The 288,358-nt window shown below is 40.9% G+C and overlaps 2 protein-coding genes across 4 annotated transcripts; one reads left to right on the top strand and one right to left on the bottom strand.

Moving 5' to 3' along the window:
* Window positions 1-65,036: 65,036 nt before the first annotated feature.
* LHFPL6 (LHFPL tetraspan subfamily member 6) lies at window positions 65,037-203,048 on the bottom strand. Of its 2 annotated transcripts, none has more exons than XM_005516328.3 (4): window positions 202,797-203,038; window positions 199,821-200,378; window positions 78,420-78,518; window positions 65,037-66,117 (listed from the first exon to the last, which is right to left on the bottom strand). In XM_005516328.3, the coding sequence occupies exons 2-4, from the start codon at window positions 200,203-200,205 to the stop codon at window positions 65,999-66,001; spliced, it is 603 nt and encodes a 200-aa protein (XP_005516385.1). In that variant the 5' UTR covers window positions 200,206-200,378; window positions 202,797-203,038; the 3' UTR covers window positions 65,037-65,998. The 2 variants fall into 2 exon arrangements, with proteins under 2 accessions (XP_005516385.1, XP_087907658.1); XM_088051532.1 differs by lacking the exons at window positions 65,037-66,117; window positions 78,420-78,518 and adding exons at window positions 125,628-125,709; window positions 126,032-126,196 and having other exon boundaries at window positions 202,797-203,048.
* A 30,828-nt stretch (window positions 203,049-233,876) lies between these two features.
* Window positions 233,877-288,130, top strand: COG6 (component of oligomeric golgi complex 6). 2 transcript variants are annotated; one of them, XM_005516329.3, is made up of 19 exons: window positions 233,877-234,041; window positions 234,599-234,742; window positions 235,078-235,149; window positions 239,137-239,195; window positions 249,154-249,265; window positions 251,234-251,316; window positions 251,555-251,625; window positions 252,805-252,898; window positions 257,540-257,668; window positions 257,782-257,873; window positions 262,124-262,188; window positions 265,078-265,169; window positions 266,874-266,991; window positions 275,787-275,918; window positions 276,462-276,629; window positions 278,595-278,702; window positions 280,128-280,181; window positions 282,155-282,234; window positions 285,761-288,130. In XM_005516329.3, the coding sequence occupies exons 1-19, from the start codon at window positions 233,913-233,915 to the stop codon at window positions 285,906-285,908; spliced, it is 1,950 nt and encodes a 649-aa protein (XP_005516386.2). In that variant the 5' UTR covers window positions 233,877-233,912; the 3' UTR covers window positions 285,909-288,130. The 2 variants fall into 2 exon arrangements, with proteins under 2 accessions (XP_005516386.2, XP_014107685.1); XM_014252210.2 differs by lacking the exon at window positions 233,877-234,041 and adding an exon at window positions 234,131-234,262.
* Window positions 288,131-288,358: the final 228 nt, after the last annotated feature.

The following is a 288,358-nucleotide window of genomic DNA, read 5'->3' as shown; positions in this document are numbered from 1 at the left end:
CACAAGTCATGAAATTTCTGTTGGCAGGTAGTGAAAGCTGCCACAAATAATACAAGGGAAGCTAAGCGTAAATCTCCACTGTGAATCCACAATTATTTCAGGAGAACAAAGTAAACAATGCAGCTGACAAGACTCATATCTATCAGCTCTTCTTTAATATCATTATTTTGTATAATATGTGGTTGCAACTCAGAAACCTGCTTGGTCCAGGCATATCATCTGTTTGCAGGTATCAAATCAAAGCAGGCATAAATGCTTTTAAATTTATAGAATCTAAAGGATGCAGAGCAGAGTAATTCTATGCAGCATTGACTGGCAGAAGTTTGGAATTCCTCTTTGCAGGTTCCTTACCCCAGAACTTCTCGAAAATGTGACAGAGCTTAGTAAAGCAAAGACTGAACTGCAGATTTAATTGCCTGGCTCTGGTGCAGAGAGACATAATTGCAAAAGACTGTAAGAATGTATTAAAGATTCCATCTCCCGGCTAAAGATGAACCAAGTTGCATTTTCATCATCAGCAATAATCAAAGTGTAGTTCAGTTTACTAAAAGCCTGCCCTGACTTGGCTGGGATATTATTTGCCTTCCTGAACAAATAACTGCCTGCAGAAACTACCCGAATACAACCAAGGGTTTGCGAATCTTAATTTGCTCCTCTTAAAAATCAGACTAAACTGTCACTTACAGCCCTAGATTATTGTGTTTTAAATTGCATAGCACTAAAATTTAGCCCTAGCTGGAAAGCTTTCAGATAGTGTTACCTGCTCCTCTGTTTGCCATGCTGGCACTAAGGCCAGCTGCAGGCAGGAAAGGGCAGTAATCTGCAGTTTGTACCTACTTGAGGTGCCTTCTCATGTCATTCATGTTTCAGAGCAGCACAGTGGCCACCACACAGTGCTTCATTTGGGGATTGTATCCTTTTCAGTGCTTACACTGTGGCAGTGCTGTTGTGTTTTATTTAGTGTGATCATCCCATATAATCTGCCTTGGCCACTTTCACTGCTAAACAGGAAATCCTCTGACCAAACCTGGTGTGTCAGAACCCCTTTTTGTCTACAGGTTGTCCCAACATGCCACTCCATGTCATTTGAGCTGTGCTCACACATGGTACTGTGATTTTCTATGATATTTGGTATTAGTCTGTCTGCCTATAGATATGCATAATTTATTATCATTTTCTCTTCACCCTGGGTAATTCTCAGCTTTATGTTTTCTACTCAAAACATGTTTGTTGTATTCAATTTTATATTGCTCCAAGGTGAAGCTCCACTTACTTCTAATCATTACTGACTTCTTTAAGTGAAAATGTGGCAGGCTAGCTCATTTATTTCACTTTTCGAGGTCTGTCTCTTATGTTCTCAGTTGTGTCATTAAGACATTCTGCCATGTAGAAGCTCTTGAGTTATGACTCTATTTTCAGTAGTGGCATCTACTCCATATCTTTGCTTTGTACTTATAAGAAATTTAAGGCCACGTGTCATGAAGATTCAGGCAGCAAGGACCAAATGTGTGAGCTTTGGGGTTTAATGCATGAGCTCTTATTACTTGCAAAATTCAAGTAGGTTGGTCAAAATTGTGCCAAATTTATCTTTCTTTGGCCAAAGAAATACCAGATGTATGTATGAATCAAGGAGAAAAGATGTAATGAAACCCTCTGAAAATCCAGGGAGGATCTACTGGCTTATTGTCAACAAATCATTTTGAAAGAGCTATATGTAATTTCAGCTATTAGAAGTCAGGATTTACCTTGTGGAGTCTGATGTGCAACACATTTTCTGAAAGGGGCATGCTGGACTGTCTCTGTACTAGAGGTCCACACTGATTATCTCATGTCCACCAGTAAAAAGCTAGTCCTGAAATGCCAAATGTTACCTTCAGTATAGATTCTCTTTCAAGCAATGGTGACAGTGGTGTCATTTCTATCCTGCTCCCCAGGAGCTGTTGAAATGCTGTCCAGTGATGCCATAAGCACCTTCTGCTGCCAGTCATTGCCAACTCATTATTGCCAAGATGGATGTGTTGCTGCAGATGGTGAAGGAGCTTTGTCCACAAACACAGATGACTGTTTGCATGCTCACTTTTTGAAGAAAAGTGATCAGAGACACTATGGTTTACCATTCTATTCAGCATAAGAGGTAGCTTGTTTGCTTGTCCTGTGGACTTCAATGCCACCTCTGGCACAGCCAAATCCTTGTAAAACCTGTGACTGGAAATACACAGAATTGTCTGCTGACATTGTCTGTATATTATTTGCATGATGCATGGCAGGACCATGGTCACCATTTTGGTAGCAGGATGATGAGGAATCCTAACAAAATAAAAGCTGTGTGCATTTGCAGGACTTTTGTGCATGGCTGTACTTGTGCTTAGCTCCTAACCACAGCCTGTTATGATGCCAGTAGGCATTTGTTGCCTAAACCACTGGTTCTCAAGCAGCTCAATTACAATCTTCTTTAACCCAGACCACCCGTGAAACCAGAGGGAGTTCATAAATTTGAAACATTTTTGTGGAACATCAGTTTCACAGACCAGCTGATAACCCCTCAGCAGAGACCACAGGTTTGGAGTCTCTTGCCAAAGCTTTACTGAGAATGAGCTCTGTACTGACATGCCAGAATAGGAGGAAGAGAGAAAGAAGAAGTGGGACAGGGCCCAGCCCACACCTCTGAAATATTGATGATACACACACATATACTTATTTTACTTAACCACCACAGACTCACAGATATCTGTAGGACTGTGCCTGCAAGTGGGCTTTCTTTGACACTTTGAAACAATTCGGACAGGGCTCTCTGTTACACACTAAAGATTGACCTCTATTTAAAAAAAGGCTAAAGCTGTGTGGTTATGCAGCCTCTACCAGGGTACAGATAATGATGAGAATAATAGCAGGCTTTCAAAGGTGAGGAATTGCCACAACTGAGGTTGGGAGTTTAATGGGGAGATGTAGCTAATTTAATAGCACTCAGGCACTGGGCATTAAAAGCCCAGTTCCCTTGGGTTGCTTTATACTAGACTGCAGGGGTAAAGGGAGCAGAAAGCCACTGAATCATCTTCTCTTTGGAGCAGCAAATTCACCCAATATAGGAGACAGAGGTTGTCATGCGACAAGGTTGTCTAATCTCATGAGCAAGGCTGAAGGAATTAGAAATCTGCCAGCTATGTCAGTGTATCCCAAAGATCCTTCCTCCAATTTATGACAGCCCTGAAGATGTCTGAGTGTAGGCCAAGGTTCTCCTATTACTAGTCAGCCAGGGACTTTGAAGGTCACAAGCCCATTGTAGTGCTTCCACTTGTCATTCCATTTTTTTATGCCTTTAATTTGACTATAGCAGAAGGTTTCGACTCAGGTATATTTTGCTTTTCTAGCCTAGGGAGTACAGATACATTAAGATTGGACAATATCTGATCAAACTTCTGAGGCAATGAGAACTGCATGTAAAATTTTAAGACTGCACACAACTCTGTCTTGTGCTTTCCTGTGGCTATATTACATACATTTATTGAAATTCAATTTGTAGTTAGGGAACAAGAGGATTTTTTAAGGCAGTTTATTGCTGCAGGTAATAGAAAAGACATAAATCTGCTAATGTTAAAGGTTCTGGACAGTGATACTCTAAGCTGTTGTTACTGGGGGAGTTTTACTAACCATGGGAAATCTCAGACAAATGCCATAAAACGTTTTCTTTAACACATCCTCTGAGACATGTTAAAAAAAAAAAAAAGAAAAAAGAAAAAAAATAAGCTAAATTGCTATACTTTTTTTATTTAATTTTATCTTTTGCAAGTCTTGGGAAAGTCACAAAAGCATGTATCAGCATACTTCAATTCAAATAACGGAGGTTGTGGAGACATTTTCTAGAATTTTTACTGATAGTGGAAAGCTCCTTTGCAGATATTTTCCAGTAAATAGCCCAGAGCAATAAAAGATAGAATTTCCCTTCTGTGAAAGATTGGTCTCTGAACACAGGATATCAGAGCTGTCCCTGTATGCAGCTGCAGTGCTTCCTAGTTAGCAAAGTATTGCTTCCAAATTAGGCAGCAGTGGTTTTCCTTTACCCACAGGGGGATAGCAAAGGTTCAGCGCTGGTAAATGGTGAAGAGACCTCCCACTTCTTTTGTCTCAGTGCATGAGAAGATGCTCCCTGACATGCACTAGGCACAGTAGTGCCTTGCTGGTAGAGGTGACCTGCTGTCTAAGGCTGAAGAAAGAAGAGTCCTCAGCCTTTCATGGCTCTTGGAGTGAGAAGCAGGCATGGATTTCTATAAACAAGTACAGCATGACTCCATCCTCAGGGAGAAATGAATAGCAGCTTCATACTTGATAGATGACCCTTCTAAGATCAATACAACAAAAATGGACATGAAAGGAGGGTCTCACTTTGAGAACTTTTGGATTGAAAAAAACCCTGGTGTAGAGGGGGAAACTGAGACCCTCTTCCTCACACTATGCAATCTATATAGGGGAATTAGAGTAAAAGTCTCAGTGTTGGGGCCACTGAACCACCTACCACAGATCAACTGGGAGCTTGGCATAACCATGCTGACAGACTTGAAAGCCATTCTCTCTATGACAACTGTGCTTCTAATGTAAGTGACAGGCATGAGTGAGCAGGGAGGCAGGAGGCTGTGGCTAATGGAGGGCAATCCCAAACTTCTTGGGGCTTTACATGTGCTGCTCCTGTGCCTACAAGCTGCTGCATTTCCCGGTTCATTAGATGTTTTGGAAAAATACCCATGTGTAGGAGAAATAATGCTGCTTTTCTGCTTAATCCATTCTCCTGCCTTTCTCCAGTGTGTGATTGCTTCAGAGTTGACCTGATTCCTGGCAGTGACTTGTGTGCTATGTGGTGGGGCTCCACCACACTGCTTGTGTCAACGGGGAGCCAACCACCCTCAGCTGCCTTTCCAGTCCCACTGTACTCACTGATCATGGAGAAGGTGACTTCTGGGGGACACACCAGAGCATGTGGCTTGTAATGAAATATGCAGTATGTCCCTCCAGCTGTGCTGCTCATGTTCTCACCATGGTCCCTTTCCTTATTCCTCCTCTCCACTTTCTCTGTCTGCTTGCTGCATCCTGTCCCTAGTTAACTTGTCAGTTCTTTAAGATGAGGATAATCTTTCCTAAATATTGTACTTACTCAGCATGACAGAAGCTTGAGAACCTCTGGGCTCTCCTGTAATGAATGTAATATATAATAATAACAAGATGTCATTGAAAAATGAGCCTGGCACTGTGCAGAATAATTGAGAGTAATGTTAGTTTTTAACAGGAACACTTTTTTTGCTCGGTGATATATACATTTTGTCAGAAACAAGAATTATCAAAATTTTCAGATTTCCCCCTTCATTTATGTCGCCACTTGTTTTCTCCTCCATTTTATAATCTGTTAGATTTTTTCCTGCTTTCTACTCTAATACATGAAAGGGGTAAAACTCTTAACTCCAAGATAGAATTGAGGGCCTAGGCTGCATTAAAAATAATGTAAATACTGAGATTCTTTATTTCTAAATATTTCTTTTGATATCATTTTTCAACAAAAGTGTTATAAGTGAAATATTTGCACCAGTTATAACAAAATTTATTGTGACTAAATATATCTCTCTTTCCCCTTTTTAGTCCCTCCCTAGTAGCCATCCATTTTCTCCCTTTCTCTTTTTCTACTTCTCTGCATCTTCTTACCTCTCTTGCTTTGACCTGTACATGCAAACACTCACTGACAGATATTTTGACTGGTGCTTTGTCTCTGCACAGCAGAGAGACTAAAGCTGAGCCTGGATTTTACATCTCTGTGTATTCTCCAAGCTCCTGTCTAGCCTTTGAGATGCTCACAGCTACACAAAGGAAAATGGGAATATAAACATTCTTTTTTCATTTCTTTGGTATCTCCTCCAACAGCAACAACAACAACAACAACAACAATCTTTTCTCTTTTTCTGCTTTTCCAGCAGTACTGAAGAAGCCATTGTCTTCACCTTTAAACTGGCAAGTTCCAGAGGGAAAGAAAGACAGGGAAAATCCCTACATACAAAAATAGTACTATAAATTATTTTAGTTATTACAGTTTGTGATACTGAGCCAATACCTAAGAGGCCCTCTTGAGAGCTAGGGGCCCCTTTGTGTTCTGGGATGATACACAAAAGGACTCAGCTCCAAAGAGCTGCTTTATTTTTCTTTTAAGGAATTTCTGGCACTGATTGGATGTTGATGAAAAGTGCTGGCTTGGCAACAATAGAGAGGGAAGCCTTCTGTTCATCTGCAGACAGTGCAAATTTCCCCTTTCCTCTGTCCTGCTGGCCATCAGTGGGACCCTGAGAGCCAGTCACAGTTTTCCACATTTCTGGGTGAAGCCCAGTGTGCTGGTTCTGGCTGATTTGTGGATCATGGCACGAAGTTTTCTCCTCTTGGGGGGAATTAAGGTCACTTGAGCTCATGTCCCAGCCAGAGCTCAAAGCAGACGTGGTGCTGTCAGTAACACAGAGAACAGACATGTGTGGATACATCCTTGTGTGTATGCACAAGGTGTGTTTCCTGACCCCACTGCTCTGCAGGCTGTTTTCCCATGAACTCATCTTCCTCATCCTCAGACTTCACCCTCTTCATATGTAGACATGTGTCTACAAGCTTGCTGCCTTTTCAAAATGTTTTTAAAGGACTTGAAATGCTGTGTATCCTCTGCAGTGTGTTGGTTTTGTGTGTGTAACCACAGTGAGCTCAGTGCACCAAGCCAGTTTACACTGATTGAGAATTAGCTCTTGAATTCCTTTTAAAGGGGATATAGCTTTCAGCCTTGAGATACCAGAAGCCACCTGCAGGTGCAGAGGATGCAAAGGGAGGGAGGCAGGAAAAGTCACTGAGGAATGGGAGAGGAGACTTCTTCTCTATTGCTTTTAGACACCTTGACAGGAAAGCTGAAGCATTTCCTCCTTCCTTTTCACACACCTGTCTCAGGATTCACACTGGTAGCTGGCTTAATGCATTTGGCTCTGACAGAGTGTGGGACATAGAATGGCAATAGTTGTGTCTGGCAGAGGGACTGTACCTTAACTTCAACATCTTACCCTTAAAACTAGGACAAAACTTGCATTTACAAGAAACAAAGAAATATCTAGCAGAATTAAACATAAAATTGTATGAGTAACTTTACTTATTTCAATAGCCATTCTTATTCTTAATCTTCCAGTGCCCAAGATTTCTTTTGTTTGCATTCCTCTGCTTTGAGTAACCCAAACTATTTAGCTTCTGGTTATACTAAGTGGTTTTTAAATGGAAAATAGGAGCTCAAATTTAGCAGCCATTCATTAATTTCAAAGAAATGCAATGTGGTTTTTAATATATGCTGTACTTTTTATAACTGGTTCACTTAAAGGAATTGAAAGTGTTAAATAAATTAGACGGTCCAGTGAATCTTTTCCAGCCCAGTGTGTTGCTGGGATTTGGACCTGGTCCATTGCATTTCTTTGAAGCTCTTACTGCTTCTATATTTTGTTTTCTAATAGCCTAGTTAAGACAAAGAACATTTCCTTCAGAGCTTCTAGTCAGCTCTGCATTTTACTTGGCTTCTATTTGATTTTTGGACTGTTTCTAATTGATTTCCATTAATAAGGTAAAAACTCTGGCTGGCGCTGTTTTTTTTCCCCTGGTGCAAAAAGAAACAAGTAATATGAAACATAAAGTTTATTTGGATTCTATCCAAACAGTTAACTCCTTTTAGTTTATCCCCCGCAGAAGTTCCTTTGGGGATGCACTATCATTTCAGCAGTAGTTTCTCCTCTGCTTCTGTATTTCTTCAATTAAAACTCATTTCACAGAGTGAACTTTGTTGCCTATTCCTGTTAGAGCTCCACACTCCAGGGATATAACACTCCAGGGTTATACTGTGATCAGAAATTTTGCTGCTTTTTGCATTCTGAGCACATTTTCTTCTTCCTGTAAATCATGCATATTTGTATTTATTTGTAACTTAGTCCATGCTAATTTCCAGATATTTACATAGCCACACAATCTTAATTTTATTCTTGTTACCATATCATCCTTTTTTCTTGACTGATGAGAGGGAGAAAATTAGAAAGCAGACATGATCAAAACTGAAAAACTCAATTAGAGCAAATGATGAAACATGATGTAATAAAGAAGTGATTGCAAATAACGTGTTCTGTTACTTACTATATATATATTTAAGTTGCTTTGCACTTTCATGCATTAAAGGCATGAAAGTAAAATATCTTGGTAAATATTTCTGACCTAGCACCTGGAGTCAGCACCTGCAATAGAGAGATTTGCTCTAGTATTATTCCTGCTTTTCTCAAGGCCCACTGGAGAAGAACCAGGTTTATAGGGAGAAATATATTTAGATAGAATCAATTTTCCTTTCCATGCATGAAATTCTATCTCTGGCTCTGGTAGTATTAGGTTATACCAGTCTCCTGGATTATTCACGTCTTAACCTCTGAATTATGTGAGGCAGGCTGAGCGTACAGAAGAAAATGGTATTTCCATCAGCAAACAAAATATTTTCTCATCTGAGTGTGGGCATTTGAATGCATTCTCACCGCAGGGGTGTACCATATATTTTTTTGTTTTGCAGACTGTCCAGTCCAATTCCCCTGCAGTGCTAATGCAGTCAGACTCCATGTCAGAGCTGTGGGGAGTGGCAGCACTCAGCAGGCAGCCAGGGACAGCAGGGCTCTGCTGCCCCATCACTGGGAGGTGAATATGTCTCTGCCTGCAGACGCGTGGGCAAATCCTTCCCACAGCACAGCGCAGTGTCAAACCCCAGTCTCAGGGGTCTCTTCTCCTTGAGAAGCCCCAGGTCAGAAGCAGTGACCACCTCTGCTTCAGGCAAACACCGTCGCTCCCTTTCCCGACCTTGCCTGTGCTTGTGGAGGAAGGTCATTTGGCAGCAGGACAGTGCTGTCAGAAGCTCACTTGTGAGTGCCCTCTGTGCCTTTCCTGGGAGCGGCAGGAGCTGGGAGAGGAACAGATTTCACCTGCACAGGCACAGTGTGTCCAGCCTGGCAGGTTGACCTACTTCAACAACAATAGACACTTGTACTCACTAGGATTGGGTGCTACAATTATCTGCTAGCCTAGCAGGAAATTTGGCTTACTAGTGCAGGGAGATGTTGAGTTGAGAAATAATGAGAGCTTCGGGCAACATCTTTCCTGGTTATGTCCTTGAGGACCCTCCTGGGTGTCACAAGACATGTGACAAGTGAACTGTCACTTGCACTGACACTCAGCATTTGGTGAAGGATGCCAGGAGCCGTGCCAGCCCTGGTGAGGCTGTAACATGCCTTCTCTCAACATGACTTGGGGCAAAGGCTTTCCCTCTCTCCAGCTTCACCTGCTGCTAGCCTCCTGACCACCAAAAACCCTCCTGCACAGCCCTTGTGCTCCCTGATGAAGTCCCTCATTTGGCAAATACTAACACTGTGTGTCATAGTAGGTCCTCACTTCTTCTCTGGTTTATTTATAATTTTTTTTGTAATGCTACTGGTAATTTCATGTTTACAGTGTTTTTATGGCCTTCATGATGTATCATTTCACTGATACCTCACAAGAAGCCTGTGTGTTCTTTTCTCCCATGTGATTAATTATTTTAATAGAGGCAAGAGAAAGAAGACGGGGAATTTGTGGATAGTGGTTTTCCTTGCTTGGTGTAGGGAAGCATTTCATTGTGGGTCATTAAGATTCACTGTAGCATAGCTCAGTAATAATGTGGAAAAAGGAGTCATGTGCTTGTGGGTTGTGTGAACTGAAATTACAAGCCATGTCCAAACCTCTGAGTCACCTCTGCTGCTTCTCAACACAGTTGAGTCCAGGCAGGAAGTACTGAATGTAAATACAGTACTTAAAACCATCTATCCCAGACTTCGCACTGGGAATACTTGAAAACTATCCATAAGCAATTTTAAAAGGGTGTATTTAATGAATGGGCTGAGAAAGGTACCGATTACCCTCCCCAGCTAACACTTCTTGACTCTGGATGCCTGCTTCATATAGCATGGCTAGGAAGTAAGTAGTGGATCCCAGAATTCATCTTCACAATGCTTCCTAAAAGAAACTGAAATCTTACAGAACCAAAAATTGGCATTTCTCTGGCAAGCAAATGAAGATTTACTTTAAAATAAATAAAAAAACCCCAAATGAAACAGCTGTCAGATTTGATGTACAATGTTTTCAGGGAATTTATTGCTGTCACTTCTATTCATGATACACAAAGTTTGTATACTTGATATATGGTCAAACTACAGAGCTTTCCACCAGGTTGGACTCCAGCAAACACTTTGCTGGACACTTTTCTGACCACTTGCATCCTGCCAATAGCCAGTCTTGTGTGTTCCATGCCTGGACTTACGGTCTCAAAACCGTCCCACGGTTACTCTTGTACAGAGCAGGTCTGACTGTTGTTGTAAGCAAATGTATTCTTTCAGTTCTTCTAGTGGACAAGTGTGAGCACCTGATAAATCTGAGTGGGGAAGGAAATTTCTTTGCATGCTGGAGTGCACTGGAAGAGTTTACAAACTTCAGGGATGCAGTTTGAAACAACAACAAGGTTACAAGTCAACTGAGAAACTGTGTGGAAAAAGAATATGCTGGGATAGTGACCTGCAAAGTCAATGCTTTTTATGCATTCAGACCACCCATGAAGCATCAGGCACAGATCAGGATTAGGAGTAAAATGGCAGAGGGGTCTTAGACTGTGATAGGAAGGGAGGTTCAACATGTTATCAAAAAACCTGGCTCAAGGGTAGTTGCCAGACACCCAGAGAGATACTGGCTCCTATTTTCAGCCCAGGTTTTATACAGCACTGGAATCCAGAGAAGATATAATTTTAGATCAGTGGAGGCAAGGCTGAATGCACAAACAAAAACCTCCTCCTACCAAACAATATCTCTGTTGAGTATTGTTGTGCTGGGTATGAAATTTAGCTGCTATATCCATACCAGATCTGTTAAATATCTAGAAATTATTCATCTGTGATAACTAATGAGGGAAATAAGATAATTAATTTCAGTGTTTCTTGCAACAGGGAAGCTGTCTGGCAAAATATGCCAGACAAAACATCCATACAAAACTGTGTCATTAACTTACATGTTTAGTTCATTCACATTCCTAACCATGAATAAAAAGGAGAAATTAAATGACAATCTTTAATTGTCTGTATAATTCTTCTTAATGAGTACATTCTGGAGTACCATAACGGTGGTGTAGGTTTATGAAACAGAGATCTGTCTTCCCTTAATAAGAAATAAGGAAGTGATACTGCAATACTGGTTAATTATTGGATACTCTTTCACTGTGAATTAAAGGTCTGTGCACATGCAAGCTTGGAGAAGCAAAAAGATGTAACACTTAAAAGTACATATGTTATCAGAAAACTGAGAGGGTTAGGGGAAAAGGCCAGGAACTGACAGGAAAATAAATGAGATGAAACATAATAGAGATAACTGTGGTAACTGTAGATCCATTAAAGAATGTATCATACAAGAGTCACAAAGGTAATGGGACTGCGCACCTGCTTAAAAATAAACTTGCAGAAGTGGTTTGCTGGCTCGACAGAGTGCTTAGGTGTGGCAGAGCCAAATTCATGGTCACTGGAGGTGGGAGAACTTCAGTCAGTGCCACCCTTCAACTCTGTATATCAACAGGTGAGAATAAGTGTACTTGGAACCTGAAAGTTAAAATGTTATATCAATGAGACTTTTTTCCTCCAGTTTGTACAGCTGTAGGCCACCACCTTGCCAAATCTCTTCAGCCACTGCCTAATTCAGGCATGAGAGAGTATCCAATTCAGGTCTGACTGTCAGCATCTGCATGTTCTCACCTGTGCATGTCTACACAAAGAGCCCAGCCATGGGTTCTCATGCTGCTTCTTGGCTGAGAAGGATTTCTTCCTGTGTATCTGCAAACTTGAACTTTCTGCTCCTTCAGGCTCTGCACTGCAGTGTCTCAGAGACAGGCTGGGCAGCTGCTGAGGCCATTGATCATTGGATCCATCTCTAGGTTTCAGTTACCAACTGTTCTCACCCTTTTGTCTCTTATAGTAGACTTGGACACAAGCTCTTCAGGATTAGAGCTCCTTGAGATGCAGGAAAAGCAATGGATTGAGTGCTTTGTTAATCTTGAGCCTAGCTGAACTGGTGTGAAGTGAATCAGTGAAGAGTCGCAGTTTGCACCCAGGTTTGTTTGAGGTGATGTTTTAAATTTAAGCATACTTCTTGCCTACACATATAACCTGGGGCATTGGTTCAGTGGTGTGCCCACACCAGCTTTTGTGTAGCTCATAATGGCAAACCCAATGCCTTAATTGTGAAGGGGCTTCAGGACAGCCGTAACACTCATGAGATCTAGGGTGGCACGTCTCCAGTGGGATCTGTGCTGCCCAGTTTGTGTGTCAGTGTCGTCAGTGCTTACTGACTTACAGCTGCAGTGGCACAGACGCATCCCCCTCAGTTCTGATTTACTACCCCTTAGGGAGAGTGAGGGCAATCTCCCTAAATCAGTGGGCAGACTTGTGGGCCAGAGTGACTACGCAGACCATTAGAGAGGATGGGGGATAAGGAGGAGGTATCCTTGGGAAGACCATCCTGAAGGTCAGCACGCTGTTTAAAGATGTTAGTGCAGCTCTGTGATGACACTAAAGCTTACAGCTGATTTCAGGCTGTGGCACTGAGCCTGGATAAAGAGATTTTTTTTAACTCAGTCTCTTCTTCCAAGCAATGCAGTGTCCTACTCTTGCTCAAGGCTTTGCTTGTCAAGCTACACTTGAAGAGATCAAAGCCACTGTTGGTAGGTATAATTTGTATAACTCAAAAATCTGCATCATTTGTATAAAAAAGTTTTGAGATGCTACTACAAAAAAAATTTAAAAAAAGGGGCTTTCTTTATTGTATTAGGCTGCTGGCTCAGAATTGCTTCCAGAAGGGCATGATGTTCTTCTGCTTGATTTGGTGAAGCAGCAATATATTTTGTTGAGGTCTGAGCTGACTCCCTGCAGCTTTGGGCCATTACTGAATTAGAGCCAATAAAGAGCATGCCCTCTTTTCTTTGCCTGCAAGTCAAATCCTAGTGGGGCTCAGTAGGACATTCTAAGTAATCCCTGATTAAATTAGATTTCTCTGAGCATAACGTCCAGAATATGGTGGATGACACAAACCCACCCTCTGAGCAGTCAAATTCTACTTCCCAGCAAAATCATAGGCAGGAAAAAATGTATTGTCATAGAGACTCAAGGAGTAAAAGGCACTGACTGTTATCAATTTTCACTTGCAAATGCTTCACCCACGCTAGTAACTAGAGGAATGGCTACCAGGAGGCAAGGAGTGCAATCTAACCAGCATGTGATAAAGGCACCCCAACAAGTCCTGCTTCATCACCAGCCTCCTTGTGCGTCCTGTACCACAGCAGAACCCAGCATGCTTGCTGAAGCTTGCTAATGCTCAAAGGAAGAAGATGATATTGTTTATGTTCCACATTCTTCTATTGCTCAATATCCAAATATTTCACAATGTAGATCCAGTTTCAAAAGTTCATTTAAGAGAGAATTCTTGTTCCAAGCCCAGTTTCCTGTTGCAGCCTGAATCCCAGAGCAGGTCATGTGCAGCAGTTGGCTCATGAGTTTCTGGAGATGCTGCACCACTGATTTTATAAACAATGTATAGTGGGGAATGGATGAATATGTTTCTTATTTAAATAAATTTAATCTGGCAAATGTAAGTCACTCCAACAAAAATGCCCGTTGCTCATGGTTTCCAGAGCATGCTGTGCAGCTTTCCCAGGGGGAAGCCAGGGACAAATCTGTCTCTGCACAAACAAAACTCCCTTGCACGTCTGTTGGAGCAATGCCAAACAGAGAGAAGTGTTTGATCCTGGAGTCTGATTCCCCACAGACCAGAGAGCGAACTCTGACCTGAATAATGGAAACAGCCTTCGCTCTCAGCAGCCAGGCTGCACGCAAGGAGGCTCTGGCGTGGTAAAGATATAAAATTCCAGCACTGACAGAAGCTGCTGCCCAGCTTGTCTGGTATGCAAGAGGGGGGTGAGTGCTGCCACACTCACAACAATTGAGGGGAAGTTGAGGCCCAGCTTCTTGTGGGAAAACCAAATGAATTCCTGTCAGGGACACTCCCTGGCAGCAGCAGGAGGCACCTAAGGAGTCCCAGTCAGAGCGTGGGTTTACTTGTGTACACACATCCCTGAACATGCTTTGCTGGATCTGAGCATCTGCTCAGGGCTGTGCTCAAATGTGTCTCTGTTTAGCAGGGACAGACAGTCCCAAGGATTCCACGGGGTAAATCCTCTCATTGGCCCAAGTGACAAGTAGATCAGTTCAAAGGGCTGTATTGAAGCCCCTTTTGCTGCACAGCAGTCAAAAAAGGACTACCTGACACTACCATTTCCCCAGGACCTGATGGTGGCTGTGGACATACCCAAGAGCAGCATGAGCCATTTGATGGTCACATTGTGGAAGAGCATGGTCATTCTTGGCTTTTGCAAGGCTCTTCTGTGTGCTGAAAGTGGAGCAGAGTGTAATTTTCTTTTTTTTTTTGGCCAGTATCAGGTTAAAATTAAAGTGTATTTATTGTCCTGTACCGTAATCTTCATGCTCCAGTTCTGCTCCTGCCCAGGCTTCCTTTTGCCTACTCTGCTTTTCCCCAGGAGATGAGCAACTTGATCCCTATCAATGGACCTCATTGCCTGCAGGTCTGAACATTTCCTTAAAGATCCTCTAATTCCAACCCTGCTGCCATGGGTGAGGACACCTTCCACTAGACCAGGTTGCTCAGAGCCCCATCCAACCTGGCCTTGAACACTTCCAGGAACAGGATATCTACAAATCCCCTGGACAACTGGTGCCAGTACCCTGCCACCCTTACACTATATAATTTATTTCCTAATATCAAATCTAAACCTGTTTCAACCCACTCCCCCTTCTCCTGTCCCTGCATGTTCTTGTCAAACACCCCTCTCCAGCCTTGTTGTAGACCTGCTTCAGGTACTGGAAGGTCATAATTAGGTCACACCAAAGAAGCCACCTCTTTTCCAGGCTGAACAAACACAATTCTCTCAGCCTTTCCTTGTAGGAGAGGTGTTCCATCCCTCTAAGCAACCTGACTGCCCTCCTTTGGGCTCGCTGCTACAGGTCTTACCTGTGTATCTTACCTGTGCTGGGGACCCCAGAGCTGGATGCAGAAATCCTGATGAAGACAACGAGGAGAGGTACGCTTCTTACCAGATTGTTTATTATGGTCTTTGGAGATTTTCAGTGTGGGAAGGAGCTTGTGATGTTTCCAAGTCTGAATTTTACAGGAATTTTGAAGAGTGGCTAGTATAAAAAAAAGTTTATCTGAAACTTGGGTGTGAGTGTGCTGTTGGTGCTTGAGCATGGCTTAACCCTGCCCAGGTTTTCTGGGGAGCCTGGATGAATGTGTCACTCCAGTGACCCCATGATAGTTTCTCCTGGAACAAATGGGTCTAAGGGAGGTCAAAATCAGGGTGACATCCTACAGCAGCCCTGTGTTCTTCAAAGTCCCTTCTGTTGCCAGTAGTGCCAGTGCCGCCTCTCTCCTCTGACTTTCCCATAACTGCTTGCACAATCATGACCTTTCCGTTTTCTCTGTGACCTTGTGATCAGTTTTAGTGGGCAGAAACCTGGAGCCAATACTGGGCAGAGTAGCAGGCCATTTCTTTTGATGGCCCAGTGCTCTGAAAGCAGCTAGGATTTTCCATGGGATGGCACAGCAGTCTCAGTAGCTCCTACAGCTTTCTTCAAAATTTTCTATTTTTAAACACCTGATACAGCCTTTTGTGTGCGTACCACCTCTGTGGGGTTGTGTGTGTGGAGGAGAGGGGTCATAGCTGTGTGTTTTGTACATGCACATCCACACTCACACATACCCCAACCTTAATTATGCCTCAGGTCACATCTGTTCACCCCTGTGAGCCCAGCTTATCTCCTACTCCCATGAACGTGAATCCAAAGCAATTCCACTCATATACTATGACTTCAAATAAGCTGGAGAGCACTGAACTGGGCAAAACCAGACCAACTGGGTGTTTATTTTTTGAAGATTGAAATAGAAGAATTCTTTAATCTTTTAACAACCAGCTTTTGGCCTTTGAACACTGCAGGCTGTGCAAATGTGCCACCTCCTTTGGGAAATCTAGCTTGCAACAATTTTGCACCATTTCACAATACTATTTGTTCAGGCATTGAATTATATAGACTTAAGGAATGAAAAAAATAGAAGAATACCCCAGTTAGCATGGCCTGTTGCCTTTTCAGAGAAAGGTTTTGCTTACAGACAATGGTGGCTTGCAGCCAGTGTTAACATGGCCTTTTGACTCGCAGGCCTATGGAAAGCTTCCTCTGTCTTTCCCAGGAGGTGTCACTATGAACTATCACTACACTGCCATACAGTTCACAGGCATACAAGGCCTGTATGGATGGAACTGACTGCCAGGGACTGGGCATGTAAGTTTTCTTCAGCTTTCTTTCCAAAAGGGGGCATGACCAAGGGTCAAGAAGTCCTAAATATATATGTTGCACCTTGGCTTACATGGATTTTGCAGTTCAGATGGGTTTCTCATATCCACAAGTCTCTCATTGCTGAAGAAGATCTCTGATTATTTAAGAGAAAAGGAGAGGGCTGCTCAGTATCTGAGACAGCATACAAAATCCCCACAAACAGTAATGCAAGTGCAATTCATACTCCAGCTGCTTTACTGGAATCTCCAGCTCTCCTTCCCAGTCCTCCTATTACTTGGTGTTAGACTTCACTTCTCTGCTTCCCCACTGCCTTAATTTCTCCTGAAACCTGGAACACTACAAGCAGTTTCTCACCACATGCCAGTGAAGAGCAAAACAGGCCCATGACAGTGGTTGAGATCCCAAAAAGCCCAAGTGGTCGCTATCAATGACACCTTTGTGCCCGCATCTTCAACACTTATGAGGAGCAGCAGTCAACAAAAGGCACCTTCCTCCAGGGAGAGATCCATGTATCCTTTCCAGCACTGAACAAGGCACCTACTACCCTGCTCACAAAAGAACAAGGATTTGCCTCTTGACTTCGTTTTTCTTCCTGTAAGCCTGCTGCGGGAAAGTTCTGTTTTATTTGAATGCAGCATTGTTTATTTATAATTTTGTCCTAGTTGTGTGACAGATTCAGCATGTGTCACCCAGCAGGGGAAGAGTAGTAGGCTGGAGAGTTAACAAATGCACTGCAGTGAAGCCAGATGGCCTGTTTTCATAAGGAGCCTTTGAAAGATGCTCTGCTGCATAGATTTCTTTTTTCTTTCCTTCCTTTGGCTCCCAAAATTCACTAAAGCAGTGTTACTGCATATTAACTCACCCACCAAAGCTTCACGGGTCTGAGCTCCACCCTGTATCTCATCTAACACTGCCTGTGAGCAGAAAAACACACTGTGTTTCTGTGGTGTACTGAATCAGCCCATCACCTTTCTCCAGAAGCAAAGTCAATAAATGAGAGGCTCCTGAGCACCCTCTCCAGTGTACCATGGGTACTGAGGTGTAGGTGAGGCGCTTGCGTCCATCAGTGGCCCAGGGATGCCTTCAGCCTGGCTGGGGCACAACTCTCCCCACAGTCAGTGGTTGCAGAGTGTAGCCCCAGCTGCCTGGAGTGTCCTGCCTGATTCCCCCTGGGAGCTCCCATGCCTCTCAAAACATCCATGCACATCAAGGGGACTCACTTACTGCTTAGCTCCTGGGAAGCAGCCGACTTGAAAGCAATCTCAGAGCATGTACTAGTGAAGAAGATATTTGCTGGAAGAGTATGTAGTTGTGCTTACATTTTCCCCAAAGGACTGTGCCCCCGAGGAGACAGAATTTTTCCTTTATTTTTTCAGGATATCATTACAGAATGTTTCATCTTCTTCCTTATTTTTTGTTTATTTCTCCCTCCAGTTCCCCACTGGGATGTTTTCCAGTTTCAAAGAGCTTGCATGCACTTTCCTTTGGAAGCCATTAATACCAATTTCAAGCTTTAGCCTTGACTTGAAAGAGATGAGACAGTCTCACTTTTCAGCTCATGAAAAATGGGGCAAGATATGAGCTGATTAGGTATTTGCAGCATCAGTACTGATAATAAAAAAAAAAAGAAAATGGGAAAGCTAACTGCTGTTATACATGATTTCACAGCATTTGTTACAATTAGCAGAGAAAATCCTGACATTTGAACAGGAATTACTTTAAGGATGGCATGTTTTTCCCTCTGCTCAGCTTTGAATTGCCTGTCTGAATACAAAGGGTTAAATAAAGGGAGGTTATAAGTGCCTTTTAAAAGAATTAAACTTTTAAAAAGCTAAGGACAAGTGATTTATTATATAGATAAGGCAGCATTAATCACATGGGTTTACAGAAGATTTCGTTCTCTTTTTCCCGTCTTTGCTCCAGGGGAGAAGCTATCCACCCACCCAGCTATCCTCAGTCAGCCTAGAAGGTGTTATTTCTCCCAAGGCTGGAGGAAAAGCTAAAACTGAAATTACCATGGGAAGGGAGAGTTTTGAGGTGGATATAGAGGGGTTGCCCAGGCTAGATGTTGAAGAGCCTGAAACACAGGACAGCCAGGGGCTGCAGGAATGGCTTCAGCACGTTGCAGAGATACCAGAGCTAACTTTAAAGGACTCAGTGGACACTTAAAACAGGCAGCCTAGAGATGGAAATAGCTATCTGTACCAAAGATTGCCAGTGTGGTGTCAGCCCAGGGCCTTGTACGGCATCACACTCTGCAGAGCACAGACACTACACACTCTATGAGCCACTTCCACTTGTCAGAGGTGAGCTGGGAGAGGCCCAGAGCCCCACGTGTGTGAGAAAACTCTGCAATGTTTTAGATTTCACTTTAAATGCTTTGAGGAAAAAACAAGTGATGTGTTGTTTTGAAGACACAGGCTCTTCATTTCTACAAGTTGCTGTCACACATTCTTGAAGGAAAGGTCTTTGAAGACAAGGACTATGTAAATTAGTGATTAATTTTATCCTTTTTTGACAATGGAACAAACAAACAAACCAGCATCCATCCATCCATCTATACATCCATCTATACATACACACATACATACATACAAACATATACATATACATATACATATACATATACATATACATATACATATACACATACACATATATATATATATATATATATATATATATATATATATATATATTTCCTGAATCTGAAATGCTGGGCTAAACCAACTTGAGGAGATGCATTTGAAAACTGAAACTGCTTATTTGGAATTGGCTTTTGTTTATTGTCAGCTTTTCAAATAATGAAAAAAGAAAGGACTACGTTCAAAAGGAATGTCTGTCATGTGCAAAACAAGTGAGAAGGTCAGAGCAGCTGTCAGTAGTGATGAAGGACAAAAGGCCAGAACTGATCCTTATCATGAAAGACTTGTGGCACAGTTGCACACTGTCCACACTGTTTAGGTCTAGCTCTTTCCATAGCAGATTCCTGTTGGAGAGAGACTATCAGAGAACCCAAAGAAATGCAGTGAGCAAGATAACTGTTTAGCATTGTGGATGATCAAGGCTCAGGCTCTTTTATTATTTCTTATTTCATTTGGCAGTATTAGATTGTTACCTGCTTTCATTTGAAGCTTTATATTTTATATACTTACCTGGGCTGTATTTAAATTATTTTTCTAATTGTTTGATTGGATATATCCTAGTAATTCAGAAAATCCCCAAATCTTTATTGTGGGGTGAACCATTCATTCACACATTTTCAGTCTATCCTGTTGAAGCTGCTCCTTTTTGCATTGCAGATGTGATTGGAGTAACCAGTTTTGCTGCTCCCAAAGACAGCCTGATATCTATAATTATATTATTTAATTAAAGATGGGGAGGGGAGGGGAGGGGAGGGGAGGGGGGGGGGGGGGAGGGGAGGGGGGGGGGAGGGGGGGGGAGGGGGGGGAAGGGGAGGGAAGGGAAGGTGCGGGAAGGTGCGGGAAGGGAAGGTGCGGGAAGGGAAGGGAAGGTGCGGGAAGGGAAGGGAAGGTGCGGGAAGGAAGGGAAGGGAAGGTGCGGGAAGGTGCGGGAAGGGAAGGTGCGGGAAGGTGCGGGAAGGTGCGGGAAGGGAAGGGAAGGGAAGGAAGGGAAGGGAAGGGAAGGAAGGGAAGGGAAGGGAAGGGAAGGGAAGGGAAGGGAAGGGAAGGGAAGGGAAGGGAAGGGAAGGGAAGGGAAGGGAAGGGAAGGTGCGGGAAGGGAAGGGAAAAAAACGAAAAAAGGAGATAGGAAAGTACACTGTGAACCAATGCAGGTGAAGATGTGTCAGTATGGCTACAAATTCATGAGGATGGAAGTTATCTGATTTTTTCTTCATCTGGGGGTGATACCATCCATCAGCACCTGTTTCCTGGAGGTTTTTCTAGCTGATAGTTAAGTACTCTTTACTGACACTAGCGATGGTGATTCTGCAAGCTGTTCCTGTTCTTCAGTCTTCTCTTCTTCAAATTTAACAATCTGTTTTACCTCAGCAGTCTTTCCTTGTAGATCTTCTTTGCTTGTAGATCTTCTTTTCATTCAGCCTCAAACTTTCCCATTACTCTTCCCCTGACAGCCTTCTTTCAGATCTCCACCTTCACAGTGCATAGCGCCCAGCATTTGGACTGCACAGCTTGGCAGGGATAATGAGGGTGGAAGAAATTCTGGCAGTATCCTGGAGATTGCATGCCTGTTTCCCCATCTTTGTGTGGTATTTTCTTCCTGTGTATGACACTGGAGCCTGTGTTCAAAGCCTTCCATAAACTTTTAAAGATGGCACCCATCTCATAACTTCAAACAGCAAATGCTTAAGCTTTGAAAAGCTACTGTGCTTAGGTGGGCTTTGAAGCAGATGTCTCCCTTAAAGTGCACATGTTTATGCTGATCTGAATCATGTAATTGTCAAAAGTTTTGGAAATGTCTCGAGGATATTTTCCAAACTAGGGCCCACTTAGGAGGAAATAAAAGGAGATAGTCCCTACATTTTCCAACAGTCTTTCCTCTATTTCTGTCTCTGGCTGGGTAGTAGGAGTGCCAGGAAATGTGTGGAAACAACAGAAATAAACCCAAAGGACATTTGGGGTTTTATCACAGGTATTTGAGTTTGGATACACACGCAAACACATATGAACTTCCCATGGTGTCAGAGCTAGATGATTAATTTCTAGTTTGTCTTAAAACAGGCAGTGCTAAATTACAATGAAAAGAGAATAAAAAAGATAATTAATTCTTCTTCCATTCCTTTCTATACATATTTATATTTCTGTGTCTGTGCAGGCACATACATGCACACATGTTAATGGAAAGGATCTGGGATATTCTGCCGTGTGCATTAGTCCATGTAGCAGCAACAGCAGGTATTTGATTTAGTGCACAGATTTAGAGAAACTTTTTTTCATCTTCACTGTAGGCAATCACTCAAAAATGAATGTATGGCAGGTGTACTGATACCATAGATCACAAGGGTGTTGTAAGAGTTGCTGCAGCATATCAGGATGGTGTTTCGGGCATGAAATAACCTTATCCTAATTAATTTGTGTGCTTCCAAGCATAAATGAGTAGAGGAGCTCTGAGAAACTGTTTCTAAGATCCAAGGTTCTTCCTGGGAAATACAAAATAAATATTGTTTAGATTGATGACCAGGTTTACAGTTAAATGATTTCTGTGGGTCATGCCACAACATCACAAACATAAAATTACCTGCAGAAAGATAGGAAGACAGGAGCCTTTGGACAGAAAAAGAAAAGAAAAAGAAAGTGCTTATGATAATTTCTGTTCTGTATTAACTATGTTACACCAATGGTCCTTTAGGACAGAGGAGTTAAACAGTGGCAGTCTTTCCTTCTGTTTGGTTCCTCCTTGTTTCTCATGTTTTTTAACTCCTGCTAATGAATTGTGAAACAAATAGTCAAGTGGTTTCCTTCCTTCTCATATCTCATATCTCATATCTCATTGTTCAGAGGAGACAGTCTGCTCAGGATTTGGCCATTTCTAGTACTAGATTGCAGTGAAAATAATATCAGAGAAGAAACATAAGTTTCACTGCTAAGTTAAGAAACGTTTTTGTTTTCAAAGTAGGTATGTTGGGCTGTTCCAGATGCTTAAACATATCTATAACTGGTGTTAAAATGTCCATCAGAGAAGATGCCTTTTGCTCTGTCTTGAAAAACTCCTGGGAAATGAAAGGTGGAGACTGACCAGGACAACTCATCTCCCTGATGTGATTGGAGTAACCAGTTTTGCTGCTCCCAAAGAAAGCCTGATATCTGTAATTAAGCCTGGTTCTCCTATTTTTGCATGAGCGTATTAGGCTGTATTCTTTTTTTTTTAAAGACTGCTTTCTTAGAATAATTAGGAAAGAGGCACTTGGAGAGGAGATCACTGCTTCACTCTTTTGTCTTGTATAATCACTCCTGGATCAAGCCTAAGGGGAACGACTAATTAATATTGGACTCTACTGGTCTTTGGTAAAGTTTCACATGACAGTGGAACACACAGCTGCCCTTTACAACTCTGCAGGACACCAGAGGTTGTCACCAACAAATAGTCTTGATCATACTTGGTCAAAGGAAAACACCAAATTGCTTCTCACTGCAGGGGGATAATTACCAGTGTGGGAATTTCCAGCCTGGAAAGTCCTTAGTCCTGATATGCCTATCTTTGCTTTATTTCTCACTTCCTGCCCCTTGGGCCTGGGAAGTATATTATATGTAGCAAAACTTGGATTCCAAGCCTAAATGCCATTGGATACCATAGGGATATTTTGTACCAGCATAGGGCTGTTTCATTTCATTTAGTCCCTGCAGGTAGCACAGAATTATCATGTAGAACCAGCCTGCATCTCAAACTGGACTAGGGACAGGATTCCATGTCTGTACATGATGTTTCAGCAGATGGTGCAAGAAATCTTCAGTGCAGACAACTGGAGAATAATGGACCAGACAGTTTGATCTCAACCTTCTGTAGCTGGCTTGTGTGCTGATACAGAGATTTTAACTGGTGAAGCTGCAGTTCAACCTGAACTCAATGGTGTTATTTAAAGAGGAGATTCAGACATAAAGGAACAGTTTCCTCCTGTCACATCTTTTTCCTGTTCTTATATTTAAGACATTCTGTTTCCACTTACCATAAAATCCAGATTAAATATTGAGCTAGTATATATACTTTGTTTACTAGAATTTGGTGACAATACTTGTTTTCAGAAACTTGTTTTTGAGAAATGTCTTTTCGGATGATATTTTTTCTAAACACAGAACTTTGTGTGTATAGTTTGAAATTGAGTAGGAATAGGCAGAAATTCTTCAGTAAAATAGTCCCTCCTCAGAAATAGCCTTTCCTTTCTGATGTTCATTTCATCCTCTCCACCTGGAGCAGTTCCACTTCCTGCAAACAAAGAAATAAATAATATTTCCTGAGTTAGAAAGCAGCTGTCTCCAGAACCTAGAAGTTGGGGTACACATATGGGTTGAGGGAAATGTCCCTATGGCAATGAATATTTTGTTGGTTATGCAAAGTGAAATAAGTCCAAAACACATCAGGAGTCCCTCTGCAGGCCAGGGGAAAATCAGAACAGGAAAGTATTAATGAGGCACAAAATCTGTTTTTTACATTGCAATATGGCTGTTCTGTAATGGCTTTTGAAGCTCACAGATGCTCATAGTAACAGTGTCTTTCTGCACTTGGAATCTCAAAAGATTTTATTTTAGATACAATGATTGCTTTAGAAGTGTGAGTTATGCACATGCAAAAAGGATATACTTCACAGCACATCATTTTTTGGATGTTTCCAATCTCCATCTCCTTACATTGTGAGCTGAAAAAAAAGATAAACACGACCACTTAAGCAGTTTGAAATAATGCAACTTACTTCCAACCTGTCCATTCTATCACAGTCTTCATATTTATCATCTCCATTTGAATGCAATCATTAGATGGTATCCAAAAAACATCAGCCTGCTCCTGAGATTGCAAGACTCCAACTTCTGCCAAAAGATTGCAAGAATCCACAGCCCACTGCTGTCCTCAGAGTTGGAGGACAAAGTTAAAGGTGAATCTTTCTGCTTTGCGAAAGTATAGGTGCGAATTCAAAGGTACTCAGTGGCAGAGGTTTTACTCTCAATGGAAAGAAATGGCATATTATGCTTCCAAGGAAAATTTTTCCTTCTCAGACTTCCTACCTACTAAAAGGCTTTCTGCTCAAAATTAAGTGTTTGGGGGTTTTCATGGAGCACCGTGGCAGTCTGGAGTCACAGTATCTTTGGCTGCCAGGTTCAATTTAGGCACATGGTGTTCCTACAAGGTTTTTCAAGCTGTAATGCAGCATGAGGCTGGATTCCTTTCCACTTTTACCTGATTATCCTTAGCAGAGGCTGTACAGTGAGCTGCCCTGCATGTCTGAGAAACCAGTCCTGTCTTGTAGTAAGCTCAAAAAACCAAAACACTTGCATCTTCTGTTGGCACCCAAAAAAAGTTTTCACCCATAAAGCTTGGCAAATGGTACAGCCTTGGTTGCTGTAAAGCCAAGACACCTAGGACATAAACCCCATAACACTGAGTGCCTAGATAAGCAATTTCTTGCTTTATCAAAAAGAGACAGGTTTCCTCAGAGGGCAGTTCTGAAGAGACTGGCATTCCACACCATCATCCAAAGAATTGTAGCCCAGCCTTCTAGTTAGGTACTTAAAGTTAGGTGGAGTGGAAATATTTTCCTCATTGGAAATTAGGCACCGCTCTGTGTAAGTAACTGAAGTTCTTTCATAACATACAAATATATAAACACTGCACAGGCAAACTTATGCTTGAAAAGCATCTTCAGGTTCCTGGGGTGCCCAGCTCTCTGAAAATGCCTGTTTCTCTACCTGAACACTCAGGTGACTACACAGCTCAGATCCACGACTTTTCCATTGTTAAACTGAAATTAGCTGAATCTCTCTAAAAGACAGCCCTGTGACACACTCCAAATTAAGTTGGCAGCCAGTTGATATTCAGGGTAAGATCATGCATGATTCAAATAATCAGAGTTGGGTTTTCTGTATGGGAATTTCTATCTCCTTACAAATCACCACTGAAGCTTGTGTATCATTGTGTGTTTATCAAGGATATTGTCATGCCTTGGATTTGAAATGATGCAAACATTAGTAGGAAAGGAACACCTTGTCTTTGGAAGAGAAATTGTAGAATTTTAGGGTCAGTGTTCTTTATTATTTTTATCAATGATCTGGACACTGGAGTTGAACATGAGCATTGAAACATGAAGTTTGCTGAGGAAGAGCTCTGGATTTCCTTGATGATAGAGATCTGGAAAGACTAGAGAGTGCTGAACAATCACCAACTGTATGAAACTGAACAAGAGAAAATGCTGGATTCTCCACCTGGTATGGAGTCACCAAGCTCATATATACAAATTATGGAGCAAGAGGCTGGACAGCAGCCCTACGGAAAGAGATCTGTGGGTTTGGGCTGATGAGGTATGTTTAGGTGGTAGGACAGGGAGGGAAAAAAAAAGGGCTCAGGCAAAGTCTTGGGCTGCTTGGGTTTTCTTGCAAAGGTGGAATTAATCATATTTCTGTAAACAAGATGCAAGCTGTATCTCCAAAGGACTGTCACCTGGAGAGCAGAGATTTCAAAAAACAAGCAGGCTCAGAGAGGGCAAACAACATGAATCTCCATAACTAAGGGAACACAAAATTACTGCAATCCTTCAATCCTTCTGGAGTGGCTAGTAAGCACATAGAAAAAAAATTTACCTCTGTATAGAAGCCTTAAGCTATGACTTCATATTTATCCCTATGTTCCTTCTAACCCCAAAGTTCTCCACATCAATATGCTTAAACAAACCTTACACTCTACATTCAAGAGCTGTGATAGGGCACGAGTTCCCCTCACCCATGTTATGAAGAACTGCTTGGCGAGTAATCTCTAAGTATCGCTAAATTCCTGATAAGCTGCCATACTTAGCCCAAGGACAAGAAACTGTCCAGAGATTTGCATATCAAATTTTTACTGATGGTTTTTACAATAGGACTCAGAGCTGGGCAATTGAAGCATACATGTATAAAGCTTACAGCTGTGTTCAGTGATAAGATAAGAGGTTCTTTTGTAGAGACCACAGCAAAAGCTTTGTCAGTGACTGAAATGACACTTCTATCTCATCGTGAAAGATGCCTCTTCCAGCAGATGTGTAGCTGGCATGACGTTATCATTTGAATTGTTTTTTGGGTTTTTTCCATGAATATGAGGGAAGAATCATGTGAGTTATGAAGTAGTCTGTCCTTTTTTATTATTATTATTTGTAGCATTAAAGAAAATTAACAGCAGCAGAAGGATTTTATAACCATCTATAAACTTGGTTATCTACATACCAATATTATTCAATGAATATATAAAACAAATCACTCCAAGGCTAGAAATGGAATATTTAACATTATGCTGCCACAGGGAGATGGTCCGGTTATGGCTGAGTAGAAGCTCAGCCTCTTTTTTATGATTATTTTTATTCTTGCAATTTTCTGAATTAGAATTTTCCCTTTCTTTCTCTGAACCCAGAGGGTTTTAATTTGGGTGTTAATATGTTAAAAGACTGAGCCCGTTTCTCATTTGCTTGATAAAAAAGAGAAGGACTGAGAAGTTGCCCATATTTGTAAATTCATCTATTAGGGAATGATTTTGTGGGTTTTGTAAACCATATATGTTTGTCCTCCCCTAGCTTTGATTAGGCATCTAGCTTAAGCCCATCATGTAGCTCTATCACTAATAACTGAGAGAAATCCTAAGAGGACAACTCCTTTCACCCATGCTGACACCTACATAGTTTGAATTAAATTACTTCCACCCAGAATTTGAAGAATGGCTTTTGTTTAAATTTATAGGGGAAAAGTCCAGGTCTTCTGCCTACTGAAGAGAAGGCAAACAGGGATGCAATCACAGTTATATGGATTCTTAGGCGATGTAGCCTTTGATTATGTTTGCTTCAGTCTGTCAGGCAAGCATCTAATGGCTGGAGGGTGGACATGAAGTACAGGTTGTAATTGTGAGTAATTAAGGAATGGAATGACATATCAAGGGTGGTGATCAGTTCTTTACTGCTGGCATTTTTAAACTGACTCCTAGCTGTTTTTTGGTTTTTTTTTGGTGGTTTTCCCCTTCCCTTCCCTTCCCTTCCCTTCCCTTCCCTTCCCTTCCCTTCCCTTCCCTTCGCTTCCCTTCCCTTCCCTTCCCTTCCCTTCCCTTCCCTTCCCTTCCCTTCCCTTCCCTTCCCTTCCCTTCCCTTCCCTTCCCTTCCCTTCCCTTCCCTTCCCTTCCCTTCCCTTCCCTTCCCGCACCTTCCCGCACCTTCCCGCACCTTCCCGCACCTTCCCTTCCCGCACCTTCCCGCACCTTCCCGCACCTTCCCTTCCCGCACCTTCCCTTCCCGCACCTTCCCTTCCCTTCCCGCACCTTCCCTTCCCTTCCCGCACCTTCCCTTCCCTTCCCGCACCTTCCCTTCCCTTCCCTTCCCTTCCCTTCCCTTCCCTTCCCTTCCCTTCCCTTCCCTACCCCCCCCCTTCCCTCCCCTCCCCTCCCTCCCTTCCCTTCCCTTCCCTTCCTTCCCTTCCTTCCCTTCCCTTCCCTTCCCTTCCCTTCCCTTCCCTTCCCTTCCCTTCCCGCACCTTCCCTTCCCGCACCTTCCCTTCCCGCACCTTCCCTTCCCGCACCTTCCCTTCCCTTCCCGCACCTTCCCTTCCCTTCCCTTCCCTTCCCTTCCCTTCCCTTCCCTTCCCTTCCCTTCCCTTCCCTTCCCTTCCCTTCCCTTCCCTTCCCTTCCCTTCCCTTCCCTTCCCTTCCCTTCCCTTCCCTTCCCTTCCCTTCCCTTCCCTTCCCTTCCCTTCCCTTCCCTTCCCTTCCCTTCCCGCACCTTCCCGCACCTTCCCTTCCCTTCCCGCACCTTCCCTTCCCTTCCCGCACCTTCCCTTCCCGCACCTTCCCTTCCCTTCCCTTCCCTTCCCTTCCCTTCCCTTCCCGCACCTTCCCTTCTCTTCCCCTTCCCTTCCCTTCCTTCCCTTCCCTTCCCTTCCCTTCCCTTCCCTTCCCTTCCCTTCCCTTCCCTTCCCTTCCCTTCCCTTCCCTTCCCTTCCCTTCCCTTCCCTTCCCTTCCCTTCCCGCACCTTCCCGCACCTTCCCGCACCTTCCCGCACCTTCCCGCACCTTCCCTTCCCTTCCCGCACCTTCCCTTCCCTTCCCGCACCTTCCCTTCCCGCACCTTCCCTTCCCTTCCCTTCCCTTCCCTTCCCTTCCCTTCCCTTCCCTTCCCTTCCCTTCCCTTCCCTTCCCTTCCCTTCCCTTCCCTTCCCTTCCCTTCCCTTCCCTTCCCTTCCCTTCCCTTCCCTTCCCTTCCCTTCCTTTCCCTTCCCTTCCCTTCCCGCACCTTCCCGCACCTTCCCTTCCCTTCCCGCACCTTCCCTTCCCTTCCCGCACCTTCCCTTCCCGCACCTTCCCTTCCCGCACCTTCCCTTCCCTTCCCTTCCCTTCCCTTCCCTTCCCTTCCCTTCCCTTCCCTTCCCTTCCCTTCCCTTCCCTTCCCTTCCCCTCCCCTCCTCCCCCTTCCCTTCCCTTCCCTTCCCTTCCTTCCCTTCCCTTCCCTTCCTTCCCTTCCCTTCCCTTCCCTTCCCTTCCCTTCCCTTCCCTTCCCTTCCCGCACCTTCCCGCACCTTCCCGCACCTTCCCTTCCCTTCCCGCACCTTCCCGCACCTTCCCTTCCCTTCCCGCACCTTCCCGCACCTTCCCTTCCCTTCCCGCACCTTCCCGCACCTTCCCTTCCCCCCTTTTTCCCTTTTTCCCTTTTCCATAACAAGAATTAAGTCCAGGAAGCCCTTTGGTCTGTTTTTATACCTTTTGTTCTAGGTTGTATCAACCCACCATACATCCCACCTTTGAATTAACAGTCACATTTCTCTCACTCTGCTTTAGCAATTTAGCTTTAGCAGAGTCAGCCAATCTATGGTCAATGGAGTAAAAATAGGTACTTCCATACATTGCTTTCTAAGACCATGTTTCCTTCATCTTACTATAAAATTCCCCGTATGATCAAAGTGACAAAACTTGCCTGTGATTCTGCAAGGCAACCCATGACAAACTCAACCAAATGCTATTACTGCAATTTAGAGGAAATTTCTGCTGAAATCCACATGAGAAATTATTAAGGAAGCTCAGTGTGCAAAACGTAGTAGATTCCTGATACACAAATCATAGATTAGGATTTTTCTTACCCATGTTAATTCATGCTCACTGCAATAAAAAGAATACTTGAAGCCTTTTTTTCATGTATAAAGACAGAGGTGGTAAGAACTGTGTAAATCTTATTTTCTTTTAAATGAGTTGAAGTTCTTATTCATCTACAGATTATTAAATACACTTTACCTGAGTAAAAATTTAATAGTGCAGGGTATGGAGGTAACTACTGTATAATATGAATAGCAAGTAACAGCGTGCCTCATTTTCGCACTTCTTCATTCAGTGACAAGATAATTTACCAGTTGTGCTCCTCTGCTGTGGTACTCATGCTGTAATTAATCTATGCATTAGAGTACAGAGAAGACCTCTTGCCCTTTAATTTTAAAATCTCAGACTTCTCTTCAGGTAGGTAATACCTTCACTGGGCCAGCTACTGAATTTTCACTCATAGGCATACAGGAAGAAAAAAAATTCCATCTTTTCAGCCCATCCAGCAGCATGGCTCTGGAGGGCAAAGATTTGACCTTCTTTACCCTGAGGGTAGGGAGAACCATTCTCAAAGAGAGGATGTGAATATTACTGAGCCCTAGAGGTCACACTCCAGCTAATGGCTGTTTTTTGTAAAGCCATCTGCAGGAAATTTCAAAACTTCTCCCATTACCTGTGTGAGTGCTGCCTTATGTATGCAGTCCAATGCAGCATATCAGTGTGATTTCATGTTTTATCTTTATCTGTTCTGACTTCATGGTCTAAGTCCCACGGCCCTTGCTTCAGCAAAACTCCCAAAAAATGGCTGCATAAATTTTGTTAGGACAAGGACAATGATGTTGGCAAGCAATGGCACTGCACACCAGACACAGGTAGTTCTTCAAAAAAATTTGGATTTCCTTTTCCATCACTTCTGACACATTCTCCCCTTTTAAATCAGGTCAAAAAGCTGAAAGAGAAGAACAAACTCTGAAAACAGATGTGAAAACTCTCTAAAGGATTTTTTTTTTTTTGATATATGGAAACAAAATGTTCTGCTGTTTCCAAATTGAAAGGTTTTATTTAAAATTAAGGTGACATTGAAGTGCATCTACCCAAGGAGCCATGGCACATATTACAATTGCAATTGCAATTGCAATGCATGAGATGCTCATTCTGCCCTTGGATGAGGCTACTTGGCAGATGATGAGAGCCCTATGTACTCAGATGAGACACAGAGCTCAGTCAAAAAGAAGATTTACACTGTGTTTTAACCTCTAACTGCTCATATCAAAACATTTCAGGGGATGAGAGTGCTTTATTTTTGAGTATAATCAATTTTTACTAAATCAAATATATCTGGGCTGTATTTTTCAGAATAAAAATAGAAAGGCAGAAGGGTGTTGCAAGGAAAGTAAGACTTCTTCAGGAAATTACTTATTTTGCTGAAACAACATTATTTCTAGAAAAAGAGGAAAATTCACAGTATTCAGAATGACATCGAATTTTTTCATGCTCCCTTTCCATAAAGAAATGAGATACTAATTCATTCCCAAGAGAACCAGAGGGATTTGTTGTTTTGTTTTTAAAGGAGGATGTATATTCAGTGCCATTGGAATTAAAAGAACATATTCAGACCTGAATAAAAATGCATTCCAAAAGATGTCAAGAGGAAAGTTTCTACAGAGCCAACCTCTTCAAGAGCTTGTTACAGCCAGTGATCACAAGCAAGAGCTTTAATAAGAGGTGAATTTACACACAAATATTTAGAAAGCAAATAAGTTAGTAAGTGGAGGGAAAGAGAACTTCACAGCATTCAGTGCAATATTTCGGTGTAATACTATGAGCACAGCATTAGAAAAAACCATGCATCTGTTTTATGGTTGGTTTATATTCTTCTCTTGTGTGTGCATTTTATGCACATAAAAATTAACAACCTTTGACTATCCATTTGTATTTATAACATCTGCAGTACCAATGGGTGCAGTTCTAGTTTTTCTGTCCCAGGCTTGCTAAGCATCCTAATTTGGAAAGAAAATGCCAGATAACTCTCCAGGGGAACATTCACTATGTCAATGTCTCTTGATTCCTAGACATCCTAATCCTAATGTCACCAGTGGGAAGTCTGTAATGAAGGAAATCCCCATGGCAGTGAAGTGGGGTAAAGCGAAAAATGACAGTCTTTGCTTTTTCTGTTTGAACCAGCTGAGGTATAACTAAGTGCAGTCTGAGGGTGGAGTGGCCTTTCTGCTTTGGGGTCAAGAATGTATTTGGACAATGTAAATGAAAAATATCCCTGAACAAGATGGGTTCAGAAAATTATGTTCACATTACAACTGCCCCCACAATGGTCACAATCAGAGCTTCCTGGATTACCCCTGTTCTTGTGAGTACCTGAACAATAAGGACTCTCTACTCCAGTGTATTCTCTGAGGACGCGAGTTCACCACTGCCTTACAGAAAGAAAACAAAAACCAACACAAATCATAAACAAACGAACATACCAAAAAAAAAAAAAAATAACACAAAAAAACCCCAACCAAACCAAACCAAAATAAAACAAAACAAAACAACCAAAACAAAACCCCAACCAAACCAAAAATCACAAAACACATCAAAACCCCAGGGCCTCCAGAGAGCCACTGGCACAAATCCCTGGATTCAGATAGTGGGACTATTATTGTTATAATTTTAAAAGATATATATATATATATATATATAAATATATATATAATTTTCTCCTCTGCTACAAATTGCTGCAGTGAAAATGTTCCAGCTGGTGTGCAGCTGGTTCAATTCAACTGTTTCCATTTGCAGATAAATTCTCTAGCTGTGAGGAAGTTGCCAGTTGTTTTGCTGATAAATTCAAGATTTCTTTTGAGCCTGCTGTGCTGTGCAGGAGCAGGGGAGTATCTCCAGAGGGAGAATGAAGTTTCTGATGAGCTGCATGCAGTAATATTCAAACTGCATCTGCCTGGGATTGCCACCAGGTACTTTTAAAGTTAGCCCTTCCTCAATGAGAGCAGACAGGAATGAGTTAGTAGATTATGATGAAAATCAGTTTTCAGGGAAGTATTGGCATGGGAAAGGCCATGTCACAAAGTTCAGGTGAACCTTGAGTCAGTTAAACTGGGAAATGCTCTTCCCAGTCTGTGAGTATATCTCAAAAGTGTGTTGTATCATGAGACCATTTGATTAGAGTGTCTTTGAGACTGCAGTCGAGGCTGGCTATGTCCAAAGCCTGTGCTTGTACCCAGGCACTGGGGAGAACACTGGAGCTGCCTGAAAGTCTCTGAGCACTCCATAGGAAAAGCCAGCCCAGGGACAGACCTTATGAATGAGGAAGAAATAGCCAAGGCCTCCGTGTAACAGAGAAATATGGATTTGGGCAGAATTTCCTCATTTTAGTCCTTGTCAGTCAGCCATGAAAACCCTGCAGGTCTGCTTAGTTGCTATTGAAATTTTCCTACACAATACCAATGGATCCTTTGCAGAATTCACATTAGAGAAACAAGAGCTATATTTTGGCCTGCAAATACGCTCTGCCAAGCAGGGGTGTCCAGTTGTTTGTTTCAGCAAGATGATTAACACCAGGCTCAAAAAAAGCCATAAGCTTCCTATATTTATTTTGTTCATGTTCACTGTGCTGTGGGATGAGTTTACCTTGGCTAACACATACTCAGGAAATTAAATAAAAACAGCATGGAGAGGGATATCTCCAAAGTGGGCAGAGAAACACAGGTTGTTCTTAGCAATCAATGCTGGTTGTGTGAACAGTGGAAAGGGACTAGGGCTTGGTGCTACCATCTTAATTCTTGTCTTGGTCTGATGTACAATTAGTAAGTTACAGAAAGGAAAATGTTAAAGTAAAAAAAGTAAATTAGAAGCTTTTGTCTCAGGAAGAATGGAAATGACCTTTTCTGCAGAGGTTAAATCTCCCCTATTAATAAAAAGCAAGGAGAAATGGCTGCCAAAGAGACAGAGCTGACAGGTTGTGTAAATGGCCAGTAGCTGAAGTCAGAGCCCACATAACATTTCCAAGTGTGCTGTGACTAAAAGCTGCAGTCTACAAGCCATTTGTTCTCCTCCACAGTTCCTCATACCAAATTAATATCCTTTTTTAATTTTCCATCTTGCCATGCTAATTTTACGTTGGAGCAGGTCCTCCTATTCATAGAGCTCAGGTTGTTGCAGGAGTGGAGGAGGGCTGCAGGTCTGGGAAGAGCAGCAAGGGGCTGCGGAGAGCAAAATGTTGCTTTTTTTGGGAAATGCATCTATGGAGGGTGCTGCTCAATAACCAGAAAAAAATTCCACACTCATTTTTGTGTTGAAGAAATTGAGTTCAGACCATACTTGGTATGTGCCCACAGAATTCTGGGACACCCCTTAAAAAAGCTTTTCCAGTTCTACAGAAGTTCTGCACGGAATTACACAGCATAACAGCTTTTGCCCTTACTGCATTTCTGAAATTGGCTGTTACAGAAGTGCAAGGTTGCACTAACCAGCAGAAAAGTTTGGTTTCATGCATGCAGCTTTTTCACTCTTTTTTTCATCTGTTGTCTCCAAGGTATTTTCACTAGATTCCAAAATGCTGTATTCTGGTCACTAATCCACCCAGACAGCCAAAGTCTGCTTCCAGCCTCAAATCTGAAATGCCTGAGCTCTTTCTTTCTAGTCCTTTGGTATCAACTTTAGCTTACTGACAGCAAATTTGAAAAGATTGGAAGAAGCTGTTCTCTTTCTATCTGACATGTTACAATCATCTGCCCCCATGCTAAGCCAGGTTTTGGGGGCTGTAGTCAGCAAAACACAAAAGTACCTGCAGGGCAATATAGCACTGCTAAAACTTTCTTCTTGACTTTAATGTGTTTTGGAAATTACTTGCCACTTACATAAAACATAATATGAAAACCTGATAGCTCTGTTTTGCCATTTAGGATCTCAATATTTGGACTTCCTTTGATTTAACAAATGCTTCAGTAGTCTGGGATGAATACTGAAAACAATGAATAAAACTTCCTGAAAGCAGAATCCAGCATGTTATTGAAAATAATTACCATTAAACAATCTGCAAAAAATCATTTTTTAAGAATAAGAACATCTCCTAGGCTTTCCTATATTAACATTCACACTTCTGAAAATTCATGCTGTCAGATTTTCTCACTCCACTGCAAAAAATTTTCCCAGGCTGCAGTTGGCAACTCCAGCAGTTTTCTCCATCCAGTGAAGCCAGGAAGTGGGAAAGCTGGGGAATTGTTTTTCCTTAAAGCATGTTTTTGATCATTCACATATGTGGTGTTCAAGATTTGGGCAGAAGTCTGCTTTGCTTAGCCGAATATCAGAACTGGGCCTCCTGCCACTATCACATCCTCACAAACAGGTTTGGCTCAACTTTTAGCACATCTAAAATGGAGGAAAACAAACCTACTTTTTATGTCTTGTGAATCAGTATCTGACCCTGTGTCTTGCCTGTACTACCTTAGGCTGAAATTTGTTTGAAGCATAAAGAAAAAACAATTAAAAAATTTTAACTCCTTGATGGCAATACTAATGTGGAAAATTCTTCTTCATTTGGCTGCAGGCAAGAAGTCCAGTGAATGTCTTGAAAAGCAAGATTTTGCCAGTGTTACCACATGCTTCTCACATTTTTGATGACTGTACCATTCATGTGCAGAAATAACCACAAGGAATGTGAGTACTTCAGGCAGTACAAGTTTTCAAACAGCTCTACAGTAGTTTTTGGAACAGACCCTTGCTCCTAGCTACTCCTAGATATATGCCAGCTAGCAAAAATCAGTCCACCCCTCTCCCAAGCAAGTGTTTTAATTAAACTGCACTGCAGCAGGTTCAGCTGAAGTCTTTGGGAAGAGGCAACTCTCATGCTTTAAATAACAGATGGTAAACTCAGAGGATGAAGCCTCGATGGAACTTATGCCTGGTGTAGTCTGAGCTCCTGATTTCATACAATTTGTAAGAAACTTTTGCCATGATGTTTCAAAGCTCTCCTCTCGAAGCATGTCAGAGAAGGGAGTCTCTTAAAATGCATGTGCTTCTCTATGCATGTTCTGCAGTGGGGAGGGGGGGCTTACCGTAAAGCTGGGCTTTGATATTAAAAATGGGATTTAAAACATTAGACTCAAATTGAATCTAATTCCTTTCAATACTAAATTCTAGGGAAAACCACGTTTATTTTGAGGCATGAAAAATAAGCAAACAGACCCTTTTTAAGCAGAAAAGTCTTAAAACAGGGGCTAATGTCATCCCATGTATGAGAGGGTGGGATGTAGCACCTCAGCACTTCGGGTTGCTCTTATACTTACCATCAGATCCAAAACTGTCCCCCTGCTTTGTCCACAGCAGGCCCAAGTAAATTGATTTTTCCTTAACGTGATCCAGGGTTTGCCCCTTTATTGCTTGAGTGAAACTCGTCCTTGCTGCAATCGATCCATTCTATTTATTTTCTCTCTTTGAATCCATTTGTCAATATTCTTGGACAGTTAACCTTCCAAAAATTTTGCAGCCCTTCTCAGCTCATCTATGAAATGTCACAGTCCTGTTTTATAGTCCATTATTCAGGCCACCAGTGAAACCTTTGAGAAGATCCTGAGATGCTTCATGGCAGAGCCCTGATCATTCTTCCTGACACTGAAGTATTAAAAACACTGTCCACAGCTCATCATACACTTTTGCTCCCCACCTGTAGGAGGATTTTCTAGGCCATTGTAGCTTCTCTTTTAGGGCTGAGAACAGGGATCTCTGATATTTCAGTCTCATTTTATTTTTTGCGATCTTGTGGCCATGATAAAACCCTTACCCATTGTCAGAGAAATGAGGGCAATTCTCTGTTCTCGTGTGTCACACAGTTGTGCTGCAGGGCTTCATCATCTGAACGTGAGATGTTCTGAAAAGAACTTTGGCAGTAAGTGCTCCAAATTGATATGAGTCCTAGTGAAGAGCATTGATCTATACACAGGGAAAGAAGAGGATTCAACTTCCATTTCAGATGAAAGGTGAACTATTTAATTTTATTACTATAGGAAATATCAGCAAGAAAACAAACAGTAAAGAAATTCTTAAATCAAGGCAAAATAAATTAATTAATCCCCTCCCACCCAGCCACAACTCAGTTAAATTGCTGAGTTTGAAAGAACTCTAAATGCTTTCCTTTGCCTCAAAACACTGCTTCTTCATCCATTTTATCTCTCAAAATGTTAAGATATTCCCCCTCAGTGCACTTGCTAACACCTTGCACTGGACTCCTCTGCTACCCTCTGACTCTGATTTCAAGCATAATTTCATGAATGACAAGAGATGACTTCTCTCTTGCTTCCTGTGTAGGCTGCTCTCAGCTGCCTTGTTCAGCACAGTTCTGGTCTTTATTGCACAGTGCTTTATCTTTACAGCTCTTATCAGACATTTATACTACTTTCCTCATTTGCTGGGTATTATTGGCTGAGGGTCCATTGTTCAATGTATCAAACATATACTGGAAAATTGCTTCTGGCAATGATTCTGGATAATTTTTGGTCAAACAATCAGGCTGCAGCACATGTGGTTTGTGGTTGTTGCTTTGCATGGGCTTGGGACTCAAAATGCAGAAAGACATCCATGCTTCTCAAGCCAGAATCTGGAATTAATCCTTAGCAGGCAGCCTTAGACTGATATGACTCAGAGTGGTATGGGATATCTGACATGCCCCCACAATGTCTGCTGCATAGATCAGTTTTCATACACATTATAAAACATTCTTTAAATCCGCAGAGTCTTTTAAATCAAGAATAAAACCCCTGAAATTAGACCTGTTCCTTTAGCACAGCCACCACCTGAACCAAAGATGTCATGGTCCTGCCTGTTCCTTCCTGCTCCCTTCACCTTATGAGGATGAAGGGGTTAGGCTGTACACAACATCACCCTGAAAACCATGGGAACTTTAGTAGAAACTGGACTATTTCCTCTCAAACACAAGTTTTCTCTGTGGCACTTGACCTTACCAGAGCTTTAGACTATGAGGTTGGAGGAAACCTTGCAGATGATGTAGCTAAAATTTCTGAGTAATGCACAGAGTGTTGTCATGGTTTTAAAGCAGTAACTAAAAAAACTAGAAAACTTACTTATTTCTTGCTGTGAGATGTGGATTAGAACAAGAGCAAAACAAGCTTAAAACTTAGAAGGAATAAAGAAAGTTTATTAATAAAACTGCAAGAATAAGAAAACTAAAATAAAACTTCCAGAAAACCCCTTTTTCCCCCACTACCCAACCATTCTTTTGTTTACATGACAATATAGAGACAACAAACTTTGGAACTTTGGTGTTTAAACAGTCCCCAATTCCTGCTAGAGTATTTTCATCAGTCTTTGTAGAGAAACAGAAGTTTTCTTCTGCTAATCTATGGAGTTTCTCACAAGAAAACTATTTCGGTTACAGCTTTCTATTTTTCTGATGCCAGCTGCCCAGAAATCTGCCATCAGATTTTCTCCTCCCATTTCACATCACTCTGAGGTGTGTTATGGGCCATGAGTCTAGGGATGTCATTTTAAGGATAAGTTATTCAAAGGCAAAAGTTCTTTTCACCTGTCTCTGTGAGCTTCCCTGGAAACAGAAGTTTTCTCTTTGCCTCAAGCGGCCCTAAATCTTCAATTATTACTTTGCCTCACTCTGTTCCAGCACCTCACTGTATCACAAATACTCCACCTTTTGCTCAAAATCCAAACTTTGAACACTCCATTCCTCCCCATATACTCTGTCATGAATTACAGGAGTTTTTTCAGAACATTATTGTCCATCTCCATAGCTTTAACAGAAAAATATTTCAGCTTAATTAAAGCATCTCCTTATTCTCTACCTCTTCTGAAGCTTAATTCTTTTCTTTACTGTCTCTGATAAAGTCTCTTTACATGTTGATTACTCTCTCTTTCTTTCTCTGGAAAAAAAAAAAGGATTAATCTGCAAGTCTCATCTGGGTAATGAAAAGGTTAAAATCTTGCCCAGGCTTTGTGGATGGTTCTGTGACCTCTGCTGGAGCAGCAGCTGGAGCTGTCTGTGATGGAAGATTCTTCATGGCTGCTCTGGAGAGTGTGGTCACTGTCTCAGCCCGCCGCAGGTCAAGAGCTTTTTTTCTCTTTACTCAGCAATCTCTGGTGATTTCACAATCAAAAGTCACAGCAAAACCTGCAGCCGAGCCAGGGACCGGCCTGGCCCGGCCAGAGCCCAGGACAAGCCCCGCAGGCCCCATCTCCCGGCCGGGAGCCGCTGGGCCCAGCCCAGCCCCTGCCCCACGGGGCCGCATGGCCTGGGCAGGGAACGGGAGGCCAGCTGGAGCTCTGTCACCTTTCATAGCCAGGGAACAAAGAGACAAAGGAATTCCCAGGATTAGGTCTTAGGGCTGTGTTCATAGGTTGATCTCACTTTTCAATGGTTAAAACTGCTGTCAATTCTTAGAAATGGCCAGCTGTTGGCTAGGAGACAAACTCCCATCAGCCTCCAGCAGTTTTAACTTCCTTAGGAGTTTCTCTTTGTTTTCTTAAATGTGAATCTATCACAAGTGTGCTTTGCTTCTCCTCCCATGTGAAGTCCACCACAGTCTTACTGAAACTTGCTTTCGACCAAAACACTCTTGATGAAGTCAAAGGCAGATGTGGCCCTCTTAGGTTGGCAGTTATTCGTCTTTGCTGCTGAAAATGCATGCTTTACTCCTAACTTTCATTTGATTGGCATTAACAGCCTTACATTGTTTTTTATCATATTTTTCTCTGACATGTTAAGAAAAACAATAAAAACTTGAATATTTTTTATCCTATTAGAATGTAGGTTGCTTCTTTTTTTTGCATACAATAAGCAAAAAGATTTCCTTGCATCTCTCATTATAAGGCATTTCTCTATTTCTCAAAGTTGTTGTCACTATTCTCTGCATTGTTTCCAAGTTTTCACAACTTCTTTAATGCATGAGCTACTTATACAGATACTTGTTTTTAAGAAGAGTTGTTTGCAACTCAAACTACATTTCACATTCACTGTCATCATCAGCAGCATCCTCATTGACATTATCAACTATTAAGGACCAGATCATAAATTAAAGGAGCTTGGAAACTTCATGGATGTTTATGCTTTATAGATTGCCCAGAAGCATTAGAATGGTCAAGGTTGTCCTCCTACAGGTCCCTATGGTCTTCTTGTTCCAACAGACCAGGCTCATAGGAAGAAATGAGTCACTGGTACATTTGTTGCTAGTCTCTGCCCTGTCCTTATGAGGGAAAGAGCTTTGGATCCCCTCTCCACCTGGGAAGGAGATTATCTGCCATGCCTAAAGGGTAGAGAGCCATAACTCCTAATCAGAAAGACCTGAAACCACCTAGATCAAGAAATCCCTTATTTTTTTGAAAATAACACTGTTTTTTCAGGTACTGTGCTCTACAGAAGGTGCACTGTAGCAGCATAATTTGGCTTCACACATTACATCACAAAAACAATGCATCTAAACAAAAGCAATGCATCTAAAACATTCTAATAAGTGGTGCCTCAAGCTGCTCACTGTTGCTCTTTCCCCATCTTTCCCCTTCTCCTTCCATTACTTTACCTACTCTAAAATTCTGGTTACAAAGTCTTTGGGAGAAGTGCTTTTTATGTCTTTGTAGAGGAGCTGGCACAATAGATCAGTCTGATCTAAACAAGACCTTTGAGTGATAGGCAAGGCTCATGAATAGTGATTATTGCTTCCAACCACTAGAGAACTCAGCACTTTTTCAGAGAAGTTGACCTACTTAAATTGTATATACAGGTAGTGCTGGCAGCCTCTTATTAAATTGCTCCAGCAAACAGTCAGAAAGAGAAGTGTGGAGGATACACAGCTATCCTGCAGGTCGAGATGTGCACTAGGAAATGAGAGCCTGCAATTATAGCACAGGTTTTGTATTGAGGCACTTTACTGAGAGCTTGAAATTGTCCTTATGGGAGTTGAGGGATCAAATGCAAAGTACTAACACTGTATCTTGTACCCAAGACAATTACTGGTTCTATGGACTAAAAGAGATGGAAAATTAACTATTCAGAGCAGGTCTACCTTGCCAAACATAGTTAATGTAATCCAGATTTAGCATAGACCCACACAGTGTGACAAGAATTTGGCTTTAGTTCAGTTTTTCTCTGACTCTCTGTCACTCATTCCCTGGATTTCAGGATCTCAGTTTATCTTCAAGGCCCTGAAAGGAGCTCCCAAGGTTTTTGGGAAAATTATACAGTGGTCCTGATCTGGGGTTTGAAAATGCTGATAGACAGCAAATCTACTTACAGGCTTTTAGTCTGCTTTCCCCTCCTGAATTTTAACAGAAGACATGGGGGAAGAAAGTATAAATAACAACCAATAATAACTGTGATGTTAAAGAACTCTCTTTCATAAATTAGCAAATTTTCTGAAAGGTAGAGGTAAAACACAAGCAAGAAAAAGAATAATCAAACACTATGTGCATACGTTACGTAAACTCAGTGGAAGAAGGAAAAGAGACAGATGTCACACTGAAAAATAAACCACTAGGGTGCTTATTAAAAGTGACAATACTCCTACAGGAAAATATTGCTGCCTTGCTGCAACAGACATTAGACAGTTTTCCATAAGCAAAAATAATTGTCTTGGTATTTAATGTCAACAATTTACCACCTCCTACAGAGATGTCAGCAAATACATACCCAATCCAAAACATTTTACATATGAAAACAAGAAGCCGAGTTAGGAAAATAAGTACTTGGCTGGATGAAATGCAATGGATCATGTACTGTTAGAAAAGAGCTTTTGTTGAAGCAAACTGAGTTAGGGTCTTGTGGTAACTGGGGCTACTGGTAAAAAATACACAGTACTACAAGTCAGTTTGTGCTAACAAAGAAAGCAGGCCTACAAGGAATCAGGCCAGGTATTCACAATAATATTTTTGGTTCCCTCACTTCTTTAGTGTCAAATGTTTGATTTTACAGAAGTGAAAATTTCACTGAGTTTTTGCTCATTAGCAAAAACCTGAGAGATGAAACATGGAAAAATTGTTGCATGTTTCTGGAAATCATACTTCAAAGTAAGATGCTTCTCTTGTGTATAAAAGGGCTCCTGTGTTTCCATAATGTGATAAAATGTCAGAGCTGTCTTTCTATTTACAATAATTCAGCTGTATTAAATATGTGGAGATATATTTGAGCATTTTTTTGTCTCATTTTTGTTACAGGAAAAAATGGAAAGCCATAATCAACAGCAAGAGATGGAAAAATACTAATATCAGCAAGAGTACAAGCTCAGCAGAACGGGAATTTTCTACCTTGTAATATATTAATCACAAGGTTATGTAGCCTTGGCCAGGATCCAGGGATGAAAGATGCATTACTTTTGCCAACAGGGGACTTTTTACCTCCCCCAGCCATGCATGCTACCAAAAGATGCTGAGAATGGTTCTAAGAGTAGTAAAAGCAACAGAGATATAACATATTTAGTATATAAATATGAACTTCCATAGCACATGCCAAGTCATGACAATATATATTATGGTTTACTTTCAAAAAGTGATTACAGTATTTAATTAGGTGCAGAGCATTATTTGAAAACACCAGGATTATTAAGTGTTGGGAACACAGTGATCTATTTTGCACACAGGCAAAAAAAAGATGTGAAAAATTTCCAATAACACCATAGCTTGCAGGGGAGTTTGAATTTGCTTTGGCTGCACACAGCTTAAACATGATGCTGGAAGGTCAGGCAGTGCTCTTCTAAATGAATCTATCAGAATAAATGGAATTGCTTTGGATTTGCCCTGGATTCAGTTAAAGCAGGATCTGGTCTATGAAGTTCATCACGGTCAGTTATACAAGCTAAAATGAAATTCCAGGAAGTTCTTTGCATTCTTTTCTATTTTATTATGAAATTATTTAAGAATGAAAAAAGATACTGCTAGGTTTCATTAGGGACTACAGATTTTAAGAGAAAAGTTGTTTATTTGTATGTTTTAGAATCTCATGCTCAACTCTAATCAATTGTAATTTAATTGTAATTGCTTTTTAAATTTCATTAAGCAGTGAAGTAAAAACAACTGTGGTCTAAAAGCTTTCCAGACTTCTCCTTCTGCCCAGGTCGATATCTGTTTTCCTACAGAGGCAACAAGGACAGGGGAAGAAAGTCAAACCTGTGCCTCTGCATCCGTAGAATTACTCGGAGGGAGGGAGGAAGGGAGGAAGGAAGGGAGGAAGGAAGGGAGGAAGGAAGGAAGGAAGGAAGGAGGGAAGGAAGGAAGGAAGGAAGGAAGGAAGGAAGGAAGGAAGGAAGGAAGGAAGGAAGGAAGGAAGGAAGGGAGGAAGGAAGGAAGGAAGGAAGGAAGGAAGGAAGGGAGGAAGGAAGGAAGGGAGGAAGGAAGGAAGGAAGGAAGGAAGGAAGGAAGGAAGGAAGGAAGGAAGGAAGGCAGGCTCTGGCCAGTTGTTTCAGCTGTGAATAATTATTATGCATATCTTGTTAAGTGTGCCATATATCCTAGGATCTGTCTACTGGAGCATTATAGTAATTTAGAATAAAACATTTTAAATGCATTGATCAGAGTTGGCACTAAAACTCTTTTGAAATGGATCTGGATGGCAGTGTGACATGACACCATCTGGGTTCTTCTCCTGTTTGGACATAGAGTGGGTGTATGTTTTGGCACTGACAAAATAAGAATGTTATCAGTGCAGTCCATGTTGACACTTCCCCGGTGAAGCTGATGCCAAATCTCTCTGAATAAAAACCTGGCCTCCTTGACATCAACAGGAACTTTGCCATGAACTTCAGCATGGCTCACATTTCCCTTCTGTCTTGAGGTAGAATAAGCTGTAGCCTTGTACCTGGAGTAATCTCAGAGGACAGAAGCATTGAGGAACGGACCATGATACAGGTTTTCACGTGGTCCTCTGGAACAGATAAGACAGCAAGGAGCAGTATTCTCCTAAAAACGTACAAGTGTAAAGCACTTATTGGAAAGAAGCTTATTGTACAGTCTTTCTGCCAAGCAGTTCATTGTGTGCACCATCTTGAAAACGATTGAAAATAGCCATAACTAGCTGAAATGTAAATGTTTGCAGTAAAATCCTTTATAATAGTGGAACTTGTAAGCCTGCAAAACAAAAGAAGGAAAGAACAAAATGCTCTCACTTGGCACAACTGCTGACAGAGTAATCTCAAAAAAAGGCAAAACCAACAAATACTACAGTGTGTTCTACTTCTCTAGCTACATTTTCTATTTACTTTGGCAATAGTCACTTAGCACCGATGAATTCTGACAGAGAAACAGTGATGACTAATGGAGGCAGGTGGTATGCATTTGAACTTTACAGATATCAAGCAATAATCGCTTGCATAGAGCTGTGGAAAATATGATAAAAATAGAAAATCCAAAAAGTCTGAAGGCCCTATATTAGAAGAAAAACAACAAAAGCTACCAAAAAAAAAAAGGAAAAAAAAAAGATTCATGTGCTTTCATTCTGGTGGTAATAAAGCTGCAAACGTGGACTCTGAATATGTTGACAGCTAATTAGCTTAACCATGGCAGTGCAAATCCTGTGCTGCCAAGCAGTGGATGAGAAATCTCTTGCTGCAGCATGGGAGTTGTTAAAAGTATGTATAGCTTGAGAAGGGAACACCAGATTTGTGTTCCTTAGTGGCTCCTGTTGTCATCAGGAATGTGCTTTTAGCTTACACAAAAAAACAAGGAGAAAAGGGACTTTAAAATGTCTGTAGAGGAGCATGTTCTTGCAACGTCAGACCTTAATCAGAGTATTTAATTGCAGTCTTTGCATACCACACTTCATTGTATGTATCACTTTTCATGCTGGCAGATGCACAGTGCCTTCTGTGTGAGGGTTGCAGCTGCTCAACACCAGCCCAACAATACTCTTTAAATATGTACAATTCTAATTCCAATAAAACCAGCAAACAGAAGCATGAATTAGAATATGATGCCCAAGTTAGTGTTCAAAGGAAAACTACTTTCTAATGGCAAAGCATAAACATTAATAGAGATGAATTAGGTGTAAGTGAAGGCAGAAGCCCATTTAGAGTCCGTCCATCTAGCAGCTAGGAAGAAGCAACAAATTAAAAGGAGGAGATTGAAGGCAATCAGAATGATAACTGCCTCAATTTCAACCATTGGAACAGTGATGGGTTCCCTCCCTTCCTTCCTTCCTTCCTGACAGCCATGATCAGGTACTCCAGAAGAAGGAGATAACAAAAGGAGCTGGAATAAGCCCCCAAATGGTGTCTCAGCACTGGATAAAAGAGGTATAGTTTAATGAGTAGCACAGTGCCAGACCTTCTGTTCCTCCTACCTCATGATGTAAAGACAAGGCAGTCAAGGGAAATAGTGAGAAATTCAAATGTGCTCCTTTGCACATCTTAGCAAAGACAACCCAGGGAATTTCCTCAGGCCAGGTGTCCTTGGAGTGTGTTGGAGATCCAGTGTGCTTGGAGAGCAGGAACAGCCACAGCTCTCTGAATTAACAGCACCTCAATATTTCTAGGGCGTATTGGGGATCATCCTTCAGAACTGAAGCTGCTGGTGGTTCTTGAGAGACACCTGCAATGAGACCCATGGAGGCAGCCGGTGCTTGTTTGCCTGCTTCAAGCATCTGATGCCATCTACTAAAGGCACCAAATTGTTTCCATGTCAAAGCCAGAGCTAGAGCCTGAACAAGGGAGGGCAATGGTCAGATCCACTTGGACGCCACAAGCACTTGGCACAACTGCAGGATGGCCCCAGGCATTATCTGTGCCCCACATCACTCAGGTGATGTGGAGTTCCAGAAAGGATGACAGGTCATCATTTTTCTTGGATGAGCACATGCCATGGTCTCAAAGACCCCCACACAGGGAAATGGAGCTCAGCATACAAAATCCAATCACATGCAGGGCTGTTACAATTTTAGCTGTGTTTTCAAGAAATCCAAGAACATAAAGTCTAGACTTAGGCCCACACATGAAACTGGACAGAAGCATACATAGATCCCAAGTCCAAGTACCCTAGTATGCCCATGTCCATGCAGGTACACTCTCTTTACCTCACTAAGCATCTCATCCCTGTGTCAGCCCTCCCAATGACAGTATCCCTGTGAACATGTCAATCACTGGGCTGTGCCTGGACAAAGACTGGGAGAGTGTGGGTTGGCATAAATGAAAACTATGCCAAGGAACCCAGTGGAAAAGCATACAGGCAAGCACATGTCAGCACTGGGGACACTGGCCTAGGTTTTTTCATGAGTGCAGAGCTAATCTAATAAACACAGTCAAGCTCTTTTAGAAACATGCACTCCCAAGGAGTATAGATCAGGAATAATTTAATTTCAGCCTCAGGTAAGGAGATAAATTAGGATCAAGCCCTTAAAAAGCCTATTTCTCTTCACTCACATCAAAGAAGATTATCTAAGGTGTAAGCATCTATCACTCAGACACTCACTGTTAAGTGACATTATTCCTATCATGAGGCATCTGACTCTAACTGTATGAATCAAAAGCCTGTAATTTGCAGAAGTGGCTGCAATGCTGAGGACTAAGGACTGGTGTCTCAGTTTACCTACAAGCAGTTGCAGTCAGGAATGATTATATCCTCCTGCAGCTTTCAGCTGTAATGAAGATTAGTTAGTGAATGTTCCCAACAATAGTTTTGCAGAGAAAAGAGGTTATTAATCAAATTGGATACTCCAACCAGTTCTGTCTATTGTGTTTTATCTATAGGAAAGCACATCAAGCAAGAAAAGGCAGGGGAGCTGCAGACATGCCATCAGAAACTCCCAGTAATGTTTACTCTACATGCTATGGCAACCAAGTTATTGTGGCTGTGTCTAGCCCTGGTGTGTGCCTTTGTTCCACAGGCTTACTTTGACACCAATTTTGGATTGCCAGGTTTCCTGCCTCTAAGTGAAGGCATCCACCCTTTCCAGCCTGACCTCTCCCATCCAAGTACTGGTGGGCTTTTCCTAATGAACCCATCCATCTTTGCTTGGTAACAATTCAAACATGTCAGGTCTTTGAATGGATGGAAATATCTTTAAAACATTTAGGAGTTTCAAGGCATTAGGATATATTTGCTGAGCTAATAAATACCCAGCTGATTTAACAAAAAAAACCAACCAAAACAAACCCAAACAAGCAAAAAAAACCCAAAAACCCGAACCCCCCAAAACCCAAAACAAACCACCAAAAAAACCAAAAACACAAAAACAACAAAACCAAAAACAACCCAACAACAACAACAAACCAAACAAAACCAAATAAACAAAAAACACACACAAAAAACACACACATAAAAGGAGGAGGAAAAGAAAATGTACATATGTAGTCAGTGATGCCTCCAATTTTTTTGATCTTTGGATAAAAATGGTATTTTATATATTATATATATTTTTAATTCCAATTAAGAATTATTCTAAAATATTTGTGTGAAGTGGAAAAAATAAGCAATCCTCAAAAGAAATTTATGGAATCCTTCTGTTAAGGGGGAGGCAGGAACCCATCCTTCAGTGCCTCTTGCCACATGTCAATCATAAGCATGAAAAGGGTGGTAACAGTTGGGAGGAGAGGCAGAGGCATTACATTTTTCAAGTCCTCTGAAAGGTCCAGTTGCTTAGATTTGGGAGGGAGTTCACTCATGACTATTCACAGAATGCTACCACTTGTGCTGTGAGGATTTGCCTGTTGTGTCAGAAAAGTGCATCAGTCAGACAGCAAAGGAGAAACAGGCCTGGTGTAAACTGAATAATTTTTTTTTTAGGTCTTCACTGGGGAAAGGCAGAAGAAAGACAGATGGCTGCTTCCAGGTGATACAAGAGGAATCCTTTGCACATAAAGTCATTTGTAAAAGTTTCTTCGCAGCACTGGCTAAAGTAGTTTGATAAAAGAGATTCAGTGTTTTGTTTTAAGCATGGCACAACTCTCCATGAGATTCAGGTTTTTCAATAAAAGGGGAGTCCTAACTGTAGTCACCACAAAAAAGAATACATACTTCAGCAGGTTTCTTATACTGCCAGTGAAACTTCTGTACCGAGAATTCCCTTCTAAGCAGCCTCTAATACACTGCATTACTAAAAAGAGACACTTTCCTCTGCAGGATGATGTGTTTCAACAAAATGAAAAACACAAATCTAAATACTTCATTTTATACAAGAGTAACCTGATGGCTCAGAAGGAAATGTGTTTTTTCTGTGTCTTAAAATGCTGTAGACTCTGTGAGCCTTACTAATATATTTGAAACCATAAAAAATAAAGACAAAACTATATTAAATAATTTTCAGGCTAAAAATACCTTTTTATTATCCAGTACTTGTAGAGAGGAGGAACCTTAATGGATAATTTTTTATCTACTCATTTTTATTGCTGCTGTTGTTTTTATTGCTGTTACTGCTGTATTGTTATTTCAGAGTCTATTTTAAACCACAGTCAAGGCTGAGGTTTCACTGTAATTTGTATAAGTGATACATAAAATCTACATAATAGATTACTGTCACTGCAATACATTAGAGTTTGCATGGAGGGAAAGACTCTTCACATTGAATGTTTTCTGAAAGGACTATGGATGATGGTTAGGAATAATGTGTGAGCAAGCCTCCTGCTCCCATGGCACATCTCTGTGGCTGCACAGTGGCCAGTTGGGACATCTTATCAGGTAACACTTTCTTCTGAGGTTTTTCAGTTCTCAAAAAGGCTGTGTTTATTGTGCACTTGTACTAAGGTGGGGAATGGGATCTTCTCTGCCCATCTGAACACATCCCAATATATTTACAAGCACACATAGTGATAGGTAAAAGGAGAATGGTTTTAAAATGAAAGAGGGTAGCTTTAGACTAGATCTTAGGAAGAAATTCTTCACTCTTAAAGTGGTGATACACTGGCACAGGTTGCTCAGAGAACCTGTTGATTCCCAGTCCCTGGAAGTGCTCCAAGGCCAGGCTAAACAGTGTTTTGAGCAACCTGGTCTAGTGGAAAGTGTGCCTACCCATGGCAGTGGGGTTGGAACTGGATGATGTTTAAGGTCCCTTCCAATCCAAACCATTCTATGATTCTATATTAGGGTCTGGGGATTTCAGTCAGAGCAGGGTCTTCTCAAGGGCTTAGCACCCTTTTGCATTGGCTATGAAATTCCTTTTCATTGATATATGTCTTTCAATGTCTTTCTGCTGCCACATTGAGTCAGTGTGTGCCATGTCTCCGGTTTGAAGCAATTGTGGTGTGGTAACAAAAATGCACAGGAGCAGGGGAAACGGAGAGATGTGCCTGTCCTTGCTGGGCCTATTGGGGTCAAGACACAGCTTGGACAGATATGTAGAAGACAAGGAGCTCCCAGACACTGTGGCATAGGCAGCCACTTCAGTGCTAATTATTTACCCAAGAGTGTTAAGGTAGAGAACTTCTTCCATGAATCTGTTTCTCTCTGTGGGAGCCAGGTCGTACCAAAGCAGAACTAAGCAAACCAAACTGCTTGGCTCCTTCCAGAAAACCAAATTCCCCTTGCTCAGGGATAGGTCAGGGCCATGCCAGTTACAGACCCTCAGTCGCCATGGCAAGAAAACAAGGAGGGAAAAAAGAGCCTTGATTTAAAAACATCACAGTTCTGAAGCCAATATTTCAAATAAATATTTGTAAAATATCAAATGGGAGCATATAGCAAGGCCAGTTTTATTTCATGCTCAGCCTTAGGTCATATCAAAACCATCACCCCTAGGTCTATGAGATGAGCTCAGTTGGTCAGAGCGTGGTGCTAAAAACACAAGAATTGGGTGTTCAATCCCCGTATGAGCCTTTTACTCCAGAGTTGGACTCGATGGTCCTTGTGGGTCCCTTCCAACTCAGAATATTCTGTGAATCTGTTATATAAAAGCCCAAAATCCCTATTAATCCTCACCAACACTTCTCTGACACAGGTGACTAACATTTCCTGTTCCTAGGTGGAAAAGCTATGGTATGGAGATTAGCCCCTAACCATGCAGACTGAGTGAAGTAAGATTAAAACTGCAGGCACTTTGCCAGCCTACCCATCTCTGAAGTCCAGAATCTCTGGGTTTACCTTCTGCCTCGAGTCTAAATATTTTCAGCTTTTTTAACTCCTGAAGGTGACAAATGAATCTACAGGCTGCATGATGTTTCTGAATGAGAATTTGTATCTGTTTTATTTCCAAGCTGATACAAAGCCTCCACAGCACTTTTTTCTCTTACCGGCAATAGCCAGATTTCCATCCTTGTGGTGTGCATCAAAGGCCACCAGGAAACCCTGAGACAGACTGGGAGACCCTTGGTAAGGCTGGAGATCAGCCTGCCCTGGAGATGAGCCCACCTGCAGCTGTAGAGCCTCCATGGAGATGGGACATGCCCTGCCATAGCCACACAAACCTGTCTCACTGCACTCCTAAGCATGGTGGAGAGCCCCTGGTCCTCTTCCAGCACAGGCACATGCATGGCCACTAAGGGAATTTTTACCACTTTCTTGGTTAACCAGAAACAGAAAAGAAACAAAAACTGGAGATGTGACAAGAACAGTCCATCTGAGTTTTTTAAAAAGTTGCTCTTCACGCAGCTTTAGAAAAGTCATGTTGGACACACACAAATATTTCCTGGAAAATGCAGAAGAAATATTTAGAGTACAGCTTGGTATACTGGAAAGGTTTGACAGACAACAGTATGATGTCCCTCTGGTTTTACTGTGAGTTCTTGGCAATACTGCCATTGTTTGAAATATTGCTTGTGTCCTAATAAAAAAGCTGTAAGGAATGACTGTCCTTACTCCAGCCATTGTTAAAGATGTTTATTTTTCAATCCCTTGGACACTATCCACAGAACAGACCGCAAAAGCTCACTGTTCATAGCTACATCCCCAGGCTCTTTTCAGGTGCTCAGCTTATGTCTGTGGTTCCTTCTCGTCACTCTGCCTCTTATATTGTCTTTCTACCCTGGATGTCCAGGCAGTTTCTGACAGGGAACACCATGATGTCCAGTCTGATGATGAAACTCTGTTGACCTGGGAGTGTTCACATTAAATGTGACACAGGAAATACTCATAAAAATGGCCATGAATCCATTTCTGGCAATCTGGGTAACACCACAAGCATAGTGTTCACTCTTCACGAAGGTATGTTGGCTATGATCCTTACAAGACCCAGAGGCAAAGAAAGGGTCAACAATGATGAAGTGGGGTTAATTAAACATATCAGCTAGGGACTGATTGATCAGAAAGACTTCTCTTCACTTGAGAGCTAGTCACCTGGAGCCAGAACTCTGTGGACCTGTCTCTTACTCTTCCTTTATTCTCATGTTCACATGGGACAAATAAGTCTATAATGTTGAGCAATAAAGTTTTGCTCTGCTTGGAACCTGGGTGGACCAGAGATGGGATATAGTTGCCAGTGACACCTGAACTGCAGTAAATTCTGAGCAAAAACATGATCCAAGAAAGAGTTGACAGTGAATGAAGGGAAGGGCAAAGAATCCAAATCCTTGTGTTTGCTGGCAGCTGAAAAGGCAGCAGACATCTTCATAAAACAGCTTTGCCCCTCCTGGGCTGACACGGTGCTGTCAGATTGAAAGGGCATGAACACCAACTGTGCTGCCTGACATGCTTCAGCAGGGAGAATTGCTGCAGCCTGTGTTTGGCAGCATGATCTGCTGTCAGAGAATTTCATAGCCTTGGGGTGCAATTACCAAAAGCTCTGACACCTGCCGTGTTCAATCTGTGCTTTGGTACAATCAATGGGTGGGTACCCCAGGAGCACCCAGCAAGGGACAGGAGGACGACAGCATGTGGCAACCATCCCACCCTGTACAGAGCCAGCACTGGGATGTGGACATGGGGCAGGGAACATGGAGCAGTCAGTGGAAGCAGTGGGCCAGGTGTGGCCCAGATGGCTGCTAAGCCTCACCAGCTGCATCCACAACTGGGACAGAGGGAACGAATAATGAATGTATGCAATAAGGCCAGCTTGAAGGTAAAAGAGTAATAGGAGGACAGAATGGGGTCTGGCAGTCTTCCAAGGGAAAGGGTTTTAATCTGTGGGGTTTTTTTTTTTATTTGAAGGCCTCTGATCCTCAGGGAAGAAACAGATAAGGGGTATGCAAGGTTTCTCATGTGTACTGTGCAAGTAGAGCAAGTTGTCATCCCACCTGTCCGTACTGGTCCTGGCAGGAAAAGAGTTAATTTTCTCCTTAGTAGCTGCTACAATGCTGAGTTTTGGGTTTAGCATGAGTATAATGTTGATAGATGCTGATGTTTTGCTGTTGCTGAGCAGTGCTCACCCTAAGCCAAGGACACCTCAGTGTCCCATGCTCTGCCATGGGCTGGGAGGGAGCATGGCCAGGAGAGGTGACCCAAACTGGCCAAAGGAATGTTCCATACCTTAGAATGTCGTGCCTAATATACAAACTGGGGAAGCTGGCTGGAAAGGGCTGATTGCTGCTCAGGGCCTGACTGGGCATTGGTAAGTAAAATAGGCAATTTTATTGTACATTACTTGTCTTTTGGGATTTCTTCCTTTCTCTTTCTCTTCTTTTCATCATCACCATCATCACCAACATCAATGTCATTATTATTATACTTTATTTCAATTACTAAACTATTCTTATCTCAAGCCATGAGTTTTACCTTTTTCCAGTTCTCATCCCCATCCCACCAGGGCAGGGACAGTTGAGTGAGCAAGCAGCTGGTGGCACTTGGTTAAACCACACAATGTGAGCCACTGGGCTCACAGGTTTGGTTTCTGCTGCCCACCAGCAGAGTGAACAAGCTTTGAAGTGAGAGTTGTGCTTGCCCTAAACTGGGATATCACTGAGTTGTAGCTACAACATGAGGCTTGTCAAAGGATCTCTGCTTTAAGCTGGTCAGATGCAGCTGATCCACTGAGGTCCTATCAGTGAACTTGGCCTTTTACATGTGCAAGGACTCCCAGGAAGACATGAAGACAATGCTGTAAATGAGACTTGGCTTTCTTTTACATTCTGCAAGGAGGACTCAGGATAAAGCTAATTCCACACTGTCTTGTGCTCAGGTTCTCAGTACCACTGTGCACAATTCTAGGCTCACTTAAAAGCACTCAGCAAATAACATATCAGAATATGTTATATTCTGATGTAATATCTCAGATATTTTTTAATCTGAGAGCCTGGGAAATGTATGCAAAATAAAAATAAAAAAAAAAAACACAAGCAGTTCAGTTAGCTTGTTTATGAAATCTCAGTGGAATATTTTTCTCTGTAGTCTATGAGGAGAAAAAACATGGGAACAACTGATGATATTTTTTAAATTTTAGACTTATTTTACTGAAAAAATCCTGCACAGATATAAATGCTGGTCTCTACAGTGGCCACATTAACAGATTGCTAAGTTTTATGAGGCAAATGTATCTGCACAGAGCTGCAAAGAGCAGAAGATAATGAAAACTTTGGAATCATATAGAGGTGACCAGCAGGACCATGAGTCAGTAGTCACAGTACATGGAGTCAAAGCCAGCACAATCTGGAGGAACCAAAACAAATTCTGCAGTATTTTTGGAAGGGGAAGGCTGGCAAACATAGCTTTACCTGGGCAACATGAAATGCAGCAGATGGGAAGATCCTGAGGGGAAGAGAAACTCAAAGGTGGGAAATTAAGCCTCATAGTCCTTGGCAGTCAACCAGGAAGTTGAGAAAACTCAACTGAAACTGTACAACAATGGCAGCAGCTTCCCTCCTGCCCCAAACACACGCTCTGAAAGCGTGCCCCGAGCCAAGGAAGCAAAGTGCAAAGACACAAGGGACCAGATTCAGTGGGCTGGTAGCTGCACGCTCTTCACAGAACTTGCTGGGGGCTGTGGCGCACAGCCAGCCTTCTCCTCTTTGGCACTGGAAAGCTTCTTCCCATGAGGAGTTCTGCTCAGACTCAGACTACCCACACAAGTTGCCAGCAGATAGGCAGAATGATCTTTGCACAGCTGACTGGTTGCTTGCAGGACAAAGCTGTTGGTTTAGAGGGGCCAGTTTTTTCTTACAGCTTCTGGAAAGCATGGATGTGAGTGAATGGCTATTACTACACTTGATCATTCTCTCAGCTGGCTTCCTCAGTCAGGATGGGCTGAGGTCCAAGCTAAAAAGCTAAAATCTTTGTTGAGAATGGGGAGGGTAGAGTTACAGAACTGGGGGAGCCATGAGGGCTCAGTGATGAGCAAAACATAAATGCACGCAGAAGATACCCGAGTGTGTATTGAAAACCAGGGTTCTGGGAAGGGAAGATGGGTAGAACAGTATCTGTCCTTGCTAGGTATCCAAAGCATCCAAGATAGTCAGCTTGCTCATCATGGCTTTACCAGTGAAATGGCAATGGTGGTGAAAGCAAACAATCACCAGTGTCACCTACTCCCCTGCATCACCTTGCTTCAGTTTCCTCCCCATACTGTGAGCTGAGGGCAAGGAACTCAATCAAAGTTACCATGGAGAGCAAATCAGGAAGAGGCTAGAGCAAACTGACTGAAGGAAGGAGAGTTATTAACATGCAAATCAATGGAGATAAGGCAGGGGGCAAGGGGAACCCGAGTTTAATTCATTTAACAGCATGGAGATGTGCAGACCAGAGCTGACAAGAATTTAAACAAAGATAATGCCCACATCTTATGGGTGTTTGTGTGCTTCACAATGGCAATGGAGGACAGTGAAAGAACATATATTCCTGTGGGCTGTAACATTTGCTAAAATTACTTTTCTCAACACCTTTGAGTGACCACTCTTGCACACACAGTCATTCTGCCAGTCCACCCAGAACTCCAGTACATAGCATCAGAAAAATGCCCAGCCGATTAGAAGGAAGGTTTATGGTAACCACTTCCAGTTAAGAGCACTTAAGCTGCATTTATTTGCTAAGTAATGTTGGCTCCCTGATTTTTATGTGTAAGAGCTTTTGTTTCAAAGGCAAACCATAAAAGAACATTCCCCAGCCTCTCTTCTCAGCAACCTAAGCAATGCAGCACTCTAACTCTGTCATTGGCTGAGGTGGGGATATTTTTTCTGAAACCTGCTGTTAAAATGTTGATAGCACAAGTCTGCTTTAACATCACTGATTCCAAACAAAAGGAGACACAGACATGAGAAGGTTGAGAGACTAAAAACAGGAGCATATTTTGATTTCCTGGAAAATACAAGATATGCAAGAGTTGTGTTTGCAGAGGACTGGCAGGATGAGGATTTGCCAAACCAGGAGCAGCTGTCATAGCAATGACATCCAGGCGGAGAAGTGGTGTCAAGGCAGATGTTACCTGGAAGGAAATCTCCCTGTCCTCTGAGGAACATTGTAATAGAAGGAAAACGTTGGAAGCTGTTGGTCAAAGCACATTCATAACACCTGGAACACACAGGTGAAGCCCCCCCAGAAAGCAGTGATGTTTCATAGGAAAGGCAGTTGTTTGATAGAGTCTGGCTCATAAGGTCTGGTTCTGCCTTTGGCTTGCACAGGCAGCTCTTGGCAATATTCTGTGAGTGTTTGCCTCCTTTTCCCTGCCTCTCAAATAGGGAGATCCACTAGGCATCTTCTTGAAGTTTGTTGAGACCTACCAGTGTAAAAATTCTGCATTTGTTGACACGAGCACCAGGAAAGATGCTTGAGATTTATTAATGACATTTATTCAGTGGGCCCCTCTGCTTCCCTTGTAGGGTCCTTCTGCAGGGTCCCATGGTGTAGGAATGCTAAGAGCTGCTCAGTGAAGTAGGTTGCCTTGCTGCATGTCCTCTATTCTCTGTGTGAAGGCCTAGGGATTTTCTAGAGCTCTGGCACAGTTGCTTTCAGCATGGACTGCCTGGGCTGGGTGAGACAAAAGGAAAGCCATGGTGAACCAGACCCAGCAGAGTCCCATGCTCTGGAAGGGAACAGGGCAGGAGCTGGGTGGCTCTGGTGACACGTGCTGCAGTGAAGAGCGTGACATCATGCTCACCCAGTGGGAGACAGCATCTGGTAGGCACACCTGGCTACCCTGGGACCAAAACCATCCCCAGATCAGCCTGCATCTCCAGCTCCAGCCATACAAGGTCTCACACTTGTACACATTTCCCTGACTATGCTAGTAAGGTGTGTGTAGATCCTGACACCCTGGGGCTTCTATCAGTCTGTGCTCATTTTCTGTTTTTCACACTCTTGTCCTCTTGGAGTACCAAAGCTAGTTCATCCCAATTCTCGGCATGAACATACCCAAAACCATGAGCCACTGCTCGGAGAAGTTTCAATATTGTCCATTTAATGGTTTTAATTTAGCATAGATAAGATATACTGATGTGAGAAATCTGTTGCTTCCCTATAAGTTCAGCCCTTTTGTGCTGAACTGTAGGATGCTAAGAATAAGTGGGTACTTTGTCAGCAGCAGTAACACTTCAGAAGACAGTCCAATTTGCTTCTTGCCTCCCCTAGGTTGCTCCTCCATTGCTAAAGATCCCCTGCATGTCCTTTCATCATTCAGCTATTTTTAGATGCCCTTCTCCACAGGCAGTTGATCCACAAATCATAAAAAATCTGTGGAATCTCCCAATGTTATGGAGATTTTTGGAGGTTTAGTCCTAAACTGAGATCAGACAACAGTTGAGAATTCCTTGACTTTTTTCATTAGACATGGCTCACAAGGCAGAGCCCATGCTGTGCCTGTAATCCAAAGCCTCCTTAAGAAACCTCAAGTTCTGTCAGTTCCCAGAAAAGAAACATCCTCAGGCCTTGGGAATAATAATAATTCAATGGGGCCTATCATTCAAAAGCCAGCTCTCATATTCTGTGCAAAATAGCATAGGTTTCTGCTGGATTCTAGTTTTTTATATTGGTAAAGTCAACAGCTACATCCTTGAAGCATTGCAGGGTTGTGGCCATTCTCTATTTAGCTTGTACTAATTTTTGACACAGGAGTGTACTAAGAAGCCAAGAGATAAAAGGGAACTGACATAGCTGACAATTTGGGAAAGTTGCTACTATATCCTTCAGCAATTTGAGGTGACACTGTTCCCCTACAAAACAAATGGCTTATCACAGATTCCCTTATTCAAGAGACAGTAAACAGTTGCCAAGATGCACACCTCTTAGGCATTAAAAAAGTCTTCAGGACATTTGTCAGCCTTCCTTGATTTTTGGAGGGAGGGGATTTTTTATACAATTAAGCCTGAGCAACATAGGAGTGCTGTTTTTTTTTTCCTAGAGGTAAGTAGGCAGGGAAAAAAAAATAGTGTTCATATGGAAAATGTATCCTCCTTATTGAGAGGATGGCATCTTTTTGCAGTGTCCTGAGGCTCAGCTGGTAGCCAGGGCAGTTGGGGGGAAGAGTCCAAGGTTGTCACCTTTCCAGTTCAGCTGTTGTCAGAAATACTGTCCAAAGTGTGCAGGAAAGTTATCAATCACTTTTCTTATTTGCTCATATTATACATTTGGTGGTCTACAGTCATCAGGTGTTAGGTATCCTGGCCTCTCCTTGAGCCGAGGAGGAAGAGGAGAAAATAAGATCTCCAGTTTACCACTGCTTCTGAGCTCTCTCCCCATCCACAGTTATCTGGTCATAGCTGTTAACCAGTCATAGCTGGTTAAAGTATCAGCATGAGGGAGCAATACCTGTGCTGCTTAAAACACTGGACAGCTTAAAAGCACCTGCCCCAGAAACTGGGTTGTGAATTGCTGCAAAGCTGGAGCAATGTGTTTAGGTTCTGTCAGCACCTTCCCTCTGCATTGCCATGAAAGGAAATAAATGTTCAGATTGATTGAAATGGCTCCAAGCAGCTCAGAACATTTCACAATTGTGCTGAGGCAGCTCTGAATGGTCCTGCTGTCTGAGAGTCAATGAAAGAGGAACAGCAGGCTTTACTTCTAAGTACATTTACTTCTTGACTGTTGAAATCATCTGTCTGAATGAGGTTCAGGCAGCAATGTTTCCTAATTATGTAAGCCAGTGAAGTACCCAGCACTGAGTGCTGCATTCACAGGAGTTTTACTGTGGCTCCCAAAGGAAGATGCATATGAAATAAGCTGCTGAATCTTTTGTGAAAAGCATTTGCCTTTTTTAAAAAAAAAAAAATAAGTTTTGAAATGTCCAGGTATGAAGTGACAGAATACTGGAGAATACAGTGGCTTCCACCAGGAAGATCAATATCTTGTAGGAGTAAAAAACAGAGAGGAAAAAAGAATGGAGAAGTGCAAGGCTTAATGAACATTTAATCAGACCTCAATCTTCCTAATATAGGATAAGCTGGAAACAAAACTACATCTATTACCTGGAACAGAAGTTACTGAAAAACTGAGGATCAACACACTGCTGATGTACATGTTTCGAATTTCTATAACAGTTATTTTCATTCAAATGCCTAAATTTTCATATCAGCATTTCTTAAAAACAAGTTTTCAGCTTATATTACTTGCTGACAGCTATCATTTTTCAACAGCTTCTATCTAGTCATCTGTTAGGTTTCTGATTGCTGGTTTCATAGCTGCAAGTTAAGCTTAGCTACACTGCAAGTCACAGGTCACACAAAATCAGCTCCTAGAAAGGTATGCTTCAGTGATCTTACTCCATTAGCTAAAATATCTTGAGAGTCAGGCTGGCCCAGAAAGCTGCCCTATAATTCACATTCCTTGATATTGACAGTATGAGCAGGAATAACAAACTACAGACGGAGGAGCTGAGGAACTGCTCAGCAGTACATGACAAAACCAGAGTAACTCTTCTGAGAGAGGTGAATACCACTGCTACATATTGACAGCAAATGCAGATTGATTAATATTTCATTGCAGAGCTAAACATTTAATGTTACTCCTCTTTGAAATGTCACTGCGCATCTGGGCATGGGTGCCTTTACTTTCTACGTGCTACTTCTGAAAAGTTAACTCCTTCCCTCTTACCACAATGGGTCTGTTGCCTGCAGCATGACTTCTCCTGGTACTGTTGCCCCAGGACATAAAAAAAAATAAAAAAATAGAATAGGTATTAGTGATAGAAACTGTTAGGTCAGTGTTGTTCAATGTTCTTCTAGAGAGTGGGGTGTAAGAAATACTCTGGAAATGAAACACTTAAACTTTTGGTAACGGATTATCCCAAAACAAGGTACTCTGATCAGTTAGCGAGAAACAGCTTGAAACCTTCCAAAAGTGGCAGCCATGCTCTGCAGCAGCAAGCTGTAGCAGAGGTCTGGAGAGTGTGATGTGGAGAACAGCAGCAGATAGCCTGCTCACAAGCCTGCCTTTGAGTAGAGGCACTTCCTGAGGTGGCTGTCAGGCACATGGACCTGATGAAGCCAACATGCAAGAGCAGGGTGAAGGAGTTTCTGCAAGCTCTGATTTTAGCCAGAGACAGAGGTAGGTGTAGTAAGGCACTCTAATGTCTTTTTAATTTCTGTGTACCCCATAATTAGGTATTAATCCCAGCAGTGTAGAAAACAAATGCTATGTTGACAGCTACTTGAAAACAAATATTTCACATTGCAATACTTAATATAGAAACAGAGCTCCAGGCAAGAAGCACTTCATCATTTCAAATGTACTATCCTAATTATAGCTTGTGTTTTAATTGAGATTTCTTTCCTCCATTTCCCTACCAAAAGATACCGCCACTGAGTGAAAGAAAGTCCTTTACTCTTGCTGTAAAGTGGTTACTTTGGGGTAGGACTTGGGCCCTACTGATAAATTGAGAAATATTTTTTTATAGGTGCTGGTCAAATAGAAAGCTCACTGATATGATATGGAAAATATGGAAATTTTATAATATGGAAATATGGAAAATTATGTAATATGAAAAAGAATAATCTAAATGGTTTATATGGAAAATTCCTGAGCTACTGGGAGTCACAGGCATGGAGCCTCTACTACCACCCTGTAGTGGGGTTGTCAGTAAACTCCCCAGTACAAGACCATGTTCTATTCGCTACCATTTCCATTTGGCTGTAGAAAGAGTCCCTTTGTACTCACTCAGCTTGGTAATACCAGCAAAGAACTGCAGCCTGACATCAACAGCAGATTTTACTTTGTATCTTTTGAAAAGTTCATTATGTTTGTTAATCCATTTTGCTTTTTCTTGTTCTGGAACAGGAAAGATAAGGATGCACAGCTAGCTTCCTTTGCAAAAAAAGGTGCTTTATTATCCAAATCCAGAAATTTGTTTATCTGAGAAATAAATACATTATTTTATTAAGAGCTTTTGATCTTTGAAGACATAACTCCTAAATAAATACTAATTGCCAATATTACATGTCACATAGATTTTGCTTTTGTAGAATCTTATTTTACTTAATTCTCAGATCACAAGAAACATTTAGATAAGTGTAAAATGAAGAAGATATAGGGATTTTTTGCTTATAGAATACGTGTCTGTGTATGTCTGTATGTTTTCCATAGTGAAAAAGATGGACGCTTTAACAAAACAATATAAAGACAGATAAAGAATAGCTACTGCATTTTTCCCATTGAATCCATGCCTAAGTTAAGTTAGTGGACTATTTGCCATAGGCTGCTATAATTTTTGGACCAAGACCATGAAGTTTGGTCCAAGCATATTGGAGTGAATGTAATCTTTAACAGGGTACAAAATATCCACATGAAGAGTTTGCTTTCCCTTTAGAAGCCACCATGCTTTCAAAAGCTGAAGGTTTTGAAAAGTGGCCACATCTGGCAGAGGTTTAGGGAACGAGATAAAATTATTGGGCTTAGAGGCAGAGTAATTTGTAGAAAATCACCCACTTCTGTGTAGAAATTGGCTGCCCATTACTTGATGAAATACTCAGTTCTTTGGTGATGAGCTGGAGCAGAAGTGCTTCACAGCATGACACTGTCTACAAGCCAAACAAATGTACTTTATTTCTTTATTAAATATACTTAAATATTGATTTTGCTGTCTGGTATGAGGATAACCAAAGCTATCTATATCTCCTGGAGAATGAAAAGAGGATGAAGATATTCATACATGCAGAGCAGGGCTCCAGGCAGTTGGCAAATGCACATGAAGCTCATGAAACACCTTGGCATCTGTCCTGGACCTAGGGCTGATGCAGAGGTCTCACACAAGGGCTGCTGCAGGGGCTGTGCACAGGCATTGCCCTCTGCCCCAGGTGGGACTGCCTCTGACAAGCTAGATGGGAGCACTTTTTGTGTTCTCTTGGGAACCCAGGCACTGGCCTCCACGTCTGTCCTGTGACAAAAATGTCTCTAAAGTTGCCCGAGTGTCCACACACTCACAGACTCACTCCTTGGGCTGCCAAGGATTGCTGCAGACAGGAGAATTCCATGGTGACAGCAAAATTTTCCTGCATTCCCAAGCAGCTTTCTGCCTGTTAACATAGACCTGCATTTGGTCTAGGATTCAGGTGAGATGGGGCTTTTCTGTACCATTGCCTCACCATTACCACTCCAAGCCAAACTGTTTTATTATCACTGGGGAGATGAGCAGCCTTGGTGCACATTTAGAGATGATTGTGCATCTGGTGATGGCCAATATGGCTACAGTGCCTGCTGAGGAGCTTTGAGGGTCATGAGATGTCCCTGTGCGATGGAAGATGCCTAGAGCAGAATTACTTATAGCTCATTTGCTCTTAGCCAGGAAATCAGGCAGCAATGAGCTGGGTCTTAGTGACGCAAATATATATAATGAAGCTCTACCATATGTTCCTTTCAGAATTCCTATAATTTCATTTACCTAATTTAATATGTTTGGCATTACATAGAATATATACTCAACATACTGACATTCACAGCAGATACTTCTAGCAGACTAAAAGGTCTCAAGATTGTCCACAGAAGGACGCAGAGCCTGTCTTTACTCAGCTAAAATATCCATATGAATTTCAATGAACATTCTGTTTCTTGATGAGGAACATGAAAAAAGGCCATCTATTTCTATTTTAGCCTAATAACCATCCTTCTGTCACTAAGACAAGTGAGCTTGAAACTGCTTCAAAATTTTCTTTTTTTTCCTCTGATCCATCATTATTTAAAGAATAATAATAAAAACATTTAATGCTCAAAAGCATTTATTTAAAATCCTGTCTTCTTAAAGGATTACACTTAAATGTCACTTCTAAAAAAAGATGTATCTAATTTCACCATTGTCTCTCTGAAAGGTTAAGTATGTAGAGAAAAATTAATGCTTATGTTGATGTACAGATTATCTGTCTTGTCATTCAGTTTGATATTTTTCACAGACTATTTCAATGAATGACAGATAAATTGCAGTTGCAACTGATTCTGGATTTTCCCTCAAGAAAAAGGAAATAGAGGGGTTAAACCACCTCAGGAGCTATAATTTCAAAACATTTTTAAGGGCTGGGGATTTTTGTCATAGACATATATTTGTGTTTTGGGGAGAGAGCAAACTCCATGGCACATAGTGAAAATTTGTTTAATATGTAAGTCTTGAAAAGCAATGACTTTTTGATAGAAATAGCTTAATGCTCTCTCAAACTCCAGACAGGCCTTCACATGCCTCATATTTATGCAGATATGACTGACTTAATGCTTGAATGACACCATTTGCATTTTCCCTCTCAGGAAATACTGTGCTAATGCTCAGGACTGGAGTCTTGGCAGCACATATTAAACTGCATAAGGAAAATCCCCAGCTCTCTGGGATTTGGGTGGGGGAATGTGTTCTCCCACAATCATTCCCAAAGACTACACTTATGTAAATAAAGATGCATCAAGTTCTTCCACCTCCACTTGCCCCACTTGAGCTTATATATGAAGTACCTTTCCAGTCAAATTATATATTATAATTTTATATTATATATATTAATTATATGTTCTGACTCACCATGGTGTAATGACTGGCTTTGTCTCTGAGGGAAGAGCAGTGGATGTTTGTTAGCAAGGCTTTTTACACAGGCTCCCAGTTTTTTTTGCACCAAGTTTGTGCTAATATGGTCTGGAGGAGGAGGTTAAAGCCTGATTAGATGATAAGGCTTGGTAGGCTCCGTGTTTCCTGGTTGGAACAGGATGCCTGCAGTGAATGGGATACCCACGTCTATTCTGGAACCTGTCCTGTCCAATGGCTTTACCAGTGGAGGGGTGTGGTCCCACCAAGTTTTCAGATGACACCAATCTGGGGGACTGGGTGATACACTGAGGTTTAAGGCTGCCAGCCATAGGGACTGAGACAGTCTGGAGGAATAACACAATAGGAAACTTAGGAAATTCAACCAGGACAAATTCCAAATCTTCATGCACACATGAAGGAAGAGGGCCCTGCAGTGATGTAGGCCAGGACTTACTGAGCCTGGTGAAAAGATGGCTGTGGTGGCACACAGTAACCCAAGAGAAGCCACCCAACACCCATAGGGAGGTGGCAGGAAATGGAGATCAATTCTTCTCAGTTTTTCTTGGTGGGAGGATCAGAGACAGTCATCATTAATTGAAAAAATAGATCAATTATAAAGAAAAGTAATTCCCTCTTGGGAAAGCCAGGCAGTGGCACAGGCTGCTCAGAGATGATGTGCATCTCCATCCTAGGAGGTTTTCAAAATTGGGTGAGATAAACTCGTAAGCAACCTGTTGCCTTATGACTGATCCTGCCTTGGGTAGGAAGTTGGACCACATCTTCTCAGGCTGTTTCCCAACTGAATTATCCTGTGGTCCTAAAACAGCTTCTGATAATGAAGTGTAGCCTGAGATTAGAGGACCTCTTTTTACATATATATATCTCCTGTACTAGGTGGGAGTGGCAGATGAAACTTGCAGCTCCTAGCATGTTTTTTGGAAGTTGACTAAGACCTCTGACATGTATGTTAACAGTGAGCTCCAGAACACTGGGTGGGCTGCAACACAGTATAATCACCCAAAGAATGAGATTTTGCAATAAATTTCCAAATGTATTTGTTGGGGGGAAACTGCTTAATTGGTTCTAAAATACAGCTTCATAAATTTATGAATGGGATTATGGTATACGATTGCCAGCAATGGCAGGGAAAGAATTCAGTGACCCAGGACTGTGTGCAAGCTTACCTCTTTTGTTTAGACAAATGCAAGGCCAAACTCCTCATCTTCAAGAATAAATAAATGGAAAATTAAACATGGTAAATATTGTAAATATTTCATTGACACTTCAGACTGTGAAATCGAAAACAATCTTTTGCCAGTTGGAAGTTATTAGAGTTTGTAGCTGTGAGGCTTGATAACCATGATAATAAATGGTATTTATATTCTAGTCCAAAATGGGTATCAGAACCAAAATGCACAAATATGGACAAACCTAATTAAGCTGTGATTGGTTTATTCATATCACAGCAGCTGAAGGCTATATGATAAACAGCTTCAAAGCAGGTGCAGCATATGTTATTGGCTTGATTATTAAAAATTGACGTTTTATTCAAGCCCAAATTTTAAAAAGAAGATTATATACAAATTCAGTCATGCTATAATGGTATTTCATCGCAACAAAACCCTTATTTTCTTCATGAAGTAATTGCCTAATTCCAGTTTGTCATGATAAATCAAGCCTGAAGCCAAGCACAGGAAGATCTAAAAAAAGTCAAAATGCTCTTCATGATGCACGGTCCAGGATATAACCTTGCAAGAGTCAAATATGGAATAGTAGCACACATATTTATAGCCAGGTCACAGAAACTTTTTATAGCTAACCACAGTTTCAGTGGAAGGAAAGACATGTTTCCACAGTAATGCATTGTACAAAGGCAGCATTTTTCAATTGAGATACACCTGCCAAAGATCTGACTGCACTCAGGGGACCCAGTCAAAGCTGTGTTTACACCTCCTTCAGTTTTAATAAAGCAGCAATCCACAACCATAACAGGCACATTTCATACTTACTGTGAGGATATATGGGGTGCTGCTGACTTCCTGCAGCAGGTTTGGGTACAGTCCTGAGTGCTCACAAGAAAGGAAGAGCCTTAAAACCTGGAATCTGGAGGGAAGAGTTCCTGCTTCTGCTGGTGCTACTGGAAGAGTGTGCAGGGACCCACATCCCCCGTATGGCTGGTGCACTCCTCAGCAGAAGTGCAGTCAGATGAGTTGGGGCTATTATGGGCTAATCTGGGAGTGGTAAAGTACAATTTTGATTTTGCTGCACAGCACCATAAAGCAAATAGTGCTCAGCCTATAATGAAACTCAATAAAATTCCACTGAGTGATGTCAGGATTGATCACTGTAAGTTGACATTGCTATTTACACCTTCCTCCAAAAATCTGCCCAGTGCAATGTACAAAGTACTGGCATGATGCCAGATTATTCAGCTCTAAGTGCTATTAACCACCAGAATTGCAACTGAAACATAGAAGGTAATATAAATATACACAACAGGAATATAATCCTGGGAAAACAGGATCAGAAAAACAAATTTGAAGGGGAATAACATTAGTTTAGTTATGATTAAATAGATTAGTTATGATTGAAAACCCTTTACAAGTTCCCATGAATTAAGTTCACATTGCTTTAAAAAATAAAAGATTGATTTTTAAAGTTTTTATGTACAGTGCCAGCTTCCTGTGCAGAGAATGCTGCCTGGTAGGTATTTGAGTTACTGGTATTAAGAAGTAAAGGCTTATTTCAGTTGGCTAAACTGGGATATACAGTTTTGTGTGAAATTCTGAGTCCTTAGCAGACAGGACAAAATAGGGAAGGTCTTGCTGAAATCCTTCAGGATACCTGACAGCAGCAGGCAAAAATGTGGAATATGCCAGAATGTCTCCAGTGGCAGGAGATGTCTATCCTCAGGCAGTGTAACTGAACCCTAACCATGTCTGTGTTTTATGGGGTAAAAGGATACAGCATGGTTATAAAAGTTATGAGTATTTCTTAGAATTTTTCCAGTGGGGACTTGGGATGGAATTGTTTCATCTACTAGGACAACCATGCATTGCAAGTATTGATCAAGGAAAAATTTATTTACAGAGAATTTTCAAATACAAACATAAAATAGCACAAATTATATATATATTTTACAAAAATGAATATTGAAATAATAAACATGGTACAGCACAATACAACATCAATGAGCTAAACACAACAGCAACAGAAATCTATGTCTGGAAGAAGTTTGCTGTTAGTCATACGTAACCAACAGAGCTCTACAGTACCGTGAGTGGAATTTCCAATGGACGAGAAAACGTCCATTTGCTGCATTTCATAAAAAGTACTATAGTAAGGGTACATATGCCAAGTAATTATGTTGCATTTTGTAATAATGCTGAAAACACAGAGTCTTAATAAAACTTATATAGGGCTGAATAAGCAGTGGATAAATGTTTGGGGAAGAAAAATGTGTAGAGATTATACAAAATACTGATAAAGTGGCTTATTGGTCCTTTTATTAAGTTTAATGTATACATTAAAAAGTGTTGCAACAACGAGTCTTAAACCACCAGAGAGAAGTAAAAAAAACCCCCCCACCAAAAAAAAAAAAACAAAAAACCAAAAATAAGAGAAATTTAAAAGGAAAAGAAAGAAGAATCGCACCAAAAAAAGTTTCCTCTCTACTTATTTTGTGCCATGGTCAACATCTGTGCGTGCGTGTGTGCTTTCAGGAGCGCCGCACTGAGGGGCTGCCAGGCGCTACCCCGGCACGTGGGCGCTGCCACCCCTCACCAGCCTGTCCAGTAATTGGTGCATGCAGGATTTCACCATTTGCCAAAGCAGAGTTTTCCTTATATTTTTGTGGAGCAGACCCTGAGCAGGCTCGGGTGAGAGAGCCTGTCCCTGCGTAGCCCAGCCGGGTGGCTTTGCACCGCCTTTCACCTCCCTGCCACCCTGGGGCCGCCCGCCGTCCCACTCCTGAGAGAAAGCACTTGAAAGTTCCTTGTCCATTGTTGTTGTCCAGCAGAGCTGGGCGGGCCTGGCAGGGCCGATGCCCGGGGCCGGCTCAGTAGGGGTATTGCTTCTGTTTCTTGCCCGAGAAGCAGGCCAGCCAGGTGCACACCAGCATGGCGGCCGCCGCGCCCCCGCCCGTGCAGTAGTAGGCCCAGCCGATGTGGCAGGTCCCTGCAAGGCAAACAGAGGGACACGGGTCAGCACTAGATGGCAGAAAGCACCGGCGCCACCACCCTCCCCTTCTGTCCACTTTCCTGAGATTTTGGCCTGCTTGTATGGCCACCTCAAACAGGGAACACGGGGCATAATTCAGGCTCTGCCTCTGCAGCGGTGGAGTATAACCAAGGGCACGGGGGACCTGCTCACATCCCCCTCACACAGGCATCAACCCTGACCATCCGCAAAGACGTGTGGCGTCAGGGGACCCACCTGCATGGCAGACACTGTGGGAATGGAAGCATAGAGCCCAGAAATAAAAAAATAGGCAAGTTTCCCTATCCCCAACCAGGGTCACAACTCATTACTGAAAAATTCACCCATCTTCTGTCTAATGAGTATCACAATATGGCTTTGAATCCATTTAAAGGACTCAGTGTCTTTATATAGTCAAACTCATCGCCAATAAACGGTGCTGGGGAATCCCATAGTGGACCATAAAGTGATTACTTCCCTTTCAGGTATTGTGCCTGCCATAGGGGAGGATATCAGGAAAACAGCAGCTGCAGCAGGGAAGAAGCCTCTTTAGAGATCTCCAAAAGCAAGGAGATGGCTGTTGCTGCTTCTCAGGATTTTAACCCATCTCAAAAGTAATTTTCACTTGGGCTACATCATCTTTGTCTATTTTGAGAGCTTGAGACTTGTTACCACTGAGGTTCTTCCTGTGTTGTTGACACCTCGGGTGGTATCACCCTGCTTTGGGCAGTAAGTGCATTCAGTAAGGCACAAGCGGCAATGCAACACTTCTTTCCCAACCTTCCCAAAAGCAGCAGAAACCATCGTTCCCTTCAGAGAACAGAAGGTAACAACAGAGTTTCCATCTAGAAATAGGTGTCATGTTGGTATTCTGTCCCAATGGCATCCCCCAGGGCCAGGCTTGAGGTTCAGGCAATTATCAGCTTAGCTAATCCTGCCTTAGGCACAAGAAACACAAAATGTCTGTTCATCTTAACATGTCCAAGGCCTTCACATGCCTCAAGGCAGACAGCATTGCCATATATCCTGTCTGCAGGATATTGTCTGGCAGACTTTGAAAGGAAACATTAGTGGGAGGCAACATTTAACGCTCCTGGTCACTTTGAAGATCTCAGGCTGACACCACAGCAGGAAGCATAACACTTGCTTCATTTTTTTTTCTTCCTAGCCCTCACAAAATTTTAATTAAAAAATGTCCAGTGAAACAAAGATACTGATGTAACCAAGAGAACTTGAGGACTTGCAGCCTTGGCTTGAGCTCACTACCCACTCTCCTTAATGTGCTGGAGCAGACAAAGAGATTTACTTGGTTTTGTCATCTAGTTGTGCTCTGTAGGTAACACCATTCTTGCCTTCCTTACAGGAGTCCACACAGAGTCTGACTTCCTGAAGAGAAGGCCATCAGAAACCCTGGAGAGCTGTCAAGTGCCTGGCAATGTCCCTGATACTGACACTTGCCCAATCACCCAGCTGTCCATGGAGAGACCTGTCTCTGGGCCACCTATTGCTTTGCCTGTGTACGCACCCTGTCCTTAGCTTCTGTTGAGAACTTCAAAAATAGACTTAAGCCTACACCAGATGTTTCAACTCACTGGATTGCTTTGAAAATGATCACACTTATACCAGGGTAGGTTATTTCTTGTGATGAGATGGATTCCCTCTGACAGGTCTTTTTAAATTGTGAAATATTCAAAAAACTACTAGAGAATTGTAGTTGCAACTTGACAAAGTAAATTTTTCTCATCATGATGTTTCCAGGTAGAGAAAATGTCAAAATACTACTTTAAAAGGAGTTTAAAGATTCACCTGGTGGCACTGCCCAAAGCTGTAACCTAAGCAGGAGAGAATGAAGTAAATTTGACCTTTTGCATGGTGTGATTTCAACTTTTGTACCTTGGCAGTGGGAGAGAGTATGCGTGATACATATTAAGAAGAAAGAGCTGTTAAATCAGTGTCAGAGATGTGTTCAACAGATACAATGCACACATTCACTCTTGGCTGAAGAGAACATTTATTTCTCCATACCATGCTCCATTTACCCAAAGGACCACTGCTCTACGTAATGCTCTGAGGCACGGCAGGCAGGCAGCCTCTTGATCTAACAAATGCAATGTAGCTCACAAGTGTGAGTTGGGTCAAGATGAACAAATGAAAGAATGGGAGAGCAGGCGAACGGATGAAAGAGCTGGGAGCTTGACCTTAGAGCAATAATAACACAGCAATAAACCTGGCCATTATTTCTAGCCCATGTCAAGAGCAATGGGAGGCCTTGGAAAGAATAGCTTGATCTGTACTTGGATGATGCTGAGCAGAACAGAATTTCAAGCTGTTGTGCTGAAGAAGAGCCTGTATCAAGGCAGGTGTCTGAGGGAACAGGACTTAGCTATACTTTTCATTGCAAGTATAGTTAAGGATAGACACAAGAACAGAGATAATCCATCTCAAAGGTACCAATTGCAATGAATGCCTACATTGCATAGCCAGGTGTCAAAATGAAACAATGTCAGGCCTTTTAAAACCCTATTTACACAAGGAGGAAAACATTTTGGAGTCATTGTTTCTGCTTTGGTGTTCTCATTTTACAACATGTATGGCCTATTTTAGTCTACTGCATACTAAAGAAAGATTGTTATCACTAATTTGGTAATTTAGTTGCAGTTTAAATTGTAAAATGACTTCTGCTTCACATTGATATAAAACACTGATTTTAAAAGGATCAGGAAGCTTTATAAAAGGCAGAGTTGAGAAGCTATTACTGCACTCACACCAGCAGAGGACTAGTCATGTTTCAGTAGTAAGCAAATGTTGAAGAGATTTGCAAATATTTTGGGGCTTAAATTCAACCATCAAGTTGAGAAGTTTGCATTCATAGAGCCTGTCATATAAAAGATTAGAAATCCAGTATTGCAGTTTCCTTTTTTTTTTTTTTAATGACAAAGTTCTAAAATGAAAAGCAACACTACCTAAATACTTGATAGAATTAAAGCGGTTGTTGAAACCATGTCAATTTTCACACACACACAAAAAGGCACAAAAGCTTTGTTGTTTCTCTGAAAGATGCATTGGAATACACATATATACACAGGTAAAAGAATCCCCTTCCACTGAGGGTGTGGAGATGCAAGAAAGAAAGATGGGCTAGATCCGAGTTTGAGCCAAAATAAATTCCCAGCAGCTGAAGTGCTCTTCTAGGTGATAGAGATGACATGCATTACAGCAGTTTGCTTCCCTGCAAAGAACTGCTATTGCTTTTAACAAACTAGTCTTCACCTGACAGGTGAATACAAAGGGAGAGGCTGTGACTTCAGCACTTAAGCACCTAGTTAATTCTAGGGTTTTTTGGGGGAGGGTTTGTGGGCTTGTGTTTTTCGTGGGGTTTTTTTGGTTGTGTGTGTTTGTTTGTTTGTTTGTTTTGATGGGATTTTTGTTTTCGCTTTTTTTTTTGTTTTTTTTTGTTTTTTTGTTTAAGAGAGCATAAATAATTTGAGCTCCTGGTTGTTCAGTAAAGTAGGACTGTCCAAGTTGGCTCAGATAAGCTTGTAACAAGCCATTAAGAACTTTGTTTTCACCTTTGTTTTACTGGGACTGGCTGCAAGAGTATCAGGATAAACACTGAAATAATGGAATCATGGAGCTTGAAGCTATAGGCACGGAAGGCCATTTTCCAAGCAAATAAAGGAATGGAAGACTGGAAACATTGCAACCTTTTTTAAAAGGATTGAGAAAAATCATTGTCCCTGAGGACTGAGGACAAAAATTATGGTGAGAAGGACACTATCAAAAGAAGATTTACAGAAAAGAGTCCTGTGGAACATAAAACAATATTTACTAAACCAAAAGAAATCAGTAAATGTGGAAAGGTAATTTTGCAGTGATTAATGGGCTTACTAAAAAGCACTTCCATGCCTTTTCCTGATTTCTAATGTGATCCTCAAGGCCAGGATATGCATCCCCTTGCTCCCCTCCTCCTCTTAAATATATAGGCAAATAAAGAACAAGACAAATTTGGGAGCAAGTAAAATTTGGCAACAGACAATACACAGATACTTGATCTACCATGGAGCTGTGCCAGGATCCAGTTGCCAAAACATAATTTTACCAGGATTTCTATTCATGATGTCTTATAAATAATTATCACATATAGTTATCGAGGTCTTGGAAATAACATATGGTTTCATCTAAAATAACCAATAATTGCCACTTATGAAAATATATCCTGAATATGAAAGTGTCTTGGATGCAAACCTGTTAATTGCAAGACTTAGTATCTTAAATATTTGTACCTTTTTTGCTGTTAATTTTAAGACTATCCTGGACTTGCAGTCTGGAGTATTTGGCAAACTCTAATCAATTAATCTTAAGTACAGCCTATTTTCCAAGTTGAAGGAGAAAAGGTTTCAGAATTAGCCAGACTGTAGAGAATAAATTATATACCTTCAAAAATAAAACCTACAGTTCCTACTTCCAAGAAGCTGTGCAGGAATTCTAATTAACAGGTTCACATGAGAGTACAGTACTCTAGAGAATGTGAATTCATATAATCATTCAAGGTGCTGGAAAAGTAGTCAGAAAAAAAAATTATAAAGAGTGTGATGCTAAGGGATATACTGGGATTTGGAAATAAGAAAGACATAAATGAATGTAAAAGATAATCAGCTAATTAGTAAGAAGGTAAAATTATTTTGAAACAAAGCCAAGATAAATTAAATAGCTGAAGATCTTTTTCTTGACACAGCAACAATGAAAAACTGTCATATGAAATCAGCTGCAAAAGCAGGAAAAGAAGTTGGAACTTGGAATACGTCCAGAAAGAACTAAAGTAGTTATGTGAAACAAAGAAAGAACACTATATAAGGTAAAAACTACAGCTCAGGAAACAGCCTGCTACAAAATAATGAATTCCGTGGAGCTGGTTACCTTTTCTGTTGCACAGATATTACTTTTTCAATGGATTTATCTTCTAAAAAAATACACAATTTTAAAAATTTTTAAATTCATATTTTTTTCAAGCTATTTTGATTACTTATAGTTGATCTGTAACTAAATGCATAAAATTTCATAAAGTTCTGAAGGGTAAAAAAGTGGGAAAAAAAAAGCCAACCTGAAATACTTTAGTCCTGCTGTATGCATATACTCACTCATATATATGATTAAATCCTCCTTTCTTTGGAGGATCACATAATTTTGTTTACTCAAACCTCAAATTTGCTGTAGCTGTGCATTTATCATGGAGAAATGAAGGAGAAACCAATACCCAGTGTCAATTACAACGCTAAAATTCCCAAGAGCAATTAGCTTATGTGCTGCTAATGAGGAGCTCTCTTGGCCTCCTGCGAGAAGTCAGCAGAAAGCTAACCTACTGCAAAAGTGAAATCAATTTTTCCTCTCTTCCAACATCCACAATGCCGAGATTCAGACTGGACTAGAGCCCCAGACTCCCTTCAGAGACCATGAAGAAGAAAAGTCACTTACAAAAGTGTGTTTTATTTCCTCTTAAGGTAAACATGTTAAGTACAACAGGTGAACCCTGCTCTGGTAGCTCCTATTTTTACAAGGAAAGGATTCCAAACAAGCAGTTCAGCTGCTCTTTATTAGTAATAAAGAGCACCAAATATTTGCTCCAGGTGGTCTGAGTCCCTTTCTGGATACTGCTGCTTATGTCTACTGACAGCAGAAGGTTCTTGCATGACCATGTCTAATTCTGGCAACAAAGGTATGTGCCTTATCATAAAATGATAGAATGGGCAGGGTTGGAAGGTTCCATAAAGATCATCTAGTTCCACTCCCCCTGCCTTGGGCAGGGACACTTTCCACTAGAACTTGCTCAGATCATCCAACCTGACCTTGAACAGTGCCAGGGATGGGGCACCCACAACTTCCCTGGGCAACCTGTTCCTGTGGCTCACCACCCTTACAGTAAAGAATCTCTTCCTAATATCTAAACCTACTCTTTCAGTAGCAATTCCCCCTTGTCCTGTCACTACACACTCTTGTAAGCCTCTCCTTATGTTAGGCAGAATATATGTGGGCCTTGATACAGTCACCAAAGGCTTACAAAGATTTAAGAAGGAAGCTGTTTGGGTAGCACTAAAGAGGAAATGCTTCTTGATGGAATACTTCCTCTACTAGCACTTAGTTTACTCAGTCATTGATCTAAGAACTCAGCAGCTGCAGCTCAAGTATTCTTGTAAAGGTTGTTCTCAGCCACAGTCAAAAAATGAATGTATAAAATCTCCATGCTGTATGCAGAGGATCTGCAAGCAAGAAAAATGCCTTTTTCAGATAAATTGCTCATAGAAAAACACCTTTGTATATTTTGCCTTTAATAGGATTCTAACAAATTGTCCTCTCTTCTAAATCCTTTTCTTGATTCTTTGGCACTCTATGTCAACACTCAGCCAGATGCTGAAATGATGCCACCTAAGACAAATCAAATAGTTGACAAAGCCTTTTTTACATCCACACTGCTTTCTGTGGGGTTTTTATGCTGTTTAAGTAACTGCACTGTTTTCCTGGAAAGTGCTTTAAAGATCATTTACTCTAACATTTCCACAGCAAAAGTAATTATCAAGTCAACAGTTTTCTTTAAGATATTTCAAGCCCTCTAAAAGTGGCAAAGGGGAACTTAAATAATAATGATTTTTTGAAACAAATATTCATCAAGAGAGAAGTTTCTGAGAGTTTTTGAGGCCAATCCAGCTGCTTGTTTAGTTCAGGATGGGAGCCAGGCTTTTAAGTCACTCTCTAGACAGCAACTTTGGCCAGGTGAGCCCTTTCACAGCAGTCCACAGACAGATGGGCTGCCAGAGATGGCAAGCAAAGGTGTGTGTTTGGAGTAGCTGCTTTGGTTGGTGCTGCAGCTGGGCCCCCAGGTCAAGGATGTCTCTGACCATGAAGGTAGAGATAGAACTATCGTATTTCATTAAAGAAAGAAAAAATACTTTCCAGGTAGTTAAAAAAAGTTCCATTAAAAATTGGAGTCTATCTAAAATTTTGTCTTCATTCTTTCTGGTTAATAAGTACCTAATATCACTTCATACATGTGGTGGTTGGGAAGTGGCAGCTGGTAGCTTGTGATGACATGAATCATCTATGTTTCAATAAGTGAATCTTACTCTAGATAAACATTTTTGCCCTTTGGGCTCTTAGGTATTGGTCTCATAGTGCTGTTTCACCAGATGCCAACTGAGGCTCAATTTTGTGAGTTAAATTGAGCATGTCCTGACCTCTCTGGGACCTGTTGTGGAACTTGGCTGCCTCTGCACCAATCACAACAGAAATCAGCATGTAAAACTGAGCAGTTTCCACAGGCACATCCAGGGAAATCAATGGTCTAAAATGAAGCTTCACACTGATTTTAGGAATTAAAACCAATACAGATGTGTTTACACAGGTACACTGATGTTGTCCCTTTAAAACAGGCATGCAAGTTCAGAAGATTACTTCACACATGTTAAATAGGCAAAATGTGGAAGCTTTTGCAAATGTCTAGTGCAGTCTTCACTTTAGTGCATACTCTCACCTTAATGCAGTCACTCACTTCAATGATTTTCCTGCTAAAACACTCATTTCTCACCTGTTTTTCTTGTGTGTTACATTTAGAAATGAAAACAAAATGGTATTAGTGCCTCTAGCTCAGCAAAATTGAACGTGTTCTGTATGAGACAATAATGACGGTTACTTTTGGGATATTGCCTGCTAATTCCTTTTGCTGACCCTGGGATTTTGGAGATCTGACACACTTCCACACCCTTTAGTCAGCAGCTCCATCCTGCTGTGCCACATTACTGCTGCCCTGAATGGGCCCACAGGCAAGTCCATGCCAATAATGCAACACAACAGTAACAGTTTGCATGGTGACAAGAGATTAGGATGATTTTGGTCCATCCTCAGTGAAAGTCCATCCTCAACCCCTTTGAGCATTGCTCAGTTCCTACTCTAGTCTCCACCTCAGGCACTGTTGCCAAATTAGAGTATAGACTTAGACTCAGTCAATGAGCAAGCAAGTGTGGTGGTTTAAAACGTGAACAACTCTCTTTTCTTGTCCCCATTTATTTATATTGCTCTATTTCTAGGAGTTAACACCCTAAAAACAGTGGTAGATGATTTCTCCTGTTCATAATCTAGTGTTTCATTGGGAACTCTGCTCCATTTGTGACCTGTAATCCAGATGGGATACTACAATAGGGAGGGGGGCTTCAAGATCTTCACAGAGGTCATGCTGACTGGAAGCTGGGAACTACAAGCAGAGCAACATGGCACAGACCTGTCATGGCCTTAACCTCTCAACAAGATTTGCAAGAGGTCATTTGTCAAAGGCCTAATCTATCCATCTGCTTCTTTTCATGATGGCAGAACCAGATCTCTAGAGAAGAGCAGGGAGCAAGCCCCTCTAAGGTGCGCCAGAATGGAGGTTATTCCCCATCCCCCTTTGCAAAGCAGCTCATCTATTGAATGTAATTTAATCAACAAATGGAGTTGTTCTTCGCAGGGTATCGTCATTTGAAGAATAACTCCTCTTTGTCAGAGATGAAGCTATACAATCACTTTTATGTGATTGAGAAAAATTAGCCCAATTAAATACATAAATGTTTAAGTAAATCCTTTGGACATAATTCCCCTAATAAAAACCAAATAAATATCCATTTTTAAGGAGAGCAGTAAACTGCTGGGTATTTCACAATGTCAGCTCGGGTTTTCTAGAAAAGAATATTCAAATCCACTTAAATTAAAGGCATAGTTATTTTTCCTGCAATCTTCTTAAATACTACTTGGGAATCTACACAGAAATGCGTGTATCTGTCAGGGGTAGAAGAAGAGGTCCTCTCCTCACAATTTGGGCCATCTCAGCACTCTCTGGAGTACCTGTTAGTCTAATGCCTTTTCTACTGCCTGAAGTAATGAAGAGACATTTCTTATCTAGCACACACTAAAGATTAGGGTTTTTTCTGGGTTCTTAGCATTGCTATTTATTTATTCTCTCTAGTTATGAGTTATGGGGGAGGGATTTGTCACGTTGTCCTTAAGCAAAAATTTTCATTTAATTACTAATTCTAGTATATTTCTGGTTGGCATTACGTATCACAGTGCACAATTCAGCTGCTTCTCAAGAGAGTTCTTGCAGTTCCTCATCTGTACCTGCCTCTCATTCTTCTTTATCCTCCTATAATGTAGATTGCAGATCCTGGCTCTTATTTTCTACCTTCAACCTCAACCTCAACCATTTATCCTCCACACTTTTTGTAAGTCCACAACAAGTATCAGTGCTGACCTCCCTCTTTTGCTGGCTCTCTAGTCAAACCTGGTGAGCTTTGACCCTCCTTTCCCAGCTGCACACTCACATTCCCTGTGGCCCGAGCTGCAGCACTTGCTCTGCCATCCTGGAAGTGAAGGCTGAATGCTGCCTGCTGATCAGCATTCCTGTGAACACATCTCCTCTGAGAGTAACCATGAGCTGAATTACCCTCTCTGTGTCATCCTCACTGGCACCCACAGCAGCAGAGGGTGCAGGAACAGCACTCCCATCATCACCTTTTCTCCCGTTAGAAACCAGTGCAGGGCTCACAGCAGCTCAGATTTTCTGAGAGCGGATTTTGAATGCAGCGTAGTTCTTAAGACAACTCATTTCACAGGCTCAGGAACAGAAAGCATATCATTGCAGCTTAATCAAATTAAATATTCAAATGAAAGCAATAATTACTTAAATTTGTCTTGAGACTTAGTAAGATTAAGTCTTTGAAACATCATTTTTGGCCTGTAGGCTCTAATGAGTATGCCAGTCCCTAATGATTCAGAAGAGACCTAGAGGGTTTGGGTTATCACCAACCAAGAGGTATTTATGAAAGACTAGCAGCGTGGTTATTAAATGGCCCTCGGACAGTACCTCGTCTTTACAGATGGTTTTGGTAACGCACCATCAAACAGACACTAAGTTAAAAAAAAAAAAAAATCATAGCCAAGCATTTAAGTTCGCTGTCAATGTATGTGGAAAGGATATATTTAGTGGCAGGGCTGCCTAGAAAAAAATCACTGCAGCAAATTTCAGCTCTCATTATGATCTGTTAATTACTGTGTTGACACACAATTGCAGCAGATCAGTGAGACCAGCACTGCTGTCAAGTCTAGGCATGTGTCACACATGGGCTGTGTGCTCCAGAAAACACAGCCAGAGCCTTCACAGTTAATGCAAGATTTCTTCTGGTCCTTATGCGTACCTGGAAGGAAAGCTGCCAGATGACATTTTTCACATTAGTTTCTTCACTGACTTTTAAGGCAGAGTGACTCAATTTATGCAAATATCTGACTCATGAGTCAAGACTGAGGCAGTGAAGGTGGTCTTGGAGACTCTGCTCTGACTGTGGACATGACAGTATTTAAAGGTAACAGTTTGTAACTGCCCAAGAGCTTTGACAAGCTTGCACTGTCACAACACCCACCTTCTGTGACTCTGCAAAGAAATAACCTAGAAGGTAACACTCTTCTGCACCTGGGATCAAACACGGGACACAAGCTGGAACCGCAGAAGCAGAGCTGTTCACATGCTTGGCATGGAAGAGCAGGAACCAGCATGCACCAGTGATGTGTTAGCTGTCCTTTCAAAGGGGTGCTCAGTGGGCTGGCCAGGAACTACTTGAGGCTTCCACACAGGGCTGGCCATGGGCAATGGGCAATGAACCTGAATCTTCCCTGCAACAGTTACCACAGAGTTTTGTCTGGTCTTTCTACTACGTCCTTTGACACACCTTTCCATGGAGCTGGGAATCTAAGTTCTGGAACATTTTTTTCCTGCTAGTTAACTATACATTTCTGTTCTTATTGTTCTCTCTCCTCTGTCTTTAAATCTTTCTATTCTGAGGTGAATAAAAAGTTTTCAGGAACTTTTTATACTTTGCTGAAGAGTAAATTTAGTATCAACAGCACAGAAGGATATTAGAGTTCAGAATAACAAGGTAAAGCTTGTAGAGCACATTACACATCCCCTGAGTAACACCATAGGTGGTTGCTGATAAGACATCAGTGGCACTGTAGGGATGGGTGCTGATATTGGTTATGAGAATTTCTGGTCCCCTGCCAGATCAAATGTACTCAAAACACCACAGGAATTCTGTAAGGAAGAGTGGCCTGGAGCATCTCTCCCAGAGCAGTATTTTTTTACCTTTCAACCTCAATTCTTTTGCATATCTTGACAAGAAACACCTCTGAGATTAAAAAAAAAAATCTCCTTACTCCTGAGATCTGACAGAAAGATCTGTATAAAATGAAGAGATGATGCAGAAGGTTTGTCTTTAACCTTAGGAGACCATTTTTGTCTACTATTCCTTGCACAGGGATTCAGGCCCTGCACAAGTCCTGCACGCACACGTATGGAAAGAATTTCTATGATTAACTAAGGTTTAGCCTGCAAGGGCTGGAAATGGGGAGCTCTGTATGCTTAGGAGCAGAAGCTTTCAAATCTGTGGGGGGTCAAGGTGCTCAGTCCCTCCTGCTCCTTCAGGAGGATTGCAGATCCCCCTCTTCCTCGAGCGACACAGGGTCAGAGAGTACTTGTAGAGAAGGGTATCAGCAATTGCATTGATCCTTCCAGCTAAACAAGGTCTCAGACATGCATTCAAGCATCAGATCCCGATCATCCACATTGCTTAATCCTTAGGTCACTGCTGTTTCCTGGTTTTCTAGAGCCCCTCCACAGAAATGCACAGGTGTGAGCCCAGTTTGGCTGCATCCCTGGCTCTCATTCCAGGCACAGTGCACTCAGCAGCAGTAACTCAAGTAGTTTGTTTGGGAGAAGGCAAACATAGGGTGAAAGTGTTATTTGCCAGCTTCCCAAGTATGTGAGCAACATACAAATACACTTTACGCTTGTGTTAGAAGGCCATAAACATCCCAGAACTCAAAGATAGCCAATTGCAGTCATGGAGAATTACCCTGACCTGTGCTGTGATGGGGTGCCTCTGTCCACTGTCAAGACCTCCAGGAGTGCTAGCTCCCATATTAAAAAAACTATTAAATCTGATTTATTTCTATAAATATGCATACATACATAAATGTATACATAATTTTTCTTTTATAACATCTTTCTGGAAAATAAATGGAAAAATCTTTCCAGAGATCCATCTGAAATCCCCTGCCTTGGCACCATTCTAGAATGATGCAGTATGACTAGCCTACCACACACAGGTGGGTTGCTTCCCCAAACCTGTGCTTATGTCCTAGTTGTCTTTTATGACCGACACATAGAAGAGCCTAGTGTGGCTGAGATCGATCCTCTGATGATGACTCACCCAACTCAAACTGGTTTGAAAGGTTACCACAGGTTTGTCTGACTTCTTCACTGTCCCAGCCAAGGGGGTAGAGGGCACAACCAGAGCCGATCAACAAACCTATGGAGAGAAAAAGAAATAAAGGTTTATACGAGCAGTTGCCATTAGCTTAAACACAGGCTGCCACTTGGGAATCGAAGTTCCAAACTGCAATTTAGGAATGCCAGAAAAAAAGAAGTCTCTTCTTCTCCTAAAACAGATGAAAACCATTTGGACTGCAGCCTTCTGCTACAGTTTTAGAGCGGGTCTGTGGGCTGGAGCCAGTCCAAGCAGCTCAGCATCAGAAGCCATGCTCAGCTTCTGAAGCTTTTATCTGAGAGCTTTTAGACTCCTCTTCTACTCTCCAGAATGGCTAAATATGCAGTTTGGAATACACAACATGTGGTTAAATAGAAGCATGTTAATGAAGGCATTTACAAGCTGATTGCTTCTGATTAATTAAAACAACAATCAACCAGGGTCCATCAAGGTTCCATCAGGAAAACTGACAGTTGTGCTAATCTGTTGCCATTTTGCTTTGTTTTTCACTCTTTCAAAAGCAAGGGAATAATGGTTTCATACCACTTGATCAATGCATACCACAGGTACACACTGCTCAAAGTTTTCTTAATTCATTCAGCTGCAACAACTGAGGTCTTGAGTCATTTACCTGTTGTCATACTTGGTTTAACATTCACAAGATGCTTTGCTTTCTCCAGCCCTCATGCTGCCCCAAACAGATGTGTTTTGGCAAATCCTGTCCCTTCACAAGACATCGTAGAGAATCAGCAGCGCACCAATGCACCATGACTATTTTGCAGAAGTGGCATTTTTATCATACTGCATTCTCAGCTGTCACTGCAGCAGCTGCCAAAAGGCCGATGTAGCTGGCAAAGCGTTTCACACAGATAGCCTAGAGAGAACATTTCAATGTATGTTACAACATTTAAATGTTGCCTCCTTTGTGTCAGATCTTATTTATGAGACTGGAAACAAATCACTGTGTAGATAATGGGCTAGGAGCACCTGACACTTCACAGGCTGTAAAGTCAAGTAAGCCCTCCCAAGGTTTGCAGGGGTGCCTTTTACCTGCTAGGCAGAGCACAAGGTTTCAAGCCCTACAGCTGTCACTTGCTGCCTTTGGGCATACCTCCTGACCTCACATAATCTTGCCCCTCCTCTCTTGACAATAAGGAGCAGTGCTCCCTGGAGAAGCCCTTCTGCTGCTTGCTCCCAGTGCAGAAAATCCCTGGGTGTTGTGACAGAGTCACTGTGGACATAACATCAGTCTGACAGGAGTCCTGAGAGGGATTATGGCTCAGGGCCTAGAGCTTAACATATCTTCCTACTGTCTCCATTCTCAAGATACCTAAGCTTCTCATATTGCCGATGTTCCTGTAAGATATGGAAGTCACCTTATTGTGTTCTTGATTTGCTCAAAGACACACCTGAACAAGGCACTGAAGTCCAGAAGTGGTATCTCATCTTTCTTCAAAAGATGTTTAATGCTCTCAGCATCTTGGCTGTTAGCAAAGTAGCTCAGCAGCTTGTCTGCTGCTCCTCCTCCAAGCACACCTGCACCTGTTTAAGCCCAGTATTAACTCCCTGGATCTTCCTCCAATAAGTTCAAATTTCTTCAATGTGCTCAAGCCCACTTCTTCCTTCCCTTGCTGATCAGTCATTACCTGCTCTTGTCTCCACATCTACATAACATAATGAAAAAGAAATCCCTGAGGCAGCTCTCTCTCAGATGGAGCATTCACCCAACAGCTGTGACAGGAGAAAAGCAATTAAGGATATGTGAATGCTAGGTATTTTCAGAACTTTGCCTGATCTGGGTATGGTTGCTTCTAATGTCCTCACTAATATCTTTCACAGTATCATTTCATTTTTTTTCCCCCTAGGGCTGTAGAGCTAAGGGCAGCTGGTAGGATCCATGTAAATGAGAATCACTTCTAATTAAATTCTCAGAAAGGATGTTTCTCAGACAAGGGAATCTAGGCCAAAACTTGGTCTACATTTGTTAAAGGCAGCCTAAAACCCTCCAAACAGCCCCTGCCGATTCTCTCTTGAACTGTTAAAGCAAGAAAGATGTTGTGAAGCACTGACAGCATGGGTGGTGTGCTAGGAAGGGGCAGCACCCCATAGGGCAAGTAGGAACATCACCACTGATGATGAGAATGGCTGGGGAAGGCAGGAAGAGCACCTACATGCCAGTCAGCTTCACAGACCAGTGCACTGTGGCAGACCCAGCCAGTCCTGCCGTGCTTCTGACCCCCTCCCACACCACTTGTGGTGCCTGCGATGTGCCCAGTGCCAGCCCAGGCTGCGACTGCTCAGGAGCTGCTCTGGCCAAAAGGGAACCACCCTGGCTGAGCTGTCTGCAGTCACCTTGTGTACTTGAACAGACTGTCGGGGAGACGTACAAGCGCTCAAAGGGCTCTGTTGTGAGGGGCAGGGAGATGTACGCAGGGGTAGGAGGGAAGGCAGGCTTGCACCCGCCTGCCTTGGACCAGATTAATGGCAGCCAGCCCTTCCTCACAGACAGGTCCTGGGAAAGCCTTCTGCTCAGTTCTTCCAGGAGAGGACAACAGCAGCACTGCAGCCAAGTGAATGGACTATTAGCATAACAATGCTGCTGCTCCTCCAAACCCAGAACAAGCCCTTACTCAGCCCTTTCCAATTACTCTCCTCAGGTGGCAAGAGTGTCTAGTGCCCATTGCATTCACAGACTGTTTTCAGCTCTCTTTAGGTTTTGTTGCAGCAACAGGTTGTTAGGGCTTTTTCCCACGAGTATTGCTCACAGCACTTTCCACTGCCACTCTCCAAACACAGTTCATCCTTTTCCAAATATGAGTACCTGTTTACTCTTTCTGCCTCTGATGCTACACTGGATCAGTGAACCTTGACAATTTATCTCCTCTATTCAGACTCCTTCAGCCCCCTGTTACACCTCTTTTCCCATTTCTGTACACCCATGTCTGTAAGTTCAAAGCCCGGTTTCAGTGAAAATAAATTCAGGGGTTCAGTCAAGAATTCCTCAGCAATGCAATATACTGTAACATTGAATTGCTCCAAAGGAGCTCACACATGGATGCTTGCCCTTAAAGCCATTCCAACACTGTCTAACAACCAGCCCACAGCACCCACTGCTGAGCCTCACCATTAGCTGTGCCTCCTTCTAAGAGACAAACCTAATAAGGGAAAACTATGTCAGAAAGCCTCCTTATCCCAGTGACAGCTGGCTCTCCAGCTGACTAGCGGCTTTATCAGTGCTGAGTTTCACTTATGGAGTACCAGTCACTGAGCAGTGCAGCTTCTTTTCCTCACACAGCCTGCATTGACTGGGATGAGGAGATCAAATGGGAAATTGCTGCCTATTGCTGTTGCTGCCACATGACCCCAAAGCACCAGTGGCAGCATGCTTATGTGCAAAGGACAAGGTATAAAGCCATGGGCAAGCTCACACGCTTCTCTGAGTGAACATAACACCTTTCAGGGACCAACAGTGTGCCAGGAGCATGGGTTTGTGTTCCCATCTGGCAAAATGGCTTAAATAAATATTTGTTTTGTCACAGGTACCCACTGGCCACAAGACTTAAAGCTGTTGCTCTGACATGTCCTTTGATATCACTGGTTTTCAGCTGTTTTTGACTGACCTTCAGACAGTTCCCTTTTGTGGTGCATATGCACTTTTTGTGGATTTGAGTCTCGACAAAACACCTGTCCTCCAGTACTTCTTGCAGGCAAGGTTCAGACCCAGCTCAGGGACTTGCCTTCAACAAAAGAATTCTGCAAAGATTTAGAGCCCAATTGTCAGCAAGGAAAAGTTTCACAAGCTTTGCTTTATGCCCTGAGGTATATTTATATGTATGAGCATGTGTGTGTCATGTCCCATTGCTTTCAGCAGTATTCTACATGACTTCAACATGGTCTGCATGGGCACTGAATCTGAGAACTGGCATTTTGGCTCCCTTATTTTATGCACTGAAAGTGTGGAGTGTGCCTCAAAGCCCATGGTGTTAATAGGACTTAAACAAAAGCTCCTCAGTCCCTTCCTTCCCTTCTAATCAATCCATCCCTGTTTGTAACCAACTGTGTGGATCAGATCCTGCAAAATCAAAAAGGCTGCATACTATTACCACTAATAATTCATACATGCTCACAGCCAATTTATTTAATCACAGAGGATGTAGATCCTGCTGAACAGCTGCAACCTCCAGTGAAAGATCCAAGCTGAATCCAAGGGCTACAAACCCAGTGGAAATCATTAAGCTAATTCTGCAGCTTCAGTAAAGAGCAGTTACTAGTTCAGCTTATATCTGAATCATGAAGAATTATATTCTGGACTGCTCTACAGTTATTGCATTTAGCCAGCTATGCTACCCAGGACACCACACCCATTTTTACAGCTGCTTAAAATGCTTAGGATGCCTGTAATATTTTTTAAAAAGGAAGAAAACCAAAACCAACAATGTGTAGTAATTACCATCCTCTGTCATCTTCCATTATCCACTACAGTTGTGAAAAGAAATTGAAAGGGGAAGGAAATGTGCAGATCCGTAAACGGCACCTTCACAAAAGGGCCTGCAGCCTCGAGGTGTGAGGGACCCAGTCAGTGGGATGGGGCAAGTCAGCAAGTAGAGGTGCTGGTGGCACTTGGCAGCTGTTTTAGATGACGTACCATGTACCAGCAGAAGTGTTGGCACTGTCACAGATCAGCTTTTCTGGAGAGGTTCCATATCTGGGAATGAAACAGGCTCCTTGCCCTTGTCTGTGAAACACTGCTATTGTGAATGCTGCATCTGGCTCAATATGCTAGCAAGGCATGGGGAGACACAAACAGGGCTGACTGAGCACCACCAGCTGTGACAATCCAAAACTGGAATTAAGACCTTAGCTTCAGTATTTAAGAGTACCAGACAGCCCCTAGGCTCTCATCTAAAACCAGCCTATGTGGCTAAATGTGGAGCTGCCCAGACCTACAGACTGTAAAACTGCAAATCAGGGGGTCAGACAGTGGATGCCTTAATATTAAACCACCCAGAGTAATCCTTGTCTCTCCCAGACTGCCTTCCCTCTCACTCTTGCTGAGAGTATAATGCATGATTGTACTTTAGTAACACTTAGCACTTGAAAGATGATCTTGCCTGTCTGGAGTGGTGCTTGTGATTGAAAATAATTACACATAACAGGTTCTGCATATGGTGGATGCGGCAGGGAAGGGACAGTAATTACATTAGTGGCTTGGCACATATCTAGGTCTCATCTTTGAAGTGATAAAGAAATGATTTCTGGCATGCAGCAAACAGCTTACTCCAAGAGGTAAAATATTAACCACTATTAATATCTCCAAGAATAGCCTGGATCTGAGCAAGTCTTGAACAATAAATACAGAAGGATTAACAAACCAAGAGATGTTAACCAGATTTTGCTGTGGGCAAAATGACTGCATTCATAAACAACAAGACCTATCAGCAAAAGCCAGTGCACAACAAAGGAAACTTGCAAATCCCTGTGGTGGGCTGTCCTCAGATTGCTGCTGTGGCTTCAATGGGAGCCTCCACTCAAGGACCTCATGTGCCTTAAACAACCCATGCAGATATCATATCATAAATTAATTGCAACTGTCCTGACCATTCATAGCTGTAAGTCCTGTTTTTCAGCTCTTCCTCTCACCTGTTGAGGGCACAGTGTTCCCTGATTGCTAAATGGCTCATTCTTGGTTGTTTTCTCAGTCCATTTGATGATTGCATCTCCCAAAAGCCTGTTAAATAAAGCCAAAGCTTCCATAGTCTCCTTCCTTCTCCCTTGCCTAGGCTGAATCTAAGCACATGATTCAGCTAAGTCTGATGATGAAAGCCATCAGTTTGATGAATAAAGAGAGGTGGTGATGGCAGTGAATGAGGCACTTAGCTTTGGACTCCTTCCTGCTACAAAATGCATTTTAAAATGGTAACTAAACCCATGGTGGCGTTCCTTGATTATGGGCTTGTTAAGAGCTTTTTACATGCATTCAATTTTTGTGTAGCCTCAGCTTCAGACAGTTATACCCTATGAATGCAGTGAAAGGGACTGCTGGGCACCATAAAGGCTTTCTTGCCCAGATGTTAGAGGGGTCTGCACTGCTGTAACAGGGACCCTGGGAAGCCTCTGAAGAAGGAAGGAGCCCTTCATTGGGCCTTGTCATTGTAAAAATTTGTATTTTCACTTAGAAAAATAAAAACAATGTGCCAGACTTGGTATATATACTGCAGAGAGAAAATAAAACCAGAAAATAAACCAGAACTGAAGGTTTCTTTTTGTGCAGTCACCTTTTAGTGAGAAATATCTACTTCAAATAATCTTCCTCCTTTCTCTCCCCCATTATCTACTTTTTCGCCTTTTATTTTCAGACTTGACCAAAAAAGAAAACTTGCCCATTTTGGTTTTTTTTGGTTTGTTTTCTAAGGAATTTCTAATGTATACTGTTCATCTGACAGATATCCAGGCCATATGGAGAGGCTGACAGACAATAATTTGGAAGTCATCGCTTTCAAGACCATTTTAATGATGATTTTTCCTTTCACATTTTTTCTCTATTAGCCATCCTGAATGTTCAAGGATGATAGAAAGCTTTCACATTCCCATCTGTCACTTGAAGGTACAGTAATCTCGACAAGTAAAACAAAACCACTTTTTAGATGCAGCACAGACTCTGACTCTCTGTTTCTTGTGATTTAAAAACTCACCTCACTGTAACGCTTTTAAAGCATTTACCTCCTAGAAAAATTACTCTGGAGTGTGAAAGCAAACTGGAGCTGGCACCTGAAGTTTTCTGCTGCTTTCAGACATACCTTAGCCAACAATGTGGTTAAAGAAGAATTGGTTAAAAACTGGGATGCAAAATACTTCAGCAGACACAGCTTCAGAAGTCCTTGTTCAAAGAATGCTCTGGGAGCTGATACCAAGCAGCAATGGAGTGATACAAGAGGGTCAGAACAGATTAAGACAAACTCCAGAGCCTGGGCAGAACAGCAGAACCCAACAGAAGAAAGAGGGGAGCAGGACCATGCCAGCCCCCGTGCCTGTGGGAGTCCAGCCTCCATTCAGTTAGTGAGGGACAGTGTCTTTATACTGACAGCTCCCAGCACTTCAGCCACAACACCCCTTCTTTAGGGTTACACTTCTACCTGCTTTGTGTACCACCACTTTGTTCTTTGGTCTGTCTATTGTTCTGTTTGTTAGAGAAATGTTATCACACCAGTGCCTCCCATTGCTGCTAGTATCTGTCCCTCAGGAAACCCAGACATGGAGCTGAAATGCTCCATGATTGCTGAAAAGCTTTTATTAGGGTTAAAGACAAGGTGAACAATTCGGGCAAAAGTTCTATCTTTCGTTAGTAGTCACTGAACATGGTACATTTGACTGGTTATTTATTGAGCCTGAGCTTAATAAATAGTGCCTCGTTTGAGAGAGGGTACAATCCTGTGAATTCACAACCGTGAATGAATTCAGTAAGGGACTCCCTTGTCCCAGTGTCCACACAGTGGGGACACCCAGACAGAAATAATTCTGTGCTGCACCAAATTTCCTCCCATTCCTCCTACAAGGACTGTGACATGGGAGACACAAGTTAGTTCAGGGTTTCACGCAAGATCAAGTTGTTTCTGCCACAGACTTGCTATAGGAGGACATTAGAGGGGCTCTTACATGCAAAGCAAAATGAGGCATAAGAACAACACAAACCAGAGGGAATAAAATGCTACAACCTTCAGCTTGCAGATCCTGTCTCCAATAACACAGATTAATCTTGATAGTGATAGAAATAGCCAAGGGCAAAACCCCACAACCCTTTTGCTTCTGATTCTGAGCTCCAGGTTCTAATTCACATCATCTGACTTTACTTAACCCTGCTTTTTTTGGCCGCCAAGCCCCATACCTTTAATGAGACTTTTTGTCTCATGTGGGCTTGTGTTACTCATGTGGCTTTTTTTGTGGTCTTTTTGTGTTACTTTGGGTCACTCCACACCATGGGCATGCACTGCCTGGCACCTGCTTGGCTCCCAACCTCAGCAAACAGGCACAGTGAAGAAATGCCACCTGCCTACTAGAGCTCTTGGAAAGTGGGGCCAGTGGCAGAGGAAGCCTAAGAAAGGTATTACAAATGTGTGACAGCATCCAGCCAACAAAGTTCTGTGTCAGGGGAGAGTCACAGCCCTCACTTTCACTGTGACAGAGCATGGGGCGATGGAGGGTGCAGATGGGAGTTTTCTGACAGATGAAACATCACCTTGCTTTGTTTTTCATTTGATCAAAGGTGGCTCATTACTACAGAGGTACTTCAGGCCCAGAGAGGGAAATTTCCCCACCCAGAAGATGCTTCCTTTCTAAGTGCCTCAGGTAACAAAGGGCATATCAAACCTGTGCAGATCCCTCTGCAGTGGCAACTGAATTTAGATCTTTGTCAGTACAATCAGGGGAGTCTAGAAGACATTTTTTCTCATACTAAAGAATACATAAACATAGGTGTGACTAGGACACATGTAAGTTCCCACAACTCTTAAGACAGCAGACATTCACATGGGACTGGCAGACATGACATAGAGGCAGCAGGGAAAGCCAATGCATCTGGATTAGCAGCTGGAGATGGAATAGCCAATGGCATCTCAAATGGCACTAGGCACTTGTAGGTCAATGATTTGAATTGTGCTCCACTGGCATTACAAGGCCAGAGTGGGATTTAGCCCCCCAAATATGTCACCCACTGCCAGTTTAATTGCTGTTCAGTATCTTGCTCCTTTAGCTGCCTCTCCAGAACAGTGCAAGGTTCCCCTAAGCCCTCTGTCATACCTAGCAGCCCACACAAAGATTTTGCAGACCCTAGGGTACTTCTAACAGTGCAAGGCATCTAGGTTTAGCCTAATGAGTTCCACCCTAGATATCTATTGATCTTAATGCAAGCTTAGAAACCTACCTCAAGGGAAAATAGCTGTATTGTAAATACCTTTATAAAGTCTACGAACCCGTCCCAAAGTAACTCACACTTTTCTTTATCCCTTATCCTCTATCCTTCTGCCCTTAAGATGCAAATATCTCAATTCCTGTCATCAAATCTCTTCTTTTATGGGAAATTACCTGAATTTTAAGGAAGAAGGAAAAGATTAAAGGAAAAACTGTGTTTCTCCTGAGTGTAAACCTGAATGCTTGATTTTAAAAGAAAATAATTTGTATGGAAAAAAGTTGCTGTTTCAAAATGGCCTTGGCCTGCCTCCATTGCTACCACTCAGAAGTGCTACCACTTGCTACCTTTGGCAAGTCTCTGTGTCATTTCTCCCAGAGTCTGTCACACAATAAAATGATTGACACCAATTGTTCTGAAAAGGATGTGACATGGTCCAGTTAAAGGCAGAGTGAGTCTACAGAGTGGAACTGAAACGCTTGAAGAGCTCCAGAAAACACTCTGGAGTTTAACTGTCAGCTCATTTTTGTTTGGCAAACCATGATCAATGCTTGTACATTATAAGCTTTATGGGGGGAAAAAAACCAAAAAAAAGCCTGAGAGTTATCACATGCCATCAGACTTCTTTATGTGACAACCCATCTGTGTGCTCACCCCATATTTGTGACTCAGAATCAAATGCTTGACAGTTCAAAGAGTCTAAAGCAGCATATGGCATATGGCATAATGTATTTAAATAGAAATCATTCCATTAGAAACACAAGGGTGCCTACTGTAATTAATAAAAGGTAGCTTAATAACTAACTTCCCAAAATGCATAACTCTCCATGTAGTCACAGTAGATAAGGCAAATTCCTTTTCATTAATATGAATTTCAATAGCAAATGGAGACGGGCCAAAACTAGACAGAACTTTCCAGAAGCTGCAGGCTCGAAGGATTTCCCAGTATGTGAACTGATCTCAAGAAGGACTGTAAGGAGGGAATGCAGGAAATATATCCTGCATCAGTGAAGATGCCTAAGCAGAAAAATGGATAAATGTTCAGGCATCCCCATATCTTTTCAACACAATCTGTTCAGACTAATGACTAAGTCTGCAGCACCCTGACTCTTGAGCACTACTCCAGTGATTCCGCTGCTTTTGGAAATATCCAGTCACGGATTAAACCAAATAATTGCTTTTCCATGTCTATTAGTTCTCTAACTTATTTAAAAGCAATTGTTTGTAGATGATGAATAAAGCAACAAAAGATGTCCAGCCAATTCCTCCACTTTGGTGGCATATCCCCAAAGTCACAGAGAAGCTGGAATGCATGCAAAGCCTGTATCCAGTGGGGGACTACTGCATACCAGGCTTTTACCTATTTTTATTAAAAAAAAATTTAGTTGGTTTTATTTCACTGGAGATGTCCATGGATTAATACTAGAAGATCAACCACTGCACATCTCAGTAAAACTTCAGCTATACTCAAGACTTTAAAGTAGTATTTTCAGTACCCACTCTGCAGACCCTCTGGCAAGCCACAGAGTACTTTCCAAGGAAGTTCATACATGCTACTAGGAAATCCATACCTGCAATAAAGACTGAATGGCTCCGCATTTCTACTGGAGAGTCTCTAAGGCCCCTCAAATCAAATGAGTTTGGAAATCACTTCTCTAAATAGGAAATACAGTAAGATAAATAATGCTGTAAAAGTCACCGGCAGTCATCAAGCACAGCTGAGAATCACTTTATGCTTTTCTCACTGGTGCTTCACAGGTTTAAGTCTTTTACTCTGCAAAAATGTTCACACCAGCAGCGTAGCTGATACACAGGCCCGCAGCCATCAACTCCATCTCTGTACAGTGTATCCACTGCAGATGGATAATGTTCAGACAGCAAAGTGCTGTAAAATACATGGGAGCTGGTGGAGAAGAGGCCAGTTTCATTTACTGTTTGCTGCTGTAGCTGCAGCATTTTTTAGCAGCTTTTTAAATACTCTTTGCATTTGCAAGGCTACTTGCAGAGCAAGCAGCTAAGCACATGAATTATTCTATGCATGAACAAAGGTGTATTCAGTGCTGTTTGCCTTGTGCTGAATTACAGTGGGAAATCAAAAGAAATGGAGTTAAATCTAAGCAATAATAGACTCCATGAGAAATCGATTGTTCGTATGGCTTCCTCAATTAAACTAAAACCAACTATTGCCCCATTCTCAGCTACTTTGTTTTCAGTAAGAGGGATAATAAGATTCAACACAGCTCCAATTAGAACTATGTGACACACAAAATAGTTTCCTACTGTTAGACTGTCTGTTTTGTTCTGCATGATTTTCACATGCTGAAAAGCTTGCATCATGAGACACATCCAAGAATAAAAGATATTTTTATTTTTAAAAACACATAAAAATACAGCTTTTTCTGTACTTCCTATCCAAAGGCATTCAAACTCAATAACTGACCCAATTTGCAGGGGAAAGAAGTACTCTATCGAGTCAATTTTCCTCAAATAGATCCCATTTTTCAGTTTGTCACAAAATGTGATAAATATAATTTTGGATAGGAGATGCAGTTTGTTACTATATTGCACATCTGCAGCTCAGAAAAAATTGGCACTATCACTTATCTTCTTCAGACAGAATCCATATGGACAACCTTACCAACATCTCAAACATACTTGACTCTTTCTGTTAATGAAAACCAGTGTGTGAGAGGGAAGAACTAAGTAGAAGGATGTACTTCTTTCTTCTCAGGAGCCCACCTTTGAAATTATTTTGAAATGAGTTCAGTAAAGTTTAGTTAAAAAACTAGGTCTGGAGGGGACATGAAGAAGTTACTTAAATCATCCTTCAGCCTCAAAGTCAGGATAAGCTCTACTTGTACCTTCCAAAAGAACTTTTTCTTGAATCTGTTCTTAAGAGGCCACTCACAATGGAGATCCCACCACCTTTTAAGACATTCTGCTCTTGTGGCTCTGTCTGCTACAGAAGCTTTTCACATTGTCTAACCAGTATCTTCCTGTGGAAATTTCAGTTCACCCCATAAACCATGGACTCTGCTAAACCCCTACTAGGGCTCTGAGAAACCACTTCATTTTATTCCCTCTTTGCACCACCTTTCTCTGTAACAAACTAAGCACACACAATTTATTCCTTTTTTTTCCGCACTAGAACTGGCCATTCCGTAGAGCCTCCTTCTCCTTCCCAGAGGATTTCTGTGGCTGCTGGCTTCCACAGTCTGTTGGAATTTTTCTTTCAAAAAACAAAAAGCCATGCCAGTATGGTATGACAGCACCTGAAAAATCAAACTTGTTGCTTTCAATGGAGACAACCCAAAAGGAGAGTTAAAATGAAATTAAATTAAGACCTCGAAGGTGATGATAATACTAACTAGCAAAACCCTAAAATGAATAGTGTGACTCTTGGAGCTTATCTTTGTCCCTTCTTCCTAAAAACTTTTTAGAAATAATGCTTTATGAACAGTGGAAGACTCTTCCAGAAACTCTTCACTATAAAGGCTGTCCTTGGTAAAAACCTATCGATGCTTTGATACCATCCCCAGCGTTCAATAGTTCTGCTCCAATTTACAAGATCATTGGCTTAATGGATTAATACTTAGTGAATGGAGCATGCAATTCCTAGATACAAGACATGAATTTTTATTTGGACCTAGGAGTAGTGAATGCTAAGAAGCAATATTAGCATTGGCTGGACCTCCTACAAGGATTGAGAGAGAATTTAAGAAAAAAAAAATTGAAGCAGAAAATGAACAAGCTATGAGGTGAATGTTAGACGGCCGCAAGAACCACTAATGATGGTACTTGGACCATTTGTAAAGTCTTCAAGGAGGAAAAGCCCTTTATTTTCAACTCTCCTCATACACTAACTATTGTTTGCATTCTTTCAGAACCAGCTGCCTACTGTGGCCAGCTCCTCACTTGTGCCACTGGTTCCTGCTTGAGACCCCACAATTTATATCTCAGCTATCAAATGAGCATCCTATGTTTTCTGTGATGCAAATAAAACCACCTGCAAGTGATCCCAAGCCAAAGCTGTTTGACAGAGTTATGTGCTCAGGAAGGAGCCCCAGAGTGAAGCTGGAGCACAGCTTTTGGTGTGCAGGCTGAGCCGAGCTGCTTGCAGAAGCTGCAACTCCTCTGCTGCTCCAGGTCCCAGCAGCTGCCTCCTGCTTTCCACAGTTTTCACACAATGCTGTCCATACAGAACACTGGTCTGCTAAAGCATTCCAGAACGTGAGCTCCCTTTTATGGCTTGGACAGGGACTGGTGCAACCATGGTCTCATAAGGGTTCTAGGATATCTTTTCAGACTTAAGTATTACACTTAATATACAAAAGCAAGAGTAATTTTCACTGCTGGAAATTGTTGAAATCCAAGTATATTTTATCATGAGAGAAACTCTGTCCTCCTTTGAGTTTCTATTCAAAACTAGAATACCCAGCAACTACTTTATGGGAAGGGATATTCCCTTCCTCCTGGATCTGACAAGACTTTTCCTTGTCTAACTTACATACTCCAGGGGAACCTCCATTGTAACAAAAATTGTATCCAGAAGAATTAGAAGAGCCCTATAAATAAGTCAGAAACATGGAGACCCCTTTCGTCCTGATTTTCTAAAATGCAAATATTAATTTTAAAATGATACCATCACAGCTTCCAGGACCAGCTGTGCATCTTTTTTTTTTTCTTTTTTTTTTTTTTTTCCCTCCTCTCTCTTCTACTGCCACAGAATCCTTGTTTTGAATAATCAGAACAATAATTAGATTCCAGGAAGTGAAGGGGGGAGGGCATTCTTGTCCCCCTGAGAGGAAGAGATAAAAGTTTCATTTCTGAAAGCTGATGTGCCAATGGCGGATAATGGGGAATTGGGATTCCTGCTTAACTGCATGGGAGAGTTCAGTGAAGTTTATTAATAAAACAATTTAGATAAACTCCATTTATGCATTATTTGTACTAGTATCTTGGCAACTGCTTATTTAGCATCTTGAACACATCAGGAATTTAAAAGAAAAGTACAGAAATCTTCCCTCAGACTGTAAAATCTTTGACAGAAGTGGGTCTGGGAAGTACCGAAGAGTTTTCTTTTTCTGCTTCTCCTTATTTTTCTGCTTCCAACCAAAAACAATTTTCTAATATCCTTGGCATAACTACTATAATGAAGCATAATTTATTTGATCCTTACACAGCCCCCTTAGGATTACTTCTTGCAGATAGCCAATTATAAACTCTTACATACTTTATAGCTCTCATTATGTCTGACAGAGGCACACTAATAAATAATGCAAAGCCCCTTTTGTACCCAGTCTACCTTGAGAGAATACCGGGGTCTGCTGTGGAGGGAAAAAAACCGCATCGTAATGCATTCTTATTTCCAAATGGACTGAAAAACTTTCTAGCTTCAGCTTGCTTCCTTGGGACACTTTTTTTCCCCAGACTGGACTCCTGTGGCTTGATTCATTACTAGATAAAAATCAAGTTTGAATAGAAGTGGACCATGACATAGAGAGTGTCACTGCTGTGTCACTTCCTCGTGACATCCTGTCAGCTGCAGACAAGAAAGGAGGTCTGAAAGCAGAACAGGCAGGTTGAATACAAATGAATGAATATTCAGTTGTAGGCTTTTCACAGTAACGAAGCAGAAAGGGTCAAGGCTCAAGGAGCACATTTCACCCTGTCTGTTCTGCCTTTCTGGTGCAACTTCCAGACACTGCTAGTGCTCAGGTCAAGGCTCTGGAGGAGAGCAGAACAGCTCTGACCATCCCTCAGCTGCTAGGATTTAAAGAGCAGGTTGAGCAAGTCAGCAGAGACATGGGGTTGAGTATACAGAGATAAGGCCCCGGTGGAGTGCATTATTTTTGCCTTTAATTGACATGGTACTACTTCTTAAAGGCACAAGCTGTAACTATAATGACTGAGAAATGTTACCAAGATCACTACAGAGACCTGCAGGGGTCCCAAAGGCCGCAGCCGGCATCTGAGCCCACCAGGGACTTCTGTGCAACCACTGTATTAATATTGAAGCTTTTTTTTCCCTACATAAGGAAAACAGGATAATAGTTCCAAAAGCCCCAGGGATTTCTTGCCTCTGTGTGGTACTTTGAGACCTTGAGAGAAGGTATTAGCACAAGATTTAAAAATTCAAACAGCAAGCAAATAAACAAACCCAACTTTTCTGGCACAGCTCACCACAGCCCTTGCTCCTGAAGGAGTGGGCTCAGATTATGACCTGGGCTGTAGAAGCCTGAAGGTTCAACTCTTGGCACCAAAACTAAGCAATATTCACTATACGACACATCTCCTCAGCTAGTGTCTGGATGGACACAGCGAATTACACAGTCTGAGATTCCAGCAGACTTATAGGTCTACACTATCTTCAATATCCCCATGTGGCTCCACAAAAATGTGGACTGAGTGCATAGAATAAGTCTGTGTAGCACGAATACCTTAGCTACGGCCGAGTCAGAGCCCTGATACTGAGCCCTGCTAGATTATGCAATTAAATCAGCTCCTCATTGCTGGCTGTGGGGATGGCAATGGATGAGAGAAACAGAGACATTTGCCTTTGCATGCAGCTACAAGGAAATTATCTGCCATTTTAACTACGGGGTTTGACTAATGCACACTGAAGCACTCACCTTCAATTAGCCATTTAACCCAGCAGATCCAGCTGTGATCTGAAGAGGCTGAGACACCGCTAAATGTTTCTCTCACAGGAGCCATAGGGAATGGCCAGAGGATATGATAAGCAGGTGTAATCCAACTGGCAGAAAAATCCTGTGTTTCCAGGAATGAGCAAAATCCACAGTATCTTTTCCATTTTGTGCACCCCTCCACTTACAATAATCTCAGCACCTACATATGTCATTTGGGAACAACATACCCCTGGGAAACCATGCAAAAGTGTCACTTGAAGATTCAATACTCTAACTCATGGTTTATGAATGCATCTTTTGTTTGCTTTTAAAAAATGAAATAAGCATAAATTAAGTATGAGAAACTTTTTGCAGTTTGCAGGCAGAAACAACAAAGAAACTTAAATGTGTAAATACCTGCTACTTTTAGTTAAGATTATTGTTAAGTTGTTTAGTTAAGATGACTTTACATAAAACCTGATCAAAACAAGGTTGGGGTGTCCACAGTCTGGATATTCCCACCTGAGAAAACCTGTTGGCAGTATCAGGGTAACTTCAACATCATCAACAGCTGGAACCAGAATAAAGCCATCTTCCCATCACTGAGAGATGGTTTGAACGGTTTCCTCTTTCCTGTCTGCACCCTTCTGCTCACAACACTTCCCTCATCACTTCTTCCTCACCTGCCTCAACAGGGTATTTCCACACGCATTTACGTGGCTGCTTTGTAGAAAATAAGCATTTTTTGCTTCCTGAAGACAAGGAACAACACAGAGTCAGAAATGAGAGTTTGGAAGTGATACTTAACCCTATTTAAGATAAAAAAAAAATAAAGATTGTGCCACTGCAGCAGATGATTGTGTTCCAGGTCTCTGAGTCTAACACAGAGCATATCTGCAGAAACTGGAGATGGAAACATACAATTTGCATCCAGTCCCCTGCTCCCAGGGGGTGGTTCATTCCCTGAGGTAGTCTGCTGTGCTTTGCTCCCTGAAGCACATTGCTTTAAACTCTGCTGAACACCATGGTGTGTCCAGTCCAATTCCAAAGGTCTCCAAGCAATAAAGGTTTATGGCTTTCCTGGGGCAACTATTCCACAGCCAAATGGCTTGCTCTGGTGTGATTTCAGGGATGTAGTTAAATGGAGGCTCATATCTCTGTCTCACCAGGAAAATACATCTGCACTTAAGAGCTCTCCTAGAAGAACTGTGTATTGTGTGTATATATACACTAAAGCAAGGTTGCTTCCCACCACTACATGACAATCTTCTGTCCCATCACACTGACCTTTCATTTCCATTGAGGAGAAAAAGACTCAGCTTGCCTCTCATTCCCCGCCACACAAACACCACACTGTGAGAAGAAGCAGCACAACAAACACCGACAGCATCCCCAGGCACAGCAGCCTCCTGTGGAGCACGACAGCTCACCACTGCCTTCGGGAAGTGTTCAGTGACACTTGCTGTGGCCACGTGGAGAGCTGAGCAATGGGGCTTCTCTCTCCCTGGGTTGAATTCCAGGTGCTCCAGTTCACCAGGTGCAGTGTGTCATTGCCTGTGCTAACAGGCACAGGTGGCAACACAAGGGGCACCCAACAGGACTGCTCCTCCTCCCCAGAGCAGCCTGCTCCTGTACTGGCTAATGGGCCACAAAATATCACTTTGGGATAAATTTCATGTCAGAGAGGATCTTATGCTGTGCCATTTGTGAAATAATAGTTAGGCACTCTTACACATTCCCAGATACGTGTTCTTACCCCCTTTCTCCCCTTTCCCTCATGCAATTTCAAGCTAACATCAACCAGTTCAGGGAGCCACACTGACCAAAAAAAAAAAATCACAACTTTTTACAGGGTTATTATTCTGTTGGTATTAACTCTGCAAGTTGGCATACTGATGGATAACGTAAGTGCCCTGCCAAGGGCAAAGGACCACCCCCTCTCAAGTAAATCATCTTGAGCAAATCATCAGACCCTAGTCCAGGTCAATTTGTTTGGAACCTTCCATGCAACCACACAAACCGGTTGGGAATCTGATATGGAAGGGAACAAAGAGCATCTGAACAGAGCTCTGGCATCTGACCAAGTCCTGGAGAGGTGGGCAGAGCTGAGGGGAGCTGCAGTGCTGCCCACAGCTCAGAGTGGCTGTGGGGAAAAACAGTAAATGGGGTGGAGAAAAAGCCCTGGAGACAACTGCACAGAAATGAGACAAAAGAGGGAACCGAGTGCTGCAAATGTGACATTGAGGGATATTCAAAGACATACAAAATAGGAGCAGGATGAAAGCTGAAAGCTAAAGGAGTACAAACTTTTGAGAAAATGAGAACAGCTTCTATATTCAAGGCAGTTAAAAGGCCTAGGAGGAAAAGATTGTGACAGGAGCCATAAACGTAGATTACTTGCATCAATAAGGAAGAATAAACTGTTGTGTTATATGAAGGGGCCCTTCTGTCAAAAGGCAATTGGTGTTGGAAAGGGGTTTCTTAAGAGATAATCCTGTCTCAGTTCTCTGATGTACAGCCCTGCTACCGTACTTCTCACGTTTGCTCGTTACAATGATCTGCCTAACTGCCTAATAAGCATCATTCCGTCTGTCATCGCAAAAGGAGTTCATGGCTGCAATAAAAAGCTTGGATGCAATTCAGCAATCCCAAACGCCACGGCTCTAATTTATTCATTCATTTAGTTTTCAGTGGTGCAATGACACCGGCCACAATAGTATTACATGAGGCTGGTTTAAGTATCCAGGAGAGCTCAGAGAGCGGAAAATTCAATTCCCATTGCCATGGTGAGCGATGTATGCCACTGAAGAGAGCTTAACTCCCAGGGTAAGAAGGGTGTTTTCCCTGCACTATTCCTTTTGAGCATAGCCACTGTACTCACAAAGAGCATTATCAAAACTCAGAACTCATTACACTGATTGGGGGGTGACGAATCTCATTTTTGTGGAAACTCCTTACAGAAAGCAGTAGTGAAAATATGCTGCTGAAAATCATCAAATAGATCTACTGTATAAGGCACTAAAAAAGTCTTCTGCAAATTTGGGCAAGGGCAATGTTTTCTAATTCCTTACAAACTGTCCCAAGATAGGCCTTCTGAGGACTCTCTATCATTACCTGCCACTCAACTGACACTAATTCAGTTGGTTTTGGGTATTTTCCAAAGGCAGAATGGTGTAAGAACATAAACAACTTACTTTATTGACCCTTCACATCATAAAAAGGAGTTGGGCGGACATTTTGCAACAGAAAGTCCTTGCAGTAGGTACAGCTTTTTTTTGCTCTGCAGAGCCATGGCAAAAGGTGCCTTTGACAGCCCCCTTGTAGTGCTTGTTTTGATGCAGTACCTCGAAGCAGGGGTGCACAAAACACCAGCAGTGACACACTGCATGTCCAGAGCCTGTGGTGCAGTGAAATCAGGAGCAGCTGCTTTGTACCCAGCTTTACATAACTCCTGACAGACCTATGAGCACAAGTCAAGGCAATGTTATTCATACAATTGTAAAAAATAACAGTGGTTTGCAAATGTTTACATGTTCAATTATATATAAGCCTTCCCCAGTGAGTACATCTGTCTCTTTTTGCTTTTCTCTGTCAGTCAAAATGCCTCTCAAATGCAGAAGCTGAATGCTGCAAATGAACATCAATAGAATTCTCCTTCCAGCAGGGCCCATGAAAAGTGAGGACAGAAAAATTAGTATTTGTATTCTCTTCTGAAGGGTTCCTGGGCTGGAATTGCCTCAGTTTATCAGCTTGCTAGTTTTAAGAAGCCATTTTGCTTTGGTGAATGCTATGCATGATTTTTTTCCTCCAGCATTTGAAATCAGGGGCACCCCTTTATCTGTCATCATTGCCTAGGACAGATCCTGCAGCCACACCTCTTTCCTCAACCAGATGATGCTTTTACAGGCAGACCCAGAATACTGATGCTTTTTGATGGGAGTGGAAGGAGAGAAAGGTGCCATTGTATTTTACTAAAAGACCACTTTAAGTCAGAAGATAGGAGCAAGCTGCCTGCAGGAAAAATCTGCCTCTCAGCAATGGTTGAGAAAACAAGAGGTCAGAGCAAGTCAAAATGCTTTGTATTTGTGACAGGTAAAGTGCCTGCCATGGGGTTACCACAGCTCAGTTTTCATGGCAAATCAAGTCCTTATATTTAACAGCCAATGTTACTCCTGCATTTCATAGATATTTCCATGTCTAAGGATATTGGAGAGGGGATGACTATATGTAGATCCTGTGGAAGACAAAAGGGATTTCTACATCCCCTTGTACTCACTCCGTTTTCACTCATCTTTCCCAGATGTTACAGAGAACATGGGAAACTAGATGGCTATGTCATTCCAAGGTGGAGGTGTCCAGAGGCAGGCTGACTCAGTCTGTGGATGGGGAGGTGGTATCAGCCACAGGTGCTGCTGCTCATCAGCAAGAAATTAAATGCTTAAAACATTCACTTAGCAGAGTCATGAAAAACTCTCTTTCCCCTCAGTAAAAGAAAATCATCACAAGGTTGTTTGCCTAAACCTTTCTTCTTTATTTTAATAAAATCATTTTGCCTCAGTTTCTGTGCAGGAAGATCTTAAGTGACCCATTACAGGTCAGCCAGTGCGACTGATTTAATACAGGTGGAAGAAGCTAGAGACAAAGAATAGCAAAAGTATGACATCATTATACAGTAAAATTTATTTCAGCTCCTGGGGAGAATATTGCATTCATCAGGGAGCAAAAGAAAGGTTTATGTCAGGACAGAAAGATTCAAAAAGTTTATTTGTGGGTCTCCTTCCTCACCTTACCAGAAAAAGAAGAGTTAATGCTGCTCCTTGGCATCAACTTTATAGTCAAGGAGATTATCACGATCCACTTATGGATGTGGAGCATAGCAGCACAGTCTGCAGGCTGTGCCAGGATGGGATATGCTTGGTGGGCAGCCCTGCTCTCTGCCTTGTGAAACCAAGGGTAGCCATTTGACACTCAGAGAAAAATTAGGTCAAATCACTGCATTAAAGCCAGGCCAGAAAGAACAGTGCCGATGAAGAACAATAGTTGTGTGACCAATTATAGCGAATGTTGTGATGTGTGCAAGGGCTGCGTTAGATTTTCAGCTACACTCTTGGGAGAAATGCATTATTTATTGGCATTACTTTGCCAATTATTTTAATGCAATATTTATTACTGCATTAAACAATGAGCCTTAGATCTTTGTAATGGAAGAGGAAGACGCTTGCTTGGTCTCAAAGCAGAACACCAAAGCACAGCCAGGTCCCTCTTGTCCTCCCCCAGAAGTTTATTAATGAATGAACTGCTCCTAACAACCCACTTTCTTTTTCTTCCCTGCCCTCCCCTTTTTCTGCCTTGAACTTCCAGCAGAGAATCGAGTCTTTGTTATCACTCAGGCCGTTGGTGAACTTGAGCCCCTTGCAGCAGCCTCATGCTGCCCCATGGACCATGTTCCAGTCCAGAGATGGGTGAAAACATTCTCTGTCCACCTTGCCAGCAGGATCAGGACCCAGGGCTGTCCTGTGCCTGTGTCTGGATATGTTTCAGGGTTCTTCAGCACAGAAGTGGGCTGGACATTTGCAGCCATTTGAAATGGTATCAAAGGATTTAAAGCATTACAGGGGAAGAATGGGTTTAATGGACATTCCTTCAATTCTAGGCTCTCTCCATCATATGCAGCCCACACTAAATAATACATTGGCAACAATGACATGGGAAGAAGCAGACAAAGCCTTGGTAACACCAAAGCATTTCATGAATGGATCTTAGATTTTTGGGTTTTTTTTTCCTTTTGAACTTCTTCAGGACATTAAAAATTGCATCATCCATAATTTCCTTTCCTAGATGTGAAAAATGCTGCGAGGGGTTCCTGCTACGCAACTCAATTACACTACTCATGTATCTCTGAAGCCTAATTTACAGGTACATTTTTGGATACAAGGCAGAAGGATCAAAATGCAGTTTGTTAGAGCTATAAGGGGAGAAACCATGCGGCCAGTATTTACACTGCAGTGGCTTCAAGGGTTCAAGGGCGGGAATAAACTGGACTACAAGGACATTGCAATGTGCTTTGGATTGTGCCTTAAGAGATCACAATGGTTCTTATCAATGGTTGTGGAAACCAGATGCCAGTGTCTGGTTATTGAGGTTTAATTTCCAGGAAGCGTGTAAATGCTCCATTTTATCAACATATCTCCTTTTTATAATATGAATGACAGATGGAGTAAGGGGAAATTGCATAATAAAATGAGTAAAAGCTGATATCAGTTTGAATTTGTTCAGACACTGATGATTATCTCATGCTTTGAATAACAGACATCTGCATGCCTCTCATTAAAGCAGGAGTCGTTGAGCTACCACATCCTAGCTGCAAGTTTTCCAAAGATTTTCAAATAAAATAACTGGTTTAAACACCAAAACCACCATGTTGTGGTATCTTAAAAAAATTAAACAGCCTTGACTTTTCAAGACTCACTGGCTCGTTTGCATTAACATCAAAGTTCCACAAAAGCAAAACCCCCTGTGGGATTTATAGCATGTAAACATTCAAATTAATCCAGAGCTTGGTGAGAGATCGACACAAAAGAGTAGAAAGGTGCAAAGCACAGCTTAATTAGATCATTATATTCCACAATGACCAGCACATGGATTATGGAAATCCAGCTTTATTAAAGTCCTGGATATGCTTATTTTAGTAGAGAGCTGATATTCCCATTTAATATCAAGTTCAGAGAGTAACAATAATAATTATTATAATTACATGTACTGGATCCAGTATGACCACTTTATGCAGGGAAGCACCCGTGTTTTACCTTTGCAGCACTCAGAAGCACTGAGTAAAATAATTTAGCTAAAGTAAGAGCTAGTGCTATGAGACAGGAGAGAGGGAGAAACATGCCTGAACTTCACCAGAGCAAACCAGAGCAATCCAGTCCTAAATCAGATCTGCTTGCACTGGGCCCGGGCTTAAGTCATCTTTAGTTATCACAGCTGGGGTTGCGATCAGTGGCTGAGGGACAGTGAGCTTCATCTTATTTTTTCCATTTCCTGAGGGTTACAGGCTGCTGAGACTGGTCAGTCAGGCCAGCTGACAAGCTAGGTGGGCTTGCTGGGCAATTTTAAGAAAGCTGTTCTTCAGAATGGCCTTAACCAAACAAGAAAATTCACAAAAAAACAGGTGCAGTTTGAGAAGGAGTGATAGGGGCAAGAGCCAAAAGATGCTTGTAAATAGGAATGTTTGTAAACTAGGAAATGCAGGTTTTGTGAGCTGAATAGCAACCCTGACAGAAGCATTTGGACAATACTCTCAGGCACATGCTGTGACTCTTTGGAAATGTTCCTGTGAGAGGCCATGAGCTTGACTCGATGATCCTTATGGGTCCCTTCCAGCTCAGCTTATTCCATGATTCTGTGATTCTGTGGGATATGAGAAAACTGGTGTGAGCTAGTAAAGACATGACGTGATGGAGAGGACAGTTCATGTGGGAATTTTCAGTGGGTACATGGGAACAAGAGATGAGCACAAACGAAAGTGTCTATTCAGTAGATTAATGCAGTCAAGAAACGAAAAGGAAATTATGGGACTTTTTTTTCTCTGAAGGTTAAGCAAAACACAGTTATCCCATAGGAGTGTTCACAGGATTAATCGTGCTGTTTAATAAACCTCACATCAGGATGTAGGAGCACTGCATTTTGGATGCACACCATCCCCACTTCTAAAGCTTGAAACCTTTCCACGTGGGCCATGTAGCTCCCTCTAGCACCAACTCTGCATGTCCTGGTTGAACCAGCTGTCCAGAAGCCTGCTCAACAACTCCTTACCACTCTGTTAATTCAGGAGTACTTTTAACTGATAATAGAAGACCCATTATGCCTAACTCACTGCTCCTTAATTCCATCAAAATGGAGGAAAATGTTTCTAACGCACATAAAAATTCAAGCCCTGAGCTTCTTCAAAGACCCCAACAGCTTAGTTGGTATGAATCGCTCTGTTATGAGTCATTATGAAATCTATAGGGCTGCTTTTTATCCAGGAACAATCAAAACCTTCATCGCAGGACTCCCTTTGTGCCAGATCTCCTGGTGTATTGAGCAGTTGCATATTGTCGCACACAAAAAAATTCTGAGAATGTTTTTTCTTGTAATAGAGTATTAACTGCATTTGTACAATACAGAATTATATTATTTTCAGCACGGTTTTGTTTCCAGCCACACTACCAGGCAGAAAAAAACACTTATCATTCACAAATGTCAGACGAGAAAAATAAATCTATGGCACATTAAATCATGCAACAAAAATGCTGGAAAAAAGCCCCTTACTGCTCCATTCATGCCCTGGAGCTTGCTGATCATTACATACAAAACACACGCTTATTCTCATAAAATGCATTAAGATTTTATGGCACAGTGTCTTGAAATCACTCAGAAACAGCCTAGAAATGTCATTAGTGGGTGACTGTGCTATGTGAATTATAGCTTTTGCCCAGTATATTATTTCATACCCTGAGAAATTTGATCTACTCAAATCATAATTATTTTCGTTTTCATCTGAACATTAACCCTGCTCCATCTATGGGTGAGTAACTAGCCTGGCTCAAAGTCCATTCCCCTTGGAAAGCAAAGTGTACACCAGCACATTAGGAAAACAAAGGGCCAGTCTCTGTTTCATGTTAAGCTGAAAACATCTGGAAAAATAGGTCTTGTTATATTTGGTGCACACTGCACGGCTGCTCTGAGATAGCAAGGCAAGCATCACTATTTCAGACTAAAAAAAGAGTAATAATGTGTTGTTTTCTGACTTGGCAAAGGTGATGCTAAATAAATCATGTGAATTATTCAGTGTTGAGAGACAGGTTATATTTTCTATTTCTTCTCTTTTCTCCATCTCACATGACTTTAATACAGGCAGAGGTGAGGAAAAAAAGGCCTTTCTTAATCTCTGAAGTATGGCTTCCTTCATATTGACTGTAAATTGGGTTTTTCTAGGTGAATGCTCAGAATCTGGGTCTGCTGAAGTGACTGCAAGGAATGACAACACAAGGTTAGATCGGCACCTCCATCCTCCTAAAACTTCTACAGTTGGTCAAGTCTTCCCCATTTTCTTCCTTCTTCTTCCTGCATCTTTCCAAATGGTGTGCTGAGACAAACATTCATGTTGTCAAATCTCTCTGTGTCCTTATATCACACCACAAATCCTGGGGGAGAGGATGCCCACCAATGCTATTGCACACGTGCTGCCGAATCCTGCTGAAGAGGATTCAGCAGGAACAGCCTGTTCAGCAGGAACAGCCTTCTCCTGGATATTTATGCCTCCCTGCTCAGAGCTCAGGTCTGACAAAAGTTATGATACCTGAAAGTACTCCATCAGAGTAGCCATAAACATTCCCTAATGCAACAGAGTGCCTGACTTACATGAAGCCTTTCTTCACAAGCACTTTAAACAGAGGATTACAGTCCCCTTGACACAGCATAAATCCTGGATGCCAAGCTGGATGCCATGAATCAAATTGTCACTCCAGGGGCTGCACCAGACAGAGCCTGGCTCCTGAAGGCAAGGGGAGAGAAGAGCCAGAGGAACGCCTCCTCCCTGCTTTGTTGTGCTCATTCTGCACAAGAGCTACAAGGCCATTGAGCTAATCACCACCATAAAAACATTATTTCAATGCCTCTTACACGTGACAGCATTCTTTACTACTCTGCCCTGCTAATTCGTCTCAGCTCTCTTCTTTGGTTTTCCTCACTCTGAGAGATACTCTATCAGTACTGGACATTTTGGGTAGTTAAACCTGCCAGAATGCCTGCCTTTTGTCCTGGGACATGCGTCCATCACCAGTTAAACACACCCACCTATTCCATTCATTGCTGTCTGCAGATCCATGTTTTGATGGACATCACAGGACTGTGAGGCCTTCCAGCTTTCACCTTCCCTCTGTGACTTTTGCTGTGTCCTTTTGTCCTTTTGTGTCATGCTGGGACAATGATGGATATGACCATCCTCTGGCTTAAGCCAGGGACATGTGAGGAGAGGTTTTGGATCAGGACCCCAAAGGGCATTGCAAACACTGCCAGTCTGTTCATCAGAGAGGATAATCCAAAGAACTGGAAGAGAGGAAGGGGAGATTTTTGTTGTTTCACTGGCCTTTACTGTTCACTCAAATTTTCCCAACCATCTTCACAAATGCATCCAGGCTTGCATCTAGGAAAGGGCAAAGATTCAGCTCTTGTCTCAAAGGTAAGGATATTAAAATAAATGTTTTAAATCACAAGGTTAGACCAGCTGTAAACTTGGACGAGGGATTAAAATTCAGCTAAGAAATACATGTTTTTCAGGTGCTTTCACTACATCTTTTTTGGCTTGCTGAAAACTACTTCTTTTGCAATGCTTGCAAAGTAGAGTTTTATAATTTCATATTACACAAAAATAAATCAGTGAAGTATAAGCAAATGTAATAATGGCAATAGATTATATTTTGACCTCTTGTCTTTCAAAAAGGGTGATTACAATATCATGCCTATTAATATTTCTTCCTTGAAAGAACTGAATAATGGCTCAAAATGTTAAAGAATCAGAATTACAGAATCATAGAACAGTTTGGTTGAAAGTGACCTTTAAAGGTCATCTGGTCCAAGCCTCTGCAACTAGCAGAGGCATCTTCAACTAGAATAGGTTCGTCAGGGCCCTGTTCCACTCAAAGTTAAGTGTACCATATACTTCTGGTATGAAACCAGAAAACTTGTTTAGTCAGTGTGGGTATTTGTAATGCATTAATTGTCACATTTCATAGATATGTGCCTTCCTTGAACATGGTATTACAAAGGCATAAAAAGAAGAGTGTCCTGTAATGTGAAAAAAAGGAGAGTGTAAAGAAATTGGTAAATGGCGGAAATTACACAAAGACACTGACAGAAATACGTAATGTAAACAGATGTAGTATCACAAACACAAAATAGAATTTCAGACCTAAGAGAATATGAGACATAAGAGACATAATTGATAGCTGTACAGCTGTGTAGATATAAAGATGCAGACATACAGAATTCATGTTATAGCATCCTTTCCAGCTTGAAAGCTGCAGTCAACTTAAGCTGTATTTCTTTCTTTAGAATAATGCAATTGAAACCCGCAAAAATGTGTCTCTTAGGAAAAGAAGTGCTTAAATATTATTATCTATGGTGAAAAGTAAATAAGGAAAAAGTTAAAAAAGTGGTGTGGAAGGAGAGAAAAGATGCTGAATAGCAGCCTATTTAGTTCAACAATACAGAGGATTTATATTGATCTGGAAATAAAAAATCCATCATCTAATCCTTCTATGGTGATGGTACTTGTGCTGCTATAATAACCTTGGAGCAACTGAGATGTGGAATGCAATTATAGATGGTGGAATAAAATAGATTGAATTGTATGATTTTATACTGGAATCTGTCATTTTTCAAAGAATAAACTTTTTCCCATTTCATACTAAAACATTCCTTAGACTGAAGATCAAACCGCTCTCCTGAAATGAGGGTGGGAGTTTGCACTCTGCAAGGCCATGCCTCAAGGAAATTTACAGGACATGAGAATCCCATGATCTCATAACAAAAGTTTAAACTTTCTTTCCCAGGGGTAAGTGTCCCCTCAGCCTCCTACCTGACTGATTCCTCTCTTCTTAGCATCCATTGATCTCTGTCATGTATGACATAAAAATGTCACAACCATCACCCAATGCTCACCTTTCATTTAAAACATGGTCCTTTTTTTTTTTTTTTTCCCCAAATATTAAGACAAAATTTTGTCATTCAAAGTGTGAGAATATTTTGAATTCTAAGAAATGAAAATGAGGAAGCCATGTTGCAAAACAGGATGCTTCCTCCCCTAAAATCTTCTACAGAGCAACACATAAGTAAGTCCCTACAGACTAAAGTAAATTTAAACACCTTTTGCATTTTTATCAGACATTTCTTTCTAGGTTTTCAAAAAGAAATATTGCTTAATGTGCCTAGTTTCTCCTTCTAGGCTGACACAGGGGCTAATGTGCTAAAATTCTCCTCAATAGGTAGAATTAGCTTATTTTTTAGTTTATACTGAATTAGCTACATAAAAGAAAGATCTTTTACACTCTACAATCTGCAGCCAAATGCAGTGAGACAGCTGCAGTTTTATAGAGCATCCTTCACTAAATGAAATCCTAACAAATGAAAGTTCAGCGCTTAGAAACAGTGTCTTTTCAAACTGTCATGTAAAATCTTTTGCCTTTAACTTGTGTTATATCAAAGTTTCCACTTATATCTAGAGCTACAAACTAGATTGATTGCCAGTGTTAGAAATGGACGAGTCCTTTAAAAGCTTCCCCTTTAAAATCATTTTATGCAGTCTTCAAAGCTGTAACATCAGAGATATTAACAGCCCCAGAGACTTTATTTTAAAGCCCACATAGAAAAAAGGAAATATTTTAATATTAAAAAGTCTTTTATATAACCCCCTCAGACAGGGAGAGGGGGGAGAACCTCTGCTGAACCTTTTCAAAATATGTGAGCCCGTTTTTGCAGGAGATCCTGGAGTTTCTGAGCCTGGATACCAAATTGTATTAGCTGCCCTTCTGTTGCTCCATCCACGAGAAGGGAAGCTGAGGGTGTTGGCATATGGATGGTGACAGCATCAGTACAGGAAGGTGTATCCTGGAAAGTGCAGCAATCAACATGCAAAATATAAATCGATTACACTTCTTTGTAGCTTTAATAGCTGTTGTCTGCCAGACTGAAGCTGTTCAGACTTGGTTACACATCCCTGATAGCACTTAGATGATATAGTAGGACTTACTTTCAATAGACATTACCTATCTTCTGTCAGATCTTCCTCCTGTCAAATCTTTTAACCTGTCTGTGAAGCTTCACTTCCAGTAACCACGAGAATGTGAAGGGGCACTACCCTGCTGCAGGCTAAATTCCATGGAGAAATATTTCACTATGACCAAACAGTTATGTAGTAACCAATGCAATGTCAGCAACTGAGGATGATGAAAGATTCCCAGAATGCTTCTTAGACCTCTCTGATCTATGACAACTCATTGTTGGGTGAGGTTTGCATTTTTCTGAAGCTTGTGCATCACAGACAAGGGCTTCACATCCTGAATATGAACTAAGCTTTAATTCAGCCATATTTGCTTTGAGGCATGTGAGTTGTGATGTGTTTGGGAGTTGCTTCAGCACTCAAATATTTTCAAGAAAAAGATTATAAACTAATAAAAATCAAATCAAGCACTACAAATGGACTGAGAAAAATAAAAGGAAGGTTGCAGTGATTTCAGAACCAAATCACTATTTTTCAGTACATAAACATCTCTAAGACACCATCAGCAAGCGTTCTGTCTAATACTCATAGATGTTATCGTGTACAAGCAAGTACACAGTAGGAGACACTTAGTAATATATAGGATACAGTAAGGAGATACCCTTGCCCTTAGCACTTTTTCCTCAAAAGCTAAGGTAGAGTTCACAATGATGTTAAGAAAACACTTCTCTGAAGCAGTGGATGTCAAGTCATACTCATCTCAGTCTGTGTCCTTACTTGACACAGGTCAAGTCAATTGACCTGCAGTCATTGATCTGCAGCAGAACTGAGGACAGAGCCATGCAATGACTGCTTCAACATCCACATTGAAGAGACTTGTCACAGGCTGAGTGATTACATGCAAACCAGCTCCCTGCTGGTATGTAGCCCCTCAATCAGGTGTCTCTAACACAGAGCAATGGAACAGGAAGGCACCATTTCACTTTGCTGCAATGCTCCTGTAGTTCTGTCCTGCTACTCATGGCTGAAGCCACCCATTCTGACTTAAACACAGATTTATTTCTCCCATCATTCTTTATTGTTGGTTCCCCTTGCTTGAAAAATGGCCACTTCCCCTCTTTGAAAGATGTCTGGTGTTTTCTAACATCAACTAATGGACATTCTTATCAATGGCTGTAATATATTTGGTATCTCCATAAAGCAGCACACCTTGCTGGACCACAGGAGGAAACTGCAAGCCTGTAAATATCCCTGTCTTCTTGTCATGCTGCTCTCCAAGGATGATTCTGAGAGACAAGAAACCTGACAGAGTCCAGACTGTACTGGGAGGCAGAGCAAGGAGTGAGGAAAACCCACCGTGCTATCTCAGGGCTCTCCTCACCAGAGCTGTCATACAAGCAACCCCTAATTCCAAATGCACATTCAAGAGAAAAATGTGAATGCTTAGTTATTATGTTCCTTAAGCAAGCCATGTGTCACATGGGTTTGCTTTGAACTGGAACAGAAAAATAGGGTGCTAGACACTTGGGACTTTGCCGTTCATGTAGCAATGCATCACTTGGATCTCCCCTGACCCGCTGTATTTTAATTCTGCTGCAAAATCTAAAAGAAAAGTTACATTAAATTTCTGACAACCCAACTGCATCAAAGGGGATCACAATTCTATCACCTGACCATCAGGTACTTCAATTCTATGAAGCTTTCCATTTCCCTCCCCTTTCCAAGGCTTGTTCCAGAAAATGTCACAAAAGACACACAAATGACACATGGCAAATAAATTTGTAGAAATGCTCGGCTAAAAGATCTTTTTTAGCAGGTTAACAGGTCTCTGCTGAAGAAAGAATGAAAACACTTCTACCCCACAGTGTTAAACAAACGTGCTGGGAGCAGATGCCTCAAAAACGGTAGGAGCTGTGGCCAGAGGAAGTAATATTCTTTGTCATGGACAGTCCCAAAAAAGAGGGAAAATACAGTTCACAATGATCTGACAGGAAACCTGCAGACCTTCACAGACTCTTAAAGTTTGTTCCAGATGCATACAGTACTCTAAAATTCATACTCTAAAAAGATCTTGAAATATAATAAGCTTCTATGGAAGCTTTAAACTTAGGATCTACATTTACCACACTTTAAATAGAACAGATGGGTCCACATAATTAGCAGCTTATCTGCATATATTTGTAGATAAGGAAAGAAAATGCTTAATGAGCAAGTAAGAAGTCTGTATTTTTCTAAAACTTCCAAGCCTTTGGGCCACAGCTCTATCTTTGCCCCAAATATAAGAATTTAACTGGCTTCACAAGGAGCAGTGCAGGTGGAGGATTCTTTAATCTTTTAAAAGTGAAGAAGGCTTTCACAGGCCCTGCCTCCCCATTCCCACAATTTCTGCAATTCAGAATATGAAAGGACAAGAAAGAACAACTTTAGGAAAGAATTAACCTTACCTCAAACACTGTTAGACCATCTAGTTTTAACTTTTTTAAGCCTCCACAAATTATAGAGCTTTACAGAGCTCCTGCTTTGAACCTGACATACTTAGGTTTCTGTTGTAGCCAGTAGTTTTCAGAAGAGATAAACCATTTTTGCTGGTATGCCATGATGGATGTGCCAGACACAAGAAATACCAATGACAGATCATTTTACTGCTTTGCTGAGAGATCAAAATTAGTCTTATCCAAAAAAGGGAAGAGAAGTCAAGAGATTATATGGGCTTATAAAAAAATGTATGAAGGAGAACTTAACCTTGACTCCTGAACATTCAACTTCTTGTACTTTAAACCAACCACAATTTGGGCTCTGGTATCACCAATATTCATACACTGACTGAAACAAGCCTATAGTTTGTTGACTTCCATTTATCCTGCCTTCAACTATTTAAGCAACCGAACCAAAAGTCACACACCAATGAACAAGACAGGCAAGAGGTAAGAAAATAAAGTTTTATAAAGTCTTACCCTTACTCAGATGGGAATAATATTCACCTGAATGTCACTATTGCTGAACTATGGCCCCAAGAGTACGGAGAAACAAGAAAGAATTTAGAAGAAACTAGAGGAGACAAAAGCTTGTGGGCTGTTTAGAAAATTCTATTTTTTAATAGATTTGAGGGTTTGAGAAATGAAGGAAACACTCCTGAGAGCTGGGGAAAGAGGTGGGGACAAATAAGTGGAACTGATTAATAAATGAGGCCAATCACACTTGTAAATCCTTCTAAGTTTTTTCTTCTTGTAATGGCTCTATATAGAGCAAAAAAGTGAACACTTTTCATATTTTAACTTGGAAATTGGGCCAGTCTTTTTAATTGACATTTTAGTAAAAAATAAAATTATACTCAAAAATCTGAATTTGATAGTTTCTGACAAACTTTAGAAGCAAAGTCAGATGCAAAATTCAGATTTGAATAATGCAGTTTCTGAGCAGCAGGTACAAGCAGTTACAGACATAATGTGCTGAAGATGATTAAAGTCAAAAAGATGTGTCTTCAGCTTCAGCATGGCAATTCTATCATTTTTTTTATTTGAAGAAAATTAAAGTAGGCACTGTAGGCCAGCAAGGGAAATTGGAATAGTAATGACTAAAATCTTTACTCTTTTCTTTTCTTTTCTTTTCTTTTCTTTTCTTTTCTTTTCTTTTCTTTTCTTTTCTTTTCTTTTCTTTTCTTTTTCTTTTTCTTTTTCTTTTTTCTCTTTTATTCTTTTCCCTTTCCTTTCCTTTCCTTTCCTTTCCTTTCCTTTCCTTTCCTTTCCTTTCCTTTCCTTTCCTTTCCTTTCCTTTCCTTTCCTTTCCTTTCCTTTCCTTTCCTTTCCTTTCCTTTCCTTTCCTTTCCTTTCCTTTCCTTTCCTTTCCTTTCCTTTCCTTTCCTTTCCTTTCCTTTCCTTTCCTTTCCTTTCCTTTCCTTTTCTGTTCTCCCTCTCTTTCTCCCCCACCTTCCTCCCTCATCCTCTTCTGTTATCTCCCCCTCTCAAAATCTCTTTCTAAGAAATTGCATAAAAAGAGCAACTGAACAAAAGAACTGTCATGTCAAACTATATCAATAACAAGTTCAATAGTTTTTTGTCACTTATTCAGAAGAATTTGCATCTATTAAAAATCTGTGAGTTTCAATGTATTGAAATTTTATAGGATTAAAAAAATCTGAAAATTTTGGATTGTTTTATGTCAGTATTTTTCATCCCTGATTTTGTTTGAATACATAAATGATAAATACTATCTTTTGTATACTAAATGGTTTGATTTTGCAGAAAAACTAAACATATTGACAATTACATACTTTTCCTAAGGAACAGATGAGATGAAGCTAATCCACCACAAGAACCCACTACAAAGCTTAACGCAGTATTAGCCAACACATAGCAGTGCAGAGAGAGATGCTTTTGCTTAAATACAATTAAGACACCCCTTTTGAATGAGAACCTTTTGACAAACACACACATGACGAGTGCAGACTTATTTCAGGCCTGTGTTGTGCTGCATCTTTCCCTTGGTGCAGGGCAGACTCAGCTGAGTGATGATAATGGGGGATCCCAAAGGCAGCTCCCATTCTGCACCAGTGATTACACACCTCTGTGGCCTTGCCTTTATCTCACTGTGCAGCAACAAGCTCTCATGTGAACATTCTCTCTCTGTTTGGCACTGGAAATGATGAATGGAGTTGTTTTCTTGTAAGAACACCCTGTAAGAGCTGAAATTACTAAAACGGGGTGAGCACTGCAGAGACAGGGTCTGCCTGGAGTGCTGCACCTGGGGTGGAGCGACACACCGCACACATAGCTCAGCTTCCCTGGATCTCACAGCAGACAAGATGATTTATGCTACTGCCTTTATCCTGTTGGATCCACCAAATGGCATCTGAAGTGGTTCTTTGCAAAGCCTGAGTACCTTTCTTACCAGGGTCATAACAAACCAGTACCTCCCAGCACAGCACAGGTGCCTATGCCTGTGCATCAAAGGCCGTTCTGCAAGGCAGCCTTCTGTCTTTAAAACACTGGGTTTGAATGGAGCTATAGTGGGTCAGTGCCAAAGAACAGAAAGGACAAAATCATTCACTGTTCTTCTGTACACGTGGATGCTGTTAATGTTACAAACCATATTTCAAGGTGACTTTCAGCTAGTGAAAATACCACACTTGCCACTTCACCCTCTGCTCTAAATTCCGATCAGCTTTTCTTCTCTTTTCACGAACAAAAGGAAAACACGGGTGATGAAAACTAATGTAAAAAAAAAAAAAAATAAAGAGAAAATGTCCCTTTTCAGAAAAAAAAAGCAGGGATCAAACTGCTGGGGGAAAAAAACCCATCTGCTGCTGGGTCTCATGTCTCCCCACAGGAGAAGTTAGACTCATTCCGCCAGGACTTGGTGAGACACAAAAATGGTTAGAGGAAGGCAGAGATCCATTGTGTTATTTCATTTGGCAGAAACGGTTGTGGGACCCTCCCCAGTGGCAGTAAGACACCTGGATGTAGGGAGGCCTGCAGCAGCAGAACAGCCTCAGCTGAGCCAGCCTGCAGCTGTATGAATGGGATTTTGGGGCTACAGAGGGGGTGGATTTAATGGTAATTTCTCAGGATTGGGTTACAGCCTCTGCAACTTCACTCACCCCAGGGGTTCTCAAATCCACAAACGCTGTTTCAATGTCAGGCTTGCCAGAGTAAGCAAACACACTTTACACAACCTTGTAAAGTGGGTCATTCTGCTGGCAGATATTCAAGTAGGTCTCTAGAGCAGACACCTCAAGCCCAGGCAGCTGCCATCTCAAAGCCTTGGACCTAATTTTTTTCCCCGAAGGTTGACATTCTCTTAGGCACATACACAGCACCACTCAGGAAGTAAAATAACATCATGTAAACTTCCCAGCTGATGGCTGCTTGCTTAAGCTAAGTCTTGTTGTGACTCTCTGTACTCTTGGCTTCTTGGTCTGCTGCCATGTGAAAGTGAGATGGGGGACAGTTTCAGGAGAGCTCAGTCCCAGCATTGCCAAATGCCGCAGAGGATGCTCTGATCCTCATGAGGGCTAGTGACACCTTCAGACACTGCTGAGTCTGTTAGAGAAGTGACATAATTAACCAGGCTCAAAATAATTTATAATTAGAGTTCATCCAAAATCATCCCTTTATTTTGCTGACAACTGTCTGCCTTAACAGTGACACTTCAGCATTCACACAAAATCTTCATAGATCATGAAAAATTAACTCAAGAAAAGTTTGCCATTGAAACAGGAAAGCAGTTAGAACCACCTGATACGTCAAGTACAGCAGAAATGAACTGCATCTATGAAGGAGAACTCATAAGAGACACTGTAAGAGTTTCCAGAACTTCAGTTTCTCATTCTGTTTTCCAGCCTGTCTGAGTCAAGTTCAAGAGGCACAAATGACTTATCAAAAGGGATCAGACATGAAGGAAGTAAGTAGTCTAGGACAGGCTGAGAAACAGCTTGTGGATAATCAAGAGTATTTTACTCTGGTCAGTAAAGAACTGGCTAGTGAAAAAACAAAACAAAACAAAAACAAAGCAAAACAAAACAAAAAAAGTAAAAATACTTGAAACAAAAATAATGCATAGGAAATATTTTGGAGGCTATAAAGAATATTATCCAGAATACTTCATGTAGAAACCCTCAAAAGCCAGAGATGCTGACAATGATGTTTGAACAAATACAGAGTAAGTTTTAGCATTCCCTTGCTGACTGATGTATTTTCCTTTCAGCATTCAGTTTCAACACAGACTGGAGAGTCATTAAACGTCAGGAGAGATCCTGTTTTCGAAATGAAGATGTCTGTGTGGGTGTAAGATTAAATGTTCTCCCATCTTTCAAATGACTCAATGTCTGAAAAACCCAAATGCAATATTTTGGTTGAAATGCTGTTTAATCCAAGCCTAGCCATAATTTTAAGCATTCACAAAGATCTGCAAAAGGACAAAGCCTGCTATCTGTCATTCTACTGACTTAGGAGATTTTATATCCCTTCTGTTCAGTGCTTGGCTCCCTTGGCTGTGTCGTCAAGATTAAGCAAAACAGCACAGACAGCAGGATTTTATAATATCCTTGACATGGCTGCTACCACCTCTAGTTATTGTTGGAAAGCTATTTGTCTGAAGCCTCAATCTGTTTAGCAAATGACAAAAACATGAAGCTGGGAAAAGGAGAGCAGAAGTAAAATTTCTACAAAGAGCATGAATTGTGGTTACGGGGTGCTGTTTGTGTATTGAGGATTTGAAGTACTGTGGGGGATTACATGTGGGCATGGGTCCACAAGACTCTTTATCCAGTTGTAAGGTGCCTTGTATCAAGATATGCAAGAATTGCCACAGGCACAGAGTATAAAGTAACAGGTAAAAATTCACTACATTTATTCAAATTGGACTAAAATTTTGAAAGCATTACTTTTTACCTGAAGACTTTGTTTCAAAGGACCTAAAACAACTTCAAGCTGGACCACATGTTATCTGTCACCCAACAGCCAGCACTAAGTTCCGTGTGCACCTTGGCATATTCAATAGGAATATGGCATTGCTTAGTGCCTGTCCTGGATCCCCCTGGTACAGCCAGGTGACTTTGCAGTGCAAAGATCCAGAATTAATGAACATGGAATGGTGGCTCAATTTCTGTTCTGATAACCAGCTGGTGAGGAGCAGAGCTTCTCCCCCAGAGCTCGTCTGGACACGCACACTGCATCAGGCATCACTAATGAAATGAGGGGGGCTTAACACCCTTCAGCTGAGCCTAGGCCTGGCATTAAGTGCTCAGCCTCTGAAATTCAGCCTTTCCTGAGAAGATCCCACCAGCCATGAGGCACCATAACCTCTGCCTTCTGAAATTATTGGCCATGTGTTATGACCTCTGGATTTCAGAAAAAAAACACCTGTGACTGTGATTTGTGATGAGCGTCCTTTACCAAAACCATTGCAGGCTGTGGAGATTAGAACAGTATGCCTCACAAACTCAGCAATTCACCCTCAAGGTATTTGAGAGATGGAGTGTATTCTTGAGGCTACAAGAATGATGTTAGGTTGAATCCACCAAACTCCAGCAGCTACTAATACTCAGAGCAGCAGAAAGGGACTACAGATGTGAGGCCAGAGTGGAGGAAAGCCGGTCCCAAACGCCCGATGTTCACAGCTCTGCATGAACTGCTGCAGGCACACATGGCAATGTTGCTGCCCAAAGAGGGACTGGGGGAGCTGCCACCATCCAGTTGTAAACTCACAGCCCTTCCCCAGCCAGCAGCTCCAGGGCTGAGCTGCACTCCTCTTTCCCAGCTGGGGACAGGGGTTGTGCTGCAGACCTTCCTCAGGGCTGAGCGCAGCCTGCTGTAGGAAGGCAGCGGAGAGTGGGAGCTCAGTCCCACAGACTGTGAAGCTCAAAAGTCATCAGGCAAGCACATTCTGGAAACAATTACAGTTTCCTTTCTCCAGGGAACAAGGCTCTCAAATATTGTATTACCTTTCTTCCAGCAAACCCCGTGATATTTATTTTTTGTTACACAGTGTATATATTATCTACATGAATCATTAGTGCTAAACAGTGTTACAAAATGAAAAAGTAGATGATAGTGTTGTCCAACAGCATTATGCTATAAAATGAAGGCTGTTTGTCAAGTAAGTAAAGCACCAGATTGAAAATTAAACAGTTCTGCAATGAAAGTGGAGAGAGAGAAAGAAACAATTATTGAGTAATTCTTTCTAGCAGGATTATGTGATAATTTGCCCCTGAATCAAAAATGAAAACAGCGCTGACTTCTTAAAAAATTATAATAAATCAGGTGAACTAAAAAATATGGTTTGTTGGAGGATTTTTAAGTATTTGTCAATAAAACAAAAAATCCCAAACAAATTTATTTCTGTGTCAACACTCTGAATAACAACAAAGGCCACAAAAGGCTCATTTTTTGGCAGATTCACACAAGTGTAGGGCCGACAGCCCATCAGTTCACATATTCAACCAGGGCACCTCAGCAGCAGATTTTGTTCCCTCCTGGCCCCTCCTGCTCAGCGTTGAGGTCAGCCCTTGTGAGTTCCAGGGCTTGGGCTTGCATGGAAGAAATAACTATTCAGTAAAACAAAGAGTGAGAGAGACTGGTTGGGGGGGGGTGGGGGGGGGGATGTGAGCTCCTATTTTCCCATCTAGTGCAACAACTATTTAAGCACTTCACGTTTAATAAAGGTTTCCACAAGTAGGACAGAAACGAGCCCTCCGGGGAAATGGTTTAACTTTCCCAGGGGACAGAAGCTTGCACCCCCTTGGCACTGAGGGCAACATCTGGTTTGGGCTCTCACTATCCTCCCCCTTGGTGACCCTCATCCTGAAAACGTCTTCAGCACTCTCAGGGCAAGCTCCCAAATACTTTAAGGATGACTAAAAGTCATGCTTTTCAACACAGCAACTACTCGGCAGGGGGAAGGGGTAGGAGGGACTTTGCTTGGTGCAGAGGCTTGCACGAATTGCACTGAGTGCTTTATAGGTCTAATTTTGTCATCATCTGGTTTGCTGGCTGCTGGGCTTTCATTAATCAACAAGAAACACCATGCTCGGCTAATTTGGAAAAGTCAATCTGTTATGAGCTTTCATTTGTTTAGAAACAATCCCGGCTGAAGAGAACAGCATGGATAGAGTGAGTGTAAAAAACAGGCTTTCAGCAGCAACCCCTGTTGTCAGGTGTCAGACAGCAGGGGAGTCCCCAGCTAATGCCTCTTACAAGTAAATCCTCTCCCCTCACTTCAATATCTATCTGTATCACTGTTATTGCTTTCCTGACAATTCCTCTGTCTCTCCAAAGAGATAATTGAAATGTCCTGCTGGTTCTCTGAGTTTGTCCTTTGAAGCCCATTAAATCTTACTCAGCTATGTACACCTTAGAGAAAATAAACTGCTATGCCATGATTAATCATCTCAGATCCTGGCTTATTTGGGAGGTGGGTACATTGAGAATGACTGAGGATGTTGAAGGGTATTAAAGAAAATTGAAAAAGAAGGAGAAAAATGAAAGCCCCTGTGCACTAACTAGAAGAGGGGGAATAAACAACCGAAAACCAGGATTAGAAAAAAAAGAGCCACAACCCAAACAGAACCTCTTCCTACTACTTGCACAACGATCATCCCACTGAACATCCCACTGCTCTTAGGGAGAAGGTGAAAAGGAAAACACATGGCAATGATTAGTCAGAGGAAGGAAGACACTTGGATAAACAGTGATGACTACTGTGTCAGCAAGGGAAGGCAGACTATAAGGGAAAGTAGAGCTTCTACATAAAAACGGAAAGGAGAAAATTATATGATTAAATTCTGGTACTTAAAATGAAGAGAGAATAATAGGTGTAAGGATTAGATTCCTCTCTTTTAAATAGAACCCCTGAAAATCCAAAAAGGATTTTGATCTAATTGTGCCTTACTTTTAAATATCCTGGGTCCAAGCAACTATCATCCTAATTGACTTAGAAATTCCATTTTCAAGAAAAACCCACTGTTGTAACGTGTGCTTCTGGAAAATTTATGTGCCTGAAACGGTATATACCTGCTATGCTGTTCCAGTGGCAGTGATCTAGCAGGAAAGCCACTGTGGAGTTAGACCAGATGGCAAGACAGAAATAGGAAGTCTCTGCAATTTCTTTAAATAAAGAACAACTAAGGGAAAAGCAGAGAAAGATAAGAAAAAGCCAAGTGCATAGAAAAAAAAAAAAAGAGAGCAAAGTAGCAAAGTTTGGTGGATAATGAAAGGAGATACAACTTGAAATCAATGTGAGACAATCACTCCTTATCTGCACACAATTAACAGATAACACGAACATCAAAGGCAAACTCTGCTTTTTGGAGTTTGCATATGCTTGTTAACACAGATTTCTTCATTCAGTAACTTTTCCTCAGTTTGACTCTTCAGATAACATCCTATTGCTTTTCTGCCAGTTGTTGGAAATGAAAAACCACTAAATCCCATTTTTCACTTGTAAGGTTCCTGTCTCCCTGCTTTCCTTGTTAGGCAGATATCTCACAAAACTTTCACTCTCACAAGGAGTGCTGCTGCCCCATAATTTAAAATGTTTCCTATACAACCAAGGTCTGAATACATTATCCTCATACACTTGTGGGGATAACAACCCCTGGTGTTGCCACAGAAGGAGATGCAGTCCATGTCAGACCAAAGTACCAAGGAGTTCCAAAGTCCAACACAAACCTCCTTTGTGACAAGAAGACCTTGTCTTCTTAAATCTTCTTGTTTAACCTCTTCTTTATGGAGGTTTAACCTCTTCTTTATGGAAACAGCCTCTAGTTTTCAGTTACTTTTTAAACAGTGTCCAGTGGCCCCAAGAAATCCCAACTCCAGCCAAAACTGTGCCTCCACTGCTCCCAGTACAGATTGGAGCAGGAGAATGGTTCTGAACTGCTGACCATGCCATGTCTGGCACAGGGCCAGCACCACTTGCCTTGTTCTGCTACCTTCACAAAGGGCCTGGGTCCCTTGGTCACCGAGTCACATCAGAAAATGGGATCATATTAAAAGGCTCAGGAATGGTGCCAAAATGATACTCAAACTATTCTGAATCTCTGCAATCAGCTTAAATATTAGAAAAGAGCAAGCTGCATCCTAATCTACATACCCTCTCCCACTTCATTTATTTTACATTAAGCAATACATTCCTTAACTGACTAAGGAAACCCTTTCTCTGAGCACTGTAACTAATGAATCCCTCTGCAAATGGATAGTGTTGGTCCAGAGGAACTGCAAATATAGTGCTTGTCAGTTCACTTGATAGTGCCTGATATAGATGGCAAAACCTCAACTTCTTAGTCAAAGTTGTATCAACACTTAGACAAATTAAAGTCCTCTTGGAGTTACAGGAGAAATATGTCCAAGGCCATAAGCAAGCATATGAAAATTATTTTATTGATTCTCTGAGCTGGCACTTAGTCCCAGTGCCTTTCAGAGATGCTGAGATTTCAGAGATGCCTTTCAGAGTGCTTCCATTGCATTTTACAGACACGCTTCTTGTTTGGTTTCACCTTCCCCTCAACAGCAGCTGCCTTGGCAGTAAACCGACGATGTAAAACATGAATCCTATCCTGCAGTGAACACACATCAGAAAAAAGGCATTGTCCCCACTGGCCGTCATGTCACAGCTTTCAAGAAGTCCCAGGAACAACAGCATTTTCAGGCCAAGAATTGTTAAATGATTAAAACTCAACCAGATGCACTGTGCAGCAGAAGCAGCAGCCTCTGTGGAAAATTCACGAAGGTTATCCTTTGAAAATGCTAATCAAAAGAAAAATGATTCGCTTTGGTACCAGCCACTCTTTAAAATAACAAAGAGTGTGCTCATTTGGATTGCAAGACTATTTGTGTAAAGACAGGAAGAACATGGGTTTAGCATAATGATGAAGTCATGTTGTCAGAAACCAGCCCAGACAAACGTGTCCCCAGGGGCCACCGGTTTAAGGCAACAGAAAGAATCACCATGTTGGACTGCAGGGATTATTTTTCGCTCTGCAAACAGCATGCTCCACTCTGCACCAGTGAAAACTTTTCCACCATTCAGCAACACGTGGGCTTTGGCACTGCAAACTCCATGACCTTCTCGAAAGACCAATGAATAATATGTGTTGATAGGCATTACAAGAAGCTCGTGTTCAGTGTTTCAACCAAATATGGTTGGCTTTGACATCCAGGACTCTAGCTGTGGGCACAAGCCAAAACAGAGCAGACATTATCTTTGTTTTCTAGTAGTTCATCATGCAACTCCCAGCCTCCTCCATGCTTGTCATTCTTAAAGACGCTGCGAGTGAGTAGAAGAGAAAGAAAACCCTACTCGCAGATCAGAACTTGACCAGTATTTGGAAACCACTTTTAATACAGAGCTTTTCCACAGAGAGCATACATTGTTCATTTCTTAGGATGTGCACAGGCACAATACAGCCAAAGCCTGACTACACCAACTGTCTGAGGAGACAAAGCAAGTTTAAGTGCAAAACTATTAAAATATAGTACTGTACAAAGAAGTACTGCTGGGGAGAGTGCAGTCCTCAGAAATACATCTCTGCAGAGGTGAGGCAGTGTCATGCTACAGGCTGCCCAGAGGTTGTGGGATCTCCATTCTTGAAGGTATTCAAAACATACACATGGACACAGCCTGAACAACCTGCAGGAATTGTCTGCAAGGCCTTGGACTAGAGACCTGTAAGGGCTTGGACTAGAGACCTCCAGAGGTCCCTTCCCCTCCCTGTGAGCCTGTGCCTCTCTTAAGCCAGGCAGAATTGAGCACCTCTGCAGAAATACTGTTTAACAGAAGAAATAGAGGTGTTGTTTCAAACAGGAACTTAAACGTTCTGGTTCCATATGAGCAGTGTAATGTCAGCTGCATGTTACAATTTAAGAAAGCACACTGCAAAGGGCTGGAGCAATATACCCAAAACCACTCCGTAAAAACAGTGCATAGTCCTGAATCTCAGGGCATTTCAGTTGATGACCTTGCCCTTAATCCTTTATTCCATGCTATATCAGAAGAATCAGAGATTATCAGAACATGACAGGTAAACAGGCAACAGTTCATATTTTGACCTCATTCAAAAGATTTGTTTAAGTGATTAACTTATTTGTGCGTTGTAATTTCATTCACATACAGTACAAAGGTGGATCCTTCTATAAAATGGAAGCTATTAGAGCCTGTGTTTTTTTCCAACTAAGTGACCCCATCTCCTTCTAAGATGAATCTAGGCAGAAAAAAAACAAAATAATGAAACAAAACCATAACAGTAATTCATAGTAGTTGGTTCTAGATGAGGTGCTGGATTCAGATGATGAAGTGAAGTCCTCTATCAAAGGGCCTTATTAAAGTGAGGTGTGGGAATACCCTCCCGTGATAAAAAGCACATATTAGCCAAGAAATAACTTTCAAGGATGGCTGCTGCCAATGAGCATAAATCAAAGACTGCAATTGATTAACTAATTTAAACACTAAAGACAACTTTGGTTGCTATGGCAATAAAAGAAAGGTCAAAACCCTGATGACCTTGGAGGCTCATGATCCTCTGGAGATTTCAAAACCTACTCTAGAAATATATTAAAAGGTATAATGCTAGCCAGATTTCCTTGTAATAGCTTGGCTCTTTTTTCAGCTGGAAGACAGACCTTGCAGCATGTTTCACACCAGTCTCCAGTGTGCAGCAAGCTCTGACTATCTGATATTTTTTCAGCATCAAAAATCAGCTGGGACATGTGAGAGACTCAAACATTTCCTTTGAGCTCCATTGTTGGCGTGATACTACTCACATATTTCAGTTCCCCTTCTCATTGAGCACTTTATTATCAAGTTCTTATTGCTAAGTTAGCTTCCTGGGTAGCTCCTCCTAAATTCATTGTACTTTTCATCCTACATACTACTTAGAGGTTTGATTCAGAACCTTTTGATACATAAAAAGCCACTGTAGAAAGTGGCAGAAAAGCAGCACCTGAACATCCCAGGAGAAACCAACATAGGCCACTGAGCTCAGTGATTTGCTCTACTTGCAGCACCTGAGGATGTAGCCCCTGATTCTCAGGAAACCTCCTGGCCAAATGTTACACCTGACTGCTATTTGACCTCCACTGTCTCCAGTAGGACTTCATTAGGATCCTCCTGCTTTTACCCACCCAACGCAGAGAGCAGCAAGCAGCTCAGAAACTTTGTCTGTATTGTGCCTGAACCCAGCTATCACTGAATAACAGGCATCTGTGAGAAGCAAGCAAAAATAAAATCACTCTGTGACCACAACAGCCTTATTGTGTAAAGCATTTGCCAAATTTCAATAATTATATAGATGAGCCTATTAGCCTTTTTTTGGAAAACATGCTCTTCATTTCAAGTCATACTGAACAGTCATATGTCTTGTGTTTGAGTGCAAACACTGATTTATTTTTTCAAGATGGTCTACTCCTGTGCGGAAGGGCTTCACTGTTTCCAAATAAATGCTGTTTCTATGAGAAATTTGTCAGAACATCAAGATTAGCTGTTATTCCGTACTGCATTTGTAAAGACTCAAATTACATTCCAATCCTACTTTCTAGAAAATATTGAAGCATGCTTTCCTCAGTTTTTAATTAAGATGTCTATCTGTAATTGGTATTACATTAGTGTTATATTGTATGTTAACCAAGGTAGAATCCACTTTTGTTCTGCCTAAAACCACAGCCACCAAAATTGCCAGCTGCAAACTGCCAAAAACCTTGAGACAAATGCATTCTTGATCATTTGTCTTTAGACTAGTCCCTTAAGCTTATTTATTTCTTATGGGGTTTCAAATATTTTAAAAGCTGATTAATTAATTGTAGGCGTGATCTTCTTACTTACCAGAGGCTTTTTAGAGATTTCACAAAGAGTACAGAAGAAATCATATTTGATGGGCATCACAGAGCAAAGCAGGACAGAGGGAATCAGTCAATTCATTGGCTGAAGGAAGTTACAAAGATGCATGGTTTGAGGATGACACTTGAAGCTTTGTGTTACAATGACACTCTAGACTCTGATTCACCTTCAGCACGCAGGCACAGGACACCAGAGAGCATCAGTTCAGCTACAGAAGTCAGTTTGTTGAAGGGAAAGCATCCAGTTGGCTGGCTTTGCTCTTCCTAAGCAGAAAACGCTCTGTGTCAGCTCCACAGGACATCAGGCTCATTTGAATATTAAGTATTTTAATGGCCACATATCTTTATCCTCTTTTTTCTGCCCTGAATCCATGAAAGCTTTTGTGACAGCTGCATATTTATTTATGTCAGAGCAGATTATGGCCCACTTGGGAATGCCAGTCTTGATGCACAGAGCTCACTCTGCATTGCTCCAGCAAGAGTAGAAGTACTGATCCTTCCACCATAAAACTGGAGGGTGCTGGGAAGAATTCACCCATAAAATTTATAGCTATCAACATACCTACAACCTTTGACCTTACTGCATAGTATTCATATGCTATAAACTTCATCTCCATCCACAGGAGAGCTGCTGTCATTGAGGGAATGAAGTTTTCCCTGATAACCACAGAGACATCCACTTCTTTTCCTTCTGCAGAGGAGGGTGTAAGGCACCCACCAAAGCCACTCTATCACTCCCCTCTACAAGAGGACAGGTGAGAGAAACTATAACACAGGTTTGTGGGTTGATACAGGGTTCATGAGAGATCCCTCACCCAATATCATCACAGGTAAAACAGACTCAAAATGGGGATATTAATTGAATTTATTACTAACAAAATTAGAGCAGGATAATGAGAAGAAAAATAAATCTTAAAAACACCTTTCCCCTAGTCCTCCTCCATTCCAGCTCTACCTCCTACCCCAGCAGCACAAGGAGGAGAATGGGGGTAGTCAGTTCACCACATGTTGTTGCTGCTGCAGCTCAGAGAGGAGAGCCCTGTGCATGTGCCTTCCCAGGCTCCCTTATGGGGCTGTTCCAAAAGCCTTAGGCCCTTCTCTGCTCTTCCTCGGGCCGCAGCACCAGGCTGTGCTTCAGTGTAGGAGCCTTATGAGTAACACTATCTGGCAGTGGGAAAGGTGTGGAACGGAGTGATAGAAATCATACAAGCTACCTGTGAACTGTATATCCCTAGCTTTCCCTCTTCCCTGCTTTCCCCCTGTGCCCGATTTCCTACTCTTGCCTTTGCTCCCGTGCCCTGCCAGCAGCAGCAGCAGCAGATGATGTCCCTGCCACCGCGCACTGCTGTCCCATCACAGAAGTAATGCCTGGGCTTCCCCCTCCTCTCTTCCCACCCAGCCCCAGGAATGTTAATAGGAAAAGCCGGTTGAACCAGGCAGGCATTCAGCAGATTTTAAATACTTTTTTCTCCGTGCTGCCGGCGGGCGGGACGTGGAGCTGTCGGAGCGTGGGCTGGTGACCGGGGCTCGGGGACAGCCGGGCAGCCCAAACACAGCGGGTTTATCGCCGCACCCGGGGCACTGGGGCAGCGAGCCATCCCTGCCAGCTCGCAGCTGCTCTGTGTGTGTGTCACAGGACTCCTCCAGCAGCCCACGGCTGTGTACTCTGGATCTTGTGGCCGGGGAAGTGCTGCAACAAGTTTAACCAAGTGCGGTCTTACCAAGTAAAGGGCGAGTTTGTGTGACATTTAATAGTCTGATTTTCTTCAGGCTTTTTCTTAAAATACATTTGGTCACTATAACTGTTAAGCTGCAGGTCACTGAGTTTCATGAAGAGATTTTGGTTGTCATTAAATAATTTTACTTAATTTCAGATTCCAGAGGCGTTCCCTCTGCCCAAGTTTGCGCCCAGCTCAATGAGCACATGACCAGAGGTCCGAAGCCCACCTGCAATCCCACCTGGCCCAGCATCCCGGCTGTGGTGGCCTCAGTGGGGACAGGCATTCAATGCCACTGCATCCGGGCAGGCGCTTAAAGAAATAAGGAAGTCCAGTCCAGATCCTACACAGCCTTGACTGTCTAGGACGGGTTGAGAGCCAACCCGCTCTCTCTTACCTCTCCTAAGCTTGAGCCAAACAACATACTTTCCACAGAGAGTTGGGGATCAACTGGAATCTGCTTTTTATGCTGAACTGGGATACAAGGGAAATTACAGGGGATGATGAGGCCGGGTTGCATTTTTAGCCTGGGCACCAACTAATTTTTTTCTACATGTTTTATTTTTTGCAGTGCTCTTTGCCTTTGGTTCTTTTGTATCCTGTATGGAAAAGTTAAAAACACTATTTCTTACCATGAATCACCTGATCACTTTTATTTGACAAATATGGCCTTCTCAATAAGATGCAGCAGAGAGTAATATTCAGTTGTTTGCAAGTATTTAAAAGAGCTTCCATTTTGATAAAGGAAATACCATTGTCACAAACCTGTTTTTCTCTAGGACATTGCCTCAGTCCCACTAGCAAAACTGGCTCATGCATACTATCCTTCTTTCCATAATTCCCTGACATGATACAGTAAACCTAAGCAAAGGCAACATGTTATAATCCATTGCTGGACCTTACCTCATCAGCACCAAATTGTTATAATTTATCACTCACCCCAGGCAGTCCAAGTTTATTCCATTTGATATGCAGACTGACATTCACAGCCCTGGGATATTTGATGGATTTAGTCAGAGTTTCCCATTTTCAAAGTATGTTTGAGCTATACATTCATGGTAATAATATTAAGACAAAAACCATCTTATGCAGTTTGGGCACAGGCCAGTTTATACAGCAGAATCTGATGTGTCTCAGCCTTGATTGATGCTCACCACATAAATTTCCCTAGTAATTAACCTGGACTCATAACTCCCAGCTATGCTTAGGAGACCACCCTCTTGCCCTCCCCAGCTACAGACTCATCATTTAAAGTCAAATGCCTTAGTGGCTGCTCATAGCAGGCTGGGGAGGAATGAAAGCATAAACATTTCTGAGAGTGAGAGAGAAGGTGGTGTGAAGGGAAATCACGTATCGGTCAGTCCCCAGTTGATATCTTATTTTTGTAAGAATGGCATGTCTTTGTTCATTTTGCTGATGTGAAATAGAAAAGAGGATGTGGGATGTAGAGGATGAATTGATGATGGTGAGAATGAAGGAATTCCAAATGACAAGACAAAGCAGCTCTGGAAATCTCCTCGACCAATTTGCCTGCAGCCATCTAGCAGGCTTGATTCTCCATTATGCTAGAAATTTCATCCTACTCTGACAAACAAAGTGAGCTTTGCTAACCAGTAAGATGCTGCATTTTTAGAGACATGAAAATCCAGAGATTTTTTTAGAGACAAGAAGAAAGAAAAAATCCCAAAGGTGTGTAAAACCAGGAGAAATCACCCTTCTGCTACCTATGTAGGGCACCCCTCCCTTCCTCCCTCTCCCTTTTGCTGTGTCTTCTTAAGGAGCAGACGCAAGGAGCAAAGAGAATAAAGGCTGTCACGCTTATGGTCCTCAGGATAAGGAGTGCATCAAGGGCATAATTGGAGTGTGCCGCTCTCCTGTTACTTGTTTTCCAAAGCCTGTAGAAAGATAAGCATGAATTAGAGCAGCTCTGAAGTGGCTATCTTCATATCAGGAGCTGACAGTCCTCGCAATACTCCCTGGAAAACACTGGACCCAAGAATTTACCATGGCAGCTTATGCTATCTTTACCTTTCCATGGCTTCCCCTAGCACAAACACAGACAATTAAACCCACTGCACTGAGCTCAGCAGTGTATGGCTGTGGGTTTGTGATTGGGAGGGAAAAAAAAAGAGACAATAGAGAATAAAAGGTGCTTTAAAATGCACGCCAAACATTATTTAAAAGCATAAGCACTGGATTTTGTTCCTTTGCACTCACCAGTCTCCCAGGCCACAGCCACATCAGTATGCAATCCATATGGTTAAACCAGCAAGCAGCAACATGCATGTGGAAGAAGAGGAAGATATTTGAAAAGGTTTTGAGATGATCCTCCTACAGATGGGTCTTTGAAACAGGTGCAGCAGGATAGAAGCTCTTCCTGAACTGAAAGACCAAAATTAGGGATTTATTGGGTCACATCAAAGACCCCCCCCTAGTCTCCCATCTGGCCACCTGAAGATGAACAGAGCAAGTCTACAACAGACCCTTCTCCAGATCATTCCTCCAGGCTTGCAGGCTCTGCAGCTCAAGGGCTTTCTGAGCCAGAGGCAATGCCCTTATACTCAACAGCCCTTGGGGAATTTTCCTGACAAGAATTACTCTTATAAAAGAGACAGTTCAGCATTTTAAGCAATGCTATGCACGTTCCTCACTACCTGGGTAAAGAAACACCTCCTTTTGTTTGTTTTGAACTCACTGCCTGCTAATACTTTTTGATGTCCTTCAGTTTTTCTAATGAATAGGAGAGTCTTTTATTCACTTTTCTTTTTTCACTTTTTTTTAAGTCTTTCACATAACCTTTTCAGTAACCTCTTTTCCAGGCTGAAAAGTCCTACCTACTTAGCCTTTATATAGAAGCTATTCAGTAAATTTTAGCACATATTAAAACTTTTATTAAATTCTACTCTTCTTTTCACATTCTAGTCCACGTTTTTAGGGAAGGAGGGGAAAAAGAACCAATATAAAACACAATATCCACAACCTGTGGAAACCACAGTGTAAGTGAGGGTCTGGTATGCCCTGGAGTCTTTCTCCCACACAGAATCTGTATTGAGCCCCTGCATTGTAACTATGCTTTCAGGACCTCAACAGTCAACTATTTTTAATGAAAAAACAATATACCAGTTATTGAAGAGGTTTAACCCATGCCCCTCTTAGCTCCAAAGAACTTTCTGGTGCACCTTCCCCACAGGCCTTTGGTTCTTCCAGTGGCTGTGGTATTCTCAGAAAAGCTCTGAAGGGAGCCCCAGGAAGCTTCAATACTTCTTCAGGCTCAGCACCTCCTGGGTTACCTCTGTGCTACAGTTGGTCTGTCTCTCCTCCAGACATCAGCCATACAGATCATGCCCTCTCCACACTTGTCTACCACCCATCCAGCATTACACTATATTATACCTATATTACATTTCAACATGCTTCATAACCAAGCAACATGAATGCTTCCATGAAATCTTAATTCTTTCTCTTCCCAAAAAATCCACTCGGCTACAAAGAGATTCCCATTCCTGCCCACACCTTGCCCCCCTCTCCTTTCCATGCAGGTGCAGTTGCTGAGGCAATCTTCCTTACAAATGAGTGAGTGTCTGCTGAAGGTATTCCAAAGCATTATGGAGAGCCGGGAATTAACAAAAACAGAAAGTGCAATAAAATAGTACAGACAATATATGAAAAATATTGATTGGGCAGCTGACATTAAAATATTTAAAAATTATGGTTTTTCTATGCTTGGAATTGCCCATCACCTGATTTTGGACAAAGCTTTTGTTGAATATCTTAGTTCAGCTTTCTCTTTGCTGTTTGTGATCAGCTGTGTATGCTTGTGTTTGCCTTAGGGCTGTCTTTCAACAACATGGATGAAAGTCTGTCAGGGCATAAAGTATTATCAGTTATCACTGTGGCTATATAAAGAGATTTGAGGGCCCTGGGTCTGTTAGGATTTTTACATTTAATTGTGTTCACCTTGAGAAGGAGAGTTACACAACTACTCCACTTCCATACAGATAGGATTTCTTGCAAGCAGGAACTAGCACTTTGGGGGGTTCATTTGCATAAAGCCTTATTAATAAAAGCAAAATCATTTGATCAGAATACTGACATTCTAATGAAAGAAAATTTGGATGTTGTAAGGAATGTGGATTCCACCCTGACAAATCACCTATGCTCTTTCTCGTTGATTTAGCACTGTAATAAAATACAATGGTCTGGGTTTTTTTGGTTTTTTTTTTTCCACTGGGTTGTAATAATTTACAACTGATTTTTTATTTCCTTTCACATAGTGCCCTTGAGCTGCCCTCAACCTTTTCCCCATAAGCAGTAAGAATTTGGATCCTTTGTTACACAGAAATAAATGTAATATTCATCATCTAGTGGTGTGACAATTGGTGTGAGGCCATTCAGACTCAAGGCAGCCTCTGCATTCCCTCCTCACTTTGAAGATGGGTTTCCTCTCATGTGTCATCAGGAGTTTGTGCTGTCCTTTGTGAGACTGGGAATAAAAGCATCACTGCCTCCAAGGGACTGCTCTCTGTCATAGAGAAACCAGGAGGTGCTGGGAAGTGTGGAACCCGTAGCAAGATGGGCACAAGCACCTAGAAGACACAAGTCCTCTTCTTTGCAGCAGCTGAGAGAAAGGCAACATGCTCCCCAGGGGCCTCTCCGGAGACAGGAAGCTACAAATGACCTCTGGCTGCTATGGATTCACAGCAGCATGGCTGGTAGGGGTACACGAACAAAACCACTCATGTCTTTGGAACCTGGCTTCTGCAGGAGCTCCAGCTGGAAGTCAGATGGCAAGTTCTGACCCCAAAGCCTAAAGATTGTAGGGAAGCTCTCCTCACTCCTTTTCACCTGCACCTGCCCATACCTCACTTTTAAAAAAGCCCCCATGGAATCTCCTTAGGCACTGAACAAAGCAAAGCCTACATCATGAGTCCACCAGACAAGGCAGAATAATTGATCACTTTCATTTGCATCACTCCTTTGTCCCATCTCTCCAGGCTGTCATTGCAACAAGCCTATCACCATTAAAAGCCAAAGGGTTAACAATATCACGCATTTCGATCCATATTAGACACCCATATGAAGAGACTTCACAGGAGGTGCAAGGATCAGAGGAGATTAAAAAGACTCCACACTTCCAAATACCAAATGCCTTTGATTTAGGGTTTATGGCAATGTCAGATTTTGGATTAAAGGTGCCTGAGTCCATAAACTCTGCAGAGGAAATATTCTCACTGGCAAACAAAATAGAGCCAATGAAAGAGAGCAAAGAGAGCATGCGTCTACTTCCACAGTGAAAAGATCTTGCTTCCCCCTGTATTTAGGCTTGATACACCATTTCAGTAGTAAGTAACAACCGTAAAATCTCAACTGTAAAATCTCAAAATACTCAGGACAGGAACTTGCATTCTATGTGAGTGAAAACCATATTCAGCTCTCAAACGACTGAGTATGGAATTGTTCCGTAACATTGAATTCACAATGTTGAAAACAAGTTAATCTCACAAACAAAAGACAAGGCTATGGGAGAGCAACTCATCCCTGTGCTGTTACTAATGATAAATGTATGTGCTCTCAGCCTTGGCAATACAGTGCGCTCTCCCCAGATGAGTAATATGCTCAAACAATCAGCCTTGGAGACAGGAAATGGACAATTTATTTCATCATTATTTAATGGTCAGCAAACAACACATTACAATTAAGGCACGTCCCATCTTTCATGCCATGCACAAGGATTTTAATCTCAGGGGCCTACACTGTAAAGCAAGTGGGAAATTTCTGAGGAAGTTCATTAGCAGAAATGACTTTTTACAAATAAATTAAAATGTATGTGCACTGGCTGAGAATACAGCTTGGAACACAAGGAACATCTTAGAACATCTCTTGCAAGGGATTAAGGAACTCCTCTGCTCCTTATTTTTCTCTGGTAGGTTATGAAGATGCAGAATAAAAGATGTCCCCTCCCTTTACAGATCTTGTAGACAGTCAAGAATGGGAACAGGTGAAGAAGCTTTCAAACCTACTGGACAGCAACATGAGATGTTTTACTGCTCGCTCACAGCAGCAGCAAATTGCTTCCCAGGTGCCTAAAAATAATAATTACTCTTTCTGGGGATGCTGCTGAAGGCCATGGATGCATACTCACAAGACAACAGATTATGTCATCCATACAAAGGGTAAAAAAGAGGAGAGAGGCACCAGGTCATGAGACCTCCTGACTACTCACTAACTGCTCTTTTCTACAGAATTTGCAGATTCATCATGTTTAAAATGTTTCCTACAGGCAAAACTTCAGGAAGGTCCAAGGCATCCTTCACATGAGTCTCAGATTGGGGGTTTTGAGTCATCAGCTCTTTCATGGGAAGAGTTAGGAAATAAAGACGTCTTTGGCTTCCACCATGAACAGTAAAAGTATATGGCGAAATGCTAAACTTATTCGTTTGTTATGGGTGAAAAATATCCAGGTTTTGTGAAAGTAGAAAAAACTCAAAACTAGCATTAAAGAAATCCCACAGCAGTTAGTTAATTTTATTTTTTTCTGCCAATGCAAACCAGATACTTTCCTAGATTGACTGTTTTTTGTATTGATATGCATTAAGACAAACTGAATCATTTCCAGAGTTGGTGCAGAACTGGTCCTTCAAAATCACACAGAAATTAAAAAGGTACCTCGGGTTTATGAGGTTTGATTTCCTGTTTGTAAAAAGTTTTCAATTTTAGTCAGATACCAATGCTGCATAACAGCGAAGACTGCCTGCACAAAACAGTTAGTGATATTTACAGCAGGAAAGAACCCAGTAACAAAATTCCTATCTCCTCTAAGGATTTCAGTTTTTCATTAGGACTTCAGTGCTGGGCCACAACTAGTTACAGAGAAGGCAGACCTCATCACTCTAGTGACTGTTTTCATTTAGTTCTTTTGCACAACACTCAACAACACCCACCAAAGAAAAAAAACAAAACAAAACAAAACAAAACTCAGTGTTTGGTATCACTCAGACATTCCTTAGTCCAACACAGTACATGCTTAAATTTCTGATGTCTCCTTCTCTCCAAGCCAGTCAGATGCAATCTGGAAGCTATGTAGTCCTATTAGTCTGGCACAGCACTTGAACTAATTATGTAGAGACACAGCAGTTCTGTGATTTCCAAATACAGCTGGAGAATCTTCAGTTGGCTCGAGGCTGCACGTACTGACCCTTCTGCACGTTGGTAAGATACATCTAAGTGGGAAGTATTGCAACATATGCAAATAGCAGACTAGAATATGAGTTTGAATGGCTCCATATTATGCAGAAACATAAAAGCAAATATCTCACCTGGCAAGGAGTTGGCATTTTTTGGTGAAATACTCATAGGAACAACAGACTGGACCTGTTTTCCAGGAGTCTAAAGAACAGGCCAGCAGTTATACTTAGTCTCGGTGCTATTAAACCAGTAAAGCCTTCTTTATGTTTTTCCTCTAGCCACACACCGATTTTCTCATTTCCTGAAGTCCAGTTGAATTCAAGTTTTTATTACATATGCTGTGCTGCAACCATATGATTTTTATGGAAGACTTTTCACACACACACACACACACACACACACACACACGCTGTAGTTGCTGAACACTGGGAGAGGACTCAGTCCATGTGGATGAGCTCACCTGACACCTGACAAAAACTTTTTGGTGCACAAAAAAAGCTTCTGCACCAAACCACAATGGTTAAAATCAGCCAGATAAATTAGAGCCCAGAAACACATTCTTCTTTTTCTAGAATGTCTACAGACATCTATTTCAGACACAATCATAATGCTGCAAGCATTCAAAGATAGGATAATGAGTCCCGAACCTAATATTTTAGCCTAAGTATTTTTATAACTTACTCACACTGTTTCTAGGGTCATTGGTTTTCAGTTTGACTACATCTCATAAATACATGATACATTCCACCTCCCTAGGATATTAAGTATCCTAAGTATACCTAAGGTAATTTGTAAGTAGGTTTTTGTCATTAGACAGCAACACATGGGTCAGATTATAATAAACCTCTGGTTTGGCAAGAAGGCAAGGAAAAATGGGATTGGGACTTCTGCATATAGATTAGGAAAGTGTATGCTTTCTCAGATCCTTTCTTCACTGTGACTCACTACATCTGCAGCCTCTCTGAGGAGGTTCTGCTTTTAGGAAGTACCTGGCAATCAGCAAGTCACAAAGGTGGTAGGAGGTGAGGCTACAGGTCCTGCTCTCTCCTAGCCACTGAATCAGGATACAGTTCATCCCTAAAGTCTCCATGAAATCTAGGTTACGTACCAGGTGGGTTACCTACCTTCTGGCCTTCCTCATTCAAGAAGGATGTACAACACAGGGGCATCTTAGGATGCAGAGGAATTCCTGTGGCTTTTTGGTGCCATCTGAAAATACCATTTCATACAATTTAGAAAGAGTTTTCAAAGCAATCTTTTCAAAGCTGTCAAAGCTTGGAAAGATTTTGTTTAGAAAGACTGAAATAATTTTCAGAAGCTGTCACCCACAGACTTTAATTTTTCAATCACATATGTCTGTTTGCAACAGCATCTACCATAGTGCTTTCTTAAGAGCTACCAATAAATAATGGATGGCTCACTCATTGCCTTAATTCTCTTTAAATAAGTAAAGAGGCTCTGAGCACACCAAATTACCACATCATTTCTGATGCCCTAATGGAGTCCCCACTTAAATCAGTTTGAGACAGGAAATCAGGAAAAAGTGCAGTGATCAGACGAGTTTTCCAAGCATTACATTAACATCAAAAAACCAAGCCCAGGAGTGAAATTATTTTACCATATTATGAAAGGCTTTTCCTGAGACCTCTGAGGCTATTCTAGTCAATCCTTCACAACTGCTGCATTCTGGGTCTCAAGCAGCACTGACAAGTAGCAGCTTATAGTAACACTCCTCTTGACAAACTTTAGTCATCTGAAAGTTAGCCACTTAATCTAAGCTACTCATCAAGCCTCCCCCTTCAATCAGGGAAGTGAAATAGGTGCCTGGAGTGAACAAAATTCCTCCAGACTATTATAAAGTTTTCTCAACTAGATGATGACTGCAACAGCAAAAACTGCTTATAAAATTTCCATTTCCTACCACCCTAAAGTAATTTTTTCACATTTTTGTGGTCCAGTTTGTCACTTCTTAATCCTACCATTACACTCCCTATTTATGGAACCATGCTTTTAATCCTAATTTAAACAACTGATGTGATAAGTGCAAAAAGAGCCTTTTTGTGGAGCAGTCCCTAATCAAGGTACAATTGCACAGCTGATGTTGGAAAGCACGTCTTGAAATTATTTAGCCCAAATGCTCTGCTGAATAAGGGCCAGCTAGATCAAGCTGTCCAGGACAGTGTTCAATCAGGTATTGAATATCTGTCTACAGTCTTGCGCAACCTGCTTCAGAGCATGACATAACCTTAAGTCTCATCCAGTGACTACAGGATCTGAATCCATGGGTCATCCTGTATCCATGGAAACACACACTACTACCAAGTGGTCTGGCCCAACCTCCTCCATGCTCTCTTCTGTCACCGCCAGTACTATCATTCTGGTGGGTGCAACAACAACAAAATCAAGGTGATAGTGTATCTAAAGAAATTATTGTGCTTGGTAGTACCCACATTCCGTTTGATAGTTTCCCTGGCAAGTTCATCATGCAAGCACAGGAGATTTGTGCTGACAGAGAGAGAGGATGGAAACACGTGGCTGGACACGTATGGCAGAACCAGGAGGAAGGTGATCCAGACCTTCACCTTTCAGTGTCAATCAGCCACCAAATCAGCTCAGCAGGCTGATTTAAACCATATCCTTAATTTCCACAAGAATCTCTTGTGAGGTTAAAAGTGAAAAAAAAATCCATTCCATTTCCCTCTTCCAGCATGGTCCCAGCAACAGCTGTACCAACACATCCAAAGGGATGGGAATTACAAATTCAGGAGCAGAACCTGTTTAAACCAGGTCTGTCACTGAAGTCAGCATCTTGGCAAATGAAACCTCTAAACACACCTCTTTAGGATGAAATTAATTGCCCTTTGGAGGTTCTTTTTTCTCCCTACAGTGACAAAAGACATAGCCTGGGTAACTAACTCTGCTTAGGCAGCTAGCATGTAGACAGTCAAAGGCAGCTGAGATAAATCCCCCTCCTACAGCTGAGGGAACTAAGAAAGCTTGGACTGCAGATACTCTTGCATTTCACACTTTTCACAATGAGAGCTGAAATACCCTGTCCCTTAGCAACCACCAGAGGCCATTTATTTAAACTTCCAAAAGCTTTTGACCAAGTCCCTCTCTGGAGACGTATAAAAAATGAGTAGTCATGGGATGAGAGGTAACATTTCCTCATGCATTGGAAAGCGGCTACGTGACTGAGATCAAAGCTAGTCAGCTTGCTTTTACTGTAGCAAAAGATTAACAGCAGGATGCCCACAAATACCAAGCTAGAGATGTTGGTTATTGAATTTATTAATGACATAGAGGCAAGAGCAACAGCTAGCACTGAAGAAATTATTTATGCTAACTTTTCAGCAACATCCAAGGTGTGGGAAGAAAAAGCATGAGGTATTTTGTATGACACACATGTTCCTAACTGATTAAGTTTTGAAAGTGATCTTCCCTTCAGCACCAGTGTGGAGCATCCAGAAGTATCTTTAGATGCACTGACCATTATGGTGAGAGGATATTAGATGAAATTCACTTACAGCATCAGAACAGACAGTTCTTTGCTCCTGGGTAATGTTGAAGCGGGCTACTAGACAAAGACATAAGGCTTTGACATGGAGAAGACAACAAGAAACACCCCACAGACTCTCATTCTAGTATTTATTGCTTAATGAAATACCATTAAATTAAACAACATTGTGAAGTCTCCTGTGAAATCCAAATTGCTGCACCTTCTGCTGCTTTGCCATCTAATCTAAGTGATTGTCATCCAAGTTTCCCACTAAAGTCAGCAACTTATTTCCCTTTTAGCGTCTCATAAGGTTAATCTGCTTGAATTAAGTGTGGCTTGTGGTGGTGTTCATTGGCTGGGCTTCTTTTTAGGCTCCTAATATACCTGGGACCCCAGTAATACCATTCTGACAGACAAAATAGCCCATCACAAAGAAAAATTCACATCCAATTCCTGAAGCTGCAGAACCATCACAACATAGCAAAGCCAGTCTATTGCTGAAGAAAGGCAAAGTAATAACAGAGGATGTTTCCCTACTACTTCACGTGGTTGGACACCTCTAAAACATTATTTTCAGACACAAAGACAAAAGCTGCAGAGTTACCCATAGGGTATAATTAATCCTACATCATATTAAACCACAGGAAGTAACAAAGTTGTCCCAGAACCCAGAACAAAAAATTGCCAGGCTTTTTAAAATGCAGTCTGCAGGTGGGTACATGAAACTTTTGCACTAAAATGATGGGGCTTTGCCATCTGAAATGCATAAGCCTATTCAAAATCTAACTACCTGCTGTAAATTGAAGCACCATAAAAATAAAATTGAACAATTACCTTTTGTGGGCAGTGTAGATTGAGCTATGTATCAAATTTAACACGACTCCAAAGCAGTAAAATTCCACCAGACACAGCTGAAAAGTTGCAGTCAACACCTGGTTTAAACTTTGGACTGAGGGTACAGAGGGGGTTCAGGAGACAAAATTATCAGCGGAATCATGGCAGTGGCAGGGGGCACAGAAAGCCATTGTGTCACCACATCTATTCAAGAGCTTAAAAGAACCGGAGGAGTTCAAAGTGAGAAAGAAAAAATAACACAACAGAGCAGCCACAAATGATGAGGTACAATCCTGCTGCCAGATACATACACAAGATTCCTACAGATTTCAGTGTTCTGGATGAAGGGAAATGAAAGTGTTCATGCTTACAATAGCTCGTCTTTCTTTCACTCCTTCCTTTGATATCTCTCCTTAAGCAAAACTGGGACTGGACAAAATCATTCTTCTCAGGTACAATGGCAGGACTTTAGAGAGAGTTCTCTATTGTTAGAAAGCTCTCCACTAATTCAGAAGGTGCCTCCGTTTGCTCTTTATCTTGTTTTTTAAATGATGCTAACAATCCTGCTCAGGCAGAGACAATTGTGGCTGGGAGTTCAGGGGGGTTGAATTTCTGGTTTTGGGCTCTGTAAGGATTCTCTGTGGGATCTCACCTGTCTGAGTGAGAGTGTTTTGTCACTGCAGGGGCACAAATCTTCCAAGGCAATGATGTTAGATGCAATCTTACCCCATCTTGCAACAGAGAGAGATGTTTAATGCATATGTAACAGATGGGCATGCATATCCCTGAGCTCTACTACGTGGAGTATGGTCTGAGCAGACTAGTCTGCTCTGATCTGGAAGCCCTTACAGCCAGTCAGTGAAGCACTGTGCTTAAGCTCAGTCCCGCTGCAGGCCTTTGGGTCAGTACACTATGAAAGAAGGCATGTTAAACTCAAACACAGAGCAGTTTTACAGGTCCTGAACCCATTATGTTATTCTGTGTCTGGCCAAACCAGAGAGAAGGCACAAGACCTCACCTTAGCCTGCTCTCACCTGCATGAAAATGTTCTTCCTTGAAATCCAATGGAGCAATTAGTCCAAGGAAGGCTTATTCATGGGAGGAAAGCTTGGCAGCAACAGGCCTAGTAAAGCTGAGCTGGAAGCATCTGTTTACATGCCACTGTGGAATAATTCCCACCTTGACAGTCTGCCTCCAGCTGGGAAAGCCCCTGATGCCCAAAGGACTTTGTCTAAGACGACCACCACAAAATAAACACAAACTACCACCCATAGTCAGCTGCAGGCAATGACAGCTTCAGCCCACATATACACAAATATTTCCATGCCAAAGTATGCAGTACTTTTTAGTACTTTAAAAGGGTTTTTTAAATATCTCCTGGCCAAAGATGATCCAAGAGGGGAGAAATAAAACTCTGTGTGTGTGTGTGTGTATATGTGTGTGTGTGTGTGTGTTAACACTAACACTTACTATCACTTACATCCCTCACAGCACTTACAATTCCTATTCCTCCCCAAGCTTTTGACTGCTCAGAACTATGACCTGGAAACATATTTGCCCATGCTCAAAAATTCCTGGGATTTCAAAATTGCTTTCCTCCTTTTGAACTATCTCAGTATTGACTCAAGAAAAATCATGAAATGCCAACACCAAATCTACAGCAGGCAGCAGACAGGTCAGTTAGAGCTTCTCTCTTGTTTAGAAGGTTGCAACTGATATCCCAAATGTCAAGTGGCTAAGATGAAAGACCTGAGCCAAAGCTTCTCACATCTGATTCTGATCAAACGAATTTGTTTCCTCAGAAAGCCCCCAGCCACCATTGCTTGTCATATTGGAGGGAGGAAAATGTTTTTACATCTGTTTTATGAACAAATTAGCTAAAATGCAAGATAAAAGGTTGAACTTCTCTAGGGTCATCTTGAAGATAATGGTAAGGTGTTTTCTCAGCTAGAAAGATGTTAAATGTGACTTTGTGACCATTTTAGAGACAATTGCTGCTGGTGAGCACTTCAACAGTGACCTCCATCTGACCTGCCATCAAGCACAGTTTCACCAGGTCTCCATGAGTGCAGAAGCTCTGCTCCAGGCCATTTTAGCAAGCCCAGATCAGGGAATTTATGTTGTAAGATGACCAATGAAACTGTGCCATCAATGAAGGGCTGCACCCTGAGGCTGGGGTTAGACAGCTTGCAGCAATTGTCTTTTAAGCCAAAGGGCAGTTCCTCTCCTCTACCTCCACTGATTTGTGTGCTATGCAGAGGGCAAATGCAGGGAATCCTATGACCTTTATTTTTTCCTCCTTCCCTGTTTTTGGGTTTGTTTTGGTTTTGTTTTAATCCAGGCCAGCTCCCTGGCTCAGTTGGCTATGTAGTTTCTCAAATACCAGCACAAGGCTGGGGCCACCAAGAGATGAACATGGGGACTCCCTGAATCCAGTGAAAAAGACTCATGTGAAACAGTTTTGGCTGGAGAGCACTTAGCCCAAAAAGGGCATGTTCAAACCTGTAAGAAAAACTTTCTGTGGCCTGTATTTTCAAATGTATTTGAGGCACTTTGAGATTTGAGATTGATTATTTCTGAATAGCAGAGTAGAATCTACAATAGAGCAGGCTCTCACATCATGTTTAGCTTTGGGGAGTTTTTGCTAGCATTCTTTCCCAAAAGCTATTAAATCTAGTAAATGGTAGTACTGTCTATAACCTGCCCCTCAAATAATAGGGTACTTAATAAAGATTGTCTGAGGTGCTGTCTTGCTTGTTATGTGTTTAGACAGCAATTCAGAGACCTACAAGAAATATATTCCAGTGATTGCACCCTATCACAGTTCCCTTTGAAGATACTTTAAAAAGAATTAGTAGGTTTCAATACTATCATGGCTATTTAAGATTGTGTTTAAATGCCTCAAGGTCAGGTCTGACCTTTCTCTCCCACATAGGAATGTAAGAGCTCAGTCACACCCCAGTGAGAGAATGCACATTTTTTCCCCTACTAAAAAATCCATAATGCCATTAAAAATGAATACGTTGTTGTTAGATAAATGTATGATGCTAAGATTAAATCTGTTTGAATTTCCTGCCCTCTGTCAATTATTAATATTGCCCATAACAGAGAGATTAATACCTACACAGTGGGGTATAAACATCCAGAAAACAATATAAGCTTTTCCTTTTGAATGAGAATTATTTGCTCAGGTTTCACACCTAACAGGAAGCAATTCTGAAATCAGGAGCCTAGTTTTGTACCTGTCAGCACATGAATGAGCAGAATGAGCTGCTGCTCAAATCTGGTCACAGGGAACTGGCAAGGGCACAGTCCACAGTGGATAAACCCATGTATTTGCATCCACAGAGTCAATATGGGAGGGGAAATGTGTATCTGAGGACAAGAGCTGGAAGCAGAAGCTAAACAATTAACATTGCTTTCATGCCCCTCTGTAATTAACACAGATCAAAGAGGACCTGAAAGCATCGATTTCACCAGAAACAGGAGGCAGCAGAGTAAGCACCAGCACTAACAACTCCACAGCTGACACAAAAGCACCTACTGCAGCCACAGGCACAGGGCTGAAACACCAACACGAAGAAGCAAGAAAAAAAAAATTTGAAATGAAAGAATAGAATTTTAACACTCTGAAGTCTGTCAACATAAGGACAGTGTATGAGAAAAGCTGTTGTTTTACAGAGCCAGCAAATTATGTTTGCGCTAATACAGCTTGTATTTGTTATTCAAGGATGTGATGAGGGAGAAAAGCAACAAGAAGCACTCTTGTGCTTCTATTCTTCTATTGCTGTCTTTCTATTGGTAAAGACATTAAATGCAAAAGGTATATATTAATATATGAGAGAAGAGGGAGAAATGGAAATGTGTCATAGTTCTTTTAATTTTGTGTTTACAAATTGATTTTCCTTGCATGCATCAGTTGCACTGGTAGCAGCATTTTCTTTCTGTAAAGAGCATTACATTTAAATCCAGCAGTGATGAGTTCTGTGCTTGGCACCACCAGGTGAATGTGTTTTGACTTTCCATCTCTTTGGCTGTGAGAAACCAACAAATACATAGTGCTTTGCAATTAAGAAGCATAAAGCTCAGATATTACCTGGAAAAAAAGCAGGAGACATTGCTTGGAACACCAGTAAAATGTGAGAAAGAATAATTCAAAACCATGAAGGTGACACACAACAACCACAGCTCTTCAAAGCTGAGAATAAGCACTTGTCCACTGCATTATTCCATTTTTTGTGGAATTCCATTCCACAATTGTGCTTGTTTGGAAAGTGATGCCTGTGTGAGCTACATCAGAGGTGATGTTAAGGCTAATAAAAGTGCCACAAGTACAAATCAGCAAATAAGTATAGCCTGTGTGAAATACAGAAGAGGAGGGAACTAGAAAGCAGGAAAAAATTCCAGCAGGAGATAAAAAACAATGAAACAGAAAGTGTTTTTGCCTGTGTCTTGTGTTCTGTTGATAGTACTGCTTGGTGTCACTTTATTTTTCTGCCCTTTTGATCTGCCAGGTGAAATGCTCATCTGCTCCATTATATTTTTACACTGACTCCACAAAAAATCATAACATATTGGGTTGGAAGGTATCAAAGATGCAATGACCAGACCTTGTTCTGAGGCAGGATCAAAAATATTTTATAATTTGTGCTAATTCCAGGAAACTTTGGATTGGCAAGTAACTTCTAGAATGAACTTTGATTTCATCCTTTCAAGTATAGTGGGTCCAATATGTGCTTTTACTCAAGTACAAATAATCATAACAGATGTCAATCCTTACTGGGATCATTCCATTTGAAAGATTGTTATGATGGTCTATTATTATGAAGATGCATTAACTGCTGTATACTTTGTGCTGATGAAGCAGTGGTTCTTGTTAGTTTGTACTGTTTCCTGAAGATCAGCCCTTTGCTGTGCACACCAGGAGACTAATAATGGAGTTTATGTTTGCTGAATAATATGTTGTTTGGCACATCCATGGACTTCCACATACAATAAATTAACATCATAGCAGAAAGTGATAAATTGGTCAGATTAATCCTGTGCTTTGCTTGAGCATCTTGCCACAGATAATATTAATAAACAAGATAAGAAATAAAAATATGTTTACAGCCTTTAAAATAATTCCCATTCATCTGGCTTTACAAAGGACTGTGATCAGTTACAAACTAAATCTTTTTTATTTAGATGCCAATAGCAGTTTACTTTTGATCAGTCTGCCTACAGATAAATTCAGACCCACTGAGAGGCTTTAGCTGTAAAACTTCTGAAATTTCCATTGAATGCTGCTACTGAATGTTTGCATGTATCTGATCAAAAATTACCATGAATTACCATTTCTGATAAGTGTTTATTAAAAGCTGGAGCATGGCAAATTGCTAAGTGTACTAGCTTACAGCAGTTCAAGCAGAATATAGCTTCTTGTTATGGTGATACAGTCACAGCTATTCCAGATGAAGAGATCTTCATAATCAGAGAACTTCAGAGAACAACCAGCTGTGTCACATAACCTCTGCACTCATATCTGCTGCCTGGGCCAAAGACAAATGTGCAGCATCCAGCAAGTGCCTGCCTGCACCAATAGCTGTCACTTGAACTATCAAGTGCTCATCCTTTATTTTTCCCATTAAACTGTGCTTCTCTTTTACTTAGAACAATGCTGCCTGCTTTTACGAAAAGCTTGAAAAAGGCTTCATCAGATAAAGCAGAGTGAAGTGCAGCTGGCTCGTTCTTGTCTCTTGTGAAGGCAAGCAAAAGAAGCAATTTTAAGGCTGCAGCAAAGAGTCACTTTAACCTGACATAAATCCAGGCTGCTTTAGAAGAGATATTCTGGAACTCGCCCTGGCTCTTCTTTCCAGCTGTGTCAAGCTTCTGGCTCTAGAATTCATTGCTGCATGGTGGGGCTCATCTCATCAAGTCAGATAATATTCTTCTTTTTCTTTGCATTTTTGTTGCTGTTGTTTTTGTTGTTTTTCCGTCCAAGTTAACTTCCAGCTGCATGATGTACCTAGGATGCCTAGCAATGCAAGTCTATGAAAGCTTATGCTGCCCAACAGAGGTGCCAAGAATGAGCCCGCTGAGGCAAAGAAGGTGGGCCCCCGACTCTTGGAGGTAGCAGTGATATGTCTGGGATGAGAGATCCTTTATAATCACAGTTTCATGTTCAAAAGGCAAAATCCTGTCATGAATGCAACATTCTCAGTGATGTAGTTTCCCAATTTTAAAAAAGCAAACTACTGTCTTAAACTAAAACATCTATCTTTAGGTAAACTTGTGTATGATGTGATGACCTATGGTAAGAGAAGACTAAACTCAGTGACACAGGAGTTTCATTTCAGTCTTACAATTTTATTATTGCCACTTAATGCAATGCTAACTAATTACTAATTACTAACTTCAGGATCGGTGTTCAATTCTAGTAATGACCATAACAGCCTCCTGAAGATGAAATACAATTGCAATCCATTAAAGACAGAGGCGTAGGAATTGAACTGAAGCCTGAGCCACTGGTTGTTCCCACTGCTCTATTTTTCACAGCTCCAAAAATAAGGTTTCTCAAAAAATACCACAGGACCTACTCTATGGGTCCTAAGTATCACCAGTGCAACCACACAACATCATTTAGCTTGGGGTCCAGGGATTTAGCAGACTCAGGAATTTAGAGACAAAAGATCCCCACCTGAAGAAACTACAATCTTGGGTCCCCATTATCCAAAGTCATGCCAATGGGTGCACAGAGTCTCTCTGAAGTCCTGGGAGCCCTATGGGATTTCTATAAAGTTTGGTTTGGACCGAAAATGGAATTAGGAATTCAGGGAAGGCCAAGGAAATAAATGTCCTATAAATCTGTGGGCATCAACTGGCTTGATCCCAATGAAGATATAAAGGAAAAAAGGAAATAAGAAGTATGGGAAAGAACATATGTGGAAAAACTGCCTAAAGCAAAAAAAGAAGAGTTAGCAAGAAAGGGTGTAGGATACAAGAATGAAAAAAAGAAAATGCTTAGGGGTAATATAAAGAGGTATTTGGGCCAAAATGTTTGTCAAGCACTCTAAGGAGAAGCAAGACTTGACAGTAGTTTGTAAGAGCATAATGCAGCAATGTGACAGGATGGGTCTGAGAGCAGCAATAAGATCCCAAAGAGGGTGAGCATCTGTCAGAGTCAGTCTCTGTCCAATTTCATGCTCCAGAGAGAGTGGGGAAGCTCAGGCCACCTAATTTTCCACCCAACTACATCAGGCTGACACCCTGAGGCATGAAACTTTCCATGTTGTTGGTATTTATTCCTTGAGCTTGTCACCCCATAATGAACAAGGACCACAGCTAGTCATCTGCTTATTTGAGAGGGCGCTGGGATCCTGACAGCCTGCTAAGCAAGCAGCAAAGCTAGGGAGGAGTGGAAAAGGTGTGGAAGGAAATGTGAGAGATCTCACAGTTAATATGGAGTGGAGGCAGTGATGTAGTTACAGCCCTACTTTTATTTTCACTTGATGGCACAAAAAGGAAGGTGAGGAGAATCTTTTAAATGAAACATGACATTCCCTTATTAAAGTCTGATTTAGACTTCAGCAGTCTTTCTGCTTTGTACGTGTTTCAGTGCTCCCACACCATGGGCAGCCAAACAGAAGAGATTTAATAAAAAACATTTCAATGGTAATTTCCTGAACAATGAGGGTTTGTTTTCAGAGCAAACAGTCCTTTTGGTGTTGTTATCAAAGATGACAGGGCTAGCCATGTTGTAAATATGAAAAGGAGAGACACGGTCTCATTTATAGACTTAAAAGTCTTGCTAGGAATCTTTGTTTCCTGAGCAAACAATCTCTTGTGGGGACTGCATGGAAAAAAAATCTCATTATCCAGTTTTGTGGGGGCTGCCATCGCTGGAAACAATTGCCTTACTGCCAGTTTGTCAAAAGCATCATTGTCCAGCAGTGGGCTGCTGTGGCCCCACCAAGGTCCCAGCATCCATTGTTGCAGTTTGATGCAAGCAGCTTCCACTCACATCAAAAGTGGAGCAGAGTCAGCATTCTCTGCCACGTGTTGGGGTGACCATAGGTAACAAATCTGCTTCATTCCTGGCCTGTGATCCTTGGAGTCACAGGCTTTGCTTGGGTCCAGAGACAGAAGTAAGTAACCCCTTCCAATCATTTACAGTAATCTCTCTTACACACTATGAAGGACATCCCAAGCAGAGTATTTACATTAAATACATACAGCAGGTGGCATTACATTTGAAGAAAAACTAGAAAATAACTGAATAATCCTCAGAAACATTATTAATGCTTCGAGAAAAGGAAGAGTGGGTTTCTCTATCTCATCAGCCTGCCACTGCAGCCACAGTTTGCCATAATAGGATTCAAAGCTCCTCCTGAGATTGTATCTGCCCTCAAGGATAAATAAAGTCAGAGATGGAACTTTCTGACACAACTTTGTCACTGCGTTATTAATTCTGCCAGGCAGTGACCGGAGAATGGGCGACACCAGCAGCATAGCAATTTTAAGGAAACATTTCCTATAATGAAAGTAGCAGCAGTGGTGGCCAACAATTACAGAAATAATGTTGGGAGGCTTTTCCTCACTTTTCTATGGAGCCCACCTTTCTGCAATACACAGTGGGAGACCACTTTGTCATTGCTGAGTTCAATGGAAAGTGCACAGTTGCCACGTAATTCACTATTATATGCATTTAAGGGCCTGACCCAAAGCCAGCTGACACTAATAGCACAGCTGCTATTAAAACTAGGAAGGACTGTGGTTTGGGCTCTCGCAGAGAAGTGTTCCCAAGCATAAAGCTTTACAGAAGATTATCAACTAATGAACAACAGCACTGGAGGGGATGCTGTTTGGAAGGTAACATTAAGTTTTCAGAATTACTCACTTTAAAAACTGTGGTTCAGGTTTGCAAGTCAGTGTCTACCTAAGGAGAGCTATGAGCATTCATTAATCCTTCTAATCCCTTCCAATTTACATGTGTTTATAAGGATGCTATTCTGGTCTTGCCTCAGAATGATTTTTGGACCAACTCCCTAAACTGCAATGTGGTAAGCACATTGCTTAAAAAAAAAACCTCTCAGAGGTCATGAGTTTATGCTTAGGTATTTTTAAATACTGAAGTAAAAAAAGCCTGATGTTTGCCAGACTTGGAACATAGCTCAGGGTTTATAATGGTTACCTGGGGTGTAGATTAAATAACAAGGTTCCGTAGCTCCCAAGCCACTTCTCCCACTCTAGCCAGCTCTGCACATGTTCTTCTCTCCATGGCAATGCCCTGGGGTGCATCAGAATATCATGGTCCTCAGGGAACAAAATAAGGTACCTGAATGCCATGAGCAGGTGCAGAAGTAAACACAAGCTGCAGCTGGGACCAGCTTTTCCTTCTGGCTGATGGGCAGGTAGAGATGAGAAGGCAGGACAGTACTGTTGTGGAAGCGACTCTGCCAGTGCCCCTGGCTCCTGCTAAGAAGAGCTTTATCTTTCAAACTAGTGGCTCTTGCAGATATGTAATTCTCTTCACAACTGCATGACAAGGTGTATGCTACAAAAGGCAAAAGCTAATTCATCCCAGCATCATCCAAAAGCTGATAAAAGCTCCTTCACTACTGAGCCCCCTTGCTTCTTAGTCGAGGAAGAAGTAAGTCCCTTCATCCAGTGGGATTAGACCACAATGCCTTCCAACAACGCTGCTGGAACAATCAAGCCCTTTTCAGAGCAGTGCTTTGAGAATCAGGAAAGTAAAGAATTCAGTATGTTGAGATATGGTAGCTTTTGTACTGGCACCCTGATAAGAAAATGATTTAATACAGATATGCAGTTGCATCCTTTGAATTCCTATACACTCTTCTGGCAGCTCATGTCACACAGGCCAGCTCAAAGCCCAAATGCAATAAAGACATTGAATGGTTCTTACCTGATGTCTATCTGGGTCTTGTCCATGTGTTTGGAATTTTTTGTGCTGGCTTGCATGCTGAATTACTTGCAGTGAGGAACCCTTTCTGAATGCCCAGAATATCAACATTTAGCATGGTTGCTATTGAAAGAAACCAAAGATCTCCCAGAAGGTTTTTTTACTAATGCATACATCATCAGTGCATAGAAGGGTCACGAAAAGGGTTTCCTTTTGTGACCTTTTTCACAAAACCCTCCGGGCAAAGCGGTTTGCAAAGGGTTGTGCAGGGGACTTTGCAGAGAAGTTTGCAAAGACACCGATGACAGAGCTGCAGACACGAGATCTACTGCAACCTCTCCTGCAGGTTCAGGTGTCCAGCAGCCCCACAAGCTGTGTCCCCCCTGAATTGCTGCACCCTCTTTTTTTAGAGACCAGGCTGTTTTGCTTTCCTGGAGACACAGGGGAAGGATCTATATGCCCTGCACTGAATGATTTAATGTAATCTGGGAACAAAGCAGCTATTAATCACTTCTATTGATATACAGTAGCTTTATTAATAGAAAAACTGCCAGCAGTGTCAATTACTCATACACGTATGCATGCATATTCTATACAAAGAATGGAAAACAGACTTCCACCTTCTACTGGAATTGTAATTGGTACAATAACTTCTGAAATGTGGGATCAGGTTTTAATAATGTTAAAATACTGTTTTGTATCACTCTCATGCCCTAATTTATCTCTGCCAAACAGCAAGGCAGCCCCAGGGCCATCTGAATGCTGTGATTAACTAGCTTGCTGACTATCTGTGTATTAACATCAGATCCATGATCACTTCCCAGTGCCATGCTACATACAGAAGAGGATAAAAAATGAGTTGATCATAGGTTATTAAGGGCAGCTGGCATATCTGATGGCAAGAGCAGGCTCTTTCCCCACATCTCCCTTGCACAGAAATTGGAACATGTGGTGTGATTCAGCAGTTTAAACTCTTTTCCTCCTCCAGCTGTGAATGGTTACCATGCTCCAGGGCTCTCCCCCAGACTCCTGCACTACCTGGAAGGGTAAGTGGGCTGGAGAGGGCAGCAGGGGTATATCTGGGTCCCAGTGAGTAGCTCTCCTGCCTCAGAAAGCCCTCTGTATGCTGGGTGCTTTCCCCTCCTTTGCCATGCTGAGGAACCAGTGCTGCCAAGGAATGCTGGAGGGATGGCAAGAGAACAGGTTCCACTGGTGCCAGTGACATCACACCATATGGCAGCTTGTGATGTCAGAGGGCTGGATTCGGTGATCCAGGTGTCCCTTGCCCTTCACATAATGGTATTTAGGTATGGAAGATGTTCAAGAGCAAAGACATCTCCATGAATGCTGAATGCTGTCACTGACTGAGAAGCCTGTCTCACCTGACAAACATTTGATTTGAAAACACATAAATAAACCCAAGTTGCTCCACAATGCAGAGGTTGATGAACCAATTACAAGTTTTTCTTTGTTCACCGTAGGTATTTTTCCATTAAAGTCAAACCAAGTTTTCCCTCTGTTAACTTACATGCCCCAAAAGCCCAAATTCTGTGGAGGCTTAATTACAGTTTCACACTGCCAACCCTCTTTGGTGCATCTACTTGTAAGTGGAACTTAACATATGTTATCAGCAAACTTAAGGCCCTGCAGCAACAACTACAACAACAACTAGGCCCCTGCACAGCTATCCTGCACATCTAGGAGCCTCCAGGAAAGGAACACAAAACATTTCAGCCAGCTTTCATACCATCCAAATGATGTAATTTATTTACAAGCCACCTTGCATTCCTGTGCTCCTGCCACAGATACCAGGCTGCAGACACAGGGGTACCAGCCCAGCAACAACGTGCTTGCTGCAAGGACCCCTCACCAGCACGAGGGCACGCATCCCTTGGCTGTACGTCTGCCATGTTATGAGCCATGTGACTCATAAATATTTCTCACCTTTGGATAAAACAAAGGAGAAAGCTACAGCATGTTGAGACAGAGTTTTTCTACAGACAACCCTGCCTTCTCAGCACAGAAAGGCAGCTCAGCTGCTCTTTCACAGCCTGAAGCATCCATAACACCTCTACACCCACCAGGACCAGAGAGCTCATCAAAGCTGACACATTAGGGTCCTCTTGGCAAAGTCATCTTACCTCCTTAAAACTTAGTAAACCAAGCCACAAAATGAGCTGAAAGAAGGTCCTTTATAAATACATATATGATTTTGAAATTAATCCAAGCAAGCTTTCTTGTGTAACTTCATTTTTTTTTCACACAAGACACAGAAAAACATATCTGTTTGGAAAAATCCCTAGACTAAACAGAGGACACCTTTTTGAGCTATCCACACATTAGAAGAGACTTGGAAAATCAGTTTGGTGCTAGATCACACTTAATTTTTGTTATCAAGTCAAAGACAAGAAAAATTTGATGGTTATCACAGAACGTTAAGAATTTGGACTTTAAAGATCATCTGATCCTGAGCCCTACCATCCTGAGCAGGGACACCTCTCATTACATCAGGTTGCACAGATAATCAATTTAAAAGTTCCTTTAGAGTAGGTGAAGGTGGATCCTGATCAGCTGGAGCACTAATCTTATCCCACCTGACCATACTGACATCCTAATATGATTTTTGACTAACGTTGTTTAAATGAATACAGCATCCATTATGGAGATACGAAAGCAGTATGACTCAAGGGAAGGGAGTAATTCTGAAGTCTCAACATGCAGTAAGAAGTAGTATTCTTCTCCCCTCTAGAAAGTTAATTTCAGATATCCTACAGTGAGGTTAACAGGATTAGTTTTTCAGTTGCCACTGACTTTGCAAGCATAACACCAGATGAAGACTGGAGAGAGAGGGGAGGGGGGAAACTGTCTATTCAAAATGCTGGTTAATTGCAAAGTATTTGTATTGTTTAAGATGTGACTTGCTGAGAAAAATGTATCAAAGCAGAGAAGATACCTCAAAATAGCAAAATTTAGCTGAATAAATCTCAAGGGATGACAGAGGATCCATTGCTTAGAACTCATATAGAGGGATTTCTTGTCCTGCTCATATCTTGCATTAAGCAGCCTTTTCTTTCTTTCTTTTTTTTTTTTTTCCAAGACCAGCCAGAAACTACTCACACAGATCAGGAGTTGGGATTTAAAGCTAACTGTTGGTGCAGATATAATACCCATTAAAATCAGTTTGGATGGGAGGTGGCTGCTTGCCTGCCCTTGGAGGTGGACTACATTATCCATGTAAATACTATTCTGGAGGCAGATGAACTTCCAAGAGATCAGAAGCAGTTGCTTTAAAATATGAATATGTCACGTAGTTTCATATTCTGATGCGAGGGCTGATCCCCTCCTTTGAATTCCCTGCCCTAGGCTAGGGTGAGGTACCAGTCTCATGCAAACCTGCTTCAGAGACCAAGGCAAAGAGAAGGTGAGACGTTTTCCCTAGGGAATTGCCTATACCAAAGAAGCTCACAAATAAATGCTAACTAGGAAATTCCCACCAGCCTGAGTAACACTTCCAATTGCCTGAATCAGCTCAATTTCTCCACGCAAAGTTACAGTTCCACCTACTCATTAGCAATCAGCAGAAATCAATACCCTGCATTGGCAGCTGACATCCTCCATCTAAAGGATGAACTGTCATCACTGTGGTGGCTCAGTGGTATGAGGTGAGTGCAAAAAAGAAGCTGAAGGCTGAAGAAAAAATTGTTCATCTACAATTGATGCCAAAAAGCCTCTTTTAAAATAAAGACAAGGGCAGCTCTGAGCTCAGGCTTGCTGCAGAAGGCCATTTGCTGTCGGTCCCCCACCTACTTACCCCGCCATGTCTGGGTAAGAATCTATCTGAAAGCCATCTTGTCCTCAGGAGGAAACAATACAGAAAAATGCAGCAGTGGAGAGCAATTTCTGGCACGGTAGTTTATCACTGCAGCTGGTTTTCACCCCAACAGCTTCACTCTGTTCCTGCAGGGCAGTAAACCCCATGTCCCCTCGTATCTGGGGGACTATCTGTACATCATTCTGGTGGCTTCTGCATATTCTGTAACAATGTGGTGGTCCTTCTTCTCCTAAACCTCTCTACCAGAGAACACCTGGGGAGGACAGTTTGTCACCATCACTTTAGGCTTCCAGTAATCAGAGCCCAAATGACAATTCAGAGAAAGAGCATTCAAATCTACTCCCGGAGACACAAAATGAGCCACCTGGTGCAATTAATAAAAAATGATGGAACAAGCCTAGGCCATTTGGTTCATCAGAGTTCACTTAGCTTTTCTATTTAATGCTCTATTTCCTCCAAGAAGGCAGCTAATGATTTACCGAGTAACGCCAGTGTTTCTACCTTGATGCCTTTAGCTTGGAATGCCAACTGAAAATATGTTTTATTCTGTTTTTATGTGCATAGAGACCTAGTTTTGTGGTGAAGACACGCAGTACACACCATCTCTCCTTCCATTCCCTACCTCCTGGAGGCTACTACCACTTTAGGTCATACAGATTCTTACTTTTACCTCCCTCGCCACCCTCTAGCCCAACACTACATCCCAGCCCAGAAGCCCTCTGGCACTGGTCTAAAGAAGAGGAATGTGCAGGTGTGTTCCAAACTCATCCTCCCCATTACTGCTGAAACTTGGCATGCAGTGTCCCACCCACTTGGAAGGAATGTCCTGGAGTTACTTCTGAACTTAAATGCCATGATCTGGAAATAAGAAGGAGAAAAAATAAGTTTTTAGTTTTCCATTTAAAATTAATTTCCCCAGTTTTCCATCCGACATTCCTCAGTCAAATCCCAAAGAACTTCTTGACCTGCAACTGCCTATTCATATCAAGGAGTGCATGCAGCATCCCCAAACCTCCCACTGTGTACCAGGGAAATCCGCCTGCTCCAGATCTGCCTTATTTCCTCCTCCCAGTCCCCTGCAGCAGCTGACAGCTTTTAACAAGGAGTTCTTTGTTCAATCAAGTGCTACACTGGATATTACCAGAACTTTTAAAACGGATGTTTTAAAATTCTCCACTGCCTTTGTAATGGGATTTCTCCCAAGGCCTCACAGGGTCCTCTCCCTTTGCCATAATGGACACAAGCTTCTGCAGCTCTCCTCAGAAAAAAGGACTAAATTCAGTTTTCTTCGAAGACTGACTACAACAGCTGAAAATGAGGAAATCTGAGGAAATCTGAGCAGGTGTCACATCCTGCTTATCCGCTCCCTGACCATAGCCCATATGATGAAAACAATGCTCCTGCACTGAAAAGTTGCCAGATATCTTAGCAGTGTCTCAGGTTTTGATGTATTTCCTGGAAACAGATTTCTCAAATGTTCAGTTCTTTTGGTAAACCAGGCAACTTCTGCTCCAAAGGCTTTGCTTTGTGAGCTGTTCTCATTAGCTTCATATGTTTCATGTTTTTACCCACCATTTTTTTTCATATTTTCACATAAAATTCCATTTGCTGTTCAGTGACCCAGTTTCACAGCACATCTGACATCCCTTTGATTTTTATTTTTTCTGCCTGCTCTTCACTTACAGGTAAGAGCAAACGTTAAGAAGTCTGCATCTGGCTTCTTTGTGCAGGTCATTTAGACAGATTAGAAACACTGAAGGAAGCACTAACTCCGCTTCTGGCTTCAATCAATACTTCCTCCGAGTTTGACACAAGTCCTCTCTATTTTTTAGCAATCCTTTGCTATGTGATACACTGACTGCCTGATCTCTTCAGGCTGAATAGCAACCTGGCAAGTGGCACTTCAGTAGGTTGCTGCAGAACCCAAATAACTTGTGCTGCCAAGTCCTATCATTACCCAGCCTTCTTTTTTATATACGTGTATACGTGCTTGTTATGGCAGAGGCACTAGAAGGGAGAATAAAGCTAACAGAAGGGAGAGGACATGTCAGCCTTAACCGTGCTTTCCCTGATGGTAACAATTGAACTGCTTCCAGCAAAAATATTTAGTTATGTTCATTGTGTTCAGGCTTCAGTATCTTGCTGTCTGAATGCATTTGCTAAGTGAGCCCTGTAAGTGGATGCATGTGCATATTTATTCATTTCAGCTGAAATTTTCAGGTGTCTCACACATTACTGATGACTCTGGGGATGCAAAAGCCACTTCCTTCATTTCCTTTCCACTGCCTGGGGAGAGGTAGGAGTCTTGGAGGCAGCAGTGGTGGCATATGACCCAGCGATTCCCCTCTAATCAGCCTTGCAGCAGAGGGAGATCATCCATTTGTTCAGCCACCTGAGGGCAAAGCTGCAGCTGGCTCGAAGTGGTTGACACTGGAAACAGAAGTGCCTTGGTCACGATGGGTCAGGTAAACAGTCTGCTTCCCTTGGTGTGCAAGTCCCAGCCTGGTGGCTGCAGTTTGGTCACCCATGGGGCTGCCCCAGTCAGAGGGGCTGTGCACCACAGCTGCCCCACATGGCTTTGCACCACGGCCAGCCTGAGCCCCCTCCACCTCCAGCTCCACACACTGGCACATGCAGCATGCACAGAGATGGTGCAGGAGACAGCTGTCTTGAGGGTCTCTTCCTTCTCTAGGAGCAAAGTCCCCCAGCTCCATATGTTTCCAAGCTCCACACAAGTTGTCTGTCTCTTCAGGTCCCTTTTGATTCCCTGGGTTTCTGGAGTGACTTCTCCTGTGCTTTGCAGATCAGCATTCGCCAGGATGTGGATGGGGATCCTATAACTCGCTCGGTTAATGCCACACTGTAGCAAAAGACAGCTCTGCCTTTCCGAGCATTTCCTCCAGAGCATTCTTCTCCTTGCTTTCAAGATCTCTTATCTCCTAAAAACCCTCAGGCTTTTTTCTTTCATGGCTCTATACTCTTTTAATGTAAGCATGAATCAAATTCTGTTCTTTGTCATTCTCATCTCTAGACCCAGAGTTGCAGAGGAGATTTATGAAGTTACGCTGGATTTACACCAGGATAATGAGAGAAAAAATTGGCCCTTTGTCTTTATATTTTAACTGCTTCCCATCATATTTTTTATTTGTGGCAGTGTTATTGTTAGATTTACTTTGATGTTGCTGTTTGAAATTCATTAATCTACAGCATGCTTTAGGAAAGCTTTGTATTTGCTCTCTACTTGGAATATGAAATTACTTCGCTTTAGAAAGTATGTTATAATATTCTAAATTTATGACATTACTATTATCTGAGGAATCTCCAGCAATTCATGCATATTCCCCCTTTGTTTCAGGCCCTTCAAAGCTAGTACAGCTAATTCTACATTTTCTTCTTTTGGCATCAGTTGTACATTATACTGAATGCTATTAAATTACAGATCCCCACTCCTTTTCCTGGAAACTTGCTGGCTGGCAGGGTAAGATTAGATCTGGGTTTTTTTTAACAGCTTAGCTTTAAGATGGAGATACTATATGAAGCTCCAGTGTGATGCCGTCCTTAAAAGCATTTAAAAAATTACATTAAATAAAATGATGTCACTTCTAATCAGAATTTTTATCCCTTTCTTTCCTGATTAGTGCACCCTTTAGCAGATTTACTAAATATCTCTGCTAGCTCCGACTTCACCTCATGGCATCCTGAGTCAGCATTTCTGGCAGAAAGCACAGCCATCGAGTGAAATTCATAATGTAAATTAGCATTCATCACTGAAACCAAGGAGGTCATTAGCAAATATTTCCAAATGACCTGTGGCAAACCCACTTCCTCACCAGGCCTGCTTTAGGAAAAATCTTAATTATTCCCAGAGAGAAAGGGGAAAGGCCTCCTGATGTTCAGCTGGACAATTTGGCAGGGGGGATGGCAGCAGCTGTGCTGGGCTGTGCCAGGGGTGTCCATGCCAGCATGTCCCACAGAGGGCTATCCATGCTTCTCTCCCTGCCCAGTGGTCCCTGTGACAGTAAATAACACAGTCCTGGTGGCAGGGAGCAGCCACTCTCCATGGAGGACATCTCTTACCCTTGCATCCTTCAGGGGAGTACATCCTGACACCTTCCATTTATTCCCCTGAGGAAAATCCCTGACAACCTTATGTGTCTGCTGATCTTTTTGAAATTAGGTAATCCAATATGTTTAATATAATGTATACTGTAGTAACTCAGCTATACATGTGTGACCTAGTGCATTTGTGACCTGGGGTTGTTTAGCCTGGAGAAAAGGAGACTCAGGGGTGACCTTATCACTCTCTACAACTCCCTGAAAGGTCAGTGTGTTAGGTGGGGGTCGGTCTCTTTCTCCAGGCAACAACTGACAGAATCAGAGGACACAGTCTCAAGCTGTGCCAAGGGAAATTTAGGTTGGATATTAGGAAAAAGCTTTTTACAGAAAGGGTGATAAAGTACTGGAATGGTCTGCCTGGGGAGGTGGTGGAGTCACCATACCTGGATGTATTTAAAAAAATACTGGATGTGGTACTCAGTGCCAATGTTTTAGTTGAAGTGTTAGGGCTGGGTTTGACTCAATGATCATGGACTCTTCCAACCTAGTCAATCTGTGATTCTGTGATTTGTCAATTATTGGATTTTTGAGAATCTTCTCACTAATTTTACACATGCATGACTGTATTTACCCATGTCAAAGCTTTTATTTGTAACCTAACTGATAAAACAAATAAAAACCCATCTACAAATTTGCAGCCTACAAATTCATTCTCTTAGAGGTCCCTATGTAAAGTCCGTGCAGTTGCTTTCATAGCTTTATTTCCTTTCAAAGCAAAAAGTATTATTTTTTTATATATATATGTAATTCTAAACAAATATTATTTTTTTAAATACTTTCTGAAATATTTAATTATTTTTAATTATTAATTATTTATAATAGATATGAATATATATTATATTCAGCAGTGAGCTCATTAGCTATTATTTGCTTTGCTGGGAAATGCCAGGCGCAGAGCAGATTGCTATCCCTGGCCAAGTCAGGATGGAAAGAACATTCAGCCCAGGACTCCATGAGATGGGCCAAAGAAGAATGCTGGTGTCTAGGATGACTCCAGACATACTGAGATATTTGTGCAGAAAACATAGCTTTATCCTGTAACAAACATTTGTAGCTCAGGGATTTTTTAAGTCAGGGAGAGTGTCCACATAAGGGTTTACAGTCACTTTCTGCATCATCTCCTTTCCCCCACCCCTTGCCCAGGTGCTGTGGCCTTGGGGCACTCCCGCGCTAGTGGCAGCTGCCAAGATAAGAAGGTGCCAGGTAAGGTCACACCTTGTGTGCCAGAGCAGGTGAGAGAGAAGATAAATGGGATTTCTCCTGGGACAGACTAAGGTAGATCAGGCCTCCCTGTACCACGTCTGTGTCCCATTGAGCTGCTGACAACTTGGCCCTGCAGTGGTGTCCAGTGCTGAAGGAGATTCTCATGAACTGATGTAAAATAAAAAATGCTCTCTGTTTGCTGCTGGCTGTTTCTCCATGGTGCCTTCACTGAAGGGCTGGGCTAGAAGCAGTGGGTTCCCAAAGGCAGTGATGGTGACAGCAAGGATGGATGGATGTACAGACGGATGGATGGATGGATGGATGGATGGATGGATGGATGGATGGATGGACAGATGGGTGGGCTGCTTGCTCATATCAGCATGGGAGCTGCTCTCACCAGGGCTTCCCATTTGCTGGTGATGTAGATTTAACTTTGGAGGCTTCACCCACAGCCATCGTTTGAAGCCTATGCCAGCCATGGGGGTGGAAGTCATGCAGGGGACAGGCAGTAATTAAAGCTGAATTTTGAAGCAGAGGGATTTCTCCTCCTCTTTCTCTCACCCTTTCCTCAAGCCTAAGCCCTGGTACAATATTCCCAGAGCAGAGATTCCTTTCCCTGGGTTTATCAAACAAAATACAAAGGTGGCAGGACAGGACTGGTGGTGTTGCTGAGCTGCCAGGTGATATGGGATGGCTTCCATCCCGTGGATTCCAGCATGTGCTGTCCCTCTGTGCCCCTCCATGAGTAGGACCCCATGCCGTGCACAGCACAGACTCAAAGCCTCTCTCCCATCCAAGAGACATCAGAAGGACTTGGCACCCAGCTACCCATAGGGCACATGAGAGGCTGCACACCCTCATGCACTACCTTCTACCTTACAGTCAGGACACACGAACCGAAAGATTCTCAGAGTCCTAATTAAATGCATAAATTGTACCAAAGAACACAAAATGCGTCTGTGGCTTCGAAGGACTATGACAATTTCAAGCAGATGGCAAGATAGGAATTAGCACTTCTTGCAGCACCCAGCCAGAACAGATGCAATACATAATGAGGGTCAGGCAGCAGCACACGGCACAATTCCCTTTGCTCTCCAAGCAAACACAGAAACACTAAGTCACAGTGTCACTACAGATTTTGTTGCTGGAAACACGACGAGTGTCAATTGTCAAGGTAAATTAGTAATGCTGCATAAGCGGGAGCTGGAGGTAGAGAGGGGGCTGTGAAAGAGGCAGCTCTAGAGACAAAACGCTTCTTAAAGCATTTTCTCCAAACTCTTCCTTCTCCTGTATGCATATTGCTATTTGTGAGAGGTGCACAAAGTCAGTAACTCCCTCTGAAATGGCTGTTTGCTTTAAATTCCTGATGGGAAATATATTAAGTTAATTAAAATTGTTACAAGGGTAGTGATTCATTAGGCATCTGACTGCAGAAGAATAATGCACCTACCTGGCTACCTGTCTTGTTGGTCCATTTCTTTGTGAATTGCTGTATTTTAACTCATGAAACAGTAAAACATCAGAGCAAAGCGATGGAAAGTTACTGTGTGCTTAACTGTGCAAGAATTATATTCAGGAAGGAAAAAAATATAGGCTTAATTTGTCAGCAGGTATAAAAATAGATCTTGAGGCATTATCTGAACTTAGGAAAAATTTTTAATTGGCTGCCTGGGGCCCTCCAGTATTTTCATTTTTCAAAATGAATTATGGTATATTCATTATACAATAGGTGACTACAACTGTGGAAGTGTTTCTGTGCATTCATTCGGTGGCTCATTCACAATCTGAAAAACAAAGCCAACCAGGTGTAATGAGAAATCCCTGTTTAGGTGGTTGAGCTCCTTCTTCTTTGTTCTGCTTTTCTGCTGATGGTATTTGAAACCCAAATTTGCATGAGTGAAAAATTTTCGTTGGAAAAGCTAATTCACACTTTGGGGTTCCACTGCCTTGCCAAGTAATTCAAGCTGCTTAAATGGATTTGCAAGGTAGATGCTCAAATGCAGATTAAAATGTGAATCCACTTCCCAGAAAATCATGTAATTTATAAAGGAGAAATCTTCAGACCTTGAGGTAGCCAAAGTGACTTGGCTTTCAAAGGAGATTACCTACAAAAGGCTCCAGCTACCATTCTGCTGGAGACTGGATGTGCGACCCTTAAAGCCCCAGAACAAAAGATCAAAGACTGCCTCAGTCAAGCAAAATATTCCAGTGCTGGATACTTAACTTCTGCTCTGCAAAAAGCATTTTCCCAAATACCATATCACAATTTAGATCTACTGATGGTTGCAAACACAGGCTGGCAAAGTGTGAGAAAACATGTCCCATTACTTGTGAGAATGAATTGTTTACCTGAGCAGATTCAGTGTCTTTGAAAACTGGGGTACAGGGGCCATACTGCTTATCAGACTACAAACATAACCTTAACACAAATCAGTGCTAGTTAATGGGAGCCCTTTTACAGCATTTCAGCTGTCCAACCACCACATAACCCTAAAGGGGCAGCTCTGCAAACCTGCTTCCCAACTGTGCACCTGAAAACTGCATCTCCATCTTCTCACCAAGCCCCACACCACTGCGTAGGTGGTCATATCTCTGGAGACAGGGAAAAGGTGAGGAGGGGCAAGGTCAGGAAATGCATGGCCACTGACGGGGACAACCTCACCCCTGAGAGGGGCAACAAGTACTCAAAGTCCCTCTACCTGCAAAGGCTGTCATAGGGGCTTCATACTTTCCTGAGTCACCCCACAAGCATAAAGACATCAGGGACCAGATTTTCATCATGCCGTCTGTGGTGAATTTTTGCTGTGTAAAATGAATGCAGGAAGGCTTAAAATGTGAGTGAGGTTTTAAATAGCCCACAAGGCATGAGGGAGACTGCAACATCTGGCTGCTCATCTTCTTCCTTCTCAATCAAGTGCCAGATATAATTATGAGGACAGGCAATAAGCAGACAGGAATAATAAGAGAGAAAAGCAAATCTCTTCAAACCTGAACAGGAAATCACAGCACCTTCATCCTCCAGAGATTCAGGCAGTCCAGTAAGAGAGTCACATCTAAGAGGCTTTGAATCTGTGTCACATGTGCTATCAGCCTAGCACAGAGCATCAGCACCCAAATAATTATTTTCTCAGCAATCAGTACCAAATCATAGTAGAAGAGAACTGAAGAATTTCTACAAAAGAATATTAACTGGAGAGCTAAATTATAAACCCCGCAATGTTGACACAGTCTTCTTGCAACTCCCAACAAGTATATTTTGCATTCCAGCTGACTCAAGGCATGTCCTGGGTAGTGGATAAGAGCACTCAGCATGCCACAGAGAAGCCTGACTTTGAAACAGCAAGCTCTGGAATACTCACTGGAGAGCTAACACGTCTCCAGAAGAAGGAGCACAGTGGGGCCTTTCTGCACTGCCCTGCTTTCTGCCTCTTCCACTAGTGCTCACAGCAGGGGTGGAGAGAAGAAAGAAGAGGAATAAGAAATTAGTGCAATAAACAGCAGCCAGCCCTGCAGCATCAAGATTCTGTACAACCATCACATTTAACCACAAAGTCGTGAGATGTGGCTCAAAGAAAATCCCTTTGGCCCACTGTACCCGCTGGCTTTTGGTATGGTTTGTCTCATGAAGACAAAAGAGAGCAAGAATACTTCAAAGCAGCATGGCTTATTGTTGGATGTACAGGAATGGGTTAAATCATAGCACAAGATAGTGCAGTGGTTGCACATTTTATAATGATTTTTCAGGGGTTTTTTCTGCTGTCATCTGCAGAGCCTTCCCTAGGGAAATCATTTCCTCACCTTTGTGACGGTGGCATGAAGGAAGACTGACCTCTGCCTAAGAAGCCACATTTATTTATGTAAAGTGATTGCACCCATAAAATAAAAGCCATTTTTTGCCAGAATTGCTGCATGTCTCACTTTTATTCCCTCTTAGTACTTTATTTTTCTCTGTCACTGTCTTAGTAAATTACATTGTATTTTACCTTTCATTTAATTGGACACTTTTATAAAAATCTAATTCCCTAATTTTCAAGCTTTATCTTCTGTATCTCTGTGGTTGACAAAATTTTATCTTCATAATAGGTAACCTTTAGCCATTACAGGCCAAAAATCCCTTTCCAGTCACTGCTACGCAAACCCAAAATAATCCACCAATAAGCAAAGCATAGCGCCTAGACTGGGCAAGTCTGAAAATGCTTTGATGTGAAACAGTTTTCTTAGACGCAGATTGATTCTAAAGTGAGTCTACACCAGTAAGCTTAAGCAAGAGATGTACTTTTATATGTGCAATACATCCCACCAGTAGAGAGACTCTGTGGAGAGTTACCACAGAGCAGTGAGAGCATGGTAAATTTCTGCATGAGCCTTATCTTACCTGGGCAGACAAAAGCTTTTATTATAACCCCCATTCCACCAGTAAGTCTTGTCTACAAATATTAGTCATGCACCACAGAAGAATCAATTTTTATGATGACAAACTAAAGCACAAAATTGAGCACTTACATGCAGGTTGCCTTTTGGGCCTTTTGATGATTCACAAATTAGTCCCTGAACCTCCTGGATCTAACTCTAAATATTTCACTTCAAATGTTTCTACTCTTTCAAGTACGCCTTAACATAGCTAGAATTTGATCTGCCTACGACTAGGAAATGATTTGACACAGCCTCTGAGTACAGAAAAATAGATATTTTCACGAGCAGACTCTTTCAGTTTCTGTATTCAGAGAAGAAAGATTGGTTTTATTTAGTTGCACATTGTAGGACCAGATTTCTTCACTTCGACTGAGTAGTCCTTTATTTTTCTGAGTAGCTCTGTTAAAAACAAGGTTATCTTTATTCTGTCTTAAGCAGAAGTAGTCTACATAAACTGAAATATTTTGGTTTAACATACAGCTGTTCCTTCTAACAGCAAAATCTGATTTTTCCCATTGTGCTAAGCCATTTCACTTAGGCTGTTTATGTTGTACTGGAGGTCAAGGCATATCATCTAAAGTTTTATGCTCTTTGTATAGACATGATCTGTCACCCTGGCTTAATTTTAGGATGTCCTGAGTAGATCTTTGGCAGGTACAAGGCCTCTTTGGAAACAGTAACAGCTTGTCTGAGCCTCACAGTTTGGCAAGAAATAGACACATACAGGACATTTGTGTGTCTTTTAGTGGGATGAGATCTCACTTCTTTCCTCCACAATGCTAAGCAAGTGCAAAGATATTTTTAATGTACGTTTGTGAGAAAAAGATTACATGGGAATATTTTGTTTGGATTTCTTTGCTGAAATCTTTGTTTTCAGTGACAGGCATTTAGGATGTAACTGAAAGCTTCTTCTGGTTAGATATGATAAATTTCAACCTTTGGCTCATGAGTTTATTCCCTAATCAGGGCTGCAGCACATGTCAAAGCTGTTCACTTTGAATGAAAGGCTTTTCTAGATTGAAAACTCAATTTACTCCTGCTAGTGACATTAAGATAAGCAGTCCCTCAAGGGGTGCCAGTCCTTACCTGATACAGTGTGTTATTTGCAGGCTCTGGCAGACATTAAGTGGAGTTTCACGTACACACACTTGGGACATGTGTACCCTACTGAACAGGACCGTTCATTTGCACATCAAATGAAGCTTTCCAGTAGCTCAGTTGAGCCCTGTTCACTTGCTCAATATCATCCCTGTTACAAGAGGCTATGATAATGGCACGCCTATATATCCTAAAGACAAAGGATTACTGCTCTGCAGGAGGTGGCTATCAATCCCTTGCCTATAGTCTTGTATAATGAATTTCCTGTAACAAAGTAATACCTTTATAAACCCTTCTTTGAAAAAATGAGTTCTCCCCTAGGAAAGCTTCATCAGATATCCTTCATAGCCCCCATCACAATGCTGACATCAATTACTGATGTTAGCAGAACCGAGGAAGGGTATGTGCAAACCCAGAACATGTGTCCATACACATGCTGGTGTATGCTTTGCTGGTGTATGCCCCCTACCATTCCCTTTCTCTCCTGCTTTTTAACCTGATCAAGTCTCTCCTTCACCTTCATGCTACAAAGAGGCATACTGCTAAGTCTGGACAAGTCTGCTTTGTGCAGACTTTTTCTGGAACCAAATGTAGGTGAGTCCATATGAGGACAAGATTCCTAATCACGTGAAGGAATTAAGAATATTAATACAAGTATATTAAATTTAACATTAAAATTGAAGTCATTCAACCAAATTAAACATAGAAGTAGGAGCTGTCCTTGAGCCTGGAAATGGCCTTCTTTCCACCTTAAAGAGAATTAGCTGTGAAAGCTATCTACCACCAACACAGCAAGAGAACCAAGAGTCCAGGGAACACTACACTTACAAAGCTTTTAAAAGATTAAACATGGAAATTGTTTAATCAGAAACAGATTTTTTTTTTTCTGAGTCTTAAAATCAGAAAAAAAAATCCACTGGGGAGCTGGACTAATGAAACCTACAGAGTGTTGCTTCAATTCACCTCCTAAATATATTACCAGAAACATCAGACAATGTAATAGAAAAGAACAATATTTTCCTGGGGATTTTTCAATCTCCCTGCACTGAGATTTATGTCAGTCTCATGGCATGATACAAAATGGTTTGAATTGCCTTCAAAAAGAGTATTTCCATTTCTTAAAATAGCTTCCCAATTTTAGAATCATTTTTGCAGAATCATATTAGACAGCCTAAAGAGTGTTAACTTCATACCTATTGAAGATTATAAACATCGCCATAAGGAGCCAAGGTCAAATGCTGTGTGAAAACTGAGCTTGGCTTTCCATAAATATAGTGAGTATTCCTGACAGTGGTGGGGGTCAATGTCCTTTTTGATGGAAGAACTGATTGCTCCAGGACTAGGTAATTTGCAGTCACTTGGCCATGGGAAGTCTTAGGCTCCCTCTCTAGTTGATTTGTCACCTGGAACTCAGGATGTGCACTATAGATCATGAAAGTTCTCAGTACAAGAATTTCTGAGTAATACAAGAAACACAGCAAGTTTCCTAGGTAATTAGGAGAAGTAGTAAAGGACTGAATCACAGTATAAGCAAGAGAGAAAATTAAATACTTGTTCAAAGTGGGAAAAGACTTCACTAGATCAATGTCAAGATTATTATATATGCTAGATCAAGCTTCATGACAACTGTGATGAGGATCAGTAACAATCATACCTCAGAGAATTTCACTGCTTCTTTTCTGGTTTTAGTTCAAGTCAGATGCCACAATTCATGGCTTAGAGTAACAGAATGCAGTATTTCCTTGCTAGAGGAGAAGATTGTGCATCCATCCATCCATAGCACAATCCTGAAGCTGGGAAAGTACATACAGGATCTAGGTTTTCCACTAAATATCCCAGTATAGTTAACAAACTGTCTCTTCAGATTTTTCCCAAAATCAGATGATATCACAGTCTTTTCCATAATCTGTCAAAGCTTATGAGAAGGGATGCCATTTTCATGACTCCCAGCTATTGGAAAAGGATGCTGAGGTACAGAGCTGTGAAAATATTTAATTACAAGCATCCAATAGCTGATTGGGAAAGAAAGAAATCCTGATCTCCAGGCTATACTCTCTCCAGCTCTTGGGCTTGTATCCCATGCAACTTGCAAAGGCAAGGCAAGGAAGTCTACAGTAGGTTTTTAAAGCTATCATGTGAGTCTGTGTTCTTCTCCTTCTCTGAGCTCACACTTTGGACCTTCAGCAAGGTCCAAAAGATGCCCAAAGTGCTACTAAGTGGGTTAGCCTATGTGATGGAAGTCAGTTGGTTTTCCTCTGAGCAAGAACTAAAGTCTATACTTAGACTGCCTATAACAAACTTCAAATTTCTCTCATCTCAGTGAATTCACCCAGAATCAGGCAGTCCAGTTACTTTGAACTTGAGGCAACTGCCTAAACATAAGCATTTTGTGCCACCCAAAATTCCCTTAGGTATCTCAGATCACGGGTCTGGTATGTGTGACATAAGACTGATCTGTAGGAAACCCATGCAATTCTGGAGTGGCAGCTGGAGGCCAGGTAAGGTTCCTTAGGGAATCTCAAATGATGCTAACCACCTATGGTAAGGCAACAGAATGGAGATTTTTACCCCCCAGTTCTCCTCTGCCTGATCCCTTCTGCACTTCTCAGCTTCTCCTGAAATCACATGGAAAATCCTGCCAGTGAGATTCTGAAGAACTTTGTATCCACTTTGCAGAAGTATAAATATTTATGCAAGACAGGAGGGAAATCAAGCCTCTTTTTTTCCCCACCTCAGAGATATATGAGAAATACACTGTGAAGAGTTAAATAGTTGAGTCAGATTAAATTTACCATGTCTGCAAAATTTTCTATCAAAAGGTTACCTTTGATATAATGTTTCAGCCTGCAGACTTCTGCTTCCCAGCCATTAAATTCTGTTGTAATAAACTTTTACAGTATGCATCATTATAAGAAACTTAAATAGGCTTAGCTCTTGAGTGAGAATCACAGAGACAGTAGAAATAAGGGAAGAAATGCAAGGTGTCTGGCTTTTTGAATATATAAGAAAAGGTTCTTCTTTATTAAATAATGCATATGAGGAGAGGGATTTGTAATTCTGAATTTTCAAGGTCAGGGTTGAAGGAAGTCTGTCTGGAGAGCAACAAATTCCTGATCTCAGCCCTCACCTTTGTCCCTGTCACTGCCACACAGCCTTGTGCAGATCAGGACTACGCAACCACTGAGCCCCTTAGTTCCAATTGCAATTGAGACCCTGGGGCAAATGGGTTGTTAATACTCACCCCTCTCAAAGAAGAGTCATGGCAATTGCTCTTTTTTTTCTTCACAGTATTGTTCTGATATCCATGAGGACAGGCTTAGGAAATATAAATGGTTCAGCTTTATAGCAAAATGGTTGCTCGTGCTTTAAAAGTAAAATTCAGAGTTACTTTTCAGCTTATAATGAGCATTGCAATGCCGAATGGGTATTGGCAGAAGGTCCAAATGAGAGACAGGGAGGATCAGCCTCCTTGTTATTACGATGGTTTATGGAGACATTTGGCCTCAGATATATTCTCTTTCCTACTCTGCTGGTAATTCATGTGTTTAAAGTGTAATATAATTGTCCAGAGACCATGTTGCACTCTTTTTCAAAGCTCTAAGCATGTTGGTTACTTAACAGACCTTCTGTCACACATGGGTGAAATGAAAATTTCCTTCCTGCAGAAGAGTTACATTACATCTTACATTTGCTTTAGAAGAAGGGATTTATATCCTATTTTGTTCTTCGTGTACTCTTGGAACATCAGCTATTAGCCTTAGGATGGCTAGGGAGCATACATCAGCCAATGTTGCATTTCATGGCCTGGTATAAACACAGAGAAAGATAGCTGATCCTCACCCTGTATAATGTGGATTTACACAGGGGGTGATATAGTACACACCTTTAAATTCATCCTGTCAATACAAGGAATGGAGCAGAGGCACTGCATCACCTTCAAAGTCTTCCGAGAGGCAGAAGGAGGGAAATATTAAGACAGAAAAGTTGTCCTGATATACTCCTTTTTCAATTATTATTCTGCTTCCCTCCCCCTGTCAGCCTACAGACGGTTGCATTAACAAGCAATGCCTTACACTGATCAAATACTAGATTCCTAGGATTTTCTCTCTTCCTATTGTTCAACAGCAGGTTTCAGCTATTCAGGATTCTGTGGGTTCACACTTGGCTTGGCTGTTTGGGTCATTGTGCGTCTCTGGGAGACTTAAGTCCTTCTTTGATTAAGTGAGCAAACAGATATTGCTGGAGTGGGAAGAGGGGAAGAGAATAGCCTGAAACGTCTCTCATAATTTGCATTGCAGTGTCATTTGCAATCAACAAGAGAATATGGTGCCGTCCATTTAAGATGCTGGATTCCTTCCCACTAGATTCAGTAATACACTTAATTCTTACAACACCCTGACACTTTATTTTATTTCTGGCAGTGCTTATTCTAAAGGTCAAAGTCTTCACTGACTTTCTTTCTTGCCAATACTATTTTATTTAATTTTTTTTAAACTGCAGAAGGCACACCACTCATCTGCCCTGTGGCATTTTTGCAGACACAAAGGAAATACAGTCCACAGGGCAACCTCTATAAAAGTGTGCCAACAGGGACACCCCAAACTAGTCCTTCGGAAAAAGCCGTAGAACAGACCTGCTGGTTGAGAAACTCAAAATATGACTCAGATGGAGAGTGACTATCAAAGCAAATGGTCCTACAAGTTCCCATACAGGAGGCAGAAATATATAAATGTTTAGTGTGAGTGACATTTATAGGTGTTGGTTCTGATTAAGTGGAATAAAAAAAAAAAAAAAAAAAAAAAAAAATGCTCATTACAGTCTCCACTCTGGCTTTGCAGCTTCATTTTAAATCCAAAACACTGCCTGTCAACAGACAGGGAAGGAGACTCACTGAAAGGTGAACTAGGCTCTGTCCTTAGATGCATGTTAAGTGCTGCCACATTGAAGCCAACTGAGGTTAAAATCTGGCCTTAGAACCTTGGTAGGTTCTAAGCTGACATGTAATTTATTATGAAAGGAAAACTCAGTTTTCCCCAGCTTTGAAAAAGGAATAATTGCTGGTGACCACTGCAGATCCTTTTGCCCCTGATGGTGAGATTTTGCAGACTTTGTTGAGGTCTGCAAAAATGGACCTCAATTTTGCTATCTTCTGACACTGACTCACCCAAGAAAGGTAATAACTATTCAAAGAGTTTGTACCTCAAAATAAAATGTAAGTCAGTGAAGTTCCTAATTTATTCACATAGGCAAATTAAAAAGTTTTGGCTTAGTCTAATGTGTCACTTCTTGCAGCATTCCCCCGACTGTAGCTAATGAAATGTTACCAAGAGTGACGCTCTGAAATCTGAGGCTGGGGATGAAACACTCTCAATGCAATGTAAAATACAAAGCCCCCTGAGTACGCAGGTAGTGTTCCCCACCAAGTGACTTTGCATCCCCCTGTTTTCATTTCTTATTAACTTTTCCCAAGATTTTTGCTTCAAAATTCTTCATCTGGAGGTGCTGTCCCATGCAAAGGAAGGCAAAGCTCCCTTTATAAACACATTGGGGAAAACAGTTCCTCACCCTCAGCTGGGTTTGCAAACCAGTTCAGCATTTACCTTTGGCAAGGGAGGAAGAGAAGAGTGTTTGCAAGCCTCTCTTTTGCCTTCCCTGCTGCTGGGAGGTGTAGTCTGTTCTGGCTGTGGGCTGAGCAGCAGAGTGCAGGTTTGAAGAGCGCCTTTCTTCTTGGCCAAATCCATTGTTTGGAAGCTGGAGGCTGCTGCTATTGCTGCTGCTCCTCCTGCTGCTTTTACAATTGCTGAGTTTATTGCTGCCCAAAGCAAATGAGTGAGTAGGAGGAAAAGTAGGAGGAACAGAAAGTGCATTAAACTACTCTTTGCTGAGTTTGTGGGGGAATAAAGGCGAGTATAATTGCTGTAGGCACTCTGTATGGTGATGAGCACCACAAAAGCAGTCGGATATCACATACTAGCATACTAGCAGGATGAAGAAGGTAAAGGAGGTCTCAGATCTTCACAGCCCTTGAAGCCTTTCACCAGGGTGCTCTGTAGCATGGGTCTCACTCAGGGCTGTGCTGACTCCACGTTGCCTTACAGGTCTTGTGGCAGGACCTGGTCCCACACTTATTCCATCAAGTCAGGATGTGGCCTTGTCTCCCTGCAAAATTAGAGCTCTCTTCTGCAAAGCACAGAGGCTCAGGTCTGAAATATATATATTACATAAAAACAAGAAATATGAAGGTATTGGCTTCTTTGCAAACACGTTTGCTCCTAGACATGTCTGCTCATAGACATATTATTATCTCAAATTATCTTCTTAGACAAGACTATTTATCAGTATTTTGTACAAGAGGGAAAATGTAAAATATAGATATCTATCTTTTACTGTAAAGGTCACTTAAAATTATTTCCAAATGATGCAAACTTCATAAAAATGGGATCTCATTCTGTGATCAAAATAGTTAATGTAAGTGTTTTTTAATAAACCACTGATAGCTTTCCTGCTGCACTGGCCATTTCTCAACATAGTTCCACTCTAATAGAGACCATTGAAGGATCTCAAAAAGACAAAATATTCAGGAAGGTACAATATCTTTCATTAAACCAACTGATTCAGTTGTGAATACAGGCAGACTTTTTAGTATCCCAGCTTGTCTTCAAGAAATTTCCAAAGAGAAGCAAAGTGGTTAACCCAGCAGTGGAAACACTACATGATAAAAAGCTGTTTCATTTGAAACTGAAAACCTGCACTGATTAATGTAGAAGGAAGCCCACAAGTCCTCTGTAAAGTCAACAAGGTTTGGGAATACAAAAGACAAGGTGGGGGAACAGGGGACACGCGAGGCATAATTTTTTTGGCTTCAAGGAAAGCAAATTACAGGTAGAACCCTAATACTGCAAGTTTCAGACTCCTATCTCTGTGTAACTTGTAATTATATGGTTTATTAAGTAATATTTCATGTTTAAGTTGACAGAAGGTGATAACCGAGGTGATTGAAACTCCACAGCCACTTCATGCTCTTGAAGCGTATTGGGAATTGTGGCACGAGGGTCTGCACAGAGATGAAGGAGCTCTATTTGTTCATGTTGCTGCTGACTGAATCTGCTGCTGGCATCACCATTTAAAATCTGAAGTGTATTTAAAGAGGAATTGACTCAACCAAAGCATCCAGCAAATCCCCAGAGATACACACACAGAACAACAGTGGCAAACTTCCAGCTGCCATAGCAGGCATTCAAAATCCTCTGGAAATAAATGACTTAAAGGCTTTGAAAGGATAAGAAAGGACTGCCAAGCCAGACAGATCTCAGGGCCTGTTCCTGAAGGCCCCAGACATGCATGACTTCAACTGATTTCCAATACTATGATCTTTCCAGGACAGGCATTAAGAGATGCCTGCCTTTGTTCAGGGAGTTGACTGCAATTTCTGCCTTCTACCCCAGCACTGTGGTTTACAGGAGGATGTATTTGGTTCAAACAAAGGGTCTGCCTAGCTCAGTTCCAGCCTCCAGCAGAGCCATAAGCCATATCCATTGCAAATTAAGAAATGAGTGAACATTTACAACATTTCCCCACACACATTATCTCAGCTTCTCTTTTCCACTGAGCAGGTTTTCTAAACCTCATGTGCTTCATCTGCTTAATGCTCCTTTGTAAATCTCTCTTTCAAGTACTCTCTTTCAGTCTCTCCCTGAACTTTTGCCTTCATAACATCCTTTGGCAGGGAAACCCATGTGTTCATTGCCTGTTATACAGAGAACCATCTTCTTCTGGTAGTTTTGAATCTATCGCCCAAACAGTCCATCTGAGGGATGTTTCTCCTTGTCCAGGATGAAACAGTGAATGTTGAGCCCTTATTCACCTTCTCCATATCCAGGATTTTGTAGTTCTTCAGTGCAGCCCAACTATGTAGCATTTTTCCAGTCCTAGTCCTAACTTTGCGCCTCTTCCTTGGCCCCACAGCCAGGCAGAGACCATTGTTTTGCTCAGACATCTGTTAGGTAGGTACAGGTGAGCTTAAAGGTGGAAAAATGCCTCAGCAGCCAAATTCTGCAAAGGAGAAGAGGTCAAACCCAGCCCCATGTTCAGAGAAGCCTTGCTAGACGGCACATGCACCAGTCACAACCCAGCTTTTGGTGACCCCAGTTACAGGACACAGCACCACGCACCTCCTCTCTCATGAGACAAGGGCTCATCTCTGCAGTGCTGCTGCCAGTGCAGCCCTTCTCCATGGGCCTGGAGACCTGCCAGCAACGGGGCACCAGGCACCAGCAATCTCTAACACAGACAGGAGCACACTGAGATACTGCTGAGGTGCCAAATGGCAGGATGGTCCCTTGCCCTGGAGACTGTATAGTCTAAACTGACAAAAAACAATGGGTTGTAGCTTACAAATGAGTGAAGGATGTTGGCTGTATTTCACCTTACAGGATTTACATGAGATACGTATGACATGAGTCACACAGAGATCTATCCCATACAGTTCGCATTCCAGACCTATTCTAAATACCTTTGCCTTGGCAAAATAATCTGTGTTTGTCACATCCTATGTTTTATTTTCATAATTCCCAAGAAAATTAAACTATTCTCACTGAACAAATCAGCTTTTCACATTTAAAAAGAAGACAAGTATTTTCCATAATACAAGCTTCCAGAATTGTCTGTTGTTTGTGTAATGGCTCTACTTTCATTAGACAAGACAAATTATTTATAGCCCCAGGAAAAATTAGTTTCATGGGATGCAAAAGATTGAAGACCTATTGATAGAGTACAGTATCTGCTTGGCAGATGTCCCTTGCCTAAGGCGTGAAGTGGCCTGACTATTATCTTGTCTATGGTTCAAAAGTAATTGTGCACATTGCACACAGAGCACCATCCGCCCACAGAGCAAACACCTAGTGATGATGGATATCACTATTGATACAATTCACACCTTAAAACCAAAAGTGCTGGGAAAAGGACTGTGAATTCTAAAAGGTAATATGAATTCATTAACTGCAAAGAACACACACAGTTGCATTTAAGGAGTAGAGCTGTGACAGTAATTGCTGAATTGAGTATTTTTAAAAAGCCCTTTTGTTCCTATTGGCATCAAAGCTATTGTTGAACTGTGCTGTACTGTCAGCAACGTGAATATTAGGGGTTTAGATCCATGCAAGCAAAAGATCAAAAGCAGTGATGAAGGATTCTGTAATTATTAGTAATTGCTTCCCAAGTGGCCATTTTTTATAAAGATTCTTCATAACAAAGTGTTCACTAAAGACTATGGGTTGAACTTATATTTTTATAGCAAGCACATGAGCCCATGGAAATTATTTCACACATTTTCATCATAGCTGGAAACTACCACTAATAAGAAATACAAATGCTACATAAAATCTGGGTATCATTATTATGATTATTGTAATTTTAATGCAGATTATAATGTTACATTTTCAATTAGAAAAATTTCAACCAAAAAAAAGCCAGTTAAACTAGTTTTAGATTGAGTAAAGTCTTAATTTCTCTAATTCAATGTTAAAAATTTCTTCAATCAAGTAAAATATTAATGGTGCATCATCTGTGAACTGCCATTGACTCATAAATGGTACTTTCTAGGCTTAAGTATCCATCCACTTAAATGGATGTGAATCCTTACACAGACATATAACTACAAGCACAGGTAAGAAGAGAATTATAACAAACCCAAAAAAGGGTTTAAAAGCTCTGTCATGCCCTCTTCTCACATACCAGTACCCACCCTCTTGCCAAATGCATATTTTTAGAGCCTTACTTCATATTTGACCCTAAGGTTTTCCTTGGAGCTGCACTTGCTTATTCCAGGACTGAATTTGTCTTGAATAAATAAAAATCAGAACCATGGCGCTTTATTATTATTTAAAATAACTCACACATGACAGTCATAGTCCACTAGATCTCACTGAAAAACACTGAATATATTTAAGAACTTGAGTGTTCTACTGTCCAGATGTGGCACTAGGCAGCTTTCTCCAATCTTCTGCTGGGCATGGAGATTGAGTATATAACCCACACAGCAGCTACATCTCAGTCAAGCCAAGCACCAGGAGGGAAGAGCTCAACCATGAGCTGATGAGTCCTGTGTATTTCCTGAAGGGATATTTGGAGTGCCTAACTGCAGCTTTACAGCTCCAGCACTTCTCCCTTCCTGCATGTCAAAGCCCAAATGCAAAGGGTCAACAGACCATAGAGTAAGAAAGATGCTGACAGGGGAGGAAAAAAATTTGGGCTTTGTGGGGCAGACACCACAGCTTTGCAGAACTGGTCCATAACTCTCCTCTACATCTGATTCTAAAAACAAGATGTAATTTTCAGTGCCTGAAATGTCCTGTTAAAATCACTGCTAGGATTAATTACACTCTTATGCTCCTAAGGGTAAAAACCTTACTGTGTCTGTCTCCAAAGTCTGGTTTGGATGCCAACCAAATTAATAAAGAATAATAACAGTGGTACCTGCATAAAAAGCCATCCCATTCTACAACTTAGTGCCTTCCACTATGTGCATAAAACGCAATATTCAGTGGTTTGTTTATGACCTCTGAAGAAAAACACATACAAAACCTCTTCAAGATATCCTTCAGTGTGGCCAGGTACTTTGTTTCAGTTAGGTTGCTCTGTTGAATATGTTAAAGCACTCTACTAAAGTTGTCACATGACATTATTTCTTATATTATAATCTGCTATACCTCACAGAATAGCCTCCTTTACTATGCCAAATAAATTAACTCTATTGCAGTTTCTTTTCTGTCATGGTTCAGTCTCCCATCTCACATGTAAGATACATTAGTACCATCATATGTATATTTGCTCCAGAATAAATACTAATTTATCATAAAGGCAAAGTGTGAGTTCTGCCCTGACATACACCAGGCTGTAACAGGAGACTTTAGTCACTCCAGTACCTTCATTATTCTCCAACAACTCCCTCAATATCATCTCTCAAAATAAAGCTTTTTTTTTTCACTTTCATCACTGCAAATCAGGAGCAACGTCACTGAACTTGATGTTTCCCTTCAGGTAAGGAAGAATCAGGACTGGTAACTCCTATTCACAAGGCAAGTGGGGAATCATGTCACTGTTTTACTTCTGATTCATCTAATTTTTCAAGGCACAGCTTCCATTCACCCTCCTTAGTGGCTGTCTGTTTTCTGCGCTTCTCCACCATAGCTTAACCTTTCTTCAGTAGGGATTTTGATATCTGTTTAATTTACCATGACTTGTGGCACATTTTCCCTCGCAAGCTGCATATTCTCTGCCAGGGAGAGAGGGCAGGGGGAAATCCCAAAGGGGAGGCACTGAGAAAGCCCACCATGATGCATTTTAGATGACAAGAAACTTGGAGGCCCATTCTTCTTTCACCACAAGGGAGATTTACACCCATAGTTCCCATTGTCATTAATGTAGTTATACACGTAATTTATCCCATACACTGAGAAGAAAATAAACTTGAGAGAGGAGAAGTAAAGGGTATTTGAGGGGAAAACTATTTAGTATGTAAAGTTTGTGGCTGCCAGTGGCAGACATAATAATGGTAATAATAGGAAAAGCCACCTACCTATCTGAGTTAAGGTTATGGTAATATGGCATATGAACAGAGAGCTAAACTATCAAGGAAACCACTAAATATCATTTTGAGGATAGAGAAAGAAAATATACTTAAGAATAAAGAGAAAATTAAAAGGAGAGCAAAAGTAGAACTAGGAACAAGACAGCAAATGCAGCAGAGAAATATGGGGTGTTTTCACTAAAGGAAACAGCAGCTCTCTGAGAATACCAGCCAGCCTGAAAAGTGGCAAAAATAGATGGGATGCCATCAGCAAGAGGCAGAAAGCACAGAGATATTTCCATCCATCAAAAGACAAAAGCAAACACATTCAGAAGAGACTGGAATAAATTAGTTTACATAATAAGTGACTCAGACTGTTCAATATAGGAGTGTTTAGGTAATGAGATTATGGACCAGAAATAATCACAGAGACTAAAGCTTAGAACTAATGGAAGACTCTCAAGTGGTGGATCATGACTGAGATACTTCCCTGGCTGAGACAGTACAAAACATAGCCAGAGGTGCTGGGATAGCACTGACGTTGCAGACAGACATAGCAAATGAAAGCGTATGTCATGGTGTACCACCTTCCACTTCTTTCTGGTGCCAAGCTCACTGGCATTGCTCCTTTATATAGGAATAGCAGTATAGATAAGCACTACAGATACACCAATATAGATAAGATGCAACTACAGCTGTGCTAGGAGTTACCATAAGCCAAATATAATCAAATATACTTACACAAAAAAGGCATTTAAAAATGGCTCTATTACTTGAGAAATAATCCTCAGTGAGGAATCACCAGCAAAGTAGGGTGGCTTTCAGGCAAGTCTCTGACACTCATGAAAGAGCACCATGAAGAAGGAGTATTAAATTCCAGAGTATAGACAAATGATAAAGCCTTCATCATCTAGGACAACTGTTAAGGGTATAAATAATAACCTCTGATTGATGAACTATTCTCTCCTTTGAGTGTAGAGAGAGAATCAGGTGTGCAGCTATCTTGTCTTGCAGGTGGATGAATGCACCCTGAGAGTCTTGTCAGGATCAAAAAGGAAGTCTCTGGTCTGAGTCCTGGTTTCAGGCATCTCCTCAGCTGCCTTGTTCTACCTCTGAACTGTTAAAACTCTCACATGAATGGGGCTACATGAATTTTAAGTAGGACTTGACCCATTGTATGCAAAACAGGCAGAACATAAATCAGGAATGATTATTCTAGCATAAAATGGAGAACCTGCTTAAAATACTGCTGAATCTTTGTTTTGTAGAAGAAATATTAGAGTCTAAAGCCCTTAGCTGAGAAAAAGTTAAGTAAATCCAGGTTTTGGGAGGTATGAATTATGAGGAAACACTGATCAGATGTTACTTCTATAAATAATAACAGCTAATTATTTCTCATTTTGCTAATCCACACATTTAAAGACCTCAACAACCCCTTTACCCCCAAGGGTACTCATCCCACTTCTCAGCAGAGTTTTAATTTATGTTAGTAACACGATCTCATATTTCTAGGAATTCATTACTTTTAAAAAACCTATTACATTATTTTATTGGCAGGCTAGAAGATATTATCATAAATAATTGAAACTCAACTACACTTGTTCAGGCATTAACAAACTACATTGGCAAGGCATCACACTCGAGTCCTTTTTTCAAGTATGTTCTTTCATCCATGGCATAATTTTATGCCTATGAAGTGAGACCCAAAGAAAGGTCTACTGAATCCAGAATATGGGGCTTACATGCCACCCGTGTGCTGAATGATTTGTTGTGCAGACACAAGTTTCACAATTAATTGCCAAGCCTTATTAGAGAACAAAGGATGCTGTCACTATCCATGAGAGCAATTTCACAGTCTCCTATCAGTTAAATGTACAGACATGGGGTCATCCAGGGAAGATCTTGAAACCAAAGTAAGAAAATTAGTAATGTGAGCCGGATGTTAAATAAGGCACAACCTGTAGCGCCAATATTAGCATTCATCAGGCAGAGCTCTCTCATGCAGGAATGATCTGAAGTGTGAAATGCAGAAGGATAATCAGTCAGGGGAACAGACTTTACACATGGACAGCAGGCAACCACCTCCTTCTAGAGTTGTCCTACGGGACATACTCAGTGCAGTGGAGTGTAACAAATGATAAAGCATTACGCCATGGTGTCATTGAACTGATTCTTAAAAACATTGTGAAGTGTTTTCATGCTCCACAAAGCCAGCTTGGAGGTAGAGAATCATATCAATATGTGGCATGGGTATACTCATAGATCATCCCCTGGTCTTACAAGAGACTGACTGCTACCCAATAAGGCTGCCCAGAGGCAGCAGGATTCATCTCACCAAACCTTAGCCAGCTAAAACTGAAGCATCTTATATGAGCTAATTTCCCAGGCTTTCTCCACACTGATCAGAGGCACCTCCAAAGTACGTATTCTCTCTTAATATGAATGGGATGTGACACAGGTGGGACCAAGCTTTGCTGGAGAGGCCTATCTCCCTTCACTGAACATAGAGTAACCAATGGCTGAAACCATTCACCTGAAAAACTAAGGGAACCAAAAATGAAAAACAGGAGCAACAAACTTGTGCAAGATTGTGTCAAGGACTAACAGTGAGACAGATGACTGCAAACTCCATCTTAAAAGAGGATGTAAAACTACCCATATTTTCAAACAAAAAAGAACAGAACTAAACAATGGAAGTTAAGTCTGAGCTGAAATTGCTGTTTATATAAATACAGATCGGCTTAGAGCAGAAGGGGAAAACAGTTATTTAACCTAAGGTTCAACACTGGCCCAAGAGCAAATAAGTATGTATTAAGAATACGTAAATTCACCCAGAAGATTAGGAGAAGACTTCTAACCACCAAAGGACCAAGGGTCTGGAACAGCCTTTTGGAGTAGTGAGATCCTATTTTTGGAATGTTACTGTCTGTAAAGAAGCTGCTCTGCTATGTTTATGACATGCTCTAAGACATTATCATGAAGCCTTTAAAACTGCTTGTGCAGCCCTTGTTGAAGCACAGGATACATAAATATCAGGTAACTATTCTGAAATAGATTATTTCAGAAAGCCCTGCTCCAATGTGAGAGACCATGCACGTGTCAAAAACAACTCCACATTTCATTCTAAGTGGTAGGATAATCTATCACAGAGGTTTAAAACTGGGCTCCTTTTGTTTGACTGCCAAGTTTCAACACCAGCTTTCCTGAATGTCAGGATCTGACTCTGCATTGTTATCACTGTCACCGAGATCATGAAATTCCCCTTGTGCCCCACTGGTTCCATAGAAAAAGCCAGTGATTGTGGGCACCAGCTTCACAATGGGCAGCCATGCGGTAAAAGCTAACTTCAGCAGCCCATTGCAAATTAGAAATGGGAGGAGAAGGCTAAAATAGAGCACACTGAACTTCAGCTGTCATTTTGGTATTGTGGCTTTTATATTTTTATTCTTCTGAAAATTACATAGTTACCTGCCAGTGTCAGACATCAGACTGGACCTCAAGCAAGCAAATATACAGCAAACAAAAGAAGAGATGTGTAAAGAAGTAACACTGCAAGGCATTTTAAGAGAGAGATTTGAAATCCACTGGGTCTATGCAAAGGGGACTTCTGTTTTCACATGGAACAGTCTTCTTAATTGGTGGTGCTAAATAACATACTGCATGGGTTCCATTCGCTCTGGGAAACCAATGCAATTCTTTGTAGCTTGGTAAGATTTCTGGAGCTGCTGACACCTCCTGCTCCATTATCTGCAAACAGAAAGATTCCAGAGGATCAAAGTCTCTGGGAACACAGATATCCCTGCTATTCTCCCTTTTGTAAACAAAAAAACCACTAGATATTGCAATCCACAGTGAACATGTTCCTTGTGGGTTTTAGGCCCACAAAGAGAAGATGGTTACATTTAGAAGGCCACATCTTAGGTTTAAAATACAAGACAACAAATGCAAAGTGAAGCTACAAATATGGCGTAATGGATCATTTTGGTGTAGTATGTTAGGAGGATGCTAACAGCATCATAAGCACCCAAGCATAATAACAAAAGCACTTCAGCTGACGCAGCTCTGAAAAATGCCTTTTTTATGAGAGTATACTTTGCAGAGAAAAACCCTCAAATTTTCACAACCTGGTTGTAGGCATTAAGTAACAATCAGCTCTCAGAGAAAAGCGCACTGATGCATTACGGCATTCAGTCTTTCTGGGAAAGACAAACTGTATCATGATTACATGCAAAATTAATCCTGAAAAACTGCATTAGAAACATCCAGGACTTGAAATTTCAGATCTATTTTCTTCCCTCCAGAAATGTTTAAATGTTGGGTACAGGAATCCCACTGACAAGAACTTCTGAATACAAGGTTCATACAATCCTGGAAAGAAACAATAAAATTGCTTCACCTGCGCTAATTAAATATAGTTCATAAACTCTGGCTTTGGAAATCTCATCAGGAGGAAGCTTCTTTCTTCTTTTCTTCCTTTTTCTTTTCCTACCCCTGAGGATCACTGAAATCTCTGCATTAACCACCCAATAATGATAGTGTTCTGCAGCCTTGAGCTATGACTAAGGATTTGGTCTCAGAGGCTACAGGGTAAGGAACCTAAAAGCTGCCATTGAAAAAATAGATTGTAACTGAAGTTATTTCCTTTCTAAGAAATTAAGCACCTAACCTTGTTTATCACATGTACTTCTCAGGAGAGTGCAGTGTGCACTTAGGAAAAGCTGGCTATGAGAGAGAAACCTGCTGTTTCTGTGATGATCATGTGAAAAAAAACCAAAACAAAACCCCAGGTTCAGCAAGGCTCTCTGTTAAAACTTCTTGCTCTGTAACTCCAAAGGCTGCTTCTCAAGTGTTCTGGCTGAAAACATTCACTTTCCACATTCATCATCACCTGCACTTACATATAGTGTTACATACTAGTCGTTTTAGGACTCCACAGATGCTCTGACTGAGGGTCAGGCCTTAAGGTTCTAAGTGCACAGACACTGTTTTGGTGATGCATACAGTTCTTGGCTTCTATCTCCTCAGATCTGGGATTTCCACTCCCACTGCATCCTTTCAATTGTGCCAGTGCAAACATTTATATGTCCATGCTGGAATAACTCTTTTTTTTCCAAGTCAATTTTCAGGCAGAGCAGTTCCTGATGTGGCAGGGTAGTGAAAAGCTGGTGGGCAGAAAAATCAGGATGTGAGACTGGGAGAGCAGGATGTCCCCCTGGCATCTGGTTATGCTGGTTCAAGCTGATCAGAACATAAGGTACAAGTTTTCAAGAATTTACTGTCTGACTGTTGAGCTTGCTATTTATTGCACTGGTCTTTCAAGCAATAAATGGCTTGAAAAAAGGAAAGAACATGAGAACTAGATGCTCATAATATTTTTCTGAAGTGTATTAGGAATCACGGGCATGGCCCAAGGTGCTTACCTCTTGAAGAATTCTTACAGAAAATACTTAAACATACATTATAATCTGAAGCACACAGATACAAAACCAGCAGGTGACATTGCTGATCAGTGCAAAGAAAGGGATAGAAATTATGTCAATGAAAAGATGTCTTTAACCACTTTGGGAAAGACTGAGGAGAAACAGCAGAATACCCAAAGTTCCAGGCTGACCAACATGGTGTCATTGTGGTATCCAAGCTTCAATCACTTTCCAACTGCTCCCTTCATCTTGTAGGGTCACAGAATTGGTAAGGCTGGAAGGGACCACAGTGGGTCATCTGGTGTGAACTCCGTGCTCAATCAGGATCATCCTTCAGCAAATTGTACTGAATTGTATCTAGGCAGCTCTTGATTATCTCCAGTGAGGGAGACTCCACAACCTCTCTGGACAATCTGTTCCAGTCCTCAAACACCAGCAAACCAAATAAATTCTTCCTAATATTCACGTTGAACTTCCTGTTCATCGGTGTCGTGGTTTTAAAGCAGTAACTAAAAAAATCACTAGAAAACTTATTTATTTCTTGATGTGAGATATGGATTAGAACAAGAGCAAAACAGGCTTAAAACTTAAAAGGAATAAAGTTTATTAACAAAAACTACAAGAAAAAGAAACCAGAATGAAACTTCCAGAACAACCCTTTTCTCCCCCACTACCCAACTATTCCTTTGTTTACATGACAACATAGAGACAAAAAACTTTGGAATTTTGGTGTTTAAAACAGTTCCGGTTCCTGCTAGAGTTTTTTTATCAGTCTTTGTAGAGAAACAGAAGTCTTCTTCTGCTAATTTATTAAGTTTTTCACAAGAAAACTATTTTTTTTATAGCTTTCTATTTCTCTGATGCCAGCTGCCCAGAAATCCTGTCATCAGTTATCTCCTCCCATTTCACATCACTCTGAGGTGTGTTACTTTGAAACACTCCATTCCTCCCAATATACTCTGTCATGAATTAAAGGAGTTTTTTTTCAGAACACTACTGTTCGTCTCCATCGCTTTAACAGAAAAATTTTACAGCTTATTAAAGCATCTCCTTATTTTCTCTTCCCCATTTAAAACTTAATTCCTTTCTTCACTGTTTTTGATAGTTTCTGATGTCTCCTTACATGTTGATTGCTCCCTCTCTCTCTTTTTCTTTCTCTGGAAAAAAAGGATTAATCTGCAAGTCTCATCTGGGTAGTGAAAGACTTAAAATCTTGCCCAGGTTTTGTAGATGGGTCTGTGACCTCTGCCGGAGCAGCAGCTGGAGCTGTCTGTGATGGAAGATTCTTCATGGCTGCTCTGGAGAGTGTGGTCACTGTCTCAGCCCACCGCAGGTCAAGAGCTTTTTTTCTCTCTTTACTCAGCAATCTCTGGTGATTTCAGTCACAGCAAAACCTGCAGCCGAGCCAGGGACCGGCCTGGCCCGGCCAGAGCCCAGGACAAGCCCCGCAGGCCCCATCTCCCGGCCGGGAGCCGCTGGGCCCAGCCCAGCCCTGCCCCACGGGGCCGCATGGCCTGGGCAGGGAACAGGAGGCCAGCTGGAGCTCTGTCACCTTTCATAGCCAGGGAACAAAGAGACAAAGAAATTCCCAGGATTAGGTCTTAAGGTGCTGTTCACAGGTTGATCTCACTTTTCAATGGTCAGAACTACTGTCAATTCTCAGAAACGGCCAGTTGTTGGCCAGGAGAAAAACCCCCATCAGCCTCCAGCAGTTTTAACTTTTTTTAGGTGTTTCTCTTTGTTTTCTTAAATGCCAATCTATCACACCTGGTTTCTGCCTGTTGCCTCTTGTCCCATTGCTTGGCACCTCTGAGAAGAGTCTGGTTCATTCCTCATCTTTCCTTCAGATTCTTTTATATATATTATATATATTGATGAGGTTCCCTCTCAGCTGTCTCTTCTCAAGGTTGAACAGGCTCCCTCAGCCTTTCCTCATAGGAGAGATGCTCCAGTCCCTTATTCATCTCTGAAACTCTCCACTGGACCTGCTCCGGGAGCTCCCCTGTGCTGAGGAGCCCAGAACTGGACACAGCACTCCAGATGTGGCCTCAGCAGGGCTGAGTAGAGGGGCAGGATCACCTCCCCCAACCTTCTGTCAATACTCCACCTAATGTACCCCAAGATCCAGTTGACCTTCTTGGCCACGAGGATATGCTTCTCATGGACAGCTTGTTGTCATTCTCCACTGAGCTGCTTTGCAGTAGGTCTGCCCCCAGCCTGTCCTGGTGCATGGGGTTATTCCTGTCCAGGTCAAGGACCCTGCATTTGCCTTTGCTGAACTCCAGACAGTTCATCTCTGCCCATCTGTCCAATCTGTGGAGGTCCTTCTGAAGGGCCACTCCTCCAGGCTTTGCGTCAGCAAACTTTCTGAAAAGGTGTCTACGCATTGACCCAAGTTACTGGTAAGTGAAACAATACTGGGCCCAGAACTGAATCTGGGGGGACATCACAAGTGACAGGCCTCCAACTAGATCCTGTGTCCCAGATTATGATCCTCAGGGATCTGCCATTTAGAATCCACCTCACTGTCCAATCATCCTGTTCACACTTCCTGAGTGTGCCTATGAGGATGTTGTGAGAGACGGTGTCAAAAATGTTGCTAAACTCCAGGCAGACAATGTCCACTGCTCTCCCCTCATGCATCCAGGTCACTGCACAAGGTCCATGAGTAATGGCCAGTGTGTATTTGTAGCTATGAATCTGAGCTGAAACACTCTTATTGCTGAGATGAGTGAGGCAGCATTAGTTTGCTAATAAAAACACCAGAAAAATGTGACCAAGAAGAAAGAAACTTTTCAAAAAAAGTTTTAATTTCTTACAGATTATTTTTAAAAAGCAAGTTTTGAAAGCATTTTTTGCCACTTTCCCTGTGGGAGATACCTTTTTTATTTCACAGTGGGTAGCTGAGTGGCATGAGGATTAAGGCAGAGCAGATCCAAGTCACATTAGAAACCACTGAGAAATAAGGCTGGTTCATCATTGTTTTAAGGTTAAGTTCAAGGAGTTCTTCCAATGTTTGGATCAAAATAAATCACTTTTATCCTACCGTTAAATTAATTACAATGTTTGCTTCTTTGAATGACAAAATAAACACACTTTTGGAAATGGTTAGTGGCTCAAAACACTAATTTAGAGGACATTGCTCACAGAAAGAAAGGTATAATAATGAAAAGGAAAGACAAACTATTACCTTTGTGGATGTGCAATACATATATTTTTAGTGATAAAGCTGTCAATAAACATTTAATTTTACATTTTATTTTCATTGACCTTAGCAACTGTAGATCCAAGTCATATCCATGAAGAGTTAAGATACACTCAAGGCTACAGATAAATAGTCCATGCTGGTCAAAATAGTTTCTTTGTAAAGAGAACTGGGGTTGTACCTCTGCACCCAGAAAATGCAGGTGCATATCTGGCTTTTGGTTACACGAGGAAGGAACCTGGAGAAATCCCACAGGAATCAGTGTTACTGTCCAAGCAATAAACAGGTATATAAGAGTGTAATTTTAGCCAACAGGCATACACAGACTCCAGTCTCTCCATCACTTTTAGAGCATCAAAAAGGATATATTAAATAAGTAGAGTGATAAGGAATATCTTTATTCAGTAACAAACCCTGCCTTAGAGGGGGAGTTGAAAGCACTCTTGAATTTTAAGCAGGAAGAACTTCTGTAGGAGACTCTCTCTGGCAGCAGTTGAAAAGGCTGAAGAAGACATTGAAACAAAAATGCATCAAATTCCAGAAATTTGACAAGACCAGATTATGAAACTGAACAGGGTTTTTTAAAGCAGCTGGCAACTCTCTAATTTATTTCACCTGTCCTTTTCATACTGCCAGGGAGAGTCTGCCCCACATGTGAGAACCAAGTCACATCACTGCATGCCTGATATCGTGCCAACTCTCCTGAATAGCAAAAAAAAAAAAGTCTATTCTGTTTAATTGCCAGGTGTCAAGCAGGCTCATTACAGTGTACAGAAAGCTCTCTGTGCAACAGATCAACCTGAAGAGGCTTATCTTTGTGGCTGCTGTCTATACAGTCATAATTAAATAAAAGCAGATGGAGAAGGCTCTAAATAATCATGACTGCAAGATAAATAAAACACTGGGTAAGTAACTTCAGAAGTATAATTTAAGCATCTTATATAAATAAAAAGTATCAGAATTTTATGTGATATGTTTTCACGCTGAAGTAGTTCAGAAAATTAAAATAATAAAAAAAACAATGAAGTGAAATATTAAACTAAATATATTAAATATGTGTGACACACACATAATAGGAAACAGGTAAAAGTCATTCTGACTCACTCTTCCCACAGGCAAACGCAAATTTTCTCTGTGTCCTTTGCTAATGCATGTGCCAATTAATCTTGCAATCACATTATCAGAAAACCGTGTGGTTTGGCACTTCTTATTTCACAGAACGTGAAAAAGCTGCTCCTGTTCTTTACAGCCACAGCTCCACATAGATCCAATCACTGGGACATGCCAGAGGGTCACTTCAGCTGTGCTCAATCTTGCCTGGCAGGCCCAGCTATACAAGACTTCCTGGAGTTTTTGCAGTGAGGTGTATCGATGCCTTGGTCCTTCTTCAGCTATCAGATGTAGACCCCAAGTCACTGTGCTGCTCAGTGTATCAAGGCCCCACTCTTACAAACATGCATTTTCCATCAACTTCCAAGCACTGATTTCTCACCTGGTACCCCAGTTGCAGACACCAAGGCACAATCATGCTGCCACGCTCCTCACACAATAAACTTGTGCATGGTGCAGGGACTGCCAGCCTGGCTGTCAGCACCTGTGCTTTCCTGCTGCCCCCCAAAATGATGAAAGGGAGAAAATCTGTTTCTCTTTGCACTCTCAGTGAGATCCAGGGGCATATATCACTAAGACCGTCCGCTCTTGGATGAGGTACCCAGGTGAGCATCCCTTCTGGAATCAGAAGACAAAAAAGAAAAACTTCACAGATTCCTGCAGCCTGAAGGTTAAAATGCAGGAAGACACTGTGTATATGGGGAGTTTCTGTGCAATGTTTTGCAGCTGCATTCCCCTAGCACAGCTATATGTAACGAGTAGTTAAGAACATAAGGGTTGTAAGTAAGCGCAACGCCAACTTAAAAAGCATGTTCAGTCCACCACTGCTCTTAAATGTTTCTTTCTCTTTAAATAGGATATTGTGTAGCCTGCTGCAAAGTATTGTTTGTTCAGTGCCAAGTAATCTGCAGAGCTATTAACTGCTCCTGTGAAAGATCCAGTTAAAAAGTGGGACAAAGTACCCAACCAAAGCTTTTGAAAGAATATATAATCCACATTGCCTTAACCCTCCAAATACCTATCTGCATAACAGAATAAAAGTGCAGGTATTGTATATTTTAGAGATATATAAGATGACCATTTCGGATTTTCAATCTGAAATCTCCTTTCTCATCTGTGCTGCAGATCTATTCCTTGCTTGCATGTTTGCTTGCTCTTCTGGCCAGATGTTTAAAGTACTAATGTTCTTTGTACACAGGGAAAACAAAATGTCCTTTAAAAAACTCACACATAATAAAGAAACTCTAACCTACAAATATATCAATGGAAAATGTTTTCTTTTCTAAAATGGTCTCTCAGTGGGTGTGACCCAAGACCACAGAAGGTGTCACAGACTGTTGTTTCATCACCCGCAAAAGGTAACTAAGCACAGCACGGTCAGACATACTTTTCAGCAATCTAGGGAGTCAATCAGACAGGAAAGGTTGAAAACCAGTCATCTAAACAAGCATATATAATCTTTGTACATAAAAGAAGCTATGACCTCTTTTGAACCATGGGATAGTATTCATTATTGCAAGAAAAGCTTCACAAAGGAAAGAAAATTAGCTGTGTCTTTCAGTTAGGACGTGCCTTCTGCACAGCTGGACTACACAAAGCCATTTAATTATGGCAGCAAGGAGCTCAACAGGGTAAATTGCCTTGAGGAACAGTCTGTGTTAGCTTGTGACCAACATTGCACAGTCACCATCAGCTTGGGCTGCACACAGTAAAAATTCCCATCTTCCTCAAAAATGCCCAGCAGATAATCCTTTAGTCATAAACCACTGTAAGGAAGCACCACATGACAGCTGGGTCAGTGGCTATGTTTGACCCTAAGACTTGGAAGGCCTCTATTCAAGACTTCTGTAAATATAACCTTCAATAAGTTTCTAGCCTCCTAACTGTAAAAGGGAAAAATATTCCCTGTATCTGTGCTGAGGCACTGTGAAGATAAAAATTTTCCAGAAAGATAACTTTTATAACTTACAATATAGAATTCTGTCAATCAGCTTTGCCAGAGATGACATCAATCTGTATACTTAAATAGTGAAGGGAAAAAATTATGCAGTCTTAATCTCCCTCAAATATTTCCTATTTTTCCATCCTGTTTTGCCCATCTCATCCATCTCACAGACTGATTAGCTTCATTAGAGATGCACCTGCCTTCTCAGTTTTACTTGTGAGCACTTAAAGACAGGCTGCAATGAAAAATCTGATTGCAACTTGTGAATTCACATTCAAAACTGCTGAAAGCATAGTCCTGTGGCAACAGTTGCTTACCATTCTCACTTACCCGCTGTTCAAGATCTCTGAAAACCACAATACTAGTCCCTTTGGTTTACAACAATCCCAGTCTGTTTCCAAAGTGGACTTACATTCCCAGTCTGGAAACAGCACCTCTCACCATGTTTGAACAACAGAAGACTCTCCATTTTCCTTGTGTCCTTGTGTCTTTAGAAGGTAAGAAAAATCTATGATATTTTAAAGAGAATCTAAGTAGTCTGGATTTAAATGGGAACAACCACTACCATGATGATTAAGGAATGCTTGCTGGATATGCCATGAAGTACTTCAAAGAGTGTCCTGGGAGGAGAGGGGGAAAATGTGAAGAGGAATCAAAAAGATTTCATGCAAGAGACATAAATGGTTTCCAGATGTTAGATCAAATCCAGGTCACTGTGTCAATGGATCAGTACACAGGTCACCATGTACTGAATTTAGATATAAGTGGAAGTAGTGGAGGCTGTTATGCTCTTGCTAAATTAAGACAATTTTCACAATGAGCAAGCAGAAAAATACTAAAAGTTGGGGGGAAGAAAATAATAAAGTCCAACTCCTTTTCACCCCAAACTTCATCCCCTCCTGGGTCTTCTCTATCTTTGACTTTAGTGTTTGCAGTGGTAGCTGATTCTATGTAGATTCTGTTTGTTATTTATATTTTTCCCTGTTCACTGAGTGTTTTTCTCCAGAACAAAAGTATGGCAAAAGATTTGTAGTTTCAAAACTAATTAAACAAGTAGCTCATGCTTGCTTGCTCTCCACCTAAAAATGATGGCCAGTTTCACGATGGGCTTTTTCAAGATGGGCTGCACCATCCTTCTGCTGGGAAACAGAGACCACACACCCATCTACAGACACAGAGTCCGTCACATATTCCTACAGATACTAGGTGCAATTAAAGCAAAACTACTGCTAAGCCCTCATTTAGGGTTCTACTTTATGGAACAAATAAAAAGCATGACTTCTAAAAAAGCATGCTATTTGATCTGATGATTTTCAAACTGGATCCTAACAGCTTTCACTGAGGCTGAATTAACATATTTTGAATTTTGTAAAAATTATCGTTGACCTTTTTAAAACAAAGACAAACAAAACAAATGGGGAAAAGAATCATTCTGCTCTCTTATTTTTACTACAAAGACAGTTAGTCATACAGCCTAAAATCACAACCAGGTATAAATTTTGACCATTCTCATGAAAGCCACAGAGATGAAAGCATTTGCTTGCTAAGCTTCATTGGCTGAAAAACACTTGACTGGGTACATTTTAAAATGCTGCTTATCTGAACTGTTTCAAGAGATTAGTTTGCATATTTAATATGTTAATGTTTCACAAGTAAGAAGATTTGCAGTGACTTATTACAGGACATATAACTTGGCAGAGCCCTGAGTCATTTAAGCTGGTACCTTAGCCACTATATGCCAATGACACTATTAGACACCATCTCAGAGTCTGTCCATGGCAGTAAGCCAGTTTTGCAGATCCTCTTCCAAAATCCAGTTTAGAGTCTTGTCTTTCAGCAGAATATTTCCCAGTGGTTTGTATTTTCACTGTCACTAGCATGTCAGCAAGAGTGCATATCTTTTGAGCTCTGATTAATTTTGCCTCGACACTAGTGAAATGCCAAGTATAACTTTAACTCAGGTTCTGAAATGTTAATCAGTTTTGAAATATCCATAGATTGCATATATATCAAGGCCTGTAAATACTCAGAGACATCTGTCAGGATCCACATGGCACTGGCAGTCTTCTATCTCCCTAGGCCCACAGGGTCAGGTGACCATCAGCACTGATAATGAAATATATCATATTGAAACAAAAGGACATGGCCTTCTATTAAAGTCTTCTAGAATAAAAAATATGAAGATATAACTCCTCTAAGATATATATTAATTTGCATTCTCAAATAATATTTTGATTATTTATGTTTTCAGAGCTGTCACTGGCCACATTGGTAAAAAACTTTGTATAACTATTGATGTTAAAAAAAAAAGAAAATAAAAAATCACAGAATCACAGAATAACAACCCTTTCCTGAGTTGGAAGTGACCCACAGGGATCAACGAGTCCCCTCTTAAGTGAACAGCCCAAAAAGGGATCAAAAATTCTGTCTTGGATCTCTGTATAATCAGGTCATAATCATAATGTGATTTCTGTGGTTTAAACCTCTACCATTATTCTAGGTATAAAATTTATAGGAATGTCCAGACTCCAGGATATAAAATACTCATTAATTTTGTGGAAGGGGAAGAAACTTCCCCCAGAGCAATTTTATTGCTGAACAGTCTGCTACACTGTATTAGGTCTGCTCCTTACACTGGTGCATTTTGTGCTGGAAACACCAAGATTCTGTACTTCAAGCCCTCACGCTAAGACAGAGAATAATCTGTATTCTTATACTCAGCTTAGTAGGAAAAAAAAGCTCACAGAAACTATGAGCTATGCTTTCATCCAAAAACCAGCCAACCAATGTACTCAGCCAACCTGGAAAAAACAAAATGAGCTTTCAGTCCATAGCCAGAGGTTCATGCTCTGGAAAGACCATTTCCAGAAGAAAGGGTGAAGCCATCTTTTCCAGCCAGCTCCACGTCAGGGCTGATTTCAATGGCACCATGACAATTTGCACTGGCTGGGTACCTGGCTCACTGTTTGGAAGTGGCAGCTGGAGCACACAGCTCTTGCAGCAGCCACTGCCCTTCAGAGACACAGTGGTTGCATGGACTCACTGCTAGCACAACCCCTTTGCTTTCTTGGCACAGCTAAGCCTCCTCCTTCTCAGGAAACTCAAGACACTGACTGAGATGTAACCTACAGTCAGCCTATCCACCAAAAAAGTTGTGCCAATGCATGCATGAGACTGACCAGCCCCATCACATGGGGAACCTCCAAGGAAGGGGGGTGCCATGAGGAAAATTCCCAGCAGATATTCCCCCACCAGGAACTACAAAGTTCTCTCCTGCAAAGAAGGTGGGGAACTGTCCACAATCTCCAGCTTTCTTGAGGTGTTTAAGAGAAACCTGACTTGTTTCAGGATGCTTAAGTCTGTGTACATTTGGAAACTCTTTGCCGACAAGGGACTGTGGAGACCTTAGAGTGGAGGAAAGCAAGACGTTCCATTAGTAAAACTGAAAAGACAAGAACCAACACCTTCTAAAGGGCATAAGGAAAAGTTTCATTAATTGGAAGTCTCATTCCGAAAATAATTTATGGTCTCCCAAATTTGGCTGCCCTTGTCTTGGCAGTGAGGCACAGATACATTGGTCTCTGAGTCACCTCAAAATGCATAGCTCACTTTTAAGAACTTTTAAGCATCACTTTGAATTAATTTTTAATTAGATACTTTTTAAAATTTTTCTGAGAGACCATAACGCATTCTTTTCGGAAGTTCAGGTTTGGCAGAATGAAAAAGGGCTAGCATTGCAGAGGGGCTGGCACTCTGCAAATAAAGACCTTTTACAGTGCACCTGAAAACCACTTATACTTTGCAAAACCATTTATAGTTGTACAAATTTGCCTAGTATCCATCTGGAGAAAATGTTGCTCTGCTCTGGAGACAAGAGATGCCAGGCCTGTGCTGGGGTGCTTGTCTTGCCTAACCCCACCTACCAAAGACTGAGCATCCAACACTAAAAGGAAAACAGTTGCATTTGCTGTCTGTATTCCTGTGCTCTTGCACACACACACATTTTCCTACCAAACCGACCTCCTCATCTGTTTTTCATAAGGAAACTCACACAGACTTGCTAAGCAGTCTGGGTTGCAGGCTTATCTAACAACCTTGGGTTGTCAATCCAGCAACAGTCCACTAGGTCTGCTTTTAAAAGCAAGCTGTGATTAGCTTGAAGGAAATAAAATTTGTCTCTTACAGCAAGCTCTTCAACTGCACTTTTGACAGTCTTCAATGATACAGAAAGGGAAGGAACTCCTTTTTGCTGTCATATGTGAAAAACACTTGCAAGCTGACCTGGCTTCTCATATACTACTTTTGTACAGAGATTTGCAACAGTGTCTGAATTGTCTTCCCCCACCTGCTCTGCCAAATTATTATGGTACAAGCACTTCGGAAAAAAAAAAGCACAATTGCTTGAAATTACACTGGAGTCAAATGTTGATAAAAAGGTGTCACAGAGGGAATGAAAACTAACTGCTGTGAAATTTAATGAAACCCACTGTGTGCCAAGGGCACAGGCAGCAAAATTGAATTTTAAAAAGTGCCAAGCAGAGAAGCTTGTAATCAGACTAGCCACTATGTTAGATGAGATAAGCAGAATGACTTTTTTCTATCACTAGATCAAAACAGACTGCAATTCTTATGCATGAGATGAAAAGTTACAGTATTTATCTTCCCAGCTTCCTGTGTTCTTAGCACCGGATCTCTGGCTTAATGGCATTAAATGGAATTTGCCATCTCCAGTGTAAGGCTTGTCCAGCCCTCGCATGGTTCTTTCCTGACAGTTTTTATTGCAAACTGTTATGAAAAGAGGAACTAGCTAATCAGAGTTGTTAATGGCTCTGCATAAACTGTCTTCAGCTGTGGTGTCCCCTTCTACATCCTGGGCAATTGAAGTCAATACAGGAGAATAGGACATAGAAGATGATGCCAGTATAGGAGAAGGACTCTGTTCAACAATGTTCACACAGAGAACAGTTGCCAAAGCATCACTCCACTGCAGCCTGTTAAAGAATAATTTTACTCCTTAATTATTATAACAGCATTATTTTGAAACTGTGCTAAGAAAAGCCTGATCTCCCAAACAGAACTGCTTGCAATCACTGTGGGAGTAATCCCTCAAACTCTGGTTAAGGACATGGGACAAAAAAGCAGCCCGTCTTTGTTGGAAACAGCTTCAGTACCTTCATTACTTCAGTTGTTCAGGGGGTTATCAGCAGTCTTAGCTCTGGGCCACACAGAGAGGCTCAGAGTCTACACCTTTACTTCACTGATGAGTTTCAACACTGCAACCCACTTGATATTGTAGCCTGGCCCAAATAGCCAGATTCTCCTTTTAATGGTCTGCTGGTAAAGCTGGAATAGTTTCTGGAGAGAAAGTTTCTAGCAAGAGAGATTTCCAGTACTGAACAAAGTTCTGCAAAGTCACCCATTGTGTTTCTTATAAAAGGATTTCTTATAAAAATGCCCTGACTTTTATCATGACCTCTTGATTTTGCGGAACGTGCCTGTAATGGTTTCGGTTTGTAATGGTAATGGTTTGTCTTGGCTGTAAAGAATTTTATGCCAGTATTTAGTGCTGCTTGTCATGCTTTCACTGCTGTGCCAGAAAAAGAACTTGAAAATCAACAGAATTCCTTGAAATCTAAAATACACTATAGCACAGAAGCCTTAAGTTTCCTATTTTCTTGTGCATAACCCACACCACATCTGAAATACCCTCTGCAAGTCACTAGTACTGAAGAATCCATCTGTCTGCAGGTAGGGCAAGTGGAACTTTACAAGGAGGTGAAGTTCCTCTCTCTTCACAGCCCCCTCCATCCCCACTTCCCCTGCTTCCCTACCCACACCTCCCCCTGCCTCTGACTTCTTCCTCTGCTCATACCCTTCTGAGGATGCAGTTGAAGTAAAAGAGCTTTTAGGGGAATAAAGGTCATCTGAATTTTACCCCTGAAAGTAGTACATTTGTAATTTGTTACTAAGTGAACATTTAGAGGTCTCCCTTTACTTACTCCTCTACAAAGCACAAAAGAAATGAGTCAGCATGAGTTCCCATCATATTAAAAATGAAATTAACCCAAAACTCCTTCAATGTCCCCATTTGACTTTGTTTCAGTGAAAGCAGGACTTCTTTGGAGCAGCAGCAGCCTCTGCCTTTTCCTCTATCACAATAGTTTCAAAGTTTCCCTACATTATAACAACTGTAACAAAGGCAACATGGTACACCTGGAAATGTTTGTACAAATTTGCCAGACAGATTGTACTAATCTCCAAATGACATTCAAAGCTCATAGTCATGCAGCAGCACCGGGCTGAGTCAGAGCAAATTTTGAAACAAATAAATTTTGTCTCACAGATACACTCACAAAGGTCCCTCAACATCACTCTACATGGTCTCTATAAATTCCCAAACAAAGCACTTTTTAGTACATCCTAGTAACCATTTCTAGTGATTGGCATTCAGCTGTATTGTGCCTGACCTGAACAACTTCCAATGCCCTGAATACCAAGTTTGTTCTCAATTTAAAAAAAAAATAGAAGTATTCATAAATAGGCTTTCATTTGGCTGCAGACTTGGACAAAAACCTGAACTTGTGAAGAAATCAGTCAGTGCACTACTCAAAAATTGTAAGGCCATTTCTTGTACATCACCATGCTAGCAGGTTTCATATCCTTTCACAGGGTGCTGTATTTCAGAAGCAGCTTCTGTTATTCCAGATTGACCATTCTTGGCTTTATCTCAATATTTTCTCCAACTCCACATCACTTTGCATTTATTGGAAAATAATAAATTTTCTGTTCTTCTCAAATCAACAATACCAATTTATATTACAGAGGCATCTTTATTGGGAAACAATGCAAGACAACTGAACTATCCGACTGCAAAAGAAAGGGTCAAATCTTTATGATATAAGCTGTATAGTGTTTATCAGAATTCTGTATTTTCTGCTTAATTCTCTCTGAATTTTTTTGGATTCTGCTAGAAGATAAAATAACAATTATTTCTAATAAGTAATTGTTTAGGTTTTCTTTCACTATAATTTTTCTTCATATTCCTATAGACTACTGCCAAGCTTACATAAAAGTCTGTTTGCCTAGTAAAGAACTGTACCTGCAAATCAATTCAAAGTGGTCATTCCTCATGAAAGATTGGGGCTTATCAGGCTTAAGCAAGAAAATGTAGACTCAGCTCATGGTACAGCAATCCTCTCAAGAAAGAGTTCTGTTCTAAGGTGTTAGTCCTGATGCAATTAATATTCCATATGTGGGGAATTAGATAGAATCTGGTATTCCATGAAGGCCTCTGCACTGCCACACAGCAGCAAAACCTCCTTCAAATCCTTCTAATCACAATAGGTAGCAATGGCCCTGAGCTCCAGATCCTCTCTTCCCCTGAGTCCCATTGCAGAATACTGCTGTTGATTTCAACAGAAAAGACAGTCTGGAGGGGAAAAGAAGCCTCTGTTCTCAGATGTACCTGTGACATCAGGGGACTGACAGTGGAACAAACAATGTAAAGGAGATCTAATCAAGCCTAGTGAATCAGCCTTACCAGCAGCATTGTCAGGGTGCAGTGACCATGCCAAATTTTCATGCCTGGGAAGATAAAGGACAGCTTCTAGAAGGGATCTGCCAAATGCAATATTGCCCCTCTGACCCGTGATGTCAAGGAGAGGATCCTTTCTTGGTTCTCTGTGACTTAAGGCCCTCTTCATATGATGTGAATGCCGCTTAGGACCTCGCACTTGTGCAGAACTAAAAGCTTAACATCACTGAAGTCAACAAAGGTGTTCCACAGAGACAAAGGAAATCCTTGAGCAGAAAGCCAGCCACCATGATGGTCACCATAAGCTAAGCAGCTGTGGTTGGAGTTTTGGTTGTACAAATACATCCTGTATTTATTAATTACACCATATTCCTTCCTAACTGCTCACTTCATGGAATCGAAACACTGGATGATCTTGAGTTCCACGCCTCAATTCCCTGAAATGATGGTGTTTGAAAACTGCCTTATTTTACTTTGTGAAGCCAAAGTCATTAGAAGGTAAAAATGTGTATTGGAGAAGCAAAAGGATGTGAGCAAGGAAAGGAAAATACACGTTGAATACTATGAAAAAAAATTCCATGTGGAATGCATAGTAAGCTGAGTTTCCTAAGTGAAATATGAAAAAAATACAAATTACATAGACATTTAACACCAGACTGGACAAAATCCTGGAAAATATACCATTGGGAACAATTCTGGCCTGTCAATAGGACATATGACTTCACTTGCACTGGAAAATATTGAAACATTTTGATGCCTAAATGCATTTCACAGCAATATTCAAATATCCATTGAAATATCTCAGGAAGTGAAACAAGCCAGATCTTTCAATGCAGAAACAAAATTTCTAACTCTAACCGAGATCCTTCTCTATCAACACAAATGTAAAGGATCTGAAATGAAGTACCTCTGAATTTACTCTGACTCCGCACCAGAAAAATAGATTATTTGGTCCCCTGCCTGATGTCTTCTGAAGTTTCATTAGGTTACACAAGCAAAACCTTTTGAAATGAAAAGTGTCACAGAACTGCTGAGCACCATTGTTTCTTTCTAATAAAAGAAGGGATAAAAAAAGCAGGAAGACTGAACTTCATTCTACAGATAAATAAAACAGCACTGTGGGACTTCTTTAGATCAAAAATTCTGTTCTTAATGCAAAATTCTGATTAAAAGCAACACAGCTGCAGCAATATTCAAAACATCACTTTTATATTCAACATTAATAAGACAACAAGAGAAGAGATTCTTCCCAGTATTTTAGTAACTTTTTTTTTTTTTTTTAATACATCAGCATTTCCATTTTAAATGTGCTTCCAAAGCACCTAAAATCTTACTTGCAGAATTTGCTCCAGGCTTAAACTCTGCATGGGACTTTTTCTTCCTCTGTATTTAGTCAAAATTTATATTAGGATCAAATATAATTTTTAAAAAACCAAAATGAATATGTATTCAAAACAATTCAGTATAAACAAGTTAATTCACTGGGGAAGCTCTTCAAGAAGAAAGTCATCATGAGAACCACACCCATTTTAGACTAATGTCAAATCCAATAATCCTAGAATAGAAATAGTGATGTAATTTGTACCAAGTGTCACTGACTTCAAAGGACACACAGAAATTTGCAGCCTGTAAGGGCCCTGATGCTTTCTTAAGAAGATTTTGAAACACCAGAAGAGTTTCAACTGCCATGGTGTTCTCAACCACCATCTGAAGTGGTTGAGAACAGAATTAAAAAACTAAGACAAGTATGAAAGCTACTCTCCACATCATTTTTCTTCTTCAAGTTACGTCTCCTCTGTTTCAGCAGCATTACAACCCCTTGCCTGTTCTGCACTGCTTGCAGCCTTGCTGGCAGGGATGGCCTCCTCAGAGCTACTGATTCGGCACCTTAGGATCAGTAATGTTTATTACTGATCCTTCCTTGCTGACCTGTTCTGTTAAAATTGTCGGTGTTAGCTTAAATAGCAAACTTTGCTAAGCAGGTTTCCTTCAGCGAGACTCTACGGAAAATCTCACAAAAACCTGTGCTGTTAGATCTGCAGGGGCAGCAGCCTTTAGCAAGGCTGCAGTGGGAACTTCTGTGACCAAGGTGAAGGCAACTATGCAAAATATACAGGATCTAAGTGTGCACCTTTCTTTTACCTCTTTCAGGTAAGTACATGCTAGCTTGGATTCCCTACCAGTCAGACCTGATGGCCCATGCATTCAGGAAAGATTCAAGTAATACAAGTCTCTATCTAATTAAGAGAATAGGAATCTAAGTAATGTCCTTTATAAACAGACAGAGGACATATATTGCACTGGTTCTTATATTACATTCAGGCTTCAATCCTGAATTTGTCTTATATTTTAACTCCAATCTGAATACAGCAGAGAGAGAGCTGGCTTATCTTCAATAAAACATATGCTACAGTAAGATAATTTCACTGTCTAAATTCCCTTGTCCTGAACATCTTCCCAAACATCTTCCTTGCCTTACTTATTCTGTACTCCAAATCTAAATCCAAGAATTTGTCTGTATGCTGTACCACAGTATGTGAAGGCACCTTGTAAGAGGTAAAAACTGAACACATGCACAAGCAGTCATAGGATTTAGTTTAGCAAGTCAAAGTCTAGCTGAAAAGAGATGAAGCTGCAAAACTAAACACTGCATTTAATCCTTTGGTGGATGGCTAGAGAAAACTGGAGAAAGAGCTAGTGTGAAACACACCAGCTACAAAGCAGCTTCTATACAGGTTGTTCTGGTAAAGAAACCACAACAAAGCACAGCTTAAATGGATTAAAATCAACCTAAGTGTTGGATCTTAAGAGGAAAAAAAAAAGACAAAATATTCCTTGAGAAAACATAATTTCATAATGATATATTCTTGGTGCTATATTTTTAAAATTTGCATTAATGATCTGGAAGAAAAGAAGTGAGAGTAACTCACTACTGGAACAACTTATGGAGATCAGGCTCTTATCGAACTTAATTAAATTCTGACCAGAAGTTTTTTTTCTCAGAGATGCACTCTAGTTCAAATTGAAATTACATGAAGGCTGTCCTATGACCCATGCTACTGCAGACCTCAGACTAGGCAGTCACAGTGTTCTCTGCAGACTTTATTATTGCTGAATCAATGATCCTTCGACATGACACACAATCACTCACTAGCAACTTTTAACAGTGTTGTTTTCACTGTTTTCTTCTGTCACCTTGGTGAGCCTTTGGACGTTCATCTGCCTCTCCTGCGGTGTCTGTATGTGCACACATATTCTGGATTGGTACCCAGCCTGAAGTTTGTCTTTGTTTAGGATGAGGATTGTCCTGTGATGTGTTTACAGGAGCACAGCAAAGTCACTGAAGTTTTGCATCCAACGAGAGGAAGGTGTGACAAAACAGCCCTGAACAGCTGACTTGCACTTGAAGAAGAGGCCTCGGTGTTTGACAGAAGCAATGCTGCTCCCTTGCCTCTCCCCAGCAGTCAGCCATTCAAAAAATATTTTTAGGCTGAAGAGGATGAAATAACTAAAAGGCCATTTTTGCATTTTTTTCAAAAATGTCTGGGTTTTGTACAGGAATATGTACATATGGGGGAAAAGATGGAATTGCTTGGGAGAATCACAAGAGTCTGGGGCCACTGTTTTCTTGATAGAAGTCTCTTGACCATCTCAGATCTTCTCTGCTCCTGTGAGGCTTTTCTCAGTTACATTTTCTCCCTATAGGCAGAAAATTACGCTGATCTTAGTCTTCCAGGCAGAAAGCAGAAAGCTTCACTTGAGCTGTCAGATGAAATAATGGTTACTGGTCAGTGCCTTTTCCTTCAGCTCCACAAAAACCTTTCCCAGAAGTTTTTAGTTCCTGTAGTCAACTGGAATCTCTCTTTCCAAAGCCCCTTTCTTAGCCTCAGAAACAAGACTGCTTTGTTCCCCTTGAGCCCCAGAGCTGTCTTTAACTGTCGGCTACATTTCTTGGAACACCACTTCAGTGCCTCCACCTCTCCTAAGAACCACTTCTTACTTTTCTAACTGCTCCCCCAAGCAAACCCTTTGAGAGAAAGCTTCTCAACATGACCCCACAAGGCCACAACCTCATGTTCTTTCCTCCTCTGTCCCTTACGTTTTAGTATCATCTCACCTGCAAAGTCATATTCGGCCATTAATATGAAAACAACTTGCAGATTTCGTTTGGATCTGTCTCTTTAAAATCTTTAGCCCAAAATCACAAAGGCTTTCCATGAGATTTCATCACAGACAACACAGAACCAAAACATCAGCCCACTCAACATTCTCCTCATCTTGAGGGATCGGTCTTTATTTTTCTGCCCTCTGCACCCAGCAAACACTTGTCCTGAGCACCTTATGGGTTATGGAAAATATTATGGCCTCTATTGGCACAGAACAGTTGAATAAGGATTCTCCAGCAATTTCACAGAGTGCTGAGAGCATTTTTCATATGGCCACATTTTGTTTTCTGAGACAAAATCAGAAGTTGTTAGGAACTGTGTCCCTTTTTTCTCAAATAACCAAATGCTCCTTTTACCACCCCCTGTTCCAAGAGGCCTCCAGATCTTTTAACCAGCAATTTCAAGGACCATAGTTTTGAGAGTTTCAGCACTTCCACAAGACATAAGGGAAACAAGACAGACAAATAAGGAGAGGAGGAGTAGACGCTGCTGAAAACTTTTCTCATTTAACAAAGGGAGTAGCAAAACTTGTGCTTCATTAGAGTCAATCAATGAATACTAAAGATGACAGTCAACATGGCAGCTACATGGCTGCCCCATAATTATGGGAACGGTTCACTTCTCACACGGCACTTAGAATCAGGGCCATAGTGTCAGGTTCAGAGAGGTGTCTCAGCTAGCAGATTGTTCCACGTTCTATTCCCTCGGATCCATACTCTGAGCTTGGTTTAGCTGTTCTACACAGAAAAAGGGAGTCCTGAGCTAGTGAAGATTTCATTCCCGTGTGCTGACCACTCTAATGAACAGCTTCACCTTGCCAGCATAATGCTCTTTAAATTGACCATCCTTGCAGTACTTGTGCCTTTTGATCCACTGCCTCTCATAAAACTGGCTAACCTTTAAGTTCATTATGTTCTTAAAAATACCACTATGTTCTTAAAATCATTGCTCTGCATTTAGAGAGTGAACCTATTCACCAAATTAGTATGTCATATCTGAGCTACCTACCTTCAAATATCTAGCTTCTCCATTTAAGTGGAATTGACTTGCTACAGCACAATGAAAAGAAGATCAATAATTACAGACTCCAATTTGCCATAGATTTGTTAAACTTCACTCCCTGCTGTCATATCCTCAATAGTTATGGTCAAAGCTACATCCTCACAATCTTTTCTAGCTACATTATATATGTCTCAGTCTTCCAAACATACAAAGGAAACCAGCTGGGAACACTGCACTTTATGTTAGCAGTGAAGACTGTATCCATCTACATGACTGTGCCCTCAAGAGGTTACAGACAGCATAACTCTCACCTCAGTTGTCATTTCTTTGAAGCAGTCCAAGAGACATATTCAGGAAGACTCCTGAGAAACCGTAACAGCAGTTTGCCAGCTGTGGACTGCAGACCACTGATGTCCACTGCAGAAAAGACTGGCCTTGGGGAGTTGGACACTTGTCACCTACCACCAAATTGCCTTAGAAGAAGCTAAAAGTGTTGTTTTTCATGCAATTTCTGTAATGGCTACAGAGCTGCCACATGTAATCATGCATGGGAAAGGAAGTGGCTTCCACAATTGCAAATGGCAGGAAAAGTCTATGATGAAGTCTTTCTAGCTGGAACAGAAACTCGACATGTTTCATCCCAGAGTCACCTTAAAATATATGTATACTCTTAGGCAGGATCATCTGAAATAGCAAATACAAACTAAGTACATAGGATCAAGCAATATCCAAAGAGACATTCTGACTCTGCCTAGATCTGCAATTTCTTGCAGGTTCTGCCATTCAGTTTTTATCAGAAGAGCAGATTTATGGTAAAAGCACTCATGAATAATTCACTCCTTTGAGCTGCCACATGTAACTTGGGGAAATCCCAGCTATAAAACCTTGGCACCATTTAGCTAGCACAAGCTGCAGTACTTTTTTACAGGTGTAAAAAACTGACCTACTTGGAGTTATTCCTCTTTCACAGTGCTAGAAGAAAAGGATCAGGCTGTTTGCTTACCACCTCTGGTAAACAAACCTCTCTGCCACATCTTCATAGCAGTAAAAAAGCTTCTAGTGTTGGACTAAGTTTTAGCTTTGGCTCACCACAGCTTCAGTGGCTTGCACATCTCCCCTGCTCTTGGGCCTCCCATAATAATCCATTATCTGTTGGCTTACTTCCTCCTCAAGTCCATGTTTTTAAATCATGTTGAGAAACTTACTTGGATCCTAAACAAAAGGAACACAAGTAAAGCCATAAACCAGCTACACTGAATTTGTCTTTATGCTGGTTTCTAACTTCAAGAGAAATACGATTTATTCCAACACTCATCCTCTGGAACAAGAGCCCCAGCAGGCTATGGGTGCAGATTCCTCAGACAAAAAAAGAAAGTGAAACCATTTAGCCATCTCCCTGTCATAACGCAGAGGCTGAATTAATAGCATCACTCAGTGGCTGCTTATTTTCCTAGGCTTTTCGTTATATAAAGCTAGATGAAAGTTCTTCTTCACAATTAAAAAGAAAATTTATAAAAGTTTTATTTCATTAGATCTCTAAGTGGAGACCAACTAAAATGACAATCACTGCCACCAAGCCACATTCAAAGCCCACGTCACGGTATACAGCTACACCTACAACTGCATTACAGGGAACAAAGAGCTGCCATTCCCTGTTTGTAAATAAGGTGAACAGCTCACAGCTATCTTGACATAAAATAAGATAATAATTATAGTGCCTAAGTTAGACATCTGAGTAAATGTAGTCATGTCATTTAAACAATTAACCTACACTGATTTATAGCAACTAAGGATCTGATGAGGGATGTAAGAAACTTGTCTTTACCCTAATATGTCCCTTCAATTTATCCAAATTACTGTCTTTCACCACCTGGCCTCTCCCTTGTGCCCCACAGTTAGGTTTTAAGCAGGTTAAAAAATGACGGTCCTCACTTTGGTCTTTTCTTACACACTTCCAGCAGTGCTGATTGAAATGTGAGACAACCATAAAAGCCAGAAGAAGGGAAAATCAGACATGCTGCATAACTAATTTCTGAACTGTAAGCAAAGTTGTTGTCAATTTTCATTTCATATCACAGGTTCACATTTCTTTGAATTGCCACCTACTGAGAACAAGCACTACATGCTCATGCCCTTCTAGGCAGGATGCTGCCTGGTCAGCTTGGACAAGCTTCAGGGGTTGCCATGGTGTGTGGTCTGAAGGAGCCTCTCACTCCTTGTCCAGGAGTCACCATCCTGCCTCAGAGAAGGATGCACACCTTCAGCTCACGCCAGTGTCACGAGGAGCAGGGTTCCTCCTGCATCCCCCGGCCATATTCCCACTGCTGAAGCTGCTGTGTTTGCTGGGGTGGTTGTAAGCAAACAGCTGTAAGCTCCTTGCCATCTCTATTCCACAGGCTCATGGGGGAGCACGGTCACGAGACAGGGGCCAAATGCAAATTAAAACCAGATGAGGTGAGACAGCAGTTGGAAAGAGGGGGTGGTTAAAGCCTGTGACAGCTCCAAGTGAAAATAGTCAGACAAAGCGGGTTTGCAGATTGTCACTGAACTGAGAACCTCCTCCACCCCCAACTGCCTGGCTGGAACTGTATAATGGAGCAGGTTTCAAGAAACCACAGCTCCCAGCAGAGTTAACTCTCCAGCAGCTGCTGCACTTTCAAATTGTCAGACAGATTAAACACAGGAATGCCTGTGGGTCACAAAGCTGAGGGAACGGTATGATGGGGTCAGCTTGCTCTAAAGTGCAGAAACTACTCAAAAAGTTGGAGACAGGACTCTCTGCAGCCAGGAGGGAGTTACATTGGTATCATCTGGCTGAAGGCTTGGCACAGGGCCCTTTCCCAGCCTCAGCTGTCCTCACCAAGCTGGACAGTTAGTGGGGTTTTTGTCTTGTGCTTCCTTAGAAGCTGCAGTCCCAGCATGTAATCAGACTGCCCTTGCAGGGCAAGTGCCTGTTTGGAGGGGAGAGAAACGAGAGTTCCTCTACAGTCCACTCCTTTGGGGAATGAGCCAGGGTACCTGGCTGGGCCTGGATGCTTCAGGGCACCCGAAAAGCTGGCCCCTGCACTGCTTCAGCATCCAAAGCTCAGAGAAACACATTACCTTATGGGGGCAAACACATGGGTGCAGTGGAGCGCCTGCATCAGGCAAAAGTGAGTGCCACTGATCCACATGTCACCGATGACAAGAGGGTGATGATTTACTGGGAAAACTGCCCTGTAAAAAGCATGCCTGTGGATCCTATTTATTGTCTCATACCCTTCAAATAATCTTACAGTTACAAAGACACCACACAATTACAAGTTAGAAAAAGGAGCGGAGGTAATTCTCCCACACACTGTCTAGCCCATGGAGACAACAAACCTGTGGCACCATCAGCAGGCAGTGTGGGTCAGCTAGCCCAGCAGGGCTCCTCCTGGGAGATGGTGGGCCACCTCCACCAGGGTGGATAAACAATCCACACTTCAAACCTGGGCCAAAAGCTTGTTGCCAGATTCGTGCAGCTGCAGAGAGCAGAGCTGGAGGGAGCTCTGCCAGTAATAGGGGTAAGAAGGAGAAAGAGAGGTTGTTCCCACACAACACAGCCTCTCCTCTGCCAAACCACAACACTTCATGTGGATCTGTAGCCCACATGCTTCTCCAGGTACCTCCAACTCAGCTATGCTCTGCTGGAAACTACAACCCACAAAACTGCTGTGAAGATGCTGGCCCACAGAAGTCAACTTGCCATGCAGCTCTCAAAGGTGACAAAATGACCAGACAGGGACTTGAGCACAAGAGAGCACAGGACACTGTGTCTTTGGGCACATTTAGGCAGCCACACAAGCAGCTCAGTTGTTGAGGGAGCCAAGTGGTCTCCCTCACTAGGAAAAAGTTTGAATCATCCCCTTCTCTTCCCAAAGTGTCAGGAGAGTCTTAACATGAGCAAACAGATATCCTGGACATGCCCATCCTCTCTCCACAAGAGCACTTACCCCCCAGGAACTGGATGCCTCCTGCCACCCTGCCCACAGTCCTGGAGATGAGCTCGGACACACAGCAGCCCATGAGCGCAGTCAGGGCCACCAAGAGAAGCAGCCCGCAGCCCAGGCCCGTCACCACCGTGCAGATCCTCCACTCGGCGCTCGGGATGGCCTGGAAGGAGGCATAGCGGCCACACTGCTCCACCATCACGGTCATCTGGCGGCTCTCATCCCGCACCGGGTAGGAACACCTCCGGAAAGTGCCGAAGGAAACAGACTTCTCCAGCTGAGACCCCAAGAGCCAGTAGGGCATGAAGAAGCCAACACAGGAGGCAGCAGCGCAGAGGAAGGAGAGGAAGGCCCAGACAACGCCGGCACAGGTGAGGCTGGAGGCCATCTTTGTATCTGATCCAAGACCCCTCACGATGGGAAGACACAAAAGTAACTGTATTTTAGAGGAGCTTTATGGATAATCCAGAATCTCTCAGCCTTGACAAATCCTCACACTGGGAGAAGCTTGAATCCTAACAACCAGGGGAATATTTCCTCCCATCATGAAGTCAAAGGTCCCTAATTAAATAACAAAACACAAAAAAGGAAAAAAATACAAGTTCAGTAACACTGACATTAGAAAAAAGTATTTGTCTGCTAGAGTGCTTTTCCTTCCTAGAAGACTTCTGAATAAGACATGTCACTTTTCTGTCCTACCCTTGCAAGCAGACCCTACAATTGCTCTCAGTACACCAGCTCTTGTGGCCGGCAGCCCAGCTGCCACAGGCTGCTGTGCACATCCAGGAATGCTCTGCAGCCACCTTCAGGGGCTCCCTGTGAACTTGCCTCACTTTCCTCCACTCTAAGTCCCGATCTTTCCAATACCGATAGAAAAAATAGACGAGGTCTTGCTTATCCTTAGTTAGCCAGACCTTCCTCCTGCAATGCCTGCAGAACATACTTCACTTTACAGATGTTCCTGCAGCTTCAGTGCAAAACCAACCACAGCGGCTAAGGCATTTCAAGATCAGACTCTTGTGACACAAGAGTAAAACTTATTAACACACTCCCAAAAGAAGTGACATTTTTTCCAGCACTCTAAGTTGCTTTGCATCCCTGTGCAAAAGGAGCCTTTTACCACTTGATGTCCCAAAGTGCCAGGAATCCAATCTCCAGGTGGGCTTCTAGTAAGCAAAGATATTGCCACATCTTTTGGATTCACCCCTACACAACCTCAAGGAGAACACAATTAAAACACAGAGGCATCTCTTAATATTCCTGCTTGCATTCAGCCCAGCTCTTCTTTGCCTCTTCCCAGCTCAAACACAGAAGCCATAACCCCTTTGTATCCTTCTCAGACAACCTCTAACCTGTCAGCTCAGTATCAGTGTGCCCAAGTGTGTTTGACTGTCACAGAAATCTGCGTGCTGTTCCCAGAGGCTGGGGGTCTATTTCTCGTTAAATTCATGTTGGATCATTATTCTAACTGCATTTGTAAATTTATGATCATTTCCTCACTGTTGCTGCCAAATTAATTCTGATAGCTATTTACAGGGGCTTTTTCTTCTAAGCATTATTAGACACCAATCAGTGAATCCAATTCATGAAAAGGCAATAAAATGAATACTACTTCAGCACAAGGAGGGAATGTAGAGAAAGTTTGTAAGTGAAATTAGCCATGTGCACTACACGAAAGTTTTGTTTACTTTTAAAACACTAAGAAAATAACGTCTCTTCTATAGTATTAAAAAGGTCTGTGCTTCTACTAAATAAGAGTACGCCTATCTACCCACAGCCTATCCACAGAAATGTCTTTCAACCTGCAAAATGCCAAGCCCCTGGGGATAAAAGCTTGCCAGAGAAGAATGGGGGGGCACCATTTCTTCAGAAGCATCATCTAGAGAAGGATCTTGGCGTGGCAGCAAAAGTCTAAGCCAAAGTGGGTCACAGCACTTAGGGGAGATCATTCCCTATCTCGCAGGAGGTATGGCTGGAAAAAGGGGACAACATGGAGGGTCCCAGGGGTAGGACCCTGCAAATCCTGCGGCTTCAGCGGGGCAGCAGCTTTGGCTGCCCGGAGCCTGCCAGCTCACAGCCTGGGCGCTCTCCCGGGAGGCTGACTCGCCCCTCCGGCCCCGAAACCCCGCTCCCCGCCCTCCAGGAGAAGGAGGGGGCGGCGGAGAGATACGGCTTCCCCCGAGGGAAGGCGGCGGCCGGGAACCAAAACTCGCCGGGGTGATGCCAGGGAAAAACTGCGGGCGAGCGGGCGCAGCGCCCGCGGAGCCAGCCGGGTGTGGGGTGCCGGGTGGGGCGGGCTGAAGTGCAGGGGACCTGGGAGCGGCAGGGGATCAGAGAGGGGCAGGAGACGCGGGAGGAGAAGGAGTTGTGGGAACGGGGGGTCCGAGACGAGCAGAATGGGAAGGAAAGGAGAATGCGGGAGGGGATCAGCTGGAAAGGCAGAGGTGCCGAGAGTGAGGGGAATCTGAGTGCCCAAGAGGACGGAGAGCCGGGAAACTGCGGGGCCGGGAAGGGAGAGCGGTCCGCGGTGGCAGGGAGATACGGGAAGGACGGGGGCCCGGGAGAGGAAGGATTCGGGAAGGCAAGAGGATGAGAGGGCTGGGAATGCGAGCAGGGAAGGGAGTCTAGAGGGTCCGGTGCAACGGGCAAGGGATGCGGCCAGGCTGGGTGTCAGAGCGAGGAACGGGAACGCAGGAAGCAAAGAGGGTCGGGGATGCAGGGGATGTGGCCGTGCAGGGTGGGGAGGGGTCGGGAAGGGAAAGGACGTTCTGAAGGCGTGGGGATCCGGAGTCATACAGGGGATGCAACGTACCGGGAGCGAGGGAAGGCAGAGGTTCGAGAAAGGAAGGGGGTGCAGGGGGTCCGTGAGGGGTAGGGGACTGCGCGAGAGCCGGTGTCTGGAAGGAGCAGGAGCGGCGAGGGTTCCAGGAGTGCCAGGATGGGGGCAGGCGCGGTGCCGGGGAGCGAAGGGCTACTTACGGACACGCCGGCCGTGGAGGCTGCCCGCCGCGGCTGCCGGGAGCACATGTGAGCGGGGCCGGCGGGCGGCGCCCGCCCCAAGCGACTCCACCCGCGGTCCCGGCGCGGAGGCGACGCGGGTACTCGGGGCGGGCGGGACCGGGACCGGGACCGGGAGCCTCCCTAGCCCGGCCCGTCCTTTCCTCCGCACGTTCCTCTCTCTCCGCGTTTGATTCTTCGGGAGGCAGCGCACTCCGCCGCCTCTCCTCCCCCTTCCCCGCCACCGCCTCCCCCGGCGGGACCCGCCGCGGTCGGCGCAGTGGCGGGGCCGCGGATGGGGCCGGGGGCGAGGGGCCGGGCGGCGCGGGGGAGAGGCGAACGGGAGAACGGGGGCGCGTTCCCGAGCCCTCACGGGGCGGGGCGGTGGTCCCGGCCCAGCGGGGTCGCTGCGGGGGTGGGCCCCGACTTCCCGAGCCCGCCCTGCACTGCGACGGGGAGGGGGGGGTGGTCTCGGGTCCCGGGGCCGGAGCGGTGGGTCCCGGGACCAGGTTGGTGCGGGGGTGGCGGGGAGCGCTGCGGCGTCCCCGGGCTCGGCGGCTCAGTGCGCGGTGCAGGGGGCGGTGAAGCCGGAGACGGAGAGGAGGATAGGGCAGAAGAGGAGAAGGAGGGGGAAAGACAGCGAAGAAGTAGTATTTGAAGGAAAAGGGGAAGGCTGTAGACCTTACATGGGAAAATCTCCTGATGATGTGCGTATGATAAGAACTGTGTCTGTCTCTGCATGCGAGCTGCTGATACAGCATTTTGATCGCAACAGTTCCCAAGTTGGTCTAGAGCGAGAGTAAATGTGATCACAGTATTAAGCAGCTCATCCCGGATAGGTTAGGTCAAGCGGAGAGACACGAGCTTCAGCCCTTTCCCAGAGTGTCTTAAGTGGGAAAGTTCTGAGGGAGGATTGTCTTCTGCACAGAGAGCCTCTGAAAGAAAAAGGTATTTCCTATTCTGGTTTTTCCTCTATGTTCAGACGCATGAATATATTTCTCAGATATAAGACAATTTTATGACAGATTTAAATTATGTCAGCAGCAGACATGCAAAACCTCTTTGGTAATGTTTCTTTTACAGTCCTGTCATGTAATTTAAATGCCATTCATTAATATTATTAATGCTAAATGGAAGTGTGGTTTATTGCACTCAGTCTGCATTTACACCATTTAATAATAACAGCAGCTATTTTCAGAATTAAATTGCAAACCTGCTTTATTGTATTTTTAAAATCAGACTTCCAATTTTTTCCCCCACAATTCAAAATCTTAAAATTAGAACATTACTGAAAATGCATATTTTCTCAAGGGATAAGAAATAGATTGGAAAGTATCTAGCATGATGGAGTTTTCCACCCTAACATTTCAAAGGAAATGTGCTACAAAAAATCAAAGAAGTGGGTTAAATATAGGCTGAATTCTAGAATATGTGCAGTAAAATACTCCACAAGGAAGACCATGAAGGCATAACCCCAGAGCAGCCATACCCACAGCTGACTACCCCTAGTCTACATCCACCTAGTGTACATGTATATTAGCAAGTAATGTGGATCAATCTGGTGTTGGATTTCATGGTGTTGAGGCCCTAAATGATTTTCAATAGTTTTTTTTTCTGTTTCACTACAGGCTGGGTCTGTGAACTGAAAGCACCATGAGAACTTAGAACCCATCTGATACACACCTGGCACCTGTCTTTGCTACATCGCTATCCGAATCCACTCTGTGTACTCACCTCTGATGGGTAAAATACAATGTGGTAAGTGAGGATAATCTGGAGGTTCACTTCAAAAGCACGCCCTTGATCCACACCAAAACGTGAAAGTGGATGTGCCCACGGGGTGTTTGACCAAAAAGGAGCAAGTATGACTTTCCCAAAGCTGAGAGTTGGAGCCTTCTCCAAGGCTCTTTTCACTGCTGCACGTAGGGTTATGGTTACATCCAGGGTTAGGGTTATAGCTAGGATTAGGATTATGCCTAGGGTTACGGTTCAGAAAACTACAAAGCCCAGAGCTCCAAGCACACTGCAGCTACAAATGGCATGCCAAGGGGAACAAAAATCTGTCATAACATGGCTCCTTCCATACGTTTCTACTTGGCACCAGACTCAGCCCAAGGTGACTTTCACTGCTTCACCTAGGGTTAGGGTTCCACCTAGGGTTAGGGTTCAGAAAACCACAAAGCTCAGACTTCCAGGGACTGTGCAACTACAGCTAACCTGCCAAAGGGAATACAAGACAGCCACAAAATAGCTTTCTCTATACTTTTTGCTTCGCATCTGACTCAGCCCAAGACTCTTTTCAGTGTTCCACCTAAGGTTAGGGTTACGCCTAAGGATGGGGTTCAGAAAACTACAAAGCCCAGAGCTCCCAGCACAATGCAGCTACAAATGGCATGCCAAGGGGAACAAAAGATGGCTATAACATGGCTCCTTGAATTCCTTTCTGTCTGGCACCAGACTCATCCCAAAGTGCCTTTTACTGCTTCAGTTAGGTTTAGGGTTATGCCTGGAGTTAGGATTATGCCTAGGGTTAGGGTTCAAAAAACTACAAAGTGCAGACCTCCAAGCACACTGCAGCTACAAATGGCATGCCAAGTGGACATAACATGGCTTCTTCCATTCCTTTCTACCTGGCACCAGACTGAGCCCAAGGCTTTTTTAACTGTTCCGATGTCCTGGGGTGACTGTGATGTTAAATTGTGTCCCCATTCATCTGCCTAGCCCAGAAATAAGTTTGTTATCTTTAAAACTTCATCTTTGAGATGAAGAGTAAAAGTGAGTAGAGAAGAATCACCAAGTCTGTTATCAGAGACTGTACTTGCTCCCCCTGCATTCCGGAATGGGGTTTTGACTACAGAACAGACAACAATGGAGAGATTGCCTTTGCTTTGCAGCTAGCAGAAGCAGAGAGGTCTTCCTAGACTGTTTTCTTTCCCTTTTCTTGGAACGGTTCAAGCCTACTCTGAAGGGGGTGTCTGGGGACTCAGGGGAGCACCAGAAGCTTGCACCTGTGGACTACAGGGGGCTTAAGCTGGGCAGTAGCATTTTCCAGTGCCAGAGGGATTGATAACAGAGTGAACACCCACAGGAGGCAGACCCTCTGAATTTGTCATCTCTTCCAAGCAGCAAGAGATTTTGTAATTTGGTATTGTTCATTTTTGTGCTGGATAGTGCTTTGCCTCTTAAATAAACAGTTTTTTTTCTCAGAGAAATCTCTTCCCGAACTGGTTGGGGGTGGGAGGGGCCATGTGAGTTTGCTTCCTAGAGGGGGCCCCTTTAGAGATTTTCTCCCAGTTTTGCCCTAAACCAGGACAAATATATTTATTGGCACCCAACATGAGGCACATGAGAGTGGAAAACCCTGTACTGATTGTATTTAGGTGGCAATTACTCTGTATTGGGAGAAGATAAAGCAGTCTGTAGCCATGCTGTTTGAATAAATAATGTCTTTTGAGGTGGAGGCCTTCATGTGTTTCTGTCTCTAGGCTTTTTTGACGTTTTAATACCTTTATGGTCCCTCAGTTTATTCTCTTATCCAGAAATAGCTCCAGTATTGTCCCTAGCATGTAGCTGTTACAATAGAGGGGCACGGATTAGAATAGCTATTTGGCTTGGCCTAGTGATAATGATTTGTAGGAAGTTTATTAAGGTGCTGGAGTCTGTTCCAGGTATGGATGGTTCATGGTTATGGTTATGCATCCAGTTTGTTAGAGGAGGAACAGAGGATGAGGCTTTTCAGCCTTTCCTTTCCTTCTTCTCCTCTGAATCTGTTACATCACTACTGGAGAATGTTCATTTCCCCCTGAATGTTAAAGAGACCATCTTTCTGGCATTTAATCTGGCAAGTTTCCTCTATATGGTCTGCAGCTTCCCTAGAATGAGGGCTGAGATTTCTAGAAAGACTGATGACACCCCTGACCCAGGCATGGAAAATCCCGAATAGTGTGGAAAATGGGAGAATATGGGCCAAATTCTGAATGCATTTTCTGACCCTATAGTTTGGGACTTTCCACGTGAACAAATTCAGAACCTGTTGGAGTCTGGAATACAGAGTGTGTGCCCTTGTTTCTGATACTTAGTTATAAGATCTAGAAAAACACTGAATTTCATATAATATAATATATTCCAGACTCCAACAAGAACCCAGCTGAGATGGGTTAATACCTGAAAGAGAAGTGTCATGATGACTTCAAATTAAAAAATGTCATTGCAGTAAGCTGGGCTCTGGCATATGCTTATCGTACACTAGATACTGTAGGGCAGCAAACAGGGGAAAAGAGACAGGGAAATAAATCAACAGCTACCCCAGTCGCTCAAGCTGCAGCCAATACCCCAGTTATGAAACTGGTAACTAAACCAGACAGCAAGCCTCAACCAATGGCTGTTGCTACTAGCATGAGAAACAGAAAGTGCACAGACAAGACCAATTGGCCAGTGGATGATGATGATGATGATGATGATGATGATGATGATGATGATGATGACGACGACGATGTGGGAGAAGGACCCCCAACACCTCCTGACATAAAATCAAGAGTCAAAGCAACTGGCACAAAATCAGAGGCTAATATTGAGTCCTTTTCCCTGAAAGACTTTTGTGGCCTAAAGAAGGACTACACTTGACAATTTGATGAATCTATCATCAGTTAGTTAGTCCATCTTTGGGATGCTGCAGGCAAGGCCACAGTTCTGGATGGCACTGAAGCAAGACATTTGGGATCCCTGTCACATGATCCGGTTATCGACCAGGGGATGATGAGGGGGTCTAACCCTCACAGTCTCTGGGCACGGGTCCTGGGAAGTGTAGCACAAAATATCTGCGTAGATGATCTCTACATGCAGCATACAGTGGAAAACCATCGAACAAGGGATCCAACACCTGCAAGAAATGGCAGTGGCAGAGATTGTCTTTTCAGATGACGTAAACACTAGGAATCCAGAGTTGGTGCCATATACATCTGTGATGTGGCGAAAATTGGTACGACTTAGGCCACAAGAATATGCTTCTGCTTTAGCAATGATGAAGTGAGATGACAGGGATGAGACCGTGCTGGATATGGCAAAGAAGCTCCAAGCATATGCAGATGCCGTGCATGGCCCAACACCTGTAAGAATTGCAGCTGTGGAAACATGTCTACAGAAATTAAAAGATAAGACAGAGGAGAATCACAAGAAATTCAGAGAGGAGATTATAGAGAACCTTCTCCAAATTTCAGCAGTACAGATCAAAAGTCCTAGTACTCAACGCAGATGTTCCCCAGATAGGGAGAGAAAGTACACCCCACTAGCTGGGCTGTGGTTCTTCCTGTGTGATTGCAGATAAAACATGAGCAGATGAGATGAGAAACCTACTGCTACTCTGGCACAATGGGTGTGTGAATTTAAGAAAGGCAATAATCAGAAAGGAAGTTCCACCAAAAAAGAAGCAGCTTCATTTGCCCATAGCTGAACTGCCAGGTATGATGATGATGACACGTCCAATCCCCTTAAAAGAGCCTCCAAGACATATACCCAAGGAAAGAAAGATAACCAAGCTTAGAGGGACCCTGCCACTAGCCAAGTAGAGGCTAGGAAGAATCATGTCTTTTGGACTGTGTGGATTTGTTGGCCTGGCACTTCTGAACCACAAGAATATAAGGCTTTGGTTGATACTGGTGTGCAGTGCACATTAATCCCATAGAAACATGTGGGGGCAGAATCTGTTTTTATCGCTGGCGTGACAGGGGATCGCAAGATTTCACCTTGGTGGAAGCAGATGTAAGCCTGACTGGAAATGAGTGGAAGAAACACCCTATTGTGACTGGCCCAGAGGCCCCATGCATTTTGGGCATAAACTACCCACTACCTAAAGTGGGTATTTCAAAGACCCAAAGAGACTCAAGTGGGCATTTGGGATAGCAGCTGTAGTGACAGAGGGTGTCCAGCAACTGAACACCTTGCTGGGACTATCAGAGAATCCATCTGCAGTAGGACTTCTGAGGGTGCAAGAACAATGGGTACCAATTGCCATTTCTACAGTCCATCACCGACAGTATAAAACAACTCGAGATGTTGTGATCCCCATCCATAAAATGATCTGAGAGCTGGAGAGACAAGGGGTGGTCAGTAAAACCCACTCACTCTTCAACAGCCCCATTTGGCTTGTGTGTAAATCTGAAGGAGAATGACTGTGGGCTATTGTGCATTAAATTGACTCCACCACTGAGCACTGCCATGCTGAACATGTTAGAGCTCCAGTACGAGCTGGAGTCCAAGGCAGCAAAGTAGTACGCCACTATTGACAATGCCAATGCATTTTTCTCCATCCCTTTAGCAGCAGAATTCAAGCCTCAGTTTGCCTTCACATGGAGGACAGTGCAGTATACCTGAAACCGACTGCCCTAGGGGTGGAAGCACAGCCCCACCACCTGCCATGGACTGATCCAGGCTGCCCTGAAAAAGGGTGAGGCTGTATATCAATAACATCATTGTGGGGGGGGGCAGAACACAGCAGCAGAGTGTTTGAGAAAGGAGAAAAAATAATTCAGATCCTCCTGGAAGCTGGTTTTGCCATTAAGAAGAGCAAAGTTAAGAGACCAGCTTGTGAGATCCAGTTCCTGGGAGTAAAGTGGCAAGATGAACAGTGTCATATTCCTACCGATGTCATCAACAAGACCATAGCAATGTCTCCACCAACCAGTAAGAAAAAAACATTATCTTTCTTAAGTGCCATAAGCTTTTGGAGAATGCATATTCTTGAGTACAGTTAGATGGTGAGCCCTCTTTACCTGGTCATCGGAAGCAGAATAATTTCCACTGGAGCCCTGAACCACAACAAGCCTTTGCCCAGATCAAGCAGGAGATCGCCCATGCAGTAGCCCTTGGCCCAGTCAGGACAGGACCAGATGTGAAGAACATGCTCTACTCTGCAGCTGGGAGCCATGGTCTGTCCTGGAGCCTTTGGCAGAAGGTGCCTGGTGAGACTCAAACCCAACCACTAGGATTTTGGAGTCAAAGGTACAGAAGGTCTGAAGCCAACTACACCCCAACAGAAAAGGAAATTTTATCAGCCTATGAAGGAGTCCAAACCACATCGGAGATGATTAGTATAGAAGCACAAATCCTCCTGGCACCCTGACTACCGGTGCTAGGGTGGATGTTCAAAGCAAAGGTTTCCTCCACCCACAATGCCACCAGTGCCACATGGAGCAAGTGGATTTCCCTCATCACACCACACGCCCGTATTGGAAACCGAAATCGCCCTGGGATTTTGGAGATAATTACAAACTGGCCAGAAGGTGAAAACTTTAGTTTCACTAATGAAGAGGAGCAGGAACAAGTGACACGGGGTGAAGAAGCTCCACCGTACAACCAACTGCCCGCAGAAGAAACACGCTACGCTCTGTTCACTGATGGTTCCTGTCGCATCATAGGGATGAACCAGAAGTGGAAAGCAGCCGTATGGAGCCCCACACGACAGGTCGCAGAGGCCACGGAAGGAGAAGGTGGATCAAGCCAACTTGCTGAACTCAAAGCTGTTCAACTGGCCCTGGACATTGCTGAGAGAAGTGGCCAAAACTCTACCTCTACACTGATTCATGGATGGTAGCCAATGCTCTGTGGGGATGGCTGGAAAGATGGAAAGAAGCTAAGTAGCAATGTAGAAGAATACCAATTTGGGCTGCTAAAGTGTAGAAAAATATTGCTACCAAAGTAGGAACACTACCAATAAAAGTCCGCCATGTAGATGCCTATGTCCCCAAAAATAGAGCTAGTAAAGAACACCAAAATAATAAGCAAGTAGATCAGGCTGCAAAAATAGAAGTGTCAAAGATAGATTTAGATTAAGAACACAAGAGAGAGTTGTTCCTAGCTCGATGGGCCCATGATGCCTCAGGCCATCAGAGTAAAGATGCCACCTATAAGTGGGCATGGGAGCGAGGGGTGGATTTAACCATGGATAGTATTTCCCAAGTTTTCCATGACTGTGAGACATGTGCTGCAATCAAGCAGACCAAGAGGATGAAGCCCCTCTGGTATGGGGGGCAGTCGTCCAGATACAAGTATGGGGAGGCCTGGCAAATTAATTACATCACACTGCCTCAAACCCACCAAAGCAAGCACTACGTGCACTTTTTTTACAATGGTAAAAACCACCATGGGATGGTTAGAAATCTACCCTGTACCTCATGCTACAACCCGTAGCACCATCCTGGGCCGTGAAAAGCAAGTCCATTGGGGGCATGGTACCCCTGAGAAGATTGAGTCTGACAATGAGACTCATTTCAAAAACAACCTTATAAACACCTGGGCTAGGGAGCACGGTATTGAGTGGGTGTACCTTATCCCCAACCATACACCAGCAAGTAAAGTGGAGAAATACAACAGACTGTTAAAAACCACCATAAAGGCACTTTTAAAAACTGGGAGTAGCATCTAGCAAGAGCCACCTGGTTAGTCAACACCAGAAGTTCTACCAGCCAAGCAAGTCCTGCCCAATGTGATTCTTTGCATGTAGTAGATAGGACAAAGTCCCAGTGGTGCATGTCTGAGAGGAATGACAGGTTTGTCTTTACAAACAAGCTGTGGGTCTGCTGATAAGACGAAACTATCACTGAGAGATAACAGAAACAATGGGACGGATTCCAATGAAAGATGAAAGAGACACTGGGGAAACACCATAAAATTCCACAAGGGTTAAGAAGAGATTATGCATTGCGGGGAGGGGGGGTGGGGCAGGTATCTGTCATTGGGGTGACTTTACCTTTAAGATAGCTTTGGGAGTTAAGGAAGTTGAAGCTGCTGGAGGCTGATGGGAGTCTTTTCTCCCAATTATTGGTCATTTCTGAGAATTCGTGGCAGTTTTAACCATTCAGAAGTTAGATCAACTTGTGAACACCACCTTAAGATGTAAAGCCAGGGTTCTCTTCTTCTTTTTGGTTTCTGGCTTCTGAAGAGGTAACAGCCTCTGTCTCGGCCTCCTCCCCCACCCCGCCCCCAGGCCGGACAAGGCCGCAGAGGGCGGTGGGGGGGGAGAAACGGAGCCGGCTGGCCTGACTTGGTTTGTAGTTTCTGCTGCTGGACTGAAACCTGACACCATGAACATCTGCAGCTTTCCAAGACTTTAATTCTTTTACTACATGGATAAAACGTACAGATTACTCCTTTTTCCCAGAGATACACAGAGAGAGAGAGACAATCAACATGAAGAAGATATCATAAAACCATCAAAGACAGTGAAGAAAAGAGTTAAGTTTTAGATGGGGAAGAGAGAATAAGGAGATGCTTTATAAGCTGAAATATTTTTCTGTTAAAGCTATGGAGATGGAAAATAATGTTCTGAAAAAAACTCCTTTAATTCATGACGGAGTATATTGGGAGGAATGGAGTGTTCAAAGTGTGATTTTTGAGCAAACAGTGGACTAGTTGTGATACAGTGAGGTGCTAGAACAGAGGAGAAGAAGTAATAGTTGAAGATTTGAGGCCACTTGAGGCAAAGAGAAAACTTCTGTTTCCAGGGAAGCTCACAGAGACAGATGAAAAGAACTTTTGCCTTTGAATAACTCATCCTTAAAATGACATCCCTAGACTCATGGCCCATAACACACCTCAGAGTGATGTGAAATGGGAGGAGAAAATCTGCTGGCAGATTTTTCCAGGCAGCTGGCATCAGAAAAATAGACAGCTATAACTGAAATCGTTTTCTTGTGAGAAACTCCATAGATTAGCAGAAGAAGACTTCTGTTTCTCTACAAAGATTGATAAAAAGACTCTAGCAGGAATTGGGACTGTTTAAGTTACAAAGTTTTTTGTCTCTATGTTGTCATGTAAACAAAGGAATGGTTGGGTAGTGGGGGATAAAGGGGTTTTCTGGAGGTTTATTCTGGTGTTCTTATTCTTGTCGTTTTGTTAATAAACTTTCCTTATTCAAGTTTTAAGCCTGTTTTGCTCTTGTTCTAATCCATATCTCACAGCAAGAAATAAGTAAGTTTTCTAGTGATTTTTTAGTTACTGCTTTAAAACCACGACAGTATCCCAGCTATCAGGCGTTCTGGGAAGTCTGTACCTCTCAAGTACCTCAGCCTATGGGGAAAGCGAGAAGGGACATACAGACAGGAATTAGGATAAAAGGGAGGCTGCACCCTCCAAAAATTTGAGAGACCCCAGGGGAATGTCCCATGGCCTCTTCCTTTATTTGAATAAAGTAAAAGGACTCCTCTGTCTCCTTTTTGGACATAAACCTCTGGTGTTTGTAGATTAATTTTCCTGACAATGTCAAAAGTCTGTTAAGGAAGACAATTTAAGTAAATTCTGCCTCAAGTACAGACAAACCCATTTGTAAGGTTGTCTTTGCTCAAAGACCAGGTTGCACATGGTGGATAATGCAGAGAGATGGAACAACACAATGTCTACGGCAGCGAGGTCTCATCATTGGGTGAAATGTTACTGCCATTGTCTGTACATTAAAACCACACAAACATAAAACAGAAAGAAATGTGTAAGTGTTGAAAGTATGAGCTAATGAAAGATGGAGATCTGAGTGAGTAAAATGAGAGAGTGGAGAATCCTGCAGCTCTGCAGCATGCGGCCTAGATTCAGTGGCTCGGTGTAGGATGTGATAGGGGCATGATGAGTGTTGGTTGCATTTTTTTGGGTGGAACAAGAGGAAGATTTTATGTGAATATGTATGTGTGTGCAGAGTTAGAATATGTTAGTTTTAGCAGTAAGCTGACAAAATGAGGATAATGGATGGAACGTCATGGAGTGACTGTGATGTTAAATTGTATCCCCATATCTCGGTTTTGGAACACAGATATCTGCTAAGGAGGGCAGGAGCTTCCCTTGGAATGAAAGACCCCCTCCCTCTGAATTATTATAATTTTGAAATTAAGGGACTCTCAGGCAGAGATCTGAGCATACAAGTAACAGTTCTTTACAAGTATGTATAACAAGGCAAACAAATAACAATAACTACAGTGTTAGCAAGAAAACAGAACCAGGGACCCTGTGACAGCCTTCTTGCCCGAGACAGGAAGGGATGGAGGAGAGGCTTTGCTTCACAAACTCCCTCGGGCAGTCAGTCCTCTGGCTCCTGCAGGGCTCTGAGGAACACTCAGCTGGAACAGCAGGAATGAGTTGAGATCCTGGGCTGGTGGATGAGGTGTATCAGCAGCTCCGCGGCAGTGGCTAGCACTGTCACACATCCCGGTGGGACAGGGGGTGCGAGGCCACCAATGAAGAGGGAAGAAGGAGAAGAAGAAGCAGCAGCTCCGTCTGGGTGACCGGCAAATTCCCCTCTTGTCTCAGCAACAGCTCCAGCAAAAAGTGTCCTTCTCTGAAGCTGAAGAAGCTCGCCAAACTGTACAGCCCTCCCTTTTTCCTACCCCTTTCACCGCTGGGCCCAGTCGAACTCTTTGTTTTTCTCAAGTACCAACCAAGTACCCACAGTCAGGTTTTTCCCCCACAACTAATGGGTAAAAATTCCACAGGTGAGCCAGAGCTAAAACAAGGACACCTAACCTCCAACACCTCATTCATCTGCCTACCCCAGAAATAGGTTTTGTATCTTTAAAACTTCATCTGAGAGTAAAAGTGAGTAGAGAAGAATCACCGAGTCTGTTATCAGAGACTGTACTTGCTCCCCCTGCATTCTGGGATGGAGTTTTGACTACAGAACAGACAGATAACAAGGGAGAGATTGCTTTTGCTTTCCAACTAGCTGAAGCAGAGAGGTCTTCCTAGACTGTTTTCCTTCCCTTTTGTAAAAGTTCAAACCTGCTCTGCACTGGGGATTGGGGGAGCACCGGGAGCTTGCACCTCTTGACTACCGGACACTTGTCCTGGGCAGCAGCATTTCCCAGTGCGGGATGGATTGATAAGAGAGGGAACACCCACAGGAGAAAGACCTTCTGATTTGTCATCTCATCAGAGTGGCGACAGGTTTTGTGATCCAGAACTGTTCATATTTCTGATGGGTGGTGTTTTGCCTCTTTAAAAAAAATGTTTATTCTAATTATCTAAGAGAAATCTCTCCCTGAAACAGTTAGGCATAGAACAAGTCACAAGGGCTTAATGGAGGTTCTCTACCAAATTTACTGCAAACAAGATCATACACCTACAATCAGGGCGATGCCTATGGTTCAGATTATGCCTAGAGTTAGGGTCAAGAAAACTACAAGGCCAAAAGCTCCGACCACACAGCATCTACAAATCACATGCCAAAGAGAATAAAAGTCTATCATAACATGACTCTTCTACTTCACACATGACTCAGACCAGGGAGCCTTTTACTCCTCCAACTATGATTACACCTAGGGTTACGGATAAAATTTGGGTTAGTGTTCAGAAAACCACAAAGCCCAGAGCTCCAGGGACTGTGCAGCTACAACTGACCTGCCAAAATGAACAGAAAAGTGCCAAAAAATAGCTCTCTCTCTCTGTAAAATTTTGCACGGCACCTGACTCAACCCTAGGCATTTTAAAGAGCTCAATCTAGGGTTAGGGTTTAAGCCTAGGGTTAGGGTTTAGAAAATCACAAAGCCCAGAGCTCCAGGGACTGTGCAGCTACAATAGACCTGCCAAGGTGAAAGGAAAACTGCCACAAAATAGCTCTCTCTAAATTTTAGCATGGCACCTGACTCAGCCCAAGGCATTTTCCAGAGCTCAACCTAGGGTTAGGGCTACACCTAGGGTTTGGGTTACGCCTAGGGTTAGGGTTTAGAAAACTACAAAGCCCAGAGCTCCACGAACTGTGCAGCTACAATAGACCTGCCAAAGTGAACAGAAGACTGCCACAAAATAGCTCTCTCTAAGATTTTGCACAGCACCTGACTCAGCCCTAGGGTTTTTCCAAAGCTCAACCTAGGGTTAGGGTTACGCCTAGGGTTAGGCTTAAGCCTAGGGTTAGGGTTTAGAAAACCATAAAGCCCAGAGCTCCAGGGACTGTGCAGCTACAATTGACCAGCCAAAGAGAAAAGAAAACTGCCACAAAATAGCTCTCTAAGGTTTTAGCTCAGCACCTGACTCTGCCCTAAGCATTTTAAGGAGCTCAATCTAGGGTTAGGGTTACGCCTAGGGTTAGGGTTTAGAAAACCACAAAGTCTAGAGCTCCAGGGACTGTTCAGCTACAGTAGACCTGCCAAAGTGAAAAGAAAACTGCCACAAAATAGCTATGTCTCTAAGTTTTAGATCAGCACCTGACTCAGCCCTAGGCATTTTCCAGAGCTCAACCTAGGTTTAGGGTTACGCCTAGGGTTAGGGTTTGGAAAACCACAAAGCCTAGAGCTCCAGTGGCTGTGCAACGCTAACCCTAGGCATAACCCTAACTCTACATTGTGATCTGGAAAATGCCTAGGTCTGACTCATGTACCGAGCTAAACCTTAGAGATAGAGCTATTTCAAGGCAGTTTTCTTTTCAATTTGGCAGGTCTATTATATCTGCACAGTCCCTGGAGCTCTGGCTTTGTGGTTTTCTAAACCCTAACCCTAGGTGTAACTCTAACCCTAGGCGTAACCCTAACCCTAGGTTGAGCTCCTTAAAATGCCTAGGGCTGAGTCAGGTGCTGAGCTAAAAGGTTGTAGTTGTTTAGATTTGCTAATTTTGTTTTCCCGGCCAATGCACCAAATAAATGTCGTGGTTTTAAAGCAGTAACTAAAAAATTACTAGAAAACGTACTTATTTCTTAATGTGAGATATGGATTAGAACAAGAGCAAAACAGGCTTAAAACTTAAAAGGAATAAGGAAAGTTTATTAACAAAACGACAAGAATAAGAACACCAGAATAAACCTCCAGAAAACCCCTTTATCCCCCACTACCCAACCATTCCTTTGTTCACATGACAACATAGAGACAAAAAACTTTGGAACTTAAACAGTCCCAATTCCTGCTAGTCTTTTCATCAGCCTTTGTAAAGAAACAGAAGTCTTCTTCTGCTAATCTATGGAGTTTCTCACAAGAAAACTATTTCGGTTATAGCTTTCTATTTTTCTGATGCCAGCTGCCCAGAAATCCTGTCATCAGTTCACTCCTCCCATTTCACATCACTCTGAGGTGTGTATGGGTCAATGAGTCTAGGGATGTCATTTTTAAGGATGAGTTGTTCAAAGGCAAAAGTTCTCTTCATCTGTCTCTGTGAGCTTTCCTGGAAAACAGAATTTTTCTCTTTGCCTCTCAAGGCCTCAAATCTTCAACTATTACTTTGCCTCCCTCTGTTCCAGCAACTCACTGTATCACAATTACTTTCTCTTTTGCTCAAAATCCACACTTTGAACACTCCATTCCTCCCAATATACTCTGTCATGAATTAAAGGAGTTTTTTTCAGAACATTATTTTCCATCTCCATAACTTTAACAGAAAAATATTTCAGCTTATTTAAACTTCTTATTCTCTACCTCTTCTGAAGCTTAATTCTTTTCTTTACTGTCTCTGATAGTTTATAAAGTCTCTTTACATGTTGATTACTCTCTTTTTCTTTCTCTGGAAAAAAAGGATTAATCTGCAAGTCTCATCTGGGTAATGAAAAGGTTAAAACCTTGCCCAGGCTTTGTGGATGGTTCTGCGATCTCTGCTGGAGCAGCAGCTGGAGCTGTCTGTGATGGAAGATTCTTCATGGCTGCTCTGGAGAGTGTGGTCACTGTCTCAGCCTGCCGCAGGTCAAGAGCTTTTTTTCTCTTTACTCAGCAATCTCTGGTGATTTCAGTCACAGCAAAACCTGCAGCCGAGCCAGGGACCGGCCTGGCCCGGCCAGAACCCGGGACAAGCCGCGCAGGCCCCATCTCCCGGCCGGGAGCCGCTGGGCCCAGCCCAGCCCCTGCCCCACGGGGCCGCATGGCCTGGGCAGGGAACGGGAGGCCAGCTGGAGCTCTGTCACCTTTCATAGCCAGGGAACAAAGAGACAAAGAAATTCCCATTCTTAGAAATGGCCAGCTGTTGGCTAGGAGAAAAACTCCCATCAGCCTCCAGCGGTTTTAACTTCCTTAGGAGTTTCTCTTTGTTTTCTTAAATGCCAATCTATCACAAAGGTAAAGGGAGAGCTATTTTGTGGCAGTTTTGTGTTCACTTTAGCAGGTTGATTGTAGCTGCACAGTCCCTGGAGCTCTGGGCTTTGTGGTTTTCCAAACCCTAACCCTAGGCGCAACCCTAACCCTAGGTTGAGCTCTGGAAAATGCCTTGGGCTGAGTCAGGTGCCATGCTAAAATTTAGAGAGAGCTATTTTGTGGCAGTTTTCCTTTCACCTTGGCAGGTCTATTGCAGCTGAACAGTCCGTGGAGCAGGGCTTTGTTCTTTTCTAAACCCTAACCCTAGGCGTAACCCTAACTCTAGGTTGAGCTCTGTAACAAGCTTTGGGCTGAGTCAGGTGCTGAGCTAAAACGCAGAGAGAGAGCTATTTTGTGTCAATTTTTCATTTCAAGGAACACTGCCACAAAATAGCTTTCTCTCTGTGTTTTATCTCGGTGCCTGACTCAGCCTTTGGTTTTTTCCAGAGCTCAGCCTAGGGTTAGGGTTTTTCCTAGGATTAAGGTTACGCCTTGGGTTAAGGTTTAGAAAAGCACAAAGCCCAGAGCTCCAGGGACTCTGCAGCTACAATAGACCTGGCAAAGTGAAAAGAAAACTGCAACAAAATAGCTCTCTCTCTAAGGTTTAGCTCGGCAACTGACTCAGCCCTAGGGTTTTTCCAGAACTCAACCTAGGGTTAGGGTTTAGAAAACCACAAAGCCCAGAGCTCCAGGGACTGTGCAGATACAGTAGGCCTGCCAAAGTGAAAAGTGTCATAAAGTAGCTCTCTTCGTAAGTTTTTTCCTTGCAGGTGCCTCACCCCATTGCTCTTTTCACTGTTCCACCTAGGTTTAGGTAACCTGTAGGATTCAGGTTTTCCCTAGCATACCATTCCAGCATTCTCCTCTCAAACCACCTTTCTGCTCAGTGCTGTGCCTCCACCCCAAGCATGTATGAGCTCTCAGGTCTGCACTTTGCAAGGCACTTTGCACTGTTTGGAGAGTATTGTCACTCCTTATTTACCTCTCGCTTGCCTTCACTTGGCTCAGTGTGGTGTTTTATCCTCTGCTATTCTTTTCACCAGTGTCTAAAATGACAGGGATACTAAGCTAATATTGTGTCATTGGAACCCTGCTCTCAGTGTAAAATATAGGGACTGAGTACTGCTATTAAATACTAGTTTAATTGTTTAAAGACTGAGGTCTGTCATTCTGTTCTTAGCCAAAGGCCTCGGTTATAGTGAAACTGTGATAAGTATGTCTAAATTAGGCACATTTTGGGATCAGACATGAGTAGAAATTGCCTGACATTAAAATGACTGTGGAAAAACTTCTGTTTCACACATGGAAACTGTTTCTCAGTTAAAACTGGCATTGGAAGCTTATGGAGAAGAAACAAGCATGCATTTATTCATGCAATTTATCTCTTTCATGATATATATGCCAAGGTCCCCAAGTCACTGTTTGCTTTGCTAATGGCATCTCTACAGCAGCTCATTTATTTGCCTTATATGGCCTGTACCCTCACTCCCTGAACTGCTGCCACTCTGCCTTCCCTCATGGAAACTGTACATTGAATTCTGTATCTATCCTGAAGCATCTCATTTTGCCAACTGTCTCTGAATGCCCCCACAAGCTGGCTACATGACTTAGTCACTTGCAGGGAAATAAACTTTATTTCACAATCCATTTTCTGTCCAAGGAGTTTTGTTTTGATTAGGAATAAATTAAACACATTGTGTATATAAGGTAACAATCCAAATTCTCACTCCATTTTTTCCTGATGTTTAAAACTCATCATGCTTCAACTGTATCAACATTTTATTCGCCTTTCAGGATCATTGTGCTTGGAAGCATTTTACTTGAAAATTAGCTGAAGTATTTCTCTGCCAGTCTAACCTGTTCAAAAGAAAAGTTATTACATTGTGCTTCAGGAGTCACAATCTTTCTTGAAATCACAAAAGCTCCTCAGAATATAGCAATAACAAAACACATGGTCCCCAGGGTCTCGTCTATAGTGAAATAGCAGCTAGTTTTAAAATTGGTCCTGGTGTTTTGAGTTTTAAAGGAATCCACTTGTGAGAAATCTTCATAGCTGGTCGAGGGAACCTGAGTTGCAGATTATCCTCTGCTGCAACCACTGAAATCAGACTGAATCAAACACCCATGAATACATTGTCAGAAAACTAGCCTAGCAGGGAGATGGAAACATATGCTTACAGATTTTACCATTTTGCTTCTCCTCGATCCATTGACTAAGCTGCTGTTACAGCTGGGGCACTGCAGACTTGATGGAGCTAATCAGCACAGCAGAATAAAGACAGCAAATCCTGTCACTGTACCTAAATCAATCCTGGCTAATACACACATCACAGGCTCGACCACAGGCCCTTTCATACAGTATGACTTGTAAGACAATATAAAATGCCATAGGGGAGGTTCCTGAACCCCAAGGAAAATGAAGCAGCTATCAAACCCCCATCTCATGTCTTCAGTCTTTGACCAGAAAAAGAACCAAGAGAGTTTTATCTTTCAGGCCACCATCTCTTTTCAGTTGTGTAGTCTGCAGGAAAATGATCACACCAACATGGTTCTGAGCATTTCATAAAACTGGATCTGCAGGTTGTGTCTGTACTTGACTGTAAACCTAAAAGGAAGGTATAGGTACAACAATAGACTTGAGGCTATGTAGTGGGAGCAACAGAAAGTCAACCCAATCATTCTAATACAGTCACTAAAAAACAAACAGACAAGTATGTTAGAGAAATAACCTGATATTTGCCTGAATATATTTGCCTGAAATTGTGTCCAATCTTGCAGCAGATAGGGAAAAAAAATAAATCAACTAAACAGACAAAAAAAGAGAACCTAAACTCTAACTCCTGCAAATTTCTCAGAGAAAGGTAAGAAAATAAATTCAAGTGACCAGATCCTGTCCATCTGTATGGTGTCCTTCCAAGTCAAACAAATAGCATGTTTTCTACTGTGGGTGGAACGAGACACCTGGGCTTTATTGCTGTCACATCCAGACCTGAATCTTGGCCTATAAACTTAAGTCTAACCAAAATATCCTCTCTCCACTTCTATTCTAATACTATCCTATTGTTAATACTTATTTTTCTGGTGGTTCTCGTAGCAGTAAATTTTGTGAATTTTCTTACTAACAATTCATTAATAAAATTTGCCATATTTCTGAAGGACAACTGTCTTACTGGACACGATGTTGTTGCTAACATCAGTCTTTTAATCCCTGGTGCACATAAAAATAACACATCAGTGTAAAACAAAAAAGGAAAACAATCTTTATCATTTGCCATCAACCCTTCGTATGTTGTTTCATCTTTATTAAGTTATTACTTATCATCTATTATGTAAAAGCCACCAGGTGGTCTACATTTTGCAAGGCTCTAAAATAGTAGCTACAGCTATTGATTTTCTCTTTTGTGTCCTGTTGTTGACAAGCCTGGTGTCTCTGGGAGTGGCCAAGGAGGTTCTGCACTAGCTACACGGCTAAAGGGAGGAATGAATGTGTGTTCTGCCCCTGCAAACACTGCTGAAGTGACTGAGCTCTGAGATTACAGTTCCAATCCTGCCCCGCTTTACCAGGGAATTGTCTTAGCCCTCCATAAACCCAGGAAAAACATGTGTCTGGTTTCAATCCTAAATTTCCACTATTCTTAACTGGACCTTTCAAAATCAGGAACATCTGGATGATGAACAAATGATTTCCCAGCAAGAAATGCTCATCTGCTGGCAGCCTGCTTTCTCTGCACGTAGAACCAATACAAGCAATTTAACAGTGTCATCTTACCTAGGTGTGTGAGACCTCTGCCTGTCTTCCCCAGGTGTAAGAAAGATGCAGGGAATGTACAAAGAGCAGTTCTTGCCGCGATGCTTTCTCGCACCAAGCGGCGGGCTCGTTTGGAGACCCGGGTTTGTTTAACGACACATGCAACAGCAAGAAGATTTTTTTTCTTTTCACTTTGAAGCCTCAGTGTGGGATCAGCTTTCAGCAGGAGGTCACAGTTTCCGCGCAGGGCCCGGAGAGCGCCGGTAGCCCGGCGATGGGGTGCCCGGGCCGCGGGCGCTGCTCTGCGCTGCTCGACAGTGACACTCGGTGGGCGGCGGGGCCGGAGCAGGGCTGGGAGCGGCCGGGACGGGCCAGCCCGGGGCAGGCGAGCCTCACACCTCCCGGCAGCGCGGGGCTGGAGCGGCTTCTGCCCTGGCCCCTCCGCAGCGTTTGATGCGGCTGTAGACGAGGAAGGGCGTGTGTGTGAAAAGCGGGGGCAGAGAGCAGAGCGTGCTTCTGCTCTCCATAAAACCTCTGGGATTTTTAACCGCCCCGGGCCACTGTCCTGAGCCTTCTAAGGTGCCTTTGCAGCACCCAAAGGTGACTTTTAGCGGCACGGTTTGGTTAAACTGAGTGTATCTGAGATGGGGACGCTCAGCGGCGTCCTGTTCCTCCTCCTCCAGCCTTTTTCCACAGAACTGGAGCAGAGCCGCCTCTCCCCGTGAGTTCCAGCAATGACTTGCATCTAGGTCACCCTATTAGATCACATTCCCAAGGATATGGCTAATGATTTCTGGGGTTTTTAGAAAAGAAAGCTGAAAATCCTCTAGCTGGGGACAATGGCCAATTCATTTTCCAAGTGGAAGCTCATTTCCTCCCCTCCCCATCACACCCTGAAGGTTGTACAGAGCTCAGGGACTCCACGAAGCTTGAACTTCTGAAATCTCAGAGATTCATTCACAGAAGAATTGTAATGCCAGCTCTTGTCAGCTGAAACCCAAACAGAACTCACTTTCATGTCTGAAACATGTTCTCAGTGGGGGAAGAACCAAGCTCATTTTTTTACAGCTCTCCAAAAGGCTTGTCATTAGTAAATCCAGTATGTATATAGCATTCATATACCTACATTGCTATGCATTTCTTAGATATATGTGTATTTATAATACAGATATATGAAATATATACATAACTCTATAATAAATACATAGGTATAGATATAGGAGACCAGGTTGGTCAAGCAGGACCTGTCTTTTGTAAATCACATAGGCTGGGCTTGATCCTCTGGTTATCCTGCATGGACCATTCAATGGCACACAGGATATCTCTTCCATAACCTTGCCTGGTGCCGAGGTCAGACCTGTAGTTCCCCAGATCGTCCTTCCAACCCTTCTTGTAGATGGGTGTAACATTTGCTAATTTTCAGTCAGCTGGAACTTCTACAGGAAGTTAACCAGGACTGCTGGGTGTTTGACAGTGGTTTGGCAAGCTGTTTTCACAAATCCCCTCACCACTCTGGGGTGGATCATCAGGACCCATAGATTGGGTATGTCTAATTGCCATAGCAGGTCACTAATCATCTCCTCTTGGTTTATGAGGGCTTCACAGATCTCCCATACATGCTCTGGGAAGACCTCTTAACCCTCTCTGGGAAGGTTCAGCAGCAAGAGTGTTATCTCCATATTATATTGTAACAAAATAACCTACTCATAGATTGTGCTTTTGCAATATAACTACATATTTCAATATTCCTTTTCCTGATGAAAAAGCTAATTAGCAAGGTCATTACAGTTACCACTTGTAAGGGGGAAGATAGTAATTCCATTAATGTGCTCACAGGAACTTCATTTATATTACCTCTTAACCTTTACAAGGATATTACAATTTCAATAATTAATTGCTTTTTGCCATTTAATTTGCAGTTTACCATTTTCAAGGGAAATTACCCATTAAAACAAGGACTTTTTTTTTTTTAAGGAAAAAATTCTTTACTCAAGTATACACCATAAGCTGACCTTAGAGAAACCAGATATTTGCTAAGCTATTTTCATGTTTGAGTAGAGAGGACTCTGTGCTAGTTCTGCATATTAAAGAATTGCCCATTGCTTGAGTCTTTAGACATCTGAAGAAAAATTAATGGGGCTGAGGCAGTGACAAAAAGGGAAATAATTCTTATCATCTTCCTTCAAATTCTCAAAGGCAATGAATCCTTCCTCTCTTACTGATGCCGTGAGAATTTACTTTCTTTCTTTGCAACCATCTTGTTTCTTCAACTAAATTTATGCTGCAATACCCATCCATGAGGGCTTCTGTTAACTTCAGTGACGGAAAAAAAATAAAGGAGCTTTGGCTCAACCTCGTAAAACACAGAAATTCTGTCTGTAAATCACCAAGAGCTTAGGTATATCCTCAAGAATGTGTCTGACACTTGGAGAGTGGAGCTTAACATATGTATTCCTGCTCACACTCAAGTCTCTTGCAAAACAACTACTCAATGGACCAGACATAAGACAGTATCCCTGTGGTAGTATGCTGGCATATCTCCACTACTGACAGTAGAAATTGTGTTCAAATCCCATCACACTAAAAGAAATTTAGATAAATATTGGTATCTGAGAAGGTGAATAATGCATTCCAAGTGGACATGTCTGTGATAAAGGGAAACACATAGTCCTGAGACAGAGATTTGTATGGGAAGGCAGAGGGAAGGTGACAAAATTAATGAAGAGGCACAGGAGAAGAGGGAACAGAAGAAGCACGTATGAACTAGACTGCAGCATTGATTTATGAATGAAAATGTAAACATTTTTTCTGATTCAGGTGCATAAACTAAACTAGCCCTTGGGCAGTTCTACCTTTTCAACTGGCAAGTCCACGATGTGTCATCCAAAATTATATACATCTGCATGATATGTCACACGCCTACAGGCACCAACTAGATAATTTTGCTGAGAAAACAAGACATTTTATTTTTTAATTATAAAATCAAACCTCCTGGATTTCTTACCCCTTTCCCCATGAGTATAAGGAGAACCTGGGATTACACCAGGATTCAAACATGGTATTTAATTTCCACAGTACTGAAGCTGGGGCATACTCCTAGAATTATTTGCAAAGAAGTCAAAAGTCACTGTTAGACAAATAGGGGTAAAAAAATTGTCTACTCAACAGTCCAGCGCACAAGTTTTCTATGCAATCAGAGGAGAGGACTGGGTAGGAATCTGAGGATGAATTGCCTTCTGAAAATGCCTTTCTTTCCATGCTCTGATACGGTTAGCTATGGATTTTACTTCTGATTCTTAGAAGATTGTTGATATGTATCCCTCTAAAAGTTCTTAACTGTCTTCAAGTGTTCAGATATTCAAATTGAAGAGAGCAAGATAGATTCAGGCCACTTAAGGGCTCCCTATATAAGCAATGGATCAGCAATTACACCACAGCAAAATAATCCGCTTTTTGACTAGTAAAAGGAAAGTTTAGCTTCAGGCCAGCATGGGCATTTCTTGTCATAAGCTTTGTTCAGTGAGGCACAAATATGTTAATTTTGCCAGTTAGCGCTGTAATCTGGTTAAAGCACCTGATGCTTTTCTTTGAGATATTACCATGCCTATATTATTAGTACTCTAGACTTTATCACATAAAAGAACAGGTATGGGACTGAAGCAGAAAGAATCCTCTAATCATCAGAATTAATGTAAAAATATCCTTTCAAAACCTCTAGACTGGCAGCTCACTCAACATCACATTTGCTTTTTGACCGGAATGTGCTGTGCACGCACAACAATATTTTAAGATGGCATTGTTTAAAGAAAGTTGACAGTGATGGTTGATGTTTATTCAGATTGATGATACTCTGAAGTGAGCTTTACCTGCGTGGACAAGAAAGTCGTTGCTAGTTTGCATGCAAAAAGAAGCTTGGGGTCTATTCTGGGGAACTTGATAATCTCTTGTACTTAGTACTGGAATTAGAGGTTGCTAGAAATTCCTGCCAGGGAATGTGAGTGCTTCACAAAGCTGTTGACACTGTTCTGTACACCCAGCCTCACCAACCTAGTCAGCTGCAGTAGATACCAACACAGAACTCCTGCTTTGTCAAAACTTTCATCTAAGCAGAAAACACACAACGCTTTTTCCTTCCAGTGCAACCACAGAGCAACACCAGTACTACCCAGCCCATCACCATGCTCCCCGCTGATGTACTGCAGCCCACTGGTGATCCCAGGACACACTAGGTCACCATCAGGCTGCCAGTTTGTGATAGATTGGCATTTAAGAAAACAAAGAGAAGCATCTAAAGAAGTTAAAACCGCTGGAGGCTGATGGGAGTTTTTCTCCTAGCCAACAGCTGGCCATTTCTAAGAATTGACAGCAGTTTTAACCATTGAAAAGTGAGATCAACCTGTGAACACAGCCCTAAGACCTAATCCTGGGAATTTCTTTGTCTCTTTGTTCCCTGGCTATGAAAGGTGACAGAGCTCCAGCTGGCCTCCCGTTCCCTGCCCAGGCCATGCGGCCCCGTGGGGCAGGGGCTGGGCTGGGCCCAGCGGCTCCCGGCCGGGAGATGGGGCCTGCGCGGCTTGTCCTGGGCTCTGGCCGGGCCAGGCCGGTCCCTGGCTCGGCTGCAGGTTTTGCTGTGACTGAAATCACCAGAGATTGCTGAGTAAAGAGAGAAAAAAAGCTCTTGACCTGCGGCGGGCTGAGACAGTGACCACACTCTCCAGAGCAGCCATGAAGAATCTTCCATCACAGACAGCTCCAGCTGCTGCTCCAGCAGAGGTCACAGAACCATCCACAAAGCCTGGGCAAGGTTTTAACCTTTTCATTACCCAGATGAGACTTGCAGATTAATCCTTTTTTTCCAGAGAAAGAAAAAGAGAGTAATCAACATGTAAAGAGACTTTATAAACTATCAGAGACAGTAAAGAAAAGAATTAAGCTTCAGAAGAGGTAGAGAATAAGGAGATGCTTTAATTAAGCTGAAATATTTTTCTGTTAAAGCTATGGAGATGGACAATAATGTTCTGAAAAACTCCTTTAATTCATGACAGAGTATATGGGGAGGAATGGAGTGTTCAAAGTTTGGATTTTGAGCAAAAGAGAAAGTAATTGTGATACAGTGAGTTGCTGGAACAGAGGGAGGCAAAGTAATAGTTGAAGATTTGTGGCCTTGAGAGGCAAAGAGAAAACTTCTGTTTCCAGGGAAGCTCACAGAGACAGATGAAGAGAACTTTTGCCTTTGAACAACTCATCCTTAAAAATGACATCCCTAGACTCATGGCCCATAACACACCTCAGAGTGATGTGAAATGGGAGGAGAAAATCTGATGACTGAATTTCTGGGCAGCTGGCATCAGAAAAATAGAAAGCTATAACCGAAATAGTTTTCTTGTGAGAAACTCCATAGATTAGCAGAAGAAAACTTCTGTTTCTCTACAAAGACTGATGAAAATACTCTAGCAGGAATTGGGGACTGTTTAAACACCAAAGTTCTGAAGTTTGTTGTCTCTGTGTTGTCATGTGAACAAAAGAAAGGTTGGGTAGTGGGGGATAAAGGGGTTTTCTGGAGGTTTATTCTGGTGTTCTTATTCTTGTCGTTTTGCTAATAAACTTTCTTTATTCCTTTTAAGTTTTAAGCCTGTTTTGCTCTTGTTCTAATCCATATCTCACATCAAGAAATAAGTAAGTTTTCTAGTAATTTTTTAGTTACTGCTTTAAAACCACAACATACATTTTCACACATCTTCAGTATCTTGAACTGTAAAAACAAAGTCACCATAATGGTTGGTTTCTGTGAGTAACAAAAATGGTTCAGTGAAGAATAGTCATAGTTAATCACTAGCTGGGGGAACTTAAGGCAATGCCTGACTTTCCACTAAGGGATCACAAGAAGAGCCTGTTCACAAGAAACATACCAGCAAAGTCAAAGGAGGAAAAAATTAAGAGATTTGACAGAGATCCATGAAACATGGACATTTGACCCACAGGTCTGGATTAAAATACAGTAGTTGGAGTCAAAGTTTGCAGTAGTTACGGTCTTTGTTAAAACTTGTATTGCTGATGTACTGACTCAAAAGGTATTTTTCTAATGTCACCATTCTTGCAATTTATTAGATCTACCTTTGGCTTGTCATGATCCATGTCATGCCCCTGTCATGATCTCATAGAAGGCCTTTTGTAGATCAGCTGATCTGGGCACTGTCCAGTAATTTAGGCATCATTCTCTAGATTTTCTTTGCTAGACATTGACTTCAGCTGAGATCAGGACATAATAAAGGGTACTGTTTCTTTGTCTGATGGTGAATAGCTGTAATTTCTGTTCAGTTGTTTGGGTTATTTTTATTTCACCTATAAAACATAACACATTCCAGAGACTTTTGGCCAGCAGGACGTGGACAGTCATTGCTTGAAGAGATAAGTCAGCAGGTCTAGCACACATCATTATCATGTTATGTGTCCTTCTATTTTTATTTTAGGCAAAAATATTCCTCTTTATTGCTATATTGTTATAATGGCAAGAGTAATCATCTATATTAGATATCTTATCAGCATACTAGTGAGCATATACAAAGGAAGATAAGCTTTATACTTCAGCCATAGGGACATGGTGTCACTAAGGTGATGCAGTTAGGCAGCCACAAACAGATATTTGTTCTCATGGCTCCATGATCTAAACCATTTGTTTCTTTTTTTTCTTAGCTGAAATTTGGGCCCTCACTGAAGCGAGTGGTAGTGCCATGACCAATGTAATTGACCTTGCCAGGGATGTGGCCACATAGTTCAGACAATCACTTCCTTAGGCAAGTCCTTTATTCTGTAGTATTCTAGAATCAGATAAATTTAGACTAAACCCTATTAGTTTTGCTGATACAGTACTTCCCTTGAAATCAATGATTGGGGTTTTTTTAGCAGATGAACAGGAAGATTTCATGGGTTTAGTATATATTAAAGTGCACACTGTACTGCTAGTGTTATCTTTGCAGTTATCTTTTATAACAAACAGAAGTTTTATAGCTCCTCAGCCAGGTAGTTGATCCAGCATCACATATATTAGAGGCACTACTGCTGACTGTGAGGCACGACAATAAATCCTCAAGTGAGATAGCATGAGCTAATATAAAACTTCAGAACGGTGCATTCTCCTGGACCTTCAAGGGACACAGGTTTCACTACATGACTACATGCTGCTGTCAGGGTGACCTTTGGCCAAATCATTCACACAGGCATATTTCCAATTTCCAGATGATGACAACATTGTCTGAGTTGTTTTTTTTAAATAAAATAGGATCAATTTGGTCTGGTGAAAAGATTATACAATATTAATCTCTAAGAAAAAAGACCATTAAAAAATCCAGCTCTAATTGACTTAAAGATATGGAATATTTTCCTGTGCTGCTGCCTAATGGTTGGATTTTCTAGTCCAACCTTAGCACAAAAAAGCATCAAAATACTGGAGAAAGCCAAGGAATAATTTCAGGGCAGAGAACTAGTGAAGATTATAAGGCAGTGGTGGATTTCTTTTGGGGTATGCTGTGTGCAGTGGAGAGCCTGGCAGAGCCAAGTTCCACTCACCCGATCATCTACAGGGACATCAGCATAAAGGGCTGTAAACCTTTTCACAGGGATAGCATAGCTGAGCAGCAATATATCATATTCCTTCAGATACTCTTCTTCACTGCAGGACCTGTAAATTGTATGCAAAAATAGCATTGTCAAATTATTTTTATCTATTATACTGTAAGAAAAATACAACTAATTATGGGCATTTGTTGTATGACTTTTCACATCCCTGGCTTCATAATGCTTCCCATTCCTATGTGCTCTGTGCATCATATTGAGGCAAGCTCTGCATTAGTCCCTTCCTTCCTTCCTTCCTTCCTTCCTTCCTTCCTTCCTTCCTTCCTTCCTTCCTTCCTGCCTTCCTGCCTTCCTTCCTTCCTTCCTTCCTTCCTTCCTTCCTTCCTTCCTGCCTGCCTGCCTTCCTGCCTTCCTTCCTTCCTTCCTTCCTGCCTTCCTTCCTGCCTTCCTTCCTGCCTTCCTTCCTGCCTTCCTGCCTTCCTGCCTTCCTTCCTGCCTTCCTTCCTGCCTTCCTTCCTGCCTTCCTTCCTTCCTTCCTGCCTGCCTTCCTTCCTTCCTGCCTTCCTTCCTTCCTTCCTGCCTTCCTTCCTTCCTGCCTTCCTTCCTTCCTTCCTTCCTGCCTTCCTTCCTGCCTTCCTTCCTGCTGTGAGAAATGAACTTGTAAAAATTCGTAGAAATCTAAATAAATGTATATAATATAAAATATAAAGTACAGTATGGCACACAAGCCCTTCCCAGATCTAGCCACGAATTCCCACTCAAAGGATAACGATCCTAGCCGGCGCCCATCAATGAAAAAGAATAGACAGGACAAGGCTCATCAAGCTGACAGGGACAGGCTCGGTGCCCATCAACGGGAAAGAATAGACAGGACACGAATCATCAAGCCAACAAGGAGAGGCTCCGAAGAGATACTCATCACCGGACCTGAACACCCCGCCTTGCAGGCTACCGTTGGGGGAAGCCATCAGGTAGACAAAAGGAAAAATCCAGCCGAGATATCCATCAGCTCCAACCTGGATCCAACCATCCCATCCAGATGGCCTGAACCACAATGAAATCAAGAACCACCCAGAACTTCTTTACATATGAGGAGACTCGGTCCGGACGTCCATTTGACTCTATTCTCCAACGCCAGGAAATCAATTCATACAACAATCAAGGACCGTTGATGAATGGTGCCTGCCTGGAATTTAGCCTCAAGGCTAAAAATCCCTATAAAAACCCCAGACAGTCTACCCTCCTTCGTGGATTTGGGAACACCTATACCTTTGGGTATAGACCCCTGTCCACCCAGCGCTGCGCTGTTTGTTTTATTGTGGTTTTTCCTCATTGTTTATTTTTTTATAGAAATTGTTTTATAATAAATTGTTTTTATTTAACCCAAATCTGCCTTTGCATTTATAACACTGCCTTCCTTCCTTCCTTCCTTCCTGCCTTCCTTCCTGCCTTCCTTCCTTCCTGCCTGCCTGCCTGCCTGCCTTCCTTCCTTCCTTCCTTCCTTCCTGCCTTCCTTCCTTCCTGCCTTCCTTCCTTCCTTCCTGCCTTCCTTCCTGCCTTCCTTCCTGCCTTCCTTCCTTCCTTCCTTCCTTCCTTCCTTCCTTCCTGCCTTCCTGCCTTCCTTCCTGCCTTCCTTCCTTCCTTCCTTCCTTCCTTCCTGCCTGCCTGCCTGCCTTCCTTCCTTCCTGCCTTCCTGCCTGCCTTCCTTCCTTCCTTCCCTCCTTCCTTCCTTCCTTCCTTCCTTCCTTCCTTCCTTCCTTCCTTCCTTCCTTCCTTCCTTCCTTCCTTCCTTCCTTCCTTCCTTCCTTCCTTCCTTCCTTCCTTCCTTCCTGCCTCCCTCCCTCCCTCCCTCCCTCCCTTCTTTTAGTGCATTTGCACATTTTCTTTTTCCTTCATCACAGAAATCTTCCTTTCTCACTCTCATTTGCCTGTGACCACACCCAAAAACAGGGCTATTCCTTCTTCTTTAAGAAAATATTTTCTTTACATCCTGCTCTGTCACTCCTCATTTGCCACAGGGTCGGGAAATTCATCCAGCTATGTCTTTGACCCCACTCAACCTATTCATCCACTGAAGTTTTATTACTACTTAGCCTTTTGTGGAACAAATTCAGGTTACTACTACAAACCTTTCTTTGTCTTCAGAAAGTGCATGTACTCCCAAGCATTTGAAAGCAGCATTTACTAGCTTTGGCTACATGGACAACAGGTGACATTCCCGACCACACCTTGTTCTGCAGGCTGAACTGTGCTCCTGTCAGCACCAAATGAGTGGTTTGTGAACACTTTCACCAGCTACACAGCAGTAACAGTTGTCAAACAGTTTTGCTGTCTGAGAGGGAAAGCCCACAAAACCAGAAACCACCATAGTAAGGAACTAAGATAAGAAAAATAACAGAAAACACCCTGTGCCAGACATTTCTTTACTGACACCTGTAGTTCTGCTGCTCTGTCAAGCTTTGGTAAGGGAACTTGCAGTGGAGTAAATTACACACACTACACAGTCTACCATTGACACACAGAAACTGATAACTGAAATCAAAGTATCTTCTGGCAGTTACAGATCACAAAATCCCAAGCATTTTATCCCACAGTGTACATCCAATTGATTTTACAGGACATTTGCTGGTGGGCAAGCAGACTGGTAAGAATGTCAAGCCAAAATCACCTTTGTGAAGCATACAAGACATGGTATGCCAGCTGAGTTCTAGATGGTGACTTCATTGCAGTCACATTTGCATTTTAAAACAGGTTTTAAAAAATCTGTTTTGAGGAAAAATATACCCTGCAAATATTATTTGTATCAGAAAAAGAGAGGATTTCTTTTCACAGCTGCATCTAATACTCCCAAAATATGAACAAGATACAAGCACTGGTATCCTCGTACACCTTTTAGACTTGTGAGAGGTAAAAAGTGATCCCTTGGTTATTTCTTCTCATATTTTTTTTCAAAAGAACACATGCATAGATAAACACATGCTGTTTCAAAACTCCATTGGTTCCTGTTAGCCCAATGTTTTACATTAGCTAGAAGTATTCTGGCTCACAAAACACATTCTTGAAGAAATGCACACCCATTGAGAAGCACCTGAAAACAGACCTGGTTGCTTCAAAAGAAAATGCATGTACCAACTAATAGAGGGAATTCTTTCTGGCTTCTTGTATATTTGTGGTATAACTTGTTGGACAAGACTTGGCAATGGTTGTAATTTATCTGACACTTGTGTTTCAGATGTTGGAGCCTTTCTGACCTCAAGGTGTGCCTTCACTCAGTCAACTCATCCATCAGGTTAACAACATTTGAAGTGTTGTTCAAACAACTAACAACATCCAGCTTATAGGTGGGAGGGAATCTTTCTAATAATAGGATTTTCTTGACATGCTTAAGTATTAATTGCTTACACCTGTGATGACTACAGGCTGTTTCATTTCTTCTGACACGGAGAAGTGAGATCCTGGCTCCTGGAAGCTTAGTCAGAAGGACAGCTAGAAGGAGATAACATCAGTGTAATAGGGTGGATGAGAAACAGAATCTAAGGAAAACAAGGTGTCTGAAAATGCTTTAAAGCCTCCTTGCTGACTAGCCAAGAGTAGAAACAAGGCACTACACAGACTGTTTGGAAAAGCTGGCTTTTTATGTAGAGGATCCGTATGAGGAAGCAAACAAACAAACAAAAACTAAATAGAAAAATATCCTATCACTGTCTCCATCATGCTAAGTTTTCAAGCGCTCTGGTCGTACAGTTTTTCTTTGAGGTGAATGACTCAAACTAAAAGAACAAATAATTAATGAATAAAACCATTCAGAAGCTCAGTGCTCCACCTTGGGCATAAAGGCAATGTCTACTTGACCTGGTTGCAGTTATTTTCAGGAAGGGTCTTCAGAAGAACAACGTGAAATCCCCAAACTCCCAAAGAATTAAGCTACTGCTTGAATATTTGGGTTTTTACTACACACCATCAGAAAAATGGAAAGGTAATGTTGTTTTCACAGCTAATACCCTGGTGGAACCTGTGTCTTCTTATATAATAGCTGTGCATGGGTAAGTCATCTTCTTTCCATAGCATCTTACCTTTATCTGTGTACCTGCTTTCTGTCCTTTGGAAAAGCCCACAGAAATCCTTCCGCTGCGCCTCAGCATTCCAGATGGGACAAGGGACAATATGAGAGGTCACGGTCTTAAGCTGGACCAGGGGAAGTTTAGGTTGGATGGTAGGAGGAATTTCTTGGCAGAGGGTCATTGGGCATTGGAATGGAGTGCCCAGGGAGATGGTGGAGTCCCCGTTGCCGGAGCTGTTTAAGGAAACACTGGACATGGCACTCAGTGCCATGGTCTGGTTGACATGGGGATGTTAGGTCATAGGCTAGACTCGATGATCTCAGAGATCTTTTTCAACTTGACTGACAGTGATTTTGTGCTCTGGAGCTATGAGGAGACCTTGGGAGTTCACCTCTGTGTCAGTAAATGCACAGCAGAAACAAGACAGCCTCCTCGTTTTGACACATATTACATCCACTGCTGTTAGCTAATACAACAGAGATTTCATTTATTTTTTAATTATTAATATTTAAATTTCTATGTATTTTTATTTTATCAATAAAAACAAAGGAGTAAAGAGAAAAACCCCGAGTGTCGCCTGGCTCCGGGTGAGGCCTGGCTCTACAGCCGGCCTGCCTTAGGCCGGAACCAAATGCTCGGAGCGCGTTTCCGCCGGAGCCGCTCCGCGTGGCAGCGCAGGGGCCGGGGAGGGCCGCAGCCATGGCCGACACTGCCGCGCCGCCGCCGCCGCCCGCCGCCCCCGCCCCGGGACTCCCGGCTGCTCCCGGCACCAACCCGCTGTCCCGCAAGCTCAACAAGATCCTGGAGACGCGCCTGGACAATGACAAGGTGGGTCGGGCGGCGGCGGAGGGACGCGGTGGGGGCCGGATGAGCCGTCAGGGGCCGCGGGCCCCGACAGGCTTCGCGGCGGGGAGGCGAGTCCTGCCGTACCCTCAGTTCCGCTGCGGAGCTGCGGGCGGCCCTTTGCAGCATTAATTACAGATAAAATTAGTTTCCGCTTCTCCACCAACATGCCACGCTCCTGTTTTATCCCTTCAGATCGTAGGGAGGTTTGTATTACTTGCCTCGGAGGGCAGTTCTCCAGCTTTTTGTAATTTAGGTGTTTTCTTGCTCTGGATAGGTCATTCATTTACAGAAAGTAGTCTTATTGGTTAAAGCTACTGTAAAATTGTGGACTAAGTTTTCTGTTATGAGAGAAGAAGAAAGACTAAGCACTTACTTTAGCTGATTTCCAAGTGATGTGGAGTATGTTAAGATTTTTCTCTAAAAGCATTTAGCTGCTTTGCTTCATTTTTAATAAGACCATGAACTTGGGGTGGGTACAGACTATTTAACCTGCTTCTTTGTAACTGCATGCAAACTGAAGGTCCTTTTTTGTTTTCTAGGAAATGCTGGAAGCACTCAAGGCTCTCTCAACCTTTTTTGTGGAAAACAGTTTGCGCACCCGAAGGAACCTGCGTGGAGACATTGAACGACGAAGCTTGGCCATAAATGAAGAATTTGTGCACATATTCAAGCAAGTTAAAGAGGTAATGCTTTTGCAGTGTGAATAGCTATTTTCCAGGAGTACTGCCATGTGATTTGAAGTTTAAAAAAAGAAAAAAGGATTAAGAGATATTTTAACTTTTCAGAACAGATATACTTTTACACTAGAATTGTTTCATTTGTTGGAAGTGTTGCATTGGATGTGTCAAACAGATCCAAGTCCTGAGTGAATGTTGATATTTAGAGGTGCATTACTCTGCACTGACTAACAGGGAGCCTAGAGAAGCAATGTTCCTTGTACCTGGGGCATCTAGTGGTGGTGGTAAGCTGGGCCTGGACACAGCATTTCTGATGAAAAACATTATTTGAACTTATTTAGGAACTTGAGAGTATAAATGAAGATGTGCAAGCAATGAGCAGCTGCTGTGAAGACATGTCCAGTCGTTTGAAGGTAATATATAAATGGAGTACTTTGAATATTTTTCCTTTTGAGATGTGACTGCTTTTAAAAGGACCAAGAGTTATTTTTGTGTCTTAACAGCAACACCAAGATGTTTCCATGGTATGCATATTATGTTACTTTGGAATATTAATATGCTTCTTTTTGTTTGTTTAGAAAATGTGTCAAGGAAGTAATTTTAATTTCTTTCAAAATGCAGCCATATAGTTATTTTGAGAATAGCAATGTGATATCCATGTGTACATCAGCAGAGAGAAAATATTAGATTGGATGTGTGTCAGATTTAAATTTTAATTTTAATTTTAAATTTAAACTTAGATTTGCATATTCCCATTTAAAATGGCTTTTGTACTGACTGTGTCTGTTATGTGTTCATATAAATACCTCAGTATATCCAGTATATTCATATGAAAGTATCTGGTAATTCAAAGAGGGAGACAACTCCGGTGTGCATCTTCAGGTTTTTTTGGTCTTGTTTCTTAACATTGTCTCAGAATGCTGATATGCAACAAAACCAATTCTGTTTCACCTTAATCCTGAATCTGTAATGTTCCTGGCTGGGTGTCCTGGTTTAGGGCAAAATTTGGGAGAAAACCTCCAGTGGGGCTCCCCCCGGGAAGCAAACCCACGTGGCCTGTTTTTTCCCACCCCCCAACCGGTTCGGGAAGAGATTTCTCTGAGAGAAGTGGAAAAAACCTGTTTATTTCACAGGCACAGCACTACCCAGCACAAAAATGAATGATATCACATTACAAAACCTCTCGCCCTTCAGAAGAGATGACAAACTTCAGAGGGTCTCTTTCCTGTAGGTGTTCGCTCTGTTATCAGTCCCTCTGGCGCTGGAAAATGCCGCTGCCCAGGCTGGGCTCCCGGTAGTCCACGGGTGCAAGCTCCCGGTGCTCCCCCGAGTCCCCAGTCCAGAGCAGGTTCGATTCGTTTCAGAAAAAGGGAAAGAAAACAGTCCAGGAAGACCTCTCTGCTCCGGCTAGTTGGAAAGCCAAGGCGATCTGTGTCTTGTTGTCTGTCTGTGCTGTAGTCAAAACTCCTGATGGGGGGGAGCAAGTACAGTCTCTGATAACAGACTCGGTGCTTCTTTTCCACTCACTTTTACTCTTAGATGGAATTTTAAGAATACAAAACCTGTGTCTGGGTTAGGTGGATGAATGGGGATACAATTTAACATCATAATCAACCCAGGACACTGGGGAGTGTAGGAAATTTGTGGTTTATGGTGCATTACTAAACCTGGCTTGGTTTTAGGGTACAAGTTCAAAATTCAATGCAGTGATGAATATAAACGGTTTATGGATGCTGAAATGTAGAAGTTCTGACAAACCAATCCTGTTTCCAATACAGCACATAAGTTATAGTATGTGAATAAGAATCCTTCACCAAAAAAATCCTGTGAAAACATTTTTTTCCCTCTCCAGATATGTGTTTGTGGATATTAGATGTCTTCTTTGATAAATAGGTTTTGTGGTCATTGTACAAATGCTTGTAGCTTGATGAACTTGTACCAAAAAATGTGAGAGTACAGTGTAGCCAACTGCAGTACTTAATTTTCAGTTTTGGAAGGAACTGGGTAATGTGCCTCAGAGGTCTCAGATCTCTTTGAACATTGTTAATGTGGATATATTCCCTAGTGCAGTTCAGGAACTGTTAGACTAAGCTCTTAGATGTGGAAATGAGTCAAGTGTCCATGCAGATTTTTGCTCTTTTCTGTCTTTAGATCATGAAGTGTGACTATAGTCTGTGATTTTTTTTTTTTTTTTTTTTTGTCATTTCCCAGAGTAGAGCCACCCTGCAGAAATTCCTTTTTCTGTTAAAGTCGGTAGGTAGTTTTGTTCCATGCCCCACAGGAGGTTTCCTCTAGAGCTCTGTAGAACTCATAACTTGTCTTGATTCAATCCGTATTTTCTTTGTATGAATGTAAAGTTAATAAGCTCATGAACTAGCACTCAGTTGTGAAATACTCCGGTACTTTCTCTGTAATAGGACAGGAAGACTTGCAGGCATGTGCTCAAACTGAGTAAGAAGACAAAAATTAGCTAGGTAGAGCAAATAGAAGATACAAAGAGGAGGATTTGGGGCATATAACACAGGAAAATGTGCAAAGAGAGCAGTATATTAAGAAAGCAGAACAAATGCAGGACATGAAAGGAAGTATATTTGGATAAGCCAAAAAGCTTTTTGGCTTCATTATTTTGTAAGCTTATCTAAGTAAGTTTTTCTGAGTTTATTTTGTAAATTTATAATACCATCTGATCCAAATAACCGTATATTTTCACATCTGATTTTAGGACAGTGACTTGATAAATATAGTGACTGAAAGGGAGAGAAAGAGCAAGTGCTGAAATGGAATTCAGTGGGGCTGAAGTATAATGAAATCGTTAATTAATATACTGAAGTGGGCAGGAAGAGAAAAATATTTCTGTTTGGATATACAAGAAATGTCAAATACCAACTTTATGATTTTTCTAGCATATTTGGCTCATTTCTGACAGTTACTTTGGTTAGATGGAAGCTCTTACATTTCATACATAAAATAATGACAATATCTGGTGTGTATTTGAATGCACATATGTAAAAACTGGCTTCCTGGTATATCTAGCTAGATTCAGAAAAAAATGTTGTTCCTTCTTTTCTGCTGTCCTACTGTTAGAATTGTTTGTGGTAATCAGTACTTCTGCACAGAAAGTACTGGAAAGGAAGCAAATTTCTTCTTTTTTGTTTATTAAAATTTGCAGTTAAATTGGACATGAATTGTTACAGTCCTACTTTCACCTTTCAAATCATTCCTGTACCTTGACTGCTTTTCTGTTGTAACTAATGTAGTGGCAGATAGAAAGGCTGAAATGAATCAGATAATTTTGTTAAACCTCTCAGGGGTCTCAAGACTGGCATCTTCAATTTGCAAGCTGTAATTTGGCTGTAATACAGTATTGAAATTATTCACACAGAATGTCATTATTGCCATTTCCACCTCTTCACTTGGAGTATTATTCAGTATTGAATGCATTTTGATTTTAGAATTTTTTTTTTGTTAAATCATCTCAATTTTTCTGCATGAGGGATCTCTGGCGGCATCCAGTGTGAAGCCAGAAATTCCGTGTATCTTACAGCTTTTCACAGAGCAAAAAGTTTCAGAGCAACAATCCTTTTAGTTATGTAGTTGCTGTCTGATGCAGAATTGTTTCTGCATGGATTTCCTTGCACTGCCATCTTTTAATATTAAAGGCTGTGATGAACTTCCTAAGTGAATTGCTCTTAGAATGGTAGAATCATTTAGATTGGGAAAGACTTCTGAGATCATTGAGTCCAACCCAGCACTGCCAAGTCCACCGCTATCCCATGTCCCCCAGTGCTACACCTACGCATCTTTTAAATACCCTCAAGGATGGTGACTCAACCACTTCCCTGGGCAGCCTGTTCCAATGCCTGACCACTTTTTCAGTGAAGAAATTTTTACTAATAATTATCCTTGGTCCATGCAGCTCTGAAAGCTGTTGGACTGTAGAGCTAGGCTTGTTCAGACTAACAGGGCTGTGTTCGTCATCTTTTCTAAAAGGTCTGGGTGGACACTGGTACTGGGAAATTTAGCATCCAAAGGAATTTGTTTCATTTTTTTTATTTTGTGACAGCAATTTACAGTTGATGGGCAAACAAAATAATCAGAATTATTTCTAATATTTATAGTATTTCTTTATTAAATATAAACTAAAAACAAACTGTGTGAATATAAATGTATATAAATGTGAAAATATATACGGATAAGGATAAAAATTTATTTTTTTACAGCCTGGACATGGGGAGAGTTAATGAATACTTGTTTCAAGAAGGCCTTTTGTTTCAAAGAGTATACTCTTTAAATGCCTTGTACTCAGAAAGCTTAAAAAGTACTACCTATTTTAAAGATTGTTTAATACAGTTGATATGTTTGTGGTTTTCACCTGCTTAACAATTCTAATTGTATTCTAGGCAGCAAAGGAACAAACCCAGGACTTGATTGTAAAAACCACAAAACTCCAGGCAGAAAAGTACGTATACCACCTTATTTCATGGAATTTTATTTTAGATGTGACTCTGACTGTTTGATTTATGACTTTGAGGTTTTTTTTCAATACTATATGTGTTTTTAGCTCAGTTGTCATCTTAGCTTATTGCTAAATGATCCAAAATGGTAAGAATGTCTGTTAGCATTTGTTTCAATAAAAATTGGCTTTTTAGGAAACACAATCAGTTACAGTGGTAGCACATGCTAAATAGGGATGTGCTTTGCCTAAAGTCTGTTGATAATGTAAATTATATTGTGTCATAACAGATATGGACCAACTCAATTTCTCATCAGTTTGACAGGCTTCTTGTTATTAATGCTTCATATCCAGTGGAAAGCTCTCTCTTTTTCAGGGACTGTATGAGGGAATGCAAAGCTGGATTCTAACCTATTCTGCCATATTTAAAGCTGACTGTAAAATACAGGAGTGCTATTCAATGAGCCTAGCACAGACCACTTTTTCCATTGGTTCTTCAACCTCCTGTGGAGGAAAAGATTTGTATTTTTCTCTTTTCAGTGTTTTTATTCCTGAGAAGTATATAATAGCCAATGATGGATTCAAGCAGTCTTTATTGTTTCTATGGCTAGGGTATATGGTTTTATAGCTTCAAGTTTTCTTAGTGTAGAAGAATGAATCTCCTTGCTTTTTCTTTGGAAAATTATATACAGTTCACTGGAGGTTAGAAATAATTTTGCAGTAGTAAGTTTCTAGTAGAAATTACGGTTTTGGATAGCTCTCAGTGAGCTTTCAAAATCAGTAGGTTTATGATACGAGCTTCAGTAGGAAATGGATTATGTCTGAATATGAAGTTGGAGTCTAATTTGTACGTGCTTTAAACTTTGATTGTAAAATAACGGCATAAAATGAAATGCTGGTTCATATAAAGTGAAGGATTTGTTAAAGACACTTTAGAAGTCTTAGAAAGTATGTAATTTTGAATATGAGTATGTGAAATAGTAGGACAGAGAAATGGTCATATATTTTGTAGTCTCAAGAAAAGGAAGGCTGCTTTGATTCCTTGTCCTGAAGCAGAATGGGATATACCAAGACCAGTCCCAAGTGGAGTCTGTCTAATTTGCCTGAAATTCCATTAAAGGAGATTATGTAGACTGTACATCAGTACCTCTGCACTATAGTCCTTACTTGCACTATAGTTTACTTAAAAAACTTTCTGCTAAAAGTGACCGTGTTTTTGTAGCTGGAAAAATGTTATGATTTTATTCAATGATCTGAAACTGAAGGGGGACTGTTAACTTCCAGATGCATTCCATGCAGTTACGCTAACTAGAAATTTAGATTATTTTCCTTTTTTGCAGTACTTGAAAAGGAGTGGCTCCATGCAGGTACTAGGTTTTTATACTAAGTAGTTTTGGCATTGTATTATCATCTATGTAATTAGTTGTAGTTCAAGATGGTTTTCAGTTTCCAAAGCTTCTTACCTGAGCTCTTGTTGGTTATCCTAGTCTCTCAGATTTGCAGTTTGAAGGTAGAGCTGCCCACCTGGAGTTTCCTGTAGGTTGTCCTGATGAGCACTTTGGAACTTCCTGTATTGGTGAAATGCATGAATTTATGGCATGTAGGTAAATATTTGGGATAGAAAATTAGGTATTTGTCTCAGATTTAGGTTAAGACTTCTGCATTCTTGGGTTTTTGCGTTGCAGCATTTTTTTTTTTCTTGTTACTTAGTTTGTTAGCTTTAGACCTGCTTTGGCATAAGTGCTAAATACGGGGTCTTACTTAGATAACAAATTTTAAAAGTAATTAATACAATTGCATATTTATGTTTATGAATATGTCAGAGTTGGTGCATTCCTTTGGTCAGTTAGGTTGCTTATGCTGAATTTATTTCTTCTGTGAAGTCTAGTTAAAACTGCTGTGCATTAGAAACAGTTTTCCTTCATACTATTTAAATTATGGTATCTGCTTAGCATATAGGGAATTGGGATGGAATTTTCTTCCTTTTTTCTTTAAAATTGAGACTTACCATGACTTAATAGAACCATGTATTGTGAAATAAAGTAGTCCAGAAGTCCAACTCATCTCTTCATAACAAAAGGTTGTTATCACTTCTGAGTAACATGGAGTTTTGAATAGAATGTTCATTTTAATGTATTTCATAACAACTTCTATTATAAAGAAAAACTAAGTTAATGTGTGCAATTTCTGGTTATTATTAAAAATCCATTTCAGTATCTTCAGTAGATTTGTCTACTTCTACTTGAGCACATTAATATTGCTTTCAGGTTGCATTAGGTTTTTTATGTATAGTAATGAGGAGATTACTTTGTTTTTAAACAATGAACATCTGTTGTGCTTTAAAAGATGTGGGTTTGTTTAATTGCTATTTCTAGCAGGATCCAGGAAAAGGATCTTGCTTCTTGAAGTGAGATTTTAATAATAGCTTCCTCTGGCTTGGTTCTCTGGTTCTCTTGTTATACTTCACTCCAGTTTTTTTGGGGTTTGTTTGTTTGTTATCTGTTCGTTTTTGTTATTTGTGTGGGTGTTTTATGGGGTTTTTTTGTTGTTTTTTTTGTTTGGTTGGTTTTTGGATATTTTTATGGTGTGAGGCTGAAAACGTGCAATACTGAACTACTTCACTTTGCATAAAAAACAAGTGTCCCAGAGTTCAGTAATTTCCCACCAGAGAAATAACTTTAGTTCCAAATACTCTATGCAGAATTCCAGAAGCCTGACTTTATAGTAATTATACCAGTCATTTAATAATAAGATGTTGTGCAAGATGATGTGGTGTTTTTGAGGTTAGCCATAAGTTACAGTCATCAATGTAACAATTGAGAAGAGAGACTAGAAGGTAACACTTGCAATATTAATTCTTATAAAATTAAATAGGAGCAGTTATGTAAGTGAATGGATATGCTCAGGAGCTTCACTGACAGTAAGTTTGCAGAAAAACAGAAGTTGTTGAGGGTTAGAATTAGTGTTCTAGAAGTAAAAGCCACAATACTCTGAAAACTGTTACAAAATAATGGCTCAGACAGATATTTCTTGAGTCAGGCTACTGATTCAGACCTTTTGTGGAGATTATGCACTTGAACACCTTTACAAACTATCTTATTTTACTACTCTCTTAATTTGTGTTTTGGGGTCAGAATCATTGTTAATTATATTGATTGAAAAAAAGCCATTTACATAGCTTGGGATTGTTTTACTTTTTAACATACAATTAAATATGATTTCCAGTCAGGAATGTGTGTACTTCAGTTTGTTTTAATTGGATTACATTACATTCAGGCTTGATCTTTATTTAAAAAATAACAAACACAATTCTTGGAATTTAGTCAATTATTTGACTGTCACCTCTGTGCTCAATACAAGCTCAGAAGTCTTGGGAAAAATGTTTCTAAGTGAACATCTGCTTTGGAAGTGCTACACTACTGATCTCTCATCCTTGTCTCTTGGTGGTGAAAGGAAAAAGACTTTTTTCTTTCCTAACAAATACCTTTTTTGTCTAATCAATTTGGAAATTATGCAGGAAATTCAGCACTATTTGTAGCAGGTTACAGAGTTTTTTTTGCTTTTATCACCCTGTGCTAAGAAAAGTGGTGATCTGGTAGTCTGCATTGATGAGATGTATTTCATATGTTGACTTTTTGAAACTTGTATTTACACTTATTCCTTTAAATGTGCTTCATGAGAAAAAACAGTTATTGCCTAAACTTAATTATAATTCTGTGTGGGAGAGGGTGAAGATTTGAAATTCTGAGGCCCATTTTCTATTCTGATTTGTACCAAAGTAAAGCATAGGTGACAAGGTATAGCAGAGGAATAAAATGGGTCTGAAAGAAAAAAAGAAACAAAACTTGTCACATTCTAGCCATGACCAGCAGAGAATTTGCAGAGCCTTATTTTCTTGCCAGCTTTTCTTCCTGGCAGCTCTGTTGAGCCATGAAGTACTCTTGGTCAGTATGACATGAGACATGGTTTTACAGGTCGAGAAACTTTCGTGAGAAATGCAGAATCACTTATATGGTACCATTCCTGACTGATGTTTGTCTGATGTGCTTTGAGAAGAAAAGCCCAGGAACAGAAGGAACAGAGAGTCTGTGGTCTTCATTGGAAATTGATTTTGGTTTTATTGTTTTCCTGCTATCTGATTTAGTTCTTTTGCTGCAGCTTAAGCTCATTTGATCTTATTCCAAGTGGATGTAGAGAACAGTGTGTAATTTTCATGCCTTTGGCAACATTTTTGAATTTAATGGCAAATTTGAAGCTAGACTAAGCAGGCCCCTTTCAAGTGGCTTAATATCAGATTTTATAAAAGATAAACTGAAGAAGCCAGTCTGTTTGGTATGGAAATACCAAATAGCTCATTTCCACAAGACGGAACAGAATGTGTTCATTGGAAACAGACTTTTAAACTTAATCTCTGTGCACAACTAAGAAACCATTAAACCATGGATCATGGATCTTAACCATTGTCAAACACTGATTTACGGTGTGTGCTTGTATATCTGTATCTGTATATATCATGTGATTGCTGCAAAACTCTGCATATGAAAATTTTGTCCAAAAAAATTCTGTAGATGCTTATCCATCATATTTAGAAGAAGCTTTATCAGTATAAAAATAGAAAACTATTGAATTTCTCAAATTTATTTACAACATTTAAGCTTTTTTATTCTAGTTTGGTAATCTGTTTGGTAAGATTTTAATCATTTTAATCAGTGCTGATGTATTGCTTAACTTTTGATTTCGCCTTTTCAATTTTTCCCCATTTATTTTTATCACAGAAAGTATGGGATGGCAGGGCTGCAGCATTGCAGGCTATCTGTCTTCAGATAGATGTTACAGATGGGAGAAACCTTCTAAGTTCAAGTCCACTCTCCTGCTGCCACCTATTATTTGCACGATGACTTTGGTAAACTCATCAGCTGTTCAACACATAACTAGTGCATTATTTTTGCATGTTGTGTGTGTTACTGTTTGTGGAACACTTTTCCTAAAAGCTCATTCTTTCCAGTAAAAGCCTTTCCCTGATTTCCAGCCTAACTGTTGGATATAAATTGACTGTTTTCTCATCTTGTGCTTTGTCTTAAGAGCTGCCTTCATCTCCTGTGATAAATTAGTTCTTCCATTCCCATGATCACCCTGCTAGCTGTGGTCTGATGAGTATCCATTGTTCTTGGACACAGATGATCAGGATTGTGATCTTTTTTCCAGATGAGGTCTCAGTAAAGCCTTCTTTACTATTACTGCTATTTTCTTGTATCCTGGAAACATTAGACAATTCACTGGTTTTTTTATGTCTTCCTATTTTTTAATTAAGGAGACTATTTCATAATTTGATTTTATGATGGAGTGCATCACTGAATACCTCCTTACAGTATTTCAGTTCTATTTCAATAAGAGATGTGTTTGACAGATAAAATACAGAATAAAACATTTGTTCTTAGCATTTACAAATGCACCTTTGCACCTGTACTTACTCTTAAGAACAGTTTTCTAATGCTTGTGTGTAAATGATTTTTTACAGAATCTTGTATATTTGCTTTTCATATGACAGAAAAATAATTGTGCAGCTTTATACAAGTCTGTTAAAAATGATTGTTATTTACGTATGAGTTAGAAATACTCCATTATCCTGAGGCTTTAAAAATATGTTAAATCCTCAGTACCACAAATTGAAAGTACAAATGTCCTTCCAAAACACTGTAAGTTTTGAAATAACAAATCAACAGCAGAATGCTCTGATTCATCCTAGGTAGAAGAAACTATCAGATTTTTATGCTGCATGTGGTGGCAAGATAAAATTAAGCTTTGGAAAAGTCTGCTTATTCTCCACCTCATTTTTGAGCTGTCTAGGTGATAATCCTAACAAACTGTGCACATTTGTATTTCATTCAAGGGAAAAGTGCATGAAGTGCAGTTTTCCCAGCCTTTTGAGTTCTCTTGCAAAAGAATTCTGTTTCCCTGGTAACGATTAAAATGGGGAAAATTGTTCTTCGTTGGAATCCTGTCCTTTTCCCAAGTTCTAAATGCTACCAACACTTGGCACTTCCCTTTTGCAGCAATGCAGGGTTCCCATAAGCTATTAGTTTTGGTCCTTCATACAGGATTAACTTTGTTAAAAAAAAATATATATAAAATTTGGGGTAACAACATTGTATGGCCTTTCCCAGCTGTACTGCACTGCTTAAAATTTAGAAATTATTTTGTCTACAGAAAGGCCAGTGCATCTTGAAATGTCCAATTTTCTGCACACAGGTACTGTCTGCTGTGGGTTATATGTAAGACAGCCTTACACTGGCCTTTGTTGTTACCTGCATTGTGTTTTGTAAAGCACTTACTGTAGTGAAATGATTACAGCAACCTCGAGTGACACTTTAATCCATTGCCCTGCCTTAGTAAGATAGATTCAATTCTAGTTAAATATGTTAGCTTGGGTGTGAGGAAATATATATATATATAATACAGATTTGAGTGTATTTGTCTCAGTATTACTGTACACTGCCAGGCAAAAATTGAAGATATGTACAATATACATATTTTTTTCCTAATCAATCATCTAGGATATAGGGTCTCTTTCTGGTGCAGATGGATAATCATAGGACCTTTAACAGTCATCTCAAGCAGAACTGGCTGACCTGGATTCTGAAACTGAATTTTTTTTTTTTAAAGCTCTTTGACATCCTGGGTATTTTGTAAAGATCCCAACAGAAACAGCTTTATCAAAACTCAGACATATGTTTTTGTTTAGGAGAGATATTTGTCACCACTTCCCAGTCACTATCTTGAGAAAAGTGAATGAAACATTGCTGCCACCTTGAGGTTGTTATCTTGTGAGTGCATTCTGAAGCTTAGCTTGCCCAGTGTGCTTGAGTTTAATGTATTGACTGTATTTTATAAAAGTTAATTATTGGGAGTGCATGGAGTCCATCAGTGTGTGGTTAGGCCAGGCCTTAGCCCAAGACACAGCCAGGGATGGGAATGGTTTTAAACCGTGGTGTTTGATCAAGCCTAGCAGCAAAAGTGGAAGAGTGTGAAGAGTGAGGACTTGCAGAAGGAGAGATATTGATTAGCAAGACTGTTTGTTTTTTTTTTATAATGGAGGAGTAAAACAGGGCAGAGAGTTCCCAGGTGGACTGGCAAGCATGCTGTTTGTACAGTTCCTGACTCTGTGCCTTCTACCACAACCCTAATTCCACCTGAAAACTGAGAAAACCATTATGACCAGTATACTACACTTCTTAAAATCAGACTTCCTCCTACCCCCAGTTTGGTGGAAGTATACATTCAAAAAATCTGAAGAACAGAAGACAATAGTAAATATTTGGAGATCTTCTCTAAGAGCACCTAAAAGTCTATGCACTCAAGAGTGCACAGACTCAAATAACAGAAAAGTTTCTCAGCACCCCATCTGCTCCCCTCTTTGTGGAAGATTTGTTTCAATTGAATCAAAAGAAGGCCTTTCATTTGCTTTTTCTCATTTCTTTGCTCCCTTCATTCTCTTACCTAAAGGGACGGGTAATCCAGTCTATTTTCAGCTTTGTGGATTTATATTAAATTGATACTTTCATTCCAAGAGAGACTTGGAGCAACTACTGAAGTTAATTCACTAATTTACATTTTCTGTTCTTTCAGCCAAATACAGTGATGGTGATGTTGAGGCATTAGACTTGTTCAGCAAACAGTGTGAAATAGGAATGCTTTGTTAAAAGCATCATCATCATGTTAAATTTTAAGTGTCCTTGGCTGATTTTCAATTTGAGTACCCATCTTGATGCCTCTAGGGTTTTCTTGAGTCTTAATATTTATGATTTTGGTTAGCAGTAGTAATTGTAACTCACAATTGAAATGAGTTCTTCTTATACCCTAGAGGAGTTCTGAAGTGTAGTCTTTGTAAGAGTTTTATAGCAGCAGTGAAGTCAATGCCTTCTTGCCTCTGATGGCTCCTGGCGCTAGCACACCCCAGTCCCTTAGCACAGGCTGTGGTAAACTGAATTAGAAAATACACGTAATCTCCACCCCCAAGAAGTAAGAACTTCTGGATTTTTTTCCTGCCAGATTTGTTCCTTGATCTGATTCACTACATGATGCAGTAAACAGTGGTCCAGGCACAGTGGGAAGGTCCATACAGGGCAGGGATGAGCAGGGAAGGCTGAGGCAGCCTGAGTAGCATGGCTTACACATCATTGCATTGAGTATGTTAGTGCAGAGCAGACCTGCCCTATCTTTCATCTGTGTTGAGAGAGTTTCATAGTTATCCTCAGAACATCTCTCACAGGCCTAGTACTGATTTTGAAATACTCCTGTTAATATCTTCTTGTCTGTTTCTTGCATGTTTTGTAGACCACTTGTCTTTTTGCCTCTTACAGTATGACTTGCTCTCTTCAGATTTCACCACATAAATCTTCCTGCAGAAAATTTATTGAATTTGTTCAAAATGGTGTTGTTCATTCCCCTTCTGCTGTGTTGGAAAGTGCCAGGAATTTTCATGGATGCATCTGCCTGTATAGTTGGTTAAAATCATCCTCCATCACTCTTATTCCTTGCCTGAGAAACATTTGGCTTCATGGGAACCCAAAATTTGGAATTGTAGAATTTACTTAGAGAAAATTAAATAGGTTGATTTTAAGCATTGCAAAACTGTCAATGTAAAGATAAAATCATATTTGCCTAGAACCCCAGTGAAAACTGAATTATCAATTCAAGATGTGGTATGAGTTTTTTGTTCTCCTTTTTGATTAGGTCTCTTCTGTGTAACTTAGAAGTATCAGCTTGCTTTTACCCTTTTGATTTTCATAGATTTTACTGTTGAAATGCTGTTGGATTTTGTATTTCTGTCCCTCTCACTGTTCAGTGTGCTAGAGCATTGACAATTGCCAAACATTGAATCTGATCTCTAAAAGAGTTCGTGCAACTTCAGGGTGGGAAAGTCATCCATGTCTACTGAAGTGAAGCCAGTTTTCCGTACTTAGTAGCTGAATGAAGTTCAGACACTAGATGGATAGTAGGGAAGGGGTAAATGAGTGAAAGGTTACTTTTCAAGCTTTGATCTTGCAAGGAAATTTAATTATACAGTATATAGAAGTACACTTGCCTGTCTCACCACCCTGTGATAACAATGTATTTATCTTGTAGTAATTATATCACATTGAAGGATGAAATGGTCCTAAAGGAATTGAGCTTTATTCTTCTGCAAATAACTAAATAGTGCCTTCTCAATGTCCTGAAAAAGGTAGTCTTTATTTCCTGGAATACTGAGCGCTCAAACCACAGTTCAAGCAAACTTTCTGTTGCTACAGGAGTCCCAGTCCATTCCATTTGGGTCCTTCTGTGGTTGTAAGGCGTGCAGGAAAATGCTGCCCTAGAGATGGTGTTTGCATATTGCATCCTGGCTGTGCTTATTTCAGGAACAAGAGATTTAGCCATTGCACTTTGGTTGCTTGTGACATTAGTAAATCAGCATTCCAGCTGTACGGTGTTACAAAGAAATGGATGTAGTCTGCAGAAAAGGAGATTAATCTATGGTTAATTTAGTAATTTTGGATGCTATAGGCTTTTTCTTTCCTCAGTGAATTTGAAAGGAAATAACAGGAAGTGTTACAACTTGCAGTTTGTATCAACTTAGCAGGTGTTATACACATGTATATATATCAATATATAGACATATACAGATATATATCTGGATTTGACAATTTATGATACAAATGCTAAAGGAATGTAATTTTAAAGAATTTAGTAATTTTCAAATGTGTTAACATACCTCTATATTGTCTTTACTGAATAATCTGCGTCAGCTTAATAGAAAGTTGAATGCGAAAAAGCAACTCAAGTGTTTGATGGCAAGAATGTGCTATTATGATTTAATAATACCAATTTCGGATGCTGGTTATATTTTCAAAAGTATGAATATGAAAAATAAGTCTTTGAGATAAGCATAAAAAGCTAATATCCTCTTCACTTTGTTTTATTACAGTCAGAGATTAGAAATGAAAGCACAAGTTGCAGATGCATTCATAGCAAAATTCCAGCTGACACCGGATGAAATGAATCTGCTTCGAGGCACTAAAGATGAGCCAATTACTGAGGTAGCTCAATGAACATTTAAGTCTTTGCCCTGAACTAAAATGTAGAAATACCCTAACTGAATTGTACACAAGATACTATTTTCAGTTTGAGATTTAATTTTTTTTATGGAGGAATGTACCTTTTAACAGAATTGTGAATTTCCATTGAGTTTGAAATGCATGATGAGAGATTCAAGTAAAGAGACAGAAAATCAACATTAAATTATAGTTTTTGTAACGATGTAATGAGTTTGAGGCAAATGAGCTCTCATGTAATCAGTTTGAGGCAAAGGAGTTCTCATATGGTTCTATGCTTCAAAAAGACCTTTATGAAGTCTGAACTTTCAGTGAAAACATCTTAAAACTTCATGACACTCAAAGCAAATGAGAAGCTTGCAGCTCTCTAATACTGCCACTGTGCATGTGTGTGTAAATTTTGCATATTAATGTGTATTGGTATTCAGTGACTTGAGACAACAGAAGCTGAGACTTTCCCTCAATGATACTTGGTTGCTAAAGATACTAGGTGCTTATTCACTTTAGCCGCCTGCCAAAAGGAGTTTTGGAATATGTTATGGTTTGAATAAGAAGACACAATATAAGGAAACTTGTTCTACATTAAAAGCAAACTGAATAACGAAAGAATTTAGTTAACTGAATGGGCTGTTTTATTACTGTAGTTGCATGGAAAGCTTCACGTAGTGTCTCAGCAGGTAGTCCAGATTTGTCTCATTTCCACAGGCATCCTGTTTGCAGTTAAAGCACTATTAAAAACATGGAGCTGATAACCATAAACAGTGCTAATGAAAGCATAAATGGGATGTGCTAAATAATTGTGCACTTGAGTAATTGCTGTATGCTTTTGTACTACTATGGCCATGAAAGAACATTCAAGTTTCTAGAAAGTGCCTGTTGCAGGGAAGAATGACAGTAACGCTGTGCCGGTTACTGCGTGATTGTTTTGGAGCCAGTGAGGGCTGGTCTTTTTGATACTTTGTCTAAAAAATGTGCAGAAGCAACTGAGATAAAACAGTTGTTCTGCTTTAGTTGGCAGGCTTCAGTAATACAATGTGTATGCATTTCCCCTGTGACAGAGTCAACCAGTGTGCTTAAAACACCTTTAGTCATATTTCTGACAAAATTTTCTGATTTCCCAAAGGAAGAGTGCTTTGGATTTTTATAAACATGGTCTCTAACACAATTAATGCAAGGCAGTAGATTAAATTGCTGACCTGTTTTACGTAGAATATGTTTATTTTTATGTGACCTGAGCCAGAATGGAACTGCTTTCCTAAGCAAACTCATTGTGGTCAAATCACCAAAGATGGACCAGTTGTATCTGAAATAGATGGTCTCCTCCAAGTAATTTGAAATATGTCTTTATGAGAAGGCGTGTTTGAAAATGTTACTGGCTTTCCATTTGCACTCTGAAACTAACAAAGTAACCTTCTTAGCCATGTGTCCTTGTCTCCTAGGGTTTGGTTGGTTTTTTTTCACTGCTGCTGTTGAATTACTCCACAGGGAAAGGTTGTTCTGGAAAACCTTAGTCTAGTCTATTTTAAATATGTTTTTAAATTGTTTTTTAAGAAATAGTTACCCCATTTTATGGATACAAAAAATATAACACTGTAATCATTGTACTTTGCATTGTTGCATTTTGCTCCGTAGTTGCTAACAGTAATGGAAGACAGTGATATAATGCATAGCAGTGTCCTCAAAATCTCCCTACAGTTACCTAATGGACATGAAGCACGCATACTTCACGAGACAGGTTGAAAACAGATCTTTAGTGCTTTTTTGGTTTTTTTTAAGGAAAGTTTGATACAATGGGAAACAAGGCAAGGTGTGAATTTTAAAAGCAACATTTGGAACATAGACCTGCAAGAAATTTAGGAATGGAATTGAGAGAGGGAGTATAGAGTGCTAGAGATTTGAATAGAAATTACTGCTTTTACATGGTGCTTGTATTTTGTTTTTAAATTGATTTAGGATTTTTTTAAAGCTTTGAGACGAGTAAAACAAATCCATGATGATGTCAAGATTCTCCTTCGAACAAATCAGCAAAGGGCGGGGTGAGTCCTACTTAAATGAATGCAAGAGAACCATTTACAGTTAAAAGCAGAAGTTAAAGAAGGTCTCATTCTTTGCTTCATATGACAGAATATATACAGAAATATATAGAATTTTTCACAAAAAAAAAATTAAAATACTCAAAATTTTAATAATGGTATGTTTAATTTGACTTGCACATGCCTTTGCTAGTGCTGCCTAAAATAGTATTTGCAAATAAACTTTTTTTTTGTCTTGTAGCTTGGAAATTATGGAACAGATGGCTTTACTGCAAGAGACATCTTATGAACGACTTTACAGATGGACTCAAAGTAGGACTAAGAATGTTTTTATGTTTATGAATATTATTATGATGATTCCTTTAATTCCTTCATGTGGATTGAACTTAGCACAAACCCTTTCCAAGATACCGTAACATTTTGGTTTCCTTGTTAGGGAAAGATGTGTTTTGAACCAAACAGTTAATTGGCAACTTTCTCCTTTTTTTTGGGCCAATTTCATTATTATAAAAGTGGATTATTTGTTTGTGTTTTTAGGAGATCACTTTCCACAAAGGGCAACTATTACAGTTTGGTAATCCAGACAAATTTTTAATTGTATTGAATTCCATTTCCTTATGAGTTAGAGGGAAGTTGTTGGTTTTACTGATTGGTAGTAAGTTCTTGTTTAGTGGGAGAAATGGTGGATTACTTTCAAAAAAGAAAAAAAAAGAAGACACCTTCTTTTGTCAGGATGCTCTGTTGAAAGACAGCAAGTTTGTTTTGTTTTGGTTTTTTTTGCATATGTACTCTGCATGTAGCCATTCATACTCAGTGTAACACCTCGATATTGTCAAATATTTTTTTTTCTTGTTTTATTACTTCCCTCTTCTCTGGAGCCAAAGACTGTCTCACAGTAAGATTCATGCGGGGAAAAAATGGTGTAATGTGATTTTTAGGTTCATTAGCTCTTCATCAGTGGATGCTGAAACCTCAAATAATAGTTGAGGTTTCGCCCTTATGAAAAGTTACCGTTTTTCTGTCAATGTTTGATTTTGTTTATATTATTTCCACATTCTTGCCTGGAACATACAAGATTATATAGTTATTTTCATGAAAGAAAAAAATAACAGAACTAGATGACAAAACAAATAGGTTGCTTAACTACTTGCTCCATTTTTTTCTTAATAGTTTACCTGAAATGTGGTAAACAGTTATAAAGGAGCCCAGTAAAATTCTGAAGGTTGAATGAGTCAACATTTGTTTGTGGGCATGATCAAATAGTAAGATTCCTTTAATCTTTTTATTGTTGAAATTTGTGATGGACATGCATTTTACAGTACTGCTTGCAGGGGAACTTAATTGTATTAACATAAGTAGCCCAGGTAGCATATTCTGAAGCCTTCAAAATTAAAAGCCTTTGAGTTTTTAACTCATTTTCTTGTTTGACAGCTTGTATAAAATGTATTACAGTGTGAAGAATGTGCTTTTATTTGTGTTGGTATTTTATAGATGAATGCAGGACATTGACACAAGAATCATGTGACATTTCTCCAGTTCTCGCTCAAGCCATGGAAGCCTTACAAGACAGACCTGTCTTGTACAAGTAAGTAAATGTTTGCTATTATCTCTAACAGAAGCTAGTATTTGGAGCTTATAAAACTTCAAGGTGGGCAGGAATTACAATGCCAGGGCTGGTAGCACTTTGGTCCTGTGCCAAATTCAAAACTACCCAGAAACTTAAGTTATAAAAAATCGTATTTTAACTGCTTTGAATTTCAGAAGTCTTTTTCGCATAATTATGATACAGGAAATTGGACTTTTTCTAACTTACAAGTTTCAAATTAAAATGTCAGACTGTTTTAATTTAAATTAATTGTGAATTTCTGCACTCTCATTCTAGGATTTTTCTGAAGTAAAATATCCTGTTCAGAACATGTGATTGTATCATTTAAATCTCCAAAATAAAAATTGGTAAAGGCTAATTAGTGTTTACTGAAGTGCTTGTAGTAGTAAGAATGTCTTCCATTATGAGTTATACAGTAAACTATTAAAAAATTCTACATATAAGCCTGTAAAGTGTAGAGGAATTTATATATTTATATCTGTGTAAAATACTGGTGTTCTGAATTGCTGAAGTGTTGTTGAAATAAATGAAATGGTACTTAGGAGAGTGAACCACCAGGTGGCACTGTAAGAACTGTTTATTGAGGTGACCATCCCTGAAGTGGTTATTTACACTGCTTTGGGTTTTGGGCTTTTGATTTTTGTTGGGTATTTTTTTATTTTTTTTTTAATACATTCATGACATTTTGCAACCATTCAAAATTACTTTCAGCCACAAGTATCCAGGACAGCAGAGTAACAGGCAGCCTTTCAAAGGCTATTCTTGTATTTAAGAGTGTCAGTGTGAAGGTACATGATACCGTAAAGCTCCATGGAGCCCTTCACAGGAAAAATGCATAGGGCATGTGGACCTGAAAAATGCTGTCAATGTGAGAGAAAGCTGAGGTGTACACATGCTCAGTCAGCTCTGCTGGTTAATGTGAGGGAGAAGTGGTGTCACTTGACCTCCCCAGCTGTTGGATGTGGTGAGTTGCAGTACTTCTTGCCATAGCTGGGAATTGCAGTCCTTTCTTGCATTCTCACCTCACCTATTTTTACAGCTGCAAAAGATCAGTCACTACACTGGCAACAATATTTTATAGGATTCTTTTTAGATACAGTTTTATTTTCTGTAATAAATACTTTGTTGAATGATGATACTTTGTAGCTTCATAAAATCATTGTTTTAGTGTCTTAGTTTAAGGCAAGAAAACCCCATCTTCTGTATAAATCCACTACTGGCCAGTTTAAAATGAATCTGCAAACATGAATTTTTTTTTTCTCTGACACTTCTGTCACAAACAATAGTAATAGTATTAGCAAAGACAGGACTTGAAAGGTAAGACCTTTCCTCTGCCAAAAGGGCAAAAACAAACATTACTGTAGATGATGCAGCCACGTGTCTCCCATCATAGATTATCAAGCTTAATTACTTACTACAGCATATTATCAAAATTGCAGTACTGAGGCTTTACATTTTAAATCTCAAGATTTAGTTTATTCCCTTCCAAAATTTTTTGTATATCTTTAAGTAACAAATTGCTAAGTTCATAATGTAGAAGTTAAGTCACAGAAGAAAATAATTTTGAATTGTTTTTTTGTGTATTAGCAGTTCTGTGTGAACTAAACACTTTCCTTCCAAATCACTATCCTTGCATCTGATAAAGATCGTGATTCAATTGGGTAAAAGTGAGTAAGATGGAGAGGGCAGGAGTTTAGAAACAAATCTACAAATTCTTGTTTCCTTACATAGACTTACATCTTGTCAACTAAAAGTGTCAGAAGGATTGCACCTTGGATGGACTTTTTGGAACTGCAGTCAGTAGGGATGTAAAATAAACATTTCAGATTGGATTTCACTCCCTGGCTCTTACAGAAAAATTGAGAACTGTTTCCTAGAAAATGCATGGAGACATAGCTGAAAGCAGTGTTCCATCATCCACCCAGGTTTACAAAGGTTTTTTTTCCTTCCTCTTTCCCCAGTGATCATTACTGTATATTTTAAACATTAAAGCTGGGTTGAAAAAAATCCAAATGTTGTTTTCTTCTCCAAACATGAGTATGTGTAATAACATAGTAGTAAATAGTGTGTTCTAGTGTAAATAATAGTTACTGCTGAATTTTTTAACGTGCAGGATTTTGTAATGGTTATACCCTGCTCTACTGTGAGCAAAAGGAAAATTAGTAGTTTCCTTTATAAAACAAAATTATCATTATTGAATGCTGTTTTCAGAACTAATAACAATCACAAGATCTGTTCTACTGCTGTATATTTAATGGTCTATTGTATAGCTGTATATTGGAGAGGAAAAGAAAAAGCTTACTGGTTTCTATAGATGCTTGAGATTTTTCACTCCAATACTGCTCCTTCTAGACAGTGGACACTTGGCAGATTCTAGATCTCTTCCACTTTTAATTGCAATTTTTTGTAAAAAATAATTTATTAGAATTTTTTGTTATACTTTTATCAATTGCAGATATTTACTCTTCAACTTTACAAATACAGTGTATAAAGAAAAATCCTTCAAAAGAAATTTCCAGATTCTTCAGTGCACTCTTTCTCCACCTCTTTCAAATAATAATTAGCATTAAAAAGAACAAAACTAAAAGTTCCCTTTGACTTTTTATAGCAGAGTAGAAATCTAATTGAACTTAATGTCAAACATTTTTTAAATCATATATTATTTTCTTTTAAATTTCGTTCTCTGCCTCTATTAAATGTGAATGCAGTGCTTATTAAATGCAGACTTAAGTAAGTCAGTGAAGAACATTGTTTTTATTAATATTATTTCACATATATTCTTCTGGTGGCTGTCATTGACAAAGTGACACCATGCTTACTCTTTGACAATTTTCAGTTATATTGGAAAAATAAACTGTAATGTGTATTCTCTCCCCTGTAGTTTGTGGGTTGTTCAAAATGGTTGTTTTTTTTAAAAAATAAGTATGTTCTGTGGCTTGCAAATATAACTGGGATATTACCAGTGTTTCATTTCCCATCCTTCACTTGCTTTCATGCTTCAATGCCAACAGAAAGATAGCCTGCTCCAGAAATGAGCCGTGTATAAGTTATTGTCACCTTCTTTACCACCAGTAAGCCATTTGAGATAGTGCATTTTGGGATGTAATTGTTCATCCATTAAATATCTAGCTAAGGTTGGGTTAGCTAGATTGGGTTAGCTAGCTTTGAATAAAATCAGTGAACAACTATCAAATGAATGTCTGTTCCTACTACTACTAGTTGTGTGGTAGCCTAGAAGGAAGAAGCCTTGTGTTGCAGTGCAATAAATTCCTTCTTCTGTCAGTCAGCTGGACCATATGCAAACAGGAGTCCCAAACCTGTCAAAGATGCTTATGTGAACAAAAATTGAAAAGCTCAGTTTTCATTTATTTGTTTCTGTGGGTAAGGTAATGGGAGGGTCAAGGAAAAGTTCTCTTTAGTATCTGTTCAGTGGGGTCAAGAAAAGCACAGAATATGCTGAGTTGTAGGAGACCCACAAGGATCATGAAGTCCAGCTCCTGGTCCTGCAAAGCACCATCCTCAAGAGTCACACCGTGTGCCTGAGAGCATTGTCCAAACACTTCCTGGGCTCTGTCAGGCTGGTGCTGTGATCAGTTCCCTGGGGAGCCCCTTCCAGTGCCCAGCCACACTCTGGGTGAAGAACTTTTTTTTAAATCTCCAACCTAAACCTCTCCTGACAACTTCAGGCCTCTCCCTTGGGCCCTCTCACAGGTCACCACAGAGAAGAGGTCAGTGCCTGCCCTCCCCTTCCCCTCCTGAGGAAGTTGTAACTGCAGTGAGATCTCCCCTCAGTCTCCTCCAGACTGAATAGACTGAGTGACCTCAGCCACTCCTCATACGGCTTCCCCTCAAGGCCCTTCACCATCCTTGTGGTCCTCTTTTGAACACTCTCTCAATGTCTTGTGGCATCCAAAACCACACACAAGACTCGAGGTGGGGCCACCCCAGCTCAGAGCACAGTGGGACAATCCCCTTCCTTGCCCAGCTGGCCATGCTGTGCCTGATGCACCCCAGGACACTGCAGAAGCAGTCACTTCATTTTCTTCCCTCAGCCCCTTTTCTTTTTTCAGTAATAGTAACCTGATCCTGGCAAGACTACAGCCTTTGCCAATGCTCCTGTGTAGGAAACACAGTGCCAAGTACTTCTTTCAGTCTATTTTGCAATGGTATCAGAGGAGGCACATTAGAAAAACTGTTCAAATTCAGTAGAAAGCCCCCATAAAAAATAATCTGACAGTCTTAGTCTGGAAACTAAGAGTATCCAACCAAGAAAGAAGAAAAGGACAGTGTCTGCGCGTGTATATATATAAGACTATATATTGTAGCACTTGTCTGCAATATCCAAAGTCTTGTCTTATCCTACACATTTGCTCTAGAGTAGACAGGTGACAACATGAAATTTGTCTTCTTTTCTCCTGTTTGTCAGATGCAGTGTAGGCAGAGCAGGATGATAGAAATTCTGACATCATCAGATGGTTTTGAATGTTTTATAATAAACACATTGTTGCAAGCTTTCTGGAACTATAAAAATGTTTGCTTGTATTAGCTGTGAGGCTGAACTAATCAACAGTGATGAGACAAACTGGATTTTCTTAACCTGTTTTCATGTTTCAATAACAGATACACGCTGGATGAGTTTGGAACAGCTAGAAGGAGTGCTGTGGTCCGTGGCTTTATAGATGCTCTTACTAGAGGAGGTCTGGGAGGTACTCCCCGCCCTATTGAAATGCACTCTCATGATCCTCTGAGGTACAGTACTAACAAGAATGTATATGAAATAATCTTTTTTTTTTTTTGTTGGCATTTTGAATTCCTGACGCCATAAACCACTAATTTACACCAAAATTTCTGTCTTTGTTTAGGTATGTAGGAGACATGCTGGCCTGGTTGCATCAAGCTACAGCTTCTGAAAAAGAGCACTTAGAAGCTATGTTAAAGCTTGTGACTATTCAAGGTAGTAGTGGTTTTAAAACGTAAATTGTGAAGTGATAGTAAGTCTGTGATAAGTTAAAAAGTGCAATTAATTTCTTAGGTTGGGCTTCAGTTACAAGTCTGAGTTTAAATTTTCCTAAAAATAATATCAGAATAGCTGGTGGTTGCATTCTGCCAAAAGAAGGCCCATAACAAAAGAAGAGTATTTCAAAATGCACTCAATTTATTTTACTGTACTTACAACAGGTTTACATTAAATTTAGAAAGAGACATTTTAGAGCATAGTTGAGAGTTCAGAAATTGTAATATATATGAATACATATCTCCTTGAATACATTGCATATTATGTTGAGGATTTTTATTATGCTTTTGCTCTTTTGTTTAGTAATTTTTTTAAAATATAATTATTTGTTTCTTTAAGTCTCTTCATTCTGTGCTAGAAGGAAATTGGAATTTTCATCTGTCATTTAACATCATTTCAGGTTTATGGAGGTTGAAGTAGGCTGCTCACAGATAGGTGAAGCCTTTTAATATCAAAACTGTCCTTCATTTCAGAGATGCAGATGTTCATGCTTAGTCTTCAGCCCCTTTGCTTTCTTTTCAGTAGATTGAACCTATACTTTAAAGACTTTTATCCTGTAGAAGAGTATGATTTGCCACTATAGTTTCAGAGAAAGATATATTTTATAAATTAAGCATGTGTACTCAATTGTAACAAACTCTCTGTGAGAGCTTACACTTGATCTGTATCTGGTGAGCTCTTCATGTTGCGTCTCAATCTTACTCTGGGTTTTAAAGTGAATATGTAATCTGATTTTCCTTACTGCTGTAAGTATTAATTGGCTTTTCTAATTTATGGTATATGGGAAATGAGGCTGTTTAGGACCTGTTGTGAATCAAACTAGAGGAATGCTATTTTTTAACTACAGTTAATGTACTATAAAAGTGCATTTAATACTGTTTGCTGACAGTATTTCAGGGAGACAGGAAAGCAGGCCTCATGATGGTTTTATAATAGAGAGAAAGGCATGGCAGTTCTTTGTAGATGACTGATTGATGCTTTTGCTGTAACTGGGGAGCCCTTCAGAAAAAGCTGGACCCATAGAGTATGTAAATGTGTCTGGTTCTCCTGTGGGCTGCACTTCTGCTGCTGCCCTTTGTTCTGAAATTCTCCCACTTCTTTGTCTAGTGCTTTGCTTAACTATGAAGTTCTTTGGCCTTCGGACAGGGTGTTGGGCTGAGATGATATGACCATGAAATGAGATATATTTGGAGCATTTCAGCCACAGGACAAGATACTTGATAATATGGAGAAATTTTCAACAAAAAATCACCAGGCCAAAACCTTTTTCTGGAGATACTGGTATAAACAAGAGATTCCTGAAGGAAAAAATGTTTTCCTAAGCTCTCCAGGAGTAGGTCTGCTATCACTGTTGCACAGTTTTCAAGAAATGTAAAAAGGAGTTCTTACTTTCATACTGGGAGCAACAAACTGGGAGCTTGGGATGTGCTGTCTGTAGCTATTCCTCTGTGTCTCTGGGGAAATTTTTTTGATGACAAGGATAGTGATGTGATAAGGTCTGTAAGACAAAACAGTACTTAATAGGATACCACTGGATTTAACAAGGAACAGTTATGGGCAGCGCAACCCCAAGGTACCCTGAGATTGTATGTTGCTTATAAATACAGTCCTGAGTTGGTAGTGAGGACAGGATCTATGGTACTGAAAAGCTCAAGCTGAATTTTCTGTGCTGTTGTGCAGTCTTTAGGTGTCTGGCTGTGCAGACTACAGTAAAAAATAAGTTAATTTCATGTAGCCATTTAACAAGTGGACATCTTTATTGGCAGTTAGAGATAAAGACAGAGATTTGCATCTTCAGAGTGCAGTTCTTCCTAAAAAAAATTGAGATCTAATGTAAGATTTTCTGGAGACTTTCATCACAAACTGGGATCTTTTTTTTCCATTCCCCTATAGAGGGAGCCCAAGCAGCTGCCATAGATAAAACACCTACCTGGAGGTCTGAAGTTAGTTCAGTCAGATGTTTTCACTTCAGTTTCAGCTTCAGTAGATTTTTGCAGATGGAACCACTTCTCTTATTTTTGTTCAGGTGTGTCTGTACTGAGTTCAGATTTCTGTTTAAGCTCTGTGTAATTTCAGGACTGTGGAGAGTGTGGTAAATCACGGCTATAAAAAATTTCCCTTCTCAAGAAACAACAAAAAAAAGCCACATGTATACCTGTTGGTGTGATACAGGTGGATTTGGTCCCGCTGGATGAAAAATTTTATGAGACACTTGTTTAGGGAAAGGTTTCCACCCCAGTTTTTACTTTAAAGTGACCAAACTATGTAGCCCATAAGCAGAACATGCAAGGATGGCTTTTAAAAAAGCTTTAAAATGTTAACCTTGCAAAAATTAAGTGTTTCAAATTAATCTGACCAAAAATGCTATTAAAATTTTAAGTGCTGAAAACACATTCAGGAAAGTTTTAACTCTTTTACTGGAAAAGCATAAAGCGTCTAGTTTTCTTCTTCAGAGTTTAGGTATTCTGCTAGCTGGAACCTCCCAGTCATACAGAAATCTTCTACTTGTAAGGAATGGAGAATTGCAGGCATTTTAAGAGATGCAATAGAAGCCCATTTTTTGTGCAGTTACAGGAACCCAGATGGAGAACAGAAGCTAAACAAAGTCCAAAAAAGAGCTCTCCTTTTATAGAGGGATACACAGAAAAAATATATATATATGGTGTAGCAAGGAGTTGGAAGCATATCTTCAGTTATGAGCTGTATTCTTAAAGTTATTTTGGACCTCTGAGAATTGTTTATTCTGTAACTCTCTTATGTCAAACTTGCACCACTTATATAATGGATTCTGCTGGAAGATTTCACTGCTTTTGGAATCCAGATATTCTGATTGGACATGAAAATACATGCGAAGGCACAAGCATGTGGTATCTCAAAATTTTTATTCTGTGTCCTTTGGTATTGGAACTTGTATATTTTTTGAGCTAAAGTTTTCATACCAAACAACTTGTTTTTAAGTCAATCTGGTTTAGATGCAGTATTGCAAATATGTGCTAGGTACTTGTTACATTGATGAACAGTACAAGCATAACTGTTCCTACTAAAAATGTGTAAATTGCTAAGGTCTATCTGTGAGCTAGCCATTACATAAAAGAGCTATGCATGCTGTGGTTTGTAATCTTGCTTTTTGCCTTGATATCAATATTCAAGTATATAACCATATTTTTATTACCTTACCAATTCAGTATGTTGAAATTCTTACAGCCACCGCACTGAATTCAGTTGTTACTGCTTATATGGCTTTTCAATTAACTTGGTGTAAGGAGGCATTGGCACAGATCTCTGATCTTTCATTATTTTTACACTCTGAGGTAATCTGTCTTAGTCTGAAAGAAGCAAAATATAGCTTCAGGTCACCTGATTTCTGTCACATGTCACAGGCAGTTTGTTTACTTTCATTTCATGGGTCCCATCTGAAGATGAACTCCTGTTGACAAGTTTTAAATTAGAATTAAAGTATTGCTTTCTCCATAAATCTGTTCTGAGTTGTTACTGAAGTGAGAGCTTGAAGATCTGTTGCTTTCAGTTTGATTGATTTATGACAGCACTGGTTGCCATGCAACAATTCATTTGTGTTTCATGATAAGATAGGGCAATATTCTCTTTTGTACATCGTTTTGTGGAAGATGAGTTTCAATTGCTGCTGGGGAGGAAGCGTTTGCCAGCGCTGCAGCACGCATTAGTGTGGAGGTACACATGTCATTTCATTTGTAACAATGCCATGAGCTCGTCAGTAACCAGCGCTGACAGACACATGGTTTTGCCAGTCAGGCCTTTCAAAATGGGGTGTACTGCTGCTCCTTGAGTGTCTCACTGGCCTGGGTGGTTTTTCGGTGTTTTTCTAGTTTAATTTCATGAAGTGCTAATATTGAGCCTTACTGAGACAGCTTCTTGCTAAATCATTCTTCCCCTTGCTGCTTCTACCTCAAGTTCCCACGCGCTGTGTTGCACTAGGAAGCAATTGCATAGCAAAAGGTAATGACTCCAGGACTGTTTGACATGCAGCTATTTCTTAATGGCTAGATTTGAAGTACAGTGGAGGTGTGAACTAGTCGTGTGGAGAAAAGAACACACAGTTCATAATGCTTTTTCATGGGGGAGTACCTCCTACATTTGTTTATTTGTTTTATAGGCTTGAAGAAAAGAGAATACATTTGCATAATCTTAGCATGTGTTTGCATTAACTATAGGTGTGGAAGAAAATATTCAAGAAGTGGTTGGGCACATAACAGAAGGTGTCTGCAGGCCTCTGAAGGTGAAGTTTTTTGTTTTCCTTAGCACTCTAAATACAAAAACTATTCCGTTATGATTTTTCAGAACTTGTACTCCCATCTCTTCACTGTATTTTATATATATCAGTATATTATATATACATGATATGATATGACATATGATAATACCCCTTGGTTAAGAATTAGATTGTCAACTTCTGAAGGTTTTTTTCTAAAGTTAAAGATTGCTTTGTTCATAGATGTGTGGTTGATAATAGTCATATAGTGAGAGATACTAGGATGCTAAATTTGAGTCTTGATTTTGGTTTACTTTTCCTGTATTGAGGAGTGATGATGTACAAAAATACAGCTTTGTGGTAAGTGTATGGGAATAGCTGTAGTGGGTCAAATGAAAAATCAAAGTAATTTACTAACCTGTTTTTCATAGTGATCATTATGCTCAGGGAAGAGTGTGCAGGTTATGCAGTTATGTCATACTTCTATAGGATAGTTTCCTTGCCTGTTTGTGAATCTGCTAAGGACATACTGAGCCATAACTTCTTTGTATAGAATAGATCTCAATGGATGTTTTCTTGCATGAACATGTCAAGCTGATATAAAATGTTGATACTCACAACATATCCTTCAACTCTGTTATGTGAAAAGCCAGTTCCTTTTGTGGTTTTTTGGGTTTTCTGTTTTGGTTTTTGGGGTTTGTTTTGTTTAATAACTCCAGCTCTTGTATTTTAAAGACACTGTGAAAAATTGTTTCCTAATTACCATCTTTATGCTACTTCAGTTTTTCATATTTGTCACATCTTTCTATATTTGTCTTTTTTTCAAGCTACAGCCTTAGTAAGTTTAGGGGATGCATTTGATAGAAGTTATTAGTGATGATCCATCAGATGATTGACTGACTTATCTATTGCATGTGCTTCACATAAGCACTGAAGTAATCAAGATGATGAAGATGATACCAATTATTGCCTGACTGTGCAGTGTTTAAATCCAGATGTTTTTAAAGTAAAATCTACGGTGCCTAAATACTATTATAATAAATTTCTCTTAGGATTCTGTATCTATAACAACTGTATCCAGTTGACAAATACTCAGTCTCAAATGTGAACAGCTAGTTTCTGGATACTAAACCTAAGTTTCTGGTAAGAAAAGGATAAGGTCTTGAAAGAGGTAAAATTCAGAAAGGTGGCATTTAGAAAGTCACAGAATTAAAGAAGAATTGAGGTTGGCAAGGACATCTGGATGTCACTTGGTCCAGGACCATCTCTCAGCTCAGGCTGAGGCCACCTAGAGCTGGTTGCCCAGGACTCTGTCCAGGTGACTTTTAAATACTTCCAAGGATGGAGTCTCCACAGCCTCACTGAGCAACATATTCCAGTGCTCAGCCACCTGCACAATAAAAAAAAGTATTCCCTGATGTTCAGACAGAGTCTCTTGTATTTCAGTTTTGTGCCTATTGCCACAGAATTATGATCATCCTGCACAACCTTTTAGTTTTTGATCTGTTGGAAGACACTTGTCCTAAGAGACACACAATCGCCACAGCTTTGTGTTTTTGGTAGTTATTTCCAAACTTTCAGTGCTCTTGAATCTGTTCTTATAATATTGAATGCTGATGTTTGAGTTCAGTATTTCTGTGCATTCCAACAAAGTGATTAAGTGTAAAATCAAACTCAAGTTTTTACTCTTCTTCTGCCTGTTCTTTTTCAGTTTTTAATTATTTTCTTTACTTTTAGTTATTCTCATTTTTTTTGTCAATATTTTGTTTTCCCTCCTTTTCCCCTGCCTGCCCTATTCTCTTTTACTGAACAACTAGAATATATGTTTGTATTTATGCCCACAGGACTTTTAGGTAACACTGGAGACATATATTTGTATATAGACCTTTGTATATATAAACACATTGAAGAGCAAAGTTCACCTGCGTGTTGAAATAAACTTTGTGCATTAAGTATTGTGAATAAGAGTTAAAAAGTATTATTTGTTTTTGGTCAGTGAAATAGATGCAAACTGAATGGATTGAGGAAACATAATCTTAGTCGGTTCTTCCTGCAGCTGGCTCTGAGAAGAAAAGATTGCAGCTCATCGTGTTCCACTGAATAGCAAATAACTTGGGAGAGTGGATGGTGGCTGCTGATTTGTGTGTGGCCCTTTCACACTCAGGCACGGGAAGAGCAGTGCAGTGATAAGTCACTGTCTATTCTGCTTCATAAGTGCGTGAAGATTGACCCTGCGGCAGCTTTTTATGAGTGGATTTGGACTGTGTGTACCATGGAGACAAGACATCAGCTGTCCAACTGTAAAGACAACCAGCACCATTTTGTTGTGTAGCCAGGATCTCCTGGTTGAGATAAACAGTCAACAAAGCTGGTTATTAGTTACAAATACATCTAAGTACTGGCAGGAGATATAAACACTCTCCCATAAGGGAAGAATTTATTCATCCAGGTGAAATTTGTTTCTTAGGCAAAATACCTAATGCTTTGATGTTCTGAATTTCTCCATGATGCTAGAAATGTACTGCTGTGGTTTAGGATTCTGCAGCATTGCAGCTATTCTTGCTATTCAGTGCTGGGGAAGATTTCAATATTGGTATTAATCCATCAAATTATCTCATTATTTTTAAATTTCCAGTAACTGCAGCAGTCTGTAGGATTTTTGGAAGGCTTTTTGGGTTTGTAGTTTTTCTTTTTTTAAGAATGCATACATCTTTATGCTTTCTTCCGAGATGCTTGGCAGCCCAGAAGCTCTTCAGTTCAAGCCGAATATTAAAGTTAACTAGACATTCTCTTTTAAAATTTATTTTTGGTTTAATTTATATTTCAAAAATCATAGATATACTGCATATAAAGTCATAGAAGGCTGGCTTTCGGAATTTATGACCTGAAGGATGTTTGTATTTGTTCATGCTACAGGTTAGAATTGAGCAGGTGATTGTTGCCGAGCCAGGAGCAGTTTTACTGTACAAGATTTCTAATTTGCTCAAGTTCTACCACCATACGATCAGGTATGCAAAATTGCAAAATATGTTAAAAATGCCTTTTTTTCCCTAATTGTATATATAAGAATAAATCTGCTAGGAAGAGTACTTTTGTTGCTTAGTTGTTGCTCTGCACTATAACACCATGAAGAACCACGTGTGATATCAAGCAGAAACCATTTACCTATTGCCATTCCTCAGTTTATATCAAAACTGCTTTGGAATACAGCATCAATTTGCCACAATAACTATTTCTTTATTGTTCTGTGTAAATTCAAATAGTATGCAAAAAAAACCTACACAGCATTTAATATGACAAAGTCAAGTCCCCTTTGAGAAAATGTTATTAAAATAAATTTCTTCTGTTCTTCTTTTTCATGGTTTTTTTTGGTTTGGTTTTTTCATAGGTTTTTTTTTTCTGTTTGTTTGCTTGGTTGGTTTTTAATTTAAACAAATGTGTTTTGATAACTTTTTTTCCCTGATTATATATTTCCTTATCTCACTGTTGAAGACACACTGATCACCTTCCAACCATCCAGGTGCCACCAGGCATACAGAAACTGGAGAAAAGTCAGAGCTGCTAATTTATATATAATTTATATGTTGTGGCATATGCTATAGTTCATTTTGGTTAGAAACAGCAGTAGAAGAAAAATATTCCTCCGCAGCCCTGAACTGAACTGCTGAGAATTTGAAACATTAATATTACTAGCTGAGCTTCTCTGTCAGAAAATACTTCAGATGTTGGGCAAACTGGGATAAGTGGCTCTTGGGCACCTCCCAGCTTATTTAAAATCCTCAATTGTGATGGCAAGTCTGTTGTAGAACACATGTAAGACCTATTCTTAATTTTATTATCCAAAAATCCTGGAAGATTTTGGTGGTGTTTTTCTGTCTCCAAAGTTAGTGTTTCCCCATGGTTATAAAGCTTGTTGAAAATGTGATGTTAAAATGGAAAGTCATAGGCAGTCTTGGTTTCTGTCTTGTTAACAACACAATGTTTGAAGACCAGTGATGTACCTTCTACCAGCTGAATAATTTCCTCTGCATGGGGAAGGTACACCTCACTAAAGAAAGGAAGAAGCAGTTTGAGAAATGATCTATTAAACACAGGATTACAATCTGACAATTGAGATAGAGGTTTAGTCCTATTATGACCCAGTGAATTTTTACTGCCAGTTTGTAGCTTAAAAGTGCAATTTCTATAGCCAGAGGGAGGGTATATATATTTGAGAGGAGCATAGCCCTGTAGTGCCATTTAAGGGTTACATGGTGTCTGTGTTAAGTGTAGTAGTTTGGCACTGAGAATATCAAGGCATGAATTCTTATATTTTTAGAGAAGCCCAGCATCTCAGTGAAGAAAGGAGAGGTAATGCTATCCCTAATAGGCAGCATGATAGAATAGTTAATTCTTTTTGTTATGTAATTCATTTTTGATAACAGAAGTAGATTTATTGCATAAGAGAGCAAAAACCCAGTAAATTGTAGTAGTCTACAAAAAAGCTTGTGCAAGTGTGATAACCTGTATTTAATATTTGCTTAGTGACATACTTGATGATGCTTGTTCTTACAGTCAGCTTATCTCTCAGCTGTAATGGAGAAGTGTTCCTTGCAACTATTTGTTCTAAGTTTTCAACTGTGAAAATAATCTTTCTTAAAATTATATTTAAATATCTAACTATCATGTTGTCCCCACTTTAGATTTGTTAAATAATCTTAATTTTTTTTCAGTGGTATTGTAGGAAACAATGCTGCCACACTGTTAACAACAATTGAAGAAATGCATTTGTTGAGCAAGAAAATATTCTTTAATAGCCTGAGTCTTCATGCAAGTAAACTAATGGACAAGGTTTGTTTCAAAATTGTATGGCTTTCTTCTTTCAAAACACGCTTGCATTACCCTTTTGTCTAGTAAGATTACTAGGTAAATAGCTGTTTTATATGTCAGTTTTTCCTAAAGTTGAAGTCTTGTATTTTTAATATTTTAGTTGTGGAACTACGTTACAAACTTTCTGTTTATATTTTAATTCTAATAATAGTGGAGGTTTTGTAGGTATGTGGCTAAAATCTTGAAGTTAGCAATATTCTTTTTGCAGAACAGTTTACATATTTTTACAATCTATGGGAAGCAACAAAAGTAGGAAGTTTTCGTAAGTGAAATAGAGCAATTGAGGTGTATAATTTGTGTTAATAATAATATTATAATAATATAATTTGTGTATAACAGGCGATTGAGCTGTATAATTTGTATTAAGGCATCATCAGATCAGTAGTTAATTGTGCATCATTCCTTTTTTGAAGTTGCAAGGTATATCCTAAAATGGTAATCTAAGTACAAACAAATTCTGTGCTTTTCTATCTTACTATAACAGTAGTTTTATCACGTGAACATTGCTGCAACATTTGTAAATGCATTTCTAAATTATTTAACTTACAAAAAAATGGAAAATACTTCATTTTCCAGAAACTATTCTTTGTGCACTCGTAATTTGCTGAGTACTCAATCAGGTTTTCTGAGTTTTGTCATCATTGTTCTGTGGTCCCAAACGAGTTTTCTCATTCAGCACAGTCTCTCTAGTCCTAATTTCCTGTCTTTCTGCAGGGGCTGGGAAATGACTTTCTCAAAGAAGCAGTTGTTCCTCCTCTCCAGATATCCCAGTGACTCCTTTCAGTGGTTTCATTCGTTCATTGGGTTACTCCTTAGCTGCTACCACCCACAGTCCATCCTGCTAAAGTCCACTTAATGCATTGTTGCTGTCGGGTATTTCCATTTAAATGCAGTATCATATCAATAATAGTTCCTTTGCTATTAATGCTTCTTCAAGGATCAGCTAAAGCTGAGTTCCTAAAACATGCAATGGACAAGAACAACATGACTTTAACAAAAAATGTTTTATTTCCCATTATGTAAGCTAAAATAAAATATTTGTGTAAAATTTCCTTATAGGAAAAGAAATCAGTGTTGGACCTTAGCAAAAATGTATGACTACTCTTTGCTTGCAAAGTGCTTAGGGAAAGAAATTTTCTTGGCTTGGATACATCTCTGTATTCATCTCTTTTATATTTATTTATCCTGTTGGGTATTACATCTATACTCAATTAGGATCCAACATGATTTTCCTACTCACGTAACTCACAGTCTTTGAAGTTTTGTTTTGGGTGATACATTGTTTTCAGTTCGGAAATGTGTAGAATTCAGAAGAATGATAATGGAGTTATGATCCCCTAGTCCATAGTGTGTGTTTGTTTATTCTGTTGTCCCTGTGGGAAGGTTGTGTAGTCCTCTTTGCCCTCTTAGTTCCCCTTCCCTCTGCTCCCAATCTGGATGTAAGCAATTCTAGATGCTGTCATTGTTTTATAAAGTAATCAAATTTGCTTTTACTGGCCTTAAATGAAGGCAGTGATTGCACTGCCACCTTCAGCGGTGTTATATTACAAGTAATGAATGGCATACCGAGACTACCATGTAATGGGAAAAGATCATAATATTTCTCTTTCTCAGAAACACATTTATAAATTGTCTGAAACATCAACATATTACGTTGCCTGTGTGCCCTATGAAGATCTTTCCTCAGAATATAATTGAGGTCAAAAGCTTAAAGAGATTTAGAGGACTGTTAGATATATGGGTAACAAAGGCTTCCACAATTATTTATTAACCTGCTTCAGGAGTTAACAATGAGGTAACTCTATGTCTGAGAAGAAATCTTATTGTTCTTAATGCATAGTTCTCGTAACTGAGTTTTAGATAGTCCTCTGTAGCACCATATATTAATACCCTTTGTGAGTGGATTACTGAATGCATAGAATGATGTCTTATCTCTTCATGACTGAAATTAGTTTTGCTTCATAAAAAATACAGAATTTATAGGTGGATTGCACTCAGAAAAACATTAGTTTCCATGCGATAAAGACCTTTCTTTTATCATAAATTTAATTCTCTTGTTACTTAGTTTTTTGTGTGTTAGTGTACAGATAAGCAGGTTTTTATGCCTTTTCATTTGTCTTTGTAAATTTAGTAGTGAATGTCACAGTGCCTTTACATTTTGAGGAAACTGAAGGTTGCTTTTTACTATGCTTTTTTTTAATGAGCATTCAGACAAAAATGGTTTATATGTATTAGCAGGATTTTCTTCACATGCCAGCCTTTTTCTATCTTTTTGCCATCTATGTGTGCACTGCAATTGCTTCCAGGTTTGTTTTTTTTTAATTATTTTTAAAGAAGATTAAACCCCTGGAAGATAGACCTTTTGTACTTACTTAGGCAGTTGCAAAGGCTTCACTGCTGTTCTTGTTGTGCACCTAGAGAATATTCAGTGGGAAAATTAATAAATCACTTTTCACTTGAACTATCTGGAAATTGCAGTTTCTTACTCAATTTAGATTATTCTTCTTAAGGCATTGATAAACCTGTTTCAGAGAATAACAGTTGTCCAATACTTCGATTAAAATATGATTCTTAAGACAATTTGAATAATTTTGGAGATACATTAAAATGCAACTGGGATGTTCTGAAGTAAAAATATTTCTATTTCTATAGGTTTAAGTGCCTCTTTTGTTAAGATTACTGGAAAGTGGTGAATGGCCTGTCAGGTAGACAATTTTAATAATAGTGTTTTCTCAGTATCATCTATTGTTGCTGATAATTCGCTTTTTAAATATCTATATTGTATCTAGTAGTTGATAGATCAGAATATGATTTAAGCAAATCTTTCACTTAAATATAGCTAGTTGAGAACATGTTTTCTCATGAATTTAATGAAAGCAGGTTTCATTAAATATGCTAACTCTTCAGGATCCCATCCTTAGGATGCAGACAAATGACAGGATGGTAATTTGATGTCCTCATCACCACAGACAATAATTCCCTCGATTATTGATTATCCTGAGTTGAACATTGAATTCAGTCTGCCTGGGATTTAATTTCTAGTTCTAATTCCAGCACACTGGGAAACTGAGACTTCAGGCTGTTCTTTCTAGGACAAGAAAATAGCTTCCTCTTCATATCTATTTTTGAGAAGAGTCCCATATTACATAAGGAGTGTCACTAGTGTGGAGGTGTATGGAAGCTTTTAGGCAGTCTTAGATCAGGATTCTCCCTCTTGGTTGTCAAGCCATCGGTGTAAATGATAGAGGGAAATCCCTGGTTACTTCAGAACACTTACTGGTTTGCCCAGAGCACTTTGCTATAGACTTTTTTTTTCATTACATAAGAAAATCTCAAGCATCTTGGTTGGAATCTGAAAATAAAATACTCAGCAGCTCTCAACTTCAAACTATTTGTTCTGAGAAAGCTTTTTCTATGGTGTTCTCATTCCGGCTTCTCAGGTAGCTCTGTTTGATCTGAAATCCATGTGACAGAAATTTTCAGCAGACTGCTGGAAAGTGAGTCCAGTCTTATCAAAGAAATGCAGTACTCTAGGGAGTCTCTGGTTCTGACATTTCTTGAAACCTGTCACAAAGCTTGGTAACAGAGTTGTTACAAAGACACTTTGTTTTTAGGGTTTAAAATGCCATTCACAACTTTGAGATTCTCAGGCTGCTGTAGAGTTCAACGTTGACATCCTATAGAAGCTGTGCACCACCAGCCATCTCCTGTGTCACTGAAGGTTTGGTGCATCAGCTCTTACTGCAGACGCTGCCTCTCTTTTGCCTTAGTGGCTTTTATCCTACAGAGGCAGTGTTGGCCATTCTTGCCAAATTACTTTCTAGCTCTGGTAGCAATTGATTTGTTCTGGTTCTTGGTTGAACCACAATGTTTTTTGGCTAGTATTGGTGTCCTTATGCTGAAAAAATGTGGTTTTATTTGTTGCTTTTTAGCTTTTTTGGACCCAGCCATGGGTCCACCAACCATGCTATAGTAAAGTGGATCAGAATTATCGTTAAAATCCTTACGTATCCTTTTCCATGTTTTTTTTCACTCTGTGCTTATTAATCAAATATATAGGAATTCAGGATTCTGCTTGTGTTACTCATTATCTGGATCTAAGAACAGCCCAATACAGATGATCATTTTATGATTGTAAATCCAGGAGAAGGTAATTGTCAGAGCAACGTAAGCTGTTCCAATGCAACTGGGAGTAAAGTTCAGAGTACCTAATGGACTGGAGTGGATGGACTGCTCTTTCAGTCCTCTCAATATGGGAGTTATTTATCATCATGAATCCATTGGTGAGGCATTTTAACAAGTGTGTTAGGCCAACCGATGTCAGCATGTTTTATTGGACCACCTGTTAAATTAGGAGAGTGGGAATATTCAAGCCCACATGTCCTTCCTCCAGCTTTACTAAACGATTACTAAAGGAAAGGATAATTGCAAACATTTAATAAAATGGAATGAGAGTTATCATAAGGGCACTGGAGAAGGATTGTGCCAAACTCCAGTCATCTGCTGTCTGAGCTGTTTAGAAGACTATTAGTAGCATATCCCAAATTAAGTTTTGGGATTATTATTCCTTAATGCTGTTCTTTTTAGAGTAGATGTATGCTAATTAAATGCTGTGATTACATTATCTTTTAAGTTGTTCAGTGAGAGAGATATTAAAACGTTGCATGGGAATAATTGTAAATTTGTCCTTCATAATTTGGTTCCTGCCAGAGTGAAACCTATTAGATTTCTGGGAAATCAGATGTGGGGCAGATTGAATAAGACTGATTATTGTTGTGATCTGAATGCTACTGTCCTTTTAAATGGATCCATGAGAACAAAGCAAAGCTAGTTATCTTTTCTTCCAAGACCAACTTGATAGCTGAAAAGACAAGCGTGCCATTATATATTCTACTTTGTTCACCTCTGTAGAATCCTAATAGGACCAGAAAATCTTAAGACAGCTTCTCTGATAAGACATGCATTCAGGTTTCTTAGAAGTGCTACTGGTGGATATTGTCTCAACTGAGGAGAATGGATTCTCCAGTTGATGCTGCTCAGTGTTAACTGACAGCATGAAAAATTCATAGCATTTTTACAAGTTTCCACTCTGTAGTACTTCGGATCCAGCTTCTGCCAGTGGGGATTCTTAAGACGTTGTATTTAAAGCTGCTTAGGCTCTTATAAAAGTCACTAACCTTCCATTTGTTACTTGTAAGTAGGGTTTTCTCTGTGGAGTTCTGTGTTTTAAATTACCCTCTTGTTTTATTTGGTAGTAGTATCACAGAATTAAAGAGTGGGTGAGTTCAACAAGAAACTAGAAACCACCTAGTCCAGCCATCTTGCTCATGACATGGAGTGTCAGCTAGAGCAGGTTGCCCAGGACTTGATCTAGCTGAAGTTTTAATATCACAAAGGATAGACTCCAAAACCTCACTGTGCAGCTGTCTCCAGTGCTTGACTAATGTCACAGTAAAAGATTGTTTTCTTGTGTCTTAATCTGTGCCCATTGCCTCTTGACCTGTTACTGGACACCTCTGAGAAGAGTCTGTCACCATCTTCATCCTACGCTTCACATATTTATACACATTTGTAACCATCCCCATGAGCCTTCTCTTCTCCGGGCAGAACACAGCCCCTCCTTGTGTAGGAGGTATTCCATTCCATTCATGAACATCATAACTGTTAACTTTCTAGTGTTCAAGTACCATAGTATATGAAGTTCTGATTGACTGTGCAGAATTTTCAGAAGAAAATTTGCCCTTTTTTAAAATGTAACCTTTTCTGTAAATGAGAAAGGGAAACAATTAGCACACTTCTTGATTGTTGATGCTGCCTTTTCTTTTTTCTGTATTTTCCTTTGTTGTTTGTAAAATTCTATAAGACATCTTTTGAGCTACTTGTTCCCATAGACAGAGAAACCTGCTCTGGATTATATGTTTGGAGGAAGATTGCTGGCTTGGTATATGTTCCCCACTGATTAATATGCAGAAAAGAAGATACAAATTTTTATACTAAAGCTTATGTACAACTTTTAGTACCCATTTCAGTTTTGCATATTGGATTTTAAAAATGGATAATTTCTTGGGTTTTTTGAAAGGCTGAAGAGCTGTTTGGCATAATTTCTGTATGACTGAACTGGTAGTTGAAACCTATTAGAAGCTTAATAGTGTGTTAGTGTATGTTTTAATGCAGTTGAACTCGCTGCTGCAGAACTTCCCTAATCATGTTTTAGTTACCTGCTGTCTAGCTTGCATCTGAAAGAGGTACTTCAAACGTAGAACTCAGCATGTATTTGAAACCTATTTTTCTGGGAATAGTATCAATTATAATGATCTCATGTAAAACATTCAGGACATCAATTATTTTTTTATAAGAGTAGTAATTAGTGCTCATGAGTTGGAGTCTGTAGGTTCCTCTATAAATTTGAAGTGTCTGTTTTTAAATTTTCTTTTTTAATTTTGAAAAAAAAGCCCTCACTTTGTATTCATGTGTCAAAAGTTAGAATTTTCAAAATTAATATAACACTACTTTAATTCTCCTTCCACTGACTGATAATTTTATCTCTATTTCAGTAGTCAGGGATTTCAGGGTAACCCAAATACAATCTAGTGATCTAAATCTTTTTTCCTTGCCATATTTTCTTCTTCCATTATGTTGTTCCTTGCTCTTACCTAGAAGATTGTGGACTGTAAAGGAACAGACAGATGAAAGATGAAGCTAATTTAAGAGCTTCTGAGCACTAACTACATCTGGAGACAAAAATTCTGTGCAAAGCAGCCTGAAATTATAATTGCTATGATCTGTGTGTTTTGGAACTGAAAACTCCATCAAACTCTTCAAAGTAATGCCAAAATATCACTGAACATGGTCCAGTTCAAATCTTGAACTAGTGTGTTCAGGACACAATCCATACCCCTAAAAATAACAAGAAACAAGAAGAGTCATTCAGTGCTGTAACTTTCAATAAACTTTACTACTGATCAGCACTGAGTAAGTGCCTCTTTTTGTATCACTATTACCCTATTACTAGAATATTTGTTTCATGCTTTCAAGACCGCTTGGGTTGAACAACTATTCTCTGAACCTATTAGATTTAGTTTTCCATTAGTTCCTTGAGTTCAGTATACTCTCTTTTGAAAAGTGAGAATAGAGGAACATTTTATATTCAGAAGGATGAAAAAAGTTTTCATTAAATCTGTCTTGGTAAAAGTGTGGGGACATGTATGGTATCTCAAATGTTTCAAAGCACAAAGTGTAAAAGTTCAGCCTGGTTTCAAAGAGAGAGTTGTTTTTTTCTTTCTTTGCTGGCATGTTCATCAGGTATAGATTTATTTCCAGAAAGCTCTGCAATGTTCTGCTCTGAAGATGTTTGCTGCGCTCTCCTTGATTTATTTGGCCATCAGCCTCTGCCCCTTGGAATTTAATTTTTTTTTTCTAACTTGAAGATTCAGACATCCATATTACTGTTCCATTCATTGGTGTTTCTTATTTGGGAAGGTATGGAACATGTTGCCTAAGATTTGGAGCTATCCAAAGCTGCTGCCTTTTCTTTAGAGCTGGAGTCTTAAGAGTGCTGCAGAAGTGCACGCTGCATTGCTCTCCTGAGGCCAGATACCCTGACTGAGACACGTGGGCCAGTCCCATCCAAACTTACTTCTCCCTCCTTCTGGGGAGAGATGATGCCTTTAAGTCTTAACTTACTGTGTATTGCTGAGGGTCTTCTTGCTCCTACATGATCCAGCCACATCTGTGTTTGCCCTTGCATGGGCAGAAGAGAGAAAGGTGGGAAGTGGATTGGTGGCAGAAGGAAATGAGGTTGTGGTAAGGGTTTGGAGGCAGCAGGAAGTCAGTTTGAGGCAGCATTGGAGACAAAAAGATGCAGCTATGTTTGGAGTAGAACCTAAGAAATGTGTGTTGGGAAAAAGAGGTGCTAGATTTCCTATAAATGTTTTATTAAGTGCTTAATGTATATTTGGCTGTTACAAAGAAAGGGCTAAAATATGTGAGCCTGGGTTAAAAATAGCATAGAATCTCAGTCCATTTCAGGGTGTCTAATATTCATAATTTGACTTGGAAATAATATTTTTTTCTCTAATATACACTAACTTTCCTTCTTTGTTTTTTAAGCATCTGCATTACCTGCTTCTTATCTTTGGCATAAGCCTGCATTTCTGTTTGTGCAGTCTCGTTGCAGTTCATGTAGGTATACTTGAGTTAGCTTGTGTGCCATTCCTTTGTGTACTGTGTGTAATTTAAGGCACAAGCTTGCTGGGGATTGAGACTGTATTGAGACTGTTGCATTTGTGACTACAGCTCTCATACTCAGCATCACAGGAGCTGTGCAGTCTTGTCAAGAACTGCTGCAGCATGGCACTCATCTCCCAGATTTCTTCTTGCGCTAGACTCTGAAGTACTTGCTCAAAGTGAACTCAGTGGTGCCAACAAGGTGGCTACTCTGGCACCTAATCTAGTAAATGTATTTTTTTTCAATGCCAAAACAGTAGTGTTTCTCCAAATGGTAAAACAGGCACAGTCAGAATGAAAGGAGAAGTTCAGTGTTGCTTGTTTGGCACTGAATGAGATGGTCGTGCTGAAAGTTGTAGGCAGTTATTGTCTGAAATGTGCTAGATTTGTCCAGTGTCAAATTAAAGTTCTTCTCTGTGTGCCTATATGTCATTTTGTTACTAGCTGATTGCATTGTGCTAACAGACTGGATGGTATTTGCTGTAAATGAGATTAATAAAAGTCCCCACAAACATAATCTTGTTCTTCAGGTTGAGCTCCCACCTCCTGATCTTGGCCCAAGCTCTGCCCTAAATCAGACGCTTAACTTGCTGCGGGAGGTTCTGGCATCTCATGACTCATCTGTTATTCCACTGGATGCCCGTCAGGCTGACTTTGTGCAGGTACAAGGATGTTTGACTGCTTTATGTGTGTGAAGAGGAGGGAGAGGGGCAAAATAAAGAATGTCTAAGTTAGTTTCAGTGCACAAAAGGTAGATGGAACATTAATCTTTTTGTCTGGTCCCATTTTGGAGCTCTCTGTCAAACCAGAGTTTGTAATGTACATAACAGGGTGACTAACAGAATGGATAATTACAGTTGAGTATGGAGTGCTACTCTTAACACAGTATCTAAATTCTGTTATCCAATTACTGTAAGTAAATACACCCTCAAGATTGCACAATTACCAATTATCTAATCTGGGTTATTCTTCCTCCTGCTAGGCTGGAATCTGTTCTTCTCAGGTTTTTATACTTCCCCCATCACTGTGGTAGGTGATCACCTGCTGACAAATCCAGTAGAAAACTGCTTTCACAGTTGGAAACTCTCATTCCTCTTTATTCTGCTTTGGGGAATAAATACATGATAGAGACAGAATGAGGTTAGAAGCCTCGTGTGACATGATTTCCTCCCTCCCCTCCCTCTTTTCTGTGATTGCTATTTTAGGTTCTGTCTTGTGTGCTAGATCCGTTGTTACAGATGTGTACTATGTCTGCTAGTAATTTGGGCACCGCTGATATGGCAACCTACATGGTAAATTCACTTTACATGATGAGGACTACTCTGGCTCTTTTTGAATTCACTGACAAACGTCTAGAAATGTTGCAGTTTCAGGTAAGCTTTAGCAGCCCCAAAAAAAACTAACTTATTACTGATATTTGTACACTGTAAGTCATGATGTGAACGTATTTCAACCCAAAGCCAACATTATCAATATTGGGGAAATGGGATAAGAGGGCTTCTTATCAGAGATCATGAGCAGATAGCATTTTTCATTTTAAACAGACAGAACATGATTAAAAGATTTGGTTTTGTTTGGTTTAGTTGCAGATAAACCCAGACCAGTGAACATTTTCATTATCGTAATCACTCTAATATTTGTCTGCAAACTGTATGAGAAGAAGAAAATGGAAATTGAAAACTCAATACAGTCAAATGGCTGACTGTATTCCATCATAGAGTTAGTACTAGATCATCATCTATTTTCTATTAGAATATAGTGTAGCTGAAGTTACTGCTTCAGTCCTGCTTTCTGCCTCTCTTTTCTCATTTGTTTGGTTTCCCCTCACATCCCGGGATAGTAGTTCATACATGGTACCATTTTGCAATGAAAGTGAAAATTTAGAAACTATTGACTTGCAAAAACTTGGCCACTGCCCATTTATATTTTGCTACATAAATATGTCTGCAGTATATCTCAGGAGAGTATTTGGAGTTGAGGGGATAGAAAAAAGTTACAAATTTTTATTTAAAGAGATCAGCAAGGATTGGCTGCGAGCCATTTTTCACTTTCTACTCCTAATCAGAATTTCTAGCACCTTTTAGCTCTGAAACAAACAAACAGACAACCTCACCAAACTGTCTGGGGTATTTCTAATTTCTTTTATCAGAGTTCCTTTCACAGTAAATGTTGCAATTGATTTATTCTTCAGAAAAGCAGTAGAGCTGAAGCTTACACATTTAATATCATTTACTTTCTTCAAACATTTTACAAATACAGGAACAGACTGAAAAAAATCTTTAAGATTATACATAAGTAGGTTATTCAAATGGAGTTAGAATGGCATATTTAATAGGAGAAACATTTTTCATAGAAAAAGAACTCACAAAGACAGTTAAAAACTCCAAATTGAAATATTAAGATTTCCCTTCTGATTTAAAAAGGAAAGTGTGTTCTTCTAACAATCTTAGGAAGTAAAAAGGTGAACTCTTAAGTATCAGACAAAAGAGTCTTACATTTTACTAGACTTATTAAAAAAAACCTTATAAATATATTATTTTTTTTTCTTTAGGATTGGAAGAAAAAAATTGTGGAGTACTTATCTGTGAAAATGAAATAATAATATATATATATACTCAAATGGCTTTCTGAGACTGCTCAAACTGAAAAATTATTGCTGCTGCTGTGACTGGATTTAGGGATTAGGTTTTCTTGCAAAGTAAAGATTATATTATGAATGTAAAATACTCTTAAAAGTTTTTTTCATATGAAGATAACTAAAACAAAGTGGATAACTGTAATATCATTGTCTATTCTTTCAGTTGACATTTTTTCAAAATTCAGTTGACTATTTTCAATACACGTTTATCAGTATTGACTTTAAAATCAATTCTTAGTATGATTTATTTTTGGTTTTATTTTCCTTATGAAAGACTGTCTCTTGTTTATTGTAAAATTGCCATGTTATTGTCAGTATTTTCAATAAGAGTTAAATAATTTTTATCACATATTTTCAAAGAATTATAGGAAAATAAAATTACATAGGAATTTTTAAGATCAAGTCTATAATCTTCATTTTTGGTGGCATTGTATTTACAAATACAAAAAAACTAGGTTCTTTTATCGATCAGACATCAGAAAATTCTCTGCATTTTTATTATTGGTTCCTTGTAATATGGAAAATATAAATAGATAAAATAGTTATGCTGTATGTATTTGTATTATTTCCTTGTTTGTTGATCACTCTCCTTGTTTTTTTTTTTCTTCTTATTTGTGTTTCTAGATGTTTTAACCCCAGAACTTGTTACATTTAATATTCTCACACACTCTTTATAAATACCTTATGCTTAATATTTCAGATTGAAGCTCATTTAGATACACTCATAAATGAGCAAGCTTCCTACGTACTAACAAGAGCTGGTCTGAGTTACATTTATAACGCTCTGCAGCAGCACAAACCCGAACAGGTGAGCTTACAGAATTTACATGTTGAGGGGGTACCACACACTTGCCAACTAGTGGAAATTTGGCCCTAATATTTTTGCAAATTAGGCTTCCTCTGAAAGGAAAGGTTCAGTAATGTTGGTTTTTCACATGGGACGAGGACTTTTAGATGCAGGCACTTGCAGCTACAGTTTTTTTTACTGTGTGTTCAGCAGGCCTAGCGGAGCTGGTGTGCAGCAGTCCTGTACCGCTTGTCTGGTACACACTGGGTCTGCATATCAGCATTCCCAGTGCACCTAGGACATATTAGACCTGCTGTATATATAAGCAGCATTCATCTTCTTCATTGCTTCCTGTAGCACCACACATGGAGTCCATAGATAGCTGCATGCATTTGGTAATTGCTGCTTTTTTCCTTCCGTGGAAAACTGGCAGATGAGTTTAGTAGTAGTTTGAAATAGTTTCTTCTTTCGTCCTTATTTGTTGCTGTAGCTATTCTAGTACCAAGACAGTGAGATTCTCAAAGTGAAAACTTGAGATTTCTTAGAGGAGCTGAAAACTGGAATTCAGAGCTCATGCTCTCCCTTTCTTGTGAAGCACAGTTGCAATGTGGTAGGTGTTAATACAGCCCTTCTTGCCTTCAGCTGTGCCTATGTCCTTTTGTGATCTTTTGTAGAAGTGAAAAACAGTGTTTTCTGGAGAAAGCAGAACTCTGTTGGAGAGCTTTATGTTGTTTCTTCAGCTAATAATTTTGCATAAAGTGCCCAAACTCAACAGATTTTTATGTATAAAGATGAATAAATAAATGTATAAATAATCTGATTAATAACTCAGTTTTCTATTCATGAGCCTATCTCCTGTTTTAAAACCAATTTCAAGTTGACTAGGGCAGGTTGTTAATGGTTGTTAATGTAGCAATTTTCATTTCTGTCTGTACAGCTGCCTGGCTGCAGAGGTGATGTTGTCACAGAATTTGCTGGGGGGTTAAGCAGCATTTGTGCATTGTACTGCCATACCAGCACAGAAGGTTTACTGGGAAGTGGGTCTGAATTCTTCACAGTCCAAGAGCAGATAGATAGAGCAAAGTTGTTGTCTCTTAAGTCCAGGTTACCAAGGGGATGTAGCCAGTTTGCGGTTCAGTTTTTATTCTAGACCTTGTGGAAGGCTATTTTTTACTTTATTTAGTGGTGAAGAAGGAAGAAAATTATTTGAAAGGACATAATAATAATTCCATATTCTCAGCTTTTAATTTAAGGGAGTGGTGGAATGCAAATGAGCTGTTAACAGCATTTCAGTACTGAAATGGTGATAGTTTCCAAACATTTAAGATCCTGTAGCGGGACCAAATAAAAACTAACTACTGAACTGATTGTAGTCTTTATTATTTCTCTGTTTCTATGTGCTAGTATGACCTTTTTTTATCCCTCTGTTTGATTGTTGATTTTTAGGGTCCTCTTTCAAATTTATCAAGTATGGATTCCGTGTCCCTGAAGGTTGCAATGGTAAGCATTTATAACTTTCATATTATGATGGTGATGCTCTGACATGGTAAAGAATACTGTTAATTATGTGATTAGAAGATACTCATCTGTAGTAGAAGATACTCATCTAATCAGTCCTACTCTTTAAGAATAGCTGAATTACATGTCTGGGAATTCTTCATTTGTAGTAATTTGACCACTTGAAGTAATAAATACATAAGTTATTTCTGAAAGGGTAGTAATAGAATATTATTTTCTAAGCCTTGAGAAGCAGATCTTTACTTATAACAATGCTGTCCCATGAGTCATCTTAAATTGCTAAAAGCAAATACTTAGCTCTAATTAGTTTTAATCACCAAAGTTTCTATTTTTTGTCCCTATGCTTTGAAATATAGGTTCTGCTATCATTTATAATCTTAGTCCTAAGGCTTTAATTTTATGCAAGTAGTTCAGCTTTACTCAGAAGTTAGATTCTGGGTGTATGTCACAGTTATGGTTTTTTTATGTTGAAAGCTACAATATATTTTAAAGCAAATTATCAGCTGGTATTTTTTCTTAGCGTGTGTGAAGGCTATTTTGCATAGAGATAGCAATATCACAGTTCAGTAGGCAATAATATGTAATCTCTCACTCTTCTTGCTTAGCCAAGTTTAGCTTTATTCTAAAAGTTTAACTGTAAAGGCCTGCTCATATAGCAGTATATGTACACACACCCATGGAAAAAATGGGATTTTAAAAGGTTTTTAAAAAAAACTTGAAATCATCCCAATTATGATAGTGTAACCCATTTTTTTCTCTTCAGGATTTAAACCAGCAGTTCCTAAGCTGGTTGGATGAACAGAGCTCTGGCATAGAGCATTCAGTGGTTTACTCAGATCAGCATGCATTCTTATTAAAACTTAGCAATTTTGCATTTAAAATATCTTCTATTTATCATAGTCTGTAGACTAACAACAAATTTAAAGGCTGCAGCTTGGGGACCTTCTCTTTAAATTATACATATGTAACACTGTTTTAAATGATGGACGGATGGGGATTTTAGGATTTACCACCCTGAGAATATTCATTCAGTGAATAAATGGAAGGTTGAATGAATGATGGAAGGTTACCTAAGTTAGATAAACTTACTTAGGGCCTTGTCTTAATGAGTAATTCCAAGGATGGAGGTTATGCAGGTTTTTTGGATAATCTGTTCAATGTTTGATGACATGTCTGATAATAATTTTTCCTCTCACTATCTAATTAAAATGCTTCCTAGTGTGATATGTGTTCAATATTCTTCTGTTTTCATCTGTGAGAAGACCTGGGTTCGTCTTCTCAGTAGTCACCCATTTGACCACACAGTCACAGAATGATTTGGGTGGCAGCAGACCTTGAGGACTATCTTGTTCCAGCCTGGTCATGAACACTTCCAGGAGTGGGGCAGGCACAATTTTTCTGACTGACTTAAAGACAGGAGTAATGTTTTTTCTTAGAATCAAAGTATGGCTCTTCTTATCACTTTATTCTGTGAGAAAGAGAAGTAGGCTTAGAAGTGGTTCAAGAAGCCTGAAATGTTTGATTTGTGCTTTGTTTTTCCCAACATAAGCAGTGACTCCCTGCCAAAAAGTAAAAAGAAACATGCAAAAAGAATCAAGCAACATGTCTAATTCGGACAGAGTAGATAATAGATAGCTCTGAAGCTGTCTTGTATTGCCTCTGCATTGAATAGACTCAGTGTGATCTTCAGTGATGTATAAGTACCTGCACCAGCTGCATAGAAAGCTGAGACGGATGATTATAGAAGCTGGATTCTCAGTATTTACTTTCCACTCGTATTCCTCAGAGTCAGAAACAAAATTTTGGTGGCAGAGGTGCTGAAGTCAATCATTTGTTTTGGACAATTAAGTTCTATTTCTTAATGTAATCAGGGATGTTTTCAGAAATGGTGGTTTTGCCTATTTTTGTGTAATAGCAAGGTGTTAATATGTTGGTCTCATATTCTCTTCTTGCAGGCTCAGTTTGATCGCTATCTGTCTGCTCCAGATAGCCTGTTAATGTCCCAGCTGAATTTCCTTCTGAGTGCCACTGTGAAGTAAGTACCTTGCCTCTGAAGTTCTATTATGCCTGAATAATGATTACAAAATTGAATTTGATTAAGTTTTAGTGAATCATGATGAGTATTCAAGTTATCAGCTGGGTTGATACTTGCATTGTCCTTCAGGTCACAATTCAGTTTTGTTCCGATTCTCCTCCTTTTGAACAAGCAGCGAGGAGTATCTAATTCTGTAACTTTCTGAAGTAGTTACCCTTGATTTAAGAGACACCATCAAGATGAATTACATTAATCTATTTTGAACATGTTCTGCTGTGTCAGCAATTTTTAATCAACTAGGTGGTAAATTGTTTTAGAACTATTTTGTAAGCTTTCCAAAGACAGGTGAAATATATAATTCTCCAAATTTTCTTTTATCCCCACTGCTTGGTTACTTCTAGAATTTTCACCTTTGTTGTCTTCTGCTGTAGAATATTGGCATTCTGTCTCGTTGAATATTTTGCTGAGATTATTTTACTTTTCACCTAATGTAGTTTTTTTAGAGATTTCTTCTTTGAAGTATGGAAGTAAGAACTTTATTATTTATCTCTTAACTTGTTTTTTGAGCATAACTGAACCCTAAGGCAAGGGAAAGTGCCACGAATTCCTTTCCAATTAAATGTGAACCACATGAAGACTTTCTGTAGTACTTAAACTCATAGAATTATATGTTGCACTGATCAAAAACTTTCCTTGACACTATTTTTCACACTTTTGTGAAGAATGTAGGTAACTGAATATACCAGAAACTGAGACAAGCACATCACATTTTACATAATGCAACAGTTTGAAGTTCCATTATTAGTGCTTGTCCTCAGTGGGGTTGTATTACAGCATCTTGCAATTAAAAAATGACATGTCAAGGGAAAAATAATTATTGTTGGGAATTGAATAGAACAGTTCAGTTAGAAGGGACCTACAGTGATCAGCTAGTCCAGCTGCCAGGTTCTGGTGCTGCATTGCTCAGGTTCTCCTTATCCAAAGACTTACAGTGTCACACCATACTGGTGGAGCATGGTGGGCACAGGGAATGCTGGTGTTTTTCAGCTGGCATTGGGTGTCTCTGCCAGATTTACCATTCCCACAGCTCTGCTGGCAGAGCTGACCTGTTGTGGGTGTGTGCACTGTACAGATCAAACAGCATAACTTGACCAGTAATGTCATTGAAACATCACAACTTCTGCTTCTCAGTGTCAGGGCATTAAACCTGCATTTTGGCTCTTGATATATTTTCTTAAATGTAAATCTATTTAAAAATTGTAATGATAGTAAATGTATTTTGAAAGCCTCAACCTTTCATTGCTAACACAGAGGCAGTTTTAAGAGGTAGACTCTATGCTACTGTAAAGACTCTGGCACAGTGAAATTACTTGAACTTAATCAATCCTTCTGTCAGATGAACCAAGATAAACTGGTTATGTAGGCACTCTTAGCCGTATCTCATTGATAAGCTTTTTAAACCTCTCAGCACATTTTAAGCTGAATTCATATTATCTTGCAGCAGTGGACAGTTGAGAGGTTAAGAAAGAAGCCTTTTGTGAGGATGATTGCTATAGCTGCTTCAACTCAGCTAACATGCAGAAGTTTATTAACCTGCTGCAATCAATGTTATAGGTCAGGTTCTGCTCAGAGTGAAAACAAAAGAAATAAATCAGTTAGCCCATTAGCTTTCAAACAACTAGCTTTAAACACAAGCAATCCTTCTAAAGTTAAAATGCCTATTTACAGAGATGCTTGTAGATTTGCTGTCTTGATAGTCAATATTTTCAATAGTAAATAAGCCTTGAAAATCCTGAATTTTCTCAAAATTCAAGCGAAACATGTAACTAGTGCTGTAATTTTAATCCCTGGCTATAGTTGGAATTTTCAATTTTGCAGATATTTTTCCTCAAATCAGATAATTGAGAGCTGTAACCTATGAGGTCTTTGGTTCTCAGAATCATACCACATGCTGTGATAAGGGACCAGTGTATGATATACTCATTTGCAATATCATTTAAGCTTTGCAACTGTGAAGAACATTCCTTCCAATGTTACCAGTGCATGCTCTTGTCTTTCAAATTCCTTCACTCATTTAAAAAGCCTTAAGCTATGTATTCCTATGGTTGTTGGTCTTGAAGAGCTCTTTTCATTTGTGTTGGATCACAGAAACTGAATGCTGGGATTACTATTTTTAGCAAGTGCTGCCAATTGTGTTAGTAATAAATGTATCACGTTGTTATGGCAACTGAAATCCTAATGTACTGATTAATGACACTGACATTATTTGATTGAACAACACATGTGATTCTGTTCAGTCCTCTGAATATTTTAACAAGCTTTTTTTATTTATTCATTTGGTACACTAGTTCTACACAAATTCAGTGTGCAATGCTTTCATAAAGGATTGTCATGTTACAGTACCTCAGTGATCCCAGGCTGAGGTCAGAGACAGTTGTCTTACCTGAGCACCCTGAATATATTTCCCTTATAATAGTGGGTTTGGATTTGTTGCTATAAGGACAGTCTTTTATTTTAGGTATCCTAATAACCTAGTAATACTGGCAGTTGATGCTGTATATAAAAAAAACCCTGGATACTGTGTGTCAGAGTAAAATACAGGTTTGGTCTTCTAATCTGCTTTCTCATAGCTTCTATTCCTTAATGTTTCCTGTAAAGACAAAGATTTTTGTACTTTGTCTTTGAAATTTCTTCAACTTACCAATTCCCAACATTCTGTGAATTCAGCTGTGATTTTAGTGGATGCAGTTTTGTTGCCTTTGTTTCTCTGCTGCATATTACAGTGGGGCTGAATCTGGTTTTGTGGTTACCTTGGTTTCCTCAGCTTCTGCTGGAGTTCCCATTGCATGGATTTGGCTGTCAAGTAGTTGTAACTGCAGTTCCTAATAGATAAAAATTCATCTGCTACTGTAAGCACCATCACCATGATGATTAAAGTAAACTGATTTAATGGGCAGTGTAAAATAAAATTATTAGGTTGTCTTTAAAAAATATTAAACTTTCCAGTTAAATTTAGCATTCAGTCTGTGTGCATTGCTACTCATTTATCTCCAGAAAAATAACAGGACATAGCATTGTTGGTAAAAGGTTGTGTTTTAAATCTCTGACCACTATGACTAGTTTTTGTCTGATTATGGAATCTTGCTGTCAAGATAAAGCAAATAGAATATATTTGCTAGTAGATAAAAAAAAGTGTATTTACAAAAGACAGTGAGAAGCCACTGGAGATCGAAGGTAGATCACTAAGTTTTTCAGTCTTATAAAAGATACAGGCAAGTGCAGGTGGGAAACTGATGTATGCAAATTTAATCCTTTTGCTTGATTGTAGAAATAAATAAGTTCCTGTCTTGGTTATCAGGTCATATATGTGAGTTTATCTGTGTACGATACAACGAGAGGAAGAAGCCTTTTTAAAAAAAAAAAAAAAAAAAAAGTTTATTATTAATGTATATTTTTAATTCCATGTCTGTAGTACAGTTATATTCCCTACAATTTGCAAATTATGTTATTTTGTTTTGGTTTTTAGAGAGCAGATAATAAAACAGTCAACAGAACTGGTCTGCAGAGCTTACAGTGAGCTGTATGCAGCTGTGATGGATCCTTCAAATGAATACAAGGATCCAGAAACCATCCTACACAGATCTCCTCATCAAGTTCAGGCACTCCTTTCATAGTCTTGGCACCCCCCAGATTTATCAGAATCCGTAATTCTGGATTTCTTGAGTATTTGCATTGAATTATTTTTCTGCTTTGAATTTGGATGTGTAACTGTATAGTTAAAATATGTAGGAATGCGGTTTTCTTTAATCTGCTCGGCAGAAGCCTAGTCTTTCCTGTGTCTTTGAATACTTTCAATAGGCCAGAAAATAGAATATAGATTGAAAATTATTTTAATGTATTTCTCTGATGGAAGTGGACCTTGACAATGTGCAGTCTCTTTGAAAAAGGAGAAAAGCGTTTTTCCTTGCTGTACATAATCCTTTCAACTACAGGTTTAACCAGTGTCAAGTTTTTATTTGCTCTGTTGTCTGTTCTCTCACTCTTTTTTCTCAGCCTGCCATCAGTAAACACCAATAACTGAAATTTTAATACAACTGATACACTTTGAATGACTCATGCATCACTTTTGCAGCTCATAAATCATTTCAGAATACTTGATGGTCTCTTGCAAATCCTGTTGATTAAATCTTTGAGGCAAAATGTGTGTGTTTTTTTGCAATCTATTTTCTGGTGTTTTCTGTCAGAATAAGAAATGTTTGTGACTCGGTGCTTATACATAACCTGTAACTTAATGCTTTAAATTATTTTTCTAATTCTGTTTTACTGGAAGGAGTTTTATTTTCAATAGGAATCCTTGTATCAGTTGAAACTTGCTGATCTCCTAAGGCTGGGACCAGTAACAATATAGGTTAGGAAAGTGGTTTGCACAGTACTATGTCCATTCCTCCCTCACATGTACATGATTTTTGTCTGGTTTGGTTTTATGTACAGGAAAAAGTCCATCTGCTCTAGTTCAAGTATTTACTCAGTTCATAATCCACCAAGAGATTTTCATGGTTTACATCACTTGGGATTTGTGGGAGAGCTGGGGTGTGTAGATTTCCCAGTCTGATGCATAGAAAACCGTAAGTGAAGCTTTCATTTCTTTCTTCCTTTGGTGCAAGCTGAAGCTTCCCTGTGTAGAAGCCTTTATATTACAAAGTTATTTAGGGGACTTCTGCTTCCAGGAAAAAAGGAAATTAAGTAGGATATATGTTCTCTGCTGGTCTTGTGATAATTATATGCAAATACCTTAAGCATAGTTATTTTTTGGGAAAGTATTGTTAAAGAGAAACCTTCAAGAAACAAAAAGTTAGTAGAATGGGTTTGTGACTAGAATTTTTTGTTCATTTGTTTTTAAAGGATAATTTAAGTGAACTGTTTTGTTGGAAGCATTTCACTTTTTTCTTGTCTTTGTTACTGTGGGAGTGTCACAGAGTTACTACAGTCGCCTGAGTTTACTCTCCCATTATATGTGGCTTATTTTATGTACATCAAGGGGGAGAGGAGCAGTCATTCATATTGAATAACTTATTTTACTTTCATTAGTAGTAATAGCCCACATATAAAATACATACTTGGTGGCAGCCAAGTCCACAGCTTAGTGTATGCTTGCAAAAGAGCAAGACATAAAGAGCAGCAGCAATACATTTTAGCCTCTTGGAAGACTCATTGCACAAAATGCATTCAGTGCAGTCAGAAAACAGCTTCTGTGGTAATGCCACAATAAAGCAATAGCTCCTTTTCCAAATGGGAGTAATTTGTTGGTATAGAAAGTGTAAGTGACCCTGGAGTTCTTGGGCCAGGCATAAATCTTTCTGTAAATATGAATGTTAAATTTATTCTGTTTAAAATCTATACCTGTAAGACAAAAAAATTCTAGAAGCTTAGAAAAGCTCTAATGGAAAATTACCAGCTAAGGCTCTTTATATTACTCAGATTTTGCATTGTCATAGTATACATTCAGGTGGCTGTTCATTGTTGTTTAATAATGTTAATATCGCTTAATATGCCTGTAATTATTATCTAATATATGAAAATTACATCAGTTGTGAAAGGACTATAAATTAGCTTGAGATGAGCATACTCATGAGTGAACTTTTTCCTGATACTGCTCAACCTCAGTCTCCAATAATCTGTAGCTTGCATGAGGATTAGTAAGAAGTTGCTTCCTATCTTTGATTCCATTTAGAGACCTACTCATGATTTTGTCTTCTCTTGGTAAAAATGCAAAAGCTATAAAAGATGTTATTTAGGAAAATTCAAGTCAATTGCTAATTTTGGTCTGTGCAATTAAAATTAATGACCAATGGTCACAAATAAGAAAGGACTTCAATAAAAATATTTGACTTACTGACTCTGTCTTCCATGTTGTTACTTTCTCTGTCTTGTCTTCCTATGAATAAAAAGAAAATGTGGTTAGATTATGATCTGTCTTTCCCATCTTGGCATTTCTGACCCTTTCATTTTACAAATTCCCAAGATTTCCGTGCTAGGAACCTTGAAGCTGCAGTCCCCTGATTAGCTAGAGGATCCATAAGCATTGCAGTAAATGAAGTCACTCTGGATGTCAGTACCTGGCCCA

Source organism: Pseudopodoces humilis, chromosome 2 (genome assembly GCF_049639895.1).
Source record: "Pseudopodoces humilis isolate 2021_Gansu_Grassland_sample_001 chromosome 2, ASM4963989v1, whole genome shotgun sequence".
Classification (NCBI taxonomy): Eukaryota; Metazoa; Chordata; class Aves; order Passeriformes; family Paridae; genus Pseudopodoces; species Pseudopodoces humilis.
The sequence above is the reverse complement of the archived record's forward strand: the minus strand, read 5'-3'. Positions and strand labels throughout refer to the sequence as shown.

Bases quoted from the DNA above. Each gene is read 5' to 3' on its own strand.
- LHFPL6 (XM_005516328.3), bottom strand. From the start codon at position 200,205: ATGGCCTCCAGCCTCACCTGTGCCGGCGTTGTCTGGGCCTTCCTCTCC. The intron at 78,519-199,820 runs GTAAGTGCTCTT...TTCTCTCCATAG, and splicing joins AGGCATCCAGTTCCTGGGGG to GTTTGTTGATCGGCTCTGGT. The intron at 66,118-78,419 runs GTGAGTCATCAT...TTTGCCTTGCAG, and splicing joins TTCAAACCAGTTTGAGTTGG to GGACCTGCCACATCGGCTGG.
- COG6 (XM_005516329.3), top strand. From the start codon at position 233,913: ATGGCCGACACTGCCGCGCCGCCGCCGCCGCCCGCCGCCCCCGCCCCG. The intron at 234,743-235,077 runs GTAATGCTTTTG...GAACTTATTTAG, and splicing joins TATTCAAGCAAGTTAAAGAG to GAACTTGAGAGTATAAATGA. The intron at 252,899-257,539 runs GTAAGTAAATGT...TTTCAATAACAG, and splicing joins GACAGACCTGTCTTGTACAA to ATACACGCTGGATGAGTTTG.